This window comes from Panthera uncia, chromosome B4 (genome assembly GCF_023721935.1).
Source record: "Panthera uncia isolate 11264 chromosome B4, Puncia_PCG_1.0, whole genome shotgun sequence".
NCBI classification, from domain to species: domain Eukaryota; kingdom Metazoa; phylum Chordata; class Mammalia; order Carnivora; family Felidae; genus Panthera; species Panthera uncia.
The window spans coordinates 85546801-85763267 of record NC_064809.1 but is presented as its reverse complement, the minus strand read 5'-3'; the positions used below and the strand labels follow the sequence as shown (position 1 = coordinate 85763267).

Sequence of the window (216467 nt, the reverse complement as noted above, 5' to 3'; positions counted from 1 at the left end):
ATAGGGAAGCCTGAGAGAGCAGCCAGTGTCAGAAGGAGCATGCTAAATTTCAGGTTTCAAGAAAGAGCTAGAAAAAGAATGCAATTGCTATGACTGAGAGAACACTAGGTGCCCCAAAGCAGGAGAGCATGTTGAGGGTACAGAGGGGATCAGAGGATCTCCAGGTCAGAGGGAAGAGCCAACCTGCCCAAGCCAGTGAATTACCCAAGATCCTTATGAGCAAGACTCTACTGGTCCTGCCACAGAACAGAGAAGTCCTTCCAAAACGAAAATGGAGAGGGCGGGGGTGGGGAACCATAATGAGCTAAGTGCCAGGAAAGACTACTGCAAAAACCCAAGTCGGTACCAGGTTCTGTGTGAAGCCGAAGCTAAGATGAAAATAGAGCTGACATTATGAGTTTTCAGAATCCTGGAGCTCCCAGGGCACATACAAGTCTTGGGGTGGATCCTTGGAGAGAAACAGGATCTTAGGCAGAAATTTCCAGCATTCGAGGAAAGTCAGAACAAGGAGGAACTCCGGGTCCAGGCATAGTTTTTGGATGGGAGATCCAAGGCCCTCTCCTGCCCAGATTGAAGGAAAGGGACACGTACCACATTCTACTACCACTGAGCAGGCTCTGAGGCTGAGGGACATCCAGCAGGGACAGGATGATGAAAAACGAGAATGATTCTTACAAAAGCATAAGGCATTTTGTCTGGTTTCTTCCACACCCGCCCCATCCCATGTCCACACTCTAGGGAGACTCCACCTCAAACCAGGATGCTCAAGCATGGACCAAGGTCACTTTCCCAACTAAGATAGGGATGTTTTAGAGCGATGGGGTGTTTGGGGGATGTTTTTTCATCAAATAAGCCAGGAATTAATCCTCTCTCCTTTCTAAGGAGGAAAATCTCTGGAAGCAGTGTTTGTATACATACCTGGACAAAAATCTAATAGCCCTGATGCTAGCAATCTTCTAAAGAGGATGGTCTCTGTTTATCATGAGCAAGGACTTTTACTTTTCCCTAATTGTTTCTTCTTAATAGCAGTGTTCTGTTGTCAATACTGAGTGGGGGTATATGTCAGGGTATCCCAGGACTTTGGGCATAGGAAATAGAAAGGGTCAACTTTATTTTTTTTAATGTTTTCAGTGTTTTATTTGTTTTTGAGAGGGAGAGAGAGAGACAGAGTACGAGTGAGGGAATGGCAGAGAGAGAGGGAGACACAGAATCTGAAGCAGGTTCCAGGCTCTGAGCTGTCAGCACAGAGCCTGACATGGGGGCTCAAACTCATGAACTGTGAGATCATGAATACAATAAAACATTCAGGAGCATTTCACAGTGCAAAAACAATAAAATCTATCAGAGCTGTCAGAGGACAAAGATGAGTGAGGGAGAAGCCTGGGACTTGAAGAGTCAGTCCCTCAGACCAACATGAAATGTTAATATCCCAAGTAGAAAGTAAATCTTGCCTAAGAGACTGTCACTCAGTTTAACAAAAAGTTATGTCAGTCAACATGTGATCCAAGGGGCTTAGAAAGGGGCAAATCATGAGATACGTTATCTAACCCTACACACTTGGGGTAGAATAGATAACTCTGGTGTCTACTGAAAAGGTAATGGGGTACCAACTGACCAGGATCATTATTTCACCCAGTATATTCAAGGGTATTGGGGGATAACTAGGAGCTTATTCCAGGGAGAGAGGATTTATTGGGACTACTATGATTGTAGTCTGTCTTTAAATTTGGGATATTTTTAATCCAGTGTCCCTTTTCTTTGCACTACCTGCGGCCATCTTTATCTACTAGAGAGTCAAGGATGTCCCTGAGGCCTTGGGTCACAAAGATATTCTCCTACATTATTTTCTATTATCTTTAGGAATTTGCTTTTCACATTTAGTCTTGAATATATTTGTGGTCCACATTTAACTATCCTGTCAGGAAGGAAAACAGTTTTACTTTTTTCCATTTGGTGATCCAGTTTTCCCAAAACCATCCATTAAAAGTTCGTCCTTTCCCTTATTTCCAGGTAATAAGTCTCAAATACATGTGGGTCTATCTCTGAACTCTCTATTCTGTTCCAGTGTCTATTTTGTCTGTTCTTATACTCTACTCTTCCTTATTTCTATGGCTTTGTAGTGTATCTGAACACCTGTTCCTCCCCATTTGGCTCTTCTTTTACAACTGAAGAAGTTAGGTAACCATGGAGTTTTGTTCTTTCAAATAACTTTTAACTGTTGAGTTTCCAAACAAACAACAAAACCAAACAGGAAAAAACAAAAACACAGCTTCAGTTTTGCTTGAGATTGCATGGAATTTGTGGATTAATCTGGGGAGAGTAGATGCCTTCATAATAATGTTATCTCATTCAACATAGCAAACTTTCTTTCCATTTACTCAAATATTTCCCTATGTCTTAACAGTTTAAAAATATTTTCATAGATAACTTGTCTATTATTTGGTATATTAAATTCTTACATATATATGTATATATTTTTAAATGTTTATTTATTTATTTTTGAGAGAGAGAGAGAGAGGGAGTGCATGAGTGCATGAGCTGGGGAGGGGCAGAGAGAGAGAGAGAGAGAGAAAGAGAGAGAGAGAGAGAGAGAGAGAGAGAATCCCAAGCAGGGTTCATGTTGTCAGCACAGAGCCCAATGCGGGGCTTGATCACCAACCATGAGGTCATGACTTGAGCTGAAATCAAGAGTCAGACGCTTAACTGACTTAGCCAGGTACTTATATTTTTGTTGTTTATATTATATTTTTGTTGTTTATGTTCTATTTTTCAGTTGATTATTAACTCATAAGTGAAACGTAATTATATATTTTCCAGTTGATTATTAACTCAGAAATGTCAAATCAATTGATACAAAATGATTTGTATCAATTCATCTTATATCTGGTGTTGTTTCTGAATACTCTTTCATGCTGAATAGTTTGGTTGTTGAATATAAATTTTCTATATACATAATCATATCATTGAGAATCAGTGACAGCTTTATCTTTTTTCCCCCATCCCAATTCTTACATCGCTTATTTCTTTTTCTTTTCTTACACAGCTTACTTGGTGCTGTGGAACCATGTAAAATACAGCCAATGAATGTGAGCAACCTTGTGTTTTCCTGATCTCAAAGTGAACACATGTACATTTTTTCCACTGAGAAAAAGTTTGCTCTAAGTTTTTGGTATTAAACCCTTGTCAAGATAAGGGAGTTTCCTTCTATTTCATGTTTGTTAAGGTTTTTAAAAGGGGGTGCCTGGGTGACTCAGTTGGTTAAGCATCCAACTCTTGATCTCAGCCCAGGTTTTTTTTTTTTTTTTTAAGTTTATTTATTTTGAGAGAGAGGTGTGTGTGCTAGTAGGGAGGGATAGAGAGATGGAGAGAGAGAATCCCAAGTAGGCTCTGCACTGCCAGTGCAGAACCCAATATGGGGCTCCATCTCACAAACTGTGAGATCATGACCTGAGCGAAATCAAGTGTCGGATGCATAACCGACTGAGTCACCCAGGCATCCCTCAACTCATGTCTTGATCTCAGAGTCATGAGTTCAAGTCCCATGTTGGGCTACACACTACTCATGAAGCCTACTTAAAAAAATAAAAACTAAAAAAAGAAAGAACACAAAAAAATCTTAGCATAGGGGCACCTGGGTGGCTCGGTCGGTTAAGCGCCAGACTTCAGCTCAGGTCATGATCTCACAGTTAGTGGGTTTGAGCCCCGCGTCAGGCTCTGTGCTGACAGCTCAGAGCCTGGAGCCTGCTTTGGCTTTTAATGTTTTAATAAACATTAAAAAAAATTTTTTTTAATCTTAGCATAAATGAAAATCATAAAAATTTTATGAGTTTATCATATGATATTCTGTAGAATATTATGAAGGAATTCTATTGCTAGACTTTTTTTTAATGTTTTTATTTATTTTTGAGAGAGAGAGAGAGAGAGACAGAACATGAGTTGGGGAGGGGCAAAGAGAGAGGGAGACACAGAATCTGAAGCAGGCTCCAGGCTCTGAGCTGTCAGCACAGAGCCCAATGCAGGACTTGAACCCACCAACCGGGAGATCATGACCTGAGCCGAAGTTGGACACTTAACTGACTGAGCCGCCCAGGCGCCCTGCTAGACTTTTCTGATATGGATTATGCTTACATTCTTAGGATAAACTTGATTATAATTATTTTTTTTATTACACTACACTACACTATTGGACTTAGTTCCCTATTACAGTCATTTCCTGCTTAATGTCATCAGCCCTTTTTGAAAATGAGAGGTTGTAACTGAGAACAAACTGAGGGTTGATGGGGGGTGGGAGGGTGGGGAGGGTAGGTGATGGGTATTGAGGAGGGCACCTTTTGGGATGAGCACTGGGTGTTGTATAGAAACCAATTTGACAATAAATTTCATATTAAAAAAAAGAAAATGAGAGGTTGTGCGTTATTAAAGAGTAAAAGTTATAATGCATTTCACATCAACCCCAATTCCAAATAAATTTCCTAAAACAAAGACAACTCATAAAAAGCCTATAAGTAGCAAACAGTACCGTAAATGTACAAAGTGCTCAAAACATCCCTTCCTGATAACCTTACGGTTAAGTGGAAGTTGATAAGTAGGACTTTGAAAAAGCTCAGCTGAGGTGTAGTCTTGGCCCTTCCGTCTTTCCTGGAAAGACAGATATGATGGCTGAGCTTTCATGCAGCCACTTTGTGATCTTGAGGGTGGAAACTTCTTGCTAAGAAGGGTGGAGAAAAAAAGCCTGTCTTCTTATGGCTTTGTGCAGCTGGTTTATTAGCCCTTGATTGCTTATTTCCCCGGACTTCAATTATGTGGGAAAATTAACCCTTATGTATCACTATAGATGTGTTTCTGTTACGAGCAGCAACTACCTACCTGATCGAGGTATCTTGTTATTCAGGCCTGTGAGCTCATATTCCTCTGAGGTATCAGTTCCCTGGTCTGATCTTGTGTATTGAAGAGGCCACAGTCTGCTCTCATTGTTACTCTTCCTGGTGAGTTTAAGCTGAGGGGTAGTGAAGGGAGGAAATGGGGATGAGACCCCAGGGCAGAAGGCCCCTGGATGTTGACCACTCCCTCTTTCTGCCACTTCTTTACACAGCTCTTCAGAGACTCTTTCACGTCTTTACAAGAAGCAGCATGGGAAGAAGATGAATTCCTTACACTGCAATACACCCGTTCCAAGGATTAGAAAGGGAGACGATGAGTTTGCAGCCTAATGTTGGAAAAGATGCCAGGCATGCCCACATTCCCTCAGCTCAATCTCAGCACCATCAGCACTACTGCTGGCAGCTGCCGTATTGAAAATTTGGCGGGAGCATCCTTGGAAAAAAGCTTGTTTCATGTAATGTCACAGACACAGCACAATCTCTCACCTGCAGATATCTGGTAGGTAACGTTTCAGGCACCAACTTCATAGTCTATGTCCTATTTTTGTATGCTGTCAACCATTTTGCCAACTCTCTTTGAGGTCATTACTCAGATGTTGCTTTCTCCCCGAGCATCCAATTTACAATTGCACACCTTCCAACTCCCCCATCTCCATTCCCTGCTTTATTCTTCCTTCATAGCATCGAACATACAGCATATATTTTATTCACCCTGTTTATCATCTGTCTCCTTCACCTGCATAAAGGTTCACTAGCACTGGAGTATTTGTCTGTTTTCCTCACTGCTGTATTTCCAGTGTCTGGCAGATAACAAACATATGCTCAATAATTATTTATTGAATAAATGAATTCCAAGGTGTTACAAGGGTTGCTACATTCCTTTCGGTCAAAAAACTAGATTATTTTATTCAGAAGCACCTCCCAGTGCCTTAAGCCACCCCTGAATTCCTCAGGCTCATAAGGAATTCCCTTGGTGGGGGATCTGTTTCTTAGTTTGAGTGATGTATCAGTCAGGAGACAAGCAAGAAATGGATGGCACTCCTACAAGGGGTATTTAAGGATTGCTTAAAAACAGGGCTATTTACAAAAGTATGGGCAGGTTAAAAGAACCCTTAAGGGAAGGTGAAATACCCACCGTGGGCTGAAAACTATGATGACCTATTATTCCTCTCCACCCTGAAGACACAGGGAGAGGACCAGTTACTGGAATCTAGTGTGAGTAGCTGTAATGTAGCAGATGTCCCACAGTGAGCCTGTAGGAAGCGGGCTGGAAGAATAATGCCTTGCCCTCACTCTCTTCCTTCCTTATTCCCTCCTGCCAGTGCCTCCCATTGGCCAAACCCAACAGGAACCTCAGGGATTCAGAAGCTTGTTGATGTTCAATATTCATATCTTAGAGTACAGAGAAGGAAGTAAAATAGGGGAGAGTGGATTTAGAAGAGAAAGAGGAAAATACCCAGCACAAATGGTAATGATTCACTGGTCAGTTGCAATCAGCAGCTTTCCTTTCCATAAAAGTCTTTCCTGCCATTGCTAAGCCCCCAAACAGATTCCAGGAGCCCAAAGGGGTGTGACCCTGATTGTTTTCATTCGTGTGTGTACTATTCATGAGCATGTCTATCTGGATCTCCTACACTTCAGCACATTCAGTACCTCCATCTACAATCTATGGGATCCACTTGTTCTCAGCAGTAACTGTAGGTAACATGCCCCCTTTGATTAAGTACATGTTTTAACCACAGTCTACCCATTTACCGAGTACACGGGTACCTAACGTACTTTCTCCCTTCACTCCTATGCCAGCAGATACTCATTGCCAATGGCAAAGTTAATAGTATTCTTTATTCTTTTCCTAGCATGGTGAAGCTCTCTAATATCTTTTTCTAATGGAACCAAAGCATCATCTTTCTAATGTTGAAGTAGATTGCTACAGTATACTTGGGGAATTTTACAGAAATTAGGCTTTCCCCAGGATTAAAGAATCAATGTATCTCCCTCCCCCCACCTGCCCCTACAGGTTGTCACCATATCAGATGGTTCCAACTGTTACATAGGATGATCTTGCCATCTTAGATGTCTAGGTTTATGGTCAGAAACTAGGATTATCCACATCAAGTAACTCACTGTGCCCTGAACTACATACAGCCCCCTTGCTCAGATCACAAATTCAAACCCCTGCCCTGCTAAGGCATCAGATTAAAATTGGCCCTTCTCCCTTTACATCTCTGTCTCTGTGGTCGCTTCCTCAAATCAAAGTATGATAGGAACTTGGTTCACAAATCTTCCACAGTAAGTATGACTATATTGCTATCATGGTACCTTCCAACTACATGACCACCCTCGGATGCAAACAGTTTTCCTAGGATTTCATAGGTATGTGTGGTAGACAAAAAATTGCCCCCACCCCAAGGTGAACCCCCAAGAGTCTAAATCTTAGATCCTGGAACCTGTGAATATATTACCTCACACAGCCAAAGGGACTTTGCCTATGATTGAATGAAGGATCTTCAGATGGAAAAATTGTCCTGGATTATCCAGGTGGGCCCAATGTAATCGCATGGATTCTTGTGAGAGAGATCCAGAACGGTCCAAATCACAAGAGGAGATGTAACAACAGAAGCACGGGTATGTGAGAGAAAAGGAGTGAGGAAAATGTGAAGATGTTATTCTGCTGGCTTTAAAGACAGAGAAAGTGACCATGACCGAGGGATGTAGATGAACTTAAGAGCTGGACAAGACAAGGAAACAAAGTGTCCCATAGAGCCTCCAGAAGGGACAGAGCTCTGCTGAAGCCTTGATTTTAGCTCATAAGACCCATTTTTGACTTTGTATCTCCAGAACTTTAAGATAATAAATTTGTCTTGTTTTAAGTCACTGAATTTGTGGTAACTGTATTACAGCAGCAATAGGAAATTAAAACTGGTAGCTTGGAGTAGAATGTTGATGTGGTGGTGTTTTCTGGATATATTTTTTAGGGCAGAGCCAACAGGATTTGCTAACAGATTGGATATGGAGGGCGGGGTGGGGAAGAGCAATAAGAAATCAAGGATGACACCAAGGCTTTTGGCTTCAGCAACTGAGATACATATGTAGTAAGGCAAATAACAACAAGGGAGGGATGGAAACCACAAACTTCTGTACAGTATTTTTCTTTGGGGGTTGGCAGGGGTTGAGATTAGAGAGGAGCCCTCAGGCAGCTTCAAGTATTGATAGTTTAGTTCAGGGACTGGATGGAGGGCTCCACGGTGTTTATTTTATTATTCTTCAAACTTACACATTCATTACATATTCTTTTATAAATATAAAACAATAGGGGCGCCTGGGTGGCTCGGTCGGTTAAGCGTCCGACTTCGGCTCAGGTCATGATCTCACGGTCTGTGAGTTCGAGCCCCGCGTCGGGCTCTGTGCTGACAGCTCAGAGCCTGGAGCCCATTTCAGATTCTGTGTCTCCCTCTCTCTCTGCCCCTCCCCTGTTCATGCTCTGTCTCTCTCTGTCTCAAAAATAAATAAACATTAAAAAAAAAAAATTAAAAAAAAACTAACAATAATGTTTTTTCTAAAAAGAACAATAAAATCCCAACAGTAGATGAGAGCAGGGGCGACTGGATGACTCAGTCGGTTAAGCTTCTGATTCTGGATTGCAGCTCATGTCATGAACCCACAATATGTGAGATGAAGCCCCACATCAGTCTCTGTGCTAACAGCGCAGAGCCTGCTTGGGATTGTCTCTTTCCCTCTCTCTGCCCTCCGCCCCCCTTAAGGAAAAGAGACTGGATATTTGAATGTAATTGTGTTAGATACACACCTCACCCAATATATTCGTTTGAATTAAGTATGGCTGTGAGTTGCAGAAATGCCAAGCACAATGGCTTAGCAAGGTTGAACTCATTTTGCCTTCGTGTAAACATAGAAGTCCAAGCTGGAATGGCCATCCCAAGGTACTCCAGAAACTCAGGCTCCTTCCATGTTATTGTACTGCCAGTTTCAGCATGGGGCTTCTTGTAGTTCAAGCTAGCTACTCCTGCTCTGATCATTATCGTTTGTATTCTAACTAGGGGGAAGGAGGAGAAAGAAAGGAAGGGCATGCCCCTACTTTAAGGAAATTTGCTAGAATTTTCCATTCATTCATTTGTACTTATAGCCCATTGGCTGGAACTTAACGTCGAATGGCCACACCAGGCTGCAAGTTGAGGTGATGGGCTGAACAAAAAATTTCGGATCTTACTACTAAAGAAGATAAGAAAAACAAATAGTGGGAGACAATTCTCAGCCTCTGTCATATCCAGTGTGATTCCATGTTTCTTAAAGATAGAGACAACCAGGGGCACCTGGGTGGCTCAGTCGGTTAAGCATCTGACCAGCTCAGGTCATGATCTCACAGTTCGTGGGTTCAAGCCCCATGTTGGGCTCTGTGCTGACAGCTCAGGTCCTGGAGCCTGCCTCGGATTCTGTGTTTCCTTCTCTCTCTGCCCCTCCTCTGCTCTCTCTGTCTCTCAAAATAAATAAACTTTAAAAAAATTAAAAAAAAATGGTAGAGACAGCCAGACTAGAAAGATATATAGCAAAACATTAGTGCTGGCTGTCACTAGTCAGTAAAATATTAAACAATTTTTGTCTTCAACATATATTTCTCAAAATTTTTATCTTGAACTTGTATTATTTTTTTAATTTTTAAAAATTTTCATTTTATTTTTTTAATTTGAAAGAGAAAGGGAGAGAGCATGAGCAGGAGAGAGGGGCAGAGGGAGAGAGAGAGAGAATTCTAAGCAGCTCCATGCTCAGCAGGAGCCCAGTGTGGACTTGATCCCATGACCCTGGAATCATGACCTGAGCCAAAATGAAGAGTTGTATGTTCAGCCCACCGAGCCACCCAAGCACCCCTGAACTTGTATGATTTTTGAACATTTAAAATAAAATACTCATGATTAAGAAGAAATTAAATAATAAAAACAAGGAAATTGAGGAGTATTCTCTATACGGGTTGTCTCAAGGAATATTTAGAAAGCACAAATGAAGCCTATGAAAGCCTGCAACAAGGTTAGAGAACAAGTTGTATGTTGTGTGGGAACTCAAAACATCTTTTGTAAAATAAATATTAAACAAAGGGATAAAAAGTAAGATCCCTGGAAACACATAAGAAGCCTAGATTTTTAACACAGTTGAGCTGGATCTGACTTCTGGGAATGCATGGCTCTCTGTTGTAACCACTGTGAGTGCAGAAAGCCAAGATATTAGGCAGCAAGGTGATATCTGTGGCTTAGCTCTTCAATGCCAACTGGATGAATCCTCTTTTTTTTTTTTTTTAAGTTTTTATTTATTTATTTTGAGAGAGAGAGAGAGAGAAAGCGCGCGCGCAATGGGGGAGGGGCACAAAGAGAGGGAGAGAGAGATAAAGAGAGAGAATCCCAAGCAGACTTCACACTGTAGGTGCAGGGCTCGAACCCACAAACCGTGAGATTATGACCTGAGCTGGGATCAAGAGTTGGCTGCTTATCCAAATGAGTCACCAGGTGCTCCTAACCTGGATGTATCCTCTGAATGTCCACAGTCCATGAACGGTGTGTTTCCCTGGTCAGTCCAATATAACCTCCACTCTAGTCTTCGAAAAAGTCTTAAGCAGGGATGCCTGGGTGGCTCAATTGGTTAAGTGTCCAACTTTGGCTCAGGTCATGATCCTTTGGTTTGTGAGTTCAAGCTCCGCATTGGGCTCTGTGTTGGCAGCTCAGAGCCTGGAGACTGCCTGGGATTCTGTGCTTCCCTCTCTCTCTCTTTGCCCCTCCCCTGCTCACACTCTGTCTCTCTCTTTCTCAAAAATAAACATTAAAAAAGAAAAAAAAGGAAAGAAAACATATTAAGCAAAAGCTCAGAGAAGTTAAATAAGCCAGTCCAAGGTTGCCCAGCTGATGAAGCCTGATATCTTGAGAGTAAATGTTTTTCCCTCCATTCCTATCTCCAGTTGACATTATCTGCTGAGTGTGAAGATAGATTTTTTTTTGTTTGGAGGTCTAAGGAGAGGACAAATCTTTGTGGGAAATCAAAATCAAGAGTCGTAATCAGAAACTGATTCCAATTTACCAGTTTTAACATGACAATACCCATAGCCATTTTTTACTATGCACCAATTGCATAGCTGAAAAACGAAAAGATCTGGGGCACCTGGGGGGCTCAGTCAGTTAAGTGTCTGACTTCGGCTCAGGTCATGATCTCGAGGTTTTCGAGTCCAGGCCCCAAGTAGGGCTCTGTGCTGACTGCTCAGAGCCTGGAGCTTGTTTCGGATCCTGTGTCTCCTGCTCTTCCTGCCCCTTCCTTGCTCATGCTGTGTCTCTCAAAAATAAATAAACATTAAATTTTTTTTTTTTTTAAAATGAAAAGATCTGACACATCAAATTAGAAGCACTTCTTATTTAACACAGGTTTTGGAAAGACCAAAAGAACTGCAATGACTTGTACAGCTAGACACTCCTGCCCCCTGCTGGCTGGAACTGACTGCAACCAGACTATCTCAGACTAGCTACTAACAGTAATAGTTGAAATCTGTCTACTAATAGACAGGTTTTTCTATTCTATTCTATTCTATTCTATTCTATTCTATTCTATTCTATTCTATTAATAGAAGATAGCTAGCTCTTTGTGTACTTTGACCAGAAAATTTCTTAGTTTAATTTCCTTCGGGAGGCATACACACAGAGAGAGAAAGAAAGGGGACAGAGACAGAGAGAGACAAAAAGAGAAACAAAGGAACAGCATAAACACAGAATACCTTGCATCCTGCCTTCTCCTCTCCTCTCCCCACCTCAAGGCATTGTAATAGTCTGTTCAAGTACTGATTTGTTTCATTATATTGTAAGAAGACAAGAACAATGCTTAAAAAAATTTCTTTAATGTTCATTCATTTTTGAGAGAGAGAGACAGACTGCGAGTGGGGGAGGGGCAGAAGGAGAGGGAGACGCAGAATCTGAAGCGGCTCCAGACTCTGAGCTGTCAGCACAGAGCCTGACATGGGGCTCGGGCCCACAGACCATGAGATCATGACCTGAGCTGAAGTCAGATACTTAACTGACTGAGCCACCCAGGGCCCCCGATAATGCTTTTTTAATTTAAAATATAACCACAGCCTAAAACACCACCTGGCACACAGCTGCTCACTAAATATTTGCTAAGTGAGTGAGAAGTAGCAAAAGAGAAAATTGGAGAGGGATTGAGAGAGAAGAGGAAAAGAGACAAGACCTATTCTTTCAAGGACTCTTGCCACCTCTATTTCAGAGAAAGATTTATTTCAGGGATATAAATATCATACTTAGTATGTTCCAGGCACACGAAATAGGAATCCAATTAAGGTGGCACACATAGGCATTGATCTAAGCATTTTACAAATATTCTTATGTAGTTCTTATAATAATCCTATCAAATAAACACTCCTACATCCATTTTACAGATGAGGAGACTCAAGCAGGAAGAGGCTAAGTTAAATCTCCCATGGTTAAATAGCTACATGGTGGGCTGGGAATACAGGAAGTGCGGCTCCACATTTCACACTTTTAACTAGCAGCATGGTGCTTCTCCAAAGGATGTGAAGAAGAGGGGAGAGAGGACACAGAGGAGAAAAACAGCTTCAGCAGTATTGTACCAATATGTTCAGGTAAGTCATCTGCCTGCTGCAATGTAATCAGAGCTGATAACATTATAGCAGAGAACCAACTTCATCAACCTGGTGCATCTCCCACTTGATCCCTTAAAGGGGCACTACTAGCACAGGTGGGTGAAGTATAGAAGGAGTGGGGTAGAGGACCTGAAACAGACTCAGGGGAAAAATTTCTTAGTAGTTTTCTCTTATAACTTACAAATTCATGGAGTCTTTCCACTTTCAACAATGGGTAGATGGACCACCCAGACAGAAAATCAGTAAGGAAACACTGGACTTAAAACTACACATTAGAAAAACAAAACAAAACAAAATACAACACAACAAAACTACATTAGATCAGATGGACCTAACATACATTTATAGCACATTCTGTCCAACGGCAGCACAATACACATTCTTCTCAAGCACCCATATTTTCAGAATATATCATATACTAGACCACAAAACAAGTCTTAATAGATTTAAGAAGATTGAAATCAGGGGGCACCTGAGTGACTCAGTTGGTTAAGCGTCTGACTCTTGATATCAGCTCAGGTCATGATCTCAGGGTTTGTGAGTTCAAGCCCCATGGTTTGTGAGTTCAGTGCAGAGCCTATTTGGGATTCTCTGTCTCCCTCTCTCTCTGCTCCTCCCCTGTTCATGTTTTTTTTCTCTCTCTCTCTCTCTCAAAAAAAAAAAAAGAAGATTGAGATCATATCAAATATCTTTTCTGACCTTGATGGCATAGAACTAGAACTTAATTATAAGTAGAAAACTGAAAATGTTCAAATATGTGGAGATTAAGCAACATGCTCCTGATCAACCAATGGGACAAAGAAGAAATCAAAGAGGAAAGAAAAAAAAAATCTCGAAATGGCAACACAACATTATTAAAATTTATGTGATGCAGCAAAAGCAGTTCTAAGAGGGAAATTTATAGTAATAAATGCCTTCATTATGAAAAAGAAAGATCTCAAATAAAAAAATCTAACGTTATACCTCAAAGAACTAAAACAGAAAAAGAATTAAGCCCAATGTTAGTAGAAAAAAGGAAATAAAGATCAGAGTGGTAATACATAAAATAGGGACTAATATGACAAGAGAAAAGATTAACAAAACTAAAAGCTGGTTCTCTGAAAAAAAAAAAAATTGACAAACCTTTAGCTAGACTCACCAAGAAAAAAGAGAATTCAAATTAAAAAAAAATCAGAAATGAAAGAGGAGACATTACAACTGTTACTACAGAAATATTGAAGATCATATTACTATAAATAATTGAATGAATTGAATTCAATGAATATTGAATATGACAACAATTTTTTAAAAAAATGAATAAATTCCTAGACACATACAGACTACTGAAACTAAATCATGAAGATATAGAAAATCTAAGGGCGCCTGGGTGGCTCAATTTTTTAAACATCTGACTTCGGCTCAGGTCATGATCTTGCATTTTGTAGGTTTGAACCCTGTGTCGGGTTCTGTGCTGACAGCTAAGAGCCTGAAACCTGCTTTGAATTCTGTGTCTCCCTCTCTTTCTGCCCCTTCCCCACTCACGCTCCATCTCTGTCTCTCTCAAAAATAAGTGTATATTTAAAAAATTTTTTTAAATTTAAAAAGATACAGAAAATGTAAAGAGACCGATTACTAGTAAGGAGACTGAATATAACAGAATGACAGAAGTTAGTATTTCCTTATCAGTAAAAACTTTAAATGTAAATGGAATCAACTCTTCAATCAAAAGGACAGAGATTGGCAGGATGGATAAAAACACATGATCCAACTATATGCTGGCTGTAAGAGAGATGCACTTGAGATCCAAAAACATGAACAGGATGAAAGTGAAAGAATGGAAAAAGATATTTGATGCAAATAGTAACTGAAAGAGAGCAGGGTTGGCTACACTAATGTCAGACTTAAAATTTTTTAAAGGCTACAAGAGACAAAGAAAGACATTACATACTAGTAAAGGTTCAATACAGCAAGAAGATATAAAAAATATTAAAATTTACACTTTTAATGACAGACCATCAAAATATATGAAGCATATTGTTCTGTAACAGAGTTTTTGAACTTTTCAAAATTGAAACTCTATATCCACTGAGCAATGACTCACTGATTTTTGAACTAATCTTGAATTTTGGGGATAAATCCCAGATGTACTATTCTTTTTATAAATTCTGGATTCTTAAGCTAACATTTTGTGTGTGTGTGAGGATTTCTGCATCTGTGTTTATTGAACCTGATAGGTCTTAGTATCAAGTTTATGTTGGCCTCATGAAATGAATCCATGAATATTCCCTTCTTTATTTTCTGGAAGAGTTTTTATAAGATTGGAATTATGTGTTCCTTAAGTATGTGATAGATAGGCAGATATCAGCAGTAAAACTTCAAGGCTTTTTTTGGTCAGATTTTTAAAAAAATTAGAATAAAATTAACAATTTGGCAGGTAAAATTAACATTTTTTGGGTGTATCATACTATGGGTTCTATGAATTTATGAATTAAGTAAGTTTTCCTCTCTCTCAGGGAAATACCTAGAAGTGAGGTTTCTGGGTTCTATGGTTAGTGTATATTTAACTGTATAAAAACTGCCAGACTGTTAACCAAAGTGTCTACCCCATTTTGCATTCCCACTAGTGATGGATGAGAGTTCCAATTGCTGTACATCCTCACTAAAACTGGCTATTGTCAGTAATTTTTATTTTAGCCATTCCAATTGATCTATAGTGGTGTTAACACTGTGGTTTTAGTTTGCATAAATCATTACAATGGCTTATGTTAAGCATCTTTTCACTTGTTTATATGCCATCTATATATCTTCTCTGGTGAAATGCCTGTTCAAATCTCTTGCAGAATGTCTTTATTTCACCTTTATTGTGATAGATAATTTTGCTACATAGAGAAGTCTGGGTTGAAAGTTCTTTTCTTTTAGCACTTTAAAGATGTCCTTTCATTGTTATTTGGGTTTCATGGCTTCAGATGAGAAATCCAAGCTCATCCAAATCATTGTTTTTCCATATGCAGTTTCATTTTTCTCTAGTTCTATTAAGATTTTTTGGAAATATATACATATACATTTTAATGTTTATTTATTTTTGAGAGAGAGATCAGGCACCCACATGTGCCTGTGAGTGGGTGAGGGGCAGAGAGGGAGATAGAGGATCTGAAGTGGGCTCCGTGCTGACAGAAGAGAGCCCTACGTGGGGCTCAAACCAACAAACTATGAGGTTTATGACCTGAGCTGAAGTTGGACGCTCAACTGACTGAGCCCCCCAGGTATCCCCTCCAGTGAGTTCTATTATGTTCCAGGATAATGGGGCACCTGGGGGCTCAGTCAGTTAAGCCTCCTACTTCAGCTCAGGTCACGATCTCACAGCTTGTGAGTTCAAGCCCTGCATAAGTCTCTGTGCTCACAGCTCAGAGCCTGGAGCCTGCTTCTGATTCTGTGTCTCCCTCTCTCTCTGCCCCTACCCACTCACGCTCTGTCTCTCTCTTTCTCCTTCAAAAATAAACTAACGTTAAAAAAGTTAAAAAAGAAACTTTTTAAAAATTATTATGTTCCAGGATCACATGTTGAATTTAGTTCCATGTTGCTATACTGTCTTTTAATCTAGAACAGGTCCTTAGTTTTTTCTTGTTTTATATGACCTTGACATTTTTGAAGAGAACAGGTGTGAGGGGGAAGGGCAGAGATGGAGGGAGAAAGACTAAGCAGACTCCATGCTGTCAGTGGGGAGCCTGACTCAGGGCTTGGAACTCACAAACGGTGAGATCATGACCCGAGCCAAAATCAAGAGTCGCATACTTAACTAAGCCACCCAGGCACCTTCTATTAAGATTTTTAAAAAATAGTTTTTTGAGTAGTTTTCAGTGGTTTTGTTACAAGGTGACTAAATGTTTTTTTTTCCTTGAGTTTATCTTGTTTGGGTTTTATCACGTTTCCTTTATCTGTGAATTTATGTCTTACTAAGTTTGGGATGTGTGAGGGCATTATTTCTTCAAATAATTTTCCTAGCTCCAATCTTATCTTCTCCTTCTGGGATCCCAATAAAAAGTATGTTAAAAATTTAAAAATATTATTCCACAGGTCCTTGATGCTCTGTTCTTTTTCTTTCTTTTAAAAGTCCCCCCCCCCCCCACCATGTTCTTCAGACTGTATAATTTATCACTCTTCAGGTTCACTTTTTTTTTCTCTTAGATTGCTATTATGCTATTGAAACCATCCAGTAATTAGATATTTAACTTTTAAAGCCTTTTCATTGTGAAATAATTATAGACTCATAAAAAGTTGCCAAGAAAGTACAGAGAGGCACTATGTATCTTTCACCCTGTTTACCCCAATGACTACATCTTATATAATTATAGTACAATATCAAAATCAAGACATGACATTGGTACAATGTGTATATAGTTCTGTATCATTTAATCACATGTGTAGATTTGTGTAATGACCACTGCAGTAAAAATACCAAACTATTGCATCATCATAAAGACCTCTCTTATGTTTTTTTTTTTTTAACGTTTTTATTTATTTTTGAGACAGAGAGAGACAGAGCATGAACGGGGGAGGGTCACAGAGAGAGGGAGACACAGAATCCGAAACAGGCCCCAGGCTCTGAGCTGTCAGCACAGAGCCCGACGTGGGGCTCGAACTCACGGACTGCGAGATCATGACCTGAGCTGAAGTCAGACACTCAACCGACCAAGCCACCCAGGCGCCCCTCTTATGCTTTTTTATAATCATACCACTTCTTGCGCCCACCACCTAACCTCCGAAAAAACACTAATTTGCTTCCCATTTCTATAATATTGTCATTTTGAGAATTTTATGTGTATGGAAGCATACAGTATGTGACCTTTTGAAATTGGATTTTTTTCACTCAGTACTATGCCCTTGACATCCAATAAAGTTGTCATATGTATATATGTGTGTGTATATATATGTGTGTATGTATAAATACATATATAAATAAATATAAATAAACTGATATATCCATATTATGGATAAAGGAAATAAATTATGGATATATAAAGGAAAAGGCCTTTTCCTTTTTATTGCTGAATAGAATTCCATAATATGGATATATCAGTTTATTTAACCATTTACCTATTGGGAGACATTTTGGTTGTTTCTAGTTTGGGCTTATTACAAATAAAGCTATGAACAATCATGTTCAGGTTTTTATGAAGACCTAAGTTTTCATTTCTCTAGAATAAACATCAAGAGCGATTCTGGGTTGCATGATGATTGCATATATTGTTATAAAAGAAAATGTCCAAATATTGACCAGAATGGCTGTACCAGTAATGAATGAGATCCAGTTTTTCTGTATCCTTACCAGCATTTGCAATTTCACTAAGTTTGATTCTTTTATGTTATCTTCTTTTAGTTTTATAGTGTTATGCTTTGCATTTAAATCTATGATTCACTTTGAGTTGATTTTTGTTTGAGGTGTGAGTTTAAGTCTGGGCTTATTCTTTCGCTTATGGCTGTCCCGTTACTCCAGCACCACTGTTGAACATTATGCTGTCTCCACTGAATTGCTTTTGCAGCTTGTCAAAGATTGATTGGTTGTCCTTGAGTGACACTATTTATCTCTCTTCTGTTGCATTGATCTCTGTGTGTTTATCCCTCTGCCAATACTAATCTTATTACTATAGCTGTATGTCTTGAAATCTGTTTTCTTTCCCTGTGTGAATTGGTCACACATTCCTCATGCTTTGTATGCCAAGTAATTTTGGATTCTATCCTGGAAATTGTGACTGTGATACTATGGAGACTGTGAGTTTTCTTATAATCCTATGGAAGATGTTAACTTTTTTTTCTTTCCTTAACCAATCAACCCAGTCTAGGCTCAGACCAAAAGTTCTGTCTTGCTTTCTATGGGCAGTTCTTTCAATCTCAGTTCTGTTTTCAAAGTCTTTTCTATTTTCCTTTCAGACATTCCCACACATCCACCGCTCAGATTTAGTCTGAGAATTGGGCCATGGTTTAAATCTCAGTTCAAGCCAGTGTTTTGGCTATATTGTTTTGGGTCTGTCCTGCACATGTGTTTCTCAGGGGTTAGTATGAGACTTGAGCAATGGTCTAAATATTAAAGGTTATGATGTTTTAGATTTCTCCTGTTCATGCACAACTCAGAGGTGAATGTTAAGTGTTATGCTGAGTTAATTAATCACCTTCCATAAATCTCTCCTTTCCAGAATTCCTGTTACATTTTCCAGCCTGCAAGGTTCCCCTTTCACAGTTCATTTAGAAAGGAAAACAAGGCTCCATTGGAGGTTAGCCATCTAGATGATTTAGATTTCTTTAAGTGGGCCTGGTCTTAGGAGCATAGCTGTGAGACAAAAGAAACTCAGGAAACCCACCCCTTTATGGGTTGCTTTTCCAACTTCTGACTTCCTTCCACAATTTCATGTACTTTTCAGGACCTTCAGGTGGTTGCTCTAGGAATATTCTTGATCTTACTGTAATTCACAAAACATAAGCTGTAGTGGGCTTCAGTGTCTTGTTGGAAACAGAGAGAAATAAATTTGTTTTTTAATATACAATTTGTGGCATTTTGTTACAGAACCCCAGCAAACTAAAACAGTCTTGCTAATTTACTGCTTTTATTAGACTTTATTTTATTTTATTTTTTTAATGTTTACTTATTTTTGAGAGAGAGACAGAGTGTGAGTGGGGGAGGAGCAGAGAGAGAGGGAGACACAATATCCGAAGTGGGCTCCAGGCTCTGAGCTGTCAGCACAGAGCCCGACGTGGGGCTCGAACTCACCAACGGTGAGATCATGACCTGAGCCAAAGTCGGATACTTACCAACTGAGCCACTGAGGCGCCCCTATTAGACTTTTCTAAAACCAGCTTTTGCCTTGATTTTCTTTTTCTATTTTACCGATTTCTTATTTTAATTTCTTTGCATTAAGTTTGCTTTTCTGAGTTTCTTAAGAATGTTTAAACAATTTATTTTAAAACTGCTGCTTTTCTAAAATAAGCCTTTTAGGGGCATCTGGGTGGCTCAGTTAAGCGTCTGACTTGATTTTGGCTCAGGTCATGATTTCATGGTTTGTGAGTTTCAGCCCCACATCAGGCTCTGTACTGACAAGTGTCAAACCTGCTTGGGATTCTCGCTCTCCCTGTCTCTCTGCCCCTCCCCTGCTCTCTCTCTCAAAAAATAAAATTAAAATTTAAAAATTCTAAAATAAGCATTCTAAGTCATAAATCTCCCTTGAAGAGGTTTTCGCTTCACCCCACAAATTCTCATGTAGTTTTCTTCTTTGACCCATTAATTTTCTAGATAGCTTATTATTTATTTCCAGTATCATTATCTGGTGGTGAGACAGCATATTTTCTATGACTTCCATCCTTAACAATTGGCTGACTTAATTATGGGCCAGCATTTGGTTTATGTAGACTATTCCACAATGCTTTTGTAGTGTATAGTGCTCTAAAAGTATCATTCCTCTTATATTAATGTAGACACACTAAATTTCTTATGCTAAGTGTTTGCAAGGTATATCATTTTTCCATCTTTTTTTTTCATTTTCCATCTTTTCACTTAAAACTTGTCTTTATGTTTAAAGTGTGTCTCTTGGGAAAAGCTCATACTTGGATTTTTTTTTTTTTTGTCCTATCTTACAATTTCTCTGCCTTAGAGAATTTAGCCCATTACATTTAACTTTACTGATATGGTTGGGTTGAAATCTACCATCTTCCTTTGTTTTCTACCTGTTCTTTCTGTTCTTTGTTCCTTTTTTCTCCTTTCCTACTTTTACTTCTTCTGGGCAAGGAGGGGTGACAATAGTATTACTTTCCCATTTTCTCTTTTTTGGGTCTTTGAAAAAGTTTATTTTGAGAGATCAGAGAAAGTGAGAGAGAGAAAGAGCGAGCAAGCGAGCATGCGTGAGCAGGGGAGGGGCAGAGAGGGAGAGAATCCCAAGCAGGCCCCACACTGCTGGTGCAGAGCTCAGTGTGGGACTCCATCTCAGGAACCGTGAGATCACAGCCTGAGCTGACATTAAGAGTCAGAGGCTTCACTGACTGAACCACCCATGTGCACCCTTCTTTTATTGGCTTTTAGTTAAGCCTCATTTCTTTTTTTTGCATATGTGGTTGCTCCAGGACTTATAATATGTGTACTTAATATATCATGATCTCTTTGCATTAATTCACACACACACGTAAGAAATTTATAACAATACAATTTCCCACACACTCCACTCATCCTATTGTTATACATATATTTTATTCCCACATTACAAATCTCACTGCACATTATCATTTTGCTTTGAACAACTATTTGATTTTTCTAAGAAAGATACATTGTTTTATATTTATCCACATATTCTATTCACCATCTCCAGAACCCTCATTTCTTCCTGTACGTAGACCTGAATTTCCATCTGCAAATTCCTCCAGCATTTCCCTCAATACGCCTTCAGTATAGGTTACCAATGGACAAATTGGTTTTCTCTGAAAATGTTTAATTTGCCTTCACTTTTGAAAGGTATTTTCTTGTGTATCAATCCTAACTTTGACAGTCCCTCCCCACCCCATCCCTTAGCTCCCCAAAGATGTCATCCCATTTTCTTCCAGCCTTCATTATTTCTAATGAAATGGTTACTTGTCACATCATTTCCTAATAATGTGACTTTTTTCCTATGGTTGCTTTTAAGAATTTATTTTTATCTTGGAATTTTAGCAGCTTGACTATTAAGGGTATGCATGTGGTTTTCTTCTTATTTATCCTATTTCGTGGCCTAATATATGATATATCCTTGGAAATATTTCATGCGTGCTTGAGAAGAATGTGTGTTGTGTTACCTTTGGACGGAATGTGCTGTAAATGTCTGTTAGGTCCGTCTGATCTAATGTATCATTTTGTTTTCTTCTATGCGTGGTTTTAAGTCCAGTGTTTCCCTATTGCATTTCTGTCTTAATGAGTCGATTTTTTTATTATCAAATTTGTAAAAACTTCAGCCATCTTTCCTCAATTACATTTTTTTGCTCCATTCTGTCTCTTCTGTTTGGTTCTGTCTCACATGGTTTTTGAGTTCCTGTTAATTAAGTAAAAAACCTTTTAGTTTGGATAAATTTTTGACTTATTTTTAATTTTTTTTTTTAATGTTTATTTATTTTTGAGACAGAGAGAGACAGAGCATGAACAGGGGAGGGTCAGAGAGAGGGAGACACAGAATCTGAAACAGGCTCCAGGCTCTGAGCAGTCAGCACAGAGCCCAACGCGGGGCTTGAACTCACAGATGGCGAGATCATGACCTGGGCCGCAGTCGGACGCTTAACTGACTGAGCCACCCAGGCACCCCCAACTTATTTTTAAGTTTTTCTGTTCTGCATTAATCCATCCAAAACAGTTTTTGCTTTCAGTTATTATATTCTTTAGTTTTAATATTTCCATTTGGTTATTTCTATAATTTTCATATAGTTCCTGAAATTCTTTATTTCTTATTCATTCTAAACTTTTCCTGTTGATTCTTTATTTTTATTTTCTTCAAATTTTTATTTAAATTCTAGTTAGTTAACATAGAGTGCAATATTGGTTTCAGGAGAATTCAGTGATTCACCACTTACCTAACACCCAGTGGTCTTCACAAGTGTCCTCCTTAATACCCATCACCCATCTACCCCATCTCCCTCCCACCTTCCTCCATCAACCCCCAGTTTGTTCTTTAAGAGTCATTATGGTTTGTTTCCCTCTCTCTTTATCTCCCCTATGTTCATCTGTTTTGTTTCTTAAATTCCACATGAGTGAAATCATATGGTATTTGTCTTTCTCTTACTTATTTCCTTTAGCATAATATACTCTAGCTCCATCCATCGTGAATGGCAAGATTTCATTTCTTCTGATGGATGAGTAATTTTCATTGTGTATATATATCACATCTTTATTATAGTTATTTTAAAGTTCTTGTTTGCTACTTCCAACATCTTGGTTATTTTTGTATCTGTTTCCATTTACCGATTTCTTTATATTTCTGGTGATTGTTAATATGTTATTTTCTATTTAACAACATATGGAGGTAATGTAGTATGAGGCATGTCAATGCCTCATCAAAGAACATTTTCATGTATATCTTTGGAATGTATTTTCTCATTCTTTTTTTTTTTTTGTTTAATGTTTGTTTATTTTGAGAGAGCGAGAGAGTGTGCAAGCAAGGGAGGGGAAGGGAGAGAGAGGGAAAGAAAGAGTCCCAAGCAGGCTCCACACTGTCAGCACAAAGTATGACTTGGGCTGGATCTCACGAACTGTGAGATCATGACTTTAGCCGAAATCAAGATTTGGCCTCTCAAACGGAAACAAAAGCAAAAATGAACTACTGGACCTCATCAAAATAAAATGCTTCTGCACAGCAAAGGAAACAATCAGCAAAACTAAAAGGCAACCAACAGAATGGGAGAAGATATTTGCAAATGATATATCAGATGAAGGGTTAGTATCCAAAATCTATAAAGAACTTCTCAAACTCAACACCCACAAAATCCAGTGAAGAAATGGACATTGAATAGACACTTCTCCAAAGAAGACATCCAGATGGCCAACTGACACATGAAAAAATGCTCCACATCACTCATCATCAGGGAAATACAAATCAAAAAGCACACTGAGATACCACCTCACACCAGTCAGTGTGGCTAAAATTAACAACTCATTAAACAACAGATGTTGACAAGGATGTGGAGAAATGGGAACCCTCTTGCACTGTGGGTGGGAATGCAAACTGGTGCAGCCGCTCTGGAAAACAGTGTGGAGGTTCCTCATAAAATTAAAAATAGAATTACCCTACGACCCAGCAATAGGACTACTAGGAATTTACTGAATGGATATAGGAGTGCTGATTTGTAGGGGCACATGTACCCCGATGTTTATAGCAGCACTATCAACAATAGCCAAAGTATGGAAAGAGCCCAAATGTCCATTGATGGATGAATGGATAAAGAAGATGTGGTATATATATACAATGGAGTATTACTCGGCAATCAAAAACAATGAAATCTTGCCATTTGCAACTACATGGATGGAACTGGAGGGTATTACGCTAAGCGAAATTAGTCAGAGAAAAACAAATATCATATGACTTCACTCATGTGAGGACTTTTAAGAGACAAAACAGATGAACATAAGTGAAGGGAAGCAAAAATAATATAAAAACAGGAAGGGGGACAAAAACATAAGAGACTCTTAAATATGGAGAACAAACTGAGGGTTACTGGAGGCATTGTGGGAGGGGGGATGGGCTAAATGGGTAAGGAGCATTAAGGAATCTACTCCTGAAATCATTGTTGCACTATACGCTAACTTACATGTAAATTAAAAAAATAAATAAATAAAAAAAATTTAAATTAAAAAATAAAAAAAAAGATTTGGTCTCTCAACTGACTAAGCCTACCGGGCACCCCTTCCCAATTCTTTTTATGACAAGTTTTCATGGAATGATTTTGATCCTGACATTTGTCCAAGAACTTGGTTTTTCTGTATTTGAAATTACATTAAGAAAACAACAACAATAACAACGATGTCACAGTTGTGGAAATACAGTTGCAAATGGTTTACGATAGAAGGACCTCCTTCATCCCTTAAGTTAACAGTCTAGTTATAGGCAGTGCAGTCAGTATAGTTTTCTTATTCATTATGGGCAGCTTAGGAGGAGGGCAGATCAGGGCAGTCAAAGAAGAGAAGACCTACACAGACAGAGAAGGTGAAACTGTAACTTTGAATTTTAGGGTTAAATCCCAACATCACATTTTGACAAACCAAACCAAAACTGCAGAATATGAGCAAACGTCAGAGTCTGGACAGATAACCCATGCCCTTGGATATACAATGTAGTTGTAGAAACAGACAAAAGTTACAGAAGAATGGCTAGGTCAAAATTCAGGTTTACAGAGATATCAGCCAAGTATCGGGGTAGAAACATACAGGCATAAAAGTTTTAAGTGAATAGAAGTGTCTCGGAATCTGTGAAAGGTAAGTGGTCCCCTTGATGGGAGAGGGAAAATATGGCTATTATCTAAGGTAAGGAGTTATCTCTGCTCTGGTCTTAGGCTGTCTCACTTTGAGGGCAAAAAGGGCTGGTAGGACTACCCTAAACTCTGAAGCTAAGTTTTGAATTAGTTAATAATTTTAGTATGAAAGCAATTTTCAGAATTCTAACAATTTCACTAGCACTAAAGAAACACCTGGTTTTAGCACCTTTCAGCTCATTGTGAGCCTATTAAAATAGCACAAACATTTCTGTTACTTACTTCTAGAATATACATCAATTAAATCATTTGCCATGTGCTTCAGAAAACATATTTTGAACAAGTTAAGCAATTTAATTTTCCTCCTGAGTGTATTTATCTAGGGTTTGGAGGTTTTGTTAATGAGTTATGTATGCAAGTAATTCTGGTTGGGCTGTTTGATTTTTATACAACTACAATTGGTATCATTAAACAGCTCATCTTTCACATGCCTTTTTACAAAATTGGGAAGATGCAGGATGTTTCAAGTTTACCTACTTGTTTAAAGGGAATTTTGGGGAATATTTCCGTCAAAATATTTTTATAGTTTAACTCACCCGCAAAAGAAAAAAAAAGCCACATAAAACCTCTTTTCCAACCAAACTTGACTATTTTCTCCTTTCTCAACATTTGGTTCCTTTTGTTTTCAAAATTAACTTACTCTGTTGGGAAACTGAGTCTTGATCTTGGCCATCAATAAGAATTTTTGCCTTAAAAGTGAGATCTTTTTAAAATGGGGATTCAAGTCTGAAAACTATTTCACTCCCCAAATTAGTAATTTGCACACCTATTTTTGTGTATTTCAACCAAATAGTTAATGTTTTATTATTCCAGTGTGCTTTGGGTGGTGATGGTGGGGGTGATTAGGAACTTCTAAATAGTAAGAGCAGTAACCACTCAGGCTGATTCATACTATAAAAATTGTGCCCTTTCATGGAGATGGGGTCTCGACACAATGTTTGTGGACGCAATGTTTGTTTAAACGCAGTACCACTTGTCAGGTTGCCTGGAAGCAATTGCTAGGTAAGCCTCTCATTAGCATTTAAGAACTCTGCCTTCTCAGAGGATGGAGGAAGACAGACTTGTTGACTACATTTTCAGTCAATGCAGAGGCAAAAAGAATCTAGATCTTTTTGGTTGTTGTTTATTCTCCTGGAAAACCTTGGACTCTTTTCAAGTAAAATGGACAATCTTAAGACTTAACATGTAATATTGGGCAGAAGGAAACTATTAGCCTAGTCACAGCATGCTTTACTTTGCTATAGAAACCAGATAAGATCTGGGTTGGAAGATATTCTTTACAATACAAAATCTTTATTATTTATTTAAAATTTACAAGTAGTTTTATTTTTAAAAATATAATTTATTGTTGATTTAGCTAAGATACAGTGTGCTCTTGGCTTCGGGAATAGATTCCCATGATTCATCGCTTACATACAACACCCAGTGCTCACCCCAACAAGTGCCCTCCTCCTCAGTGCTCATCACCCATTTTCCCTACCCGTACTCCGCCCCACCCCCCCCATCAACCCTCAGTTTGTTCTCTGTATTGTTTGAAACTATTTTTTTCTCCTTCCCTTCCCTAATGGTCCTGTTAAAAGTTTCTCAAATTCCACATTATGAGTGAAAACATTTGTCTTTCTCTGACTTATTTCACTTAGTATAATACCCTCCAGTTCCATCCACATTGTTGCAAATGGCAAGATTTAATTCTTATTGACAAGTAGTATTCCATTGTATATATATAAATCATATCTTCTTTATTCATTCATCAGTTGATGGACATTTGGGTTCTTTCCATAATTTGGCTATTGTTGATAGCGCTGCTATAAACATTGGGGTAACAACACATGTTGACAAGGATGTGGAGAAGTGGGAACCCTATTGCACTGTTGGTAGGAATGCAAACTGGAAAGCAGTGTAGAGGTTCCTCAAAAAATTAAAAACAGAATTACCCTACAACCCAGCAATTGCACTATTAGGAATTAATCCCCAAAATATAGGAGTGATGATTCAAAGGGGCACATGTGCCCCAATGTTTAAAAACATCTTTAGAAAATATAAACTATAGGGGCACCCGGGTGGCTCAGTAGGTTAAATGTCTGACTTCAGCTCAGGTCATGTACTCACGGTTTGTGGGTTCAAGCCCCGTGTCGGGTTCTGTGCTGACAGTTCAGAGCCTTGGAGCCTGCTTTGGACTGTGTGTGCCTCTCTCTCTGCTCCTCACCTCCTTGCATTCTCTCTCAAAAATAAATAAAAACATTAAAAAAGAAAATATAAACTATAGTTCTTATTTACATTTAATTTTGAATATTCCAAATTTCATAAATGATACTGAATTTAGACTCTCACTGTATTTTTTATGTTTTAGTGCCTGCTCGTGAACAAATTTACTTTTAAAATATATATTTTTTAATATGTCAGGAATAAAACAACATCACAATACAATGTTTGAGTTTTAAGAAAATTTCATTTGGTAATTACCACATTTAGGAACACTGAACAGGATTCTCCCATCAGATAATTCAGTTTAATGGGGTAAAGAAAGTTATGGCAACTTATGTGTCAGGAAGACTAAGCAGGTGCATGCTGGGACACGTCTTGAAGAACGTGTATGGGAGTTTGCCAGGTAGAAGATAAGGCAAGCCCTGCAAACTAGAATCATATATGGGGAAGCCCAGCATTGTCAAATTGTATGGTATGTTTGAAGAAAGGTAAAGAGTTAAGGGCCAAATTCTCAACCTTTTCCCTTAAACACCAGTTGAACAGGCAATCTGGGTAGACTAATTGTTACCTTACTCTTTGCTCTCTTGCTAAAAGAAGCTTATTAGAAACTGAGAATGAATGATAAAGAGAACAATCATTCCTACATGTGGGTACTTTATTAGTAATAATACCTGCTACATTCTTCATCAAGATCAAGACATAAACTTCACAATTCTGAAAGGTAGGTACTGCAGTGCCAGAAATGGATGGCTCAGGTTGATGGGGAGTTCTGTTTCCTCACAAATAATTAGTAGTCCACTAGAAAACTGTGCATCCCGAGAAAAATCACGTGCTTGCTAGGCAAATATGCAGTTTTGACAGTCTCACACTTCCTTCTAATCAGACCCCAAGCCCTCCTAGGTGGGAGTTCAAGAGCTGATCTAGTTTGTAAACTAGGAGTGAGAGGCAGAAAGTGACATGACTTGCAGGAAAATGGCAGGCCCAGAACTCAAGTGGTTTAATTCCTGAGTCTATGCTCCAAACCAGTCTTTCCTCCAAGGAGGGGTTAGAGGAGAACTTTAAGTTGGACAGAGGAATAGAATCTGACCTTTTCTTTTTTTCTTTCTTTTCTTTCTTTCTTCTTTTTCTTTCTCTCTCTCTCTCTCTCTCTCTCTCTCTTCCTTCCTTCCTTTTTTTTTTAATGGTGATCACTCTGGCAAAATAAAGAATGAACTGGAGTAAGAAGAGGCTGGTGGCGAGGAGGCATAATCCTGGTGAGTGGATCTGATTGTACATTTATATTTTTCAAAACAGGATGCAACATTTTAGTCTGCCATGACATGCAGTTATTTAGTACTGGTTAAATTAATTATAATTGTTACTAAATATATTCAGACAAAATAAAGGCCATAAACTCTGGAGTCTGGAATATTATCTTTAACTCAAATGATTATAGACAATGATTAATGAAATTGGGGGGAAAACCCAGCACAACCCATGTCTGCCCAAGGCAGAGAAAAAGTTCTAAATTTAAAAGCTATGAAATTATGCTCACAAAAAGCTTTAAAAATCATATTGTTAGTATACAACTGGATTCTAGTATCCATGATGAAATTTTTTAAGCTTACCATCACACTGATACTTTTGCTTTTTTACAGGAGCCAGGATTTAAAACAAAAAACAAATTTTATTTTGGCCCATCCCATTAGTTATTCTTTTGCTAAGAATATATACTTCAACAATAATTTCCAAAGTTGAATTTGAGCCTTCCATTTAAGAAGTCTTTTATGAGTGATGCTACAACATTCTCATTGTCCATACTACAAAATATGGTCTTATTTTGCACACCTGGAAGTTCACACCTACGTGTCCATTACTTCCTCACAAGAAACTGATATGATTTTATGGTTGAGAAAACTGAAACATCAGCTAATGACTTGTTTAGAGCTAGCTGTGGGGAAATGGTTTCTAAATTTAGAATGTTCCCTACCAAATCTCATGGTATCCCAACAAATATACTAACCAAGTATCTGTAATTACTGATGTTTATTGTTTGAATCTGCAGTATCACGCATAGACACATGGCTCAAAATGGAATGTAATTCTGAGTTTTTTAAACTAAAGAGTTTAATTTTACTAAAGTCACTCAATATGTAAAAGTTCTACAGGAATCCACCCTCAAAAAAATGCACTACAAATAGTTTCTCTGTATTTACAATTTATTGTTTTTGTTGCTCTCAATTGAGGGCAATTCTAAAATGATCTGTATTTGTTTGTAGGGTGCTTTAAGTTATTTTCAGGACACTGATAATTCACCATTTGATATAATGGAAAGATGGTTTTCACTATAAAGAAAATGAAATACTTTCATTTGTTCATGGGGAGAATTGAAGGTCAGAAGAAAGCAGGCCAGAGGAAACAGTGAAGGCACACATGGAAGGCCAGACATAAGCAGAATATTTTAGTGGAGTCTAAATTATGTAAATTGTATCTAAGACTCAAGGAGCAGAAGAGGAATAAGGAGTTACAATGTCTGTGAACCTACAATGTTCTCTTATAAAGTTTGAAAGAAAGGCAAATACTGTAATAAAACTTTTAATAAGAGATTTGAGATGTTACAAAATTTAATAATCCTAAAAGTTTAAGAATTAAAAAACAAAGTGATATTTAAGCTTTTAAACAAGTTTGAGAAATTATGTAATTATTGAAAAAAATGTAATAATATACATTATGGGAAAAGACTATTGGGATGGTTCAATACTTTTTACTTTTATGTATGGAGCTTTAACTCCAGCTAGCAATGGACTTGAAAATCACAGTAAATGAAACTATGGTTTGTTTCACCGAACTATATAGAACAAGCTACAAGGTTCTGATAGGAGGAAAATTTTGAGCAAAATGAGTGCCACCTTCAACCAGGATTTTCTGCAGAATACAGTTAATTACCAAAACAGTTTAAACATTTAAAATATTTGATTTTGTGCATACTGGAAGATATTGGTCTTATTTTTACAGCATTTCCATTTAAAAGAACAATTACCAAAGAGATAGCTGTATTTTCAGCTGCTTTGTGTAATCACATTTAACATTTCTAGGGAAAAAACAAAAAACAAAAAACAAAAACCTCAAAATCCATTTGATTTTCTTCCTGTCCTTTGAGACTCTAGTCCAAAATGTTGTCAAGGCTTGATTTTCATGAATGGTTTACCAACTTTCTGGATTCCCTTTATAATGTAGGCTCTTTTCCTCTTATTACCCTGGCAATTTCCAGGCTCTCAAAGGCAGAGTTGGGATATCATTAGACTACGGTATGATGTGGAGTATGTTTCCCAATGCATATATTTGCCAAAAATGATTTTTGTAGTTTTATATTATCCATCAAACTATTCTTTACCCCATCATTACTGAAAATAAATTTTGACTCATAATTTGAATTTTACCATATACATTTTATCTTCCCAATTCTAATATTTAAAAACCTACTCATGTAGCTTATAAAAATTTAAATACACTTTTTAAATGAAAGTTTTGTTGTCTGAGCTATTTGGAAAAATTTTTAAAACATAGTAAATATAAATTGAACATATCAAAAACATACATATCTAATTGAAATGTCCTACAACCTAACATGCTTGTAAGAAAATTATATAGATTTCTCATTGGAAAAATCTGGTCACAAAACAATTTACTATAGTTCTGCATCTTAGTATGTAAGTCGTCAAGGACATGCATGTACTCTCCTTCCCACCTCTCTACTATCCTCTGGCCCTTTAAGTGTCATTAAAAGAATTATTGGGGAATTATCCACATAATTATGTTTTCAAGAGAAGTGATTTCAAAGAAAAAGAGAAATTTTATTTTATTGAGTAAAAAACACAAACAAAGGTGTCCACTATTCTTCTTTGCCTCCAGAAATGCAATTATTTTCTTTACAGTCTTACTCTGAGATTTTAGAGGATGTCTGGTCCCATGCCCTAGTATATAAGAATTTTCCACATTTGTACTTTAAAAACTGAGTTAAAGAGAATGTGCTAATGTACACTGCACAAAGATCAGAAGCATACCAAGAAAGGAGGGTGGGAAGCTGGCAGTAATCAAGTGCACTGTCTATAAAGAACATAAAAATAAAAAGCAACTTGAAAGTTGACTTGCTTTTTATTTTCACCATACACGACTGTAGTGTCAATTCCTCTGGGGGGTGGAAGGTTCCAACCTGAATATGCCCCATCGCCACCCCTTTGGTAAGCTACTGGGACTCCCTTCATCTTCTCCCATAGTTTCCTGGCTTATTTTAAGATGTCCTCATCTCAATGAAATTAGTTGGTGACAAACTACTATCCATATACAGAATCATTGGCTTTGGTAGTTACTGGGTTTCTTCTTGCCCAAATCAATGCTTTGTGTGGTTTTATAGTGCATTGCCAGGAAAGCAAGGATAAATATAGGACCGCTAAAAGAATAGACTATAGGAGAAAGCAAGATATTTAAGCAAAGTATTAAACTGTTGCTTTTGCTCAGAGATTAAAACTAAACTACAGGTGAAGAAAAAAGTCATGAAAATCAGGGCTGCATTTGCAGAAATATACAGAAGGGTGTACTTGAGTCAGATAAACAAGGAAAAAAATGCCATATTACACTTAAAATCAGTAATGAGTATACCACATAGTTTACAAAGCACCTTTCCATAAAATACATGATTTCATTTGGGATCTCAACAACCCTGTGAGGCAGACACTGTAACAAAGTGGGAGGCAGTGCACATATCTGAGGGCAGAATATTGGCTCTATCACAAAGTAATTGAATGAACTTGGGAATATCACTTAACTGCTTTGTACCTTGGTTTCTTCAAATGAAAAATGGTGATGATCAATGTCTCTGTCTCATAGCTACTGTGGGCATGAATGAGATAATACATATAACACTTTAATACACTACCTGGTCCGGAGTAAATGCTCAATGAATACTACTACCATTGTTATAATTTTACAGATGAAGAAAGATAGTAGGGGAGATTAACTTCAAAGTCATATGACTACCAAGTAGAAAAGCTAACAGTAGAATTCTAGATTGGCTGCATTATTACCACCTTTATTACCTATGGATATCTACTTTTAATTAGAGCATGGACTAGCCTTTTGCACTGCCTTTGGTTTTTTTTGCAGCTGAAAATGTAATTTGAGTTTGACAAATTCCATGGTATTATTAACATCCTTTTCTATTTTAAAACACTTCTTTTAGTGGGAATAAAAATTAATCGCAGGCATTAAAAAGGAATGGTCTCTATGGACAGTTAGGGTGGAGACTACAATTTAGGGCTGGAAAAGTTAATTTGGTTTTTCTTTAAACCTCAGAAAAATGGAAAGTCTATTAAGTGGTAGACAGCAGAAAGACTGCAAGCTCTGAGTGGAGGGATGTTTGTTTACTGCTATATCTCAAGACTACAGAATAGTGATTAGTAGGTGCACAAATATATGTTTAATGCATATTTTTAAAAACTCAACTTTAAAAGACATCCTTAACAGGATTTGTTTAGCTGTGACATGCTTTCCTTTCTATTTTTTAACTATATGATAACTAAAAAGTCTATCATATAGTCACCTACCCACATAGAATTTTTATCAAGATTCAGAGTAAGAAATAAAAGACTTAAATAAGGCCTTAAATAGCTTTATTGAAATCTGTATAAATAAACATGCACATTTCAAATGTAAACTCAAGTGAACTCAAGTGCAGACAAAATTTTAACCTCTGTCATGCAGGAGGTTAGTTTACATTAAAAAAAAAAAAAAAAAAAAAAAAAAAAAAGGAGAAAAGAAAGAAAAGAAAAAAGGAAAGAAAACAAAAAACAAAAACAAAAAACAAACCCAAAGCAGCTTTTAAAATACCAGGATGAAAAACCAGCTTTAATATCAAGGTATAAAGCAAAGCCATGATCAACATACCTCATTTATCCTGGTCAAATGCATTTTTTTCTTTTTTACTTTTAAATGCTAACATAAATAAATAATTTACCAAAATGTGCACTCACAGAGTGAACTTTTATTTACAATACACAATTTATAATCTATTGTATTTGATTAGTTCAAGTGAAGAACATTATACTTTTTGCTTTAATAACAGTGGGACACAAAGCAATTTCTCAGGTAGTCGATATGTGAAATGTGCCCCAGCATTTAGATTTTTCTATTAAAGGCAGTATTGTATGCCAATCGACAATACATTCTTTCAACTAGATCAAAGGGAAAAAGCAGCAAATGAAAAATGTTTCAAATGTTCACACATATTTTTGGCATCCTGGATCCTTGAATGTGGTGAACTAAAAATCAAATTCAAGGTTTGTATACTTTATATACTATACAGGTTCTGACTCTAGAACATGCAAATGCCAATTCTCTTATAACAAGTTACCTTCTGAGAAAAGCTGTAAGGCTATGGTGAATTCCATCAGGAACACACAAAGAAAGTTAACAGACCTACCTTTAAAGCCAATTGTCCATTAGTGATTTAAAGGCCAGTATATGAAAAAAAATTTCTCATCTAAGCTTGATGTAATTATTACTATGGACACAGAATACTATAAGTCTGTCCTTATATGTATTATAGCAATTGGAAGGGCTAAAGGTTGCCAAATTACCAAAAAATGGGGTAGAGAAAAACAGACAGCAAAATTTTTAATTTTGGACCAACACCAGATTAAAGATATGCGTTTTAAAGCAAGTCAACAAAATTTGAATACTTAAGGAATAGATCTCAATAGCAGTAAAAAATACTTACATTTAACTGAAAAATGATTTTAGATGGAGTGTGAAAATCTAGAACCTGTTTTTCACAGCGGCAGTACTATGAACATAACATTCTGGATTTTTAATGATTCTACAGAAGAAAATAACTTTTCCAAGATTGTTTCCTGTATCATGATTTGTTTTTTTAATAGGCCCATGTTGATTACCAGGGACAGATTTGAAAATTTGGTTTTCCAAGAATACTACTGCAGTATTTATGCCACATTGATACCGCAGCTAAATATCATAGTAATACATGTGGCAGCCTAATGCACATGAACTAGATTATCCAAAAACTAAGTTCAGCCATAGTTTTCTTGCAGTATTATTAGAGCAAAATAAATGACCAACATCCACAAATTTAACATCTGTCATCAATTAACTCACATCCAAAAAATTAAAGAAAACATAATTCATCAAAACAGCAGCAAACTTAAAAGGGATTTATTTGTGATTTCCTATATATATTTAGCTTGTAATTACAAGACTGTAAATGTATTAAGAGACAATTTCTGTTAAAGTTTTCATTGTGTTTCACTTCAAGTACTGCACAAGTTAAAATCTGATAAAGGATTTACATTCGGTTATCTGAAACTCCCCATCTCAGACTTTTGTTTAATGTGGTGGGTAACCTCATCATTTCATACCACCAGCAGGAAAGTCTCTCTTTTATGGCTTCTAGGACTTTCATTAGTTAGTGTGCATACAGTTTTCGTTTTCTATATCATTGTCATTATCATTGCTATCTTCATCACTTTCTAACGGGATGCCTGTGGCAGCTGAAGCACCTTTAGTTTCTCGGTCAAGAGGAAAAAAGCCAGTTCCACTGAAAGTGTCTTGTCTCTGGTAGAACAGTACATATGCTGCTTTGGACTGTTGAAACAAACAAAGGATGTCAAAATGGGCATAAGTCTCAAAGATCATATTAAGCACAGTATGGATTTTTCACCTGGTAACTGATTTTGGAGACAGGGCATAAGTCAAATAGAAAAACTGTACATGGACAAACAGAACTTATTTAAATTGGTTAAATACAAGATCACTGCTATATATAAAGGAAGAAGAGTCACTAGAATGAATATTTTTATTCTTTTAAATTAGCTAAACAGAGGAGTAAATGCAACTCTATCACAGATTAACCTAGTTACTGCCACATGAAACAGTTCTATGTCTGGTTCCCTCCTGTGTCTAAGGAAAAAAGGAAAGCTTCTTTCTAATACTCATCCCTTCCCTCTCAGTTTGCTCCAGAGTCCAGCTTTTCCTGCTGCTTTCAGGGTACTGCTCCATTTGTCATCACTGCGTATATTTAGTGATTCCAATTGGACTTCTTGGCATAAAAAACACTCATGTCTCTTCCCATTATAAATCCCTCTCCACTCTACCACCTGCTCCAGCTGCCAGGCTATAGACAGAGCCACCAAATAATATCCATTTTTCACTCTCATGCAAACCCCTATATTCAGCATGATCTGTTGCGCCCATCATTCTACTGAAATTTCAGGCTTTCACTAGGGGCAATAACCTGCTGTAAACAAATTAAATGGATACTGTTTAAAGTTCTTTTATTCAGTCCCGCTGTAGCATTTAATGCTTTACTATTTTTCTTTCCTACATCAAACAATTTTTGGCTTTCATGACACTACTTTACCATAGATCTTCTATCTCCAAGGTTGCGTCTGACTTTTTTGTGGGCTTAGTAAATCCCGACTTAAAAAAAAAAAAAATCATGTTCTGTCCCCTGCCCACCACTCTTTCTTACTCTGTATCTTCTCACCTGGTGACTCATTCAAACCTATGGCTTCAAGTATAAGACCAACAATGCAAATTTATAACTTAGGCTGGTACTCACTCCTGAACTCATAATCTCATAAATCCATTTCCCTGTTGTGTATACAATACTACCACAACTTTATTTTTACTTGCTTACTTATTACTACTACCATGCTTTAAATTTAGAAACCTGTTTTGCTGAAGTGACATGACAGCCTTGTTTTTGCTGCAGGCTGTAATAGCCTGCTTCTTGTCTCAAATTCCAAATTTAATAGTGTTCTATTGCTTAACAATCACCTATGATTCTCACAGTTTTTAAGAAAAGCTTTAAACTGTGAAGAATGTCATTTTCCTTGATCTGACTGCCACGTTTAGCTCTAGCCTAATTTCTGCCCCATATTCCTAACAGGTATTTCCTTTCAGTAATACTACATTGTTTGCTGTTTTGCTAAATACCATGTTTTATCATGCCTCCTTGCTTTTGTAGTACTGTTTCCTTTGCTTCTTTTGTTTAATTTTTCTATTTGTAGTTGCAGACTCAGGTCAAACACCACTTTATTATGCAAACTCCCCTACACTGGTCCTATCTCCTTACACCCCACATCAGCAGAGATAGCTGTCCTTTCTCCTTATAGCCAAGATATTTAATAGTACTTATGATATAATTGGTAATTTACTTCTCTCTCATCTCTGGACTGTAAGCCTCTTTAAGTTAGAGATAGCGGTCTTTTAATCTTGTTTAGAACTGAGTCCTACATGAAGAAGGTACTCAAATACTTGTTGACTAAATGAAGTATCATCATTGTTAAGATGTAAGGTAACATTAAATACATGTATTGTATAAAAACAAGATATATTGTTTATTTGAAGGCAAGATTAGGAAAGCACTGTCAAAGACATGTTGAAAGAGAATATAGGTAATTTCAGGATGTTCTGGCTGAGAGATTAAAGAGGAAAACACGACTGAAAAGTGACAGATGAGAGCTGAAATTAGAAGTCTAAATATAAACTGGAAATGTAATTAACTTAGGCACATACAGATTTTAAAAATATTAGCGTTCTAGTCTTTCTTTTATGTTATAGCTATAGGGAGATAAGCAACAGTACATAACACACACACACAAACACACAAACTTAAAATATCTGTAGAGAATTCAAAATTATTTCATATCTCTTCACCCAATGATGAATTGAAACTATGCCAATAACAGAGCTCAGAAGTTTATTAATTTACTAAATTAAACAATATAAGTTAAAGACATTTAAGGCATTATGAACTCAAGAAAAAGCTGGTTTCTGCCCTCAACTGAAACTGGGAAATAAAGCAGTCAGTGCTCTGAACACCAAAAGAAAATCTCTATCTGGGAAATATGAGCTCTGTGCTCACAGGAGCAAATACTACATTTCTCACTCTTCATAATATTGTGGTCAAACAGTAAAATTCATAGAAGGCAAACTTTAATAGAAAAATAAACCTTTATCAAGTGAGTGTTAGCTTTCTTCTTAGAATCAACTCATCATCCCTTCACCAATCAATATTTGATAATAAAAATATGCTCTGATGGGAAGCAAAGCAAATGCCAATATTTTGGCTCCAGCTGTAGGTGGTTAACTGATGTAAATGTGAATAGATGTTACTTCCTCATTTTTCTACTATTCAGAAGATATCAAAGTAACAGATACACAAGGTTAATTAAAAAAAAATATCTAATTTGTTTTATCTAATCATGTAATTTTGAGTTTAAATGTTTAACTGTCATACAGGATAAGACTTTACTTTAAAAATCACAGGTATGGTAAGGAAGACCCTTAAAGGATTTTCTTGTTTTCTATATTAGTACTCTGATTTTAAGTAGTCAATGTCCCAAAATATCTGAGCTCATTTCCCAAAGGAAGAATTTTAAATTCCAGTTTTCATGTTGAAAAGTACCAGAAAAAATTTCATGTTGCAATTTATGTTTCTGTTAGTGGGCAGATTTAGAAGACAAATTTCCATTTAGAGGACAATTTTACATTTCTTTAAATCAGAGCAAGTCTCTCTTAACTATTAGAATGGCTAGAATACAGACTAGAGTGTTCCATTCCATGGGCATCCTTAAAAAAAAATGGACCTTGTAATTTTCAGGAAGTAAAAGACACACTTACCACAATCTGGTCTTCAGATGCAGTTGAGACACTACTGTCATCAAAGTAGTACCATTTTCCATCATCTTTATTTTTTGCGAAAGCAGTATCTAATGAAAAATATAATCACTTCTGTGACTGGAATGATCTATGGTTTCTGGGGGGAACCTGCAAATCTTTACAATCATCTATATAAGGAATACATACTAAAGCTGCATGATAATCATGTACACAAGGCCTATATTTTACACATTCAACTGATTCCATCGATTATAGGTTTTAGCATAATTTCCTAAAATCTAAACACCTAAGATGGTTTTCAAAGAAGTTGAAATCTGTGACTTTTTTTTTTTAATCCCAAGGACAACAGAATAGATCTATTATTTTTTAGTGCACAGAATAACAATATGAATGACAATAAATGAGAATTAACATTTATGTAGTGCTTATTGCGGATCAGGCACAAAGCTCTGTACTTTACATGTATTATCTCATAGAGAAGGTATTATCTTATTCTTTTTCTAGTTTTAGAAATGGGGAAAGTGAAGCATGAAGAGAAATTTAATGTCCAAGGGTAAAGCTGTTAATTGGCTGAGTTAACATTTAAAGCCAGGTCTGTCCCTGACTACAGAGTTTGACATTTCAAACATAATTTAAATTTTGTATTTCAGTTATTTTTATAAATATTTACAAATTTTTTTTCAATAATACTATCCCAGTAATTTGTAGTTTTTACACCAAAAAACAAAAGTACTAAGCAAGAGAAAAATAAAAAGTGATTAATCTGTAAAATTTTTAAAGATTCGCTTTATCAGGGCACCTGGCTGACTCAGTTGTTTAAGCATCCAACTCTTGATTTCGGCTGAGGTCATGATCTCACAGTTCGTGAGATCAAGCCCCATGTCAGGCTGTGTGCCAACATCACAGAGCTTGCTTGGGATTCTCTCTCTCCCTCTCTGCCCCTCCTTCACTCACACTCTCTGTCTTAAAATAAACTTAAAAAAAAGTAAAGATTTGCTTTACCTTTAAAAGTTAAAAAAAAAAAATGCTCCCTCTCACATCCTAGGCTTTATATAAACTATCTAATAACTGAGGAAACAAAGTTACAAAATGTCCCCCAAACAATTATCTGCTGTCATAGCTTCTAAAAAGTGACACCTTATAGGCTATATCTTCTGGATAATTCTACACCTCACAAAACAAAATTACTGCTCTTTTGGGTGGATCCTAATGTGGGTTGTAAGTTTGTCAACTGAACTGAATACCAATGCACCCACAAATTAAAAGAAACATATTGCCAGGCTGAATAAAAAGACAAGGTCTAAGAATAAAATGGTTTATAAGAGACAAATCCAACAAAAAGGCACACAGAGTTTGCAAGCCAACTGATACCAAAATAAAAAAAGTCAAATACTGGTAAAAGGAACGAAACAAAAAGAGCTACCCATTTTAAACATAAGTGCAACTAATAGTGCAAAACAACTAATAAAGTAAAAATAGATAAATCAACATTTTAGTAAGAATCCTGACAAATTCCTCCCAGAAATATAACAAATATATCAAAAATAACCAGAGATAGTAATGATTTGAATACAACTGATAAACAAGTTATTAGAAACATATAGAATTCTATGTCTGAATGAGAAATATATAAATTTTTCAAGCACACAAACATTTAAGAAACAGACCCTGTATTAAGTTAAGGCACATGGAAGCTTTAATAAACTAAGGATTAATATAATACAGGCAATATAACCAATTGTTCTGTAATAAAATTAAGACAAAAGGAGAGCTTTAAAAAAACTATGTTTTGAAAAGCAGATCATATGAGGTGCCTGGATGGCTCAGTCAGTAAGCATCTGACTCTTGATTCTGGCTCAGGTCATGATCTCATGGTTTCTGAGTTCAAGCCCTGTATCAGGCTCTGCATTCATGGTGTGGAACCTGCTTGGGATCCTCTCTCACCCTGTCTCTCTGACCCTCCCCGGCTTGTGCTCTTGCGCGCTCTCTCTCTCTCTCTCTCTCAAAATAAATAAATAAACATTAAAAAAGTAAAAAGAAAAGCAGATGATTAAATGACCTTAGACTAACTGGAAATCATAAAGGAAATTAAAAAGATATATAGAATTTAAAGTCAATGAAAATACTACAACTCAAAATTTATGGAATAAAGCAGTATTTAGAGGGAAATTTAGACCTTTAATTATAGCCTTCAAGAGAGCATGGAAAAAAGTGAAGCAAAAGGTAACAAAGTATTCAAACCAAAAGTTAAAAAAAGAGGAATGGAGCAAACTCAAAGTAACAAGAAGAAAATATAACAAAGTGGGGTGCCTGGATGGCTCAGTTAAGTGTCCAACTTTGGCACAGGTCATGATCTCGTGATTTGTGGGTTTGAGTGCCTCACTGGGCTCTGTGCTGACAACTCAAGAGCATGAAGCCTGCTTCGGATTCTGTATCTCCCTCTCTGTCCCTCCTCTGCTCATGCTCTCCATCTCTCTCAAAATAAATAAAAAAATAAACATTAAAAAAAGAAGAAGAAAATATAACAAAGAAATCAGTGAGAAAGAATACATTCACATAACAAAAAGAAAAATTTAATAAAGTGAAAAGCTAATTCTTTGAATAGATTAATAAGATAGACCTCTGGACCTAGAGAAAAGAACGAAAAAGGGACAAAGACATCACGTAACTGTATTATATATAACGATTCTCAAATAAAGTGGAATACACAGATACATTTTTAGAAAAGTAGAAAATGCCATAATGCATACATCTTGGGGAAAAGAAAAGTGAACAGACTTCAATAATCATGACATAAATAGAAAAAACTATGGCTATGTAAAAACTACATAAAACCAGATGGTTTTACAGGTGAATTCTACTAGACTTTCATGAATAGTTAATTCCTATACTATACTATCTGCTTTAGGATGGAGAAAAAAACTATCCCAGACTGTTTTATTAGGACAGACTGTAATCTTGATTCCAAAGAAAGAATATAAAAAAATTATAAGACCATTTCACTTAGGAATGAAATCTTAACCACTCTAAATAAAATTAGTTAACCAAATTCAACTGTGAATTTAAACACAATTTTAAGTAAACAAAAATTAATTTCTAAATTTTTTTTTTCAACGTTTATTTTATTTTTGGGACAGAGAGAGACAGAGCATGAACGGGGGAGGGACAGAGAGAGAGGGAGACACAGAATCGGAAACAGGCTCCAGGCTCTGAGCCATCAGCCCAGAGCCCGACGTGGGGCTCGAACTCACGGACCGCGAGATCGTGACCTGAGCCGAAGTCGGATGCTTAACCGACTGAGCCACCCAGGCGCCCCAACAAAAATTAATTTCTAAACAAAACAAAACAAAACTTAAAAGGTTAAGTAGGAATGCAAAGATGGTCCAACAGAAAAATCTATCAATTGGAGAGTGTGGACTAGTATAACTGTCCTGGAGAGCCATCTGGCAGTACCTAAATACTCTGTAACTCAGCAATCTCACTTCTGGGTATGTTGCTCAAAGAAATTCTCACATAGGGGACCATAAACAACGATTTTTATCTGTCCTGTGGTGTTAGAAAGTTAAAGGCAATTTGGATGTGGACCATGAAATGAGCACAGAGATAAAATATGGTAGATCTAAGTCCTAAGTGGTTAGAAGCAATTAACTAAATGGACACAAAGTAACATAGAGATGTCTTATGTGTTAAGAGAAAAATGTAAGATCTGTAACATACTGCACCAACCATGTAAAAACTAACAATGACACATGAGTTATAACACATACATCAAGCATTTTAGAAAGGGAAAGGGAAGGAGAATGGAAATGGACACGAGTCCTGACCATGATGTCCCTGTACATTAAAGTGAAAAGTATGATTAACTCAATACTTTACTCCTGATGTTAAAAAAGGTTCAAAAGCTAATTCATTCATTAGTCAAATTTACTGAACAACTACTGTATGTAAGACACGTTTTATATTTCCTCTTTAAAAAATTTTTATTTTAGAGAGAGAAAGGACACGAGTGGGGGAAAGACAGAGAGAGAGTCCTAAGCAGGCTTCATGCCCAGCGCACAGCAGGGGGCAGAGATCATGCCCTGAGCCGGTATCAAGAGTTGGACACTTAACCAACTAAGCTACCCTGGCCTACCGCCCCCCAACCTCTGCTTTTTTTTAGAGGCTCCAGGTCCAATGTGGAGCTTGAATTCATGATCCTAGATCAAGAATCACATGCTCTACCAACTGAGCTGCTAAGCACCCCATATTTTCCCTTTTAGTAGTAAATATCTTAAGAAAAAAAGTCTGCAGTTATCAAGCATCATAATTTTAGCAAAATGGTAACTGTCAACTTACAGTGTCCTCCTCCCATCCCTCCATAGTGGTTTGAAACAGCAATCAAATTATAGCGGCAAGGACCTGCATTTGGATTAATTAGGAATTCTGACATATCCAGGTCACTGTTTAACAAAGAGATCAAATTAGTTTTGTTTTCTCTAAATGTCATGAATTCTATTCTCTGTCAATGTTGCTTGACTCTCATTTATATAAAAAATAGCTCTTTCACTAAAGAAATCACTAAGAACCAAAGAACTGTAAAACAAATCACACAAACACACACCCTCTGAGATGTGAACATTTTGGCAAAATTATTCTTAAAAGGTTGGGAATTTCCAAATTCTCTACTGAATGCTGTTATTCAGATTAATGTTTTTGTGCTAATACATTTAACTTTCAGTATACTAGTAAAACAGTCATCACCCTTTACCATCTGGACCCTTTTAATTTTTTAGATTTTTGAAGTCATTTTTAGTAATTATTTATTTAAGGAAGAATAAAACAATAGTGAAAACGAACTTTCACAGAAATCTTATAATAATGTAGATATATCTAAACCCAATATTTATTCTATTTTCCTGGTTTTGATAATCTATATATCCCGAGTAGGCAACATTCTTTGAAATGCACCCAACTGTTTGTAATCTGTCATGCACAAAACTGTAACATGACCATTTTATAGCTTATCATTATTCATTTTTGGGTACTTGTGTCATCAAAAAGCAATAATGATCCTAAATTTCAAATATATCTCTCATAGATTCTAGATTATCATTACTGCTGGTTCTTCTTATACTTACACACTGTTAAAATGTTATATTTTTGAAAACTTTGATGATTCATAATTAAGGACAAAATTGCCATTGGTTTCTGGTAAAAAGCTGCAAAACATTTTTAACTTTATAATCAACAATCAGAATAAGCAATCCAAAGAATGTTTTCAATATTACATAATCTATTTACTTCCAGTCATCTAGTACATACACCTGCCTATGGCAGTTGTCTACTTATTAACTGTCTCAAACTTGTGGTGCATAAATATCATAAAATATAAAAGAATACTATCGATTTTCTTTTAGCAAAATGGGAGAGTGCCAAGTTATTGCTGCAAAATGTTATGTGATGAAGTCCTTCCTGGACCACGTGAATGAGAATACACTATTTCATTTTTGTCCTTGTGAATGCTCTATTAAATTTAGTGAAAGCTTAAAAAAAAAAAAAAAAAAAAGACTACAGAGATGCTGTCTCCAGACTTTTTAAAAAAGTGATGTAATACTCTGGACAATGCGATAAATAAACTGAAGTATGACACAACAGGAATGAGTGATTACACTACTGTGCCATCTTTTTAAGCAATTACATTATTCTGTTTCACATTATTCCAGTCTTCTTTAAAAAGCATACCAAGGAATAACTGATGATTAATGATGAAATAATTCCTAGGAAAAACAAAATCACTAAAATCCCACAGAGTATCTTAGATATATAAACAGGGCCAATGAACCCGTATGATAACGTAACATAAAATTACTTTTATTTCGTTGTTCAAAAAGGTGTATTTTCTTTTTGTACTTTGAAAAATATCTAAAAAGGAATAAAATTGTTACTGATCCTTACAAACTGCTAGAATGACTCACAAATACTGGATCTGATGCTACCTTATGTTTATAAAAACCTACAGCTGTCCAATGCTGATAAAGCACAATCAAAACTTACTTGATGGGAAAATCAACTAATGTATCCAATTTGTCTCTCATGTATCGACTATAAGAAAATCGTTTGAGATGTACCACAAGTACTGGAGGCAGGGACCATAAATCCAATTTCTTTGTGGCTTGCTGATGTTCTTTACAATTTGGACAATACCTAAAAATAAAGAGAAATCTTTAAAGCTTGATAGAGGTAATGAAAATAATAATTAAAAAATGCTTGGAAAGTTCTTTTATTCAGTACACCTAATATATATCAGACTGATAAACTCCTTTATCATTTTTATCTTCAAAAAAAATCAGATAATGAGATAAATTAGTATGTAAATAGGTATCAAAGAAATGATGAAGGCTAGATTATTTACATTTTAGTATGCTAAAAGAACACAGAACTATGTTGAGAAATAAGCATTAGAAAATCTTAATACTTCTGGGCTCTAATGGAATTAAAGCACCACAAAACGTATGACTTTCCTAAAAAGGTTTCTATCAAAATGGCTGCACAGCAAAAAAATTCTTGGGAAAAAGTAACTAAAATTAATTATCCATAGTAAAACAGCTATTAGAGAGAATACAGTAATGAGATTAGAGCTTAACATTGTAATATTTTTAAAGACATTTTAATCACTTTTAACAGACTATTATCATATAAAGAAATGCTTATTATTTAAATTATCAAAGGGAATTTAGTACTTTTTCAACTTGATATATAGCACATACCTTAGTATAAATCCTTAAAACATAATTAGAAACATTTTTTAACTTTGTCTCTTACCAGGGATCTTCAGCACCTAGCTTTTCTTTTGTTGTAAAAAGCTCAATGCAATCTTTTAATTTCACAAAGGGTTTTTTAGGAGGTTTATATTCCACACTTTCATGTTTTTCAAAATCCTAAAGAGAAGTATTTCTTGAGTTAAGAGAACAAATGAAACAAAACTCATTTTAGTGACACCATCTTACTATGAATAGTAATGAAAAACTCCTAAACTTTCTCAGAAGAATTATAAAGCTTTTTTCAGCTGAGATTTACACACGTCTAAAAAACTTATGATTACACACCTACATGGATGATTGAAACTGTTAATAGAAAGCATGTTCGAAACCAACAAGCCTTTTCTAGTCTATAACCAGCAAAATAAACACATCTGGTAGCAGCAAAGAGTGTAACAAAACAGTATGATCAACATGGGAATGAACGATGACTTACCTCAGCGGCATTTTCATCAAAATATCTTTTTTTCAAATCAGGATCCCAATCCAAAGCAAGAAAAGATCTTTCTAAGATGGAAAACATATTTCTCCTTTAAAACTTAATATGCTTTCATGTTAAAATCAACATATTTTAATATTAAGATATATACCAGAAGAAACAAATAGCCATCTTTTCTACTTGCACTAGGTGATCAGGATAAATTGCTGTTTCCAAGCCATTAAAATATTTAAGCAGTTAAAGAAAAAAGATACAAGACTTAAGAATAAGTCCAACCCCCATTTAATAAACAGTGATGTGTTTAATATACTTAGAAATTAAGACTTTTCATTCAAGATTTTATACAAATAGGTAAAGGTTATTTTCCATGACTGTTGAATTTCATAGTTTTCACCTAAAAAAAAACATGTTCAAGTTTGCTCAAGTTCAGTGTTCAAGCCATTTTTCACACTTACCATCTAGTCTAAGCTGCCTCTCATCAAATCTTATATGCCTGGTGTCATCTTTGATGTAGTTGATATCAGTATTGCCTAAATTGTTGAACTGGAATGTAAATAGTCTTTTTTTGTGTCCCGTGAGTTGACTTTTACAAGTTTCCTCAGTACATAATCCATTTTCAGAATCATTATCTCCTCCAACTGAATCTTCAGACTGACTGTTTTCATTCTCGGAGGGAAGTTCTTGATCCTGGCTGGATTCATCATCTGGTTCATCTGTTTCCATCTCACCTAATTTTAGACATTAGAAGTCTTTAAATAAACCCAATGCTACATTTCAAAATTAATATTAACATTATTTTTCCCAGCTTGAAGATATTTTTCAGTTCCTTAATCCCCATCTTCTTTTTTTCTGAGGCAATAATCCAAGTGAAAGGTGTTATAATTTAACAGGAAAGTCTTACTTGGTGAGCCTTCTTCATGTATCCCATTTGGGCCGTTCCCATTAATATTTTGGTCCTTACAGCAGTGTAGGGATCCTTCGGTTTCTTCGGTTTCAGTAGATATTTTGACATATCGGCTTAAATAAAATCAGAAATCAAATTTAAGTTCTATGAAGGTAGAAACCTTAAAAAAACATTTTCCATTCCTTCAGTGAAACATAACTTTTTAATGGAGTAATGCTGGTCTTATACTACATTCAAGGATAAATTCAAACTCAGGATCTAGCACCATAAGTGCAAGTGACTAATCATTTCTGTTTTGGTTGTCTATATAAAAAGAAAGACAGCAATTTGTTACTTCTAGGGTTTTAACATCTTTCTATGTTAAAAGTTTGTGGCAAATAATTTCTTGGCTTAAAAAAATTATTATATAAATATCCACATTTAGATGATATGTATTATTGCCAAGATTACTTATAACTCTATAATATGATCTTTACGTATGGGTTCTGGGATTGTAACAATTCAAAGAGGTATGCAAGAAAGAATACTATATACGTCAGTTAAAAATGATAAAATAAAAGGGATCAAATGGAAGTCTTGATTATATTATAATTCAAATCAAGGTTTTAGGAAGACAAAAAAGGGGTTGCCTTAAAATACTATCAAGCATGAACGTTTATCCTTTTAAATAAAACCATCAGTAGGAGTTCTTAAACTAGCAATGTGTTTAACAAAATGAAATATCTGAAATTTGTTTTAATTTCACAGTGCTGATATGACAAGTTCCTATTTTCTTCCAACTGTAAACTTGCGGTGTAAAACAGCTAAAAGAATTCACTTTCAGGGTTTGAAATTACCTCAGTAATGTGTTTTACATGATTAAGAGACAAAATTAAACTATAATTTGATTTTTTAAGTTGCTACCTGTTTAAACAAAGTTGAGATAATATAGGTTTATCAAATTATATTCTGATAGTATGCTGCATATTTTTTATTAACTATTTTATTGTTTTGTCAATGAAGAACTGTCTGACACTTACCACATTCTCAAAAGCAGGAGATTATAGAGTTTATCTTCAGTGTTGTTTCGTGGTACAGCCATAAGAAAAGGCTGACCAAAAAGTGAGGAACCAGTATGGTGGGTATAACTTGAGTGTCTAAATTTTTCTCTTAGGCAAACAGGAATAATCACATGCTCTGTATCTTCTGTCCTATTGATATTAATTTCAAACCTGTAAGGACAAAACTGACCATAAACTCTGAAAACTTTTACGTTATTTCCTCTGAATTTTTCCCAAGTAATATTTTGCACAATGAATTTTATACTTACACATAAATATCATCCCGTTCCATAATACTACTAAGGTTTTCATCCATAGCGAATATTCTGTGAAATCTATGATTGTATATATCAGTAACTATCATCTAAAAGGAAATAAATTTCTATTAATCTGGTTTTACATCACTGAAAAACTCAACTCCAACTTACATACTTCAAACCCAGAAACATCTTACCTTATCTGCAGGTACTCCTGACAAAGCAGACAATGCTGTACAAAGATCAAGTATGTTTCCAATTTTGGGGACAACCACTTTGTACTAAAAAACAAAAAATTATAATGAATTGATTACTTTGGAAAAAATATTCAGTAGTTGGAAATGACCTCATGTGACTTCCTCACATTCGCCTGGTATTTGGCTTACAGTGTCTGTCTCCAATCCTGCCATCATCCTCGCCACCATTTTTCATTGGGATAATTTATCTCAGCCTTACTGTTTCTTGGCTCTTTGATACAAAGACACACACTTACTTTCAACTGGAGTTCACTTCTTGCACCTTGTCATAAACTGGCTTCACCTCTGATATCTTAAACTCTTTTCATACTACTGACTAACCAACCACTACTTAATTTTCCTGGAAATTCATTTTTTCCTATTCTTGGCTTGCATTTAGAGCTCTAGTCCTTTTAATTCCCAATTTTCTCCAAGTTTACCAGCTTCCTACTGTCTTCATACACTTTCCATCCAGATCCCATATGATTGATTCATCACTTCAACTACTCTATTGCAAAACCTTTATTTTGTTATTCAGTTTTATTCTTGCTATACTTTCTTAGAGCTGTTTGGATATGCTGGAGGAACCTGACCAACTTTAGAGACTGGTTTACTACAAATTCATAATGTCCAACTCTCAACAGATCCTTCAACAGTTGCCAGAAATTCTGTGCATCTCTTATTTGCTTTTTCTCTCAGTTACCATATAATTTACAAATCTCTCAAAAAAAAAAAAAAAAAAAAAAAAAAGGAAACCAGTCCCTCATTGCTTTCCCTCTAAAAATTCCCCTCTAATTATCTTTCTCCTCTGCTTTCTAAATAACATTGTTAAAAGTAATGTCTACATGGACTATCTTAACTTCCTCACTTCCCATTCACTTATCAATCCATTCGTGGCTTTTGTCTTCATCTCTTTATTTAAACTGTAACCAAGGTTGTCAAACCCTGTTAGAGTTTGACCCTAGCCCTCTTCTGAATTCTATAGGCTCTCTTTAGAGACTGTCATAATATATCCCAGTTTACTTTGGCCAGTCCTGATTTAGTCTGCTGTCCTTGTATAATTATTAATAATGGCCCCTTTTATTTTTAAGAGTTCTGGTTTAGGTGATAGATTATAAGGTCATCCTAGCCTTGGGGATCTCATCCTTCTAAGATATTCACTATCATTTTCATAGACCTCATTACCCAATTTCTATCTCAAGAACAGACATCTCTTCTCTAGTCTAGATACATAAACTCAACACCTAATGAAAACTCTACCTAAATTTTCTTCATGCATTTCAGCACGTCCAGGACTACACATGATTTAAGTCATTATTAGGTCAACATATCCAATATTAAAACAGGTTTCTTCCTAAATCTTTCTTCCTATATATCCCATTAAAATAAATAACACCACTATTTCCTCAGTTTTACAACCCAGTAAGCTTGGCATCATCTTTGTATACCTGTAAACATTTTTGTTTCTTATACTCAACTGGTTCTTCAAACTGCCATCCTGACACTAATATTAAGAGTTCAAGCGCTTTTCATTTGTCATCTGATCACTGCAAAAACCTCTTACATGGTCTTAGTACATCTGACCTAAGCTTTTCCAATCCAATCTTTGTACTAGCTTGAATCTTCTTTGTCTAATACAAATCTGTTTAGTAACCTTCGATGGGTGCCCTAGCTTTTAAGATGAAGTCCAACTTCCTATCATGGTGTCAAAATTCTTTGTGAGCACTTACCATATTATCTACTTATAATTTCCAGAAGTGGGACATGTCCTCTTTCACCTTTAGCTCTTTGTATATGCCAATCTCTTGGTCTACAATACCTTTATTTTCAGCTTTCACTTGTTTAAATCCTAATCATCCTTAAGGATTCAACACCGGCATTATTACCAGTTTGGGTATGTCACTCCTTCTATATACTCCTAAAGTACCTTATCATAGCACTTTTCACACTGCATGACAAACTTCTTGGGAACAAGAAACAGGAACACTTTTGTATTTCTAGCACTTTGCAGAATCTTAAGTTCCAATACGTAATACATGTTCAATACAATTACTAATAAACTTCTATGACCTAAATCAACTTCGGTGATGGGAAAACTCATCAAGTAGGTTAACTCAGCTAATTTCCCTTTCCTCTTCAGCTGGTTAAAGCACATTGTTAATGAGGCTATCATTTTGTATTTGAGTTGTTACAGCCTCCAACTGGAAAAAAACCTCCCAATTCTTCTGTGCTGACCATGACTCCAACCTCTACAAATCTGTACTTTTGGTGAGAAAAAAAATCAAGTGAGAAAAGAGGTATACTAATGAAATTAATATTGCTGGAAAAATAATTTAAAATCCAAATCATGGAAGAATATCCAATACATGCCTCTGGGCTACTGTGTAATTTGAATGCAATCTGTCTCTACGTAATATAGATTATATTATTGGCATGGGAGAGTACAGTCTTTAACAAATGTACTGTGGAGAAACAGAGTATATTCTTTTGTTGTGATCAATTTTTACTTATTGTTTTATGCTGCTCTCTCATTCCACTATACTCTTTGGCATATACTTGTAAACTTACAAACTAGAGAGGTAAGGGTGTAGTTTAGCATTGCCATGGTTTCCCTCCATTGAAAAGAATGTTAATTTTATACTTATTAAAGGATGTGATTTTAGAAATGTGAACACATCTCCCCCAGTCAAAAATAAAAGTGGGTCTTTACTGGCCCTCCTTAACATTCTTAGTACTACTGAATGAAATATTGACACGAGGGCATCAGGCTCATTGACTTCAGGAAGGAAACATAAAAGCAGCAGCAAAAGAAATAGGGGGAATTCCTACAACTGAATACATGACTAGTCTCCACCACACTTTAATTACTTTGAATGAAAGGACTGTACTTTTATGATGAACACTTCATTTACTGTGCCCTTGCCGACAGTAAAACCAAACACTTTGACTAAATTAATGGTAAGATTGTAAATGCGTTAAAAGCAAATGTTTCATATCGATTTCATGACATTGTTATTAGCTGAATTGTGTCCCCTTAAAATTTATATGTTGAAGCCCTGACCACCAATGTAATAGCCTTTGGAGATGGGGCTTTTAGAAAGTTTAGATGAGATCAAAAAGGTGGGTGCCCTTACAGATTATGTGCATGCATGTGGTCTCTCTATGTAAACACAGTGAGGACAAGACAGAGTCTGCACTAGAAACCAACCATGCTGGCACTCTTGATCGTAAGACTTCTAGCCTCCAGAACCGTTTGCCCAACAGAGCTTTACACTCTCACTAGGCGTCCAACACATATTTGAATGAATAGAATTTTTGAATATTTCTCCATTAGGAATGCATTTCTGCAGTAGAACTCATGGTCTAGCAGAGAAATGATTAAGTAAACCAAAGTTATAGGGAAATTTGGTTAAGTGCGGGAAGAGAATTTTAGGGGAACTGAAGGTAGAAGAGGAAGGAACTACTTTTGTTAGGGTGGGTCATGTGTCAGAAAAGGATTAATAAAGGGCGGAAATATAGTGCTTTGCTTCACAAATTTTAAAAATAATCCTATAATACTAGGCAATGGAATCAGGCTGACAACTGATATTAAGGCCTTTTTCAGGGCTCTTGAATTGAATAACCAGTGTTTGATACTCCAAACTGTTAGAAGATCAGAACATTATTGAAGCAAGTATTTATAGCTGAACTAAATTACTTTAATTTTTTTTTAATGTTTACTTATTTTTGAGAGAGAGCATGAGTGGGGGAGGGGCAGAAAAAGAGAGAGACACAGAACTCAAAGCAGGTTCCAGGCTCCATGCTATCAGCACAGAGCCCAATGCAGGGCCTGAACTCGTGAATGGTGACATCAGGACCTGAGCTGAAGTCGGACGCTTAACCAACTGAGCCAGCCAGGTGCCCCCCTTTTTAAAAATTTTTTATTTATTTTTTTTGAGAGAGAGAAGGAGAGGGGTGAAAGGGGAAGGGAGAGAAAGAGAATCTTAAGCAGGCTCCATGTCCAGTATGGGGCTCGATGTGGTGTTCAATCTCATGACTGTGAGATCATGACTTGAGCCAAAATCAAGAGTTGGAAGCTTAGCCGACTGAGCCACCCAGGCATACCCAGGCATCCCAGCCCAACTAAATTTCTATTTCTCCTCCAAGTTGTTAAGATGACTAAAAATTACAGGTATTTAAATATACCATTATCATAACATGAATCAAAATGTGTACTATTAGTTTTATTTTCAAAAGACACTAGAAAAAAAATTACAATTAACATTAAAGTTGGAAAATAGGAAAAATATTTATCATAACATTGCAAAATTGAACCTCTCATTTTTTCTTTTGTAAGAAAAAGCCTTTGAGAATTTTATTTTTACAAATAATGATACTTTACACATCCCTCAGCCTTTCACGATTCTAAAAAGGTGTATTAATTTCCAAAGTATTTAGCTTATAAAATCTCTTACATATATAAACTTAATTACTGAATTGTGCTTGAGACACAAGGTCTCAACACTTAAGTTTTTGTTTTGTTTTTTTAATTTTAGAGAGAGAGACAGAGTGCATGCGAGTGTGGAAGAGGGGCAGGATAGAAAGAGACAGAGTCTTAATCAGGCTCCAAGCTTAGTGTGGAGTCTGACATGGGGCTTGATCCCACGACCCTGGGATCATGACCTGAAATGAAATCAAGAGTCAGACACTAGACCAACTGAGCCACATAGGCGCCCCTTGACACTAAGTTTTAATAAAAGCAACAAAGGCAAAGAAAACAATCATGACCTACCTGCATAGGTTTGGTAAGTGGATCCATTCTAACCAAATAAACTTCCAAAGTACGTTCTTTTTTCATGGGCAATGGAAGTGTCAAGTAACAAAAAGGATCAAATGTTACTGAAATCTTAGCACATTCAGGACAAACTAAAGTTGATTTAAAAAGGCCGTGAAATATATCTACTATGATAGAATCATTTCTTTTTAAATGGTTTTCCCAGGCTTCTTCAGCAACTATCTGTAAGAAAAACAGACACATATTACACAGAAATATCACATTATTGTAACAATGGTGACAATGATATTATTAAATTTACCTTATCTGGCCTTCCATCAGCATCTTTTAACTGTATATATGGTTTTTTCCTAATTCGATTCAAATCCTCATGCAGTCCATCTAATAGGAAAGCTAATAGCTCTTGACAGTCCTGCTGCTGGTATCCAGAGAACTGAGGTGCAAAACGTCCTACTTGCGTCTGCAAGAAAAGCAAAAATACAAAATCAGTTACGGGGACAAAATTGATTAAAACAAATATGATTCTCATTATTTATGGATTTTATATTTGTGAATTCACTGACTCTGTTACAATCTATTTGTAACCCTCAAAACAACTTGTGGCACTTTGGCAGTCATTTGCAGATATGGTAACTACAGACACATAAGTACATACAGATAATTACATATCTAAAAACATTTTTAAAATTATAACTAATCTCTAATGTAGAAATGTTGACCTGAGGAAATAACAAGGAGAAAATATGGTAGAGTTTTGTACAAAGGATTTGGAAATACTCAAACTTATTAAAATTCAATAATATTTCTGGGTCACTAGAAAAAATTACAACGCTCTCCTTTACTTTCTGTGTATAAAAAAGAGGGTAAATTCCAGAGATAAAAGGAATGTTTGTGTTCATATATAATTTTCCTAGTCTTTGCAGTACTATTTTTTTATAAGACTGAAAAGAAATGTGAAAGGAAAAGTCAGATATCAAGAGCCTGTTTACACATAATTTTAAAAGAGAATAGGTGGCAAAATGAAACTAACTAGAATCCTGGGTAAGGATTGAGAAATAGTTTGTCTAAACTAGCTTGTTCAAAGCTTAGAAAGTTAAGATAAATACAGGAGTATTTTGATTTGTCGTTTTTATGTTTTAGGAACTAGTATACAGTTAATAAAATATTGCTTAGCAGATGTCCTATATGAGCGTCATTTGTGTATATTAAAAAATGGCTGAAAGCTGAGAGCTTCTTATTCTCTTTTAAGTTTAAAATTTCCCATAGATCTCACCTGTAAATAAATAGGAAAACTCTTTTAACTATATAAAACTAAATTTCATTCTTATTTGAATGACAAATTAAAGTTTTATTGGTTCTAAGAAACCACTTCACAAAAAAGAATGAACTTAAAAGTGTAAGGATTATATTGAAAGTAATTCATATTTAGCACTGGTTATATAGACTAGTTTCATTTTAATAATTTTTCAAATTTACAAGGACTCTCAAAATAACCTGAGTGCTTAGACTTCAATGACATGCCCAAATTTAGCCTTTACATTTGTATAAATAAATTTATGTAGGTTTCTCATATATGTATTTATTATAAAGCAACCTGCCTATGCTCTGCTGTCTCTTTCTTGTCATTTTGTACCATAACAGTGTTTTCCAATCTTTATTTCAATATTTCCCTCCCCATCTTCCAGAGATTTTTTAGACATTTTAAAGTAATCGTACACCCCACCTCCCACCCAGAAAATTGAACAGCACTGATATACTGTTTATCTTTCTATTTGTGCTAGGTCCCTATGGAGGGCCATAAGCCAATGTAACAGCTATGATTTTTCACTGCTTCCCCCAAAGAACACATTTTTGTTCTGGGGGTCATATAGCCCTAACGAAAATGTATTAACCATACTAACCTTAAAGGCTCTTGGCGTGACATAGCTAAATTTTCCAGACCACATTTGTTTGATCAATTCAGCATAAGATTTAGCTATTTCACCTCTCATTCCTAAGGGATTGTCAAAATTGAGTTCTTCTTGATACTTATCATTGAGGAAATATTCAGTAAGTGGAGGAGTGTTGCTCAAACACTGCAAAGAATAAAACACATTTTCAAGTAAAAGTAATCACAGGTTAAACATGTAAAATGAAGAGAGAAACAAACGGACTTGCCATAATATATAGAGAAAAATTTAAATGATGGCCTCATGAACTAATAAATAACTGGTCAAATGAACACTCAAATGATGCACTCAACTATTCATTTCCCAAATTTCAAATCAATTACTTATAATAAATGAAAATGCTATTATTTGTTGCTGTAAAATCTGCATTAATTTTAACCACAGCAAACTACCTGTTAACTGGGAGAGAAGCTCAGAGTTTTCTTTCCTTCTTTTACTTGATTGGTAGAAATTATGGTTTGTCTACTCATCCCAGGCACCTGCAAATTAGCCTGAGTAGGTAAAAACTGAGATAGAGTGCAAGCAAGAAATTAACTTTAAAGAGGTATTTATTGCTTCCATTGTCAATTCCTTATGAAAGAGCAGCCTTTACATTTTCCATTTGGTCAACCAATTTTAGAAGGGACAGTACAGATTCGCTGAGCCTGAGGAAACTTAACTTTTGTTATGTGAACTCTGGCTAAGTGTGTTCTTACTTCCTCCAGTTCTTCAGTATCATGACAATTCAATTTTCCTTTTTGGCAAGATTAAAACTATGAATTAGTTAATTCTCCATCTCCTTTCTATTCAGAATGAAATAATTTAGGAGTTAAAATAAAATAGATGACAGAAGTACAGTTTTTCCGTAACACTTTATCTCAAGATAGAATAATTTTAAGTTGATAATACCATATAATTTGAACCCAGTGTTATTATTCTTTATTAAGAATCCAATATTACTTTATGAATTAGATGTCTAGAGTCATTAAATAGAATATGTAATGACTGACATATACTTTTCTTTATTTTTACTGCAGGAAGACATTTGTCTTGGGAGTCAAAGTTTTTCACAGCTTGCTTACCACTCATTTAGGTTAATAGTCTGGGATTAAACAGTCTTGGTAGCTATGAAAAGTTCAACCTGCTGGGTTCATGCCAATAACTGGCATGCCATAAACTATGTCTATATACCATGTACTGTTTGACTAAAACTTCAAAATTAAGCATATTTGATTTTTTGAAATAAATTATGATGTTCTGTTTTGTGGTTTCAATTATGAATTAATTTAGGTTTACTTAAGTAACCATAACATCTATTTTGGTATTTTCAATGTAATAAAAATAATACTGCTCAAATTGGTAGTCTAGTACCTATAATAAGGCAAAAGGGAAATTGTTTATAATATCATGGAATTTGTATTATATAATTAATTCTTAGGCAATGAAAGCAAATAAAAATGTTTAGAGTGGACTATATAGACCTTAGTGTCATTTACAAGCCATTTTCAGCAGATATCAAATTTTATGTGAGCAAGAGGAAGATAAAGGTAGATTACAGTGTAGGAGGCGATTCAGGAAAGGATACTTTCCAACTTCTGAACTCCTTTTACATGTCAACCTCTCAAAATCTTACACAGCTTTTGAGATTCATTCTCTTTTCCTTTTGCATTATATGTTCTTTTAACTATAAACCCAGCACTAGAGGTAGGGTCAGGCAACGCAGAATACACCATGGCTACACTAAATGCCACCACTTAGTAGTATCATCTGATTTAATACAAACAGGATGAACACTATATAGTCAATGAGGCAAAGGGGAAGTCAGACAGCATTTCCAACAATTATCAGCTTTCAAATCCTTGTATTTGATCAGTTCAGGGTTATACTAAGAATATGATATTCTACTAATGTAACACAATTATACAAAGAACCTAATTTATGGTTTTACCAAACTAAGAACCAAGTTGTACAGATGTGAATAATTTTTGAACTTTGTTTTCACTTAATTCTATGTATCCTTATCTTGCAAAGAACTTCCAAATATAATTTAAAATCTGTAGCTTTCCAGTAGCATCCGGAGTGATTTTTCTAAAATGTGTATCACTTTCATGCTAAAAATAATGGCAATTTCAGATTGAAATCTCAATTTTTGAGAAGAGTCTGTCTTTTGCTCACCTATGTGGCCTCTTATCTTGCTAATACCTTTATGTGACTCTATCCTAGCCTCACTTAATTACTTGAGGTTCATTGACCTCCATGTATTCTCTCACTCTTAAATTTGCAACATCAATCCATCCCATTTATGTGAAATATACCTTCTTTGTTCTATTAACTTCTACTAAACCATCAAGATTCAGGTATCCTGTCTGGGAAGTATTCCTAGATTTCCTTCTAATGTTTCCTTTGGTATGTTTCCATATTGCATAATGCTCACTTGTACTACACCACTTATCTCCTAATATACTGTAACTTTAATTTTAGTTTATCTGTCTTGCCAAATGGACTGTGACCTTCATGAGAGCAGGAACCATAATATCAATTATATGTATATCTCCAGCACTCAGTATGTGTACAATAAACACACGTTTAACAAAACATGTTTTTGCCTATATATACAAATGTTTTTATCCTTTTGGCTTTTTAAATCTTTTCCTTCAATGTTTGGCACAGAGCAAATTTTTCTTGAATGAATTATTACTTAGGGAGGCAAAAATATATTAGCTGGTAATGGATAATCTCAAAAACTTCATCAAGCACTTCTACCTGATTTAATGGTTTAAATCACTTGGTTTAAATTATATAAACCAAAAGAAGGACAGCACCTATTAAAAACTTGCCCATGCTTTTGTGTGACTCTTGATCTCAGGGTTGTGAGCCTGAGCCCCACAGTAGAGATTATGTAAAATAAATAAACTGAAACATACAAACAAGCAAACACCAAAAAACTTTCCCATCCTTTTAACTTTCATTCAATTCACTATCTACTTTGTAGTGGGTCTCTGCTTGGATTTTTTTTTAAAGTCGTTGATACAGAGACCAATGATTGTTTTCAAAGTGACACAAGCCATTTTGAAGATGACTATAATTGAACATTAACAAACTAAAAACAAAACACAGTTTTAATAAGTGCTTGTATTACTTATCAAGATATCATAACCAATATATTTTGAGGTAACCCTTATGTTTAAATTAAAAAAAAGCATTCTATTTGTTAAACATAATTTTTAAAAAATTTAAGTATAGTTGACACACAATGTTACATTAGTTTCAGATGTACACCAGAACATACTGTGTTAAGAAACTCACAAGCTACATTTTTCTAAAAATTTATACAAACATATATAAATACAGAAATTCAATAGACAGTTTAAGTGTTCTACTAATGCACATATCATAGTAGTTTAAAAACTGAAACTGATGTCAGACTTTTCTTTCTCATATTGTAAAATACAATACTTTTCTCCCTCACCTTGAAATTATTATTCTGGGAATCATTATATTCTTGGAGTAGTATAAAGACCACCTAAAATACTAAAAGTTCTCTTTTAATTTTTGGTATAAATTTCAAGGTATAATTAGAATACAGGTCAAACAACTAAAGTATTTCCATGCCTCAAGTGTTGTCAGTATTCAATGCCATCACCGTGGCAGAAGTAATAAGGTAGTTTCTTAATATTGGTCATACTGCAGTTTGAGTTATAATTTATACAATTCATTCTATCTTTTAACATGGGGCTATCTTAGAAGAATGAACATCTTTGACAAATACAAGAAAACTGGACATTTGGACTAGTTGCCATTAAATACAGTGTTTTAAAGAATAAAGATTTTGGTTAGTTCAATAATAAAAACAACAATAACCATAGTTCTGAAGCATCTCTCTCAAAGATTCCTCTGCTATAACAAGTATCACTTTTCCATCTGATTGGGACTGTCCCAAAATAATTCCTTTCTTAAGACATATACAGACAAAGGGAATTTCTCCTTTTAACATGTAAGATACTTTATTGAGTGACATAATATGGACCTGAAATCACACGTTTTATGCACCTATGTGGATATATTTCTCACTCTCAATGATTCTTGAACTGCAGAACAGAACAGAACTCATCCTTTCCTAACATAAACGGTTTCTCCTAGCAAAACCTGGAATACAGATATAAATCTATTGTAAAAACAAAAGGGATTACATAAATAGTATTAGTATGTTATTTTATGGCTACTTATGAGTTTTGTGATGTTCTACCAGTCATATGCCATTTTGAGCTTCACCTTTGTTAATTCAGATTTCAACTACCTGACATTGACAGATACCAACACTTCAGTATTTCAAGGAGAGCTACCTCTTACAACTCACCACCAAAAAAACTGAAGTTCAAGTATGAAGTGATGTGACTCATAATAAAACACAGATCTTAAGCCACATTTTACTTATATCAAATGGTGCCTACAGTGGTTTTTACAATTGGTAGAATTTTATCAAACACTATCTTAAAAATAAAGCAATAAACAGAATGAAGAGAAGGATTCTGTACCAGTAGTCTCAATTCTTAATGTAAAAAGGAGTAAGTAAAAACTTACAGTAATGAACAAGCAAAATTGCTTTAGTTAAAAAACTAAATTTCACATTTAGTAGATGTTAAAGAGTTTTGGTATTCATTAATTTAAATTAGTCTTTGTGATAAAACAACCAGTTGGTTAACTGGAAGGTCAGGACATAAGTTAGTATGAAAAATTGGTTTATCCATGAGGAATGAGAATGCCTGGGTATGTGCAAGCCAGTCATTTTGTGAGCAGACATGACTACTAAGTATCTGTTCCTGAAAGTGGCTCTGTGGTTCTCTACCTGTGCTTACATATGCATTTAAAATAGAAACCCCAAGTAATAAGAGTATTCTTGAATGTGAATTTGAATTAGGAGTCTTAAGACATATTAGTCCTTAGTTTAATGTATTAAGATTGAACCTTAGCCATGTACTTCTTCCTCCCTTTCTTAGAATGTTCTTCCCCTGTAAGAAATTCCTATTCTTTAACACTCATGTCAGTATCTCTTACAACATTTTATCTTGCTCAGCACCTCAAGGAAGAACTAATATTACTTCTTCTGAGCAAACTCTATACCTTGAACTCACTTACACTGTGCTTATTTTGAAAGCAGCCTCCATGTCTATTTCACCTTTGTACCTCAGGGTCTACAGCACAATGCCTGACACATACCTTAATAAAGGTGTGTTGAATGAATGAAAACTTGTATGACAGAAAGACTGGAAGCTGTCCTTACAGAAACTGAGAACAGTGGGAAAACACTAGACTAAAGAGAACTGAATTACACCCTGGTATATAACTATAACGTATCTAAAAGTTCTGTAAGTTCAAAAACAAAAGTCCCAGTAATGCCTAGGCAGGCTTTTCTTATGAAGAAAAACAGCTACTGTGAATGCCCCAAGCTATCAGGATAAATCCATGTAAGTCAAAGACATGTGAAGGAAGAGTATTTGGAAATATATTTTTATCAAGACTCCTCACTAAATCTTCAACCTAGAATGAGGTATAAAAATTCTGAAGAGAGTTCTTCTAAATAATCGATTGTCTCAACCAGTGGACATTCTGCCATATGGTTCAATGTATATAGAACTTTAACCACTGCCACCATGAAGAACTATTTTTAAAAAGAATGCATATACCATTCAACTATTTTATAAAGTAATAATTCTCTATGAAAAACTCTCTGGTTACAAATTTCCATACATCTAAAATTGGAATATTATGTGAGGTTATGATTTTCTTTCATTATTTAATTAGCTGGAAAGGCTACAATGCTCTGTACATAAGTTTTCCTTATACACACATGCACAAATCCTATTGCTCTTACATTATTTTCAAAAAGTTCTTCCGTTAAATATGTTCTGATCAATAAGACTGATGTTTCTAGAGTTTTCTGGAAAAAATTAATGACTCATAAGAGTCTCAATTTTGTATTTCACTATAAATTTCTATATCATTTTTTAATTGATGAAGTGAAATAAAGTTCTACTATATAACCAAATCTCAAGTCTGTAATCAACATATTTTAGGAAATGAATAATTAATAGCCATCCCAATAACTTGTAATGAATCTGGAATTTCCCCAGTACCTGGAAAATAGCCAAAGTAATCCCCTTCAAAAAGAGAAAGTTGTCTTTTGTAATGCTGAATATGAACCACTCCCTTTCTGTTCAGGTGCTCCAGAAGCCCAATTTTCAAGTGATCATGTATGCTCACTATTTTAGTAAACCGGTAACTAGAACAGGAAAGAAAACAAACTTAATTTTTGGTTACCTAAAGCTCTGAGTTGTGTAACTCATTCTGTAACTGATCAAAATGTAATGCCACTCACACCCTTTAAAAAAAAAGTAGCTATACCTTCAAACTAACCAATACTAAAAATAAAAACCCAATCTAAAATGAGGAAACCATATTCTTTTCTTATAATTTAAAAAATTACACCTGAAGTGACCTTAGAATAATCCAATATTTTTTTCCTGGATTTTAATATTAGATGGATAAAGAATTTTCAGATTTGCCATGCTATCGTTTTTCACTTTGTCATGACAACAGTATAGACATTCTAAAAAGGTCTGAATTCTGAAGCATTTCTGTAAATACTGGGACATTGGCTCTAGTTCTGTAATGAAACAGTGGATGAGAAAGGAAAGTATGATGTAGATTTTTACAATGAAGAAGTATAAATATAAGCCTGCCCCTTCATCAAGTAAATTTTAAAAATGAAGTATTTTTAAGACACCTGATATTTTATTCTTCGTTACTTTTTCCCTTAGGAAAGGCCAATCTCGTTACATTTGAGAGATCAATTCTGAAGCTTCTCCACATATTTTGGGAAAGCATATACAATCATTCTATTTTGCTTTTCATTTCCAATCTCCCTCCAAGCTTTCTTTAAAAAATAAATTCAGGTAAGTAAAATATAAGTGGGAATAAATTTATTTATTTAAAAAAACCCCAAAAAACCAAAACTTCTGTTTTTCCCTCTCCCAACTAGTCAGAGAAGAGAGAACTGACATACACTCAACTTAAAATATTGGAACTTTACATAAAATAGTTTCAAAGGCTGCATTTTTGAATTGGACAAAGATAATGTTCTAACAATGTAATGTATGTTATTAACCTGGTCACTATGCTTAAGACATAAATTAAATTTAAGTTCCTGCTGTCACCCTTTCTTTCAAATTCTATGAAATTTCTTCTTCATACAATACTTAAATTCAATAAAGAATTATTATGAAAGCTCTGGGAAATAGGAGAACTAATGGGGAACATTTTGTGGGCTAACAAAGAAATAGTGTTATTTTTTTCTCTAATCTATAAAATTGAGGAAGGAGAATTCTAAGTTTGTGAAAAGGTCTACCCTGTTACTGGCAGTAAGTAAAGCTTATAACTAGAGATTTCAATGTTAAAAAAGCCATGATTATGTAAAGACATTAATTTTCATACTAAAAGCTATCAGCAGAAACTAGATGGAAGATCTATTTTTAATATAAGTAAATTTGAAAGCTTCTGAGATGATTATACCAACAACAATACTGCAAGTTTCAGGCAGATGTATTTTAGTGAGGTTTTCAAACTACTCAGCTATAGCATCAATTGTCTAGAAAAAAATTTTTTTTTGGTAAGAGGCTATTTAATGAGTGATTTTATGTTTAATATTATTTATAGGAAGCAAGCTAAAATCAAATGGTTCTAATAATATTAATAAACTTTAGTATAAATTGTATTTATTTTAAAGAACTAAAGCATATGAATTCAATTGTAATATTTAGTATTATTATCTGCTCTACACTGTTAATAATTCAAAACTGGCTCACAATGAAATGAATGCCACTATTTTAGGCAAGCAAGATGAAGGACTTTAGAAAAAGCAATGGTTCTTCATAATTTTGTGTGTGGTTCAGTGCCTTGCACATAATATTCAGTATAGAAACATTTTTGAAAAAATAAGTATCACAAATTTCTGATTCACTGATCTTTTAGTTTCCCTGTGAAGGCATACATGAAAGGATAGCAGAAATTTTTCACAAAGTTTAACTGAATTTTTACATTCTTTAAGGAAAATCACCAAGTCATGTACTTCTCTTCATTATTTCATTACACTAGACCCCAAACTGACAATAAATACTTCAGCTGAGTTGAAAAAGAAGTTTAAGGACCATGTAATAGCATGAACTATGAAGGGTTTCTGATTATTTTCATAATCCAAAAGAACTTTAAATTTATCTAAATAATCACTCAACAGATATTTATTAGGAACAGAAGATTATTATTTGAAGAGTTTCTAGTAATATAAAAATAATGTTCCAAAAGGATTTTTTCCTATCATTCACTGTGCATTCACGGAACTAGTTGCGTGGGACTGGGGTCTGCCAGGCTGGGGTTAACATAGCAGCCCGACGCAAGTGCCATCAGACTGGTTACACCGGTGGAACCTAACACTGTATTATTTCTTGAACTTTATATATAGCTGGGTTTCTGACTTACTCGGTTGCAAGAAGTAAATATATATAAAATGTGCTATTATTCTTTTTAAAATTAATGTGCTCTTTTGGAGTTAGACAGCTCCAGAAAGATCATTAATCTGGTCCAGGTGAAGTTCTAAACATTTCTGGTAAATTTTCTAATGCAGTATTTCTCTGTTTATGTGAAAGAACTAATTTCTTAACAATTTCCAAATCATCATAGACTGAGACTTTTATAAAGTACAGTAAAAATGAACCACTAGAAAAATGAAATAAAAAATGACATACAAAAAAACAAAGCCTCATCTTCTATTATGAGATTTAATAGATATAAAATACCTTGACCAAGTTGCTAGAAAAGTTTTAGATCACTTATACTTAATTTCTATGCTTATTTGTCAACCATACTGTCTCATCCATAGACAGACTCTGAGAAATACTGTTCTAATCATTATCTGGCATTATGCTAAACATTGGGGATATAAAAGAAAACCAAAGACAGTCTCTACTTTCATGACTCTCACTGTGTAATAGGTATTTATCCAGAAGAAAGAGAGAAAAGGGAGGAGAGATAGAGATGTGGGAAAGGCAACGAGGGAAAAGGAAGGAGTATACACAAACAAGTTTGATACATAACAAATTCCAAGAACCTTTAGTTTTGGCTTAAGAGGTAGGAAAAGCCCCATTTGGGTTTTATCCTTTAGGTGATGAGAAGCAAGTTTTAAGCAAAGAGGTAAATAATTATATTTGCATTTTAAAACGACGACTCTGGAAGCAATGCACTAAATGGAGAGGAAGAGGATAAATGAAGGAATAAAGATAGGAGTTAGAGATATATTTCAACAGGTCACATAAAAGATGCTCAAGTACTCAAATATTGTACTGACAGTAGAAGAGAAGATGGATGGAAGTGATGCTAAGAGGTAGTGAAATGAACAGGATCTGGGGAGAGTCTCAAGTTTTTGACTTGGGTTAGTGGGTGGACAGTTGCAACTAGGGGAGTATGAGATAAAAGGATCAGGTTTCTTGGGAGAGTGTTTGGTCTTAGTAGCCAAGGTTAGTTTAAGTGTAATATTATCTAGGCAGAAATGTCCATCTAATTGTTATATACTGGAAGGAAACTCAGGAGGGAGAATTATAGTAGAGACAGATTTGAGATTTGTCAGTTAAAGTGGATGTCAACATCTCAAAGGTAAAGAGTGACATCTCAAAGGTAAAGAGGCTACAAACAACCCTGCAAACAGAAGGTCAAGAATGACTTTATCAAAAGCAATTTTTTGGGGGTGGTATGATGGTCACAGCGATGACATAACAATAGTTGATAACTGCATATTGTTTACCAGGTACCAAGCACTTGTTAAACAATTTATCTTCATTTAACAGATGAAGAAACTAAAAAGTTTCTTATTTCACACAACCAAGTGGCAGAACTAGGTTTTGAATCCAAGCAGTCAGGTTCCAAAACCTATGCTTGTAACTACTATGCTATGCTGCAGAGGACTACTGAATGGAAGATGAGAAAGTAGGAAGAAAGTACAAACCATTATTTTCAGTTTTCAAGGTTAAGAGTCCTCTTCACTCCTCACTTAGAAGAAGAAGAAAAAAGACTTGACGATATATATATGCTGAAAGGAACACAGTGAAAATGTGAGGTAAAAGGTACATAACAAAGATATGATGATTAATGGAACAAGTCTCAGGGAAGATAGCAAAGGTCCCAGGAAGATGGTGGTATAATCATGATGACACAGACACTTCAGGTATGGTACAATGAGAATAAGAGGAATCTTAAAATGTTCTAGCTTACTATTAAGAATTTCCTTATAAACAATTAGTAACATTTTGGTTAAAAATTTATAATTTCTTTTAAAAAGTTATTGAAAACTTTTTCTTGTCAAAGTATATAATAATTAGGTCCTGGGCAATTACCGAAGAATCATTCATAATACTTTAATTACATACCAAATCTGTAACAACAACTATATATATATATTTATATTTACATATATAAATAGATATAAATTTACATTCATATATACATATAGAACATACGTGTGTATATAGATTAGTGCATGTGTGTCAGTGATTCAGTTTATTTTCAAAGCAACATCTCTCTAAATGAAAGCCAGAGACAGACTTTCAATTTTTAATTATACACGACATGGTTATAAAGCAGTGATTTTCTGGTAAACCCTTCAAGTTCAAATGAACATCATCTTTGATGTAATCACTTTAGAAGGCTGTATGTTTTCTTGATACTGTCATTGCTCAAAATATTTTAGGTACTTTTCGTTAGAGCTGGCACACATATGAAAAAGCATTAATATCTAGCATACAGTGGGTGCCAATATGTGTTTCATGTGTGTATACTCAATGAGCTTTTTTGTATGGTAACACAGATTTGTTTTCATTTTTTTAATGTTTATTTTTGAGACAGTGCGAGAAGGGGAGGCACAGAGCGGGGGGGGGGGGGGGCAGGGAGATACAGAATCTGAAGCAGGCCCCAGGCTCTGAGCTGTCAGCACAGAGGCCAACATGGGGCTCAAACCCATGAACTGTGAGATCCTAACCCGAGCTCAAGTCAGACGCTAACTGAATGAGTCACTCAGGCACCCCATGGTATGGTAAAATAGATTTCTAATGTAGGGATTTTTGTGGTAGAAAATTATGGGAACAAGCATGAGCTGTAATGTTGTATTTGTACCTTTGGTAATTCAGTGTTATTTTTATGACCAGATGAATAAAAGGGAAGTCATTATGAATAGTGTACTTTATCAAATAAAATCAAGGCCTGACTCAAAAGTCACCTCCTTGGTGAAGCCTCACTTATTTCCCAGGGGCTCATTTTTCTTTGCTTCTGTAACATTTGGCTGATCATGCTTTCTATCATATCACATACTGTGTCTTATTTATTTATACGTCTATTTCATTCACAACACCAAGAACTTCTAAGAGCACAGGCAGTCTTTTTCAATTCTATTACTAATGGCTAGAATACTGTTTGGTACCCAGAGACTCAGTGGATGTTTGTTGGATTAGCTAAATAAATTACCCCGATAAAAACAAGACAACTAGTTTAGCTGCTCTTAATTCCTTTGCCCTTTCTCTCTCCAACCCTAGATAAACCCAGTTACTTACTATATGAACCCAGTCATCTACTGTATGCACCATGTAGCTAAATACTGCTAGCGAAAATTTCAAGTGAATAAACCCACACCGTTCTAAATTGATCTCCAGACTGAAATGAGATTTCAATACTGCCAAGCAATCTTACTCTTTCATTCTTAGCAAATAAACTGGTCTCATATTTTTAGGATAATGAAAGTCAACACAAAATCTAGAAACTACTTATAAACAATCTTCTTTTCTCCTGTTGGCAACAGCAGTGTTTTTACTCCACTCAAATGTTACATTTTAAAGCTTAGTCTTGGGACCTCTTTTTCATAGATGCCCTCATTTAGATGCAACTATACCTGATATTAAATATCATCTACAAGCAGCCATATTTCCATTGCTAACCTAAGCCTCTGGTCTGTATTCCTTGTTAGAATATCTATCTGCCTATAATGTATCTAACTTGGGATGTTTCATGGTTGTCACAAACTGAATATGCCTAAAAAAATTAACTCATATTCTTCTCCCTACCCGAAATTTGCTCCTGCTACTGTGCCCCTCCTCCCATCACTCCAATTTCGTTAAATGGCTATAATTATGATGCACAAGCCAGTACCTAGAGACAAATGTGACTTTCTTCACTTTTCATTAACTCGAGTTCCTTCTACATATCAAACATTGTTCTAGGTAACAGAAGTACAGCAGTGACTCCTGTGTTCATGGAGGATGTATGTGAGAGAGAGGTAGGAGGAGGTAGACAGATATTTGGGGCTATAGCAGTGACTAAAACAAAGGCCCTGAGCTCATGGAGTGTGTGTGTGTGTGTGTGTGTGTGTGTGTGTGTGTGAAGTAGGCAAAGGCAGACAGACAAAAAACCCAAATATGTAGAGAGCATATGAGGTGGTCATGGCTGATGTATGGAATGTGAGAGGGTGGTTACTACTGCATATAAAGTGAGTGTGAAGGTTCTGACTGATAATAAGAGACCTAAGGAAGAGAGAGAACAAGGACATAAGTATCTGGAGGAAGAAATTCCAGGGCTAGGAAATTCTAAGTTCAGAGATCCTGAGGCATGAACATTCTTGGCATCACAAGACTAGGGCTAATAAGGATGGAGAAAAGGGAACATGGAAGAAAGTGGAAGGAAATAAGATAGCATGCAGCCAATATCATACAGCGCCTTGTACCTGTTTTAAGAACTTCACCTTGGTTGAGTGAAATACGAAAGCATTTAGTATTACAGACAAGGAGTAATGGAAATGCCTTAGGTTTGAACAGGATAGCTTTGGCTGCTCTTTTGAGAAAAGGTCATGGGGATGAAGAATGTAAGCAGATAAATCAGCTAGGAGATAACTGCAATAAATCAGATGAAATTACGGTAGCCTAAGAATCTTTAATGCTTTCATAATACATTAAAATCCAAATTCCCCCTACATGATCTGGCTTTGCCTACTTCTTCAGACTCATTTTATACCACTCCCGTTCAAATATTATTCCACAGGTTACTACTCATCTTTTGGCTCCTCAAACTTGCCTGTCCTAGAGGCTTTGCACACGTTACTGCTCTCCATCTAACTTCAACTCTCACCTAATTCACACCTAATTCATGAGTTCTTTGGTCATAACTCAAATGTTACTTATGGACAGTATGACACCCAGATCAAGCAGGTATTCTCCAAGTTCTTGTTATTTTCTCAGAGCACCCCATTTTTCTTCTTCATGCTGCTTATCAGAATTCATGATTTATTTAATGTTTATCTTCTCTACTAGACTATGCTCCATGGAAACAAATACAGTTTTGTTCACAATGTTACAATTAGTCCCTACGAAAGGAACTTAGTAGGCCCTCAATAAATATGTGCTGAGTAAATGAATGGATGAATTCATAAGTATATTTGATTAAAAAGAATTACCCAGCTTCATCACCTACAATATTCTGAAGATAATGTTCTGAAAAACTTCAGGTTTTTGAAAATCAACTTCATCATCAAAGAAGAGAAATATCAATGATATTAAGAAAAAGGAAAGCAATTCCAAAAGGAGTTTTTAAAATGTTCTGAACACTCTATCAAATGAGTAAATGTGTATATAATCTCCTACAAAACTATTTTGATCTGTACAAAAGTAACACTACTTTTGGGGGACCATCTTGTATTAAGGGGACCATATACTTGGCCTAGATAAAAAACATTTTTAATGGCTGTACAATATGTATACTTAAGGCCACTGAACTGTACATTAAAATGATTAAAATAGTAAATTTTATGTTATGTATACCTGACCACAATTAAGTATTTTTATGCATTTCTTACAAGTTGATTAGTATAATTTTGACAGATACATTATCTCAGAATGTTTGGAATAACAACTGAGTTTTAACTCACTTACTAAGTTGTTCTAGACAAATCACTTAAATTTTCCTTGCCTCAATTTTTTCATCAGTGAAATAAGGATACCTTATGCCCTGACAGACCTCTGTGAAGAGGAAATTAAGAAAGTGACAATGATATAAAAACCTGCACTCTGCAAAGAAGGGTACTGTTTTCAGAGGCTGCAGGTTCTTTACTGGGCTGTTAATTTTTAATATGAGTTTAGGGAAATGAGTAATTTATTTCAAATATTATTATTAAGTAATGGTTTTCAGTAACCAACTCACTGACCCTCTCCCTGCCCCATATAGCATAGTTTACAAATCACTGTTAAGAATTTATTGATATTACTTAGCAACTGGTTTCCATATATGTATACACTACTAAAGGAATATGTAACTAAGCAATTATTTGTAAAGTGACTAATGAAGTGGTTCATGAGCAATAAGCATACTCACAAACTATTTCTACGCAAAAACTAAAATAGAAAGGTGATTTTAAGATAAAGGACATTAAAAAGAAAAAGAGTCCAGAAGATTAGGGAGGTTTTAGTAATAAATATAGCACAGCTTCAGTTGACCAGTTTATATGTATACATTAAAACAAATAGACAAAAGATAACAAAACAAGCCCTTAAGAGGGATTTAGAGGGGATCTAGTGTGCCTTTCCTTTTCTTAAGGCTCTATCAGTCCAATATCCTATATTTTCTAGTGACACTATTCCATAATAGCAATTTAGAATTTAGACTATAAGCCTGACACATTTTAGAATCTTCCAACTATAAAGTGTTGAATATTAGTGTATATTTAATAAAGGAGGAAATAGATCTTAGAAAACATTCTGCCATCAAGAAAATCAACTGTTTGATTTTTAGGTGATAGAAGTAAATCTGGAACCACTTCCACTTTGTTTTTTTTTTTTTGGTTTTTATTTTTAGAAGGGAGGAAAGTTGTAGTTATTGTTATAAATTATAGATTGACATTTCTTACATTTTCCTTTGATTACAAATAAACATCCTTTTTAAAAAAATGTTTATTTTTGAGAGAGTGAGTGAGCGAGCAGGAGGGGCAGAGAGAGAAAGAGAGAGAGAATCTCAAGCAGGCTCCGTGCTGTCAGCATGAAGCCTGATGTGGGTCTCAAACTCATGAACTGAGAGATCATGACCTGAGCCAAAATCAAGAGTTAGACGCTCAACTGAGCCACCCAGGCACCCCATAAATACCTTTTTTTTTTTTTTTTTTTTAGTTTATTTCGAGAGAAAGAGAGCACGAGCATGAGCGGATTAGGATCAGAGAGATGAGACAGAGACTCCCAAGTAGGCTCTGTGCTGTCAGGACATAGCCTGGAACAGGGGCTCGATTTCACAAACTGAGACCATCACCTGAGCCAAAATCAAGAATTGGATGCTTAACTGACTGAGCCACCCAGGTGCCCCTACAAATAAATATCCTTACAACAACTATTAAAATCATTACAAGAAGGGCACCTGGCTGGCTCACTCCATGGAGCATGTGGACCTTGAAACTGGGATTGTGAGCTTGAGCCCCATGTTGGGTATAGAGCTTACTTAAAAATTAAAAAAAAAAAAAAAATCAATACAAGATATTTTAGTCTGATTGTATTAACCACTGCTACAAGGTGTGATCACTGTAAGTAATCCTTCCTAGTGAGTATATGTAAATTGGTGTTGATCTTTTTATAGCCAGAATAATGTAGAAACAATTCTGTATTAGAATCAGGTGTAATTATTTACAACTCCTTGAAATCATCCCTCTATTTCTCCACAATCTATACTTAATGTCATTTCCTATTATAGAATTAGGGGCAGATAAAACATTTAAGTCTATATTAATTCAGAAGTTGAAGCATTAATCCTAGAGAGATTTGTATTTTCATTCAGAAAATGTGAAGAGCAGACAAATAAGCAGATTGCTTCAGTATCTGATTTTAAGAAAGGCATCTTTTCTTAAGGAATCTACTCCCGCAATCATTGTTGCTAGCTAACTCGGATGTAAATTAAAAACTAAAAAAAAATTTTTTAAAATTTTAAGAAGGCATGTTTTCATGACAAAAAAATCACTATGAGCCAAGTTACACAGGTTCAAGTCATTCTTTTAAAGATACCATTTCTCCCCCAGTCATGAAAACTATATTCTTACAGAACTATGCTATATATATTCTTCCCCCAAATAAAATGCCTGACAAATCAGGTTTTCCTTTTCCACCCCCTTCTCTTTTTTTTTTTCCAAGTTTATTTATTTTTTAAGTTTATTTATTCTGAGAGAGAGAACGTGCAAACAGGGGAGGGGCTGAGCGAAAGAATTCCAAGCAGACTCTGTGCTAACAGCGGGAACTCAAACTCACGAACTGTGACATCATGACCCGAACTGAAATCAAGAGTCAGACACTTAACTGACTGAGCCACCCGGGTGCATCCTCCTTTCTCTTTCTGAAAGAAGGGGTGACTTCTCTCTTACCCTAGCTCAAACAAAGAGAAAAGTAAAAACATTGGTATCTGTGTTGAGAAAGTGAATGGTTCTAATATAAGTAAGGTCATTTCCATTTTACATCAAAATGGAAAGAAGACCCAAGTGAGCTGCCATTTGATAGATGATTCAACATATTTTTGATGATAGTGCCATGTAATTTTTGGCACATAATATGGGAGGAACTCAAATAACTGATTTTAATTTCCTGTATTAGATACGTCAAGTACAGCATAGGGAATACAGTTAATAATTTTGTAATAACTTTGCATGGTGACAGACGATTATTTTGTAACATATACAAATATCAAATCATTATGTAGTACACATGAAACTAACATAATATTGTATGCCATTTATCATTTTTAAAAAATCTGCCCTATGAAGAAATATTTGAATTTTTAGCTATATTCTCTGTTTATTAGAAGAAGTCATTTCCTCAAGATCCTCAACTGTTTTTAAAAAAAAAAATTTTTTTAACGTTTTATTTATTTTTGAGACAGAGAGAGACAGAGCATGAACAGGGGAGGGTCAGCGAGAGGGAGACACAGAATCTGAAACAGGCTCTAGGCTCTGAGCTGTCAGCACAGAGCCCGACGCGGGGCTCGAACTCACAGACCGCGAGATCATGACCTGAGCCGAAGTCGGCCACCCAACCGACTGAGCCACCCAGGCGCCCCTCAACTGTTTTTTTTTTAAATTCTTATGTCTCAGGGGTTAAATGATTCTTTTTTTGATGAAAACCATTTCATTTATTTAACTATAAATTTGGCTAAACAAAATTAGCTTCATGTTAAACCAGGCTTCTAAGAATTGGTGTTCCAATTAATGCAAAAAGAATGTCTCAGGGTGAGAGAAGAACAGCATTATACTTCATCATATGCAAAGCTATAAAGTACTACAACACAAAAATAATACCTTCAGTAATATCTTTTCCACTGTTTCACGGTATTATAGGATTTTAGTTTCTTAAAAAAATGTTATTTCTGTGTATTACTCATTCTGTTTATTTGAAAAATAAACTTTAAGCTTTCTATTTAACATTCTTCTGAATTTATTGAATAGATTTTTTCCTAATCCAACAGATAATAATAATAATAATGATAAAAAAGTTGACTTTAAAAATGCTTGGAATCACAACTGATTTTACACTATATGACAGAACAGACCCTCGATTATTTTTTTTTCAATGACTTCCTACAGTAAGGAGCCCTATTACTTCCAAGTAAAGAGTTTGAAAACAACCATCTTACGCCATGCTGCCTTCCAGTGGAAAAGACCATATCACTTCCCTGCTTCAAATCCATCTGAAGAGTTGCTTCTTCCAGGAAGCCAATCATGAGCCTCCTAGGCCTTGACAATGAAAAAGACAAGGGTTGGAGTGCTCCTGAATCTACTCAACTGATGCTAATTAAAATTACCTCCAATAATGCAAACTTTTATAACTAAACATTCTCTCAAAGATTTAGGACATTAGAAAACTATTTTGCTAACTTATTTGTACCACTGGGACATGGTGGTATATGCCTACAATCATAACTACTGAGGAGGCTGAGGCCAGGGATAACCTGATCTCAAGAATTTTGAGCTCTCTGAAGACTAAATATGCACAAAGAGTTCTTCATTATTATATTCCTTGCCTATCAGTTTGTGTAGGGAGAGTTAAACACAGTTCAGAAATGGAGCAGATGATAAATACCATTATTACAATAATACTGAGTGAAAAATAATTTAAAAATATAATTAATTCTTTCTTCATTCACTAGGTTCAACCCAAGTGGAATAAGACTTGTAGGAAAGGGGAATAAATACAGGGGTTATTGAAGGTAGACTTTTTTCCAGAGTCACTCTGCTTAGCTCCCTGAATTGAAAGAAAAAAAAAGAAGATAAAATATTAACCTAATGCCTACTCATTTATGATGTGCCAGTCACTATTCTAAGAGCTTTATATTCAACTCATTTAATCCTCATGAAATTCCTAAGATACAGGTACTATTATTTTCCCCATGAGAAAAATGAGTTGTGGAAATAATGTAAACAGGGCAACACAGCTAATAAATAGGAGAGACCTATTTTCAATCCAGACAGTGAAACTCTATAGTCTGTGCTCCTAATCTATATTATTAGTTTTTAATGTGTTCTTTTCTTTTTTTCTTGCTATAATATAGTTTTTAGACTGTTCCTTAGAGTCTTAGAATCCCATGAAAATGCTTCTGGGGCCATTAAGAAAAGAAAGTAAGAGAAAGCAGATGGGACTCCACATCCTTTACCCAAAACAACTTCACTGCATCTGTTTAAAAAGAGGATAGAATTAAACTTTTCATAGTAATAATTAAAAAAAAAAAAGATTTTCATAATGAAATACAGAAAGTGTGAAAATCAAATTATCTAGACTATAATCTTCATGAGGTCAGGATTTATGTCCAAAAGTATCTCACATGTTTGATATTCAATAAATATTAACTTAAGAAATTAGAACTATATGGCAGTACTACTATCAAAAAAATTTAATATTCATTCATACCATTACATCAGACAAAATCTTGAATACCAATATAATTAAATAACACTAATAATATTAAATTCATAATAAGATTGGTGCCACTTAGTTTTTAATCATAAGAAGCCAAAAGATTTCATTACCTCAAGACTACTGATAGCTTAATAAGCATAATCCATTCTCACACAGAAAAAAAAAAAAGGTACGCTTTCCACTCACATTTTTAAAAATATATCAGTAATTATACTGCCTGAGATACTAAAATGTCTATGCATTTTTTAGGATTGGTAAATATAAGAAGTTACATTGAAATTCAAATTATCAGGAGAAATATTGGAATATTTCTGAAGCTCATGAATTGTCTTCAACTTCACAGGTATTACAAGAAAACTGGAAAATAAGGATAATTGAGGAAATAGTATCTAAAAAAAATATTTTAAAAAATCTATTAGTTATCTTTTACCCCTTTCATCTGTAGACCTAACAACTTACATACATGTTCATGAAACAGGGATAAAGGCTACCAACATTTTGTATTCCCTTTAATGGTGAGTTTTCAGGTTGAGAGTGGACATCTAACCAATCAAAAATCACAAAAGCTTTAAGAAAATGAAACTAATACTAGCTTTTCTAACTGTGGATTTAGATTAAAAGTCAAAAGTAGCAAAAATAAAAACTCATCTTTTTCTCTTACCCAAACTGATGTAGAGATTTTTATTTTAGAGAAAATACAATTTCCAGCCAAGACACAGACATGAAATAATATCCACTGCTTAAAAATTTTAAATCCCTTAAGTTTTCATCAAAAGTTTTTCTTATTTTATGACTAGTACAAGAAAGTAACAAACTATCACCCTAACAAACCTCACCCTCATGAATCTAATTTCAACTGAAATGAAACATGTGAAGGCGATATAACATTAAGAGACGCTCAGCAATAGACCTACCAACTTATTGTAATAACACTGCTTTAAAGTGAGGCAAAAACTAATAGAAGTTTCTGATACCTTAAACATATACAAGAAAGTTCAACAAATGCCAAATTCAGCTCAACATAAAGTGATTAGAAGATTTAATTTTAATACTCATTTTTGAGAAATTATAACCATCTGGAAACAAAACACTAAAGACTATATCAAAGGCAGAGGTAATTAGAATGTAATAATCCCTTCAAAGGAACTCAGTTTGAATGAAAGCCAGAGCTTTCTCTGAATGATTAGCATGAACATGAACTCATTCTCTTCTGAGAGACTCAAATTTTTTAGTGCCTATAGTGTTAAAATTATTTTCTTAATCCTTATGAGAAAGCATCAGGATTGGTTTTCTACACTAGATTAAAAAGAAAACAAAAAAAATTTCTCAAGTTTTCATCAAGTGTCTAGAACCAAAATAATTTTGGCAGTGCAAGGATAGGAGTTATACAAAAATTATGACCTGGTGACACAAGAACAGGGTTTTCTGGTACTGATGAAACCACCATTTATATAAAACATTTTCCAGAGATGGTATTAAAGATGATGTTCAGAGGTCAGGTAGAGTAGTCCAACAGATACCCAAATAAAATGAGAACCTGTCTGGCCTGTTCCTGTCTCTGTAAGCTCAGCACCCACACACTTTATCTAAATAGCTGTCAGGATAATAGTATGTTTTGACTTGTTCTCAGATGATGTTCCCATTCTCCTCTCCCAGAAAAATAAAGGTAAATGTTTTAAAAAATTGCTTATTTAGTGCTAGGATCCCAGAAAAATAATTTTGAATAAAAAAATTCACATTAAAGTATAAGTAATATTACTCATCAAAGAGGGTTTAGGAAGAGTTTATTAACCTTACACAGTATATGCTTGAACAGAAAGGCTATTTCCTGAGTGGCTCAACTCTAAACCAAGAAATCAGAAATTAAGCATATTTATGTCCTCTATGCATTTCTAAAAGATTTCCAATTCCTGATCTAGAGAATTATGACAATTAAGTTCTAATTTTCCAAGAATGCTGCAAAGGCAATGGTTAATTTAGGAGACAAATTGATTAATGCCAAAGTACAAAAGGATTTATTTAGAAATTTGGGTGGTTAAGAGTCGTATACTATTCTTAGTGAAAAAGAATTGTAATAATGTCCTTAATTAATCCATACTCTATATGTAATCTATATCTTTGTAGGATGACACGTGGGCATAGGAGATTTACTATTAAAATATGAATAGAGAACAAAAAATTCATATTTAAAAATAAAATTTCAGAATTTGCAAAACAAAAACAAAAAACACCCCAAAACAAAGGACCAAAAGAAAAAAAAAAAAATAGGTTAAAATTGAAATATCAAAAATAGTATACCATTATTTTGGGCTTTTTGAAAGACAGAATTTTATCAAAGGGGAATGAAACAACCAGCTCTAATTTTATAAACAGTGAGATATTAAAAAATATATAGATTATTGTCATTACTTCAAAGTCGATCAAAGACATAAATATTTAACAAGTTGGAAGAGGATATAGACAGAGCAGGAAGAAAAGGGGAGTTCCATGGAGAGACAAAGGGAAAAAAGGGGCAGTGATCAATTATATCCCCAAAATTAAAAGATCTTTAAGGGAAAGTGATTTGTTAAAATATGTATGCAAAAGGAGGTTCACAGAATTTTCTCATTAAAAAAAATCTTAATTTCATATTAAGTTTAAAAAAAAAGATTTAAAAATAAATTTATTTAGAGTTAGAGGACTGGTGACCATAAAAGATTCATTCTCTAACATTCCCACAGATGTCCAAAAAACGCATGAAATTTCTACTGAATATGTAAAGGAGAGATCTCATGTGGTGTTTTTCTTTCTTTCTTTTTTTTTAAGAGTCTAGGTTTTCTGTTTGAAATTATATTTTTGCATGAAGTGATAGTTAATCTTCCACCATGTGGTAATCAGTCATATGCCACCTAATTGAGGAACATGATAATGATACTAGCACTAGAATGAGTGACTCAAATATACATGCTTAAATCTTCCACGAAAACAGAAACTTTCAAAACATATATAATACTTATGTTTTGATATGTAAAAGTTTACTCTTCTTTTATTGCTGATTTCCATGAAACACATGAGTTTCACTTTGGAAAGGACCTACCTGAATAGCTGAGTTCATGAAACACGTATTTCCCAAGTTACTTAGGCCGCAGAGGCCTGGCTGTTCATTGTTTCTGCCAGGTTCTGAATAATCATAGTTCTTATAAGCAGTATATGATGGGAGACAATAATTTGAATTTTTCACACTGGAAGAAAACAAAGAATATTTTTCATAATGCAGCTGATTATAATATAGTTATATGAACACAGTACTTTAAACTTGGGATAGGTGGTCAGTCATTAAATTCTTTATAAAAAAAATTAACTCAGGTACTTTTAAAGATATGAATCTAAATCAAAAGAACCCCTCTAATCAAGATACATCCCATCAACAAAATCACTGCACACTATGCCACACCAACCAATACAAACCACTGTTATATCTTTCTACCCTTGATTAGCCGGAGCAGCTCCACAGCTTGCTCCATTCTTCATTGCTCCATCAAATTTAAAACATTCAGATTTTAAACACCACCCACAGCAATAAATCATCTCATTTATGTCCCTTTTACATCCTGCTACTGTAATTGAATGAGAACAGTAGAAACAGGAGTTGTGCTTTAGTTACAGGTGAGAGAAGAGATTTCCAAGGCCTCTGTGACATCACTGGTCTGATGCACTGAAGATTCTATTTATAGTTTCTATGCTAGGCCAGCAAAATCTAGTATTCAAATGCAGAAAAAAGCCTGGGCTGATCAAGGCTGCAAAATGAAATGATTCTACGCAAGTACATTCCAGTATTATTTGCCTTTTCTTTCTTCTGGCTTGTTAGAATGATGTAGTTTATTCAACTAGATGAATATAACCTTAGGATAATTTGGACTATCAGTAGAATAAATATTAATCTTAAAAACAAAGAGCCAAGTCATCTTCAACGTTAGGGAACCAGGGTAATTTTAGAAAGAACTAAGGAAAGTCAATCAATAAGTTAAATTGTCCTCTTTCTTTTTACATGTAATAAAAAATAATTCTGTGGAAAAGGATGGATTCTTCCTTAATTTTTAATAGGTTATTTTATAAAATATTTACAATGGACACTTTAGATTATTATTCAAAAGCATACTTTCAACCATAATTTTTTTTATTCATTAGAACAAACCTGAATGAGAATCAAGGTCATTGCTAAAAGCAAATGATGATTCAAATAAAAGAATACAGTGTTACAAATAAACATGATGAATCAGTAAACCTGACAATCCCAATTGGCTACACTTTATTCCTGGTATTCTTTTTTAAAAATAATTTTTACTTAAGATTTCAAATACTTCCTATTGTAGCTTCTATATTCTCACTTTTCTATTATAACACTTTAAGTGAACTATACTACTACCTGTTTTAACAAACCCTTTAGTAAAGACACACACACACACACACACACACCAAGCTAAACAGTTTAAACAAAAGTACCTCAACCAAAAACTAAACATACGATGCTAACCAACTAATACTTTTGCATTTTTAAGAGCATATCCCCCTCCCCCACCAAATAAAAAGACCAACTCCAAGACTCAAAAAAGCAATATATCCTAAGATTAAAACAAAACAAAAAAAGAGGGCCCAAAGAAATGCAACTTTGATTAATTCAAATTCAGAATTTCTAGACTTATAACTATATTTACTTGTTTTAAACTAAAAAAAAGTATAAAACAAAAAACAAGCATCTTTTGGTTTTGTCAGATCACTAGCCTTATGATTCATATTTTATATGCCCAATAACTAATAAAGTACAAGACACCTATTAGCAATTCTTCAGTCAGTGACTGGTGATTGGATTATCAAATCTAACTTCTTCAAGGACATGTAACAAAAAGCTAAATTCTGTTTTTCTGTTAGTCCTATAAGTAGTGCTAAAAATCAAGGTCTCTACATACAAAAATGAAAGGTCTATATTTTCTATACATTCTACATGTTCCAGATATAAAACTATAATAGAATTTGAGCAGAGTATATAGGGAAAGTATGCTCAAATGCATGCTCATGCTTAGACGTGCGTGCGTGCATACACACACACACACACACACACACACACACACACACACACACACACACACGAAAAGACTAAAAACACATTTACATGCATCTTCCTTAAGTATATATTCAGATATCTATCTCTGCCCACAAGTAACATGAATGGATGCTGGAAGCTCTCCATCCCTGTGGCAACAGGATGGAATTTGCTAGGATAGGGATTTTTATTTACTGAGAAATGAACAAAAAACTTACTTGCAGAACAATTTTTTGGTTTTGTCTTAAAAAAATTTTTTTTTAACGTTTACTTTTGAGAGAGCGAGAGAGAGTGAGAGAGAGACAGAGTGTGAGAAGGAGAGGGGCAGAGAGAGACAGAGAGAGAGAGAGAGAGAGAGAGAGAATCCAAAGCAGGCTCCAGGCTCTGAGATGTCAGCACAGAGCCCGATGCCGGGCTCGAACCCACAAACCAGGGGATCATGACCTGAGCTGAAGTCGGATGCTTAACCACTGAGCCACCCAGGCACCCCTTTTGTTTTGTCATTTAAAATTTGAATCCTTAAAGGATATCTACATTTTAGACTAAGTGACAGGATAAGTATAATTCTTGCTCAAAAACTGAAACAGTCTAGATGCTCAATGATAGTAATGAAAAGTGATAAACTTAAAATATGTTAATACTATATAGATTAGCCAGTTATAATCCACATGTTATGTGCTTTGTGAATCAAATATTAAAGTCATGGAAAATACCAAAACTAGCAGTTCTTAAACACTTCAACAAAGTCCTGGAAACCTAGGCCTAAAGATAGCCTCTGTTATCTTTCATGACTATTTTTTTCCTAGAGATTGTAAACTAATCCTTATCCTCTAAGGCTATGCTATTTTGCAAAAATAAATATGCCTGTAATCTTAAGGGGAATTTTAGTACTTACTATATTATATAAATTCTGTATTATAAATTTATCACCCTAAATGAAGACACTGAAAAAAGTAAGTTGTTTTTTGGTAAAAGTGAGCTCTATCTATACAAATTTAAGATTGACTTTTCAATTAGCATTTACACTTGACACTATGAGCATTAAAAATCTATAATTTAATCCTCATAAGTACAATGATACCTATTTTGCAGTTAATGAACGATGCTTTCCAGAAGTAACTTGTAAAGAGCCATATGGCTGGCTAGCTCTGGCAGTCTCCAAAATCAAGTTCTTTTTCACAGTTTAATCTCTTACAGGGAGTCATTTCCATTTCAAATAAAAGAGCTTTAAATGAATTAACATAAAAATAGAAATGTGCTCTGATGTGGAATGCCACGAGTTGGAACAACACACACATTAAAAAGATTTTTTTAAAGGCAGTATTCTATCAAGGCAAATGCAGCAAGACAGAAAAATGCAGTGAACAGAAAGAAACTGGTGTATATTAAAAATGTACTTAAATTATAATCGAGGCAAAACCAAATACTGTATGTACGATCAGGCAAAATTACTACATCAGGGTGAACAACTGATTCTTCATAATATTAGTCTTTAGTAAAAGCTTTATTAAATTTATATGAAATAGTTCCAAGTATACTTTGTTACTATCTTTATGACCAATATCCTTATTTCTGGTAGTGAAAAATTTTATCTTAGTAATGTATCCATTTAATTCAAATCTTGAAACTGTAGATAGTTTCATATAAACTTGTAAGTCATAACTACTGATTTTCATACATACTTTGTTCTTGTAGAATATCTCCATATACTTGAAGTTTCAAAAATGCAATTTATCTAAAAAATGTCATTAGCCTTTTTACACACTTTTAATTAAATAAAGCATGCTATTTCCATATGAAGCCTTAAGCCACTACTTATTTCTACAAGCTGAATGGGAAGAAATTTTATGTGAAATAATTTAGATAATTATGACGATATTAATTTAAATTCAAATATTAATTTAAAATAATCAAAATACTAAGTCAAATTAATGTAAAACATTTTTTTCCATTTTATAAATTTTGTTCCACCTAAGAAAAGTAAACTTGACTTTTAAGCGTGGTGGTAACTCATTAGCTATTTGCTATAAAAATTTCCTAATATGAAGGACTATTTTAGTGTCTAAATTAAACAACTATAAATACCTAAAAATATAACCTATCCATGGGAGGAGAATCATTAGTTAATCATATTTTAAACTTAAGAAAATCCTCCAATTCCTCTCAGTATCTTCTGCAGTTAGAGGTTTTAAGATCCGATTGTAACATCATATTTTTACTACAGGAGGGAGATAAGACAAAAATAGAGACTCACCAGACCACATATACTAATAAGACGACTCCAGTCAAAAGGTCAAAATACAGTCTATGCTCAATACAGTCTACATACAATGTTAAAAGTCTCTCCAAAGAATAACTATAAACACATTATACCTGGAACTGCTTCTTTTACAGTAAATGTGTGAGCATCTCCAACTGGTAGAAATACAAGAAGTACTTTATCTCCTATGAAAAAATTACTTTGATGAATTTAATTAAAAGGTACCATATAAAATAATACAAACCAGATTATAAGGGTATTCCCTTTCACTTTTTTGCCTGTGGACATACATTTTTAAACAGAAAAGAGCATACTAAACTGCAATACTGGATATTCATAGAGTCTCTGATATTTCACTATTACAATACAATGTAATGTTATTACACTATGGTACGTGTCTTTTTATAAACTACTAAAGGGGATGAATGTTTTAAATCTTGATACTCCAACCACTCCTTGCAAGAATAAGTATAATTACTTAATGCTTCCCAGTGAGACTGAGATGGAAAGAAGTGGATGGAGTTTTTTATGGTTTTCATTTGCACATTTCTAGTTAGTTGTGAATTTGAATATTTAAATGTTTATATATTTTACTTTATCTTATTTAATGTCTATTGATTTTTGAGAGAGAGAGAGAGAGAGAGAGGGAATGAATGAATGAGAATGAGCAGGGGATGGGCAGAGAGAGAGGGAGACACAATCTGAAGCAGGCTCTAGGCTCTGAGCTGTCAGCACAGAGCCGGATGCGGGGCTCGAACTCACCAGCAGTGAGACGAACTGAGCTCAAATCGGACGCTCAACCAACTGAGCCACCCAGGCACCTCTAAATGTTTATATATTTTAATTATTTTCCTTTTATTGCCAGCTGCATCATTGCCCAGTTTTCTACTTGTCTTAGAAAATTTCTCACTGATCTTTACAGCTTTGATATATTAAGAATATTTATCCTCTGCTATTTGTAGCAAGTATTTTTGCCATTTATTTGCCTTTCATTTTTTATATGCTTAACAATTTAAGTCAATTTAATATAAAGTTTTACAAAGAAATTCTCAATCGTGATCCAATTTTCCAAACAACATTTCCTGGATAATCTGCCCATTCCCCATTAGTCTACAATGTTTTCTGATCACATTAAATTCTTTTATGTATAAAGGGCTGTTTCTGGACTGTCTTTTCTATTTCATTGATTTGTAGATGTTATTCTTGGGTCACTACTATGCTGCTTGAAACCTTGTATCTTTATAACAGGTTGTCATTATTTAGTAGGGTTAATCCTTTCTCATTTTCCTTTCCAAAATTACTTTGGGTATTCTTACACATTTATAATCTAGATGTACATTAAAATCTTTTTGTCAAGCCCTCTCCCCACCTTAAATATGAATTTTAAGGTCAAATGAATTTAACCTATAAATTCATTTAATGATGTTATTTTAAATATTATTTCACAAATAGCCTATTCTTTTCAAATTAATTCTTTGGGAAACCAGATGCCCTTTATGAACTGGCCAAACAATGCAAATATTTAACTACATAAATACAGTCAACCTAAAAAATAAACGACAATGTAATGTATATATTCAAAAAATAAAACAAGGATAAAATTGTCTAGATTAAAGGTTTTCCCCTAATTTGACTGAATCACAAACAATAAAAGGTTTCTTTTTATCCTTTTCTAGAAAACAGAAACCAAGCCAGTTTTCAAGGTAATACACTCATGTCAGATGTTATAGTGAAGTCCAAGTGATTTTTAACCTTTTTTCTTATGGCCATACAACACACACTTTCACGCAACTCTTACAAATTCCAAGATTGTGAATATTATTCATGATGGGGCAAAGGAATTGTTTCTCTAAACTTTTTAAAGAAAAAGTGATTGCCTGTTGATGAACGTGAAAATCTGTGTATGCTTTCCAGGTGAGAATCACTGATACACACTTTTAAAAAATACTACATATTGTAGGTCAGTGACATCTGAAATTTACACTTCCTAAAAAATCGAGTTCTAACAGACTTCTATATAAATTTCAATAATTAGCGTTTAAAATGTAAAATTATGAAAGTACTTTATTTCTCTTTTTGTGAATTACTATAGTGTATGTATTAAAGAAGTTTATAACTGTGCTTTCTTTCTTGTAAAGTTACTCCTAGAAGAAGTGATCTGTAATTTAAAAAAAAAATCAATTTTAGTGCATTAAGACTTTATCCTAAATTTTAGATACAAGAGATTTTTTGCAACCACAATAGGGCGATCGATTAAACAAAGAGTTTTTAAGATTCAGTGCTTACTTTCTGTTGTTGATGTTGTTATAATTATTTGACAGAGATGAAGGAGAGATCTTTGGTAAAGCTGAAAAATTGGATGCACCTGGGGACCTTTAAAAATATGAAAATGTTAAATTAGATAAAAAATGCTGAATTTTGAAATTAATTATGAAATAAAGAAAAGACAGATGACAATGTATGTAGTAAATGAATGCTGGAAAACAGATTCATGAGCAAAATCACTGTATATCCTTTGTTTTTCTATTTCCTATGTACTCTTTCATATAAAAAATAATGGTACAAAAGGGAACTATTTTCAAAAGAAATTTACCAAATTAAATATACAACTTGATATTTATTATTCCTATATATCTATTGACTCAGTACACCCATTTCTGAGTTCAAGTAACCATTTTTAATATTTTACAATCAATAATTTCATTAAATGAGTAGAATTAAAATATCAGTTTTTTAAAGGAAGCACATAAAAGCAATCCAATTTGTGTCCCAGTGGGTACCATGGCATTCTAATTATACACAACAATGATACAGATATCTGAGAATTTAACAATTCTTTAACATCTAAGGCAATAGGGACAGAATAGCATAAAAGAATTCAAAACTAAATCCCAAGAAGTAATTTTTGGCCAAAGTTATCTCTGCAAAAACTGAAAGGACATACATCTGACTATATATTACACACCTCATTAATTCAGAATCTTTTTGGAGAAATCTCAATTACTAATGGCTTTTAATCAACCAATATGCTTTAAAGGCATAACTTATAATCACAAATCCATTACATAGGAATGATTACTTTCTTAAAGATTTAATTTCCCTTGTAATTTTGTTAATAATTTTATTTTATGAGGTAACATCTAGTCTATGAGCTGTAAAAAGCTAACTTTCAGTTCAGCATCTCAGTCATCATAAATTCTAAATTAGTGAGGTCCAAAGTGAGTAGTTTTAAAAAATTATTTTATTTCCTTTACTTAGGTGCTAATGAACAATGAAATGGTCAATGGGCAGGAAAGTATATCTACAGAATCTGTTTGAAGTCTATAAATTTTAGGTGATTTGGATTTCACCTAATCTATATACTTGCAACATATTTTGGAGAATAAATTTTGGGCAAAAAAATATCTTACACACAAAAATTTCATTTATCTTTTGAGGTTTTGTATATTATGAAATCTTGGTAAAGATTTTTTTCTCATTTTAAAGGTGCTTCTTTTTGTTGATAACAGGTTGTATATAGGTAGATTACATTAAGTGAGACTTCTATTTAGAAGCCTTTCTGACAGAAGATCTTACAAGATATTATTTTACCGTGCTTAAGTTAAAAACATAAAACACAATCAGCCAAGTTTTAATATAAAAGAGAGAACACATCTAAAATGTTATTTAATATTTTAAGGTACTAGTTTTTAAATATTAATAGAAATACAGAAGTATCCTGGCATTTTTGCTTTCATGTTAAGAATGCTAAATTAGCTAAGTAAAAAAACCCCCGAGTTTATTAGAGATTGAGTTATAATGAATTAAAGGAAGTTAATTTTTCAAAATGTGATCCATTTACTGCATTTTAGTTTAATTCACTTCAATTTTTCAGAAACACAGAAATAAACTGAAATGTTCTCTTAAATTTTACTTGCAATAAAATTTTTGAAAATAAAGACTCATTACTGTGTCCAATAAAGTGGCTGAGGAACATATTTTTTTTTCCTTTTTCTGCCCATCTCTCCCCTTTTTTATTATTCATTAGCAACTCTATCCAAGGATAATACTAGAAGTTTCCATGAAATTCACTGAAACACTCAAAACATTTATTAAGTGACTACTATAAGCCTTGCTCTTGGTAAATACTAGGAATACAAGGAGAGACACAGTTCTTGACCTCAAATAGCTCACAATCTAATGGGAGAAAAAGACACATAAGCAAAGTAACTATAACATAGTGCAAGTCCTGTCACAAATTTCAAAATTATAACAAAATATAAAATTTTGTGGGTAGTAAAATGAAGTGATTCAAAATGATGTGCAGAGTTGGAGGGAAAGGTAGAAACTGGACGTGAGAGTCCTCCAGTAGAAAGAACAGCACATGCAAATGTATGGGACTGTAGAAACCATGATGTGCTTAGGGAAGTATCAATAAATTCAGTTTGGCTTAAAGAACAGGAAGCAGGTAGTGACAGGAACAGAAGTTAATAAGGTAGGCATGATAATAAAAGACTTTTATATTCTATGAAGGAATTTATTTTATTTCATTATGCTGGGCATGTTAAAAGTTTGGAAGAATGTGTATCTACACAATCAGATTTGTATTTTAGATAGCTAATTCATGAGAAAAAGAAAGAAGACTGAGAGATCATTTAGGAAACCAGAGGTGATTAATAAAATTAATAAAGAATGGGGCTAAGACTATTGAGTGGGCAAGGGCAACATGTCTTGGATGTTTAGGAAGTGGTTCTCAATGGACCCTTAGAGGGTCGCACAATTCTTTCAGAGTGTACATCTATGAAGTCAAAACTATTTTCATAATAACTTCAAGGTGCTATTTAAGTGTTATTTGACCTTTTTCATGGGTGGATATTTGCAATGATAGCGCAAAAACAATGGTGGTGAAACTGCTGACACCTTAGCATGAGTTAAGGCAGCAGCACCAAATTATAGAGCCATTGTATTCTTCACTGCCCCTTGCAGTAGAAAATGGTCATTTTCACTTAAGAATATCCATGTTGAAAAAATAGAAAATACTGATTTTATTAAATCTTGACCCTTAAATACACTTCTTTTTACTATTATGCGACCAACTGGAAAGTCTGCAGAAAGCACAAAGGTTCTATACTGAAGTAACATGGTTGTCATGAAGAAAAAGACTTGCATAATTATTTGAATTTCAAGCAGAACTAGCAACTCTTTTCACAGCAACATTCTTTCACATAAAAGGCTATATGGTAGAACATCTTCTCAAAAATAAATGAAGGGAGCCTATCACTTCAAGGAAAACAAAGTATTTGTTGCCAATGATAACGTTCAAGTGATCATATAAAAAACAGAATTTTGTAAAACTTGACTTTGCCACGAGGCTTGACAGCTTCCCACTACTTGTAAGATTGGTAACGTTTTAACAAATGTGATTTAAAAATATTGTAGAATGAAATATGTCATTAATTTGGACGGTCTGCATAACTCAATTAGTATTTTCCAACTACATCAAGTTACACATGATATATATTTCTTAAGTTTATGTATTTATTTAGAGAGAGAGGAGAGAGAGAGATCATAAGCAGGGGAGGGATGGGGGGGGGGGAGAGGGAGAGAGAGAGAGAGAGAGAGAGAGAGAGAGAATCCTAAACAGGCTCCACAATGTCAGCACAGAGTCAAATGTAGGGCTTGATCTCATGAATTGTGACATCATCACCTGAGCCTCAGATGCTTAACTGACTGAGCCACCCAGGCGCCCCTACACATGATAGATTTTTAAAATAACAGTATAAAAAGTTCACTGATAAGATTTCAGTTTCAGATTCCACATTCCGATTAAACTTTGATCATTAAACTACCACTGGTTGAGTTCAGATGTGGTAGCAATTATTTGAAATATTTCTCTCTGTTCTACCTATCTGTGTGAGGCTCAGTATTCTCTATGTACTTCAACCCAAACAATGTATCACAATAAACTGAATGCAGAAGCACATAAAATTTAGCTGTCCTCTATTCAGATATTAAATAAATTTGCAAAAATGTAAAACAATTCCACTCTTCTCAGTACAATTTTTTTGTTTTGAAAGTTATTTTTCATAAAAATATTACTTATGTAAAGATACAATAGTTTAGTATTATTTTTAAATAAATATTTAAAAATTTATTTTTTATTTCTAACCCATATAAAAGAAGTTCTTTGGGTCCTTAATAATTTTTAAGAATGTAAAGGGGTATTAAGATCAAAATATCTGATTTAGGAGGTAGAATGTGCAAGACTGCTAACTAATTAGGTGAAAAGATTGAAGTTGAAGGAGGAATTCAAGATGGCTCTGAGATGGTACCTGAAGTAGGGAATACAGGACATGGATATAGATTAGGTTGAGGGAATGGGGGAAGGTGGGGTAAAAAAGATTGTAGGTGAATCTTATATGGCAAAACCTATACCACATTTAGAAAAAGTCTGGAATTCAGAAGAGAGCTCTAGGCTAGAAATACAGAATGGGATGTTTGTGTGGGTTTGAGCTGAGGGACAGAATTAGCGTAGTCTATCCACTGATTTTGAGAATCTATTATGGTACGAAAGGAGGTATCATCTGATGGAAATTTGTGAAGTATCAATGCATTGAAGTTGTGAGCAGAGCTGCTGCATATAGACAATGAAGCTGTACATTGCACAATTCCAAGGAGGTCCTTTCACAGAGAGATTACAATGTGGAAAATGACCAAAAACTGTGCAGTACACAACCCACACAAGCAAACATGGCAGTCATGGAAAGGAAGAGCACCAGCCAGCCAGAGAATTGGTTAGAAAAAGTGAAAACACTCTTGAATCATAGACTCAAATTAAGAGAATTTCTTTAGGAGATAGTTAACAAAAAGAAGTATTACAGAAAGGTCAAATAAGATGAAACAAATGAGAAAAAGTCAAATGAGAACTTTGTTATACTCTTAAATGAGTGGCAAGGAATAATTAAGTACTACCTTTAAAAAATTTTTTTTAGGGGCGCCTGGGTGGCTCAGTCGGTTAAGCGTCCGACTTCGTCTCAGGTCATGAGCTCACGGTCCGTGAGTTCGAGCCCCGCATCGGGCTCTGTGCTGACAGCTCGGAGCCTGGAGCCTGCTTCTGATTCTGTGTCTCCCTCTCTCTCTCTGACCCTCCCCCATTCATGTTCTGTCTCTCTCTGTCTCAAAAATAAATAAAAGTTAAAAAAAAAAACTAAAAAAAAAAAAAATTTTTTTTTAAATGTTTATTTATTTTTGAGAAGAAAGAGAGAAAGACAGCATGAGCGGGGGGGGGGAGAGAAAGAGGAAGAAACAGAATCAGAAGCAGGCTCCAGGCTCTGAGCTGTCAGCACAGAGCCCAATGTGGGGCTCGAACTCACAGACCATGAGATTGTGACTGGAGCTGAAGCTGGATGCTTAACTGACTGAGCCACCCAGGCATCCCGTAAGTACTAGTTTTTTAAAGTTGACCAACAAAGGAAAAAAAAAATAAAGAATGGTATTTGGAGTAAGTTTACAGTTTTTGTTTTTATTTTTGTTTTTAAAGAAAGGATAGATTTATATTTATAGGCTGGGGGGAAGATGACACTGGAAAAGAAAGAAAAGGGGCGCCTGGGTGGCTCAGTCGGTTGAGCATCCGACTTCAGCTCAGGTCACGATCTCACGGTTCGTGAGTTCGAGCCCCGCGTCAGGCTCTGGGCTGATGGCTCAGAGCCTGGAGCCTGCTTCCGATTCTGTGTCTCCCTCTCTCTCTGCCCCTCCCCCATTCATGCTCTGTCTCTCTCTGTCTCAAAAATAAATAAACATTAAAAAAAAAAAAGAAAGAAAGAAAAGAATGAATTACTGTTACTTCTTACTATACATGTCTGCAGAGGCAAGGGAAATAAAAGCAAAAATGAACTATTGGGACTTCATCAAGAAAAAAACTTCTGCACAGCGAAGGAAACAATCAACAAAAAAAGTAACTGACAGAATGGAAGATATTTGCAAATGACGCATAAGATAAAGGGTTAATATATAAAATCCATAAAGAACTTATCAAACTCAACACCACCAAAACAAATACTCCAGTTCAGAAATGGGCAAAAGACATGAACAGACACTTTTCCAAAGAAGACATCCAGATCGCTAACAGACACATGAAAAGATGCTCAACATCACTCATCATCAGGGAAATACAAATCAAAACCACAATGAGATACCACCTCATACCTGTCAGAATGGCTAAAATGAACAACTCAAGAAACAACAGATGTTGGTGAGGATTCAGAGAAAGGGGAACCCTTTTGCACTGTTGATGGACTGCAACTGGTGCAGCCACTCTGGAAAACAGTATGGAGAGTCCTCAAAAAATTAAAAACAGAGAGGCGCCTGGGTGCTCAGTCAGTTAAGCATCCGACTTCGGCTCAGGTCATGATCTCACGGTTTGTGGGTTCGAGCTCTGCATTGGGCTCTGTACTGACAGCTCAGAGCCTGGAGCCTACTTCGCATTCTGTGTCTCCCTCTCTCTCTACCCCACCCCTACTCTCACTTTGTCTCACTCTATCTCTCAAAAATAAATAAACGTAAAAAAAAATTAAAAAATTAAAAATAGAGCTACCCTACAACCCAGCAATTGCACTACTAGGTATTTATCCAAAGGTTACAAAAATGCTGATTTGAAAGGGCACATGTGCCCTAATGTTTACAGCAGCACTCTCAACCACAGCCAAATTATGGAAAGAGCCCAAATGTCCATCGACTGACGAATGGATAAAGAAGATGTGTGTGTGTGTGTGTGTGTGTGTGTGTGTGTGTGTGTAATGGAATATTACTTGGTGATCAAAAAGAATGAAATCGTTTTTTGCAACAATGTGATGGCAATAGTCTATTATGCTAAGTGAAATAAGTCAGTGAGAGAAAGAAATATCATATGATTTCACTCACATGTGGACTTTAAGAAACAAAACAGACGAACTTATAAGGAAGGGAGTATAAGATAAAAACAGAGAGGGAGGTGAACCATAAGAGACTCTTAAATACAGAGAACTGAGGTTTGCTAGAGGGGTGCTTGTGGGGGGATGGGCTAAATAGGTGATGGGCATTAAGAAAGGCACTTGTTGGGGATGAGCACATCTACTCCTAAAACCAATACTACACTGTATGTTAACTTGAATTAAAAAAAAAAGTTTTAATGTTTATTTTTGAGAGAGGGAGTATGAGTAGGGGAGGGGCAGAGAAAAAGGGAGACACAGAATTTGAAGTAGGCTCCAGGCTCTTAGCTATCAGCACAGAACCTGATGTGGATCTCGAACTCCCCAACTGTGAGATGGTGACCTGAGCCGAAGTTGGATGCTTAACTGACTGAGCCACATAGGAACCCCTAACTAGATTGAATTTAAACAAATAAATTAAAAAAATAAGAATGAATTACTGTTAACTAAGTGCCTACTATATGTGTGGTAGTATGGTAGGCATTTATACATATGTAGAAGGGAGGAGATAGTGAAAGAAAAAGCAAGGTCTAGGAAGCATTGGGATATGCTCTATTTGGGATAAATAGCATTGGTAGAGAGATTGCTCTTAAAAAGCATAATGATCAGAAGAAAGAGAAGGATAGATGTGGTCCACAGGTAAAGCTAAAGTATATCAAGACTTTTAAAATGCCATTATAGACATTACTGATAAATGTTAACAGATCACTTATTTATTCTGATTCCAGCTTCTGACATAAATTATACATAGCCCAATCTAGCTAACATTTGTGGAGTTAATTTAGGGGTTGACTAGTCAGTCTGTGGATTATAACCAGAGCTCTTGAGATCTATTTCTTTGAAGTAATTTAGAAATTACACCGTTCCTCAGCAACCCTGCTCTAGTTGGATTTTTAAGGAGAACAGAGAGAAAAAAAAAAGCGCTTAGAATATCACTCATAGATTAGATACTAAGCCAGTAACCTAGTGTTAAACTAACTTTGGCTAATTTGGGCTAGGTATAATATAAAATAGGGATCCAAGTCTTAAACAAGACAGAAAACAGTAAAACATCAATTTAACTGAAATTATTTCATGAAGACAGAAATTCAAACTTCATGCCTGACAAATATAGTATCTGAACTGCCCTACTTCAAACTGGAGTTTCAACTAAAAGCATGCAATTCAAGGCTAAGTTGAACTTCCTTCAACAGAAAAATACAACTTGATAAATTACCTGAATATTCTTGATAAATTAACTTAATAATTAAATTACATGAAAACCATGTAATTTAAAAAACCATTTTGAGCAACCAAAATATGGAGATGTTAAGTTTGAACGCTGACATTGCAAAACAATGAAAGATTTTATAGTTATTTTCAAATCTGACATAAAAGAACCCCATGTTGTAAAATCTAACATTGTAAAACAAAAATTATCTTATTAAGAAAAACAAGACCAATTTTAAACTTTCCCCATTTCTTTTAATTTCTTTTTTAGTGTTTATTTATTTTTGAGGGATAGAGCATCAGCAGGGGAGGGGCAGAGAAAGAGGCAGACACAGAATCCGAAGAAGGCTCCAGGCTCCAGGCTCCAAGCTGTCAGCAGAGAGCCCGACGCGGGGCTCAAACTCATGATTCGTGAGATCATGACCTGAGCTGAAGTCGGCTGCTTAACCCAACTGAGCCACCCAGGCACCCCTCCCCATTTCTAAAGATAAGTTCTTGGAGAAAAAGAAAAGTTTAAATCTCTCTAAAAATTAAACACTTTTACTGTTGCAAGATACAGATTAATTCAATTCAACAAGCATTTGCTGTGTGCCTCTCCTATGACAGGCAGGGTATTAGATATTTAAAGATAAATGGAAGAAAGTTTAAGGGAATTTATGTATAAATTGGTTCTCATGACTTTATTTTTGTTCCTTATTTTGACTACCAATGGTACTTACAACATAAAACATTCCACTTAAAAATAAAATTACAGTTACTTTCCTTTAGTCATTATGAATCCCAGTACCAAAACTGCAACCCATTTTTTTCAACTTATTATAGAAACTTCCAAATATATGCAAGTCCTCATGTGCCCAGTATCAGATCTTAGCTTCAAAAATTAACATTCTGCCACTTTTATCTGTATCCTCTCAGCCTCCTTTCCCCATGTTTTTGCTGGACTATTTTAAAGCAAATTCCAGACATTTATAATTTCACCTGTATATATATAATGGAATATTACTCAGCAATAAAGAAGAATGAAAGCGTGCCATTTCTAACAACATGAATGGAGCTAGAGTGTTTTATGCGAAACAAAGAAAGTCACAGAAAGACAAATACTATATGATTTCACTCATATGTGGAATTTAAGAAACAAAACAGATGAACATAAGGGGAAAAAAAGAGAGGCAAACCATAAAACAAACTCTTAACTACACAGAACTATAGAGAACAAACTGAGGGTTGCTGGAGGAGAGGTGGGCAGTGATGGATATCAAGGAGGGCACTTGCTGAGATGAGCACTGGGTGTTCTATGTTAAGTGATCAATCTCTAAATTCTACTCCTGAAGCTAATATTACACTATATGATAACTGTAATTTAAATACAAACTTAAAACAAACAAAAATTTATAGTATAGATCCCTAACCCACAAGAGATATGATACCAGTGCCAGTCCCAATTGAACAGTCAGTTCATGTTCCCTTTTTTCTCCCAGTTGGTTAGTTTGAATCGGGACCCAAATCAAGTCCATATATTTGCAGATCAATTTTGATAACTTCAAAAGCCCTTACTTGCTCCCACCAGCTAACTTCTCCTCTGGCTTCACCTTACTGTGACTAAGTTTAGTTTACATTTGAGTGATTTCTGTATCTATTCATATAGTTAACACTGACTTATACATGTTACCATAAATTGCTCAAATCTTTTTTGGAACCAGGGAACAAAAAAGAATATATCCAATAATTATATGTGAGTACCTGTGAATATTAAGCATCTATACGAGAACTGTAAACTTAATATTCATTTATGCATGAAATACACTAAATTTTCTAACTTCAATTAATGGCTTTTAAATAACTGGACACTAGGGGGCGCCCAGGTAGCTCAGTTGGGTGAACGATGGACTCTTAATTTCTGTTCAGGTCATGATCTCAGGGTTCCTGAGTTCCAGCCTCATGCCAAGCTCTGCCCTGGCAGCATGGAGGGGATTCTCTCCCTCTATCTACCCCTCCCTTACTCATGCTGTCTCTCTCTCAAAATAAATAAATAAAACTTTTCAAAATTTAAATAAATAAATATCTGGACACTAGTTAACATAAACTTGACTGTGACCATGCTGTTTGGCAAAACTTGGGAGATATGGTATTGGTACTAGATTATATATTATTTTTCCAGAACAGGAAGCTGGTACAGTGTTTAGAGGAAGGAAATATTTATTTAGTCCATGTGCATTTTCAGCATGTCAAAGGAGTGTATATATACACTCAAGGTCTTAATGGGTGTTTTATTAAAATGAGAAACCTCAAAGTACAGTTATGAGGAGTGTATTTATGTGTAGGCACAAGCATTTCCAAAAAGAATTTAGAATTTGGACATCTAAAATAACCAGAAAAAAGCTGCTTATTGATAACCAGCAGCACACAGGAACTTCATTCTAACATCATTATGATGCCTATCTTTAGGTGACAAATACCTAAGAAAGATGTATATATTCAAATAACAAAAAGATTTATATATAGTTTCTCTTGGAACACTGCCTTTCCAATTTACCCTCCTAGTTATCTTTCTTCTGTCAGTACATTTCATGGTGAGTGATTTGATCTACACAGGCTGTTCCATTTTCTGACTATTCAATTCCTCTTTCCCTATCATCTATTTCTTATTCCCAACATACTGTTTCCACTTGTCAAATACACAGAAAATCTCTTTTGTTCCCCATCCCTCTCCCCAGTCTCTGCATCACTTAGCAATGCTGACCATTCGCTACCTTCTGAAAGTGTTTCTCCTTGTTCTCTTCGATATAATATGTTCCCAGTTTTCCTAAATGTTCAGGATTACTCTATTTGATCTTTTTGTTTTATATCATTTCTTAAGGACCTCCTTTAGAATTCAGTATTTAGTTCTTTACATTTTTTATTAGATAATTCATATATGCTTATATTTCTCACTTCCAGGAATAGAACTCTGCACCTGCAGTTATTACTCTCCAAGCTTTGGTTCCTGATCTTTAACTGCATACTAGGCAGTTTTGTTTGGCTGTTCCATTATCTCAACTTAAAGTCTTGGAAAAAGTCACTGTATGTCTCTTACTGAAGGAGAACAAAATAGGAACAAAATAAAATGATATAAAGCATGCAAAAAAACTTACAAAAATTCAAAACGTCTTAAAAATTGACAACAAACTGCAGATTTTGGAATACTACCCTAGATTTCTGGCTCAGAGCTTACATTTTAAATAGAAGACACATTATTAATTTAAAATATGTGAATATAAATGAATGGACAAGGAATTGAAAGCTGGCTTATGAGCCATTCTCTCAACTCCCACAAACTCAAATCATTCAACCCCCTACTTTGTGTTTGAACAAGGTTAAGATTGGTAACAAGTTTGTATACTTTCATAGAAACTTTGAGGGTGCATTTTCTGTGAATGCTAATAACTATGGCTTGTTTAGTACCCAAACAGAACTGTAATAACCAAATCTGTTTCAAATAAGCAGAACCTATCATGTACAAATACTTAAAAAGTCTCAGTACAATTTGTTAAAATGAAACCAATACTTTACGTGGTAAGAGTTTCCTAATATTTATTTTAATAATATTCAAATAGGTCTATGCACCATTTCTGAATCCATTTATACAGTTAATGTTCTATTATTAAGCAAATTGGGCTTAATCATTCTCTAAAAAGTTCTAAAGAATTATGCATTTTTTGAATGTATTTAAACGAATACAGATTTGAAACCGATAGTGTACAAAAACAAAAACAATACTGCAGAGTCACGTAGGTGTTTTTATTATTTATCTTGGGCAAAAAGTAGTATGCAATAGTTTTATTTATAAAATGCTCCCTCTCGCCAAGCAGAGCACTCAGGGACAGAGTGCTGTAAAAAAAAAAAAAACTAATATGGCACCAGATTAAGTTTATACTTAGTGTTTTGGTCACCAATTTGGAATTTGTTAATTAGAACAAAACAGATGGCCGAAAGACAATGTATGAGTGAGAACTAACTTAGTTTTCCATTTGAGTATTTTTGGCCTTTCATGCATTATCTAGTTGATTTTGGATTCTTTCTCTGGATGTTTTCTTAGCCCATGAAAACTGGCTTTCACAATCATCAATAACACTTAACTTTTATTCACCCGATACTTAATCAACATGCCTTTTATCAATATTTGTGAGCAATTACTGAAAATACCTGAATTAAATCAGTTTCTTGGGCTGCTCTCACAAGAATTTTATTTCAGTAAAACTGTAAAATTTGGATCTTTTCATTTCTATAATATTAATAATCTCAAAACCATTCTTTGAAATAACTATACCTAAATAAAACCATACAGAAAAAACTTGCATAATTTTTGAATGAATTCAAAATTTAATAAAGTTGTACTTCAGAAGCTATGGCTAAGGAAAAAAGTATTATGTTTAAACAAACTGGAAAGTGAGGGATCATCTGTTGGTCAGGTTTCTCTTCTTTTTAGGAACTTCTATACTTTTACAATTTATCTACTGTAAAATAATTTTTTAGAAATACAAGATTTAACTAACTATATATCTTCACGTGAATAATTACACTATGTACCTGATGTCAACATCTTTAGAAAATAAATGGTCAAATTTAACAGAACAGAAAACTGTGGGTTAAAACTTCTCTAAGGTATTATTAGAAAAGATTGTGTTTTTAGAGGTTGTAAGAAATCAGCAAAACTAGATGAGAAGTGCAAGTTCTGAAAAAACTAAGCACTTAGTTTTTAAAATATAACATAAATATGAAGTTGAAAATTTCAAATCACATGCTGGTATCTAGCAGAAAAATCCAGATGGAGAACTCTTGAGTATTTTTTAGGTAGGTTTAGATTTCTAACACGGATTTTGGGTTATTTTAGGGTATATGCATTTTTATAACTGCAGGACTACATATTTTAAACAAAATTATATTTTACCCTTAACATTTCTTAATATTTAGCATTTCTTCTCAATCAAGTAGCATAAAAATTTAGCTTCAGCTGAGGATATACAGGCTCAATTATGATAAAAATGGGCTCAGGACAATTTTAGGACATTCAGAGCACTTTAGTTCCTGTTTTCAGTGGTGTAGTAAAGTCAGACAATTAGATACTAACATGCTTTCTCTCAACAAACATATGGTTACTATAATGGTATTTTCTTGTTCATAAGCAGCACCTAAATGAAGATTCCTGGGCCCACCATAAAGATTTATCTTCTGCTTATCTGGGGTGAAGACCTTGGAAGCTGCCACCTATGGTGTCCCACACAGTAAATATTAAGAAACATTACCTACAGAATATCTCAAAGTGTGATCCTTAGACAAACAGCATTAGAATCACCTGTGAGCTAATTAGAAATGTTAAATTCAGGAGCTCCACCCAGCTCTACCAAATCAGAAATTCTGAGGATGGGGCCTAGGAAACCATATTTTAACAAATTTAACAGATGATTCTTCCTTCTATCACCCTATTACAACTTTAATGTTTTCCCCTCGACTTTTGATGCTCTATGTAGCAACCGGTTCTGTGGTAAGCAATATGAACACCAGAAAAATCCAGGTTAGTGATGTTTATTAGAACTAGCATCTTCACACCATCTTGAGGACTAGGAGTTGTCTCCTGCCAGATATAATGGCAATAGAATGTTCTACACATTAATATGCTGAAATTTCTCTTGAGGGCCTAAAGATTATAGGCTCTCTGCTGGAGCTGAATTTCATGTTTAAGTTATATGTGCTTATAATGTGACTTCAATGAACACAAAGAATTCCACTTTTCAAAGCTGGCATTTGCCCAGAAAAAACAATGTGCATCCTCACTTTACTTATACATATAAAAGAAGTGGTAATTCCTTCATCTTTTTTCTTCCTAATCTGTACTCCTATTTTCCTCTATACTAGGTGCTTTCTCTATGCTCTTAAATATTATAATTTTATGTAATATGTTCTGCTTTGTTTTAAATTTATGTAAATGGTACTTAATTAAAATCTCATTTTGTTTTTTCTTTTCTCTCAACTGTATTTATTTTAAAACTTACCCAGTTTTAAAGATCTTGTCATTGTGTACTTCTACCTGCCGCTCTGGTATTCCACAGCATACCATCACTCGTTTTAGCTAGGCTGCCTCCAAATCCCCACTACCAGCAACAATGCAGCTACACAGCTTGTATCTTCAGGGACCTGCATAAAAATTCCCCTGAGTGCTGGGTCAGAGGGATTAAACAATTCCTGATTTCGGTGACACTGACTGGTTTATAGAATGGCAGTTCTAGTGAACACTCCCACCACTGGTTCATAACGCTTCTCCTACAACCCTTCAAAACTCTGTATTAGCTATCTTTTACATTTTTGTCATTTTGGTGGCTGTTAGGTTGTACCTCGTGCGTCAAGCTTTCTGATTACAAGTGAGTTTGCATATCTCTTCATCTGCCTGTCAGCAATGGAGCTTCCCCTTCTTTAAACTATTCATATCTTTCAGTTATTTTTTAAAAGATTTTTGCTTTGTTTCTGTTAATTTATAAAAGTTCTTTGTACATTAAGGTATTATTCTCATGTAGGTTTTAGATATTAAAAAAACTGACACTTGACTTTTTACTTTCATTTATGGTTCCTTTAACAGAAATACTTAATTTTGATGTAATCAAACCCACTAATTTTCACATTATGTTCTCTGATTCTTAAAATATAGATATTTCCTGAAATTTCTTATTAGCTTTAAAGTTTTACATTTCATATTTGAGTATTCCTTCTGGAGTTGGTCTTTATAAATAATGTGTAAGCTGGTGATCCTGTTTTTCTCCAAACAGCTAGTTTTCCTAATAAAATCTAAGCATCTACCTGCTTTAAGCAACCTGTTTCTCATTGCCTAGTGGTGCCACTTACCAAGTTCTCATATTTACATGAGCGTTTTTTTTTGAGCTCATTAATTTATTCCAGTGTATTTGCCTTTCTTTTGTTAGCATCATACTATTTTCATTATTATGGCTTTGTAGTAATTCTCACTATGTAGTAGGCTCAGAGCTTCCTTCCTCTTCTTTGTCAAAAGTGACTTAGCTAATCCTGGACCTTTACTGGGATATGTTAATTTTAGAATGAGTTTGTGAAGTTTCTCAAAAAACAAAACAAAACAAAACAAAACTCAGGATAGAATTTTTAACAGGAGTCAGTGACAGAATAGATTTCAAGAAACAGGTATCATCAGATTAAAACACACAGTACATGATAATCCTTTGTCTTCTAATAGGTTAGTTATTTACCATGAAGGTTTTATGCATTCCTAATTAGGTTAATTTTTGTTATACTATTTTCTGATTGGGTTACTTATGGAGTATATACTAATGATATTTGCAGGGGTCAGGAACCTATGGCTCACAAGCTAACTCCAGTTTGCCACATTTTTCTGTAAATAAAGTTTTACTGGAATACAGCCATAACCGTTTGTTGACATAATGTCTATGGCTGCTTTCAAGCTCTACTGGCAGAGTTATAGTTAAGTCAGAGACCATATGGCTCACAAGCTAAAATATCTAGTTCTTTATTAAAAAGATTGATGACCTCTGGGTATAAAAAACACATTAATTTTTACAAATTAATCTTAAAGAATCTTGCTGAATTTTCTCAGTTCTAATAGTCTGCTGATGGGTTTTGGGTTTTACATAGATGACTGTATCATATGCAAATAGTGAATTTTTTCTTTCACTTTCAATCTTACTTGGTTTGTGTTCAAAATGTCTCAATATAATTTTTGCTACAGACTTTGGGTATACAGACTTTATTAAATTAGGAGAATTTCCTTTTATTCTTAGTTTTCTGAGAGTCTTTTCATACACTGATGCTAATTTCAAAAAACACTTTTTTTTTTTTTTTGCATTCTAATGAACTATCATTGGGCAACTTAGGACATTCTGTTATATGGTATTAGGCATATTTTATAGTAAATGGATACTAGATCATAGGCTATAGTATATAATGGATACTATATAACATACAGTAATAGACACTATAATATATATATATCATGTATATATACTATATATATATGTATAATGTTTTCATGCTTTAACATTTGGGTTCTGTATTAAAATACTGGGTGATTCAGTGAAGAATGGAACTCTTAACTAAGCACATTTCTAGTACAGTACTTTCATTCACCAACATTTTTTATGTCTATGTTGTTAGGTATTATATACGAGAAATTGTGTTTTCTCTTATAGAAGGACTTCAGCTGTTTAAAAAAAATGGTATTGTGTGCTAGCAAATAGGGAAGAAAAGAAAATATATAGTTTTATCTTTCAAGTGAAAATCAATAATTTTAAGTAGAAAAGATCTCTAAATCCTTAGAACTCATGGTATTTCTTAAGGCACAAGCAACTTTGAAATTTCAAAAATTATTTAAAGCTGTTAACAAATACATAACAATCTAACAATAAGCTAGAAAAAAGAACATTTATCTTGATCTAAAGACTAAAAGTAAATATTCACAAAGAAAACCTTTCTAACTTCTAAGCTTCATCAATCAAGAAATTTACAATTATCTACCATGTGCTTTCAATATCTTCTTATTCTAAGTTCTACCCTTATATTACACCCTACTAAGTGGGAGTAATAATAAAATCTAATTAATATACTTAAGTGGTCTCATAAAAAATTTAAATAAAAAAACTTCACAAGATAAAAAGGACAGAGAGCCACTCATTAAAGATGCATTTTAGTTTTAAAGATAAAAATTAAGTACCAGATCATTTTTCTCTTTTATTTGCGAGGTTAACATTTAATAAATTATTTTTAATTTACTTAAGAATCATTATTTTAAGTATTTCAAACTATAGGTTTATAATCCCTTATGAAAATTCTGAAATTTCAAAAGCTCTGAAAATGTTTAAAATATTTCACAATTCACTTGAGGGAAACCTAACCTAAACTGATATTAAACTATTTACAGTCCTTTATCCTACTTAGTGTGAATATTTGCTAAGATTAATGTGTTTGGTTAAGAAAGTCCCCTTGGATTCTACAGATATACTAAAATAATAGGCACCATATTATTTTCAAAGGTTTGAAAAGTCTAAAATTGAAATACAACTGGCACTAAGTGTTTTCGATAATGTAGTATAAAACTGATCATTCTAAAACCTTTACAAATATTTTCTCCCAATCGGTTTGTTGTGTTTTCACTCTGTTTATTGTTTCCCTTACTGTGCATACACTTTTTAGTTTGATGTAGTCCCATTTCTCTATTATTGCATTTGTTGCTTATGATTTGCTGTCATATTCAAGAAATCACTGCCTGGACAGATGTCATGATGCTTTCCCCCTAAATTATCTTCTTGGAGTTTTATAGATTCATGTCTTAGTTTTAAATCTTTAAACCACATATTTGATAAGGGGATAATATCCAAGATATACAAGGAATTCCTACAATTCCATGGCAAAAAAACAAATAACCAGATTAAAAAGTGGGCCTAGAACTTGCATAAACATTTCTCAAAAAGAAGGCATACAAATAGTCAATAAGTACAGATGCGCAACATCACTAATTGTTGGGGAAATGCAAATCAAAACCACAATGAGATATTACCTCATACCTATTAGGATGGTTACTATCAAAAGAACAAATGATAACAAGTGCTCATAGGATGTACAGAAATTGAAACACTGGTACAGTGTTGGCAGAAACATATAATGATACAGCTGCAATGGAAAACAGTACAAAGGTTCCTCAAAAAATTAAAAATAGAAGTACAATCTGATCCAGAAATCTCACTTCTGGGTATATATCCAAAAGAAACGAAATCATCTCAAAGAGATATCTCCATTCCCCTGTTCACTGCAGTACAATTCCTAAGATAGGAAAACAACCTGAATGTCTATAGATGGACAAATGGATAAAGAAAATGTGGCACATACTGCAATGAAATATTATCCAGACTTTTTTAAGGAAGTAAGACTGTGTTAAGTAAGGAAATCCTGCCATATATGATAACTTGGATGAACCTGGGGACATTCTGTTAGGTAAAATAAGCCAATCCCAGAAAGACAAAAACTGCATGATTCCACTTACATGCGATATCTAAACTTGGTCAAATACTCATAGAAACAGAGAGTACAAGGATGGTTGCCAGGGGCTGGGGGGAAGGGAGAAATGGGAAATTACTGTGCAATAGAAATAAAGTTTCAGTTATACAAGATTAAGAAATTCTAGAGATTTACTATACAACAATGTGCCTACAGTTAACAATACTGTACTGTGCACTTAAAAAATTTGTTAAGAGGGTAGATCTCAAATTAAGGGTTCTTACCATGTTCAAACAAATGTTAAAACGATTTCTAATTCTTTCATCCTTCCTTCATTTACCATCAAAAGCAATTCTTATACTCCTCTATCTCTACTTGTGCTTTTATATTCTAAAACATTTAAATACAAATATTAACTTTATGTCAGACTCATTTTGATAGTGTTCTTTAACAGATACTTTTAAAAGAAATCACAAAAAGCTTGAAAAATAGTAAACAAAATGTTTACTAGTGATTTGATGTATTAGACAATGTAACAATATTTATAACATATGTATATTGTACCTTATTCTAAAAGAGATCCAAAATGGAAGGCTTTTTAATTATAGCATATTAATTTAAATGCAAACTTAGAAAACGTCTATAATGGGAATAAAATATTTAAATATAAAGTAGGTATATATACTTGCAATGTACAATTAGGTATCTTCTATCATTCTGGATTTTGTTATCTGAAATCAAAGGCTTTAAGATCATGCAATCAGCCATAAAAAGTGGGAGCACTTACTTAGGAGCAGAAGGACCCCTGGGCCATGTTCCATCTTCATTTTTCTGTTCTATCACTAACACCTGTAAATGTGACACAATAAAAGAGTGTTTTTCCTTAACTCTGAAGTTAAGATAGCTTTAGAAGATTAGGTGAGTACACTAAGAAACTAAAGTAACTCTGGGGACTAAAGGACATAGTAGACAAGGTGAAGAGGTATTTGAATTTTGATTCCAAAGCTGGGCAATATAAATAGAATATAAATTCCTTGAGTTTAGGGAGTATATTTTTTATTTCTTTTCTATTTATAGGTTGTGACATAGTAAGTACCATGCAAAAAAACCCAGATGCTCAATAAGAGGTCAAAGTTGTTAAACATACTGATATATAAACTTAGCTATCATTACGCAAATCCTGGAAAATAGCCCCACAGATAATTCCAAATTACAGATCACACGTAATTTATTTGGGGCTTTAAAATTTGTCTTTATTTACGTTATCACTATGTAAGTTATAGAATATTTTAATTCTGTATGTATAAATGATAGAGTCACATTTGTGAGATTCAGACTCAAGTTCTTTATTGCAGCATGGTAAAGGCAGACAGAAATCAATTCTAATAAATGTAAAGTACAGGGCAAGGGAACTATGCTTTATTCTAAAACATGTCAGAATCCTCCCCCTTATCTGCCAGTCTAAAAAGCCTTTCTTCCAGTTTTTGCTATGGGTGAATCTGTGCAAAGAAGAAAAACTAAGCAAAAATAACTAAATTAGCAAAAGAAACATGTGATTTATCAATACGTTAATAACCAAATTTCCATGGGAGAACTACAACATAGAAAACATGTCTTCAAGTAAACTCAAGCATTACAAATTGTGAATACATCCTACATAATCACCTTCAACTCTTTTTCTTGAAATTGCAATTTTGTAACCTACTCTACATACTCTCAGTAAAATACTTTTGTGGACTGTATGTTTCAGGCCATTTGTAAGTTGGCATTTGGATCCTAATCATATAAAACGTAAGCCTGTTTCAGAGCACATACAACAAACAATAAAGCATCAATAAAAAAAAATTAATGGAACCAGGTTGTTGAGAGTATTCTAATTAAAATATAAAAGTTATCTTTAAGTGTTAATACTGCCTACATTCAAGGAACGTGTATGAAGTACATGTGTAGTATATAAAGAATAAGAGCACTCTACCTACTATCCTGATCTCTCCCTGATCATACTTTTCTCCCTTCCTATCATATACAATTAATCATTCTCCTCAATTTTCTGATATCATTCCGATATAATCATATATTCATATATTTTCACAGATTTATAAAACTGAATTTAGTAATTTTTAACTCCTGAAGTTTTTCTTTACTGCAACTTATAACTCTACAGACATCTACATATGAACTACACATAGAAAACATGTCTTGGCATTACAAATTTGAATATATATATGTATATATATATACACACACACACACACATATATATATATACACATACACATACGCACACACACACATATATATGTAAGCTTCAGTCATTTGGAAGACTTAAATTAGTTATAAAATCAAAGACTTTAGTTATAAAAATTCCAAAATTATGCATTTAGTTATCATTGTTTATAGTTTGCTTTCCAATGGAAGGTCCTACAACTGAAGAATCAAACAAATATTTAAAGGTGAACCATAATATTTTAATTCCTAATAGTGTGTGTAGTTAAAATTTCATGTTTTACAATCAGATATTAATTTTGAAGGCCATCAGAAATGTTAATGTTCACTCCTTTATTCAAATATATTATTTTCTGAATAAAGTTTTGCTCATGGTTAAAACTTTCAAGAAGAAAACTATTTCAGAAATATTTCAAAATTTAATTAAGCTGAATGTGTGCATGCACACGTGCACATACACATACACACTCTTTTAAGGGAGAGAGATAAGAATCGCCCATTTTGGGAGGCAAACTCTTCAATTATGTATCTTTGTTTCACTTTCTGATGTTTCAGTTTACTTTCAATTTCGGTAAAAATTTTAAAAAGTCCAGGACAATGTTAGTTCACTTATCATCAGTCAGAAAATAACTGTTTACAAAATCTGGAAAATTTAAAGCATGTTGTTTGAAACATCATTATTTCAAAAGATCAAATGTTCTTAAGGATATTTAAACTTGTTAAAATAATTTATCGTCAGCTGCAAGCTGATAAGTGCATTCCTATCAGGAACATCAAATTATTTAAATTGTCTAAGTCTCAGTTTTCTAGTGTACGTGATGGATGGATAACAGCCATTACATGGGCTCGATCCCAGAAAACATTTAAAGAAATGATTCCATGTGTTTCAAATTGAACTCTTGGAGCTCAAGACTTATGGATGGTAACTCAGGAGTCAAAGAGGAAATCGGCCAAGGAGGGGAGTGTTGACTAACCAACAGAGTTCCAAATTCCTTATACCAGCTTCAGTCAGGTTAACTCTGCTTTTAATTATAATACGTTAGTTTTTGTAAGATTTCCCTTAAGACTATAACTAAAATAAGTCTGAAAATTAATGTTTTTATAGCCCAATACATGACATCCAGTAGACTTTTACTAAAAATTAATTTCTTCTGTTCTGAATTTTTTAACAACTTGGATCAAAATACCAATGTCAATACTTATTTTTAGTAAAACAGAACAAAATAAAACCCTCCATATATCAGAGCACCAGGCTCTGTGTTAGGTACTAAAAATAAAAACAAAAATAAATAGACACAAAGTCCAACTAAAACAAGGAACTCATAGTCTAGCTGGGAAGCTCAACATATAAAGTACATAACGAATGACACAAAAGACCTATACATAAATCATTATAAAGTTAAGGGAATAATTTTTTCTCCAAAGTAGAAAACTCCTATACCTGAAATAGATACTGAGAAAAATAGACCAGGAAAGGCTGAAGAGATGACGTGACATTTGAATTGGAATCTGAAGGATGAAAGATTTGATCTGGTTAGACTACATGACAAAATGGAATGGTTAATTTGACTATTTTGATGTTTAAAAGGACTTTTTGCTGGATGGATGCAGGCACTGGGAAGAAGGGTATAACAGGCAGATGGAATAACACAAATGAAAACACAGGAGTTTGGAATAGGATAGTATGCTTAGAGAACTACAAGCAGTTCGGTTTGGTACTTGTCAGAGTACAAATCACAAGGCAAGGATAATGTAAGATGCTGGAAGACTAGCAAAAAGGTCAAACCTTGACTTGCATGCCGTGTTAAGTTGCCTGGACTTTATTTAATTGTTAAGGAACCAGGAAAGGTTTATAAAAGGGAAACACTGACGTTTTACATTTCAGAAAGAGTATTCTAACAGAAATATGAAAGACTGAGAGTGGATATGCAAAAGATTGGATGCAGAGGGATCTGTTAAGACACTACTGATAGGGGTGAGAATGGAATAGAGAGATTAATTCAAGAAATATTTAGAGGGTAGAAGCAGTAGGACTTGTTGATTGTGTCTAAACATCTTCATTTTTCAACACATTCATTTCTTTGGATTGTATCATAAAGAAGGACCAAATTGGGGGTTGATACCTTAGCAGAGGCTGGCAAACTACAGTTCACTTAGCTCACTGACTGCTTTTGTAAATGAAGCTTGTTGTTTACATATAGTCCATGACTACTTTGTTACTACAAAGGCAAAGTTGTAGTTGTGATAGAGACCATATGGCCTACTCAGCCAAAAATATTTACTATTTGATTCTTTACAGAAAGTTTGCTGACCTATATTTTTAGCTGTTTTTCGATGGAAAATCATTTCTTTTTAAAAAGTAGGTTATTCTCAAGCTCAAGGAGGGAAGCAAAAGCTATTGCCAATGAACAGCAGGAACCGGGAAGAGATGAGTTAGAAAGAGGAAGCCAGAGAGAGTAGAACCAACTATAGATTGTCAAGATACTCATAAAGTTTGTGACTCCAAAAAGCTTCATGTATAGTATGCTTAAAATAAACAGTACTGCTAAACAATACCTGTCCTTGGTATAAACCAGCATCCTGAATGGTGCTGTCTGGTTTATTCAGTGGTTCAAATGTATTACTCATGTATTTGTTCCACAATCTGGTCTCCTTTTCATCTGGAATATTGAAGATTTTTCTTATTTCTTTTTCAATTGTATCTAGATTTAAGGAGGAAAGATATATAAATATAATACATATTTTAAAATATACCACATAGAGCTAAGTGCTCACCAGCATAAAAATCCTAAATTTAAAATACTGATATAATAGCAAGAATAGGTGAACAAATATGTAGGACATATATAAAGAACAAAAAAGATAAGACCGATGTGTTTTTTTACAAACAAAACGGTAATTATAATTCTGACAGATAATTACTTGGGAAAACAAAGATCTCACAAGGTAGAAAAATTTAATCATGTAACACTCCAGTATAATTTATATTATACAGGATGAAGTTTAACTTTTTACACATTATAAATTCAATGTATTTTTCTGATGATATGATGGACTCAGAAGAAGTATGAGTCACAGATGCTACAGATAGAAAATTTTATTTTTAATTGTAACATAACCAATTTTAGGATAATTTATATTAAATTGAATATAACTTACAGTTTGAATAGTTCACTAAAATTAAACAGAATAAATGGACACAAAGGAAAGTGCCTTCTTGAAGGGATGTCTGTATTAGTAAAAATATCTTGTTTTCATAGTAAAGCCATATATTTTCCTTATTTCTAAATCAATTATGTGAGTAGAAAAAGTATTTTTAACCTGGAGCAGCTTAACCTGCTATACAACAGGAGTCCCCACATATGAGAGCAGAGATGTAATTAAATTTCAGTGCCATACAGTTAAATGAATCTTTAAAATTTTTAAACATGAGAGATTATTAGAAAATAGCATTAAAACTATTGAATTCTGGTCAGTAACTTGCCTACCTTAGACTCATGAAAAGTGTAAAATATCTTATGACATATGAAGAAATATATAATACTTCTACATTTTAGAGTACCTGGCTAGCTTTGGGAAGAAATTATTTATAAAACACTAAACCTATTAATACATGTTCTCTGAAGAAATATAAAAACCTATACCTATCCTACTTCATTAATTTTAGTCTAAGAATATTGTTTATGCTCTACTTAGCTAAAATTCATTAATAGTCTTATAGTCAATGAGATTTTGATTAAGGCTTTAAATAAACAGGAAATCTTACAGTGTATCTGAAAACTTGGCGCAAATTAGCTAGAATATTTAAATAATTACACAAAATAAATATACTAACAGTACTGCTTTCTATTTTGGTGGGTTGGTCTTTTTCCTTTTTGTTCTTTTTATTGAAATATAAATATATAACAGAAAAATTCACAAGTCATCAGTATATAATGATAAATTTCCAAAGTGGGTACACCCCGTAACTAGCATCCATATCAAGAAACACAACATTACCTAGGAAGGAGGGTAGAGGAAGAAGCTGAGGAAGGGAGGTCATTTTCGTCTTTCTATAAAACTAAGTACTCTTTTTCCTGATTGCATAAATAATTCTTGCTCATTGCAAAAATTCAGGAAATACAAACACCACTGTTAACATTTTGTTATTTCTTCTTTCAGACCTTTATCTGTTAATACACAGATACATAATACAATACATGGAGACACATATGGGAATTTCCTCTTCAATGAGTTCTGCAATCTACTCACATATAGGGGAAGAACATTAAAGACAGAAGAAAGGACTGCAAAGGCCCTGAGATAGGAATGCATTTGGCATGTTTCAGAATACTGTGGTGCAGCAGTGTGGCTGAAGTGAAATGAGCAAGGTGGAAATGGATTATATAGAATCTTGTGAGCTATGAGAATATACTATTTTATCTGAGTCAAGGGTAGGAGACTAGGCTACTGAAGCAATCAAAACCAAGGGAGAAGCAATCTTAAGTGGTCAGAATGAGAACAGATTCTGAAGGAACTGCTTAGAAGATACACTGCTTAGATTACATGCAGGGCATGAAACAAAAGAGAATCTGAATGATTCCAAGGTTTTGAGCCTGAGCAATTGGAAGAATACAAGTGGGGACTACTCAGATGGGGAAGAATGACAGGGTAGCAGGTTTTTTGGGGGGAAGGGACAGACTTTAGTTTTGTACATGTTATATCTTGAGATTCCTATCAGGCAGAAGTGAAGTTAGGGAATGATTAAAACTGGAATTGGGAGAGTTTTGGGTAGGAGACATAAATTCAAAAGATATCGATACACAGAAAGTATGTGAAGTCAGGGCACAGGAGGATATCACCAAAGAAATGGGGAAATCCAAGGACTAAGCATGGCAATACCCTGATGTTTTGAGATCAGAAATATGAAGGATCTTTTCAGATTCTCTGAGAAGATGCAGGCAGTGAGAACTTGTGCCCTGGAAGCCATGTAAAAAGGAAATATTTGTAAATGGAAAAGTGAGTATGTATATTAATTTTTGCTGGCAGGTTAAGAAAATGGAAGACTGATATTACCAACAGATTTATCAATGTAGAAGTAGAGACCATCATAGCAGCAGTGCCAAGGGAGTGATAGGTCTGAAGGTCTGATGCAGCAGAGTCAAGTGAGAATGGGAACAGAGTAAGTGGTAGCTAGAAAGCAGGATGCTCACATTGAGATTCACCAGGTGCAGCTACAGATAACGACGATCTAGGGTATAACTAGGGAATTAATGCCTCAAATTGGATACTGATTAAAGGTCACTTGAGAATGTCAAGGTATTGAGAGGGTGTGCAGACTTTTCCACATACGAATCTGACTGTGTCAGGCAGTTAATAAAAAGCATAGAGGTAGAAAAATTATTACCTCATATAATAAAAACAAAATTGTTGTGACAAACATTTCTAGTAAGAATATTTAATAAAGTTAAGCAATTCTATTAATAAATTTTATAGAAACAAAGTACTTTTCAATAAATTTTATAACATTGTTTTTTCCAGTGTATTTGTAAAGAAAAAATAAAAACCTAATTTTATATTTCTTATTGGAACATTTTCTATATCCGAATATGTCAATTTAAGGAGAAAAATACTCAAAGGCAAGGCATTTTGGCTCTGAATGAGGTAAATTATTTAGATCCTGCCTGTGGCTATTATTATTATTATAAGTCAGTGTAAATAGTAGTAGCTGAAAATGAGTTTTGACTTGGCAAAACCAGAAAACAAATACTTCTATTTCTTAATTCTATTTACATAGCATATAGCTGTATTTTATGGACATAAATATTTGGATCATTTTTAATCAAGATGAGACGACAAGGGAAAAATATACATCCCATATTTCCTTTCTTATTATCCAAATTTTTTTATCATTTCAAAACTTACTTCCTTTAGAAAAACAAAATCAGCCCAATTAACCCTTGCACAGATTATATTAGGCAATAATTAAGAGATGAGACTGTGTCCAGTTAGAATATTTCCACTTGGAACCAGGGTGATCCTAAGTAAGTCTTTCAACCTTTCTAAGCCCCAACTTCATCATCTATACAATGAAGATAAAGTATTGCTGAGGTTTAAAAAGAAATTTCCTACGAAGTGCCAAAAACATAGTCCCACAACTGCTAACTACTATGATAACTATTTTATCAGGTCTCTAAAATTCCCAGTTTAATTTTAATTTTTGTGAAGGTTTTACAAAATTTCAGTTTTTGTAAAACCTTTTGCTTAGAGAGCAAACTTGCTCAAGTACAGATTACTGAACTTTAAAAACTAAGACCTACAGTAAGAAATCGTGGCCCTGTATACACGTGTTGTTTTCTATTGTGATATTTTCTGTTCCATTCTTTTCACTCCCAAACTACTTATACCACCCAGAGTATTGACAAACATGCTCTAATACAGTAAGAAACTTTGGCTGTACAAAAATTCAGTTCACGTACAATTTTAAGGTATATATCCAATGTATGTAGCATTTTAAAGTATTAGTATGTTGATTAAAATCTATACAAATCATAAACTTTTCGAAGCAGATTCTTTATAAATGATTTAACTCCATAAGACAAATTCTTATGTAGTACTTAATATGAGAACTCCACACTGCTTGTACTGAAATCAGAAATTAAACCAGTTGATCTTCATATAATGAGCTTAAAAATATTATTCCGTGAACTAATGTTCTAAAATAAGATTTCTTTTATAAATTTTTTTTAATTTTAATTTTTAAAATGTTTATTTATTTTTGAGAGGGAGAGAGACAGAGCTTGAGCAGGGAAGGGGTAGAGAGAGGAAGACACAGAACCTGAAGCAGGCTCCAGGCTCTGAGCAGTCAGCCTAGGGGCCCGATATGGGGCTCCAACTCATGAACCACGATCATGACCTGAGCCGAAGTCAGATGCTTAATCAACTGAGCCACCCAGGTGCCTCTCTAAAAGTAAGATTTCTGATTGTCCCATATTTATACATAATTTTTCTACAGAAATAAGCTAAGGAGAAAAGGAAATACCAAACTCTAGTTTAAAATAACTAGAAAACATTATCTGTATAGTAGCTTCTCATTTATATTCCAACTAGCTGAACATTTCAGACATTAATTTCAATAGACTACCCTTATTAGACTTTAGAGTCTTACTCTGCATATTTTAATGTCATGATTAATGCAATTTTATATATATTGATAACTTAAAAAAATTTTTTTGAATGTTTTTATTTTTGAGAGAGAGAGACAGAGCGTGAGTGGGGAGGAGCAGAGAGAGAGGGGAGACACAGAATCCAAAGCAGGGTCCAGGCTCTGAGCTGTCAGCACAGAGCCCAATGCAGGGCTTGAACCCATGAACTGTGAGATCATGACCTGAGCCGAAGTTGGTCGCTTAACTGACTGAGCCACCCAGGTGCCCCTATATTTGATAACTTTCAGTTTTTCACATACAGAAGAAATGTTTTATTTTCCTGAATATGTTCCACAAGTCTAGAAGTTCAAAAGTCAACTAATTGTACATATGAATATAATAAAATGACATTTATATATGGAATTCTTACTATTTTAAGTATTCATTGTATTTTTTTAAAGTTTGATTTTGAGAGAGAGAGAGCACACGCACATGCAAGCAAAGGAGGGGCAGAGAGAGAATCTCAAGCAGGCTCTGCACTGCAGCACAGAGCCTGACGCAAGGCTCAATCTCGCAAACCGTTAAGATCATGACCTGAGCTAAAATCAAGAGTCAGATGCTTGACCAACTGAGCCACAGGCACCCCTTAAGCATTCATTTCAGAAAGATGACTTAATGAGTTTACTAACTTGCATCACAAGCTTATAAATGTTCTAGGTAAATAACAGAAAATCCATACATAATATTATATTTGTAAAAACATGAGGATTAACCAAGCACTAGGTATTGAAGAATGGTGTTATTTCATGGAAAATACAGTTTTAAAAGTATCTTCTGCTGTGAAATGGGTAAGTGGTGAAAGTCAAATATACTTGTGAAATTCAGAAATATTTTTATTTGCTTTTAACGAAAGTATACTTAACGACTGGTTTCAACAAAGAAAGCTATACATAAATTTGCAATTTTTTTTTTTTTTGGCTGAGAAGTTCTGTTCATTAATTGCTATGTCTCCACTGTCTGTCTACATTTTCCAACAAGATCAATATTACCATTCATCTTGTTTTCCAATAACTTTATTATAAAATAACTACCTTCTATAATTTTTATTTTGAGCTGTGTTCTATGAACTACAATTTTGTTATTAAATCCATAATCATTTATTTAAAAAATACCTTATTCAACATATTCTGACCTTAAATTAAAATGTGACTTTAAAATACAATAAAAAATTGCATATATTTTAATACGCACTTATATGTGTAGATATATAAATATATAATGATATGTAGATATATAAATATACAGAGGGAGTTGGGTACACTTGCGACTATAATTTCCTAATCCACTCATTGTTAAACAAGAAAAAAATTAACATATCATAAAAATGCTAACTCTACTAAGCCTACTGCCTTATTTAAGTAGCTACTTAATTGTATTTAAAGTCCAAAGAATAAACAGGAAAAAAGAAAATAAACAGTTGTCATTTTCCATGGTAAGTAACAGTTTCCATGTTACTTACAGTTCTCTACTTTAATTTACACTCATGTTACAAACATGATATGTATTTTTTCAAATGCTAAATTAAAACAGTAATTATTTCATTTTTTTAAGTAAAATAACACAAATAATAAACTCATCTAATAATGTAAACTAGATCTAGATATGATAAATGATTCAACTCTAGGCTAAGATTTGTTGCCTCAAGCTTGGAAATCTGTAATGTTTAAGTGTAAACCTTAAAAAAGTTATCATCCTAGAAGCATATAAGAAATAGAATTACAGTTATATTTCTAATAGCAATGGACAGGATGTTGCATACCTATTGTGTCAGCTTTGCTAAATCTTCGAGTTACAACATTGTTCATGTTTCCATTTTCACAGAGCTTCAATTCTGTGAGATATACTTCTACTTTGCAGTGCTTTACAAACATACCCTGTTCAACCACCTAAAAACCAAAGGAAATCAGTTAGCCAAAGCTCAATATATTTCACTGTCTCTAACAGCAATCAATATATATCTCTAAAGAGGCTTTAGAAAAAAACTACGGATCTCCAATGAAAAACATCTATTAAGAACTGTCAATATAAAATAAAAGATACTAGATAGTTTGAAAAGCAAGAAACATATTTGGAAATTTTAATATTTAACAGAATATGAATAATCATTTTAGACATTAACTGGTAGTTTGGAAAGGCATTCTACTGATCTATGAAGATACTTTGGTATACTATAAATAACAAATACATTCAATATTTATAATGAGAAAGTTTACCCCAAATGTAAATACAGCTCTGATTAATTATCCAGACCTACTTCTAGCTTTTAGTACTTGAGCTCTAGCAGAAAACCTTTAAATGTGGTAAGTTTTATAAAATCTCAGTTAGCAACAGCTAACTCTATATGTTAATTCACTCTATATGTTAAATCTTTTAAAATAACTCCAAATTACTGCTGCCAAAATATTCAGCTATGGTCTGTAACTGATACGTTAGTTTTCCATCCTAAGATGACTTTGTTTGACCTTTATATACGCCCTTAGTAATTCTATTCAACAAATGGAAAAAAAAAAAAAAAAAGCTGCTAAACATGCAAGCAACAAAGCAAAAAAAGAGTAAAAAAAAAAAAATATATATATATATATATTAGGGTCACCTTTCAAATAAGTATATTTCCTTTTGATCTTCTAAAGGTTAACTGTAGGATTTCAGTCATGAATACTGTTTCTGAAAATAGTAATCGGCCTGATATGTGATACATTAGACAAATATGGCAAAAGGGAGGCTCCAAAAGACTGTTGTACTCACAAGCTTAGCATCAGTTCAGTAAAGGACTTACAAATTTGTCTTTCACTTGCAGGGAAGTTGTTTTAGATCAACAAATTCAAATGTAGCTTAGCTAATATTTAATGTCCAATCCAACACTAATTTTTATGATACTCTTTCATTTATATTCTCTTAATTATACTTGTTATATTCATATTTCTAAAACAGGCCAACAGCCTGCATCTCTCCATCTTTTAATTTTACAAACTTAGTCTCTTAACTAATGAAATTTGTTTTAAATTCCTTTTGCTTATTTATTTTGAGGTTAAGAATGTAACAAAAGATACCATATCATTTAATTTTATAGGATTACTGGTAGCTATATTTAAGAAGAAAAATTAGAAATCAAATATTCCTGTAAATCATAAATTTCCACTCTGGGACTCTAGTATCTGAGTGAGAATCCTAAAATAGTATTAATACTAACCATTGGCAGGTTGCTAAAACTGAGGTGGCTATAGGCCTCATTTTTAGGAGGGAAAAATGGAATGACCAATAATAGAATAGGGTAATAGGATAACAAAACAGGATAAAATAACAAAAAAGAAAATCCCTCATTATGATTTATATTGAGATATATTTTCTTCTAAATAAGCCTATTCTTTAAAAAATGAGAATTAATTTTAATAATACCAATAGATATTTTCCTGGAAAGAATCTGGTGATTCAACTATCAGAAACTCATTGTAAACAATGAAAACAAAACACCAGGATTATTTCAAAATCCACTTTATTGGGTTTCAGGATTTTTCTCATTTTTTTTCTTTTCTCCAAAACTATCTTATACTATTAAAACCCTCATCATCAGTACTCAAAATACTACTGTTATATTTTACTTCCAAAAGTAGTGTAATAAAAAGATGTTCTTTTAAATAAATGTGAGTTTGTCCTCTCAACTGTTTTTATTTGAAAGAACCATACTATATGAATAATTAAAGCTTGAATACAGTAGCTCCACTGCAGAGAAAAATAATTACCATATTTATGTATGTGTTATTACGGTTTTATGTAGATTATTTATTTATATAACATCTTATTTATATGTATTTATGTAAAGTCTACTGCCTTATTAAAAATGCACAGAAAATAACCATTTAAAATAATGACTATGAAGACTGTGCAACAGGAAGAAACAGGCTCATAAAAAACAAGGTATAAAGTTATATTTACCTAATTATTATAAACATTGAAATATATATTTGAAATTAAGACTGGAATGTGAATATTCAAAAACAGTAGTTATGTTTCAGAATTAGAGATAACCACAGAAATATTTTTTTCTAAGTGAATTATATTAATATGAATAAGAAGCAAATACAAGATGAAATCTGGCTCCCTGTCCAAAATTTAAAACTTATGGCTAAATAAAAGTAATTCCGTTAATTGATATCCACAACAAAGGTAAAATCTCTTTACTAGTGAGGGAAATAAAAATTTATATTGAATTAAAATAAATATAATTTCTATTTGTTCATTTTGCTGTGAATATTAGCTTCCCCCCTTTGGAAACAGCAAGTGATTTCTAAGGAAATCTGGTATCTAAAACAAGTTGATAATACGGCCTAATGGACACATTTACTATTTTTGAGGAGTTAGCTGCATTCATTTTTGTAGCACTTACTGAGTACTATGCTTATCCTAGTGGTAAAAACAGACAAGTAGTGAAGTCTAACAAAATTTCAAAATCATAGGTGTTAATACATAAAAAAATCCTACATATGATATTCCATCCACAAATATTTCAGGACTTATTTCTTCAAAAACAAGAAAACAAGGACTCAGGACCATAATACCACATCACACCTAAAAAAAACTTTAAAACTAGGGGCGCCTGGGTGGCTCAGTTGGTTAAGCCTCCAACTTTGGCTCAGGTCATGATCTCATGGCTCAGGAGTTCGAGCCCCACATTGGGCTTTGTGCTGACAGCCCACAGTCTGGAGCCTGCTTCCAATTCTGTGTTTCCCTCTCTCTGTCCCTCCTCTACTTAGGCTCTGCTTCACTCTCTCTCTCTCTCTCTCTCTCTCTCTCTCAAAATGAATAAACATTAAAAAAATTAAAAAAAAAAACCTTTAAAACGAATCCTTCATATCAAATATCCAGTCAATATTCAAACTGCCCCTACTGTTTCGTTTTTAATATACTGTTTGAATCAGGATCCAAATCAAGTCCATACACAAAAGTCTCTAAAATGTCTTTTAACTGCAAGTTCACCATGCATTTTTTTATTCTTGCAATTTTTAGTAAAACTACTTCATATTCTTGCAATATTCAGTAAAACTATTTCAATGAGATACATTCTAAATAAGATGCATAGTTATCTAGTTGCCCCTCTTTTTGTGATGTTGGTAGGCATTAATTAACCAGTGCTGAAATCAGGGATGGGGAAACTATGACCCCACAGGCTACATCTACATCTGACTTGCCATCTATTTTTGTATAACATTCTACTAGAACACAGTCATGCCCATTCACTTATGTATCATCTACGACTGCAACCAAAACAGCAGAGATGAATACCTTCCAGAGACTACCATGGCTTGCAAATATTTACTATCTGCTCTTTACAGAAAAAGTTTGGTGACACCACCCCCCACCCCAAGCATTATTTTATTTTTGATCAGTCTTGCCCGGACTCATCTTTATTTTACTGATCTAATTTTACTGTCCTTTATGAGCCAACTTTGTTCATTTAATATAGTTTTTTTTTCTATTTTATGTTATTGTTTCTTGATTAGGCTTAATTTCCTTTTCGTAACTCCTTGAGACAAAAGATTTTGACTTCTTTTCTAAGTATTTAAGCTAGCACATTCTAAGGATGGCTTTAGTCATTCTTTCATGTTGTGTTATTATTATTCAGTTTAAAATGTTTAATTTTACATTGTATTTCTTAAGGATTACTTTACAAGTATAATGTTCCATTTCTAGATAGCTAGGAGATTATCTAGTTACCTTTTTGTTACCAACTTCTAAATTCCACTGGGGACAGAAGTCACTGAATAATTTCTAACATTAGAAGTGCATTGGAATTTGCTTGATGGCCCCGTATATGGTCAATTTTGGTAAAAATTCCACTCAGGAAGAATCTGTATTCTGCACTAAGTGCAATGCATGTCAATTAGGTCATGCTGTTTAACCACGTTGTTCAAATCTGCTTCCAAGCTCAATCATGTGGTTGCTGGCAGTTCTCAGAACCTCTCCAGCTGCTGGCAGAGAATTTAACTCCTCATTATGTGAGTGCCTCTATAGGCTGCCTGCATGGCAATATGGCTTCACTCAGAGTGACTGACCCGAGAGAGAGAGAGAGAGAGAGAGAGAGAGAGAGCGAGCGAGGGAGGGAGGGAGGGAGTGACAGAGAGCACACTCGTGAGTGTACACACAAAAGAGCACTTCCCAAGTTAGAAACACCAGTTATCTTTTCTTTTAGAAACTAATCCCAGAAGTGACATACTATCACTTCTGCCATATTTTACTGGTCACACAGACTAACTTTGGTACAACGTGGGAGATTACACAAGAGTATATAAGTAACAGGAGGTGGCAGTCACTGGGAAGCTTTTTGAGGCTGGCTACCACAGTCCACTCTCTGGCTCCCAGTAAGTCACAGTCCCTCCCTACAACATGCAAAATACATTTACTCCCTGCAAAGCCCCCATTAGTATCACCCAATTATAATATCAACTCCAAGTTTAGAAACTTGTCATCTATATCGGATCCAGGTACGGATAAGGCCTTGGATATAGTTTCTTAAACATCTTGGGTATAGTTCCTCTTTATCTATAATCCTGTGAACTACAATATAAGTTTTCTGCCTACCATACACCCTAAATAAAATGGTGGGGCATACAGAAGACAATTTTTTTAGATATTCCTCTTAAAAGGGATGGGGATGGGGATGGGGATGGGGAGAGAAACAAAGGAGTCAACGGTCCATGGAAATTCTGAAATCCACCTGGGCAAATACTTAAAGTTCCTTGATCAGGGCCTGAAAATGACTCTTTACAACATTGTTTGTTTCCTGAATCACACTTTTTTTCATGAAAGTTAGCACATGTGTGCAGTTGAGTAAATTCTTAGTCTGACCTCTGCTTGTAGAAGTCTCAGAGATCAAAGGCCTCTTTGATCTTAACACTGTTTCTGTAGTCCAAGATGGTAGCAGTTTGTGAAAACACCACAGGTCTCCAGTGGATCTCACTGGAGTCTCATTCCATTAGACAAAAGTCACATCCACAAATGTCCTCTAGATATGTCCTATCTTGGGTTTACGCTGAAAGCCTGAAGGGCAATGCTCTTAAGCTTCTTAGAAGCTCTACTGTTCTTAGAAGCCACATATTGAAAGGAAGTGTGAAGTACACCCTGAAATTCTTTAAAGGGCCTTTTGTCTGAACAGTATTGTGAGGTACCACCTTTGACTTCTCTGAGGTCTTAATAAAGAATTTTACAGTTGTACTCTTGGCTTCAACTTTCATTCATGCTTTCCTGAGAGTGACTTAAGTTTGATCTTTGCTTGGGAACACATCAGAGTTTCAGCATTGTCGTCTGGAGAGGCCATCGATCTTCCAAACCAGGAAGTCTTGGCTCCTTTTTAACAGCCCTTTCTTTAGTTTCTCTCTCCCTTCTCACATGTGACTATATGAAGCACAAGAAGAAACCAGTCAGTACTTCCAATATTTTGGCGTATCATTCAGCTCATTAGATATTTTTTTACCTTTCAATTTACTGCAGTTGACAAATGCTGCTAAACTTTCTGCTACCTTACAACAAAGATCACTTCTTCTGGGTTCCATTAAGATTTTCCTCACTTTCCTGTGAGCCCTCACTGGCAGCCTCCTCAAAGTCTAAAATTGTGCTATCAATTTATTCAAGGCACTTTAAGCTTTCATTAATACTCATAATTTCTTACAGCTTCTACTCCCTGCCTGGTTCTAAAGCCACACCACACTTCAAATTTTGATAAGGCAGCACACTATTTCCAGAACTACCAAAATTAGTTCTTAGTTTTCTTTTATATACTTTTTTGTTTTGTTTTGAGAAAGGGAGAAAGAGAGAATCCCAAGCAGGCTCCACGCTCAGTGGGAGCCCACTGTAGGACTACCACAACCCCAGGACCACTACCAGAGGAGAAATCAAGAGTCAGACGTTCAACTGACTGAGCCACGCAGGCATCCCAGTTACTAGTTTTCTAGTGCTGCATAATATATCATCCTAAAATTCAGCAACTTAACATTAGTTCACATAGTTTCTGAGGGTCAAGAACCTGGAGCAGCTTAGCTAGGCTGGTCTGCTTGGGGTCTCTTATGAGATTAAGGTCAAGCTGTAGGCTAAGGCTTCAATTATCTGAAAGCTGTAATGACACTGGAGGATTCACTTCTGAGGTCACTCACATGGTTGTTAACAGGTCTCCATTTCTCTCTATTGCCCAGAGATCTCAGTTCCTTACTATATGAGCCGTTCCACAGGCTGCCTGAGTATGCAGTTAAACTTCCCAGAACGAGAAATGACAGAGTGCAAGAGGGTGTGTGCACCCAAGATGGAAACTGAGGTACCTTCTATAATCTCATCTTTTCTATTTTAATGAGGTATTATTGAAATGTAACATTAGTTTCAAATGTAAAACAATGATTTGATATTTGTGTATGTTGCGAAATGGATCACTACAAAAAGTCTAGTCAATGTCTGTCACCCTATATAGTTAGAAACATTTTTCTCTTGTGACAAGAACTTTTAAGATCTACTCTCTTAGCAACTTTCAAAAATGCAATACAGTACTATTAACTATAGTCACCGTGCCATACATTACAACCCCATGACTTACCGATTTTATAACTGGAAGTCTGTACCTTCTGACTCCCTTTACCCTAAAATCTAATCTTGAAAGTGACACATCCACTTTAACTTCTGCCATGTTACTGCCACAAGGGACTACCCAAGGATATGGATACAAGGAGGTTGTCTTGGAGGCTACTACCTTAACTTATATACTAATATGATGTATTTTAAGTTTATGTATATATTCATCCTAATAAGATATTACTACCATTTTAAATAGTCTGCCTTAAGATTTATTCACAATATTTACTTTTGTTAATCTACATTTTTTCCTGGGTCTCCAAGCTTCCATAAGGAATAATTTTCTTATCATTCTAAAAACTGCTTTGTATTTCCTTTAGTGCAGGTCTGCTAGTAACAAATTCTATCAATTTGTTTATCTGAAAATAGCTTTTTTCACTATCCGAAGGATCCTTTTCTGAAGGATCCTTTCCTTGGATACACATTTTAGGTTGGCAGTGATTTTCTTTCATCATGTTGAAGATGGTTATTGTTATTTTTCAGATTTCTTCTGAGAAATAATTTCTTTGTTTATTCTTACTTTGAAGGTAAATAGACCTCTTTTTTGGCTATAAGAGGAATATCTTTCTGCTTTTGCTATTGAACATTTTTATTGGGCATGGTTTTGTTTGTATTTTTTTGAGCATGGGTTTGTTTCACAGCATTTGATTCTGTAGCATGTTACCTTCCACTGGTTTTAGAAAATTCTCAGCTATTATCTCCAGCATTACTTCTTAAAATTTTGTTGTTGTTATTTATTTTTGAGAGAGAGTGTGAGCAGTAGAGGAAGAGAGGCGGGGGGGGGGGGGGGGCAGAGGATCCAAAGTGAGCTCCAAACTGACAGCAGTGAGACCGACGCGAAGCTCAAACTCCCAAACCACGAGATCATGACCCGAGCCGAAGTGGGACACTCAACTGACTGAGCCACCCAGGTGTCCCACCTCCAATGTTACTTCTATGCTGTTCTGCTTTTTCTCTCCTTCTAAGAGTCCACCTGTATGTATATTAAACTAATGCACTTTGCTCAAAGTGCCTTTGCTTATTTCTGTATATTCCATCATTCAGTGTCTCTAAGCTTCAATCTGTATATATTTTTTAAAGTTTATTTTGAGAGAGGGAGGAAGCAAGAGCATGAGTGGGGCAGGGCAGAGAGAGAGACAAAGAATGTCAAGCAGGCTCTGTGCTGTTAGCACAGAGCCCGACGCAGGGCTCAATCTCACAAAACCTGAGATAATGACCTGACAGAAGTCAAGAGTTGGACGCATAACCAATTGAGCCACCCAGGTGCCCCAAGTCTATTTATTTCTACTGATGTTATCAGTTAGTTTACAAATTTTCTCTTTGGTTCTGCTTACTGTTTTACCCAAATACTGATTACTTACTTCTTAATTTTTTTCATATTATTTTAGAATTACAAATTTTATTTGGTTAATAGTTTTAGAATTATATTTAATTCTTAACAGTTTTGAAGTCCTTCAACGGTCTTATTTTTAAACATAATAAGCACAGTATTTATTCATATTTATTTTAGAGGGAGAGTGTGCGCATGTATGCACAAGTGATGGAGGGATGGCGGGGGGGTGGAGAATCTCAAGCAGGCTCCACGTCCAGCATACAGCTGGACTACGGGCTCGTTGTCATGACCATAAGATCATGACCTGAGCTGAAATCAAGAGTGAGACGCTTAAGTGACTGAGTCATCCAGGCTCCCCATAAGCACAGTATTTTAAAATTTCTGTCTGATAATTCCAGGGACAGAGAGAGAGACGGAGAATCCCAAGCAGGCTCCGTACTGTCAGCGCAGGGCCCGATCCCACAAACTATGAGATCATGACCTGAGCCTAAATCAAGAGACAGACGGTTAACCAACTAGGCCACCCAGGCACCCTAAGATTTAATTCTATACCTAAACCACCAATATACACATACAAATTGTTAATATAGCAACTCTGTAGCAGTTCCAAATAAATCCATGTATGGTTTGGTCTACTACAGGTCTATATGCTTGTGTTACCTAATTTGTTTTTTTAATTGTTTCTGGGTTGAAAAAAAAAAAAAGATAAATAATTATATGCTCAGAGATTCTGGTCCCCAAACTCTTCCTTCCTCTCTTCCCCCTCCCTGCCTGATACACTATTAAATACTTGTGTAAGATTGGCAGACCTACTTTAAACATTCGGTATTCTGTTAAATGACAACACCGTTACTTTCATAAATGACTTTTTAGTTCCAAAAAGTAAAAACAATGGGTCTTTTTTTTTTTTTTGACAGAGACTAAGAGAGAGAAAGGGAAGGGAAGAGGGAAAGGGACAGAATTTTCAGCAGGCTCCATACCCAGCATGGAACCTGACACAGGGTTCAATCTCACGAATGTAAAATCATGACCTAAGCCGAAATCAAGAGCTGGAGGCTTAACCAACTGAGCCACACAGGTACCCTGATAATGCATCATTTTTAATGTTTCTAAACTCTAACTGTAAAACTTGTAGCATAGTGGTTAAGAAAACAGGCTGCCTAAGTTTTTAAACTGATGTGACTTTCTAAAAGACCCTGAATCTATCTCTGTCCTCATTTCCTCATCTATAAAAATGAAGGTAAGAATACGTACCCTACAGAGCTTCCTAAACAAAAATGTGAACTGTTGGAGAAAAATATTTTTATTCAGTTATGCTTAATACATACCTTTCGTGCTATTGGTTCCTGACCTTCCATCAACGTGTACCAGCTGACAAGTTTATTCCAGCCCTCAGTTGGCAACAGTATGTAATCCAATTCATCAATAAGATGTTCCTTAAGTGACTGGGCATCACCATCTGCAAAAGAAAATAGTAAACTTGATACGTAAAAAGAAACAATAGTACGTATATTTAATACTATATAGTGTAACTATGATAGATTACTTAAATTCATGGAGACTAATTTAAATATTTAACCAATGAGTTCTGAAGAAAGCTCTGAAGAAATTCACATATAAATCTACATGTTTCAAAATAAACTGTTGCTTTCAAAAGTTTCAATGTGTACCAGTAGTCAATGAACAGCGTTTAAAGACATAATTTTTTTATTAAGCTCTTAAAAAAAATACTAAGGTGTAATCTTAAAAAAATACCAAGGGATCTGAAAGAAAAGTGTTTCCCCAATATTTCAAGTAGCAGATATTCCTCACGTGGTAAAAGTGATCATTTTAGCATTAGGTGATGAAGGAAATTCAGAAGCAAATCAATAACCTTTTACAAGACTCCAAAGCATATGGGCTGGGAACCATGATGGAAATCAAAAAAGGGCACCTTGAAAACCAAATCATTACTCCAGAAGGCCCATAATCTACGTTCCTCCCAAAATCTAAAGTAGAGGTAGTTGTTCTGATGTGGTTCTAATTCTATAATCATTTTCAAAATTCTGGTTAAATTAAAAACTTACTGCAGGGCAGACTAGAGATCTAGAAGCAAGAGCATGAGTTACACCTGTATGACAGTTCTAATCTTAGACTCATTTTTTATTATCTGGTCCTGTTACCTGAATTTTCAAAGTGCAGAAACAAACACATATAGTTCATTGAATTACACACAACATAAAGATTTTCTCAATCTGACCCAGTCTTAAACTAACAAACATGGAAAGTAAAATTGTTGTTAGTAGTATCTCAGTGAGAACACATATTCTTAATTAGACATTACAATATAAAACAAGCAGGAAAAATTCTGAAAAGATTAAAAGAAAGTTATTTATTCCATCTAGCATCAATCTATGGTCAGAGAATCACACTGAACTTTGAGAAAACTTTCATGTAGAGAAGAAATGGTAAAACTCTAAGTTCTATAATACAAACTTCAATCGCAGATGCAAACTAAGCATTAATTTTTAAACTCAGTTTTTTAAAACCTTAGTTGTAATTCTAAATTCTTTATGGAAACTGATCATTTGGAACATATTTTCAGAACCTGCTGAAGGTGAAAGAGACTTACACATTGTAAACACCTCTATGCATCATATCCTATGAGACATACTACAGGAGACAACCATGTTATCTCAGTTCTCAAAGCAATCCTGTAAGATAGGTATCTCCATTTTAGATTAGAAAATATTTTCAGGGAAACTCAGTAACTTTCCCAAGATCATACATACAGAAAACTGCAGGTACTATGAAAGGTGTTACTACAGAAAACATTGTTAGCTGACTTTTCAAAACAGTATCATGAGGTAGATATCTCCAAATTAATGAGTAAACAGATTCCAGTACTGATTAACTCGCCGAAGGTGACACATACAGAAGACTGTACAAATTGGACTCAAATAGATTGGTTTACTTAAACATCCATTTTCTTTCTACTATTGACAGATTGCCCTCCAGAAAACTTAGGAAAAGAAAGAAAAGTTTAAAAATTAAGACTTTTAAGCTGTTTTCCACAATAATTCAAGAGTTTGAGTAAATGATTTTACTATGTACCAGAATCAAATAGTAACTTTATGTGTAGTGAACAATATTTGTTACTTCTGCAATTACTGACTCATAACTGATACACAATAAATTGCACATATTTAAGGTGAACTATTTGGTCAATTTTGACAGATCAATACAAATGTGAAACCACCACCATGACCAAAATGATGGATAGATTCCTCCCCATTAAAGGATTCCTAAGAGTCCTTTGTAATCTCTACTTTCGTTTATCTAAGTCTACTGTCCTGTCCCCCAAAAATCACTTATCTGTTTCTCCATATTTTGCAACTATAGACTAATGTGCACTTTGTAGTTTTATATGAAAATCGTCTTTTGTTACTACAGGCATTTTCTAGAATCTCATGTAAAAATTATATATAGTGTTTTTGTTTGGCTTTCTTTACACTGCGTAATTATCTTGAGAGCCATCTATGTTTCTACGTATTAATACTTCACTGCCAGCACAGAGCCTGACATGGGGCTCAAACTCATGAAACTGTGAGATCATGACCTGCGCCAAAACCCAGAGTTGGACGCTTAACCAAATGAACCACCCAGGCGTCCCTATACTTCATTCCTTTTAATTGTTGAGTAGGATTTCATTATATGGATATACTATAATTTGTTTATCCAGTTAGCTATTGATGGGCATTTGGGGTTGTTTCCAATTTTCTCTATTACAAATAACATTGCTATGCACATCTGTGTATAAGTTTTCATATAGATATATATTCTCATTTCTTTTGGGTAAATATGTAGGAGTGGAATGACTGGTTTCTACGGTAAACATGGGTTTAGGTTTTTAAGAAATTTCCTATTTCCAAAAACAGTGTATAGAAGCTCCACTTATTTCACATCCTTGTCAACACTTGGGTATCATTCTTTTAAATTTTAATCATTTTGATACACGTATCAAACAAACATACACATACATTTGAAACCTCATTTCTCTAATGACTAATGATGCTGATAATCTATCCAATTATGCAGTTTTTGAAAACTCCATTTTCTTTTGTGAATCATCTGTTCAAATCTTTTGCCTATGTTTTCCACTAGGTTTTGTTGTATTAATATAGTTTCAAGAATTCTTTATTCTGCATACAAGTCTTTTATCAGTTAGGTGATCTGCAAATACTTCTCCCACACTGTGGTTTGTTTTTTCATTCTTAACATTTATCATTTGAAGAAGATTTTATTACTGAGCACAGGTTTTTTTCTTTTATCAGTTTGCTTTTCATATCACATTTAAGAAATCTGCCTAACACAATGTCACAAAGATTTTCTCCTATTTTTTACAATTTATATGATCTGTTTTGAGTTTATTTTGTATATAATGCCAGGTATGGATCCAAGTTCAGTTTCTTGTTTTTTGTTTTTTGTTTTTTTTTTTGCGAACAGATACCTAAAGCTCAAGCTCAAGCAGTATGTTTAAAGACTATCCTCTCTACTGAAATCCTCTTACATCTTTGTTTAAAATCAATTGACCACATATGTGTGCATCTACTTTTGGATTCTCTAATCTGTTCAATTGATCCTTGTCTCACACTGTATACGAATATTAACTTAAAATTGATCAGTCATAAATGTAACAGCTAAAACTATAAAATTCTTAGAAGACAACATAGGTGTAAATCTTTCATGACCCTGGATTAGGGAATGCATTCTGACACCAAAACCACAACAAGAAAAAAATATAAATTGGATCTAATCAAAATTAAAAACTACTGTGCTTCAAAGACATAAGAAAGTAAAAGACAATTTACAGATTGGGAGACAATTTTTGGAGATCATATATCTGATAAGGAGCTAGTATCCAGAATATATAAATAACACTTAAAACAGAAAAATAAAAAGAAGCCCAATTAAAAAATAAGAACAGGATCTGAACTAACATTTCTCCAAAAAAGATACATAGACAGCACAGATAAGATACTTAACATCATTAATCACTAGAAAAATACAAATCAAAATCACAATGAGGTATCACTTCACACCCAGCAGGACGGCTATAATAAAAGGACAATGTGTTGGCAAGGATATGTCTGACTCTTGATTTCAGCTCAGGTCATGATCCAAGGTTATGGGATCGGGCCGTGTGAGGCTCCATGCTGAGCATGATATTTTCTCTCTCTCCCCCTCTGCCTCTCTCGCTGTCTAAAATAAAATAAAAATTAAAAAGATACAATTGGGTTTTTAAATAATCGTCTTATATCCTATAAACCAATCTCATTTATTACTCCTTAGAAACTTTGTTTTTTGTAGATTCAATCAAATTTTCTGGACAACTAGGCATAGTTACCTGTGAATAAAAGCAGATTTATTACTTCTTCCTGTACAATCTGTATGCTTTTTACCTCTTTTTCTTGCCTTACTGCACTGGGTGGAACCTCTAAGGTCAGCTGAAGACCTAAATGGACACTCTTGCTTTTTTCATGTTACCTGTAGGTTTTTTGTAGAAGCCCATTTTGAGGCTGAGGACAGTTCCTTCATTTTATTCTTTTATCTTACATATTATCTTTAATTTTTTTTAATGTTTATTTATTTTTGAGTGAGAGAGACAGACACAATCTGAAGCAGGCTCCAGGCTCTGAGCTGTCAGCACAGAGCCCAATGTGGGGCTTGAACTCACAAAGTGAGATCATGAACTGAGCTAAGTTGGACGTTTAACCAACTGAGCCACCCTGGAGCCCTGATGTATTATCTTTTAAATATATTTTTCTATATGATACATATATATATAAAATATATATATGTATATGTGCGTGTGTGTGTGTGTATATATATATATATATATATATATATATATCTTACACATACATACCCATTTCATTGTTGGACTTTATTTACTAAACTTCTCTTTAGACAACATACGTAGACAAGAGTTTTCTTTGGATGTCTGTAAGATTTGGTATCAGGGTAATGATGGTTTCATAGCATGAGTGGGAAAGTATTAGCTTCCAATTTTGGAAGAGTTTTGTAAAACAGGTATATATTTCTCCTGTAAATATGTGGTGGAATTCACCAGTGGCACCATTTGGATCTGATGGGTTTTTCTGTGAAAAATTTTAAGCTACAAATTCATTTTCTGTAATTGATACAGGGCTATTCAGGCAATCTATTCTTTTGGAATGAGCTTTGGCAGTTTCAGTTTTTTTCATCTGGTTTGTTGAATTTAATGGCATAAAGTTCGTAATAATTCTTTATTGCCCTTTTAATAGTTGTTGATTCCGAACTGGTGTTACCTCTCGTGTTCTGATATTGGCAATTTTGTCTTTTCTTTTTTCTCTCTTTTTTTTTTATGTTTGTTTATTTTGAGAGAGATACAGTGTGCATGTGTATACATAAGAGTAGGAGAGGGGCAGTGAGAGAGGGAGACAGAGAATCCTAAGCAGGCTCCTGCTGTCAGCACAGAGTCTGACACAGGGCTCAATCTCTCAATTTCACGAACTGTGAGACCATGACCTGAGATGAAATTAAGAGTCGGATGCTAGTCAGAAACTAGATATGGACCCACTTTATTATTTCACAAAGAACGAGTTTATTTTTCCTTTTTTATAATTGACATATCATATTATATTTGTTTTGAGAAGAACCGATTTTTGGTTCATTGATTTTTTTTCTCTATTTTTCTATTCTCTAATTTCTGTTCTGAAATTACTTTCTTCTAAGTTTAATCTGTTCTTTTTTAGTTTCTTAAAAACTATCACTGATTTGAGAGTCTCATTTTCTTTACTGATATATTATCTATGTATTATATAATTATATATTAATATAGTCACTCCAGCTTTCTTTGGATTAGTGTTAGCACAGGTATTACTTTTCTATATGCTGTATAACAAACTAATGCAGCGGATGAAAGCCATAACCCATTTACTATCTCATAGTTCTGTGAGTTACAAGTTCGGGGGGCTCAACAGACTTCTCTATTTAGGGTCTCATAAGGCAGAAATCAAGATGTCAGATGGGCTGATCTCCTAACTAGAGACTCTGGGGAAGAATTTGCTTCCAAGCCCATTCAGACTGTTGGCGGTATTCAGTTCTTCATGATGCCAGGACTGAGGTGGTCTGTTTCCTTGCTGGCTGTGAGCCAGGGTCTCTCTCTGTTCCTAAAGGATCCCCTGCCTTCCTTCTCACATGGCCCCTTCCATTTTTAACCAGCAATGATGTACTGAGTAATTCTCATGCTTTGAATCTCTGACTTCTACCAGCCAGAGAAAAGTCTCTGCTTTTAAAGAGCACTTGTTGTTAGATTAAACCTGGTGGGATAATCTCCCTTTTGCCATACAACATAAATAATCCTGGGAATGGTATCTCATCCTAATTCCCATGCTCTATCCATACTCAAAGGGGAGCTGATTATATAAGAGAGAGAGCAGTCACTGGGAGTCAGTCTTAGAATTCTGCTTACCATAACATGCCATACTTTTTCAATTCTTTTAATCCATTTGTATCTTTATATCAAAAGAGGGGTTTCTTATAGACAGTACATAGTTAGGTCTTATTTCTTATCCAATCTCTACCTCTAATTAGGGGTATTTACATTTAATGTGATTATTCATAGAGAAGAGTTTGAATCTACCACGTTGCTAATTTGTTTTGTATGTTCCATTTGTTAATTTTTTCTACTTAAAAATTTTTTAAACATTGATACTTCTCCTCATTATGCATATTTTTCTGCTTCTTTGCCTACCAGGTAATATATTGTTAGATCCAAGACATTATAAATTTTATCCTGTTGGATGCTGAATATTTTTGAATTTCTCTAAGTACTCTTGCATTTTGTTCTAAGATATAAAGTTTGATGCTCTCAGGATAAAAGGACAGGACGATTAATTTTGCCCTATTACAGTGGCAAAACTGTTCGCAGTAGTATACTCCATGAATTATAAGGCTTTCCACTCTGTTATGAACACTTCATTCTTGGTCCTATATGAGCCCCAATGATTGTTCCCTCTAATTCTTTTGGGAGCTTCTTTCCTTGGCCTTGGGTACCCCCTTCACATACATGAGCTAATCAACACTCAGTTGGAGATATATATGAGAGAGACTCTGTATATCTCTAGGTCTCTGTCTCTTTCTGCTGGTCATTCCTATCTGGTACTCTAAACTCAAAACTCTGGTGGCCTGGGTCTCCCTGAATCCCAAACTCTTTCCTCAACTGGGGGGAGTGCCAGGCTCTACATGGGTTTCCTCTTCTGTGCCTTGTTTTGAAAACTGGTATCAATGCAGTAAGCTGAGGCAATCATAGGGCTTACCGCATTTGTTTCCTATATCTCAAGGATCACTGTTCTTTGCTGCCTGGTATCCAATGTTTTGAGAACCACTGATTTATATATTTTGTCAAGGTTTTAGTTTGCTCAGGTGGAAGAGTAAATCTAGTCCCTGTTACTCCATCTTGGCCAGAAATGGAAGCTCCGGTACTTGTGTTTTATACCCTTTAAATGTAATGAGAGGTACAGAAAACTGGTAAGTAGCAAGGGTTGGAGAAGATTGATGCAAAAATCCAAGAATGTAAACATTTACCAGTGCTCCCCAACTAAATAATCATGCGTCCATTAGGAATAATGTAGCACTATAGTGTTTTAAGATAGTGCTTTCTAACTTACATTCTTCATTTAAAGATGTGAATAATAAACATTTCTTACATAATAAATGAAAACAATCTGTCATAATACACAGTAATAACTAATTATGATAGAATAATCTGAGTTCATTAGGTCAAATCTATTATACAAAGAAATTTTTTTTAACATTTATTCATTTTTTTGAGAGACAGAGAGAGACAGAGCATGAGCAGGGGAGGGGCAGAGAGAGAGAGAGAGAGAGAGAGAGAGAGAGAGAGAGAGAATCCGAAGCAGGCTCCAGGCTCTGAGCTGTCAGCACAGTCAACACAAAGCTTGACACGGGGCTCGAACTCATGAACTGCGAGATCATGACCTGAGCTGAGCTTAACCAACTGAGCCCCAAAGAAATTTCTAATATATCTATTTACATTAACATTTTCCATATTACGTACATTTACTATAACATATTCAAATGAACACATTTACAACCTGACTGAAGAAAAGAAATAATGACCTTTGAGAAGTCCAGAGTTATCAATGGGTCCAGGATATACATTTTGATCTCCCATCTGGTATTTGTCCCAGCTGTCAAAGCCAACATATTTTTTCCACTGTTTGAACCAGCGACTATCGACTAGGTACCTGAAAAAGAAAAGAAATCAGTAAAGGAACTATAGGAACAGCAAAGAAGCTATTTTTGATACTTCATTTTATACTACAGTATATGCCTACTTCAAAGGATTATTGAGAATAACTGTAACGTGACTCAGTATCTGGAAAAAGAATATTTCATTTGTGTAAAGTGTTATTTCTACTGTTCTATAAATATCTACTATTTGAGGACAAGTATTGACATACATGTTAAAAAAAAATCCTTAACAGTACCTCTTAAAAAATGCAGTAACTATTCAATAAAATATTTGACAATTGAACCAATTCAAATGGTAATCTTAAGAATCAATCAAAACAAACTTTAAAATATAACATGGTAAACTATAAAGAAACATGAAAATGGTTCTTCTGCAAAAAACTTACACACACAGTATGTTAATTTTATATATTTTACTCTATGTTTTTGGGGATAAGGAAAATGGATTATTAAAAGTATGCAAGATCAATTATAATAACTATAACACATTTTTTAAAACTATAAAAACAATTAGTTTCTTCACTAACAAAATTAATAACAATAATACTGTCTCCATCTGTTTTTCATACAGTAGTAAAATCTGCTGGGGCAAGGAGAATTGTTTTTCTTTTTCTTTTTTCTTTTTTGGTGGTTTCAAAAGTGTGGTACCCAAGCACTATAAGCTTTACTTTATTGAAACTGTATTCATCTTATTTTCAAATATCTAGAATTGGCTTCTCATCAGATGGCCAGTGACAGAAGAAGTCAAATAATGGTGTTCTAGCAAACAAAATATAAAAAAAATCATAAATGTAAAAAAGTTTACAAATTAATTCTGATTATTTTATATCTACTATGAAATACCGCTTTGCCATGGACTCATAATTATTTTAAATTCTTTACCAGAAATATTTTCCCCACACTTAACTAGGTTTAATCACAAACAAAATCAGGAGTAAAGGTCAACAAGATGTTTAAAGCCCACAAGTGTACTAACACAGGTAAGCCAAGTTTATTTGGAGACCATCATTATTATGTATCTGTGCTTACCACATGCAGCACTAAGTATAGGAATGAAACCCTACAGTTATATCTGAAAATATCTGAAGCAAATTCCTAGAGAATATTCATCAGCAGTTTAATTCCCTAAAAATGGGTTTTGTAGAATTATCTATACACTAGTACCCCAAACCTATAGTCAGGACTATGTAACAGAAAGTCCTCAAACTGCAGAATTTGAGACTTATGTAGAGAAAAAGTTCAGAGACTAAGTCCTAAGAAAACCCTGTTTCTAAAATAAATAGATTAGCAATAACTTTACATGTTAAATAATAAAGAAAATTATACTTAATTGTACCTCATTCACTAAACATCTTTTAGAGTGTCTCCTATATCTAAATAAAATTATTCAGATGTTTCATTTGCTTCCTTTGCAAATTAATGTCACACTAAATGGCCTTTCCTCTGTTTCATCTATTTTTTTAATCATTGTGCCAATTTCATAGTATCTTTATTACTTTAATCTTAATCTTTATTTTTTTAGGGCAAGTTCCCTCAGCTTGCTGATTTTGCAAATTGCCTAAACTATCCTTGGCCATTTGCTCCTCCACATGAATTTTTGAGTCAGTTTACCAAGTTTCACAAAAACTATGATTAAGATTTTGATTGGAATCACACTGAATTTATAGATTAACAGTAATACTATAAATAACAAGCGATTTATAAAACTTACATTAAAACTACTTGGGAAATATTACCAAATTCTATTTATATTTAAAAGATACTTCTAAAAGATGGCATTTTATCTGCCAAAGTATTTAATAAATCCTTTACTGTTATAGTATAAGTTTGTACTGGGTAGTATTCATCTCGTCTTTTGCCATAATATTTCTAGTTCAACTCTCAGATCATGAAGTGACTACTTTCTGTATACTACTACTACTGTAAGAGGATACTCTCTCATTTGATGGATATATTTATCTGCTTTCAACACTACTTTCAATTAAAAAGTCCATCATATTTCTATTATAGGCTACCTATATCTTATTTGTGGAATTTTGTGGTAATGAAAGATGAAGGAAATGTAGGAAAAAACAGGAACATCTATTATAGAAATAATATGTAGACTTCTCCACTCTGGAAAAGAGTAAGAAGGTTCCTCAAAAAATTAAAAATAGAAGAACACTACAACCCAGCAATTGCACTACCAGGTATTTATCCAAGGGATACAGGTGTGCTGTTTCAAAGGGGCACATGTACCCCAATGTTCATAGCAGTGCTACTGACAATAGCCAAAGTATGGAAAGAGCCCAAATGTCCATTGATGGATGAGTGGATAAAGAAGATGTGCGTGTGTGTGTGTATTTATATATATATATATATATATATATATATATATATATATATGTATATACACACATACATACTTTCTTGTATATACACATATATACATACAATTGAGTATTACTTGGCAATCAAAAAGAATGAAATCTTGCCATCTGCAACTATGTGGATGGAACTGGAGGGTATTATCCTGAGTGAAATTAGTCAGAGAAAGACAAATATATGACTTCACTCATATGAGGACTTTAAGAGACAAAACAGATGAACATAAGGGAAGGGAAGCAAAAATAATATAAAAACAGGGAGGAGGACAAAGCGTAAGAGCCTCTTAAATATAAACAACAGAGGGTTGCTGGAGGGGTTGTGGGAGGGGGGATGGGCCAATAAGGGGCATTAAGGAATCTACTCCTGAAATCACTGTTGCACTATATGCTAACTCACTTGGATGTAAATTAAAAAATTAATTAAAAAAAAAAGGAGGGCACTTATTGGGATGAGCACGGGGTATTAAATGTAAGTGATGAATCACTAAATTCTGTTCCTGAAACCATTATTACACTATATGTTAACTTGGATTTAAATAAATTGAAAAAAATTAAGAAATAGTTCAAAATTTAAAAAAAGTATGTAGACTTCTCAAGTATACTCAAGAAAGATAATAGTATTAGATGAAGTTGACAACTAAAAAAAATAATATTTCAAGACATATACATAGATTTGTTATACTATAAAAACTTAACCCCTAATCTGCGTATCTGCCAAAATGTAAGACTCCTCAATGTGAACTGATAAAAGCCTACAACAGAATCAGTACCTCTCAACGATTACAAATAAGTGAAGACAGGACTTAGACATTCTCAACAGCACTCATTTTTCTTTCTTTTTTTTTTTTTTAATTTTTTAATGTTTATTTATTTTTGAGAGAGAGAGGAAGAGCATGAGCAGGGGAGGGGCAGAAAGAGGAAGAGACACAGAATTTGAAGCAGGCTCCAGGCTCTGAGTTGTCAGCACAGAGCCCGACATGGGGCTCTAACTCACCAGTCTTGAGATCATGACCTGAGTCGAAGTTGGATACTTAACTGACTGAGCCACCCAGGTGCCTCTCTCAACAGCACTCTTAATCCTTGGTGTGCTATTAGGATCCAGATGGACCAATTTCAGTTTCTGAGGATTTTTTTTTTTTTTTGAATAGCTAGAACCATTTGTAAAGATTGATTTTTTCATAACTTTTATTCTTAGACTGCTAAGAAAGAATAAAAGGCATGAAATAATAATCTTTATAAACTGTTATAACTTTGATTTTAAGATGAAGTCTAAAATCCTTAACATTGCCTACTAGGGCTTGCCTGATCTATCTACTCCTACCTACCTATCTGGTCTCAACTGGTACTAATTTTCTTTGTGCTGAGATCTAACTACAAGAACTTTCTTTCAGTTGCTAGATACTCCATTTTTTGCCTTACAGCTCCATCTGCCTAGAATATTCTCCTATTGCTCCCAACATCTATTTAGTTCCTATCATCTTTCAGATACTCTACATGTCACTTTCTCAGGGAATCTTTCCATAAGCCTTTCCCATTTCCTCTCAGTTTAGATTAGGAAAAACAAGATGGCAATATCAGCCTACTAGTTATCAAGATTCTTTATTAAGTTAAAGAAATTACTTTTAATAACAAAATAATTAACATTTGAGCTTTATTCTTGGGCCAGGTGCATACTTCTAAGCACTTTAATATATTGGTTCATTTATTCCTTTACCCAATAATGTAGGTACTATTGTAATTTCATAGGCACACAGAAATAACTTGCCCAAGGTTACAAAGTTAGTGCCAGATCTGTGGGTAAAAAATGTGATCATGGCATAGAGAGAAGCAAAGAGACCAATGAAAACAGCACAAAGAAACAAGAATTGGACTCATGTGTATGTGGAACTATGATATATGCCAAAACATGATTATGAATAGTGGGGAAAGATCTGGTTAAATGTGTGGGGGAAAAAATTAGAGCTCTACCTCACATATGCAGTCTGTTCTACTCTAATGTTTGTTTTGAAAACTTGAAAATGTTAAATGTATTTATATACTAAACATGATTAATATATTTGAGGACAATAGCACAAATTTCAGTATATGTTAAAGCACTACTTTAATACACAAGCAGAGCTGGGACTAGGGTAAGGCAGGTAAGATGCCTAGAAACCCTAATAGGAAGCTTCTTCAATTCTGCCCCATAAATGCCTAGATTGCTTTACCATAGTCCTAACACTGACACACACACAAGGTGATGTAGCAAACTACTCAGCTGCACTGAACGGCTTAGGAATGCACAAAGCACACACACTTCAAACCTTCATGTGTGTTATGAGTCACATTTGCCACATCTGCTGTTAAAACTTCTTGGCAGATTCCAGGGGCACCTGGCTGGCTCATTTGGAAGAATATGTGACTCTTGATCTCAGGGTCGTGAGTTCTAGCCCCATGTTGGGTGTAGAGATTACTTAAATAAATAAAATTAAAAAACAAAAACAAAAAATCCCACAACTTCTTGGCAGGTTTCAGAAAACTTTCCTTCCAACTCTCCACAATAACTCACAAGCTGCATCCCTTTAAATCCTACTTCCGCAAGTCAACTTCATCATTTTCAAAAGAAAAATGTCATATTTATTATGGTAGTTCTATATTTCTTAACAATTTAACATATGTAAAACTGTACTATCACTTTTATTATATATATATTTTTAACTTTAACGTTTATTTATTATTGAGAGACAGAGCATGAGCAGGGAATGGGCAGAGAGTGGGGGAGACACAGAATCCAAAGCAGGCTCCAGGCTCTGAGCTGTCAGCACAGAGCCCGACATGGGGCTTGAACCCACAAACCGTGAGATCATAACCTGAGCTGAAGTCGGACTCTCAACCAACTGAGCCACCCAGGCGCACCTATTATATTTTTTAATGTGTCACTGACAAAAATTTTCTGAGTGCTGTGTCCCAGACCCATTTTTCTCATATGCTGTGTTTTTTATTGCATGATTTTGCATATTACACAGTGATTTTTAGGAACACATGCCGTGTTACAACAGAACTAACTGTACAAAAATAAGTTATAGTTGGATTAAAAATGTAAATGTGAAAGTAAAAGTATAATTTAAAAAAAAAGATAGGAGAAAATCCTCATTACCTTAGAATATAGAAGAGTTAAGACAAAAAGCAAAAAAAGACTGATAAACTTGCCAAGGTTAAAATGAAAAGCTTCAACAACAAAGACACCATTAAGTAAAGAGATAACATACAGACTGGGGAAGATACTTATACTCCACATAACCGACCAAGGATTACAATACATGAAAAAGTCCTTTAAGTTAGTAAATAAAAAAAATTCTTTTAACAGAAAAAGGAAAAAAAAGCAACTCACAGAAGAGAAAGTCATAATGGCCTCTACACATATGAGAAGATACTCAATTTCATCAGCAATGGAAAAAAAAACTAACACCGTACCATATTGTTCTGAACCATATCATGAAGCTGGTGAACACAAGCATGTGCACATGTGTCAACAATATTAAGTTGTGGAGAACATGTAGGGTAACAGGAACTTGTATACTGCCACAGGGGAGTAAACTAGAACCTGCTAGTTCCTTCCAACTAGTTTGGATGGTAGTTTGGCAATATCTACTAAAGATGAAGATGTATATACCACACGATCATGTAGTGTCATTACTAAGTTTTACCCTACAGAAACTCTAGCACATATTTACAAAAATACAACTGTAAGAATATATACTGCAGCATAATTTGTCAAGAATGAAAAAGGGGGAAAAAACCTAATATCCACTTTTCATACCAAATATATTACACAAGAATTCTAATGAAAAATACAACTACATGTATTAATAAGGATAAATCTCAAAACTACAATGTTAAACCAAAAAAATAAGACACATGTAATATAACACAAATACATAAAGATAACAGATATGCACACACAGAACTACAGAAAACTTAAAAACATGCCACAAACAGTACATACTATTTAATGATCCATGCATATATTAAAATATATACATAAGATAATTTTAATAATTATAAAACTAAATAAAATATAGAATTTAAAGTAATAACAACCTAATTCAGGACAGTGGCTCCCTCTGACAAGGGAGGGAAGGGGATGGGACTAGGGAAACATACACAGGGACATTCAACTGTTTCTGTAATGTTTTACTTACTTGCTTATTTATTTATTTTTAAAGTTTATTTATTTTGAAAGAGAGAGCATGTGCATCAACAAGTGGGGGAGGAGTAGAGAGAATCCCAGGCAGGCTCTGCACTGAGGGTGCAGAGCTCAATGCGGGGCTCGACCTCACAAAAGAAGCTGAAGTCAGATGCTTAACCAACTGAGCCACCTGAGGTTTTATTTTTTTAAACTAAGAGGTGTGTACACAAGTGTTTTGTTATATTTTCCTTTATACTCTTCTGTCTTCCTGAAATAGGACATTAAACATGGCTAATATTTTCTATTTAAGATAGAATAACAGTTTATATATACGGTATACATATACACACACAAAAATGGAGTCAAATGTATAGACTGAATAATTTTGAGGTCAAAACTGGTAAGAGTTAAGTGACAGTCAATAAATGAAAAGACATTTCCACCATAAAAATAAGAAAATTATAAATACAACTTAGGTTTTTTTTTAAAATTGGGATAGAAATATGTACAACAAAATGTATAAAATGCAGTTTGTTTTAGTATTTATTTTTGAAATTGTAGGTTTATGTTATCTCTTATACTAATCTCATATCTTATATGATCTTTTCCAAATAGATAAATTCACATTTGAATTTTAATAAAAAGTTTACATAAGTTTTGGAGAATTTTCTTTGGAAAAAGCATGATTTACTTGATTATTTCTAAATTTATCAAATTATGCTTCTGACACATATTAATGTATTCATTCTCAAGAAATTATTTCCTTTGGTAACTAAAGCAACAAGTAAGTAAGCCAGAAAAGTAGAATATTTTTCTACTTTGAGATATTGGGTGATATCTCAAAAGAAAAGAAAAGCACATAAAATACAGAAAGTACAGATTATAACCCTTGATATCTGGGAAGATGATATAAGCAAAACAATCAAAAATCCCAAAATTGACACATATACTGATTTTAAGCTGGTTTAAGCTTTAGTACGAAGTATTACTTTATAGATTTGCAACCATCTAAAATTCATCTAAATACCAATCTGCAAATATCCAGAGAGTCCAAAGTGTAGAAGGGTAATAATAAATTGCTTTGTGATGAATGCACTAATTTAAGTTTCTTGCACAACAGACTCTATATCTTATAGATGAGACCAAAGGTGAAATCTATAGAGTCCTTTTTTAATAATCTGAAGACATCTGGCTGTGCTCCCATATAAAATGCCATGAGGAACATGCACCAAAATATGATCAAAATCACTTTATTTATGATCGAGGCCTCTGGCTGTAGCTTAATCACTACCATTTCCCTCTGTTTCAGTGGGTTACAAGGAACTTCATGAGTGTCTCACCCTTGCACTACCCATGATTCTCCACACTAGTACGCTAATATGAAAATATTTTTATCATTATGTTAATATTACCTGGGTTCAAAAATTAGTAAAGAAAATCTCGTGGAGATTAAAGATCTATGGTCTTCAGTCTCTCAAATCCTTCAGAGATAACCCACAATCCTCCAGCATATCTTCAGACAGCCTTCTCTATTTCCAAAAATTTCAACTTTGCCAGTCTAACTCTCTCATCCATTAGGCTGAACAGACAATCTTGCTTCCCTACTTTCTGAGGAAGTTAGATGCCTCTACTTTCTGTCCAACTCTCTCGCTTCACATCTTTATTCTTATCTGATTCTGTTACAGTTTGGTGAAGAATGTAACCCTCTTTAAATCCAAGGTAATTATTTTTGATCCTAAGCTTTGGATTTAATTTCCTTCTGCCTTGTTGGAGACTTACCCCATTAAGAACCCCTACTCTCATTTCTCCTTGTATCTTACCTTTTTTTTTCCCACTCAGCATGTAAAAAGGGCCAATTCTTTCACCCTTTTCCCCCACATCACCTCCCAACTTTTACACTCATTTCCTTCTGTATCTACTTCCATTCTTCTGATTTGTCCTTGCAATCAAGCTTAAGTTTCTACTCCTCAATCCTCACTTACTCTTCACCCTTGTACAAGAAGTCTTCCTACCCCAAAGAGCCCTCAAAAAGTTTCTTACAAATTCAAAGGATTCATAGTATTATGTACCTTATCAAGCCTTTCTAAAGTTAAACTATGTGAGGGGCACCCAGGTGGCTCAGTCAGTTAAGCTTCTGACTTTGGCTAAGGTCATGATCTCACGATTTGTGAGTTCGAGCCCTACGTTGGGCTCTGTGCTGACAGCTTAGAGTCTGGAGCCTGCTTTGGATTCTGTCTCGCCTTCTCAAAAATAAGCAAAAAAAAATTTTAAGTTAAACTATGTGATACTACCTTTTGTTTTCGCTTCCTCTGCTCAAATGTTACTACTTCACAGAGTTGCTAATTTCTTCTTCACTCACTGTTCATACTCTCCAATGATATTGTACTTCATACCAATGATTCCAAAATCTGCATCCCAGGGCCAGTCCTCACATCCTTAAGTCATATTTCCAATTCCTACTAGTCCATGTCAACTTGGTTTTTTCATACATTTCAACCTCCAGTCATTAATCATTTTCACACCTTCATGTTTACTCCTTCACTAAGGGTCCTTTAATAAATGTCATCAATAATTTAATTTCCCAAGCCAGAAACCAGAATACTACCCTGTATTCCTCCTTTCCTTACCCTATAACATCTAGTAACCAAGTAACTTCAGAAAAGTACCTTATTTCTGTACCTCCCCTCCCCTATCATTTTTGAGTGGCACAGATTATTGCAACAGCTGCCCAACTTGTCTTTCCACTTTAAGTTTACTGCTTCCAATTTCCCTTCCATTCTGCTGCCGCAGACATTTTAAAGACACAAATATGATCACGTTGCTCATTGCTTAAATCAGAATTCTACCACATAACAAAATATAAAAGCCTTATATTTATAAAAAGTTTTGTATAAAGTGCTTTCATGTTAATTAGTTTATAGTTAAAGTAACCTTTCCTTTCTTTTTTTATTTAGTTGATGGGGAAACCAAAACTCAGAAAATGTGACTTACTAATGAAATACAACTCTACTTGCATACATGAGTAATGCAAGTCCTATTTTTTTTTTTTAATTTTTTCTTTTTAACGTTTATTTATTTTTGAGACAGAGCATGAATGGGGGAGGGTCAGAGAGAGAGGGAGACAAAGAATCTGAAACAGGCTCCAGGCTCTGAGCTGTCAGCACAGAGCCCCACGCGGGGCTCGAACTCACATACCGCGAGATCGTGACCTGAGCCGAAGTCGTACGCTTAACCGACTGAGCCACCCAGGCGCCCCAAGGCCTGTTTTTCATTAAGCACTCTAGTTTTCAAACTCTAAAGTTCAATGCTTTTTTTTAATACATTAAACTTGATTACAAGTCCCATTTAATAAAGACCTAAAGATGTAATAGATGCTTAGTAAAACCACGTACCATTCCCCTCTTTATGAAACAGTAAGCGTTCTCCTAAAAACGGAAATAGTAGAGGGACATCATAATGTTATTACCAAGCTATAAATAAAAAGTGAAATACTTATTCAAAAGGCATAGTTTAACAACTATTAGCCATTTTACGTATGAAGAAAATAAGTATTTTCAAAGTGCGGCATCTTTGGTAAATGTTAGATCTTTGTCTATCAAGAATTTAGTAGAAAAAGCCTGAGTGTTCACACTACGCCTATATGAGAGTCACACTTTCATGTCAATTAAGGCTACACAAAAAGTGAACACCATCTTTCTTTTAGGAGGTTTTCCAGAATGGTAGGTGAATACTAAATCATGGGTGAATTTTTTTTTTCACATCTAATCTCAATTTGTTTTCATGCTTAGTTTTGCTTACAAATTTTCCTACCTCCCGAAATCAGACTGGAATATATATAATTTCTAAATTTAGAACAGAGAAAGAACTAGGCTATAGAGGGTATTATGTTAGGTGAAATAAGTCAGACTAAGAAAGACAAATACGGTATGATGTCACTTACATGTGGAATCTAAAAAACAAAACATGAATTAAAAAACAAACAAAATGCAGAATCAGACATATAAATTCAGAGAATAAAGTGATGGTTGCCAAAGGGAAGTACTAAGATTAATTCTCTCGTTTAATGACATACTATTGATAATATCTGGAGGTTGTATGATGAGGAAAATGGGTGAAGGTAAGTGGGAGATACAGGCTTCCAGTTATGGAATAAATAAATCCTGGGAATAAAAGGTACAGCAGAGGGAATATAGTCAATAACATCACAATAGTGTTGTATGGTGACAGATGTTAGCCACACTTGTGGTAAGCAGAGCATCATGTACAGAGTTGTCAACCATACTCGAAAGAAAAAGGACTAGGCCAAAGTCTTTGCTGTGAGATCTTAAAGAGGTTAGTGCTAAAACCTTTAGATTGTTCAACTTAGAAATGGCAATTCATTTATTCACTCAATAAATACTGAAGGTCTACTACATATATACTATTCAATATTGAACAGACAGCTAGCAAAATAGCCAAGGTCCCTATATTCACAGAATTCAGAGTCCAGTGGAGGACACTAATTAAGTAATTAACATATGTAGTAAAATACTATAAGTGCTGTGAAGGGAAAGTACTGGAAATTATGAAAATATATAAGGGCTCCCTATTCAGATCAAAGGAAAGCCTCTTTGAAAAAGTAACATTTTAGCATATGAATAGAAGTTATTTCAGAAAGAGTAAGAAAAAAAGCTATCTAGACAAGAGGAACAGCATGTGCTAGGACCAGAACTTTGGGAGTCTGGTATGTTGGAGGAACTGACTAAATGATATTGGAGTTTATAAGGGGGTGGGGGGGTGGGGAGAGAAATGCTAGTCAAGGCTAGAGATGTAGAATGGACTCAGACTGTACAATGCCTTTAGGGTAATAATAAGGATTTTATCCTAAGTGTAACAGAAAACCGCTGTAAGATTTTTAGCAGGGAAAAGACATGATCTGATTTACATTTCATGAAGACCACTGGAAATACCTCACAAGATTACTGGGAGGATCAAATACAAATCAAATCTTTAGTGAGTAAAAAACTTACATAAAGCTATAAGTACTTCAAAAAGGTCTATATTATATCGTGCTAAATATCTGAATGCGTCAAGAAAAACAAATTGTATTGTGGTCTGGACGGAATAGGTTTCAATGGCTCCAAAGTAGCTGGGTCAGTTTTAGGACCCAAAATAAAGTTAATTTTAAGACAGTCGTCAAATGCTGAAAACCTACTATAAGAACTAAAAAGGCCAAGTTTCTTTCTTCTTCTTCTTATTTCTTTTTTTGGTGGTGGCAGGGTAAAGATAGAATTCTATAAGTTGTTCAGTGTTTTTATGCACGCTGGAAGCAAATTTAAGGAAAGATATATAGGGGCCAATAAATGAGAAATAGTTTTAGACACAAAGAAGTTTAAAAGCAGTATGGGGCAATGAGGGAATCTCAGTAGCTGCATTTAGAAAATCATAGAGCTAATGAATGCATAGTTCTTTCTTTTCTTTTCTCCACTAGTATGTTTATACTTACAACTTTTAGATAAGCAGTTCCTCTTTGTCTAATACTGGCATAAATATGTCATTTATTTTCTAAAAAAACCACCTTTTTCTCTGCAACGTATACATAAAATAGTAATTCTTTTACCACTTAGAAAATACACAAATATTTCAGCCTAATTCAACGTAGCACACAATTTCAGAAAAAAACATGTATAACTATTTATGCACAATTAGCAGAATAAACAATTCTCGATGCTAATTCACTCTAAGATTCATTCTCTAACTTAATGATATACTATTTAGATTACATTTACATAGCAAAAACATAAAACCATTTTTAAGACTAAAGGAGGTATCGATAATATCTAGCATTTTAAGCCATTATAAACCAGATAATATACAGGCTTTTAAAAAAAGTACCAAACTATAACTCAGGATTTCATTGTTTCAGTTAAACTTAACCAAAGAAAGCTATGAAGTCCTTTCAAATAAAACAATGGCTTGATTAATCTCTTTATATCTTCATTTTAAATTTCAAGCATTTCCAACTGATTTTCTGCTTTGCACATTAAATTCATCAGTTAGCAAGAACTAATTTTTATGACCTCTTTTTACATCTAAACTAAGATTAAAAAAGGAACTCAGGAAAGAGGCCAAGTAAAATTGTGAAAGTGAAAAGAAAACCCAGAGAATGGAAGAAAATTTTGCAAATCATTTCTCTAATGAGGGATTTGTATCTATAATACATAAATTCTCAAAACTCAGTAATACAAACAATCTAATTTAAAAATGGGCAAAGGATCTAGATAAACATTTTGCCAAAGAAGGTATACAAATGGTCAATATCCATATGAAAAGATGTGCAAAATCATTAATCATTAGGAAAATGCAAATCAAAACTACAATGAGATACCACTTTATATCCACTAAGATGGCTGTAATCAAAAAAAGACATTAACAAGTGCTGACAATGATGTGGAAAAATTGGAACCCTCATATACTGCTGATGGCAATGTAAAATGCGGCATCCACTTTGGAAAAGAGCCTGTCAGTTCCTCAAAAATTAAACATAGACACCCAGCAATTCCACTTCTAGGTCTATACTCAAGAGAAATCAGTTATATCTACCCAAAAACTTGCACATGAATGTTCACAGCAGGATTACTCATAAGAGTCAAAAATATGAACTCAAATTTCATCAACTGATGAAGGAATAAGTTCAATGTGGTATATTATCTATACAGTGAAATACTATTCAGTAATAAAAGGAAATGAAGTACTAATACTTCACGGAAGAAGCCAGACACAAATATCATGTATATGATTCCAAAATATCCAAAATAGGCAAATCTATAGAACAAAAAGCACATTAGTAGCTGCCTAGAGCAGGGGGATTTGAGGAGAAATGGGAGGGGGGGGGCAGGGAAGAAGGGAGCTGCTAACAGTTACGGAGGATTTGGGGAGGGGTGATATTCCAACACTAATTAAGGTAATGGTTGCACAATTCTATGAGAATACTGAAACCCAGTAAAATGTAAGTTTTAAGTGGGCAAACTGTATGATATGTGAATTACATCACAATAAAGCTGTTATTTACTATTAAAAAACGTTTTTAATTTTTTTTTTTTTTTTTTGAGAAAGAGAGAGCGCAAGTGGTGGAGGGGCTGAGAGAGAGGGAGACACAGAACTGGAAGCATGCTCCAGGTTCTGAGCTGCCAGGAGAGAGCCCGACATGGGCTTGAACTCACAAACCATGAGATCATGACCAGAGCCAAAGTTGGATGCTCAATGGACTGAGCCAACAAGGCACCCTTTTCTTTCTTTTCTTTCTCTTTCTTTCTTTCTTTCTTTCTTTCTTTCTTTCTTTCTAAGAGTGGAAGGGTCATATATGTGGATAGGATTATTAGGGATGATTCTACAGAAATTGGTGTTGAGCTAGGTTTTGAAGAAAGTCAATGTCAAGAATTAGTAAAATGTACTTGAAACAATATGAATGATGTGTAAAGCCCTATGATGCAGAAATCAGTAAGTAATTTGCAGGAAATGGGAAACACCATCAGTACCAAAGCAGAGCTATATAAGTTAGAAAGGAGACTGCTAAGAGACTAGAAAGCTAAACCAAGGAGAGAGCCACAGAATATCCTACAGGTTCCTCAGATGGAAAACAGATGAAAGTGCTATTTTGATATGATAAAGCTATCACTTCCTGATTTTAAAACTTGAAAGTATTCTTCTTTCAAAAAGCTGCTTCCATAATATGAGTATATGGCTCAGTTTTAAATGAGCATCATGCACTCAGTTTAAAATATGGGCTTTCGAGTTGACTATCTAGCTTGGGAATCTTTGCTCTACCACTGATCCAAGTGTGACTGTGTACATATAACTCTGTACCTCAGTTTCTCTATCTGCAAAATGAGAACAGGTATAAAGCTCTTAACACGGTAAATGAGTGATAATTTTTGTAACCATCACCATAACTATATGATACATGTAACTATTCAGCTGTACTTCTCCAGAGAATTAAGCTTCTACAGCTTGAAACCCATTCAAATTTATGAATATAAATTTTCCATCTATATCAAACATAAATCTCCTGTGATTAAACTGTTAAACTTGGTCAAGCTTTTTAAACATAAATAATATAAAACAACCCAAATTTTCATATTTCTTTTACTATGATCATTTCACCCTCATCATTTTTAATCTTTTTTTTTGTAACATTTTACTCAAGGAACTTCATGCTCTTTTGACTCGGGTAATTAATTTGGTCTTTAATGCTCCAGGTTTTGATTTAACTGGCTCTCTAAAATTTAGAATAGCCTGAGCCACTCTTGGACTTGCTTGTGAAAGTCTTTGACTTCTTTCACGAAGGAGGTCCTTTCTATGGCTGCTTCTGCTACATGATTTTTCCTAACAGTAAGGAATTATCACATTACTATTTGGGTCTTCTCAAAACTAAAAGGAGAGAAGGGACAGCTAGCTCTCCTCCTCAGGGAGAAGAAAAGGTAGTCATTACCCTCCTTTTCAGGGAGGAGGGCTATAAAGAAACCATGCAGAATCTTACTGACGGAGGTAGTAAAGAGTGTTGTAGGCATAACCAAATACAGGTTAATCATACAGAGGTTTTCTGCCTCCTATTAAAATCTCACCTTCTTTTCTTCTTTTTGAGGAGTTATTCTTCATTAGGCCTTCAGATATGTCATTTAAACTGTATCCAAAACTGAGGTTACTTACTACCAGTCTTATTCTATGTTTCTTTAGTAGTGACTTCTGTGTAAACTGGATGATAAAACTGAAAGGAGCTCCTTCCTTTCCCTTGTTTAAAGAATAGATGGGAAAAGAGGGTGGAGAGATGACTTCGATGGAAAAAATATAAGATATAGAGTATGAATTGCAGTGGAAACTAGGGAAATGAAAATAAAAGGCACAAACTGAACTGAGTCAAGAAGAAAAACAACTGTTTTAGTAACTGTTGAAAAACTCTATAAAGGAGCTAAGGGGAATAATGATTTAATGAAATACTATTTGCAATATATTTGAGTAGTGACAGCATGAGGACGTTTCTAATACTAAAGAGATACTGATAATACCTAGTATTTTAAATCATTATAAACCAGGTATTTAAAGCAGCTCTGAACTCTTCAAAGCATCTATAAAACGAGGTAAATAAGAAAACTTACTCTAAGTATAAAGCATGTACAACAGTGAACGACACAGTGTTAGCATTCAATAAATGTTCGCTAGTGGTGGCATTACCACCTGTGAACCACATGCAAATCAATTGGTTTCTCTGAGCTCAGTTTCCTTACCTATAAGAAAGGAATATAAATACATACTTGATCCTTATTTTAAGGACTAAATCAGATAATGCAAGTAAACACCTTCATTGGTTGCTCTTAACCTTCCCATTATCTCCTTGTTAATATGTCTGATGGCTTCAATTCACTTTTATCAATAATCATGGCTTATTAATGAAGTGATTCTCAAAGTGAGGAATAGAAAAGTGACATTAAACTCATATAATAAAATGGATATATCTAATGACTAATATGGCAAAACTGATTGTTCTCTTTGCAGTAATGCTACTTGAACCATCCGTTTTCAGGAAGATGTTAAAGAGGTATCAATATTTTCACTGTCTTAATTCAAAAGTCTTTTGACTTTGAAAATTCATGAAGAGTTGTTTTTGAAAAACAAAATCACTTGGTAAACATGGAACATAAAATACCAAACTTTCATATTTGCATTTCTGGGCTGGGCTCTTCCTATGGATTCATAGTCCAAAAAGGGATCCTTATGTGTTTGTGGTTTACTATAAGCCAACACTTTTAAAATACAGGCAAGGTAACTAAAACAAAAATATCCTACAAGTTCTTCCTGTCTGCTTGATGTGTTATTTCTGTAAAACTGTATGAGAAGGAGCCATACAGCCTCTAATAAAATGTTACAATTACTGATAAACAATTTAAATTCAAAGTTTCAACAGTAAATCATCTCAATTTCTTTATTTTAAATAAACTTCTGGATCAAAATAACATTTATTCTACATACTGAGTTAATCACCCATTAAACTTTAAATGAATTAAATTTTCAATTTCCAGGAGAAAGACATTACGATTTTTCTAAATACTACATCATATCTAAACTGAACAGTCGGAAAAGACAAGTTGGCAATAAAATGGTAGAATTCTGCTACTAAATATAAAATAGATTCCATTTAAAAAGAAAACATGTCCATTTTTTTTTTTTTGCCTTTTTAAAGTGGGACATTTTAAAATGCATCTTCAAAATAAGAGGCAGTATAGTACAGTGATTTTAGGGCCTGAGTTAAAGCCCCAGACCACTTGGGTTCAAATCCCAAACTGAGGTATTATGCTGAATGAAATAAGTCAGCCAGAGAAGGACAGATGTCATATGCTTTTACTCATATGTGGATCTTGAGAACTTTAACAAAAGACCATGGGGGAAAGGAAAGGGGAAAAAATAGTTACAAACAGAGAGGTAGGGAGGCAAACCACAAGAGACTCTTAAATACAGAGAACAAACTGAGGGTGGATGGGGGTGGGGGAGAGGGAAAGTGGGTGATGGGCACTGAGGTGGGCACTTGTTGGGATGAGCACTGGGTGTTGTATATAAGCCAATTTGACAATAAATTATATTTAAAAAAACAAACAAAAAAACAAATCCCAAATATATCTCTGTGTGAATACTCTGAGCCTAAGATTCCTACAGCACTTTCACATTCTAGTGCCCTAGAATTGTAGCAGAGTAAACAAGTTAACATATGTAAGTACTTAAAACAGTACCTAGCAGGTGGTTTTTAAATGTAATATTAGGGGCACCTGGGTAGCTCAATCACAGTTAAGCAACTGACTGCAGCTCTGGTCATGATCTCACAGTTAGTGGGTTTGAGCCCTGTGTTGGGATCTGTGCGGACAGCTCAGAGCCTAGAGTCTGTTTCTGGTTCTCTCTGCCCCTCCCCCCACTCGTGCTCTGTCTCTTTCAAAAATAAACATTAAAAATTTTTTTTAAAAATGTAATATTATACATCGTGGCCTGACACTAATTTCTTATTATACTTATGTACAAGCAAGATTAATACTTGTCACAAAACTATTTTGTAAAAAGAACATTTAATATTTTACATGTGCTAATGGGGCAAAAAGGATAGGATTTGGGGGGAAAAGCCTAAATGTCACTAAACAGATAAATGAAATCACTGACTAAAAAGCTCTGGATCTTCCTGGCAAATAAGGTACATTAATTTTGGACTAATAACTTAGAAATGATTTAAAAACTTATAAGAAGGCTTAAATTAGGAAAAATTCCCTTTCTGGATTTTAAGCAACCAAAATGTAAAAAATATGCTTTAATAATGTCACTATTTCTGCCCTTATTTTCACCAATTTACCAACACTAAAAACACAGTTTTGCTTTCTGGTTTCATTTCCTGAAAATGATGTGACATGTACCCTAATTTAGTGGTTAACACTTTGGCACAACTAAAATTAACATTTACAGTAATAGTAATGAAAAGAAATTTTTAGCAAGCATTTAGTAAACAATCTGGAGGTTACACTGATTAATAGTGCTCTTCTACATTATAAACTGATTGGTCATTTTAAGGTATTTTCTGTCAGTGTCAAAGTTTCACAAACATAAGAGACCATATAAAATAAAGCCTCAAAGATTTCTAAGTAAAAAGAGTAGGAATGCAAGGAAAACTCTAAAACTGAATGTCTCCTAATGTGAAAACCTTGATCTGATGGGCCACTCCTTGCCAGCGTATTTAAACAAAAATATCATACATATCATGTGCAATGACTCCAAATACAAATTAAAGTTACTCTCTGAAGTATCTTAAACCTACTATAGTTCTTAGGGTGTATACAAGAGTGACACACAGGGACACCTGGGTGGCTCAGCTGGTGACTCCTAATTTAGGCTCAGGTCATGATCCCAGTGTCCTGGGATCAAGCCCTGAGTCAGGCTCCATGCCTGCTAAAGGTTCTCTATCTCCCCCTCCTACCCTCTCTCCCCTGGCTTGCCCACGCTCTCTCTCATTAAAGTAAAATAAGAAAAATTAATTAAAAAAATGACGCAAAATTTATATTTGTAAGTTAGCTATGCATTACCATAGACTGTACATAAAAGTTAAAATCACACATAAAAATTAGTGAATACGACTGGTAGAGAAATAAAATTTCATAAAAATGGGGAAATAATGCGGTGATTTTGATATGTAGTTATCTGTTTATTTACTTATATCTCCAAAGAGAGTAGTCCATACCCCACAAATTGTCTTAGTAAGTCATTTAACTACCTATCCCCCTTGAATAGGTTCCTTTATCCCTAATATACTTAACATGTAACATACTTTAAACAAAATTTCCTCTTCTCTCCATGTCATGAGAAGCCACCAAGTATCTGAAGATTATCTTTCATTCAATCTAAACTAAACAATTTTAGTTTCTTTATCCTTAGTTCTATAGTTATTAAATTCTAACCTTGTTCATGGTTTTCTGAATACCTCCTTTGAGCTAAAATACAGATTAAGAAATAGCATTATAAGACTACTTCTTTACTCCTTCTGATGCAGATCAGTGTCACTTTTATACCTCACTTTTTTAAGAGGTATAATTCTGCATCAATTTTGAGTTGTCACTATAAAATCTAGTATCAAAGTTATAGAATTTGTTCTTCCTCATCTCAGACTTGTGCAACTTATTTTCATCTATAGAAAGTCAGTCTGCAGATTAAAAAAATCATTCACTATTTACAAATAAACAGAAACTCTAGTTTTCAAGCAGAATCAAATCTGTACCCATGCTTAAGTGTTAGTTACCGAGCAGACTACTATGAAACCCGTCCTTATCCAAAAGTGCTCACAAACTACTTAATGAAATTTATTCATTTTAATTCCCTTGACCATAACATCAAACATGAGTATTAAACTTTTAAGAATAAACTTATGGTAAATCTTCCATTTTTTCTCATTAACCCAGTTTTTCCAAGATGGTTCCACACATATATGAAGACAACGTTCCATCTATATATAATCCATCTCAGTTATAAAATACCAGACTGGATTTGCCCCAATAAGCAAAAATGACTAATCCAAAGATCTTTTAAAAAGACATTAAAAAGAAATAACTTTTTAACAAGTTAAAAATAAGTTTGAAAGAGTCCCAAAAACATGAGCCCAAGTAACAACTAAATTATTAAATATCTTTACCAGTTCTGTAATTATGTGTACATAATCAAATTTGTACTTACCAAATTATTCTCCTTGAAGCTCTGAATCAAACTGAATCTAAACTATTTCCTTTTTTGACAGGTTTCACCTAATTGCAAATTAACTGCCTTACATATAAACCAAACTGGTTTTTGCAAATCCCCAGTACTATCCTGTTCCTGCATTCTTTTTCCCTTTAACTAAGGAGGGTAATGAATTTGAGAATAATTTTTTTCACATTCTGCTGTTACCTAAAAATACAGGCATCAGTTTCCTTTTCTTTAAAATGAAAGCTTTGAAAAGACGCAAATTTTGGACTTCCCATATTCTTTTAGATCTTTAAAATGTTTTATAATAACTTTGCCAAAAAGCAAAAATACTTTTATTTGAGAAACATTAAACTTTAAAAAGTTTAATGCCCACAATACACATACTGTTCCTATCACCCTATGGTGTCAACACCACCAATTATTACTCAGTATACCAAAAACACACATTAAAGAGAAGTAATAGCCACATGAATAAGAGGCACATTTAAATTTTAGATTTCTATTTCATGGAAGTCCACATTTATCTTCCTATGAGGTGGTAATAGGCTAGGTGAATCAAGAATTTTTAAGCGTAGGAAGCAAGAATTACCTTCAATAATCCACAGACTAAGGTAAACTTGTGTCTCAGGAAATACCCAATTTCCACACAAGAATAAACATGTTACAAGCACTCCAATATGAACAATAATGACGATTAAATCATCCAAAGAGCGTATTTTCTGTTGTACTGCAACAAGTGTATGTTTACACCCTCAGGGATTTTTATCATATAAGCACAGAATGTAGCCTCACAAAGTAGGAAAACAGTACCAAGACTTAGATCAAAGTACTAACATTCAAGTCCCAAGACTGCCATCTACTAGCTTAACTTGAAAATGTCCTAATACTACAGCATTTTATTAGAAGTAAATGGCGGTGACAAGAAAGTAACTAAAATTTAATGCTATCGCATAAACAGATAATATTTCAGAGCATTTCATTGAATCAGGACAAAAACCCCATAATGACATTATTATTGCCCATCTTTCATAGATGAAGATACTGAGGTACAACGATTTAAATTAACTTTCCTCAAAGTCACACCGCAGGTTAAGTGGTGAAAACAGTGACCTAACTAGGTCTAAATCGTATGTTCCTTCCAATAAGTCATAGAGGAGGTGAAAAAACACTCTAAATTATATACCAGCGATATGGTGACAATGGGACACGAAAATAATGGTTACCACTGTGAAGGGGAACATCATCCTTCTTAATAAACAGAGCACTTGCTCTTCACGCTACACATTCCCGTATCTAAGTGATTCTGAACGCCGCTTGCAATGGCCGACAAGTATTAGAATGTATACACACTTCCTTCAGTTGTTTTAAGGATATCCTTTGGGATTTCATAAGTCTGACTATTAGCAAGCGACTTAAGCCTCAAGTGGACTTATCTACTTTTTGCAGGCCTGCGTTATCCTTCAAACGAGGAGAGGGCTGCGCTTCTAAGAGAAATGCTGCCGGTTTCTACCAAGCCTCCCCGAAAGCACAAGACCACGTGGTACTCCTCATTAGCCTAAGGATCTGTACTCCTATCCCTCCTTTTGACAAGGACCTGGAAACTAGGGTTTCTTTCTCTTAAGTGGCGCCCTGACACATGCCACCTGTGTAGTAGGAACCGCAAACATCCTGCAGCCCGCCTCCCGGAAGAATACGAGCAACAGAATAACGAGGAACTTGAATGCCGACAATGCCGGGAAAAGGAAACGACTGGAGGAGGAAAGAGGGTGAGCTCTTGATCAGCCGCGGGACCCGGACCTGTCAAAAATTCGGAGACTTACGCCAAAGGACTGTAACCTATCATTCGGGAAGGCCTGAGGTGGGAGCGGCACTACGGAAGGAAGGAGGACGGAAAGGAAAAGAACTGAGTGAGTCGCCGTCGCCCCTCCTCTCACACCTCTCAGCGCGCCCCGACAAGCCACGAACCCTGGCCCTCATCTCGGGTCCAATCTTTGCCCCAGCATTTCGGGAGCAGCCCAATTCTTGCTGCCCAGCGCGGCGGCCGCCGGACCTACCCGCACCTGTCACTAGCGAAAGACACCGGCCCGCAGTTCCCGCCCAGTTCTCCCCCATCCTCCCGCAACCACGGCCACCTCAACGCCTTTCTCTCACCAGGTGTCCCCTTTCCGGAGAGAGGTTTTGAGCAGCGTCGCGATGTCAGACCGCTGGATGTCCAGATCCGCCGCTCCGCCTTCCGCCATCTTCTTCCACTAGCGGTAGCGGAGGCGGCAGCGACGGCGGCGGCACGCCCCAGAGCATTGTGGGAATGGCGTCCCGCGGCCCCGCCCAGTCGGCAGGTCGAAACCAAAAGAGACGTAATGGGGGGAGGCACCTCGGGACAAGAGTCGGTCCCGGGGGCGGACCGAGTGCGCCGCCGTGGTCTGCTGCCCCCCATCGGCCCCCGCCCGTTCAGCATCTCGTCTTGGCCTCCTGTGGCCCGGGACCGCCAGGTTTTATATCTTCTCTGTGGGACCCTGGGTCCTCTGTCTCTAGAGCGGTGCCACCGCCCCGTCCATCCTCGACTTCTGCCTTTCCCTCCCTCTTTCTCACAGACGGCTAAAAACCCTTATTTGCGCATTCAAGCACGCTGGAGGGTGGGGTGGGGCGGGGGGCGTGGGGACGGCTAAGATACGGCAGGCAGAGAATTTTAACCATTCTGAGACACCAGTCTTTAGGTTGCTAGTCGCAGAACCTAAGCTCGGTGAAGTTTGGCCCAAACAAAGAGCAATCCGAAACCGAACACTTGGCCTCGGTGCCCTTCTTGGACTCCTTCCTGCCCTCCTACTCCTGTTGTAGGTGGAAACCTTTTATAGGCTCTTTGTGACGCCTCCCCAGGCACACCCAGACGCCAAACTGCAGTGAAAAACACGTTCCGATTCCTCGGTGAACAGGGTGTGAAATATGTATCAAATAATGCCAGATACTACAGAGGAAGAAAACGTGCAAGAAAGCCTGTATCTTCGATGTTATAAAGTAACATTTTCTTGACCACACCTTCCCAATGTGTGTATATCTGAAATATGTAGTAATAGCAGCTTTAATTATAGCCAATTATGTTACAAATGGGGAAATCGAGTATCAAAAATCAAATGCCAAGGTCACACGGTACGTGGAGAGGTAAGTTCATAACCCAGGTTCCAAGGCCCACGTGCTATCTGTCCACCAGAGCACACTGATTACCTCTTTTTTTGAAATCCCGACCTGAAATATAAACTGAGCTGCACTGGGTTCGTGTGTGTGTGTGTGTGTGTGTGTGTGTGTGTGTGTGTGTGTGTATTTTAAACCTCTGAACACCTAGTGGCTAGCATAGTGCTACCTAACATGTAAGAACCACCTAAATATTTGTTTCAAATGAATTGTGGCAAAACTGTTGAGTGTTTCCAAGCATGAGGTCCAGAAATTTGGCTTTAGGATAATGTAAATGATCTGAAAAGTCTAGAAGATGGATAAGAATTCCTGCATGATCTCCCCTTTTCCATTCTTAATGTCTACCCTAACTCATTTGGTGGGAATGTAATAAAGATGAATGCAGTTATGCTCATAAGAAGTACTGAGCCCTTCTAAATTAACGTAGTGTATACTGGCATTATGATGTGTGTGTATCAGCATTATGATTGCTTATTTTCTTCATAATACTATTTTGCATTATCATGGCATCCTTGATTTGAGAGTCTTCAGACTTTGAAGCTTCCAGTTACTGCTATTTCTTATATTATTTGACTTTCTTTATGAAGGTTAAAAAAAAACTTTCCCTACCCATGAGTACCATCAAAGGGTCACATTTCCCCCCTCCCCGCCAACCCCTAAAAGACAACAAAGTAATTTTCCAAGGGGGAAGCAGCATGATATAGGAATATTGGAGTCATGAATAGGAGTTAAAACCTCACCTCAACCTCTAGCTCCAAAGTACTTAACTTTTCATTTAATCATAAAATTAGGAATAATAATACCTATCTTAAAGGATTTTTATGAAGATTAAATGGAACATTTTTATTGCCTGGGACATAATAGCTAATCAGTAAACACTAATGTTTACCAGTGACAGGATGAATTGTGTAGTATATAAATTATATCTCAATAAAGCTGTTGCAAAAATTTCACAGACTTCGAAATCAAAACCATGCTATCATTTTATAAACATAGCTTCCATTGATTATTATTTCTATTGTTTATTTATTTTTGAGAGACAGAGACAGCATGAATGGTATTTTATAAACATAGCATAATTGAGAAGTGATGCCTCATGCACACTATTCAGTTTTCTTTCAAATAAAATGCATATTTGAAATATTGAAGCCTATAACCATGCAGCAAAGTAAAATAATCTTTCCATTTGCACTATGTTCAAGGCAATGAGTTAACTGGAACATACATATGTAAGTTAAATGTTAATTTGAATTATACATCAGATTTATGAGGTCATTTTGTAGCCCTAATTAGTTGCCTTTGGAGGCAGGAAAGAAATAACAATTACAGTATTTTATTTAATAAGCACTTATAGAGTTCCAAGACCAGTTCTAAGCACTTTAAAATATTAACTCATTCCTCATAGCAACCCTGTGACATAGGTATTATTATTATTTCCATTCTGTAGAGAATAATTGAGGCAATTGACAGAACTAAAATTTGAAACCAGTCTAGCTCCAAAATCTAGAAGTTTTGGGTAAGTTTTAATTTTTCTACCAATCTTTACAATCTCCCCCCCCCCCCCGCTTTTTATTGAGAAACAATTGACTTGTATCACTGTGTAAGTTTAAGGAGTATAGCATGATGGTTGACTTACACATATTGTGAAATGATGATCTTAATTATAGCAGTCAACTTTCTAACACCTCAGTTTACTAATTTATGGAAATTCTGCTTGTTTTACTTATGCTTCTATTTTAAATTATGAAGAGAGATAAGATATTATTCATAAACATTGAATTGGTTAAAGTCCACTTCCTTTCTGAATGAGTAGTAATTGATGAGAAATGTAACTTTCTCTTGAATCATACAGATAAATGAATATAAGCCAGGACTTACATTGCTTATTTGGAATCAGTGTCTTGATGTTTCCCTTAGTCAACTTTGTAAGAGTGTACTATTTGCTTGGTGATTATCATTACATTTTCAGACTCTCTGCACTTTTCTTGTCCACTAAAACCTTAACCTAGGGCTTTGAGAAGGGGAGAGGAGTATGCTGAGAACTTAAGAAATGAGGCTTGATACAAACCAAGTGTACCTTACATAAAGGCAGAGTAGGCTTTGAAATTAGAGATACTGTAGGAAAGGTTCCTTGATCTTCTGAATAATTCCCCTCTCTACTCACTGATGTTTATATGATCCCTTTCAGAGAGTTTCTTATACACGCCGATTAAGAGATAGGACTTCAAATGTAAACCTTTGGGAGAGAGTGAGGTTTAAACCTGAGGTTTCAAGTGAGAACCAGTTTTCAGCCTGGGATGCACCAGAGAAAGAAGAAAAAACACTGTGTTTTTAAATAAAGTGGAATGGAAGAAAATACTGAGAAGTCCAAGACAAGTTTTGCCTACTTCACAGTATTGTTTGGTGCTGGCTACATGAGCCTAAGGAAGAATCTTCCAGAATGAGCACATCCCTGAAGAGAACAGTGATTGATACCTTGCTGTCTTTATTTCTCAAGTCTTACTATCTTTAGTCTTCAATAAGCAGTGTTTCACTTTTTCTTTCTACCTTGTTCTTCCTCTACAGTTATTTCCTCTGATAACTCCCTTTCCCTCCAATTTTATTCACTACTCTAAACCCTTTATTCTTTTCTCTTTTGTAATTTTATAGTTCCCTTCTCCCTTTACTGGCTCTCTAAATAGCTAAAAGGCAGTGGAAAGGCGGGGGAGTAGTGCAAACACCAAAACAGCATGTAGTAAAGTGCTTAATCTGTTAATGATGTGAAACGAGATATGAGTAAAAATTGTTAAGTGCCATTATAGTTTTTAAAACTTTAAAAAAAAAAGTCTCCTTATTTCAGATAAACGTTAGGTCCTGATAAAGAGAAAGAGAAAGTAGTGAAATGAATACACCGTCTTGTACAAAGGACTAGTATACATGAATTTTGAGTTTGGCTCAGTGCCACTAATTAGCTGGGTAACCCTGGTCAAGTCATTTAATCTCTGTAAACATTAGTTTTCTCATTATAAAATAAGGTGATTAGACTCTTCCAGGACTAAAACTCAAATGCTTTCAAGGGTTAGACTATGTAACTATAAATGGGTGAAGCAAATCTGTTGTAAGATGGTATGAAGTTGTGGGAATTCTAATGAACTGTCTGCTCCAATGAAAGTTATTTAAATTTAAAAAATTAGAAAAAACAAAATTATATCTCCTACCCTAAAAGATCTGGAAAGTCACATTTTAACATCAGCATGAAGTCTAGGAATTTGATTATCTGAGTTGCTGCTTGATATTCTCTTTTTGGAAGCACACACAAAATGCTCTGAAAGCTGACACTACCCTGAAGGTTGATGTCAGTCTACTCCATAGTAGATACTCACTGAATGGTAATAGAACTAAACTGAATGAAATCAATAAACAAATCAGATAGTCTAATCAGTCTAGAATTCTATCATCAACAACAAAAAATCCTTAATACACATAGTACATTCTATGGTTTGTAGGAATTTTTAAATGAAATGTACTTGCATGGTGGGAAACTATTCCAAGAAAGAATTGGGTTATCCTATCCAAGCAAGAGTGATATAGATCGAATCAAGGTTGCTAGTAGGGATAATCTGCCTGTTTTATACTTTGTTATTTATATTTACTGACAGATTTCAAGGTTGATAAAGAACCACTTCATGAAAAAAAAAAAAAGAAATATTAAACAGCCTCTGAGTCCTTTCCCCAACTTCATAATAATGAATGAACTTTAGAAAGCAAAATTATTTTAGACATGCTGATTTTTTTGTCTTAAAAGACAAGTTAAATCACAACAAAATATTGATCTTTATATACTTGATTGTTTTTACTTTATATCAGTTTTGTGCAAGAGTTTAAAAATGTTTTCTTTAATGCTTATGGATTTTGGAAGTCTACACATCCAAAGTGAAGGAGATAGTTGTGTAATGATCTACTGATTCTGTAAGTATATAGATTCCAGAGAGATTAACTTTGTTTTCTCCCATGAGAGGACTGAATTATTCAGATTTTCTATTTGGTCAATCCTTCTCTTCATTTTGGCTTAGATAGCAAAAAGATTTAAACTGCTTACAAAGAGTCTTAGAACAATATAATGGCAGGTCTTAAAGAATGCATCTATGTTCCAGGAGTGATATAAACATTAAATGAGGCATTTTTCATGATGTTGTCTTCCAGGTCTCTAAGCAATAGGGCACTACAGACCCTATTAAGGGTCTGTTAGAAGACCTCAATGAGGAAGATAAAACAAGTCTAGTGATTTTATAAAATATTTACCATTGCTTTTTGTTGCTAGCCAGTATACTTCTGTCTAGGCCCTTTTGAACTATGTCAGTTATGGATTTCTAAAATTATTAGTGGCTGAATGCTACTATATAATATGTTTGACATGATTTCTATAGTATGGAGGAAAGGAAAACTTTTCCTTTTCATGAGATGTGTAGGAAATAGTAATACACCTCCATACACATTTGAACTTAATGTTTATGGAAATGTTTATAGAATAGAGTGGAAAGATTATACATTTTGGAATTGGAAAGACCTATATGTGAATGGCCCACTCTGCCACTTGCTAGTTCTGTAACACTGAAAACTTTAGTTTCCTCATCTGTAAAATGGGAATAATAGACTTATTTCATAGGATTTAGTAAAATGGTAATGAAATCACAAATGTGAAACTTTAAAAATTTTTTTAATGTTTATTTTATTATTTTTGAGCGAGAGAGCGACAGAGTGTGAGTTGGGGAGGGACAAAGAGCAAGAGGGAGACACAGAATCTGAAACAGGATTCAGGCTCTGAGCTGTCAGTACAGAGCCCAACATGGCGCTTAAACTCGGTAACAGCGAGATCATGACCTGAGCCGAAGTCGGGTGCTTAACTGACTGAGCCACCCAGAAGCCCCTTGAATGTGAAACTCTTAATAGTGCTCAGTGTATAGTACCATTTACACATGAAATATTTGTCCCTCTTTGACTGGGACAGTTTGTCTAGTAAGACAAATGTCTAAACAAGTTCATTAAGATCACAAAGCTGCTATGCAATAATTAAAATGATTAGGCAGTTGTGTTAAAATTAATAGTACCCCATATCAAAGAAACCTAATCACTAAAGGGGTAAGAAAGATAATATTAAAATTCCAGCTTTACTCACAGTCTTTTCCGTGAAGGTATTCTGAAGGATAAAACAATGTACTTGGAAGCAATATAACAGAAAAATATTACTATTGTTATGAAGATCTCTAATTACAAAATAGGTACATAACATATCAAAGACATGTGTCACAGTCATCTTACCCATGGACTGACAACACCGAAGGCAGAATAACAGCTCCCCAAAGATGTCAGTGTCCTAATCCCAGAACCTGTGAGTATGTTACCTTACATGACACAAAGGACTTTGCACATTTGATTTAGGTTAAGGACCTTGAGATGGGAAAATTATCTTCCATTATCCATTATCCATTAATATAATCCCAAGAATCTTTAAAAGTGGAGAAACTTTCCTGGCTGCGGTCAAAGGTAAATATGACAACAGAGAAATCGCTTTGAAGATAAAATAAAGGGGCCATGAGCTGAGGAATGTGAATGGCTTCTAGAAACGGATGAATTCTCTTCTAAACCCTCCAAAAAGGAACAGTGTTGCCAATGCCTTGATTTCAGTCCTGTGAGACCTGTATTGAACTTGTAACCTATAGAAATATATAAGATTATACATTTATAATGTCTCAAATCACTAAGTTATGGTAATTTGTTATAGTAGTAATAGAAAACTAAAACAGGTAGTAGATCAGCCTACCCTAAGGAAGTTGAGACAAAATCATTTTAGACCCAAAATGACCAATTTGTCTGTCTACTATAGCAGTACACAGATATGTCTTGGATAACAATTATAAGAAATTGGGCTCAATAAGATACATTATCCGAACTGCTAGTTGACAAAAGTATGGAAGACATTTTTAGAGATGAGCTCTAAAACTGATACAATACAGTGAGCACCTGGGTGGCTCACTCAGTTAAGTGACCCATTTGATTTAGGCTCCGGTCATGATCTCGGGATTCACAAGATTGAGCACCGTGTTGGGCTCTGCCCTGACAGTGGGGAGCCTGCTTGGGATTCTTTCCTTCCTAGCTCTCTTCCCCTCCCCACTCCCTCAAATAAGCATTTAAAAATAATAATAAAACTGATACAATACATAAAATAATAGCCATACCAAAGTCATCAGCAATTATGAGATTATTTTAACTCTTCAGGTAATGTCACCAAATTCTTAACATCAAATTATAATAAATACCCATCAAAGCTGAGGACCTGGAGCTTATAAATGTGCGGATTACACTTCAACTGGCCAGATATCAGCCAAGGATAGAAAATAGTAGATCCTCAAACAGCTTCTAGACATGTTGCAGTGGAATAATTATTGACTATGCAAAAGAAATGCTATCCAGACTTACTAATAGAGACTGAATCAGTTCAGGGAAGCTAAAGCAGCTGTTAGCCAACTTCATGATTACAATCAGAGGAAATTGAGTCAAGCTGACTTATGAGAAATAGAGCTGTAAGTATATATAGAGCTAGATAGTACTTATGACTACTAGCCAAACTACAAATCAATACATATAGCCAACAGTTTCCTTCCTTCCTCCCTTCTTTCCTTCCTTCCTTCTTTTCTCCCTCCCTCCTTTCCTTCCCCCTTCCTCCCTTACTTCCTTTCTCCTCTCTCTCCTTCAGTTGCTCCCTCCCTTTCTTTCTGCCTGTGTCCTCAGGCATTTATAAAACCTTATGTGGACAGTGGTTCCCTTGTAAGTACTTACTGAATGAAATGTCTTTGTGGGCAGGTTAAAACTAAGAGTAACCCTCAGCTCTACTGACTACTTAAAGTGGTTGATAGGAAATAGAAGTAGATCAAGGTAAGAAGACAAAAACCTTGCTTTTAGTAGGGCAAGGGCTGAGTGCTTTTAAGCAATGCCCTTTAGACTCTATATCCTGTAACTGCTTTTCAATGGCTCATGTAAATGGCATTGTACCGTGAGTTTTCAGCCTTTTCAGAGAAAAATGAATTTCAAACTTTTTTTTCTTGAAGTAAATTAAAGGAAATTAGAAAATTAAAACTTCAGAACTGTCAGCCTTCTAAAATAATTTCCCCCCAAATGCTTCTACTGTTAAAAAGGTTTGCATTTTCTAGCTTTCTTTTTTCATGTTGTGCAAATTAATTCAGTAAACAATAAAATTTTATAGAGATGTGAACACTTTTTCCAAGTTTGAAAGAAGTTTAAAACTATGTTAAAGAGAATAAGTCAGTTTTTAAAAATGCAGAAAGATTCTTCAATGGGAAACTGTAGGAAGGAAATTTTTACCAATGTTGAGTCTATTACATATTTGCTATCATGACATCCAAGAAAATTTATGATAAAATCAATTGAGGAATTTTTTAAGATATTTCCTTAAAAGCTAGAGAAATAGTATTCTCTGATTAAGAATAGACTTGGGCACCCCAAATTAAATTCTAGTGCTCTTTGCCTCAAAAAAGAGAACTCTTAAATTGGGAAGCAGTGTATCTAGCAAGAGAATGCTACTCTTCATCTGAACTTAAAAGGATGATGGAACTCAGTTGGAATTTTCTCTTCCTTTTGGCTGCCTAGAGGTATCACTTATCCAATGGACTGTTAATGGCTGGAGGGTTAAAAAAGGAAATCATCTTAGCCTAAGGTAGTGTTTCTAAAAGTGGAATCTCTAGATAAGCTGTATCACAAAGAGTTGAGGTGCATTTTAATATGCGGATTATTCGGCTCAACTCCAAAGCTGAATCAGAATCTCTGGTAGATAAAGTTTAGAATTCTGCATTTTAACAAGTTCACTGGTGATTCTTGTGCCTTCCAAAGTTTGGGAAGCATTAGTCTAAGGAGATAAGTTGGCTTCTTCAATTGATTTTGCCCAGATTCAGGCAATGGCCTGTGACAAGAGTGAAATTATATCGTAGCTGTGGGGCTGGATTGTTCATTCTTGATAGAATGATCTCTCCCTAGCCCTCTAGGATTATTTAATCTCAGTAAATTAAATGAACAGCTCTAGTATAACTCACATACTGTAACTGTTATCGTTTCAAATAGGATTTTTTTCTTTTTTAAAATATATTTTCAATAAAGATGTTGGCTTATCTCAGTGGACTGATTTAATATTCAATAATTTCTTCTATTTGATGTCTCTACATTAACCATGTATAGTCCCTATCAGTTAAAACACAATAAACTGTTAAGAATTGTGTATTCAGTTGGTGACAAATATTTTCAGTAAAAATGTAAAAGTAATTAGTTTTTATAGTAAAAGAGAAGTACTGTATAAAAAGACCTAACTTAAGATTTAGGCCATAAATGGTTAAATATAAACATAATACAAATATACTATACCACATAGATATTTATAATTAGAGATCATTTTTAGCAGAGGGAATGAAATACTTGTATAGTGAACCACACATTTTTCTCTATGACAATTTAAATGTGTAATAAGTTATAGATTCTGTACCAAAACCTTGGTAGCTTTACATTTTTAAGGGTCATAGTCTTTGTTACTGCATAAGGATTACCACAGTAGAAACTCTTATTATTAAAAGGTGATTTCATTCTGGAAGCACTGAAAAGAGACTTTTCTATAGGCTGCTGTCATCCCAAAACTTTAGATTCTTCTTGACCTAAGAATCATGTAGGGGATATGTAAAAATGACACATTCTTTAGTACTTTAGTACTTGATTTCTACAGAAAAAGAGTGCAACAAAAATGAAAAATGAGCAATTATTCTTTTTATTGCTAAACATTCTCCATTTTATATTGTGGCAGTGGATACCTCACCCCTATCCTACCCACCCTACCTCAAAATGAGCTTAAGTGATCTTTTCTTCCTGGGCCCATTTCTCTTCTCATGAGTACAGCATACTTAGGAGCAGTTTAGGGAACATGACTTCCCTAAAAAGTACTGAACGTTCCTATGTATTGGTTTATGGAACTAACTCCTTCCTTCGGACTCTCCTATTTTAACAGGTAAGAAGGAACACAAAATGAGAACCAAAGGAGTCTTGAATAAAAAAACAGTTATTAGATAACACACAGAGACGATGACAATGTAAACATGGCTTTTAAAATAAGAATAATTAAATATAATTAAGTTTAGGAGCAAAACATCTAGAAAAATATTATTTAGAGATGTACTTTCCTTAATTGGAAACAGATGGAATTGAAGGATTTGTGTTAATTACAACAGAGATTCCTTATTTAGAAATTACTGCTGAATAATTTGGGGAATCTCCTTTATTAATGATATTTAAAACTGTAGTTGAGTGTTTCCCTGTTTAAAGTCAGGACTTTGGGGGCACCTGGGTGGCTCAGTGGCTTAAGCATCTGACTTCACCATGATCTCACAGCTCACGAGTTCAAGCCCCACGTTGAGCTCTCTGCTCTTAGCGCAGATCAGCACTCTCCAGATCTTTTGTCCCCCCACCCCTCCCCTGCTTGTACTCTCTCTCTGTCTCTCTCAAAATAAATAAAGCAACTTTAAAAAATTAAAAAAGAATAAAGTCAGTCCTTTGGATTTGTTACCCTGATGTCAAATTCAGCCCTAGGAATCTATAATAAATATTGAGGCAAAAACTTGAGGTACATTAGTACCTCAAAGAGTAAAATACAAACTTGGAAAGGACAAAGAAAATTCAAGATCAACTATTTGAGAATGAGAAGTAAATATTATTTAAACAATATTTAAAGTGGGCAATATACATGAAGGTCACTCAAGGGAACACTCTAAACAAGTGCGTGCCTCGAAATGACACATGGGGAGGAAACAATCTGTGAAAAGGTCAATTTGTACAGTTGGAACCAAATGATCTTAGAACTTAATGGACCTGTAGCAATCATCTGGTTTAATTTTTACCTTTTCAGTGAGAGAGGTTGTGACTTATCAAGATAATAAAGCTAGTGAATGTAGAGCCAGGACTAGCATCCAAATAACTGCTTACTTCAATCCCCTTGCTGTAGTATCACAATAATTCAATAAATCACTGTGTTGGTGCTGGGGATTCTTAAATTTTTTTTTTCAAGTTCATTTATTTTTGAGAGACGGAGAGAACAGAGTGTGAGCGGGGGAGGGGCAGAGAGCAAGGGAAACAGAATCCAAAGCAGGCTCCAGGCTCTGAGCTGTCAGCTCAGAGCCCAATGCAGGGCTTGAACTCACTGACCCTGAGATCATGACCTGAGCCGAAGTCAGACGCTCAACTGACTGAGCCACCCAGGCGCCGCTCCTTTGCTGGGCATTCCTAATATAATATGACTCGACACTAAATTGGAAACTTACCAACAATGCCAAAAGTCACGATACTCCCTATGTCAGAGATTGCTTACTGTCCACTAGTATACACATATATATTCTGCTTTTCTTCCATAGCAATAGAAGTTTCAACTGAACATATGGCCACACAAAGAAACTATGGATTTTTTTTTCTTTAAAACACTGACACATAATTCCCATGCTATACATTGGACCCATTTAAAGTACAATGCAATAGTTTTTAGTATATTCACAGAGTTGTACATCTAACACCAAATCAATTTTAAAATATTGTCATTACCTTCTGCCGAAACCCCATATCCTTTAGCTGTCACTTCAACTCCTCATCCTTCAGCCCTAAGCATCCACGAATCTATTTTCTGTGTTTATAGATTTGCTTATTCTGGACACTTCTCATAAAACCAAACAATATGTGTACCTTTGTGACTGGCCTCTTCGATTTAGCATAATGTTTTCAAGGTTTATCTATGTTGTAGCATGTATTGGTAGTTCATTATTTTATTGCTGAATAATATTCCGTTGTATGGATATACACATTAATTTATCCATTAATAGTTGATGGACAATTGGATTTCCTTTTTTGGACTACCATGAATAATGCTGCTATGAACATTCACATATAAGTATTTGTGTGAATGTACGTTTTCATTTTTTTGGGTAAGTACCTAAAAGTGGGATTGCTGGGTCAAATGGCCACTCAGCGTTTAAAGAAAGTCAGACTGTTTTCCAAAGTGGCTGCATCATTTTACATTTGCTACTAGTAATCCAATTTCTGCACATCCTTAGCAATACTTGTTATTATGTGTCTTTTTTGTTATTGACACCCTAGTGGGTGTGAGGTGTTATCTTACTCGGGTTTTGATTTCTATTTATTTATTTTTGAGAGAGAGAGACAGAGAGAGAGAGAGAGAGAGAGAGAGAGAGAGAGAGAGAGAGAGAACACAAGCAAAGGAGGGGCAGAGAGAGGGAGAAGAGAATCCCAAGCAGGCTCCATGCTTTGAGGCAGAGCTCCATGTGGGGCTAGAACTCACAGACCTTGAGATCATGACTGGAGTCGAAATCAAGAGTTGGAGGCTTAACTGACTGAGCCACCCAGGTTCCCCTTGATTTCTATTTCTTTAAAGGCTAATGATGTGGAGAATCTTTTCATTTGCTTATTGGTCATTTGTATATCGTCTTTGGAGAAATATCTATCCAAATCGATCCTTTGCCCATTTTTTAGTCAGGTAATTTGTCTTTTTATTATGGAGTTGTAAGTGTTGTTTAAATATTATACATACTAGACCTTTATTGGATAGATAATTTCCCTCAAATTTCTCCCATCGGTTATCTTTTCACTTTTTTTTGTTGGTTCCTTTGAAGCAAAAGAGTTTTGATTTTTGTCATGTTAAGTTTTATCTGTTTTTTCTCTTTTTTTTTCTTTTGTTTCTTATCCTTTTGGTGTTCTAAGAAATTGTTGCTTAATCCAATGTCCTAAAGACTTACACATTTGTTTTGTTCTTAGATTTTTATAGTTAGTGAACTTACATTTAGTCTCTGGATCCATTTTAAGTTACTTTTTGTATGTGGTATGAGGAAAGGGTCCAATTTAGTTCTTTTTTAAATTTTTTAAAAATTTACTTATTTATTTTTGAGAGAGAGAAAGAGAGAGAGAGAGAGCACGAGCAGGGGAGGGGCAGAGAGAGACGGAGACACAGAATCTGAAGCAGGATCTGGCTCTGAGCTGTCAGCACAGAGCCCGACATGGGGCTTGAACCCACGAGCCGAGCCATGAGATCATGACCTGAGCTGAAGTCAGCCGCTTAACTGACTGAGCCGCCCAGGTGCCCCCCCCCCCCCCAATTTAGTTCTTTTACATGTGGATATCTAATTGTCCTATCACTATTTGTTATAACTATTATTCTTTCCCCCTTTTAACTGTCTTGGAACCCTTTTTCTAACTGACCATAACTGTGAAGGCTCAGTTCTATTCCATTCATCTCTATGTCTATCCTTATGGCAGTAACACATTGCCTTGATTAATATAGCTCTGTAAAAAGTTGTGAAATTAAGAAGTGTGAGTCCACCAACTTTGTTCTTCTCTCTCAACATTGCTGTGGTTATCCTGAGTCCCTTGAAATTCCCTATGAATAGTAGGATTCACTTTTCAATTCTTATAGAGAAGTCAGTTGGGATTTTGATAAATATTGCTCGGAATCTGCAGATCAATTTGGGGATTATCATGTTAACGATATTGTCTTCCAATTTATGAACATGTGATCACATCATGGGCTTTAAGTCTCCCTTGCAAATACATGTGGTTATATTCTAGGTTGTGTTCAATGGGACATGAGCACAAGTGATGTGTGAAACTTCTCATATATGCTCTTTCAAAAAAGGGTCTTGTTTATCACTCCCCCCTTTCCTTTCTTCCTTTCTGCTGGCTGAAAATCAGAGATGTTAGTGGGAGCTAGAGTTACCACCTTTCCCCACATATTGGAAGCCATCTATTGAGGATGGCAGAGCAAAAAGATACAGTCTGGTACTCCATCATTAAGCCATTATATCAGCCTTGGACTGTCTATATCGACTTCTAGGTGAGAGAGAAATTTCTATCTTGCTTAAGATACTGTACTTTTGGGTCACTTCGTTACCATAGCTTAACCTTTAAAGGAAAAGTCTTTGCTGTAAGAGGGTCTCATTTTCATATTTTCTTATTTCAGTGCAAATAATATTTTTTAACAGCATAGTATGTAGTTTATGATTTTCAAAATGCTTTCATGTATATTCATCTGATTTTATTTCAACTGTAACTTTGTAAAGTGTAAAGATATTTTTGCCTTATGTATGAGGAAAATGGGGTGCAGAGAGGGTAAGTGTCCTCCTCTAATCATAAAGGCATTACATGCAGAGCAATAGAATCTACATTTTCTACTATTTCAGTGCACTTTGACCCCACCATACTGATTTGCTTTTACATAACACCTATATTACATACAAAAAAGAAACATTTATTCATTCACTAATTCAATCAACAAATATTTCTGAATACCTAATACTCACTTTGAGTCCCAAATCAACCACATAGGACATGCTAGTATGCTCTTAGGTAAAATTCCTCAGATACAGAATTCCAAAGTAATATTGAAGTAGATGAACATGGGGGTGGGGGTGGGGAAGTGACAGGCAAACCATGAAACAGACTCTAAACTATAGGGAACAAACTGAGGGTTGCTGGAAAGGAGATGGGCAGAGGGGATAGGTTAAATGGGTGATGAGTATTAAGGAGGGCACTTGTGATGAGCAATGGGTGTTGTATGTGGGTAATGAATCACTAAATTCTACTCCAGAAACTGATATTACACTATATGTTAGCTAACTGGAATTTAAATAAAAACTTGAAAGAAAACAAAGCAAAACAAAAATAAGAGAAAATAAAATAATTAAAGCCAACCCCCCAGACCCCAAAGTAATATTTTTAAAAAAATATTTTTTAATGTTTATTTTATTTTTGAGAGAGAGTGTGTGTGTGTGTGAGAGAGAGAGAGGGAGAGAGAGCAAGAGCATGAGCGGGGAAGGGCAGAGAGAGGGGGAGATACAGAATCTGAAGTAGGCTCCAGGCTCTGAGCTGTCCACACAAAGCCTGATGCAGGGCTCGAACTCATGAACTGTGAGATCATAACCTGAGCCAAAGTCGGATGCTTAACCACCTAAGCTTCCCAGGCACCCCAGACCCCCAAAGTAATATTAAAGTAATCTGCAGTATAATCTATTCTACAGTGATCTTAGTATTTGTTGCCTCTGCAGTGTTAACTTTACTTTTCAATTAGACCACTTTAATAGATCTTTATACTTGTAATTTATGCTTAGATCACCAGTTATCTGTTTGCAAGTAACTAAGTCAACTTTTTTTTTTCAATCAGTCATTCTAGAGAAGCTCTATTATCTTCAAAACACTCATTTATAGAGTTAAAGCAATCTTTTAAATCACAGTGTGGGTGCAGTACCATAAGGCATAAAACATCTGATGAAATAAACATGATTCTTTTACAAGAATTTGGGAATCTGGAAACTTGTCAACATGGTTTATCTAATCCCTCTTGAACCTATAGAAATGGTAGATATTATATCAAAAATTAATCAAGAATTAAAAAAATTCTCCAGGTATCATAGATAAAAACAAAAACAAGATTTAAAGAATAGTAGGTATAAACTCTCACCAAACATTACTATGATACGTGTATGGGGAAAGAATACATTCAGAATGTAGAACGTGCTGAATAGAGGCTATTGATCCAAGGATGTTGAAACCCCTCGATATGGGAAAGAATCAAATGAACACTTCCCAGTAGAAACATTATTCTATTTTAGGTTTCATGGACTACGATAGAAAAGTATCATATACAGAAGATAACATAAAAATTTACAAGATGCACTAGAAAACCAACTACCATTTAAGTGTCAACATATGCACCAAAAAGAGAAAATTAAAAAACCATAAGTAATGGAAAAATCTGTGTTAAAAATAAGTAAATTTCATATGGTCGTAAACATAAAAAATAGAAACTAAGGAAAGAACAGTAAAATGTGCAAAAACGAAAAGGCAAATTGAAAAATGAACCAGTTAGACCTTCTATGAATATATAAGTTGGTTATTGAAATTAAAATCTAAATGGATAGGGATCTTAGTCACCTTGGGTTGCTATAACAAAAATACCACAGACTGGGTGGCTTAAACAATGGAAATTTATTTCTTACAGTTCTGGAGGCTAGAAGTGTAAGATCGGGGTGTGGACATGATTGTGTTCTGGTGAGAGCCCTTTTTAGGTTTGCAGGTGACTGCCTTCCAGGCTGTGTGCTCACTTGGTGGAGATAGATCTCCTGTTTCCTCCTCTTTTTATAAGGGCATTCATCCCATCATGAGAGAGCCACCTTCATGACCTAATCTAACCCTAATTACTTCCTAAAGGCTTCACCTCTAAATACCATCACATTGGGGATTAGGGCTTCAACATTTGAATTTGGGGGGGTGGGGCACAAACATTCAGTCCATAGCATTCTGCCATCGCTCCTTCCCAAATGTATATCCTTACGTTGCAAAGTATATTCATTCCATCTGAACATCCCTTAAAGTCTCCATTCTTTCCACCACCAACTCTAAACTCCAAAGGCCAAAGTCTCATGTAGCTATTACCTAAGTCAGATATGGATGAGACTTGAAGTATGATTCATCCCAAGACAAAATTCCTCTCTAGCTGTGAACCTGTGAAACCAGACACGTTGTGTGCTTGCATCTAAAATACAACGGTATTTTAGACATAGGGTAGACAATTCTATTCCAAAAGGGAGAAATTGGGAGAGGAGGGCGTCCCAAGTAAGTCTGAAATCTAGCAAGGCAAATCCCATTTGACCTTAAAGTGGGAGAATAGTCTTCTTTCGTTTGGTGCTCTGCCGTCCAGATCCACTGGGCTGGCAGCTTCATCCCCATGGCTCAGTGGGAAGCTGCAGTGTACCTCACAGCTCGGCCAGTGACTGTGAATCCCCCACAGCTCCTGGCAGCTTCACCCCCATAGTTTGGATTAAGAGTTGTCTGGCCTGCTGAATGTGAGTTGGCGACTCTCATGATCTCCGAATCAGCAGCAGGGTCATGCTTCTCTTGTCTTGAAGAATGTCACATATTTGTAGCCTAAGACTCAATGGTCTGGGTCCTCTAGGATCTAAGAAACCCAAAAGCCTTCCTTTATTTTGTCCTATCTCTGTTCCTTTGGGTTCAAACTGGCAACGCCCCTGCTGGGGTCATCGATTAGGTCCGTGGTTCACACCCATATTAATCTCTTAATTAAATGGCAAGTCAGCCACACCCTTAGCATTCTTTTCCCAACACAGTTCCTCCTATTTGGTATGGACAGGCTGAAAATTTCCACAATATTTAAGATCTGGTCTCTTTTTTGCTCAACAGTTCTATTTTAATTAATTTCTTTTTTGAAATTTACTTTATGTATTCAGGGGGAACCTAGCTTTTCCTTCAGCATTTTGTTTAGAAAACTTCTCAGCTAAATATCCCCTTTCATCACTTGGAAGTTCTACCTTCCACAAAACACTACGACACAAACACAATTCAGCCAAATTCTTTGCCGCTTTTCTCCAGTTTCCTGTGATCTCATCAGATGGCTGGTACCATCCACATTTCTACCACCATTCCATTCAGGATTATTCATGTGTTTTCGAGGAAGACAGAGGCACTCTCTCTTCAGCTCTCTTCTTTTCTTCCTGAGCTCTCACTAGAATCACCTTCATAGCAATACCAGATTTTTCTAGAATGTGCTTCAAAATTCTTCCAGCTTTTACCCATTACCCAGTTCTAAAACTACTTCCTCATTTTTAGGTGTTTGTTGCAGCAGCACCCTACTTCTCAGTACCAAATTCTGTATTCTCCAGAGAAACAAATATACATACATATACATATATACATAGATATACATATATACATATACATACACATACAAATGTGTATATATATATGTGTGTGTATATATATGTGTGTGTATATATATATATGTGTGTGTGTATATATATATATATATATATATATATTTATTTATTTATTTATTCATACAATTTATAGAAGCTGAGAAGTCTCACAATCTGCTGTCTGGAAGCTAGAGATCCAGGAAAGCCCCTGGTTTAACTTCTAGTCCAAGTCTGAAGACCTGAGACCTAGCAGAAGGTTCAGATGAGATCAGTCCCAGGCCAAAGACAGGGGAAGACAGATGTTTCTGTCCAAGCAGTCAGTCAGAGAGCCATTTTATGTCTCTTCCTCTTTTTATAGGGCCATTAATTCCATTATGAGGGCTCCACCCTCATAACCTAATTTAATCGTAACTACCTCCCAAAGGCCCACCTCCAAATACCATGGTATGGGGGATTAGGGTTTCAACATATGAATTGGGGTGAGGGTGGGGGTGCCCCTCACCCCCCCCAACAAATATTCATAGTAACAGGTTAAGTTACCAATATGATGCAAATGAGGAAACAGTTCATAAATTCTTAATCTGAGAAAATTTCCCTATATTAATTGGCTTCTGCTTTGTAACCAACCACCCACATACTCAGTGGCATACAACAAATATACTTTCATTTACTTCCCATACATTTACTACCATTAGGATTTGGCAAATCTAGTTTAGACTCAAGTGACCTTGGCTCTAAGCTGCAAGTTGAGCCCAAGTATATTGTACATTTCTGTCATCATAAGGACTTGAGGCTACCTGAGGCATGTTCTTCTGATGGGAAAAGCTGAAGGGCAAGAGAGAAAGTCCAGCCACACAAGCACATTGTAAGCCTTTGGTCCTGTTTTGTTCATTAATATCCCATTGGCCAGAGGATGTTATATGACTAAGCCATAAATCAAATAGTGGGAAAGTATACTCCTGCCTGGAAGAGAAGGGAAGGAATGACTATATGTTGGACAGTGTTTTAAATCTACTTTACTACAGTCTGCCCTTTTAGTCACAAATATTCATTCACTAACCATATGTACTCAATCATTTCAAAACACCCCAAAAATCTCATTCAAGCATGACATTAGGCTTAAAGTCTAGGATCACATGATTTATATAAGGTGTAGAGTGTCTCCTTGTGATTCAAAGCCCTGAATATTTAAAAGATAAGGTATCTGCTCTCACACATTCAATACATGATGGTAGAACAAAGGTAGGATAACTATAGTCAACAGTTATGTTTGACAAGAAGAATGAGATACGTATGGGAGTCACTGGTCCACAGCAATTCTTAAATCTTGCTAGGCAACTATTTCCAAGACCCTCCACCTTGGGGATGTGGAATACTCCTTGATGAAGTCTTACTTCTATTTCTTGAAAAACACTTCCCATCTATGCTTCTTCAGGGCACTTTGCTCTGCTCCTCTGGTGAGGAGGGAGAATTTATCCTTTTCCATCACCCTCCTTAGCCACTTCTGAGGAGGGTTCTTCTTGGTGGCTAAGAGACTCGTGGTCTGTCCCCTGTGTGTAGAACACTGGCGCGCAAGGTTCTTTTTATATTTGAAGAGTCTCAGTGACTTTTAGTCCAAGCCTGTGATACTTTCAGTTGTTGTGGATTTTCTATGTATTTGATGCTAGTCAATGCTACATGCCAAAAGCTACATCCACAATTCTCTTTGAGATAGGATCACCTCACTTTATAGCCTTAATTACAGATACCTCCATCAACATTCTGTTAGGCCATATTCTTAATCTTTCTTAGTTCCCTTCCCCCCTCCCCCCACCCCAGCTGAAGAGATCTAGTAGATAATATGTGTAGTAGACAGTCCACCTAAGCTCATACCTCTGGCTGCATGATGGCTACCTTATGACTAGTTTACAATAAAGGGGACAAGTTGAGGTTTTATTTAGAAATGGTTCAGCTCAGTATGTGGGTATAAGCCAAAAAATGATGGTATCTGCACTATAGATCCATTCGTGAGTGGACTTGAAAGCAAGTAGTGAGGGGAAGTTCTCCCAGTGAACAGAGCTTTGGATGGTACACTTGGTCATCCACTTTGCATGAAAAGACAAGTTTGGTCAGGGTCCTGAAAAGAGAAATATTGTTAGATTGAGCACCAGGAAATTTAAGGAAAAGTTATGTGGCTGGACCTAGAGGAGTGGGTAAAAGTGTCAAGATTTTAGTGTTACCTGTGAACACCAATCATAAAGTATACACCACTACAGGTATTGAACAAACAGACTGAATGACACCAACAGCTGACATCAAATAGCCTCCATCCCCAGAGCCAGAGCAATGAGCACATGAATGCATAACTATAGTGTCTATACAACAGCACCAAAGAATGGGTTCCCTTTTATCAAGGCTGATCTAACCCTTACTGCTACCACATGTGTCCCCTGCCAGGAACAGAGACCAATGGTGAGCCTGTGATATGGAATCAACCCCAGAAGAGAAACAAATGGTGGTAAGTTAAATACATTGGGTCCTACCCTGGAAGAAGGCAGTGATTCATCTTGATTGGAATTGACATTACAGGTATTATTTTCCTTTCCTGCCAACAGTGCCTCAACCATTTCTACCATCAAAGGACTTACAGAGGGTTTGATCTCATGACATAGGATCTTTCATAAAATATCAAACAAGGAGCTACCATGCCTAGGTCATGCTCACTTCCAGGGGACAATCAGTATGTAATGACTGGTTGATGTGGGATTATAAAGGCTTGACACCTTTGCCTCAGTTTGGAACAACTCTGAGGAGCCATCTAAATTCAGCGGAGTGAAGACTTTTTGTAAATGTAGTAGAGCTCACCTTCTTTCTCTGCCCAGTCTTGCTTGCTTCCTTTTCTTTCAGAGGTGTTGATTCTGAGGACATTTTTGTGCAGGCTAATTTCCATGTCAAGCTTTGCTTTCATGGTACTCTGACCTGCAGTACCACCTTTATCTTTTCTGAGGTTTTACTAAAGGATGTTGCAGTTACAGCCTTGATTTTGCCTTTACCCAAGGGTCATGTGTTACTGGTAGCAACCTAGATTTGCCTTCTCTCTTAGGTTGGGATTTCATGATAAATAGTTTCATTTTCAACCCTACAAATTTCAGAATTTCTGGACTCTTAAATTCCTTCTCAATTCTGTTTGTAATCCAGGCAGTTCTTTTTGAGTTCACCTCTTATGTCTCATTTTTTCTTTTAAGTTTTTATTTAAATTCCAGTTAGTTAACATACAGTGTAATATTAGTTTCAGGTGTAGAATTTAGTGATTCAACACTTACATGCAACACCCGGTGTTCATCACAGCTTATCCTTTTTAAATGCAGTGTAGCTAAGCAGCAGCTAGCTTTTTTTTTAATTAACATTCTGCTTTGAAATCACCTCACCCAACTTAATAAGTATATTAAGTACATACTCTGACTTTTGTGTTATCGCAGGTAACAATTTTCCCAAATGTTTTGCTACTACATAAGACTGCTGCCATTTTCCCACTCTCTTATGATAATTGCATCGCTGCCTACTCCCCATTCCCACGGCCAATTCCACATATTTTAAGTTTTTGTTATGACAGCACTCCACTCTAAATACAAAATTCTATAGGGGCACCTAGGTGGCTCAATCGGTAAAGCATCCGACCTAGGCTCAGGTTATGATCTCAAAGTTCGTGGGTTCGAACCCCGCGTCGGGCTCTGTGCTGACTGCCCGGAGCCTGGAGCCTGCTTTGGATTCTGTGTCTCCCCCTCTCTCTCTGCCCCTTCCCTACTTGTGCTCTATCTCTTTCTCTCAAAAAATAAATAAACATTAAAAAAATTAAATATAAAATTCTGTATCAGTCAACTTTTTCTGCCTTGCAAAACACCTCAGATCCTAGTGGCATATGATAATATACATATATTTCTTAGTCATGCCCTTCTGGGTTGGCTGAAGTTTAGCTGATCCTGGCAGGCTCAGCTGGCCTGCAACCTGCAGGGTGGACTAAAGTGTGTTCCACATACATCTCATGCTCCTCAAGCCAGAAGACACTTGAGTCACGTCTCATGCAAAAAGCAGGTGATGGAGAGAGAAGCCCAACTTTGCAAGCTTAAAATCTGTGGCAGAGAAAGCATATTCCTCCTATAGGGAGAGGTGAAGGGAGGGATCATTTGCTAAAAAAAATCCTTTAATCTACTGTATTACCAGAATGCAGGATAGAGATAAAAGTATGAAAAATCAGAAAGAATGATTAAGACACGTGGAGAGTGGACAAAACCCAACATATTTCTATTAGGAGTTCCAGAATGAAAAATAAGCAATATTCAAAGTAATAATGCCTACACTTCCCCCTCCCCCTCAAAAGACTCAGAAATCTTCAGGTTCAGATTTGGAAATTAAAACGAATTTCATGAAAACAAAATAAAACAAAAAATAATTCTCTATATACACACATACACACACTCTCTATACACGCACATACATACCCATACACACAGAAATTACAATGAGTTTGATGGGAATGATAAAAATAAAAAAAATCAATGCACATACATGCATACCTATAAGTACGTAGACCCATTTTCATGAACATAAAAATATGGATCTCATAGAAAATCTTAAATACAAAAAAGAAGATTTCTCTGTTAAAGAAATGCCGTTTAGATGGAAACTTGTCAGTTACAGTATGTGCAAGGAGACATTGGAATAATATCTTCAAAGTGCTGAGGGAAAAATTAAAACCAACTTAAAATTCTGTACTCAGTTAAACTATTCAAGATGAAAGGAAATAAAGAGATTTATAGGAAAGGATTGAATTTACAACATACTGACTTCTCGCAGTTTCTCACACATGTACTTCAGGAAGATGAAATTTGAACCTAGAAGTGAGAGGAATATAAGGAGCACTGGTGAGCGAGGAAATAAAAACAATAGACTGACTTGAGGGAGGGGTGTTTTAAAAAGAAGCTGTTTGAATGAACCTTAGGACTTCATGCTAAGTGAAAAAGGCCAGTCACAAAAAGACATATATACTATAGGATTCCACGTACACAAGGTGCCTAGAGTGGTCAAATTCATAGAGACAGAAAATGTACTGGTAGTTGCAAAAGGCGGGGGAAAGCAGGGAATGAGGATTTGCTGTTTAATTAGTATAGAGTTTTAATTTTATAAGATGAAAAGAGTTCTGGAGATTGGGTACATAATGATGTGAGTGTATGTAACATTATTGAACTATACACTAAAAAATGGATAAGATAGTAGATTTTTGGTGTATATTTTACCACAGTTAAAATTAAGAAAAAAAAGAAGTTGAAGCGAAATAATTTTAACAAATACAATAAATGACAGAAGTATAGAAATATCAATTAACTTTAGACATTTTTAAGACAACTATGTTAAAGATTTAAGAGTCACTATTTAAAAAAAAAAAAAAGAAAAAGAAAAAGAATGGAGCGCCTGGTGGCTGAGTTAGTTGAACATCCGATTCTTGACTTTGGCTCAGGTCATGTTCTCACGGTCTCTCTCCCTCTGTCTCTGTCCCTTCCCCGTGCTCTCTTTCTATCTCTCTTTCTCTCAAAAGGAAAAAAGTAAACATTTAAAAAAAAAAAAGGAAAGGAAAACGAACAATTTCCAAATGAGTAGAAGAAGGGAAAATAATACAGTAAATTAAGCCAATCCAGTAGAAGGCAGATGAAGACAACAATGATAACAATAATAGCAAATGGGGGGTGGGGGTGGGAGGGAAAGCAATGAAAAGCATAGCATATAGAAAACATAACATATCTACAATAGTAGAAATAAGGTCAAATGCAATTGCAATACATGTGAGTAGACTAATTTGACTTGTTAAAAAACAGGTTCTTATACCTAAAAACAAAAACAAAAAGAGCAGCTTTAAGCTATTTTATCATAAGAGGTAGCTAAAACACAAAGACATACAGAAACGTTGAATGTAAAAGGATGAAAAATAACATGGCAGAAAAATATCAAGGAAAGTTGGTTTTGCTGACATATCAAAATCTGTTTTGAGTTATCTTATCATGTTATTAATTAAATATCAATGTGGACTCTGAAGCAAACAAAACAAAACAAAACCTTATTAGAAAAAGACTGTCAAATGATGAAAAGAATGGCTTATAAGGAAAATGTAACGTCTCGAATCTTTTTGTATCTGAATGCATCACCTCGAAGTATATAACATGGAAAGACTCAAGAATTATATATAGAAATTGAGAAACTTTAAAAAAGCTTGATAGATCAAGCAAAAATCATTAAAGATATAGAAAATTAGGACAACATAATCAGATTCTTCTGCCCAACTAGAGAATACAGATTATTTCAAACAAGGATAAAACATTCATAAAAATTGCAGTTTGAAGTGGTAAAAAATTTTAAAAATGTATCAAACAATCCATGTTGTAAAGATCTCCATTTCTGTACAAAATTAGAAATCTTTAAGAAAAAAATGGTTGTTCCAAAGTCCTTTGTGTTTGAAAAATGAAACTAAATAGCTCATGGCTAAAATAAATCATAATTGGAAATTATATAAGATTGATAAAGGAATGACAATGAAAATAATTTGGTGCTAAAAGAGAACCAAGGGTGACATTTAAGGTCTTTCATGTATATACAAGAAAAAATGAAAATTAGTGAGCTAAAATTTTATTTTAAGATGTTGGGAAAAATACAACAGAATAAGCCACAGAAGTAAATAAAATAGAAAACAGAAACAGGGGACGCTAGGGTGACTCAGTTGGTTAAGCGCCAACTTCAGCTCAGGTCACGATCTCCCCGTTTGTGAGCCCCTCACTGGGATGTCAGCTGTCAGCACAGAGCCCAATTCAGATCCTCTGTCCTGCTGTCTCTCTGACCCTTCCCCGCTAGCACTCTTTTCTCTCAAAAATAAATAAATATTAAAAAAAAAAAAAAAGAAAGAAACAGGAGCGCCTGTGTGGCTCAGTCAGTTGAGCATCCAACTTCGGCTCAGGTCATGATCTCACGGTTCATGGGTTCGAGCTGCGCATCAGGCTCTGTGCTGACAGCCCAGAGCCTGGCTTCTGCTTCAGGTTCTGTGTCTCCCCCTCTCTCTGCCCCTCCCCGGCTCATGTTCTGTCTCTGTCTCTCGAAAATAGACAAACATAAAAAAGAATTAAAAAAAAAAAAAGAAACAAAAAGAAGGATCCCCCAAAGCCAAAAGCTGGTCTTTGAAGAGGCAGGGATATTTGATAAAATGAGTAGAATATTGCCCATGCACAGTGACTGTTGAAGATAATGGTTGTGCTGATTGACAGGAGGGTGCTACTGAGCCATCATTTCAGATTTCTGCATTTACCCAGGTTATTTCGTTTTTGCTTGCTCCAGTCCCTGGCATTTAACCACACAATGAAATAGACAATCATTCCATAAGTGGTAGCCTTCACAAGTAACCATGAGTGTATATTGTTGCTTGGTTTAATCGACTGCATAATATTTTAAAAAAATTACATCATCTACTTGATAAACTGAAATGGCTATGGGGCTTCATTCCATCCTAAAGGTACATGATATGCATTTATAAATATGTAATTAGGCAGTTCTTAAAGCCAAATTTGCTAGTGCTACATTGCATGTCCAGCATCATAAGTACTAAAGCTTCTCCCTGCCGCACTTCCTATATCAATATTACTAGGTGGAGCAGCTTGACATTGAAACGTAGTCGCTATACGAAATATGTAATGGAAAACTTGCATCTTGATAGTCCTTTTTATGCAAATCTTCGTAACTAAAGGTGTTTTCATTTTCTCCCTCCCTCCCTCCCTCCCTCTCTCTCTCTCTCTTTCTTTCTGTCTTAGAAAGAGAGAGTGCAAATGCGGGAAGGGGAGAAAGAGAGTGGGAAAGAGAATCCTAAGCAGGTTCCATGCCCAGCATGGAGCCTTATGTGGGGCTGGAGTCCTTTGTGGGGCTTGATCCCATGACCCTGAGATAGTGACCTGAACCTAAACCAAGAGTCGGACCCTTAACTGACTGAGGCTCTCATTTTCTTAACTAACATTTTAGTAACTCAACAGGTGCCCCTCATTTTCTCAGTATCTTAACTATCTTAATATTTAAAATCTTAATAACTTAGGTTAAAATCTTAGTAGGTTAGCCTATAGGTTTCAACACAAATTTTATGTTAAACACATATTTCATATCTACTTTTCAGGTTAGAACTCATTTCAAAGTCCTTTTTATAAAACTTATTTTTTAAATGTGTATTTATATTTAAGAGAGAGAGAGACAGAGCGTGAGCAGGGGAGGGGCAGAGAGAGAGGGAGACACAGGATCCCAAGCAGGCTCCAGGCTCTGAGCTGTCAGCACAGAGCCTGATGAGGTGGCTCAAACTCACAAACCATGAGATTATGACCTGAGCTGAAGTCGGATGCTTAACTGACTGAGCCACCCAGGCACCCCTCAAAGTCCTGTTAAACGAATCCAACTTTTGGGCAGAAAGGCGGGAAGAAAATTTTTGATGAGAATTTTACAAGCTGGTTAGTTCCTATTACTTGTAGATTGTGTTCTTATAAGGCATGTAAATTTCAATCTCTGTGAACTTTACTTTGGTCAAAGTACTATATTTTCTCAGAACAAGAAGACTCTGCTTTGTAGATGCAGTCACAGACTGTATATGTGTGATATTAAATATTAAAATTGGAAATATTTAAAAAGTGTAGGAAATTACACAAAGTGATAAAACATACACCTGTGAAACGAGCACACAATACTCAATAGTTAACATTTTGTCATATTTGCTTTATCTTTTTATAACATAGTGACTAAAACAGTAAGGATAAATTGAAGTCTTTGTTCCCCCAATTCAGTCCAATTTCCTTTCCCCTTTTCCATAAATTTAATGTGTGTCCTTCCATTCAAATTTTATGGTTTTATACACATTATAGTATCAGACAAAATATATAGTATTGTTTTATGTTTTAAACCTTACTTAAATGAATTCATCCTGCATAAATCACTTTTCAACTCCTTTTTTTTCAACAGCATTGTTTTTCATGTATATATATATATATATACACACACACACACATACACATGCATATATATATATATATATATATATATTATATAAAGTTAGTGCATTGCTTTTACTTGCTGTATAATATTTTGTCCTTCAAATATACCACATTTTATTTATTTATTCTCCTAGTGGACCTTTCAATTTGGGCTAATATTTTACTTTTACAAACAAGTCTGAAATGAACATCCTTACATTCATCCCCTTGTAAACACGTATGAGAGTTTCTATAGAGTGTGTATCTAGAAATAGAAATGTTGACATATGCAAAATGTTCATGTCAACATCTATGTCCTTTATTTACTTCTTGCCAAAGTATTCTACTCAAATAGCTTAAAATTCAGTAGACACTATAAAGAATATATCATAAAAATTAAAGTCTCTTTTTCTACCTTCTCTCATGTTCCTCCCTGGAAGCCACCACTTTCAATTATTTTAAAAGTTGACTTTGGTGTTTACCTCCATTACACATAATATGCTTATACTGGTATTGCCTGATTATTAATCATAGACATCTATAGTCTTTCTGCTTTGGGATGTAAAGACTTAAGGTAATTTATAGCTTCTTACTCCTTCCTTCTATTCTTTTACACATTCTATATCACAAGTTTTGATTATTAAATCTCTATCTTGTGTCTGCATCTTTTGACTATGTGAATATTGATCGCTGATGAGTCAGGTGTTTACTATCTTGTTCTTTTTTTTCTTTTTCTGAAGTTGATAATTGCTTTATTTTTCATTTTCATTCATTGAATTTCTTTGGAAATTTGGCTAAACTTTTCCCATGGTTTCAAAATTTCCTTAAAATATATCTCAATATCATCTTCATCAGGTGTGAACTTTAAGTTTATTTGTTCTAATTTCCCTCTTAGAAACATCAACACTGGACATATGCGATGTCCTGCCAGTCTTAATAGGTTGGTGTCTCTCCTTGATGTTCACTGTTGTCTTGGAACTTCCCGCTGTCACTATTTTTGGAATTCTCATTGCTTTACTTGGTCTTCTTTCTGGATCTGGACAGAGAAGAGAGAGGAGAGCGGTCTTATTGCTCAGTATGAACTCTTTCACCACCTTCCCCTATGTCTGATAACCTTCAGACTGGCACCTCTGTATTTCAAGAACAAGCATGTGTTTTCCTATGGGGATGGGGACAGGACAGTTGCTTGGCTTTCTTGAAGATGAAAACTTGGGAGTCTAATTACTAACCGTGTCATCTTACAAACAATCCCTGTGTTATCAGTCCCTTCTCTGCATCACTGCCTCCCATTCCCAAGTCCTTGTAGGGTTCTGAGGGCTAAGGCAGCTTGTTTCCCTTTGCTTTTCCCAGTATAGGCAAAGGTGTACTTTGTGTTTTTGTTTCTTGTTTTCCTTGTTGCCTGAGGTAATTTTCAAATGGGGAGGCAGTTGGAAACATCTTCCTCGCTTCTGCTATGGTACACTATTTCTTCAGAAGATCCAGAAATTAGACTTCCACCGTCCCACTAACTACCATGGTAGCAGTTGCTGGAACCAAATTAGGAAGTTCACTGACACATCACTAACTTGGAAAAAGATCACCTGCGGGGGGAAAATAACTAGTTAAAATTCCTGTATGTCAGGATAAGGACTTCATAGGGAAATTACATTGAAAAATTAAGAGTAGTCCCTTTTAAAGATAGCAAAGTATTTTTGAGTCCTCTTTTGGAAAATAATGTCAATACAATAAAGAGAAGAAAACTAGGAAACCTACTCCTTATCTTTGATAAAACTAGAAGACATTTTAAATTCTAAACCACAGTAAATGAAGTCAGAAAGGAAGTGGGCCAGATCTAAGTGCTTACAGTGGAAGTGCACTGTGAGGCAAGTTTGCTGTAGGATAAGATTCCAATCTAACTTTTACAAATCTATCTTTCATTGTTTTCTTACACGTACTTCATGTTTAAAACCAAAATGGACACTTCAGTTTCCTAGAACATATCTGTATTTCATATCTTCTTGGTACACAGAAACCCATGCTATTCTGTCCTCATAGAAAAATGGCTCCAACCTTGGCTTGTGTGTGTTGGATAGAGGTGTGGAGAATTAGATATTTGTCTAGTGATCTAGAATGCACTCAGGATTTAAACCCATGGATCTAGAATGTCCTTATCACCCCTTTTCTCTTCTGCCCTCAGGCTTCTTTGTAGTAAAATTCTACCCAGTATTTCTGCTCATCTCAAGGACAACCTCATCTCTTACTGACCTTGTTCACTCTCCATTTCCCTACCCTGTTATTTCTTTTTCCACTGATCCTTTGTAGCTCTTTATTTATATACTTTTTATGGCACGCACTATATTCTTTCACATGGAAGACTTGTATTTACTATTTGTTTTTGTCATCCCTAGGCTGTAAATCCCTGGAAGAATCAAGTCTCTATTCATATTTACATCTTTCAAAGCATTTAGCACAGGGACTTGCATGTAAGTGGGTACTCAATAAACATTTGTTACATTGAATAATTCAAAACCTTTTGATGAGGTGCTTGTTTTTAACTGAGAAAACTGAGATTGGAAGTCTATGGGATGTGATAATAAGGGTGTAATCAGTAGCAGGTCAGATTAGTGAATTCTATGTTTGAGTATATTTGCTATAAAATATTAAAAGCCTGGATAGCTATGATGTTTCTTTTCTTTTGTTATGTTTATTTCTTTTTGAGAGGGAGCACAAGTGGGGGAGGTGCAGACAGAGAGAAAGAGAGAGAGAGGATCCAAAGCAGGCTCTTCACTGACAGCAGAGAACTCAACGTGAAGCTCAAACTCACAAACCACGAGACCATGACCTGAGCTGAAATCTGACGCTCAAATGACTGAGCCATCTAGGTGCTCCTAGCTATGATGTTTCTAACACAGTAACAGACAAATCTTCAGGAGCTTACATAAGTCTACAATTTCTAATTTCCTATGTCAGAACAACTCTGCAATGAGAGCCACCTTGAATTATTATAGATCTCCACACCCCAATAATTAGAGAGCCAATTAAGTAGAATTTGCTGACTAAAAAATTACACAATATAGGAAACAGGAGATTATACTGCAATATAGCAAAGCAATAGTACTTATTATTCAAACTGCTTGAATAATAACCAGCCTTTGTCTGGTGAGTCCACTCAGGCTGAAGTTAAGATAAAAAAACTTCCTGAATCTAAGAACTATGGTTGGTCTCTACTGGAGAAAGGCTTGGCTGCTATAATGGCTAAGCTTTTCTTTGATTAGCAGTCAAGAAAAATCAGTCTTACGGCATCAAAAGAAAAATAAGGACAGTTATTGTCCAAATAACAATCACTGGTATTCTCCATCATTACCACTTTCTTAACCATTTTTGGTTCTGGGCCCTCAGCTCTCCATCATCATGTGCTGCAGAGGGAGTGCCTGTGCCCAGAGATGAATCTGTGTTACCTTACTATTTGGTGCTGATGAAGACCAGAAAAAAATCAGATATACTTCCTCAAGGAGTTTATATAACATGTACTGTAAGTAGACAGAAATAATTTTTATGGGACACATTTTGTAATGGATGCTGCTTCCCTGGTCCACCTATTCTATGGTGAATGTCAAAATTTGATTAAAATGGTTAAATGATACCTATTCAATTCACTTTTCTATTTATCATAATTCATAAGAGCTTTATTTCAGGATATAATGATAACAAAAATAATACTAATAGTGGTGATATATTGTAGTTACTTAAAAGCTTATGCAAGCATTATCATTTTAAACAATGGAATAGGGGTGCTTGGGTGGCTCAGTTGATTCAGCATCTGACTCTTGATTTTGGCTCAGGTCATGATCTCATGGTTCATGGGATTGAGCCCTGCATCTGGCTCTGTGCTGACAGCGTGGATGTAGCCTTCTTGGGATTCTCTCTCATTCTCTCTCTCTCTCTCTCTCTCTCTCTCTCTCCCTCCTCCCCCCACTCATGCATGTGCTCTCTCTCAAAATAAATGAACCTTAAAAAAAACTATGGACTAAGCGACTGCATAGTAAGTAAACTTATATATATATATATATGCAACTTAAAACTTTTGAAATAATTTCTGTCTTAAATCTTTAGTGCTATTGAGACAAGCATTAGATAACTGTCTCAGTTATCTTTCTTTGTATAACAAACCACTCCAAATTTAGTGGCTTAAAACAACAACCATTTATTTTACTTATGAATCTGCAATTTGGGAGGGTGCAGCGGGGAGAGCTCATTTCTACTTCATGCAGTATCATCTGGGCTGCCTTGAGTAACTCAAAGGCAGGAGTTTGGAATCACCCGAAGATGCACTCACTCATATATCTGACAGTTGATACTGGCTGTCGTCTGGTACCTTAGGTGGATCATTTACACATAGCTTCTCTATGTGGCTGCTTGGACTCCTCGCAGCATGACGGCTAGCTTCAAAAAGAGAGCATTTCAAGAAGGCAAGGTAGAATGCATGTCATTTTTATGGCTTAGCTGTGGAAGTCATATAGTATCACTCCCACCATACTCTGTTGGTTGAAGTAATCACAAGTGTCTACTCAGATTCAAGAGAAGAGCTGTTTCTTGATGACAGGAATGTCAGTGTCATCTTGTAATAAGACATGTGTAGAAGTGTGTGAAAGTTTGAAGATGAGGATCAGTGCGGAACACTTGGGGGCCATTAGCATACTAATATGGCCCAGAGAGTAGATGGGATTGCTTTAGAAGAGTATACCAGGTGAAAGATGTGGATCAAGAATGAATCCCTAAAACACAACAGTATTTTAAGGGGTGGGCTTTGTGAGATGAGACATATTGTGATGCTAACCCTTGGAAAATACACTTTGCCACAGTGAGGATGGAAATTGAAGAAGCCTAAAGAGCTAAATTGCTCTCCACTCTGTAGATTTAACACTCAGAGAGAAGACTCTGGAAGGAGGAGATGACTGCAATTGACACAGTAGGAGAAAAAAGGAAAGACAGGTCAGTTGCTGTGGAAAGAAAAGCTCTAAGAAAATTCCTGAGGTTTTCAAAGGGAATTAGAAAGAGGTTTTGCTATTCTGTTTTGTAAAAATCTACGTATTTTTCACTGTCCCTGGAATTGGACTCTTGTTTTTTTGTGATAGCAAAGATACATTCTAATTGGTTTAAAGGAAGCTAAAAGACAGTGCAAGAATGGCCCAGGGTACCCAGTCATATTCAGGATATATATAAATACACCAAGAATACACCTACATTAGGAATGCTCTATACTATAGTTCTGCTGATAACTTCCAAATACAACTCATTGCAGATTAGATTTGCGTTTAGATCAATACACATTTAACAGATACTTAAAATGTTCAGACAATGCTAGTTGCCAGGGCTATAAAGATGAATAAAACATAATTTGTCATTCTAAATCTAGTGGGATGACCAGATTTATAGATTAGAAGTTTCGCTTAAAATCCTTAGGGATTGAAGGTTTAACAGGATTCTAGAGTCAATATGCCTAATGCTGGGTAAGCTACGTATCTAAGCCATAGGTTCATCATCTACAAAATGAGAAGGTAATAGTTCCTACCACAGTGAACTGGGTTGGGAGGGTTAAATAAGATAATGCATGTAAGATACTTAGCACAATGCCCAGCACATGGAAAGTGCTGATAAAATGGACGATTATTATATAATATAGTAAAACTAATAAAGGTTAAGATGTACACAAGAGATGTCCATGAGGACATTGAGGATTGGAGTATTTATAGGGCTGAGATAGTCCATACACAGGCTCAATACCAGTGAAAATGTGGGGCCATTGTTAAAAATTATTATGAATTAAAGAAGGTGACATCAGAGTATTAAACCAGGTGTGGGAACCTTCTAAGACTGGGGCCTCATGAGATGACATAGGTCATATTCCCATGAAGCTGGTTCTGCCCCCATGGTACCTTTGTGAAAGAAAAAGGCACACTTTTGCCATGCCGCTGTTTGCCCCCACCTGTCCCCTCAACCAGGTACTTTAGCGAAGTGTATAAACTGCACAACTGTACAGAGTAGGATTGGACACTTATCCCAACCAAGAGTTTCAGAGTAGCCTTCTTGGAAGATATGATTAGACTGCTGTCTTGAAAGATAAACAAGGTTTAGCCAAAAAGAAGGAAGATACGGAAGATAAACAGAGAGGACAGAAGTAAGAAACATCTTGATATCAGAGCCAAACTACCACACAAATTCTGCACTACCTGAACATTAATTCAAGGTATGCAATGGGAAAAACAGGTGACAGGAATGTGTTTCAAAAGCCTTGTGTCATGGCAAATAGTCTGGGCTTTAACCTGAAGGCAGTGGGGATCCACTGATGGATGTTAAGCATAGGGTCTACGTGTTTGGATCTGGATTTTAGATGGATTGTTAAGGCTTTAACTTAATGGGGGCAAGGCTGGATACAGGAAGAGAAGGTGTTAAGCTGTTGCAATATTCCAGGACCAAAAAAGATGAGGACCTTTACTAAAGCAGCAGTAGCAAGGATGCAGTGGAGGAGTGAGATTTGGAAAACATTTAAGAGGTAAAATCGGTACCACTTGATGATTGATCATGAGTGAAAAGTGAAGAAGAGGGATGATTCTTATATATATATTTTTGTCTTCAGTAACTTGGTGAATAGTGTAATCATTAATTGATTTTTGGAAATATGAGAGGAAGAATGTTTTTGGGTGGGAAAGTGGGATAAATTTAATCTTAGGTTTCCATTGAAGGGTGTAGGTACCACAAAGGTGATTTGATATACAAGTCTGAAGATGGGGGTCAATGCTAAAGATCTGGGGGCCATTAATACACTGGTGGTAGTTAAGGTCACAAGAGTAGGTGGAATTGCTAAGAAAGTATATCAAGAGAAAGATATAGAATCCTAAAACACAACAGTGTTTAAAGGATGGGCGTAGGAAGAAGAATTCATGACTGTGAATGGGAAGGGTAGGTCATACAGGACAAGAAGAAGTAGGAGAGATTCCGGTTTCAGACACCAAGGGATTAGAGGATTCAAGTAATTAGGAGGACTTGCGGTTTGAAGATGGTGGGATAAGTGGTTGGCATTTGTCTTTCCCTTTGCTAAAAATCATCTAAAAGCAACTAGGAGAATGAGAAAATAAAACAACACAAACCAGGAGACTGCTAAAACTCCATTGCATAAAATGGGTAGAAATGTTAGCAAATCCTTAGAAATTAAGCAAAGATATTTGTAGGAGGGACCAGAGAGAACACATTATTATGAACATCTCCCAAAGAGCCAGAAAAGGAAACTTTTCGAAGTCAATAGGTATAGCCTGGGGAGCAAAATCTAAGTAATTTGTTTGGGAAAGGTGTACATATTGGTTGTGCGAGACCATTGGTAGGGTAAATTGCTAGAAGTGAGATTGGATCCAAATGCATGAAACTTGGAAATTTTGATAAATTTTGCCAAGTTGTCCTCCAACGATTTTAAATTCATTGACACACCAGCTAGCAATGTATAAAAATGCCTGCTTCTCTATGCTTTTCCCAAGAGTGTGTTGTTAAACTTTCTGATCTTTGCCAAACTTATAGGTATAAATTGGTATTTTGGCGTATCTGTATATATGTTTCTCTTCTTGTGAGAAAGTCTGTGCATCTTTTTATATGACCAAGAGCCCATGAAATGTCTTTTTAGATTATTCCCCATTTTCCATATTTTCTTTATAATACTGATTTGGAGAAACTTTTACTCCATAAGGAAAATTAATCATCTTCTCATGATTAAGTTGTAATAATTTTCCCCAACTTTCTTCTTTCAAAGAAAACTTTAGTGGGTTTTCCACATTTTTGTTTTTTTTGTTTTTTTAAAATAATTGCAGCCAAACTAATCAGTCTTTTCTTTTATGACTTTTCAGTTTGGAAACACACTTAGAAATTCCTCCTTTCAGATCAGGATTTTTTCCACATAATTCTTCAAGTTCCTTTATGATTTATTTAAATTTGAGTTTTTGCTTAATTTTGTTTTTTTTTATTATAAGATGGGAAATATGAATCTCAATCTCATTATTCTCTAAAAGGCTGCTCATTGTCCCAACACCACTTATTAAATAATCCATCTTCCTGGTACCTACAGTTGTGGTGAGCATAGTGTAATGTGTACAGCTGTCCAATCACTACTTTTACACCTGAAACTAGTAACACTGTGTGTCAACACAACACATTGTATGTCAGTGTGTAACATTGTGTGTCCTTCAGTAAAAAGGAATAATAATTCGTCTTTCTCCAGTGACTTGAAACATCTAAATTCTTGCCATATTTGATTTATTTCTGGATATGCTAGTTCATTTCTTCCACCATTGGTCTACGATTATCTTAGTACTTTAATTAATTGGCTGAACTAATTCCCTTTTAATATTTTTTTCAGACATGTATTGGATATTACTTGTTTTTTAATCTTAATTTTAATTTAAAAATTGGGGTAAAATACACACACTATAAAATTTAATATTTTAGCCATTTAAAAAAAAATAACATTTATTTATTTTTGACACAGAGAGAGAGCATGAACAGGGGAGGGTCAGAGAAAGAGGGAGACACAGAATCCGAAACAGGCTCCAGGCTCTGAGCCATCAGCACAGAGCCCGACGCGGCGCTTGAACCCACGGGTCGCGAGATCATGACCTGAGCCGAAGTCGGACGCTTAACCGACTGAGCCACCCAGGCGCCCCTATTTTAGCCATTTTTAAGTATACAGTTCAGTGTTATTAAGTACATCCCATTGTTGTGCATCCAGAACGTTTTCATCTTCCCAAACTGAAACTCTGGGCCCATTAAATAACAGCTCTCCATTCCTACTTTCCCCTAGCAACTACAATTGTACTTCCTGTGTCTATAATTTAACCACTGTCAGTACCACGTATAGGTGGAATCGCACAGTATTTGTCTTTTTGTGACTAACCTACTTCAATCAGCACAAGGTTCTCAAGGTTCAACATTTTCTAGCATGTTTCAGAATTTTGTTTCTTTATAAGGCTGAATATTTCAGTGTGTGTGTGTGTGTGTGTGTGTGTGTGTGTGTGACATTTTGTTTATGTATTCATCTGTGGTTGGACACTTGGGTTGCTTTTACCTTGTAGCTGTGGTGAATAATGCTGTTGTGAATATGGGTGTACAGATATCTGTTCACGTATTTGTTTTCATCTCTTTTGGGAATATCCTCAGAAGTGAAATTGCTGGATCTTACAGTAGCTATGTTCCATTTTCCAGGAACCACTATACTGTTTTCCACAGTGACTGCACTATTTTACATTCTCTTTTCACTCTGTGGATAATGTTCTTTGATGCATAGAAATTTTCATTTTGATCAAGTCCAATTTTTTTTTTCCCTTTTGTTGTCTGTGCTTTTGGTGTCATATCTAAGAAATTGCCAAACCTAATGTCATAAACTTTTCCCCAGTGTTTTCTTCTAAAACTCTTGTAATTTTAGCTCTTCTATTTAGGTCTTAACCCATTGTGGGTTAATTTTTCTATGTGGTGTAAGGTGAGGGTCCAACTTCATTTTTGTGTGTGTGTGGATATCCAGTTTTCCCAGTACCATTTGTTGAAAAGACGGTCCTTTCCCGATTGAATGGTCTCGGTTCCTTTGTCAAAAATCATTGGATCATATATTACATGTTAAGTTTTGAATATGTAGAGTTTAGAATCAGCTTGCCTAATTAAAAAATCTTAGTATACTTACTGGAATCGCACGAAATTTAAAATCAGCCTAAGGAGAATTTGTATCTTAATAATGAGTCTTCCTAATCAAGAATGTGGTATACTTTTTCATTTGTTTTGTTTTCTTCAAGTCCTTTAATATTGTTTTAAGATAGCCTTTGTGTAGGTGTCACATACTTTTAATACATTCTCAAGTGTTTTTATGTTTTCTGTTGTTATTATGAGATCTTTTCTTTGTATCTTTTAACTGGTCACATTGTTTTTATATGAAGACTTTCTGAATTCTTTTGTTTTCAGTTCATGGAGGCAAAATAACATCTTTGAATATTTAAATCATTTAATTTTTGTTTTTATTTTTATTTTTAAAAAATAAATTTTTTAAATTTATTTAATCATAAATCATTATGATGAAATGTGTGGGTTACAACTTTTATTTATTTTTCAGCATTATTTTCTTGAGAATTTCTTTATCTACATTAGCTTTTCCTATTCACTTACTCTGGCAGTATCTTTGTACAGATCGTGTACTGGTTCTTTTTTGACTACTCATCCTGAGGGAAGTCAGTTTTTCCAGGGCAAGGTACCTGTGGATACCTCATGTTGGAGCGGAGCTGGGGCCATACTGAGGCTAAATGAAATTTCCTTATGACTCAGGATTTTCTGGTGTGTGTTTTCAAACCTTTACTTTTCTCTACTCAATGGAGATAGGCATCCATGATCAATGGGGTAGGGGGTCTCACAATGCACTATCTCTGTTCAGCCTTCTGTCACAGACACAGACTGCCTCCAAGAATAAGGCTTGCTTGCTTTGATCCTTATTTAGCCCTACTCCATCAGTTTATTGAATTCAAATTCTTTGTTTAACATGGTTTAGAAATTTAATCTGGAAATATTCTGCAACATTTTGATTTGTAAGTCTTTATATATTTTGGATACTATATTGAAAATATATTTTCTCCTCTCTATAGCTTTCTTTTTTTTTTTAATGTTTATTTATTTCAAAAGAGAGAAATCGAGAGTGAGCAGGGGAGGGGCAGAGAGAGAGAGAGGGAGAAAGAGAATCCTGAGCAGGCTCTGCACTGTCAGTACTGAGCCAGATGCAGGGCTTGAACCCATGAACTGTGAGATAGTGACCTGAGGGGAAACCAAGAGTCCAATGCTTAGCCGATTGAGCCACGCAGGGGCCCCTGTAGCTTTCTTTGTTTTGTTTTGTTTTGTTTTGTTTTGTTTTGTTTTGTTTTTTAATTAACCCTTTTATGCTGTCATTTAATTCTTCATTTTAATGTATTAGAATTTTTCAATCTTTTATAGTTATAGTTTTTCTGCATCTTGTTTTATTATTTAAAAAAAAATTTTTTTTAACGTTTATTTATTTTTGAGACAGAGAGAGACAGAGCATGAACAGGGGAGGAGCAGAGAGAGAGGGAGACACAGAATGTGAAACAGGCTCCAGGCTCTGAGCTGTCAGCACAGAGCCCGACGCGGGGCTCAAACTCACGGACCGCGAGATGGTGACCTGAGCTGAAGTTGGACGCTTAACCGACCAAGCCACCCAGGCACCCCTGCATCTTGTTTTAAAAAATTCTTTCTCTAAGGCCATAAACATATTCTGTAACATTATTTTCTAAAATCTTTATCATTTTGTCTTTATATTTGCTTCTCTAATCCTCTTGCAATTGATGTTCATAAATGCAGTGAGAGTGAGGCCCAATGTCATTTTCCTCAATTATCTCAGGTCCGTTTAATAAAAGTCTATCCTCTACCCACCAATCCCTCATGCTACTCCGGTCATATATCAAATGTTCATATATGAATAGATTTTTCTTGGTTTTCTGTTGTTTCTTAGTTATTGACCTAATTATTTATCTCTGTGCTACTAACACACACTCGTCGTTATCATATCTTAATAATGAACCTTAGTATTTGTTACCAACTTGGATGCCTACTAAAATAAGCTGGGTGCTCTTTCAATATTTTCAATATTTTTGGACAGTGTATATTAAATAATGCTCATTTAAAAAATAATAAGTTATTTTTTTTCAGTGAATTATCTGTGGTCTAAAACTTTATTAAGATAAATTCTTTTTCATACTGGTCTGTTTTGATCATATTGACTATGAATACTCCCTATTTTTAAAAATATATTTTCAGTGTTTTGTGACTATTCACTTCCCTTTGATATCACCTTTATTGTTACACCTTAGAAAATATTTTCACTAATTTCCAAGTCTTTTAAAATAGTGTAGTTAATATCTGGCTATAACATATAATAGTATTACATGTATATCATAGAAAATATAGAAAAGTATGATAAGGAAAATAAAAATGACCAATATTTCAGCTACTCAGAGAGGATTATTTTGTTAAATTTTGGTTTCTTTGTTTTCAAACATTTTTTCTCTTACTTCCTCTTTTTCCTTTCTTTCTTAATGGACTTCAGTGTTTATAGCAAGATTTAGATGAAGGACAGAGATTTCCCATCTATCCCCTGCTCCTGTACATGCATAGCCTCTTTCATTATCAACACCCCCACTAGAGTGGACACTTGTTAGAACTGATGAGCCTACATTGACACATCATCATCATCCAAAGTCCCTAGTCCACATCAGGGTTCACTCTTGGTGTTGTGTATTCTACAGGTTTTGACAAATGCATTGTGCAGCCACTATTGCAGTATCATACAGAATAGATCCCCTGGACTGAAAATACTCTGTGCTCTGCCTATTCACCCCTTCCACCAAGAACCCTTGGCAATCATGATCTTTTCTTTATTTTTTCTCTTACTATCTCCACAATTTTTCCTTTTTTAAGAATGTCATATAATTGGAATCATACAGTACATGGCCTTTTTAGGTTGCCTTTAGGCCTTTAGGTTTTTCACTCAGTAATATCCATTTAAATATCCTCCAGGCCTTTTCATGGCTTGATAGCTTATTTATTTTTAGTGCTGAGTAATATCCCATTATTTATCCACTCACCTACCGAAGGATGTCTTAGTTGCTTTCAAGTTTTGGCAGTTATGAGTCAAGCTTTTATTAACCTCTGCGCTCAGGTTTTTGTGTGGAGATAAGTTTTCAACTCATTTGGATTAGTACCAAGGAGCATAATTGTTGGATTGTGTGTTACAAATGTATTTAATTTGGTAAGAAACTGCCAAACAGTCTTTGAAAGTGGCTGTACCGTTTTGCATTCCTTCCAGCAGTGAGTGAGAATTCCTGTTCCTCCACATCCTCGCATGTGGGCATTGTCAGTGTTTTGGACTGGCCATTCTCACACGTGTGGTGGTATCTCATTTTTTCAATCAGGTATTTTTCAAAAATCTTTTATCTTTGTTCTTATATTTCATTTCTCCCTTTGTTAATTTGTATTTTTTTCACTAAGTGGGCTCAGTTTTATAATTTCTTTTCAAAATAACTATCAGTGTTTTTCATTGTTATATCTGTTTTTCTACTTACTTTCCTACGACTCATACTTTGTTCCAGTTCTTTTTTAAAAAAAAATTTTTCTTAACGTGTATTCATTTTTGAGAGACAGAGAGAGAGCATGAGCAGGGAAGGGGCAGAGAGAGGGAGACACAGAATCCGAGGCAGGCTCCAGGCTCTGAGCCATCAGCACAGAGCCCAACACAGGGCTCGAACTCACAAACTGCAAGATCATGACTTGAGCCAAAGTTGGTCACTCAACCGACTGAGCCACCCAGACCAGACGCCCCTAGTTCTAACTTAATCAGCTTTGTTTGTTTGTTTGTTTTTGTTTTTCTTCTGGGGCAGGGGGCAGTTTGTTAGTGCCTCTAGTTAGCTTTTACCTTTAGTAAAGACACTCTGAAATAATTTTCTTTTTGGTGACATTTCAATAGTTAGCTATTTTAAAATATTCCATAATTAAAAAATACTCCATAATTTGTCCTAGATTTTTCTACTTTCCGTAAGTATTTTCAGTTTTCATTTCATATTCTCTCTGATCTGCTCATCAGTTGCTCTAAAAAAAATTCCAAGTCCGTATGTTAGCTTGTTGACATCCCTATGAAAAATGGAGACTTAAAGAAATGAGATTTTGCACTGTTTAAAGTTAATATTTAGAATTATTTATTTATTTTAATAACCCATTCAAAAGGAAGACTCACCGTTACAGTTCTGACATGATAGAAGGTGGCAAAGTTTTCATGGACTGGGTGAACTGTGAGGTTATAGTTAGTGATTTAATTATCTTAAGTTTGGTGAACAAATTCAACCCCTCATGAAACATTTTGCTTACAATTTGAAGTGAAAAGTTCTCATTAGCAACTCTCAGATGTTCTAAGTCAACAGTCCTGGGAATTTTACTACTGAAATCCACTTGTGAATATTTTAGAACAACTCTTTGTCCTTGGTATACAGAAATTTAGTTTTATATTGATTTAGATTAAGGTAGATTTAATTTATTTTGTGGTTACTGTATGTAAATATTCTCTAAACTTCTCCCGTATCTACCAATGCTTTGCATTTCCAAAAGCACTTATGTTAGCAACTTATTTTGTTTTCTATTAAATACAAATAAAATTGTATTTTGTTTATAATTAAATTGGTTTCATTTATAATTTTAACCAAAGCTAATTTTTCATTTTTACACTTAAATAACCAAATTAATTTCTTTTAGTTATGTGTTTGAATTCTTAGAAGTCAACCTAGGTTCTTATTTTCAGAGCTGGATGTGGAGCATGTTTTAATTCATCAATTTATGGAGATAAAATATTAATAAGAAGAACTTCTAAATTGTATTTTTTAAAAATGTGTTTTCTTTAAAACTTTTCTTTTACTATGCTCACCTTGACATATTTATTCTTATTAATTAAAATATAATTTTGTCCTCATCTTTTCTCAATCAGTCCAAATCACAGGTTTCACATATTGCCACTTTAATCCCATCATCTCAAATCTTAAATGCCAAAATGTCTACCTACTTTGCAAGTATGATATTATTCAATGTCCTATGTAAATGTGTAACTGCTTGAAAAAATGTCCTTCAGAATATCTTTGGTAAATAGAAAACGATTCCAATTTAAATGTCCTTTGATATCTACTCTGATTATCATTGCTTTATTGACTTTGTGACTTACAATGAGGAATCAACAAAATATAAAATAGGAAAATAAGTGGTTAGGAACAACTCTTTATCCAAGAATATTCAGAAAATCTATTTGATTCATAGATTTAAGAGTGTACATAGAAAAAGTAGCACTATATTACAGAATATGGAGCAGTATTTGGTATGTTATAGGTAGTAAATACGTTTTTACTAAGTGAATGAATGAAATTCAGACTTTTCACAAGTATGGTTTGGGTTAAAATGTTTAGTTCTTTGCTGAATAGCAAATGGTAGTATTTCTTTTAAAAAAAAAATTTTTTTTTAATGTTTATTTTCGAGACAGAGCATGAATGGGGGAGGGTCAGAGAGAGGGAGACACAGAATCCAAAGCAGGCTCCAGGCTCTGAGCTGTCAGCACAGAGCCCGACGCGGGGCTCAAACTCACAGACCGTGAGATCATGACCTGAGCCGAAGTCGGACGCTTAACCTACTGAGCCACCCAGGCGCCCCACAAATGGTAGTATTTCTTTCGACTAACCTTATTCCTCACTTTAGTAACTTTGGAAGTGAAAGTTTACGCATAGCATTTTAAGGAATGGGAGAGATATGTTAAACATGGGAGGGAATCTCTTCTACCTTTCCTTTCCTTCCCTCTCTTCCTTTCTTCCACTCTTTGTCTTTATAAATTAGCAATTTAATTCAGATTCACTAAAACAAAAATCCAGAAGTAAAGCTTCTCTTTCCCTTCTCTTATTTTCATCCATCTAATTCAGTAGAATTTTGGTATGTATTTTTAGGTAGGTTTTTTTTTTTTTTTTTTTTTTTTTTTGGAAAAAGATTCTCAGATGCAGATTTGTTTGCAAGAAGTTTACTGAAGAATGCCCTTGGAATCAATAGGGATCAAGGGAAGTAAGAATGGCAAGATGGAGCGTTAAGCTGTGAGGCAGCTGTGACAACGGCCTTGGCCATCTCCAGGGGAGCTCTGGAATTAGTATACCCCTTCAGAGTTCAACTTTGAATGGAGTGCTAGACTTTTATACTCTTACATCTAGATTAGTCACTGAAAGTGGGGTGCCCCCAGGAAAAGGGCTTAGTCTTGGGAGAAATGGCTCTCTTGAGCTGACTTAGGAGAAGTCTGACAGAACCCACCTCATAATGATTAGCTCTGGCCCACTGATTACTTGATCTCCCGCGGTCAGGCTCTCTGTCGTCACCAAGGTACAGCAGCACTATAGACAGACAGCTTCTCTCTCACACACACCGTCTCCCTCTCAATAGTGTGTAACTCACTGCTGCAGTTGGCATAGTTTGATCCAGAACCTTAGGGATCTATGCTGTGATTTCAGTGGAGGGACCCGGCATAAATACCACATGATATCCTTTCTCGTCATTGCCACCTTTAATTCTGAAGGGTCTGTCAGATCATATGGCCCAAGCATTACAACCCGAACCTGCGGCAAGTCTCCTTCCTGCTTTGGGTCTCGCTCAGACTTTCATGTTACCTGGTAAGTGTGTCAGACTGGTATTTCCTTGTATGTAACATGCTGCTTCTAGAATCCAAAGAGGAATACAAGGCATTATATTTCCTTTTTTTGTGCAGGAAGATACAAGATGCAATTACTTGTTTCTTGATTTAGAAAGAATGTCATAGGGTATCCCAGATCACTTAACACCTACATATTACTTACATGGCATTTCCCCGAATCCTTACAGGGTCTAACTTCCACTCTGTAAGGCATGTTATACCAAGGCCCGTTATTTGTATGCTACTTCTTGTTTATCCAATCTGATTAGCACAGTACCATCAATACAGCGACCAACCCAATGTTCTACCAAATGACCAGGTCAGGTCTCTTCTAACTATGTTATGTCAGAGAGCAAAAGTATTAACCTAGTTATGGGTAAGACTACAAATATACATACATAGCTGCTTCAAGTAAATTCAAACAGTTTCTGATCTTTCCGATAGGGATGGAGAAAATGATACTTTCATCAGATCAGTAATGGCATAACAAGCAGCAGAGGCCATGATAATCTGTTTTAGCAGAGAGGCCACATGGGGCCTGCAGTTGCATTTGGGATTACTTTCTAATTGAGGTAATTCTCCGGGATATGTCTATTTTTTGTAGGGTCCAAGCTAGCTAAATAAATGATGAGAACCAGCAGCCATGCATCCTTTAGGTTTTTAAGGGGGGCACTGATCTCTGCTACTCCCTCACCCTCCATCCAGGGATAGAATACTTCATAAAAATTTATAATCTTCAGGGAGGGTAAAGTTTCAGACGATTCTACAGTCTAAGGAACCAATATGGGAGTTCTGCAAGTTACCAGGTATATCCATTATAACTATGCATTTAAGAGCAAGAGAGGTGACCACTGGATGGTCTGTGGATCCACTGTTAGCAGAAACTTGGCCAAGACTCCATTTATTACTTTACTCATATATGCTGGTACTCTAACAGAGGAAACATGATGATGCTTCAGTATCAACTCAAACCCTGTGTCCCAAAGCCCTTGAAATGTTTGAGTATTTTCTTAGCTGAGTAAATGAATTAGGTCAAATCCATCTGGGGAGGGACTAAGGAAATTGTTAACCTATTATCAATAACCCCAAATGTGAACAAGTGGATGGAAACTGCCTTTTGTTGCCTTGTTCAGAAACTGGAGGGTATGAGTATTTTGGGAAAGTTTCAGTCTCCTATGTTCATATACAAAGATATCTTACCTAAAAATAATGATTTAACTTTATGTCTCTCAAGTGAGAATTCTACAAGTTTCTTTCCTTTCTAGACATGTTCCTTTTGTTTTGAATCAGGAGGGTAGGTCTTAGTGCTGAACTTTCCCATCTTCTAGTAAAGGTTTTGACTTTTCACTGTTGAGCAGGATGCTAGCTTGTTATATGTGGCCTTTATTTTGTGAAGGTACATTCCTTCTATAACTCATTTTTTGAGAGTTTTTAATCCTGAAAGGAGGTTGAATTTTGTCAAACGCATTTTCTGTTTCTATTAAGATGATCATATGATTTTTACCCTTCATTCTGTTAATGTGGCATCACATTTATTGATATTCTTCTGTTGTACCATCCTTTCACCCCAGGGATAAATCCATCCTGATTATGACATATGACCCATTCAATGTGCTGTTGAATTCAGTTGGCTTGTATTTTATTGAGGATTTTTGCATCTACATTCATCAGGCATATTGGCATGTGATTTTCTTCTCTTGTAGTACCCTCTTTAGCATCAGGGTAATTCTGGCCTCATAAAATGAGCTTAAACTGTTCCCTCCTCTTCAATTTTGTGGAATAACTTGAGAAGGATTGGTAGTAATTCTTCTTCAGTGTTTAGTAGAATTCACTAGTGAAGCCATCTTTTCTCTGTTCTCAGCTGCCCCCAGGTGTTCTAATTACACTCATTGCCTCAACACTCTGGGTGAGGTGAGAAGGTAGTAGGCCTTTGTGGGCAGTGCCCTGAAAGCCTGGGGCTGCCTTTTCTCTGAGGGAGAAATTACAGGCTGAGTGGATCTCTCTCAGCCTGACCTGGGTGGCTTGAGGGAGGGTCTGACACAGATAAAGTGAAACTGTTTCTGTTACCCACTTCAAAGCAAAATTCTTAATTTTATGATCCCCTGGGGTGTTGCAAATTCTCAACAGGATTCTGGAGGTTGCATAAAAGTATTTTGGCTCAATAATTGTTGTTTTACCAGTGTCTCTGCTGGGAGACCAGGGCTGGAACTTCCTATTCTATCATCTTGCTGGTATAGCTCAAATGTCTAAAGCAGCTCTTCTATTTTATTTTATTTTATTTTATTTTATTTTATTTTATTTTATTTTATTATTATTTTTAAATGGTTATTTATTTTTGAGAGAGAGGGAGAGAGAGAGAGAGCACAATCTGGAGAGGGGCAGAAAGAGAGGGAGACAGAGGATCCAAAAGCAGGCTCTGCACTGTCAGCACAGAGCCCATTGTGGGACTTGAACTCACAAACCATGAGATCATGACCTGAGCCGAAGTGGGATGTTTAAATGACTGAGTCACCCAGGTGCCCCTTCATTGTATTTTAGAGAAAGACAGAGAAAGAGAGAGAGCGAGCAGAGGAGAGGGGCAGAAGGAGAGAGAGAGAGAGAGAGAGAGAGAGAGAGAGAGAGAGAGAATCTTAAGCAGTTCCATGCTCAGCATGGAGCCTGATGTGGGGCTCCATCCCACAACCCTGGGATCATGACCTGAGCCGAAACCAATAGTCGGATGCTCAACCCACAGAGTCACCCACGCGTTCTTAAATCAGCTCTTCTTAGCCTGGGGTGCTTGAATGGGTCAGGAATTGTTGGACTCCTTGAAAGAGTTTATGAAAATTTTAGAGAAGTATGTGTTTTCATCAGGTTCTCAATGGCTCTCTGAAAAGTGAGGAGGCCAAACGGTGTTTATGTGCTGGTATTGGTGTCAACTGGGAATTTGGTTCAACTTCTTTGTGTTTAACACCTTTTTCAGAATTTTTTTTTTATCTTGGTTCACATTTCTTGGCACCTACTACCCATTTTAATCACTGTTTCCATGGGATGGGGACAATCTGAGTTCCAAATAACAAAGTTTTGCAAGACATCCCATTTGTTAGTTGCAGCTACCTATAACTGGGATAAAAAATAATTGATTTTAAAGGACTTCAGTGGTTGAGAAACATTTTTATGCTTTAGCTTGGATTATAACTTCTACAAGACCAGAGTATGTATATTTACGAAGCACACTACCACACACAGGAGTACTTAATAGCAACTTGTACTTTAAGTAATTATCAAACAAATTGAATTTACTTAAATTTTCTTTTCTTTCAAAAATTTTTACTTATTTATTTTTGAGAGAGAGAGAGAGAGAGAGAGAGAGAGAGAGAAGGGAGAGAGAGAATCCCAAGCAGGTTCCAAGGCCAGCGTGGAGCCTGACACAGGGCTGAATCTCATGACCATGAGATCATGACCTGAGCCAAAATCAAGAGTGGATGCTCAACCAACTGAGCCACCCAAGCACCCCTGAACTTACTTAAATTTTCAAGTAATTACCCTTAAAACTAGGCAGATAATCCATAAGCAGAGGGATTTTTCCTCTGAATTCTAAAGTGTGGCTTTAGACCTATTCAATCCCTCCTTTCTTGCTCAAATAGGAGGGATTGAAAACTGTTTGGTATATTAGCAGCTACCCAGTCTAAGTCCAGAAGAGAAAGACAGACATTTATAGTGACTCCTGGATATAAATTCATTAGAGAAACGGGGCAAAATTTGTGGTCTTAAAACTTCCTGGGTTGCTGGTATAAATGCTACAGTTACTTCACATCTTGACTATAATTATTTCCACCAAAGAGAACAAAATACATTACTTGTGGCCTGTGTTTTATAAAATTTCATAGTTGCATTAAAAAAACCCTAGAATATGAGGCAAATATTTCAAGTAGTAATCATTGTTTGAGCTTATTTTGGGGCATCTCTGGCACCCTCATATTAAGTTTTAATCTTCTGTAAATAATTTTTACCTTGGAATTTACATCTCTTGGACTAAATGAGGTATATTTTTTATTCTCAGAATAATGAAATAGTTAAGAAACTTATTGTAGCAGCACAGTTGCAATTTATATTTTTTTCTCTCAAGGGTTGGATTACACCTTTGGTAATTCAGAATGCTGTGTGAACAAAAAAAACAAATGTTTTCAAATATTTCATTTGTATTAGTACTTTTTTGGAGGGATAGAGTGTATTACAATCTCAATGATTCTAACAGTCTTTTAAAGGAAACAGTGAGGTCTGTCAAGGAAAGAACTGAAGCTTAGACAATGTTTGTTTGTTTATTTATTTATTTATTTATTTATCTCTATGCCCAATGCAGGGCTTGAATTCATGACCCCAAGATCAAGACCTGAGCTGAGATTAAGAAGATGCATAACTGACCAAGCCACCCAGGCATCCCATAATGTTATTAAGGAGAGAGGAGTAGGGTGACTTTTCCTCTATAGATGTCAGAGGACTTTGGTAGGCTCAGCTATAATACCTTGTCAACTTGCAAAACATCTAATGGTGACTGAGAGGAGTTTTCCTAGAGGATATCCTTGGAGAATTTGAAACTTGATCATAAAAAGAGGGAGACCTTTATTCAAAACCCACAAAGACAAAACTGGAACAGGTACATTGTGAAACAGAGCACTCTGTGAAGCATCTCCTTACAAGTACGTTCTTGGAGAGGCTGTTGAGTTTCCATTGCTGAGTATTGAATGTTATTAAAATGAGAAAGAGATTTTGGGTGGGTCTAGGATAGTTTGAAGGAAAACTGAGTGCTTTTGGAAATTTCCTTTCCAATCCTATGAGTTGATGATAAGTATAGACTGAATCTCTTCCTACCCACTTTTTCCTGATTTGCTATATGCCTTGAACCACAAAGGGATAATTATATTATGATTTTTAACAGTATTTATTGCTTGATTACAAGCTTCATAAAATCTGGTGATTTGTTGTGAAGTTAGTTGTTAATAATAAAGTTACTACTAATAAAGCACTGAACTTTGGGAAGCACTAATAAAGCACTGAACTTTGGGAAGAATTTATTTTGAAAGGTAAACTGGAAATGTTATCCCTGTAATTGTCCTTTTCACTCACTTGTATTAGCTGTGCTTTATCAGCAGAAGAGAAAGGACTTACAGGAAAGAAGCCAAGAATTTTGAATAACCCTGGTACATTTATGAGAATGCTTTCTGTCTCACATAAGGAAATAATCAAAATGTGAGAGCCACTGGTCTAATCCATAGCCTTGTACACGTTTGCACGGTGTTAGGGCCAATACTCCAATAGAGGTAGGATTTCATAATAGAGGTTGACCCAGAGAACCCAAGCACAAATCCTGAATAATTACAAAAGAAGACCTATTATCATTAAAAATCCTTTTCTTATTATACTCAGAGTTCTATGGCTATATTTTCTAAATTTAAAATTTAATTAATTTTAAAATTACTTAATTAATTTTAAAGAAAGAGAGTGCATGAGTTGGGGGGGGAGTGGCGGGGGGGGGGGAGAGAGAGAGAATCTTAAGCCGGCTCCATGCTCACCATGGGACCCAAAGTGGGACTTGATCCTAGGACCCTGGGATCGTGCCCTGAGCTGAAATCAAGAGTCAGACATTCAACCAACTGAGCCACCCCGGTCGCCCCTCTGCTTTTTAAATGTAAAACAAACATAGTCTCTATACCTAATCTGCTTTGTCATTCATGTAATTGGATCAATGAGCTAATACCTTCATTTTGTGATGATGTCACCATCTCTGCTTAATTAGATTGTGCTTTCCAAAGGGCAGGTGCTATCTATGTACAATTAAATGTGTAGTGAGTCCACTTAGATGATGATGTTTTAATGTTAGTCCTAATGGATCTCTTGTTGCATGGTGTTCACTTGTGTTTGTCATTACACCTTGGTGGAACTTGATTTCTATAGGTTTCCCATCAGTTGTCTAACTAGAGATTTCACTGAATACCTCTAATATTGGCAATTCCACTAATTCTTTGTGTGGCTCATTACGCTATCTAATTAACCTCTACATTAAAAAATGTGTGAAACAAAACCTGAATACAACTCCTCTTATATTTACTGCCTCCTCACATACAATTATATTTTATTATCTCATTTCCTTTTACTCCTTTATTTTTTCTAGCATTTTGGAACAGGCACATCTTCACTTATGCTATTTAAATTTTTCATTTTTAAAGATTTGTCTCCTCAGTTTCATGCACATCTTTCTGTGGTGGGAGTATCTTCTAAATGTATAAACGTTACCGTTCAAAGACTCCAGAACCTCTGTCATGATTTATTTTTGTTGCTATAAAGCAACAGTGTATATACACTATCATGCTTGTTCAGAAACACTAGTATTTGCCTGCAGTTGCGCTGTTTTGACACTGGGTGGCCAAAATGTACAAAAAAATTGAAACTAAAACTTGCCTGGGCAACATTCTGATCCTTTTGGGTGACAGAAATCATTCTCTATCATACTAAAAAGGGAGGAAATTTTGTATAGGGATTCAAAGAGAGCTTGCATGGAGAAATTTCAGAGCTCGAGCTTGAGCTCTCTGGAAATAATTAGATCAGAACAATATGTAGGGTGAAAAGTACGCCGGACTGGAAACTGGGAGACGGAGTTCTTGTTTATGTTCCTGAGTCAATAAAAATCGAATTACAATTCTGGCTGCCCTCACTTTTTACCTGAATTACTTGAACAAGTTATCTAACCTCTGAGCCTTAGTTTATAAATCATAAAATGAGATGATATCTATTTTAGAGAACTATTATGAGAAGAAAGAGAGAAGTTAGTTTTCTTTCTTATTTTTGATGGAAAATTTGTGAACATTGCTCTCTACTTAGTTTCAGTTAAAAACAGTCTTTATTGTGTGGTCATTTAGTTTAGTGGATTTCATCCCCCTTCTCTCCATTCTTAGCCATATTCTGTGAATGAACAAAACTGTGGATTATTAATCTATTTAGTCAGCAAATAATAGAGGGAAATGAGACTTTGAGCTAAAGGTTAGGACGACCCAGCCTCTTAAGTATGGTACTGAAAATTGACTTTCGTCTTGGTCTGTTCCTCCAGAATGTACCTTTTCTGTGTGAAATCTTTGGTTCCCTGTTGAAGCGACAGTCTGTCTGCTTCCACAACCTTACGTAGGGTAAGTGGGGAGAGGAAAGTGGTTGCAAAGGGGGTGAGAGGCCAAAGGCAATCTAATTAATGCAGTAAACCAGGCAGGAAGAATGAGGTTTAGAAGAAATATCAAATGGCCATGATTACTACAAGCACGATAAATCAAGAGATGGGCCATCTGGAGCTATAGGCTGTAGGAGGTTGTATTGCTCCTTAAGTGAAGACAGAAGAAAGACCGCTCTGGGTAACCGTTACAAAAATCTTATGAAAGAAGACAGCCAATGAATTAAATGAGGAACAGTGGTTAAAGAGCCTGGACTTCTTTCCTCAAACCAATGGAAATTTTTGTTTCTGATGGAGCAAGAGAACAGTTAGTAAGACAACACCTACAAAGCCAATGATCCTGCCCTCCAAATTTATGTTGTTGAGACTGGTATGTTCATTATATGGGCCACTAATTTCTCATATATCTGGGATTTGTCAGTTTCTTCCCAATCCTCAATCCATGTGAGATGTTCATAATCATTCTATAGCTGTTTACTTGCTTCCTACCTAGTTCCAGAAGTCATGAGATCTCAGACTACTGTAATATTAATAGCTCCTTTCTGTGAACAAGTGGTGTCTGTAAAATAGTTTTTTGTGTGTGTGCTGCTTTATCCTATAGAACTAAAATGTCCAAAAGGCCATTATTCATATAACTTAACATTAAGCTCATTACTAACTGGGCATAAACTATTAAGTGTAGTCAAGGCATTGCTTTATTCTTCTCCCAATGCCTTGATGTCTCAGGCTATATACAGCCTTTTGTGATGGTCACTTGGTCCATAAAACTAATATGTCTTTGACCAGTTGAATAGATTTGACTCTTGACTCTCAGATGATCTCTCTATTTTGGACTGCTGTTCTTGGCCACTTCAGCCACATTTCTCCCCTTAGAAATTTTCAGGCAATAAGCAGGCAATAAGCAGGCAAATTTCACATTTGTTCCCAAACAACGGGGGAAACAAATGTTAGATTCTCCCAAGGCTCTTTTTCTCTCTGGTCTCTGCAGCTCAGCAAGCATCCAGGCAGGCAAAGAAACCAAGAAGGCCCATCTCACCTTATCCCTCCTTGTGGCAGACCTCAGTGATTACAAGGGATGAGGATACCTAGACATTAGAGACCCAGGCAAAACACCAGCATCTAAGTTGTCAAAGGGAAGGGCTCTTACTGAGTTCAACAGGAAGCTAATGCTGGGTTTCTTCCTTACCTAGTTACTCTGGCAACATGGGAAAAAGGTTTATGTGCTTGTAATTTAAATGAGTTGATCATGGTAAGCTAGGGTTTGGAGTCTAGGGCTATTCTTCTTTGATCCTTGATTGAATATAACACTGTGGAGAAGTGGAACTTCCTGTGAACCGTAGGAGCCACTGTAGTTCAGCTGTTGGAGCAAACTGGACTTCAGTTACTATTCTAAAACAAGGCTTAGTGCTCAACTGTGCATGGAAACAGCTGAATGTAGGAAATAGAAACAAGTAGGTGGGACTCTGGAGGTCAGCAGGCCAAGATAGACCTTAAGGAGTAAGTCTGAGATCCTTGTCTCTGGAGATGTGTGTGTGTGTGTGTGTGTGTGTGTGTGTGTGTGTGTATTTGTACAGCAATGAAAAAGGCTAATTTCATAGACCATGTCAGCATTGTTCAAGATTTCCAGAAGTCACTTGAGGATCTAATCTCTAGATGAATGTAATTCATGTGATCAGCACGATGAAAGCATGAAATCATTATTATTGGATATTAAGGTAAGTGTGATCATATGTTATTCCAAAATCTTGTCCATTGACATATGTTCATTACCCATCCATCTATCCATGTCTAAAGCTTCACGAGGTGAAATACAAATGTACTAATGTGGGATAATTTATGAAATTTATAAAAATGAGTCAATTATAACACAATGTAGTGAGTGTGAAGATGGAGGGAAGTATCAGATGATTTTCTAGAGGGGCTAACCTTGGTCCTGAGCCATAATGAATGAGTTGGAGTTAACTAGGTGAGATTATTTATAGATGTGGTAGGGCCAAGGGTTTCAATCAAGCCCATTTGGGAAGTTATTTATGATAGGTATTTTTCCTCTTAACTCTTTGGAACACGTTAAGAAATCAGGAAGTAAACAAAGTCTTTAACCAAAACAGATTATGTGGGGTCCATTTACCAACAATGAAATAATTACTGCCATGTAAAGGTTGCTACTGATTTCTAACTAACAAGTCAGATTTTATAATACTGTTGATAAATCTTAATTGTCCATTAAAGCCTTGGGATTGATTCAATGGCTAATGTGGAAAGTACTCTAGTGAGAAAGAATTACAGAGGCATGTTCCATTGTATTGGTGAAAGCTGTTGCACAGACTATCTGATAATGACAGCAAATCTGGAGACTTGATAATCTGGACAAACTTCTTGTTCTTACTCAAGATAGGTGTCCTTTATACTGTGCTGGGAATATTCTGCTTTTCACAGATCAGTCCACAAGACATCTAGTGGATTAAGCTACCATGCAAAATGCTAACCTTCTGGGATACCTATTGTACCAGATTGTAAAGATCAAAACAACTTCTTCCTTTCCCTGTACCAGGTTCTTGAATATGTTATTGTAGCTCTATCCATTACGAGGCTGGCCTGATGAGCTGCTTAGTCAAGGAGACCGTAGTAAACACGATGCAAGCCGAGCCTTGGAAGGTGCTTAAGTACTGAGGCTTCCCCTATCGCTACTCTTAGAAGCCTGTGTTAAACAGCCAGGCAGGCCTACTAGATGGTGAGAGACACGTGGCCTAGTTACTCCCTGATACTCCAGGGTATGGTCAGCCGATTGTCAGATAAGGAATGAGGCACTAGACTTTCAGGTCACCACAGATACCTAAGCTGAGTCCAGAGAAACTATGCAGCTGAGCCTAGCTGAGCTCAACCCAAATTGCTAATTCACAGAAATGTGAACTCAATAAATACTTGTTCTGGGGCGCCTGGGTGGCTCGGTCGGTTGAGCGTCCGACTTCAGCTCAGGTCATGATCTCACGGTCCGTGAGTTCGAGCCCCGCGTCGGGCTCTGTGCTGACAGCTCGGAGCCTGTTTTGGATTCTGTTTCTCCCTCTCTCTCTGCCCCTCCCCTGTTCATGCTCTGTCTCTCTCTGTCTCAAAAATAAGTAAACGTTAAAAAAAAATTAAAAAAAAATATTTGTTCTTTAAGTCACTACAATTTTGGAGTGGATTATTCCATTTGCTACATATAGGACAGTTTTCCCGCCTCAGTTCTTTCTCACACCACTCCATGGAGTAGTTCTCTTGATTTCTCTTCATGGCGTCTGTCTGCTTATTTGATCTTTGGTGTCTTGATTACCGACCAGAAAGTATTTAAAGAGTATTTATTGTGTTAGGTAGTATGCTAGGTGATGGGGAGTCTAAAAGTTAATAACATATGCATGCCACCTTGGATTGTATGGAATGGATTCGGTGCTTCTTCTGTTCACCTAAGTAGACAAAAACACCTAAAAGATGAGTGGGAGAGGCATTATTGGGAAAGATAGAAATAAGGCGGTTAGCGCCAAAGAAACAAAACAAGAGGAGACAAGCAGCAATGAGAGGCTTGTGATATTCCTTTTCATGTATGTACTGGGAATCAGAACTTTGTGTTCATCTGTTCTAATACTCCCTGCCCCGGGCTGACTACGGAGAGGGGCTGGTGCTAAGTTTTCCTCTCTTTTCCATCACTCCTTTCTGTTCTCATTAATGAAGCCAAGTTCCTTGGCTAAGGCTTTTCCATATCCAAAAATCCAAATGATTTTTATTTCTCTGTAACACAGGAGATAGCACGTTTTAGCGGTGGTGCTTGGGAACATAGAGAAAAATCAAAGCCTAGGCCAAACCGAACCGAAACCAAAAACTGGCTTTAGATTTAGGTAGATCTGGTTTGAATCCCAGCTCTGCCATTTCATGACAGTGAAATTAAGTCTCAATTTTTTTTCATATGTATAATGGGGGTAATATCATCTATTTTAAGGGATGTTGTGAGGACTTGAGATAAAGATTTGAGATAACGTATTAAACCTCTGGCAGAAAGCTTAAAGTGCCCCAAAGTGACATTTTAGTACTCCCTCAGAATATGAAGAGCTATACACAGTTACAATTGGTGAAGTTCAGCATTCCAAGCAGTGATTTTTTATTGCTTACACAGGAGGAAGTGGACAGTTTAAACAAATAGATGATAAGCATCATCTCAAGATTTCTATCAAACTAGGAATGTATTTGCTATTTTATTCTGGGGAGAAAACAAAAGATTTGGTTTTAAAGTCTAGGAGGTGCTGGAAATAGGAATACCTTGATCTAAAAATCACTAGGAATTATCTGGATACTGACAAATAGTACGAATGTTGTTATAGAATTCCAGTATCATATGACGCTGGATAAGAAATTCTCTGTTGTATTTTGTAGTTAATTCATACATTTGTTCTCTTTACTTTTTTCATATTTTTATAAAGACAGGCTTAATTAGGAAAATAAGGATGAAAATGCCATTTTAACAAAAAATAGTTTCAGCAATATGATAAAATTATAGATTTTCCTACAACCACACAGAACTAATGAATTAGAAACTGAAGGATTATGATGTATGCTTTTTATTTCTTGTGGGAAAGGAAGGCCAATGTTCTAAAGTGATTTTATAAATGGCTATTCCTCCCAGCACAGGGCCCCGATTTCCACTGCCATTCCTACTTGGATTCCATCCTACTTCTTAACGTAGCAGACACAGAATTACTATAAGATTTGCAATAAAACAGTGCCAGTTGTTTTAAGAGGAAAACTTTGATCCCTGGGGAAATAAGTAGCCAGGCAAGAGGAATAAAATAAAAATCTTTGGCACATGTGACATGAGTCTTTTGAAAGAGACCATTTGAGGGTACCTGAAATGGTTGTCAGGTGCTAGGCTGATTCAAATGTACCACAGGAAAATTAGCTAAAATAGCAATCCTCACCTGGTTTGGTTTTGGCTCCTTGTCAGTCTAAGGTATTTTCTTATAAGTTCTTTTCTTTCTTTAGGCTTATACTAAATTCAATTATCAAGTTAAAATAGAATCGCTTCAAAAATTCAGAGTGAATGGTGAATGGGAAGGAATTTAATCATAACATAAGTACATATTTTGTAAGTCAGACATGCAGAAACATTTTGAAAGCAAGCCTTCAATTAGCAAGTTCACAACACTTAAATATTAAGGTTACAGATAGAAGCTCGCTTGAATCTGACTGAAGTAACAAAACAAAATCTGTAGCGCTTTTATTAAAACAACCACGCCAACCTAAATTACTTGACGCCTTTCAGATATAAAATATGTTTGAATTACAAAGCATGTTAAAATCACTAACAAGTGAAACATATATTCCATATTTGTAAATATGGTGACTAGTGTTACCTTTATTTTATAGCTGGTGAAGGGAGCATGCGATGCCTAGTTTGTCGATGATTTCAGCAAATCGGAGTTATCAAAGCACAACACTTAGAGCTGGGAGGAATTCAGTCACCTTGGAAATTACCAGTTAGTTGAATAAGAGGTATAAATGTTGGCTCTGAAACAAGATCTTTGAGACATTCCCAGTTTGTAAGGGACTTGTATGTAAGATTTTGTGGATCAGCATCTTCTTTGCTTCAGATTTTCTTATCTTTTTCTAAATCTAGTATGGCTACTCATTCGTTTTTTATGATGTTCTAATCGTTAGATTAAGTTTTGCTCATCCCAAACTTGATCACAGCGAGCCTAAGAAGACCCTTCATTTGAGTTCATACGCATTCTAAACCAATAGCCAATTTGACCAAACCTGTAAGGACATGACCTTCCAGGCTCTTGCTATTATATTTCTGTAAATATCTCGATGTTCCTTTAGCAAGGACTCTGCTTACATAGGGTGGCAGTGCAAATTTTGTCTCTAAATCCATTAGAGGTTGGAATTTGTAAAAATGCAAAATTCTCAGGAACCAGATGCTGTTTTTTTTTCTTTGTGGAGAAACTGGGAGTCCTACTTACCTCCAGTCAAGCTTTCTAACCCGCTTCTCCCTCTAGAGGGAGACATAGTCCAGCTTTTACACCGACTGCCGCCCTCTCATCCTTTACTGTCTCCTTTCCTGCAGGACCGCAGTTCGCTCTTCGCAGCAGCCGCGGCTGCTAACAGAACAGGCTATTGGCAGGGACCGGAGGGAGGCCACGCCGCCGGGTTCTGCCATCCCACTTTAATGCTTAATTCAACCTGCGGTGTCGGGACCTCTTCTCTCTCCGCGTGGTCCTTGCACCATCCAAGGAGGCCCTCACTCCGTACTCTCAGGACAGCCAGCCTGGTTGGAATAAGGGGTCTGGGTGGACCCAGGGGGTCCTGCCCTTTACAGTGACTTTCTGAAAGACACCACCGGTGTCTCGACAGTACAGCGCCTGGGGTGGCAGGCGGGGAGCGGGTTTCGGTTACTAAACCGCTTACTTTTTTTCCGCCTGGTCATCCGGATTTGTTTCCTGGGCCCCCTCCCCCGCCCCTCCTCTCTTCCCTCCCGCCTTTAGCGAAGTGACACGGTCAACAGCTGCTCGCTCGTGTTCGATGTTGGAAGTCGCACCTTGTCGGTGGTGACGGCGGCCGCGTGCTGGGGGCAGGGGACAGCGGCGGATTTGCCTTCCTTCCAGCCCACGATGCCCAGGGGGGCAGCGGCGGGGCTGCGTGGGGCTCTGCCCGCAGCACTTCGAGGCGGGATTGAGGGGCTGCAGCTGGCCAGGAGTTGCTGCTAAGTGGCCTGGGCGCAAAGCGTCCGAGAGAGAGGGCACCAGCTGGGACCTGTGTGCTAAGAGCGGGAACAAGGGGCAGCTGATCCGAGGAGGCCGGCGTCTTGAGGGCCGAGGACCGCCGAGCGCAGAGCCGCTCTTTGCTGCCCCGAGCCTCGCCGGCAACTCCTCCGCGCTGGAGACCTGGGACCCGCGAGAGCCAGGGAACGGGAGTAGCCTGCCTGCTCTCCTGAAGGTGAATCGTTCCGTCCAATTGCCTTTCCCTCGAGAGCCAAAGGGAGGGCGGGAGAGAGGGACGGAGGATGTGTGAGTGTGTGTGTCTGTGAGAGGGAGAGGCGACGCGAGGCGAGAGGAAAAGTCTACTCGGCGTCGAGAGCAAACGGATCAGAGATGGAATAAGAGCTACTTGCTGCAAGACCGCCTCGATTCTCGCATTCGGGGGAGCCGAGCGCACCCCACGCACCCGCTGAGGACCGCGGGCGACCGCGGGCGCTGGCCAGGGCTGCGGGGCTCGGGCTTTTGCCTCAGGAAACACGTCTTTTGATTACTTTGACACCGCGGAAGAAAGAGCCGGGAAGAGAGGCGAGGTTCACGCGCGCCACCTTGCACCCGCTTTCAGGGGGACTCCAGTGTGGATGTCAAGAGATTCCTGAGCCCTCTTTGCCATCGCAGGAGGAAACACGCGCGCGCACACACGCGCGCTCAGGGCCACCCTCACACGCCCTCCACGAGCACACACCACACCAGACGTGGGTTCCCTATGCCCCTGAACGGCGACGGCGGATTGGCATCTTGGAAGCGATGCAAGAGCGATAAGGCTGGCGCGGGCCCGCGGAAGCTGCAGGAGCGTCGCTAGGTGTTGCCGCCACCAGGAAGCCGGGCTGCAGGTAGGTGCGAGCCGCGTCTCCCGCCTCCCCTCCCCGCCGGCGCCGGGGAGCGGGCGGCAGCTGGAGGACCTGGGGGTCGCGGGCCGTAGGGGGCCCGCCCCGGGACGGCGAGGGGTGAGAGCAGGTGCGGGCCGGGCGCCCGGCACCTCCCTCGCGGGCGGTCAGGGTAGGGGCGGGGGTGGGGGGACGCCGAGAGGGGCTCAGAGCACACGAAGGAGGAGGCTCGGGGAGCGGTGCCCTCCCTCTCTCCTCTGCCCCATTTCTCTTAACACAGCGAGCGGCCCGGCCGAGGGTTGCAGTGGGTTTAATGCCATTCCTCACACAAGCCCATCCCGCCTGGTAACCATTTTGGACTCTTCGTAAGGAGTTGGGGGTCGCGTTCAAGGGAGGATCGGTGGGACGTGTCGGGTCGCCTTTCTGAAATCCCTACTTTCCGTCCACTTCTGATTAGTTAATTCTCGGGCCTGTCTGCAGAGGGTGGGCGTTTCAATGAGGCTATTGATTTTCCCACCTCTAACTCTTTTCATAAAGAATCATCTTGGTAAGTTCTGGAGCCTCGCGTGTTTTAAAGATATTCTTAGATTTGGGAACGGACACTTCATGACTGAATGAAGCAAAGCTTCGGTAAAGGATTCTACAGGACAGCTTTAGGGAAAGGATCGTTTCACCAACAGCGTTCAGAAAAAAAAAAAACAGCTTCAAGAAACGATTTTTTAAAATACTTTTCTTTCCTGATAGGTGCCTCCCCAAATCTTGTTAATGGTACGTGGCTTTTCTGCCCTGCTGCTTTGCTGTCCCTTCCCCCTTCTGTTCCAAAAGGCCGGGTTCCTACTAAGAGGTGTTTTCTTTAGGCTACTGATCTGCACTTGTCAGTGGGGAACGTGTTATTTCCAGAAACTGCCTTTGCAAAGGAAAGTTTGATATTCGTCGCCCTATTTCTCCTAGAACTGCAGTCTGAGCTATCTCGTCTCTACTTGAAAAGGACGAACTGTAGGCGCTCGCTGAGCCCTCGGGTAGACGCGTCGCTTTTCTACTCAGTATTCCACTTCCTGACCAAGTGTTAAAACAATTGCCTGAAGGGTTTGGAATCAAATGTGTACTTACTGTAGTGGCTAGCTAGCCTCTCTTCCCCCTCGTGCTGGCTGACTTTGACTTGTGGCAGTAAGAAAAGAAAATATCTTCCTTTTGTGAGTGTAAATCCCCTCTTGAATTGTGCAAAAATCATTCTTGGAAAAACAACAACAACAAACAAACCCTATATGCAATCTTAACTCTGAAAAGTACCCCCGAAGCAGTTAGTGTGTAAGGGTCCTTCACTCAGGACAGGATGAATTTCAATGACTATTGACTGGATGGTAATTATCTGGTTCCTGTCTTCCCAACTAGATTGTTGGAGACATCAATAATCAGACGGTTATCAATTAACACTTTAAAACTGCTCTATTAGGCAATGTAAGTTAAGACAAATGAGTAATTAATTTAAGATTTCTGTGTAAAGTGCTAAATGGCAATAACTAGCAAAGGAGATTAAAAAACACTTCTAAAACCTTAAAAAAACAAAGCATTAAGATTCCTTGTATTTACTCCAGCCTTTCCATGTTTGCACATGTGTTCTCAAGACTGGTTGAACCTTTTACAATTTCAGAATTGGTACCTAACCTCCTTAAAAATCATCAGACACATTCATATTTCTCTTTGCCTACTTTATCTGTTTTGGATCTCATCTTGAGTCAATTGTTTGCATGCTGACTTTTTTAGAGTCCTAATTTTTTAAAGCCATCAGTAGTCATTGAGAGGCCATCAGTTATCACACTGGAGCTTATTTGATTATTTTCTTAATTTTCAGTGAAAAGATTGGGTTACATTTGTAGATGTGATGCTATGGGAGCAGTGTCACTACCGATGGAACACTTAGACACCGGTGACTTAAGAGGAAGAGCACAGTTTCAGTGTGGCATTTTTTGAGACTAAAATCTTGATTCTTTTCTTGCCTTTAATAAAATTGTGTAGTTGAGGATACTTGAACTTACACATTATGCATAGTGCCATGCTAATACCTCTTAAAGAAGAACCAAAAACCTCGATGTAAAGCAAACACCTATGATGCTACAAGTTGTGCCAAAGGGGAATCTAAGGTTTCTGAGTATATGTGCTTTTGAATCTGAAAAATGTTAGCTGTTTTAACCAAGAATGAAGATTCATTGAAACGCCCATGGATCTGTGTCAAAAAAGATACATATTGCTTAGATACTGCATTATAGTATTTACTAACCACCAAGTTATAAAATGTGATGACACAGCTGTAAAATGATCTGTTTTTAGACATGGCCACTTTACCTTTTTAAAAATTTATAAAGTGATGAAACTTAGGGGGTGATAAATAATTTTCTAAAAATTATTTTATATATTATCAAAAATTTTAGTGGTCCTGGATCTAGTATCTCCATTATAGTATTTAATGATGATTCTTTTACAAGGTGTTTTTGGATATTGGTATGTTGAAGGTGCATTTTAGGGTTGATTTATCACTAATTGTAGCTATGGATTAACCTATACACGTAGGGTGAGATGTGCCTTTCCAGCATTTTCCAGGCATCATCATGGGTTGTAGTAAAAGGTATTGTTAGATTCTGCCGAAGTTCAGCTGTGGCTCCAAACTGATGACCATTTGCTTCTCTGATGTATTCCCCAAACTAGGAATGTTCCAAAGTGTCATCAGTTACCTCTAATAGATTTGAGAAGATGAAACAACCAGAGTGCAAACAGTTCAGTGTGCTTGCTTTTACTTCTCCAGTGTTTTATTAGGGATGCCTCATTAAGTCGTATTATTCTGCAGCTGTTTTGTTCATTGAAGATTCAAGTAAAAATAAGGAACTTTACTGTGCAATGCAGTTTTGTTTTCTTGGTGAAAAACACTAAGTTGAAGTAAAATAAGCATCTAACATAGTCCCCTTTGATCTATGCCTGACATTTACACATGTAATTCATCAACTTGTCATTAGTAGGGCTCCATCAAAACAAAGAGAAGAAATGCATTAACACCGGCTGCTGCTGGGTATGAAGGCCAAACTAACTGAATCAACTTCCTATCTGGTTCCCATGCTTGCACAGTATTTGACATATATCTCTCTTACAAACCATTGGTTTTTTTTTTTTTTTTTTAATGATACATAATATGGTATATTAGCCATTTTGTTCCAAAATTCTTTGGTTAACTTTATTCTAAACTACTCGGAGAACTATACCACTATACCACTGGAAGAATAGGAATAATTTCACAAGGGGGTTATCATAAGTCTTTTTAGAGAAAAGTTTTGCTTTAGATCTGGTTTGCTTAGATCTGGAGCATAGTGTGATACAGGGGAGATGGAAAGGTGGGCCCCGTTCATTTTTTGTTTTTTAGTTGTCATCGACCACTGATTTATTTGGCCATTTTTGGAAAATCTGATTCTATTCGTTTGGCACAGTGATTCACGTGTCCTTGTCAATGAAATATAGCAAGCAATTCTTATTTTCTTATTTTTAACAGAAATTTAAGAAGTGTGGTTAGACTTGTTGGAATGTGAAGAAAAGTAGTCTTTAAATATATTTCTCTGTATTATCTATGTAATCTTTATATCTCTGTATGTCCATATACATATATGTGTATTCATTTAATGGCACCCATGTATTATACTGGTTTTGTGTTAAAGAGGAAAGAATGACTTTTTAAAAAGTCTACATTTTTAGGTACATAGTTTTTCACTATTTTACATGATTTGACCTACAGTGTAACTGCATCCATGGTTTCACAAGGTCATTTATAATTGAGTTTTACTATTTGGACCACTGTTGCATGTAGTATGTTTTTCTCTTTAGTTTTTCTTTTGGAGGCACTTTTATTTGTTAGGTTACAAATGTTTTTAGTTTTTCTTTTGGAGATATTTTTGTTAGGTTACAAATGCAAAAAAAAAAAAAAAAAAATAAGCACAAAAAAAAAAACCCAAACAGCTTTGTCCTTTACGTAGAGTTGCTTGGGTTGTGTTTATTGAGCCTATGACTGGGAATTTCAACACATTTAAAACACTTATATGTTTGTATGTGATCTTTCTTAACTATGTACCTCCACAGTTAAAACAAACCATGCGTTACATTGGAGCATGCTACTCTGGTTTACACATGGTATATACATATTTTCTAGAAACATATTGATTCCACATTTGTTCGATTTCCAAAACCCACCCACTTCCCAATGTGTGTACCACATGTATATGTTGGATTTCATTCTATGTTGCGATGATAGGCAAGCTAGTAACTGGAATCCGTGAAATTCTGGCCTATTTTGCCAATTTATCGATACTGCCTTTGGAAAATAGAAGACTTTCAGGTCACTTTTGTGATTCAGATGAAAACAATATATAAGCTATAAGGAGAATATTCTATTTTATTCACAGCGATCCATATGAATGAGGTATGAGCTATAACTAAGGAATCAGTGTGTACATGCTTATAATAAAGCCCTTTTAATCACTTCCTTCAATTTCCTAGATTATTCCATACGTGCTGTAATTTTGTGATTTCCTCTGAATGGCCAATTAGCAAAGGTATAGTTCCCTTTCCCTGTGCTATGTAGGCATAGCACAAACATACTAATTTAATTCAATTTATATTTATATTTTATACAGTAAATTTTTGAAATTATTCACAGAGTATTTTGGTTAATGGGACAGTGTTGCATTCTGAGCAATTATGGTGGTGGGGCTGACTTTAGTACTTTGGCAAAATGGGGACAAGCCGACAAGTGTCTTACTTTTTTGTCTCTGTGGGCTATGTAAAACTAACTAACTCTTGACATAAAGCTGGGCAGTGCACAGTAGCTTTTAATGAATGCAAGGTTTGTTTCACTAAATATTTTTGTTTCTTTTTTTTTTTTTGCTGTTATGAACTAGTCGCTGTATAATTGCATGCATGTGAATGGGCAACTGTGTTGACCTTTAAAGGTCATGCAAAAATTTTAAACCTTTCAATTTACAGAGTTAATTGCTATGGCCTCCTGTTGCTGCATATAGAGCTTTCTGCTGAGTTTAATAATAGAGAATAACACTTTGGTTTTCTGTGGTGGATTATGCAGCTTCTGTAAGGAAATTTATGAAGGTATCTGTAGTAGGCACTATGATGGAAGATTTTTGGAAAAGTGCATTTGTGCTTTGCAGTTAAAGTTTTCAAGTCCAAATGGCCTGGGCTATGAGGATACAAATGCTTTCTGGTACAAAAAAGCTGATCTTTCACAATTATTACCTATAGGTAAGAAGCTGCACCATGGTTTTATTTGATTTTGGATCAGCCTTTCTGTTTTTTAACCTCCTTCTTTGAGATTCCAATGAGAATTGTATTTAAATATTGGAGGAACTAAATATGCTTGCTCTCTTAGGGAAAAGCCTATGAGGAAAAGTAGGTTGGGTTAGTTGTCCCTGTCTTTTTTTCCTGTCTTCATGTTGTTTGTCATTATGGATCACCCTAAACAAAAGCAGGCAACTGAAAAAGGCTTATGTGGTCATAGGAATCTTACTAACAAAGCTTCAACCTAGTAATAGAACTCAGAGATTTTTGTTAGAATACATTATTCTGGAGGGCAGGCTTTCCACAGCTCTAAAATTTGGTCTCCTTGAACGGTGGAGCTTTGTGTACCAATGCAGTGAATTTGTGACTACTCAAATAAGTCAAGAATTCAGAAATGACCAATGCAGATCATTTGAGGAAAGCAACATACACACTTATATTTCTTATTTGTATTAGTTTATGGGTAGTTCCAAAGGTATTTAAGGTGGGAGAATCTGGTTATTGTTACCATTTCCTTCTTAGTTTAGTTTTACCTTGCTCTAGATGTATGGTGAAAAGCATACTCACATCTGTTGGTGCTGAAGAGTTTGGTAAATTCTTTCTTAGAATGGCCATCAGACATGTGAGTAGCAGTGACCTGGTCTTGCTTTTGTTTGTATTTTCTACAGAAAGGTGAGTCAAATTAGTTATTGTACAGTATACAAAGAGAAAGGAGGTGGAAGATCCACATTTCTTCAGTCAGGCAATCCAAAAGCAAAGAGGAGAGTGAAAGGGCATTGAAATCTCATACTCCATAAAACAGGCCCCATTTGGGGCAGCTTTAAGTTGAAGGAAAATTTCTAACAATTTTATTTTAGGTTTAGTTCTTGAAATACTGTATCACAGTAGTTTTCTGCTAAGATGCATGTACTTTATTGCAAGCTCTTTTTAGATTGATTGTTGGTATGTTTATAAATATACCAGAATTTGGTCAAAATTTAGACTTTGCTATTTGAAGATACATTTGCTCATCATATCATTTGTTGAGTGGCTAAAATTCATTGGCTTGCATTTTGGTTAGCGGCTAAATTTTGAAAATGACTATTATAAAACCAGTGTAGGGCAGTGGTGAGAGCTCTGGAGATGCTTTTGTAGCCCTCCCATTAAATAACCCATAACCACAAGAAAATCACTTCATTTCTCTGTGCCTCAGTTTCTTAGGAATGTATTTTTTTGACCAAGTTTTCAAGACAATTAAAAGTGGAAAATTTTTTCTTGTGTACAGATCTAATAAACATCATGGTTTTGGAGATACATACAATAGTATTATAGGACATATCTTTTAGTTAGGAAGTCAGGTATCTAGCGCTTAATTCCTGGCACGCCAGTAAATGTTCCATAAATGCTTTTCGATAAGTGATCTGTGACAGTTGTCCAGCTTTATAAGACTGGGATGATGATGATGATGGTGATTATGATGATGACCCAAGATTCTAGATGTGGGTACATAGAATTGAATCAGATGAAATCTCATAATTCAGTGTAGCCATTTTGCCTAGTTTACATGACATTGTTTTGTTGCAAAACAAGTTGTGATAGGTCACTAGGCTTAGGCTTGTTAACATGTCTTCTCTCTACTGCTGGTTTTTATAGTCACTGAAATAGAAAGGTTTGTTTGATGAACCCAAATAGAGTTAGGCTAGCAAATCAATCTTCATATACTTGTTGGCAATTAAAGGCATTCATTCAAAATCTGTGTATGAATTTTTGAGAATTTATCATTCTTGGGAAAGTTCCTTCATTTATTCAGTAAGTATATTGAGCATGCTCTAGGTGCTTGAGGTATGTCAGTAAACAAAGAGAAAGGTACTTGCCCTCATAGAATTTACCACTTCTTTTTTTTTTTTAATGTTTGTGTTTATTTTTGAGAGAGAGAGACTGTGATTGGTAGAGGGGCAGAAAAAGTTTCAAGGAATCTGAAGGGGGCTCTGTGCTGACAGCAGTGAGCCAGGTGTGGGGCTCAAACTCAGGAGGTCATGACCTGAGTTGAAGATGGACCCTCAACCAACTGAGCCACCCAGGTGCCCAGTTTGCCATTTCAGTATATACAAGTTTTGAAATGAATCTGGAAGAATGATTCAACAATGGATTTTGCTGTGGCTGCTCTTGCTATTAATTCTTGTTTATGACTATGATTCACAGTTTTGAAAAGAAATAGTTAAAATAGCTAAAATGTCAGAATTGGAATGAATTATGTAGAAAAAAATCATAGTATTAATTTAAGGTGAGGTACTGTGTAATTCAGTGGATTGATTCCAGATCAAAAGGTTTCTGATCTAACTGAAGGTGATATAAGCCATAGCCCCTTTT

The 216467-nt window shown here is 35.6% G+C and overlaps 2 protein-coding genes across 12 annotated transcripts in view; one reads left to right on the top strand and one right to left on the bottom strand.

Moving 5' to 3' along the window:
* Window positions 1–33938: 33938 nt before the first annotated feature.
* USP15 (ubiquitin specific peptidase 15) lies at window positions 33939–151032 on the bottom strand. Of its 11 annotated transcripts, XM_049625878.1 has the most exons (22): window positions 150890–151032; window positions 128831–128958; window positions 120994–121124; window positions 111482–111608; window positions 105095–105240; window positions 101100–101161; window positions 82440–82526; window positions 75890–76034; window positions 53774–53947; window positions 52174–52332; window positions 51870–52094; window positions 47060–47143; window positions 46875–46969; window positions 46585–46776; window positions 45563–45678; window positions 45117–45389; window positions 44659–44729; window positions 44227–44342; window positions 43459–43608; window positions 41761–41864; window positions 37426–37514; window positions 33939–34383 (listed from the first exon to the last, which is right to left on the bottom strand). In XM_049625878.1, exons 1-22 carry the CDS (start codon window positions 150976–150978, stop codon window positions 34201–34203), a joined length of 2946 nt encoding a protein of 981 aa, XP_049481835.1. In that variant the 5' UTR covers window positions 150979–151032; the 3' UTR covers window positions 33939–34200. The 11 variants fall into 11 exon arrangements, 8 of the variants coding, with proteins under 8 accessions (XP_049481835.1, XP_049481836.1, XP_049481840.1 ...); XM_049625879.1 differs by lacking the exon at window positions 82440–82526; XM_049625880.1 differs by lacking the exons at window positions 33939–34383; window positions 37426–37514; window positions 41761–41864; window positions 43459–43608 and having other exon boundaries at window positions 44235–44358.
* Window positions 151033–177151: 26119 nt separating this feature from the next.
* The window catches only part of TAFA2 (TAFA chemokine like family member 2), a 517570-nt gene continuing 478254 nt past the window's right edge, over window positions 177152–216467 (top strand). The window contains exons 1-3 of the mRNA XM_049625877.1: window positions 177152–177215; window positions 180119–180193; window positions 181110–181242. The gene's annotated coding sequence lies outside the window, so the exon portion shown is untranslated. The remainder of the gene's footprint in view (window positions 177216–180118; window positions 180194–181109; window positions 181243–216467) is intronic.

What these genes read in the sequence shown, in the direction of transcription:
- USP15 (XM_049625878.1), bottom strand. Translation starts at nt 150,978, where the DNA reads ATGGCGGAAGGCGGAGCGGCGGATCTGGACATCCAGCGGTCTGACATC. An exon ending in TAACTCTGGACTTCTCAAAG is followed by an intron (nt 121,125 to 128,830) that starts GTCATTATTTCT and finishes TTTCTTTTGCAG; the next exon opens with ATGGTGATGCCCAGTCACTT. An exon ending in TAGCAAAGCTGACACAATAG is followed by an intron (nt 105,241 to 111,481) that starts GTATGCAACATC and finishes CCTTAAATCTAG; the next exon opens with ATACAATTGAAAAAGAAATA.